The following is a 288,358-nucleotide window of genomic DNA, read 5'->3' as shown; positions in this document are numbered from 1 at the left end:
GGGTAATTAGGAAGAAGTATCCGATATTACTGAATGTTTTTGTTTAATTTTTGAACTAATCTAAACTCCTGTGCACGTTAATAAATGTATCATTTGTTCCTAGCTAGAGAAAAAATAAAACGAAACAAATACAAATACTTATACGAAGGCGGATACGAACCCTGGTTTTCTGCGTGTGAAGGCAGAGTTTTACCACGGAGCTATGACACACACACACACACACACACACACACACAGTTCAAATCGTTATTTGCCGATATAAGAGTATGTTCTTGGATCTCGCTGGTTTCGTCCTTACTACTCTGATTTTAGTCTTGTGTATCAGGCGCACAGCCGAACGGACCTTAGACAAATTTACGCTTCAAGAGTCCGGTCATTTTTTTTTTGTCTAAGATTGTACCAGGGGACCGTGCAATATCCTAAGATCCATCCATAACCTCTATTCTATATAAAAATGACTTAAAATTAAACTGTACAAGTGTTGAAAAATGTCAAAAAAGTAATACACCTTAATGACAGTCTAGCCCAGGCCTGCACAAGGTTTGCGTTCTCCCTTGTCGGCTCACAGATCCAGAGAGGAATGCAGATATTGGCTGCGCTCCATATAAGTGTGGACTGGAAGAAGGGGTGATCTCGCACAAAAACACACAAAAGTAGCCTACTAGTACGAGTGTTCATGAAATAAATTCCTGTTCAGTTTTTGCAAAACTATCTTGGACTATTACTAACTAATAAAGAAATATTTATTTCACAGAAATAATAGAAACTCTGTAGGTACTTAAATATACAATATCATTTTGTCATATTTTTATTTATCAGTACATCAAAACGGGGTTTTATGCTATTGGCAGCTGAAAGGAACAGTACTGATCGTAACGAAACATCAGTTAGGCTATAGATGGTGTGTGGATAAGCTTCAGGGCTTCTACCGCGTTGTCTTGGTGTTAATAGCTGACGTTTCGACCGCTGTGTTGTGGTCATCTTCAGAGCAGTTGTTGGATATGGAAATAATCTGCCAGCTCGTATATATATAGTAGTCTCGATGGGGGAGTACGTCAGCCATTAACACCAAGACAACGCGGTAGAAGCCCTGAAGCTTATCCACACACCATGTACACCAGCCGCGGAAGCCTACGCGAACACTTAAATCAGTTATAGATGTTCGATGTCTGCTTTATTTAAAGTTGATAATAGAAAACAGTTGCTCACACATATATAAATGTCAGGGGCGTATTTTGCGGACTACCGGGGCTACCGGCGGTAGCCCAAGGAAATTACAAAAGAAAAAGTTTATAATATAACCTAATGTAATAATTTTGTATTATTAGTTTTACCATAGTAATTAAAATTAAAGTAATTGTTAGATTTATATGCGCTCTCTGCTCTCGAAAAGAAACAAGTTGTCAAGGCGGCATCGCTGGAGAAACCGCTTGCTACGTGAGGTAGCCTGTGACCGTTTCGCTCACGCTGTCCTTCGCACAACTGCCCGTCCCCCGCTCCCTTCTGTTTCCATCGTGCACTGTAGGCGGGCGAGTTGTCGCTCTCGTGATCGGTTTCTTCGCAGGCGCGAAGCAGCAATACGCTTAGTACGCTAGCAATTGAATGTGATTGTGTTCTTGCAGTGCATTATTTTAAATCTGTGATTTGTTCGAGTGTCTAAGAGTTATATTAATTGTGAATTATTAAGTTTTTAATTTCCCAATTAAGTGATATTGTGAAAAATATGGCAGAACAAGTTTCTGGAGAGGTTTGTGTTGAAAATGACTGTGTAATAGAAGGTTTATTAAAAGTGCCTTTTAACCGTCGTACATAACAACGAGAAAGTTGAAATTGTGAAAATGGAAAGACCAACTCCTGAGTTAAATTTGTCCATGGACGTAAAAGAAAAACAGCGAGAGTACACACGCCATTTCACTTCAACATCATATGGTAAGTGGAATTGGTTGTGTGGTACTTCTAAACTGTCTAAACTATTTTTCTGGTCATGTTTGTTATTTAGCCGCGAAACTAATGTGTGGTCAAAATAGAGGTTTTCTAATATGAACTCCCTTCGAACGGCAGTCCTAGAATACGACAAATCAAAAGCTCATATTTGTAGTAGCATGAACTTTGCAAACTTTGGGAAGACGAGAATTGATTCACAGCTAGATAAGCGAAAAGCTCTACACATCAACCAACACAATGCTCTTGTGAAAAAAAATCGGGAGATTTTACTGCATCTTATTAACGCAGTCTGCTTTCTAGGAAAACAAGAATTGGCTTTTCGGGGTCATAACGAGAGTGTGGAATCAGACAATATAGGAAATTATATTGAATATTTAAGTTCCTTAAATGAATTTAACCATTTACTGGCCAATCATCTTGAGAGTTCAACAGTATTTCGTGGTACTTCTCTCGCAATTCAGAATGACTTAATATTTGCTACAAGTGGGGTTATGATAAAGAACATAAAAACTTTTGTGGCCATTGTTGTGGATGAAACAAGTTACTGCTCTAATCAGAGTCAATTGTCCACTGTTTTAAGATACGTCGACAGTACTGCCAATGTTCAAGAACGGTTTATAGGATTCACGAATGTCAGTTCAGACAAAACTGCTGCTGCTTTGTTTCAGCATGTGGAAGGTGTTATAGCAGAATACAATGTCGGCACTAAGTTAATTGCACAGACATACGATGGTGCTTCAGTTATGGCGGGAAATATTAATGGCTTAAAAACAAAAGTTCAAGAAAAGTACCCTCAAGCAGTATTTGTCCATTGTTACAGCCAAGTTCTCAATTTAGTTTTGCAACAAACTACTTCATCCATTCCAGAATGCCGCATTTTTTTCAAAACACTGTCGGGTTTAGCTGCATTTTTCTCATCATCTCCTAAAAGATCAGAAAACTCAAGGAATTTATGAACAAGAAACTCCCAAAAGTAGCACCAACTAGATTGAATTTTACATCTCGGCTTATAAATACAGTAAAGGAATACAGAGAAAAACGGACTGCTTTCTTTAAAAATATAATTTGTAATGACTCTGAAGAAAACTGGGATGATGCTGTAAATGTGCAGGCTCAAGGATATTTGAATTTTTTCACACAGTTTCAGAATATATTTCTTCTTGAAGTCTATGCTAGAGTGTTCGCACATACAGATGTGCTCTACAATATTCTTCAGACAAAAAGTCTAGACATAGCATACTACTTGCAAGAGGTATCAAAGTTAAAAAAAATACTATATCCGAGTTCATACGTAGTGGGTTTCCGTCCATATGGAGTAATATGGAAAATGAAAATTCTTCAGCCAATATAATGGAACCACCATTAATGCGAAGAAAAGGAGATGATGAATTGAAATACAGGCAGCTGTACTACAGCATACTAGATCGTATGCACATGGAAATTACTGACAGATTTTCTGATTATGGAAAGCTTCAGTTCACACATCTTCTAGATTCTCAAAAATTTTCTGCTTATAGAGAAAACTTCCCGAATGAGGCACTAAACAAATTATTTCAGTCCTATGACAGTCACTTTGATCAAGTACGTTTGAAAAGTGAATTAAGTGTAATATATTCAGCAGAAGTCTTTGATTTTTTGAACAAACCTGTCCATGAAATATTATCTGCCATATATGAAAACCAGATGAACCAAGTTATTTCTGAAGTCCTTATATTGGCAACATTAATTCTGACAATACCAGCTACGTCAGCATCGGTAGAAAGAACATTTTCTGCGTTGAAGAGAATAAAATCCTACTGTAGATCAACTCATACACAAAAACGTTTATCCGGCTTGGCACTAATATCCATTGAAAAGTCATTTCTACAGAAACTTTGAAAGTGGCCCAACTGTAAGTTCAAGGACGAAGTCATCAATGTATTTTCGTCCCAATCAAGACGTCTGGAATTCACATAAATATGTAAGGAATTTTATTATAGGGATTTTAAAATATATTTTGTGTAACAATAGGGTCAGTGATAGCCCAAACCCTTTAACCAGTATACGCCACTGATAAATGTTGAGCCAAACATAGCAACCATTTTCACAGCCAGCTTGTGGATATTATTGCTGAGGTTTAGTCTTGTAAAACTCAACCAGGCTAGTAGTATTATTCAAATAGTCTTTAGCCCTTAGGTCACATTGAAGATCAATAAGTTCAAGCTGTAAATCGTATGACACTGTTTCAACTGGTGTTGAAGGGATTTATTATGATAAATTTAAGCTTCTTTCCAATTAAGACAAGATCTTGGAACCTAGAATTAAATTCATTTTGAATTTCATTTAATATTTGCACATAATCTTTTAACATGATTTCATCACGTGTAGTTTCTATCGTTGGAAAGTGAGCCATATTACCTTCCTGAAACTGACTTACAAAAAGTGTAAGTTTACGACTGAAATCCCGTAATTTATTCAACATATGAACAAAGAGCTGGTCTTTTCCCTGAAGAGAGATATTTAAATTGTTGAAGATTAATAAATTCTTACGTACCCTACCTCATGTAATAATAGGCCTACAACTTTCAACTCCTTTACCTTTTTACTGCGATCTTCACCAACAAAACCATCGTATCTCTATGTGTGGACTAATAATGACACATTATATTATGTTTTCCTCTTTATTTCAAACTTTTGTTGCAGATAAGTGTTGACTCCAGCTGCTGCGAAAATATAAACATTTTCCCATGCAATATTGAAAGAATTTGCCTGATGATCACTTTTCCGTCTTTTAGATTTCAACATTATGTAGCCGTAGATAGACAAAGTGAAATAGCTACTGATAATACACACATCAGCTGCGTAGACTATCCTCTACCTATAGCAGGCCTATGTCGTTCCGACGTACCTTTCCGGCAAGCTGTTAGACGGCTCTCCCGCTCCGAGGCCGCGTTCAATGAGCTCCGTTTTTGCAGGCCTGGTCTAGCCCGTTTCGACACCGGTGTGGTGTCTTCATCATTGTCTTTCGAACTACTGTGGCTCCAGCTCGTCTTGATTTCCGGCGAATGTTGTCGTCAGTGATGGGAATGTGCTGCTCTTATGGTAGTGGGGATTGTTTGTATGTCTTGTCTTATGAGATCAAATAATGTGTGTATTGAAATGTAATATACAGCCAATCGGTTTTAGTGCCAGTTGGGATATCAGTTCTTTTTATCCAACGTCTTTGTCCCAAAGAATATACTCCTCGCACTTATTACTGTTAGAGGCTGAGTAAACCCCAGAGCCATAGTGCGGCCAGAAGAATTAGATGAGCCCTGGGCATAAAGGGGAAGGAAAAAGGAAAGGAGATAACCCTGCCCATGTTCTTTCCGCTTCACCGCTTTAGAAACGAACACATAGTAAAGCACTTTGCATCAGTGGTGAATTTTAGGCGACCAGCGTAATGGAAAGAGTAATGGAATTTTGTTATAATGTAAACAATATTGATTGGGAATCCATCTTTAATGTTAAAGACACAATAGCTGCTCAAATGTTTAATACATTTTTAAATGTATTATTAGAATATTTTAATTTAACTTTCCCAATCAAGAAAGTAAAACTGAATAAAAGTAAAAAACAAGAAAACAAATGGTATTCAGAAGAATTAAAACAGATGAAAACTCAACTACTAGTACTACATCGAGAGCTGGGCAGTATTTGAAATACAGTACATGTACTTCAAATACGTATTTGAAATACATTTGTATTTTGTAATTTGTAAGGATTTTATAAAGTATTTTGTATTTAAATACATAAAATTGATGTATTTTGTATTTCAAATACTCAAAATACTTTCTTCTTCTTCTTGTCCAAGTTTAGGATTTGGATTTGAAGAATGAGTTTTTGTATTATTTGCCTAAGTTACACATTTCAGATGTGCTAGCCATACACTTAGTTTTCTTGACACAACTGACTTCCTTAATGCCATAAAGAAATTTCCAACAGCATCAAGGATCCATCACCCAACACTTAATAAATGTTCAGCATTATGGAATGCGTCTAGGAGACCCAAATCCTCAGAAATTATATCAGATGTCTTGAAATATTCATTAAAGTTTCCTTGCCCAACTCGATGGAATTCTCTTTATGACTCAATCTCTCAAATATTGGAATTCAAACATGATATAAACAGTATATGTGAAAAAACTGGCATTGTCAACCTTGAAAGTTGTTGAATTTCAGTACCTTGAAGAATGTTGTACAGTTCTGAAACCCACTGTCGTAGCCTTTGATTTAAGTTAATGCAAAATGAGAAGACGTGCTATTATGGCCAACTTTTGCCCACACTAATTTCCCTCCAAAACAGATTACATATTCTGTTATCTAGTAATCTACGCCCCTATTCCAAGTAACTCCAATCCTAATAAGTTCGCTTTCATCAATATTTAAAGCAATGTTTGATCTGACCCCAGAAGCAAATTGAGCTATTTTGGCAGTTTGCTTCCACCCATCATTTAAGATGGATGGCTGGCTACCTGAGACTGCCTTACCAAATGATAAGAAGACACAGAATATGTGCGTGAAATCAGCTGGACAATTCTCTGCTGAAGACGATCAAAACAATTCTTATGTTTTCAACTCAACTACAACAGACTTTGAAAAACAAAAAGAAAAGAACTTGTCTACAGCGGAGTATGAGCTCACACAATTCTTCAATTGCAAAGGGACAACCCTGTGCACTCTACAGAATTATCCAAACAAGCTTTCTGCGCCAGTAGAAAGACTGTTCTGTTTTGCAGGATTTATTCATTCACAAGCAAGGGGATCCTTCTGATAAACTTTTTGAGAGAGTGTTTTTTTTTGAAAGGAAGCAGTAATTATTCATATATGGCATAATTTTATTGCTGACTGGGAAAAGGAAGAATGTTCAGTTACAGTGTTTATATAAAACTTCGAGGTAAAAATACTTAGATTTTCAGTAATATTCTTATTTCTTTGTATATTGTATCGAGTATTTGAAATACAAATGTATTTTGAGTATCTGAAATACAAATGTATTTTGGTTAATTTTTTAAAGTATTTTGTATTTGTATTTCAAATACTATTCTTTGAAGTATTTTATATTTGTATTTGAAATACTTGGATGTCAGTATTTTGCCCAGCCCTGACTACATCACATCAATAAGGAGACAGGTCTGCCCATGACTAAAAATAAATTAAATGAAATTAAGAAACAGTACAGAAGCCAATTAACTCAAGCAAAACTGGATTATAATACTAAATTAATCGTAAACTCCAATAACAAGTGTAAAACTGCCTGGAATCTCATAAATAGAGAAAGATCCAGTAACACTCAAAATCATATAAACAATCATAATATATAGCCGGAAGAGTTCAATGAATTTTTCATTGACTCAGTGGACATAATCAAATCCAGAATTCAACGCTCTGAACTATCTCCTATGGATATACTAAACAGAAATGACAAAATCTCTTGTACTTTTAAATGGAAAGATGTCACCACCGAGCAGGTATGGGGTGCAATAAATACCTTGAAAAAATCTAATTCAAAAGACGTTTATGATATGTCAAATAATTAAAAAAAAAAAAGTTAAAAATTCCATATATATTCCTCTAACACACATGATCAATATTTGTCTACAACAAGGCATATTTCCCGATCAACTAAAAATTTCGAAAGTAATCCCAACATATAAAAAAGCAATAGAACAAGTCCAAGTAGTTACAGGCCAATCTCTATCATTCCTGAGTTATCCAAGGTATTTGAATATGCAATTTTCAATCAAATTTATGATTATGTTGAAAATTCAAATCTCTTTAGTACTAACCAATTTGGCTTTAGGAAAAGTAAATCAACAAATGATGCAATTGAGCTTTTAATAACGGAAATTTTAAGACATTTTGAAAATAGGTCACCAGTTAATGCTATATTCTGTAATCTCACTAAAGCGTTCGATTGTGTTGATCAGAAATTAATTTTATCAAAATTAGAATTTTATGGTATTCGAGGGAACACACTAAATATTTTTAGATCCTATCTTCATGGCAGAAGTCGATTAGTTGCTATAGGTGAAAATTGGTCAAGTCTCACCACTACACATTATGGGGTTCCTCAAGGCTCAATAATTGGTCCTCTATTATTTTTAATAGCAATAAATGACCTTCCAGAATTCATTAAAGCAATAACAATTATGTATGCAGATGAGACTACTTTCCTATGTTCTTCCTCTGCTCTAAATCAATTACATGCTCTCAACAACGACACTCTATCACAGATGGCTTTATGGTTTGAATCTAATGGTTTCTTGCTTAATCAAGAAAAAACTATCAACTTAACTTTCAGCCTAAACTATCTAATAAATAAGGACAACAGACTCAACTACACAAAATTTCTGGGACTTTTTATAGACTCCAGTTTAACATGGGATAAGCACATCGAATACATATGCACAAAGCTATCAAGAGTTTTATATTTGCTAAAGAAATTAACTACTTGCGTTTCTCAAAATTATTTAAGATGTGCCTACTTTTCTTTCTTTCAGTCGATAATTCGATATGCCTTAATTTTCTGGGGAAATGGGACCAAAATTGGAAGCGTCTTGAATTTACAAAAGAATGCCATTAGAATTTTATGTAAATCAAACTATCTGGAACATTGTCGGCCACTTTTGAGACAAACACGGATTTTAACAATAATAAATTTGTATAATTTGTATTTGTATGATCTAGTACTTTACACTCGACAAAATATCGACAATTACTCATTAGTGGCCAATATACATGATCATGAAATTAGAAATAGTGAACAAATTAATATTCCATATTGTAGATTACACAAGAGCAACACAAACTTTTTAATTATGGGGATGAAATTATATAATAAGCTCCCAAGTCAATATTATAAATTACCAATCAATAGTTTCAAAACTAGATTTTACAATTGGTTATTAAATAATCCTTTTTATTCTGTTGCTGAGTTTTTCAACACAAATTTGTATGAAATTGTATTTTAATAAATAAGTTTAATTGCAATTTAGTTAGTTTTCTTCAATTTAAAAGTTTCAAATTATTTCATGTTTTAATTATATTATTTAAATTTTACCTTTTCTGTTATTTGGGTTTTTTAAATGTATTTATATATTTTTTTAATGTATTCTGACGAAGCCTAAAACTGTATGTCTAATGGCCAAATAAATTTAATTGAATTGAATTGAGTTGAATTGAAGCGACAACCGAATGCTATGGTGTATGCATTATACACTCCGTCACTCAGCAATACTTGCTTCCATGTCTATTCGTATCGGTACGATACATAACTGTCTCTGCCGGGGAATGTGGAGTGGGGAGTAAAAGGATAGTCTGCAGTATCTCAATTGAGGTATTAACGCCCAGACCTGGATTAGATCAATAGAGAAAATCCATGACACCATCGAGAATGGAACCCACGACCTTCCGTCTTGCAGCGTTAAGACTGGTCTACAATAAACCGGGAACGGAATCGACAACGAGAACGGAAATATTGTTAAAAATTAATTGTACTGGAATCTGAGCATTTACAATTAACAAGAAGCTCGCCGGAGCCCGGGAACGGGAACGTGAAAGTTAACGAGACCACATTTTATTTCAATCGTGTTATTAGTCCCGAAGTTATGGTGTCAGAATGGATTACCCTGCAAACAATGCATCGTCCTTTCCGTCCTTATAAATTATCCCATGTGCCGGTCTGACTTTAAAGACATATTCACGTCAAAACAAAATATATTAAATGTAGACAGTGATACTCCAGCGGCCCACGATGTGAAAAATGCAGATTAAAGCACTATTATACACCGTGTCCAGTTTAGAGTGATCGAAAAATAACTGCTCACCATTTAAAATCCGATGAAGATATTGCTTTGATTTGCATCTGACAAGATGCAGAAACAGTCCAAGTTTATGCACCAATGGTTTAAAAAGAGTTGCAAGTTCATGCGCATGCGCACTAACGTTGAATGAAAACAAGCTTGGCGTCATTCAGTAGAACAATCCGTCATTGGACCATTCTCCTTCATCGAGGCGACAATCAAAGGGAATGTGTATCTGGACATATGCAGAACTTTTGTTGTTGATCAACTCCCCCAGGATCGGTTTTTCAGCAAAAAGGAGAACCCTTGCTTGGCCACTTAGTTCACCCGACTTGACGACCATTGATCTCTTTCTGGGGCTTTATGATGAATGTTGTGTACCAGCGTGGTACAGTTGATACTTTGGAAAAACTGAGACAGCGCATTATAAATGCAGCTGGGCTAATCACTCCACAAATGTTATGGAATACTTGGCAGAAGGTTGAGTAACTTTTGGATGTCTTCAGAGTAGCTCGGGGCGCACACATCGAGGTGCACTGGCCATTCTCCGAAACTCTGAGAGTTTTTAAATCAAGTTCTACAGAAAGTTATGTTATAAAACCATTATTTATACTTTAAATTAACACTTAATTCTCGATCCCTCTAAGCGGGACACGGTGTATTTTTGCATCGTAAATCACGGTATTTAAAACCGCAAAATTAACAGTTAAACACCACGCAAATAAATGTGCTATAATGGTGACCATTATGAAAGCTGTAGTGTACATAAAACTTGTCAATCTCTGCTGGGACTCAGGAAATTGATTCATGCTTCACTTGGACCTAGTACACGTGATGAAATTTAGATAAAACCGGCGTCAGATTAGCAGTTCGCATTCATCATCGCTTGCAGCAAGATGTACAACGGTCACGAACGTTGTGAAGAGACACCTTTGTCAGTGCATTATGGGAAATATTTACATTTAAATAACAATCGCGTTCGAAAGAAGTGGTCGAGATAGAAACACCGGTCGCAATGCCAGTCTTGTGAATTCAGGTTTTTCTACTAAATCTAGCTTTCTTTAAACTTAGCCCGACAAAGAGTACAGTTTCCGTTTAGCTGAAAATCAAATAATACATGTACCAAAATCGAATTAAAATTAGATCTCTTCACTTTCTAAATTGTTATTGCGGCTAGATACTATTCGTCCGTTATAAATTGACCAGTGTTAATTGCACGAACTAGCACAGTGCGTCATTCCGTCCAAGAATGCTTTGATGCCTCAATTCCCGCACTTCGTAATCGCCTACAATATCTTTTATACAACGACAGTGGCGACATCAGCGCTCAGCGTTCATGTAACATTGAACGCGTGCATGGTAGCTGGTGGCCAGCAGCGGAACCCAGTCCCCTCCCGACGGGAGAGGTGGCTTACACCTCAGACCGTTTGAGGGAGTGTTGGGGTGGAATGGTACAAGGATTTGGAAAGATGGCGGGACTGGTCGTTAGGGTATTAGCGGTTAGGTCGATTCGGCGTAGGTGCGGTCGGAGGGCTTGCAATTCATTCCAAGGGCGCACAATAGACCTCAGGTCGCGGTGCACAGGGATGTTGCCCTCCCGCTCTCATAGAGAGGAAAAAAAATAAACGCCTAGTATAAGTCCATCTCTGACTCGTGGTCTAGTTCGTGATTAAAATTCAATAGCGGTATCTTGTGGCCACATAGCAGCAAAATTACCATTTCATGTCACACAGTGTATGTATAGAAATAAAACTACGTCAACCCATCACATATATCAAATGGGACTCACTAATATTTTAACCAAGTGTTTGGTATGGAAAACTAAAGCACTGTTTTTGTAATCCATAGTTTATGTTATATATAGCAAATTAATTGTTGTTTTAAATGAAATAATTTGTATTAAGGTGAGAGTATGGTATATTTTTTATTATTTTTGCTTCTAATTTATTCATTTAAAATTGTTGTATGTTGAAATACCATTTTCTGCAAGAACTTAAAATCGAGATTAGTTTTTGAAAAAAAAAATAGGGCCCAAATTTTTAAAAATATGGTGTAATTCACTAAATTAGGTATATCTCTGTAATTTTTAATGATATATTCAGAATATCTAACAGTTTACTCCTAATATAACATACTTCAAATTCCTGGAGCATAATGTTGATATGGACTTTCAAAATTTTAAGATAAATAATTACATTTTGGGAATCAACTTTAAAGATACTTTTATAGAAATATTAAGGGATTTTTTCAAATGAAACAAAATGACAAATTTCTATTACAGACGAAACGTTCGTAACAGACTAAAGAATGTGTGTTCCAAATTTCATGCATGTAATAGAATAGTTTCAAAGATACGGTATGTAACTTTCTCTATGGGAATAAAGCAAAAATTGAAGTTGTGGGAAATTGCAATCTTAGTTTTAGTGTCATTTAAAACTCTGAGCGCCAGAGCTTTAGATATGACGACACAGAAGCTAACAGGGTCATAAATGCGCACTAATATATTTGTTATATATTAAAGATTGTTTTAAAGAATTCTTTTAATTTACTGGATTTCCACCATGTTCAACCGTCCTTTTACCTTGAAACCTTTTGCACCAGAGCTTTAAAAATAGCGTTGCAGCAGTTGACAGAGGCATAAATGCGCATTAAATGTTATGTAATATATTTTTCACATGTCAAAGTGTATTTCAAGTCTTTTTTTTTTAATTCGCAGGTTTTCCATCATATTAAAACTATCCTCTGTCCTTAAATGACAACTAATATCATTGTTTCACAGAATAAAACTCTTTTATATTAAAAAGTTCATAAATGGATATAGGTCATTTGTTATCTCGTGAAACCAAATGGTTGTGTGCGCCGTAGCTTACAGTAAGAACTTAAGGTGAGGTATTTGAGCTAGCTTGGCTGCAAGTGGAAGCGTAGCGAAGGAGGGAAGCTTCCCAATTTACTTCTTCTTTCCCCACGAGGTACCGAATGGCTTATAAATGGACCGACAAAATGTTACAAGGCTTATTTCAGGATCATTTCGACTGTAATTCCTGGATTTTTTTTAAATATTTGTATGTGCTACCTATATAAACTTATTTTTTTTTGTCTTAATCCCGCTGCTTTGAGTCGGATTTAGATTTTGTGACTCAAACGAAGCGAACTCAAGCTGAATCCTCGTCGAGAGAACTGAAGAGTTGGTCATATTTGTTTCTCCTTTGTGTACGTCTAATTTTCAAAATTTATTTTTTTATTATTAGTATTTTGAAAAAGTAGTTTCTCGCTAGACTGACCACAATACCAAGGTGCCTTTACAGGAACAACATCTGAATATCGACCTTTGGATTAGAATTTCTTCAGATTAAAATGAGTCAAGTACAAAAACTTGGTGGTGGTGGTGGTGGTGGTGGTGGTGGTGGTGGTGGTGGTGAAGACGATGATTATGACAATATTTCTTTCTTTTCTTGCTTCCTACAACAATGCAACTTTCATGTGCCTTCTTTGGTGCAAGAAGAAAAAAGGCTGATATGAAAACACTAAATGAAGAGTCCATGTTGCTTGCTTTCATTACCGTAACACTATGAGAATGAGTGGTCAGCGTTCTTATCTTAATTCTAAGAATCAATAGTTTACTGTGGCGGTTCTCATATTTTTAACTTTTCATCATAGGTTTCTCGGAATCTCATCAGATTTTAGCCTGCAGCAATATCTGCCCTCAAGCACGAATTTGGCTCGCAAGAAACAGCCGTACGAATTTCTCCCTGAGAAGTTCGTCATGAACTCATGAGTCATAAAGCCACAAATGTTATCCAGTTTTACTTCTACTCCGAAGTTGGCCGTGCCATAGATTTTGAACCTGCGAACTTAGGATTTAATGGAAAATTGGTAATGATACAAGAACCGAGGAAGAACATGGTCAGAATTACAGTCTCAAAGAAAGAAACATGTAAAGCTCATATTAAATTTTCAGGATACTGGGTTTTATTTTCTGTCGATTTCTGAACATGATCGCTAGTGAATGAGCCGAAAAGCGAGCTGCTTGCTTGCTTAAAAAGAGCTTTTCGTCAGATTTCCTTGAAGTATTGGACATTAGGTCTTTGAAAGAAAATGTTTTAAAAAATAACCAAAGGCTTGAGTGAATCGTTAGCTATTAGACTGGATAAATTCCAAAATTGTCCTTGCCTCAATTCAGTAGATCCTTTCCATTTGTATAAAGAAGAGAATTAACCATGACATGGTTAAATGCTGATAGGTGACTGTCGCCTGAAGAGATATCAATAGGATTCATTGACATCACCGACGGTCCCTTGTGTAGGTGGTGGGGGAAAGAGGAGGAAACGTCTTCACACAACTTCAAAATTCTGAACTTGTTCAAGATGAATGTGTAGCCTATAATGAGAAATTCTCTTTCACTCCCGAGGGTTTAGATGAAATTAAATCAATACCGGTATATTCTAATTATTGCTTGTTTTTGGACGGTTTATATAATCCATGCCAAAATTATGACAATTAATTTGCATAGGTGCTTTAACGTCCGGAATCTTTTACCGTGAAAAGACTCATCATGCCACATTTACAGTTTTTCTTGGGAAAGATAAATTCGGTAGCTTCCCTTTGCTTTCCGCACACTACTCTCCCTTTCGCATCTTCAAAGATAGCAAGAGGCACCAACTGGACGTGAGGAGAATGGATTTGAGTAATTAGGCCCTCCGGTTCACACCGAAATTCACCGCAAGGGTTAAATATCAGTTATATCAGAGTTTTAATTCAATTATGGTTTACTTAACGACGTCCGCAACTGCAGAAGTTATATCAGCGTCACCTGTGTGCCGGAATTTTGTCCCGCAGGAGTACTTTTACATGCCACTAAATCTAGTGACATAAGCCTGTCGCATTTAAGCACACTTAAATCCATCGACCTGGGCCGGGATCGAACCCGCAACCTGGGGCATAGAAGGCCAGCACTATACCGACTCTACCACCCAGGGCGATATATGAAGAGTTTTTTTTTCCGATCAGAGACCGGGAAATCCCAATTAGCCTTTGCCTCCCAAATCCAATTTAGCCTGTGTTGGAAAGAGTGGGTCAATAAAGAATGATGCTGAAACTGATCAGAAAGAGAAAAAGGGAATGATTGGGTCACTTGCTGAGAAAAAACTGGGCCCGGGTGAACTGCCACAAAACCCGAACAGGTAAATAAGATCGAGATATGTTAATTGCTACAAAATTACCTACTGTCAATTTTAGAGTTGGTATCTGCGAGATATGTTAATTGCCACGAAACTACCTGCGGTACATTTTGTGGTTGGTACCCGTGTCGATCAATTTGCTTATGTTTCGTATCAGTGTCTGTTCTACCCTGCTTAGTGATGGCAGAGCATTTGACTTACAGTGAAAAGAAGTAAACAACGTTTAGTGATCAACAATTTTAAATTTATGTTCATTATATATCTAAAAGTAACAATCATACATGGCGGTGTGTCCAAAGAAGCTGCAGAGCGAAGGTTTACACAACAGGGTTAACTGAAAGATATGTCACATGGGTTAGTGTAACTTTACTCATAATCATACGAGCATAGCCGAGGTAAAATTTAATCGATAAGAAATTAGCAATACTTGCAAAAAAAAAAAGCAATAGAACACTTATCTGAAAAACCTTCAACCTTCCTGTTGAATTGGCAAATCATGACAGTGAACATGAGTTGACAACGGCAGATATTGAACTTATTAGGCGAAATATACATTTTGCCAGATCAGCTGTACATTCCGCATTGGCTAAAACAAGACGATAGGTCCAAGAAGTGCTGAAATCAATGACCACAAAGAAAAATAGAGGCGAAGATTTTATTCTTGAAAACGACGTAGAAAATGAGTTAGTCATTTTTTTCGTGTACCACAAATGTATCAGCTCTGAAAAATGCAGAAACTATCTACATGGATGGGACATTTCAATATTGTATTTTTATCAATTGTATTCCGTGCATGGCCTGTTAAATAATATTTACATACCTTTGTTATGCGCGCTTTTGCCAAATATGGCACTTGGAACCTATACTAGGCTGTTAGGCGTTTTGAAAAATCTTTGAATTTGATATAGGAACAAGGCATTAAAACGCATAAAGTGATAGTAAGACTTTCTAACTTTTTTAACTTTTGACAAAGAGAACAACATTTTTAACAACACTAACCATGCAGGTTGCCCAGTCACAAGTCTGTGCAAAGTAGGAAGGAAAATGTTGTACCGGAAAGTTGTATGTCTTTGTGATAGTTCACATATGCCTTTGTGGCAATTCACATATCTCACACTGACCCAACCGCAATTATGTGGCACTTCACCGTTCCCGAACAAACTGCCAAATGAAAGATGCACTTCAAGGAATGGTGAACGGGAGAAAAGTTTTCGCTGCAGAAGAAAATATCAGATGCTAGACAACGTTCATATATATATATATATATATATATATATATATATATATGGATCATATGAGGAGATTAAGAGGAAGACAGAAAATAGGAAAGACTGAAGAATGCTGAGCTTGCAGTGAAAGACCTGCCCTGAGGCAGAAAACTATGAGTGGATGATGTGCTTCAAACACCGTTCTTCTATTTAAGGCGTAGAGGAAAATGCTTTTCTTTATCTGGGCTCGAACACACGGTCATTGACTGCGTAAGCAGTAACTCTATAGACTTAAAACTATCAGACTTTCAAAAAGTGTTGTGGGTTGTAAAAATAAAACATTCATGATAATCAGAGGAGATATGAAGAATAAGCAATAAAACGGGCATATCAGAGCAGTATATCAAGAGGCTATGGAATCGATGAGGTCACGCTGAATAAGTTCAGGGTTGAGTGAGTTACTACGATAAGAAACGTGTACAGGCAAAGTTAACGCTTTTGATTTGTTCGAGTTGTGTTCCTACAATTTGTTTATCAGAAACGTTAGTGATGTGTTAAAAATCTGGCTTTATGAGGTCAAAAGCCATGCAAGGATTAAAGAAAGAAACATAATCCGGCGTGGCTTAGATTGCAAAGACTCATTGCGCGATTTCATCATTATTTTTTAAATTCTCGAGACATGAAAGCGTACACGCAGGGACATTTGCGCAGTGACTACAGGACTCAGAATTTGCGGTCGTTGCTTCGAATTCCGTATAATACATGAGCATTTATCCATGCAAACCTGATTTTATCATTAGGTAATCGCCATTTTTTGCTCTTATTTAAAATAATAGCCTAGCTAATTTTACTGAAAGTTTATGCAGTGAAACTTCTTCTTATATGCTTCGCACTTATGCGTTTTTCACATTAATTTTTTTATGAGATCCTAGAAACATCCTTGTATTCCATATTAATAAGTAGACTTCGTGGAATTGCCACGAGAATCGTAAGGTTCACTATGCTCGCGGTATAAACTGTATGAGAAGGAAGCGTGCAACGGATGGAATATGCCTCTGATATAAACACTCAGCAGTATACTGCGGTTACAATAAAACCTGTATCCTGCATTCAAGAAATATAATGAATGATCATTGAAGTAGGAAATGTCTAAACATGTAAATACACAATTATTTTGTAGTGAGATATATTAACTCTTAAAATTTAATGTAATATACTCACATCATCCTTGAATATGTGCATTGCAGTGAAGAGTTACGTACATTTTGAGCGACTGCAAAGTAACCTCCTCCGATGGTCACTTAAACAGTTTTTATTTTGGGAAAATGTACGTTCAACATCACACGATGTAATAGGTTCATATTTGAAGAAAGGGAAGTCACTACTTTTTAGCACACCAACTTCACACGTCTTGTCGTGACGTGATAGTACATCATTTATAGTACGATGCTGTGAATAGGCAGAATTTTTAGCAATAATGTTTCTCAACTTACATTTCACTTTTTCTGAAATTAGTGATATTTTGGATAACGATTTGTGATACTTTATCCACTACCTATATTAAGGGCTTTTGAGAGTTGTAGTTTAGACGATTCTAACAGGGTGATGCTTTTGGACACGATTTTAAAATTAGAATCAAGGAACAGAATATCTTCCAATAGCTGTTCAGAAGGCAATGATTTTACAGCTGCAACAGCGGAACTGTCTGTGCTATCTAATGCACCAATTACCTCCATTATTTTGCCGTAATATTCTGAATAATAATTAACAGCATCCAATCACATTTTTCAACGTGTCAAGACTGGCTGCGAGGGTAAGGGTATTCCAGAGGCAATTATTTGGAACAGCAACACACTCATTGTAGTATGTTTGATTGAATTCTTGTCTGTACTGATCAAATGTTAAGCTTTGACTATTCCGACCACAGTAATACAAAAACAAGTTCTTACATAGGTATGAATTAACTGTAGCTGCTCTATCCATTTGGACCGGTCACAACTCTTAACATGAACTGCTTATACTACGAGACCGGGCGGTCGCTCACCTCCTCTATACTACCGTACATCGGCAACCTGATTGCACGCTGCGTGTGGCAATTCAACGAAGTCTATTAATAAGCAATGGTGTTTGGGTAAAGGGAGATAAGTCATAAAAATGAGCTTTGAGATAAATGAAAAGTAAACTTTGGACACTCTATTGCAAATGATTTTCTACACAAATAAAATAAATCAAATGCTAGTATTATTTTGTTTTTTGCACACCCGCTATTAGAATTTAACTTGTGTATTCACCTGGGGACAAAGCTCTATTTGCACAAAAAATGACTTAACCCCTTTACCCGAACACTATCAAATTTATCTCGGATAAACGTTTTTCGTTTCTTCGTTTTTTACACTTTCATGACCGTATTTTAAGTCCCGGGAGATACGTAACGTCATTTATACCCTCTAAATCAGTGGTAACCAACTCAGCTGTTCTTATGTAGCACTGTGTGCACATACGTCAACTGACGAGCACAAAAGAGCAATGTTGACATTGCAAGCATTGGGACGACCTGCTTTCATATCTGCTCGTGTACAGCGAAGAATGCTCTTGCATAAAGAGCACGAGTTGGTCACCATTGCTTTAAATCAATCTTGCTCGAAATTAAATTTGACTGAGGAGGTCAAAACACGAAAATACATTAGACTACATGTCCATTGAAACATTACACGACAATGGCGATGTTCCTGTTTGTAGTGAGTGGGAATAGTTGGGAGATCTGGCTACATTTGATAATTACGTGGTTGTTGATAGAAACCTCATCACCACTGAACCCATGACAATCTCTGACATTTTTTAATTCAACAGTTGTTCGAAGAGGATGAAGATGAAGATGATGAGCCAGTCTTCAACAATCTAGCGTTTTTAATGACGCTATTACTGCTTTAGAAACAGTAAAACGTTTCGCAACGTATGATGTAACTGAAGAAATTAGTGAACAGTCATCACTAGGACTAAGAATTGTATGCTGTTATATTGCGTTTCATGCGCTTCTGACTTTAGGTACCAGTACGTAATTGCGTTGGGGTGGGGGATTTCAAATCTTTCGTTTAGAAGTGAACTTCAGTTGATCGGTTACATTACAACCGAATACTGCTATTCGTAACAGGCAACATTCAACGGCTTGTAAAGAAGAATAATAGCAAGATGCCCGAGGACGAAATTTGTGACTTAATTTCAAATGAGGAAATTTGTAATAATGATACAGTACAGATTTTGAGATAAATAATGCTTGTGTAAAATATTTCAAATATTCCCTCATTGTTTCTGCAGAAGTGGAACGAAGTTTCTCTGAATATGAAGCTGTGTTTCCTAGCAACATGCAATCATTCTCCTTTGAAAATTTGAAAATGTGGTTTGTTATTCACTGCAACGATATATTAAATGAAAAATTGTGTAAAATAAAAGCGTAATAAACTATGATATTAACACAATGAAATAATAAGGATGATACTTCTTGCCAATGTTATATTAGATGTATTTTCTACAGACAGAAAATAACATGTCAATGATATTGTGACGAAACTGAACAGTTGGAACACGAAATAGGAAAAAAATATAGTAAACAAGATGAAAAGAATACTGGATAAACATTATGTATATTTAGCTCTGTGTAAAATTTGTGAAAATTTCAAATGAAATTTATTACTAATGATACAGATTTTGAGATAGATAATTTTTGTGTAAAATATTTCAAATATGTCTTCAATGTTTCAGCAGAAGTTGAACGAAGTTTTTCTAGATGTAAGACTGCGTTTTCTAGCAACATGTAATCATTCTCCTTTGAAAATTTGAACATGTGGTTTGTTATTCACTGCAACAATACATGAAATGAAAAATTATGTAAAACGAAAACGCAATACACCATCACATTAACATAGTGAAATAAAAAGAGACTGATACGTCTTGTCGATGATATATTAGGTGTATTTTCTACAGAGAGAAAATAAAGTATCTTTAAAATATTGCTATTTTTCTTTAACAAAGAAAATAATGTCTTTAAATTTTTCTTTAGCAGATAGTTGTGCTTCGAAGTGAAACGAGTGGCTTTCAACCACACAAATGCTGAGGACTAACTTGCCGTGATGATAAGCATGAGTTCAAACGAACGAAAGACACTGCGTTAACTCACCCCAACTCTGAGACGTACTCAAAGTCACAGGCGCACGAAGCGCACTGGTAGTATAACGGCATATATTTCTCAGGTCTAATAATTACTGTTCGAATATGGGCAGAAGTTCCAATAGTCATTGAAGCAAAAATGAAAAAGTGTTCTTGAAAATAATTATGGGTTTAATGTGATACACCATGTATGAAATGCACTGTAAGATTCACAAAGGTTTGTTTGTTGACTTGCTGATACAGTAAGACAACCATGGGGAAAAATGGCTCCGGAGGGCCACTGCACTCAAAGCCGCCTTACCACACTCCACTGACCATCTCCTCCGCCTGGTGCTTCTCTAGACACGCTTCATTTAGTGGCGGGTATGGCTTCGATCTCGGGACGTCAGTTTTAGGAGGAGTGGCAGAAAGAATGTTTTGTTACTTACATAAAGAAGAAAGTCTGTTGCTTAATATGTAGGTTTAAAATTGCGCATATAAAACGCTTCAATATTAAACGCCACTTTGATCGGAAGCATAAAGCGGACTTCGATGATCTTACAAGTACTCATTTATTTACAATTTTAAAAGCTATTTTCGTAATATTTGTGAAACGATACAAAACAAGATATGTCTATGGTATTTTCAGGATTTAGATACTTATTATTTTATTAAGTATCTGGAACTGAACTTATTTAAAACTTTGAGTGCATATTAGGCCTATTTGATGCGTTATTTTTCCAAGAAAGATTTTCAGAAGTAACTGCAATGGACATGGAGATGTGTCTGTCCAATAATCCATTTGTGTTTGATGTTACCCAAGCATCAGAGCCACTATAGAGATATAAAAGGTAACCCCACTAAAGTGTTTAGGAAAAATGGATTAGATATATTTAAATACCTACCAGAGGAGCAATTCCCTAATCTGCGCACATTTGCAATGCGTATGGTATCTATGTTTGGCTCAACTTACTGTTGTGAGCTGTTTTTCTTTTCAAAATGAATATGACTAAAAGTATCTACAGGTCTAGGATCACAGACATTTATTCATTCATTCATTTATTTACTTATTTATTTATTTACTTATTTATTTATTTACTTATTTATTTATTTACTTATTTATTTATTTACTTATTTATTTACTTACCTATCTATCTATCTATCTATCTATCTATCTATCTATCTATCTATCTATCTATCTATCTATCTATCTATCTATCTATCTATCTATCTATCTATCTATCTATCTATCTATCTATCTATCTATCTATCTATCTATCTATCTATCTATCTATCTATCTATCTATCTATCTAATTATCTATCTATTTAATTATCTATCTATTTATTTATCTATCTATTTATTTATTTATCTATTTATTTCTTTATATATTTATTTCTTTACTTATTTATTTATTTATCTATTTATTTATCTATTTATCTATTTATTTATCTATTTATCTATTTATTTATTTATTTATCTATTTATTTATTTATCTATTTTTTATTTATTTATTTATTTATTTATTATTTTGCTAATAATTTTAACATAATATATAATATACACAGAAAAACTTTAGCTCGCCCCTGAAGGAGTAGAACTCGTGCTCGCATTTAGTTTCAGTATTACAATTGAGTTGTTCTAATTTAGAGCAAAATATATCCTTTTTAGTTAATAACAAGAAATTTCGAGGGCAATCAACAACAAACAAATGAAAACCTGCAGTATAGACCTACAGTAGTATTTCGTTTCATTCATATCTCATATATTTTATTTAATATATTTTAAATTTAAATGACAGTGGAGCCTAGTTTTACTTTCTTTACTATTTATAAAAAGGAAATAATTGATTTTGTTGATCATTATATTGTGTTTAATATGTTTTCAAGTTAAATGACAATGGAGCTTAGTTACTTTATCGGTTTTAAAAAGAAACAATTTATTATGTTGAGCATTGTATCTTTTAATATATTGTGCAGTTAAATGACAATGGAGCTTTGCTTTTTTCTTTATTGTTTTTAAAAAAGAAATACTTTATTATGTCGATCACAAGGCAGTTCAAGAATTTTTCGTGCACATGATAAAGGAATAGTTATAAAATTGAAAAATATATAATTTACCTAATGACAGTAGGTGGCCGTCATAATTATTGTATAATATGTGTATCCTATAAACAAAATACTGTAAAGATTTTGAAACAAGAAATAAGAGCGGAGAAATTACTGATGCGCAAGGTGTGTTGAATCAACCACTGCACTTGACTTAGCAAAACAACAGCGTTACCCCTCGCCTGTCAATCAAACGAATGTGGGGAAAGCAGGAACGTTCCCTCCCTACTTTGCTGATAGTCCCCATAGCTGCAGTAAGAGATAGGCCTACTGTATCGTATTTCAGAATTTCTCCAGTTACGTCTTGTGACGTAGAAAGAACATTTTTAGGGTACAATTTTTTTTGAGAACATAAAATAGTATCTCTTTTGATAAACTTAAAATGTACATTGTTATTCTTTGTAACAAGGCTAGATACATATAATTATGTATTTTGTTTCTTATATATATATATATATATATATATATATATATATATGGGCAAATAACTTTATATTGAAAATTACGAAAATTATAATGGTCAAATGTATTTTTATACAATATTACTTGCCTATTTTGTTTCTTATTCTGAGGTACAAAGACAAGTTTGGTTACTACCCGATTGTACAGGTTTCTTTTGCTGGTTTGTTAACGGTAAAAGCAGCGTTACTACTGTTCATTTGGTGGATATATAATCCAAGCTCATACAACCTAACAGTTTTGGTACGAACTTCTTACCTCTGCTAATGAGATCCTTGTGTGTTCCGGTTTCTTCAGTTGTTTTGCTGGGAAGTGCGTTTGTGTTATGTAGTGTGGAGTCAAATAGTGTGTGTGGTCTGAATTCAGTTGTGTATTGACATTTTGATGTGGGTGTGTTTTTATGTGTCTATATTTCTTACTTTTCTAGTGTGTTTAGTTTCTGTTTTTTTCCGTTGGATATGTAGAATTTCCATGTCTGTGTCTATGTTGCTGTAGTTGTGGTTGGCACTAACCGTTAGTGAATTGTCTTCATTCAGTAATATTAGTATAGTTACAGGTCGGCGGAATATTGATTTGCTGAATATGCCAGCCGTGCAAAGATTACGGTCTTGATTTGAAAATGAAAATGTATAAGCCTACAAGCGAATTGGTCCGAATCCATTCTAACGATCTCCTCTCCATATTGCCTGTTATATGAAGAAATGAAATGATAACTGAAATTATGTAATCTATATGTCTCAAGAAATTTTCACATCTGAGAAATTGTGCCCAATTTTTACATATACGTCAAAAAAATGTTATATTTTATTTAACGACGCTCGCAACTGCAGAGGTTATATCAGCGTCGCCGGATGTGCCGGAATTTTGTCCCGCAGGAGTTCTTTTACATGCCAGTAAATCTACTGACATGCGCATGTCGCATTTAAGCACACTTAAATGCCATCGACCTGGCCCGGGATCGAACCCGCAACCTTGGGTATAGAAGGCCAGCGCTATACCAACTCGCCAACCAGGTCGACACTTTAACGTCAAATAACAATTTTGAGGCTTAAAATATCTATTTCACTTGCTTTGCAAAATTAACGACATTCTATCCGTTATTGGTGGCCAAGAAATAGGCCCTGATCTACCAATACACTGATTAGGAAACTTTTCGTTGAGCACATTTCTAAACTCCAAGCGAACGTAAGGCGGTGCTTCAACCTGTAGACGAACAACCTGGCCGTCATGTTCATCAGTTTGTGGGAAAGAAAAAACTACCGCCACACGAAGTCCAGATCTCACCCCGCTGCATGCTTCTTTCTGGGGTCATATCAAGAATATTGCTTATGCTATGAACGTTCGTAATTTAAATCATTTGCGTGAAAGGATAATGGAAGCTGCTGCTACCGTCACACTGGACATGCTCCAGTGAACGTGGACAGAAACAATATCGTTTAGATTCGTGTAGCAGAGAGCTGAAAAACAGCGCTTAGAACCGGTTTATATTCGACCGGTCTCAGAAAAACCGGCGAGGTTGAGCGTTCAACCGGATATCCGAATTTCAAGCGGTTGCGGCTAATGCCTTGCTGGATAGACAGAACCACAGATACATAGGGCAGAACACCAAGCGCACTTCACCATACAGGAACTCTGATGACATTTTATAACTCCACAAATGGAGTAACAATTGAAGAAAATTTACTTTTCCTAATTAAAAAAAAAGTGTTAGCTTGAAATGGGATTATAATTGATTGGATACTTTGGTACATTTACCTTCATAACCAATATATAAATCAACTAATGGACACAGGAAACAACAAATGAAATAAGCGTAATGCATAGATGAAATCTGACGTGTAAACAAATACAAGAATAAAATAATTTACAATTACCCACAGATTTCGGAACATTGACCATATAATACACAAGGTCGATTAATTAAGAATCTAACTTGGTTTAGGCGACAAGAGCAAATAAGTACACACTTACTATTGCAACGTTCATACTTCAAACTCAAAATGCATAGGCTACCTCGGAAAGAGTAGTTGTTAATATAGGCTATGTACTTTAATTGTTCTAATTGGATGTATTATTATTTCATTAATAAATCATTTTTAAGGAGATTAAAAGTTAACAAAAATAAAAGCACTCTCAAGCTCTAATGATTTTAGCTTCATGATGCGTGGTTGCAATACCTGGATTGTTGAATGAATGAATGCATGAATGAATTAATTACTCAACGGGGGAGAGGAGAAAATATCAATTGAAAGTTACACGATGATAATCGTGTCCTTGCAACGATTCTTGGAACTCCTTAATGGCTCAGTATTTGTCTTTCATGACCCAGAGCCGTCCATCTGAAAAAGACTCGGACATTCGTTAAACCGAATATTGGACCACTCCGCGAGACGGAAGAGCTTCGCATACTGTCTATTGCGCCAGGCGTTCAGCAGCAATATATTATCATTTCTATTTTTCGTAACCGGTTGTGCACGACTCTAGCGTGTCGCGCTACAAATGGTGCCCATATAGAAACTTATTAGCAAAGGTAAAAAAAAAGCTTTCATACTGTGCGAGAATATTTGTAAGAAAGTCAACTTCCCAGCTGAATACATTTAAAAGTTACCAAAACACAAAATGTTGTAATTCTTTTTCGGAAACTCTGTATTTAATAATGTGTAAATGAACTGATTAGGTAAGAAATCCGTGAAGTATACACTGGGAAAACGCGTCTCATCTTTCTGCCACTCATCTTTTAGTGATTTAATTCAAGTTGGCCAAAATCACATAGGCCAGGGATGCAAAACTGGCGAGAGAGGGGTGGAAAGCATGGGAAAAGCGTTGGTTCCCCGTCCACAGTCCACCGGCGTTGAATAACGTATATGTGGCATGTACGCAATCACATAAGACAGACACTGAATACAAATCCCCTCCCCTACCAAGTCAATGACGCGGGGATGGAAGGAAGGGGTGAGTGACGTATCCAATGAGTGACGCAACGCCAGAATTGTAGTCCAGTTCTGCAAACCTGACATAGGCCCTAAGTTTCATGGAAAAATAAGAATTTTGTTGCCTTTTTATGACTAACGGATCCACAGAAATAAAATAATACAGTAAATTTGTTGATTATTGTGTTGTAATACGATTGAATATACGAATCCACATAAAAATAAATAATTTACTGATCATTGATTTGTAATATGGCAACATATGGACCCACATCACACATCCACTCAGATTTAAATTTTCTTTCATTCACCACTTTGATTAATGTTATGAAGAAGTATTTCTTTATAGTTGGACATAATTCAGTCACTGACCGTGTGGAATGAGAAAAGTTACAGCTATGACGTACATAGCCTTTCTTTTAAAGGTGAAAGGATGGCAAGAGCTCACCCCGAAGGTTAGGTCACTACGAGTGGGCGGAGAAAGAGCAGGTCAAGATTTCAGCGATAAGTTAGTGCACGCGAATAATTAGTATTGTGAACGCTGGAACTGCACGAGCGGGCTGCGCGACGTGTGTGCTTGTTGTGCATTTCACTTCGCTGTATCAACTCTATTTTTCAGTCTTTTGCTGCTCATGAGTCCATGACCTATGCATCCGCTATAAGTCATCGATATCATCATCATAAACATCTTGTCCACCGCTGTGGAGTAACAGTTAGCATACTTGACCGTGGAACGACCGGGAACGGGTTCAAATCCCAGTTGGGACAAGTTACCTGGTTCAGGTTTTTCCGGGGTTTTCCCCTCAACCCATTTAGAGTAAATGCTGGCTAACTTTCGGCGCCCGACCCTGGACTCATTTCGCTGGCATTATCACCTTCATTTCATTCAGACGCTTGATAATCATAGCAGTTGATAAAGCGTCGTAAAATAACCAATTAAAACATATTTCTCTTCTATAAATATCTGACTGATCGTGGTATACACGCAGATTTGAAGCTTTGAGAAGCCTACAATTTGGGTTCGAATCCCGCGTTAGGCACGGATATTAGTCCGTTGTTAATTTTTAGTTGGTTATTTAGTGATGCTGTATCAACTGCGAGGTTATTTAGCGTCGATGAGATTGGTGATAGCGAGATGGTATTTGGCGAGATGAGACCGAATATTCGTCATATATTACTTGGTATTCACCTTACCGTTGGGGAAAACCTTGGAAAAAAACCCAACCAGGTAATCAGCCCAAGCGGGGCTCGAACCCGTGCCCGAGCGCAACTTCAGACCGGCAGGCAAGCGCCTCAACCGACTTAGCCACGCCGGTGGCCCCGTTGTTAATTCATGGCCTGTGTTGATTTAGGTGGAGATTCGATGTCATGCTGACCTCACGTCACTGGAGTCCCGACTTTTTTCTGTATGTTAAGCTTGTGAAAACTTCTGAAGTAGGCCAAGGTCCACAACTGTTGCAGAGTCAATGAGAAATCAGTGCTAATAATCATCATCTTCATCATTAGGTTTACCTTCGTCTTCATTATTCACACCAATTCTGAAGCCTTACTAATGCTGCATCTCTATACAATCGACTCTCACTCCGGGGGCGGTAAACTGCACACACGTTTCAGGTATATGACCTAAAAGAAGGTAATTTACACACACCGATTTTGGATATGTAATCTGCACACTCAACCCAGGCAATAAGAACAGGATATAAATTGCACACAGAGCTATAATGGCATGTATTTCCTTTGAACATTCTCCTACTACAATAGTAACGTATTAACCAATAATTTATATTGGTAGGTGGTATTTTGTTCGCTTAATGAATTCCAATCGGGATACATGCTTATCAGTAACATCTTTTATATTTATCTCCATAGATTCTTTCTTCTTTAAGGAGCGTTATTTTTAATTTTTGCTGCAGTAGATATCCCCTGCATTTTCACGTATATGTATATTTGAAATTAAATTAACCTGTTTGTAAAAGTATAAATATCAGGATGAGCAGAGTAAAATATCTTGTTGAATCTAACATGAAAATCATAGACATTAATTATTTGTACGCTGCAAGCTTTCTGTTTTAGCTGCCCAGATTGAAGGAGGAAAGGTAGCGTCATCGTCTACATAGGTGTCTACTAAAATAAATAGTCACAAAAGTTATCTAGCATTTTCATCTTGTGGCTTAATGGCCACTAAATCAGATATAAAACAGTCGCCATCCTCATTAGGTCTAAAAATGGTAGAGCGAATACAAATTTTAACCACCTGCCGATTTCAGAATCACTTTTATATTTGATTATTAAACCATATTTTTTTAATCTGACGAAGCCAAGATTGGCTTAGGTGGAATGTACATCCAATGATATTGGCTTCAATCCATACAACACTTATTACAGCATAGATAGCAATTGTAAACAACTGTGTTCAAGGGCCAATGATTTATGTTGAACTGCTGTGTAACTATCCATCTGAGTCAGTCTAATCCATACAGGACTTCTCTCCTTTCATTACAATTGTCAATTGTGTTTATCGCTTGTAATATTGGTTGACATTGCGTTCAATTTATAGTATATGTCATTTATTAAAAAAAAATAATCCGAGTTATGTTGTGTGTGCAGTTTACATACGACCCTTAGTACCTAGGTTTTGTTGTGTGTGCAGATTACATGCCACAAATGTACAGCAAAGGTATGGGAAAAAGTATACCTGAAAAGTGTGTGTAGTTTACCTCCGCCCTCTCACTCCATGATTTATAATTCTCCGAATGACGTCCTTTTCTGCAAAATCTCACAACGGTGCTATAAATAATTATAGCTTCATAATAAAAACACAGAAATAAAATTACACACGTGGTAGTAACAACATGTAATCCAGCAGGAAACAAATCGACAACATAGCAGCGTTATGCAAAACAATTCTAAATGTGTTGGCCTCCATTTAACAGTCCACACCTGTGGAGTAACGGTCAGCGCGTCTGGCCGCGAAACCAGGTGGCCCGGGTTCGAATCCCGATCGGGGCAAGTTACCTGGTTGAGGTTTTTTCCGGGGTTTTCCCTCAACCCAATATGAGCAAATGCTGGGTAACTTTCGGTGCTGGACCCCGGACTCATTTCACCGGCACTATCATCTTCATATCATTCAGACGCTAAATAACCTAGATGTTGAAACAGCGTCGTAAAATAACCCACTAAAAATCCATTTAACATGAGCTCTTAAGATGCAACAAGCCGTTTACCTTCAATCCTCGACTACCAGATATTTTTGTGACACTGGATACCATGGAGTCAATGCTGACCCCAGTATTAAGAAAATTGGAAAAAAAAAAAAAAAAAAAAAAAAAATACACTCTCAATGCTGGCATTTACGCAAAAAATTAGTCTTCAGCCATTGTTTTGATCATAATTTATTCATAAAATAATATTTAACTACAATTTTAACATTTTTATAGGATATTGTTACTGATATGTAGAGAGGTTATACATTTTTTCAAACATTTTTCATATGTGCTTCGAAGGACTTCTCCAAGCAATTACTATATTGTTTGCATATGAAATGGTCTTGACATGTAAATTTTGCATAACTTGAGCACCAGCAAGAATGTTTTCGATCAACAGAAGTGCTACGATAAGAGTCCTAATCTTCCGAGTTTATCCACCACAATTATTATTTCAGTCAACACTGGGAATTGAACCCGAGAGCACCTAGTGATAAGGACACGCCCTAGAGCTGATGAAGTGGAAGGCTTAATTCTATTTTAGATACAGTAAGGATATGACTTACTTTTTTGTACTTGGTTATTTAACGATGGTCCGGGGCCGAGTATCGAACCCGGGACCTTTGGCTAAACGCACCAACGCTCTACCAACTGAGATACCCAAGAACTCTACCAGACACCGACTCAATAGAGTTCCTGGGTAGCTCAGTTTGTAAAACGTTGGTACGTTCAGCCAAAGGTCTCGGGTTCGATATTCGGCCCCGGAACAATTTTCCCTTGAAATTAATCAAGTACTGAGTTATCTAGCGTCGATGGATTTGGTGGTAGCGAAATGATATTTGGTGAAATGAGACAGAGGATTCGCCATAGATTACCTGACATTTGCCTTAGGATTGGGAAAAATCTCGAAATGAACCCAACCAGGTTATCAGCGCAAGCGGGAATCGAACCGACGCCCGAGTGCAACTCCGGATCAGCAAGCAAACGCGCTACCGCCTGAGCTACGTCATGGCTTGAAAATGCGTTGGACAGCATCAGTCAAAATTTTCATCCTCGCCGTCATACGAGGAATTGATATTTGATGCACAATAACTACTCGAAGCATCACCGTCTTCAAGACTTTCGATGGCGTCAACCTCCCCATCATCCTCAGAAAGGTTATGGTCATCGTTCGCCAACAACGTAGCATCACAATGTTCCACATCATCATTTTCCTCTAACAAAATTTTGCATACTTCACGATCGGGCAGATTTAGACCTACAGCAGCCGTAGTGTAGTCGCTCATCAGACCGCAAAACAAGGGCAGTTAATTGCTGAAGTATTAGTGAAATCTGGCCGAAAAAATTAAGAACTGGACTAAAGAGTGTCATAATCTGCCACTAGGTAGCATAAGAGTTAATTACGAGTGGTTTGTCCGCAATAAATTATAAACCACACGAAATGTCGTTTTGGGGTCAATTCTGACCCCGCGGTACTAGATGTAATTAAATCAATATTTCAGAAACTGAAAATGGTAGACGAGAAATATTTTAAAGGAGTGTCATTAACCTAAAATAAATAAAAGTCAAAAAGGGGGAAAAATATATATATTTTTTTTGAAGGAGATACGAACGATTTGTTTAATGCTTGGAGTCACCATTGACCCCAAGGTGGTAGCAGGGTTAATGAGTGCAATGTATAGTGTCTAAGTTTTTTATGCTCGACCATGCCGAAATGTAGTAATTATACACCTGGTAGCAGTCCTTTAATGCATATCATTAAAGTACATCTACTCATTAAAGTACAGGTGTTCAGCCAATGACAACTCAGCTTACAGGTGTTCAGCCAATGACAACTCAGCTTACAGGTGTTCAGCCAATGACAAGTCAGCTTTGTACCGTTATAAAACCGCAAGTATCGATTATTCTCGGATATGCAATCGAAAGAGAATTAGCGAAAAGTCACGGAGGCTGGAAATCCAATACTGTCGCAGAAGGTTATGTTCTGTTACTATAATAATAATTAGCGTTAACTGTAAATAATATTCAAACAAATTCAATTTATCATCTCGTTTTTCAATGTCGAATTCAATAATGAAGGTTAAATCAAGTTTAACGGGATTACATCAAGGTCAATGACACTATTGTTCCTCGGAAAAAATCAATACTTTCGCGTCTGCGCACATCTCACAATTCACGACCTAGAACAAGTCACTTCCGATCTTGTCAGATACAAATAAAATGTATACATCTGAATAATTTCAAGTTAGAAATATGGTCGAGCATAAAAAGTCGTATGAAACTTGCCTATAATGGTAATTAAGACGCTCGTATGAATATTATGAAACTCGCTTGCGCTCGTTTCATAAATATCCACACTTGCGTCTTAATTACTATCATTATAGGCTCGTTGCATAATGTACTATTATTTACTCGTATTTCCCCTGTTTCTATCAAGTTGACTATTACATTTTTACTACGTCATACTACTTTTGACCAATAAAACTGTACGAAAGGACGTCTTTAAAGTAATCATGGCTGCTTATAGCACAATTTTATTGCTTCTCTAGCATTTGTTTGTTTTTATCACTACCCTAGCATTTGTTTCTTTGTTTGCAAACATTTCAAACTGCAAATTCTTTACAGTACTATAAAACATGGTTTGCGATCGTCATTTGTTTACAGCATAGACAGTCAACTGAAAATGGCGGGTCTGTTCAAACGTTTTGGTGAAGCTAACATTAGTGAAATATTTATTGTATTACAGTACTTTATTTCTACTAATCTTTATATTCTTTCTCCTGTTTTTATCACCTTCCTACAAATTGTTTTTTGTTTGCCAAAATTTCAAACTGCAAATTATTTACGGTACTATAAAACATGCTTCACAACCGTCATTTGTTTACAGCATAGACAGTCAACTGAAAATGGCGGCTCCGTTCAAACATTTTGGTGAAGCTAACATTAGTGAAAAAGAATTTCAGTAAATCAATTAATATTTTATTGTATTAGAGTACTTTATTTCTTCTAATCTTTATACACTTTCTTCTAATCGTGTAATAGTCAATTAAATCCCACTCGAGTTTTGATTTTCTCTAGATAAATCAAAACCTCTAGTTAGAATACTGTTCAAAATTTTGTAAGTTCTAGTGAAAGAATACTTTTATTGCTCATTCTATTTACTCATCCGTAAGAATTCTGCCTTCCTTTGAATTTATTCCCATTTTATTTATTCGCTACATATTTCGAGTTGAAAATAACATTAATAATGAGATTTTAGGCTTTCATGGTGATTGCGTTCAGAAATAAAATTTTTGGTGTCATACCGTGTACTCAAGCGTTATATTTACTAGCATTATTTATAGTGCCGGGAAACGAACAATGTGTTGAAATTGCTACATTACGTCATGACATTTCTCTTATACACGGTCATAGAGGCTTAAGTCACTTTTTAAAATAATTTTAGTTTGTGATAAGCTATTAACAAGAAAAACTTCAGAATCAATTTCGCATTACGGGCTTATGTCTGGATGGAATGAAAATAACAATAAAGTAAAATGGCCAATTGGCCTTAAGTCTTATTTTTTAACCGTTTGTCGGTATTGATGGCTTATTTCGACATATGGCTTTAGTATCGTCAATCTATGATGCACTGCATAAATGTTATATTGACTGAAGTCTTTAATGTCACTCAAGATTTTTATGCCCCTCTACTTTTTCACATTGTTGTTGTTATATAGATAGTTGGCTGTCACATTATATATGTGTGCTATTTTTTACAAAATGTTTGTGATTTTAAGATATTCTGAATTACGCATATTTAAAAGTATACTTCTTATATTGCTTCTGTATACGCCCAAACCGTCTCAAAAAGTTATAAGAATGAAACTAGACATGAGCCCGCTTCAGTTTGTTTAGGAACAAACGTAATTCGAGTCAGTTATCTTATCTCGAAGCACATAGCCGAAAATTTGAAATGTTTCTCGGAAAGGGAATTTATTAGAGAATGTTTGAAGATTGTCTCCGAGCGTCTTTGTCCGGAAAAAAAAAACTGAAGTATTTAAATCGATAAGTCTCTCTTGGCGAACTATCACAGACAAAATTACGGATATAGCTAAGGACGTTGAAGATCAGCAAAAAGTAAAATTGAGAGAGTTGATATGGTACTCTTTAGCTATCGATGAAAAGATACAAAATACACTGTGCAATTAGCCATTTTTTACGTGGTGTGGATTCTGAACTCAACATATTTGGAGATTTTCTTGAGTTTGTATCTTTGAGAAGCAAAACAAGGGGAAATTATATTTTCGAAGCTATCTTTGAAGTTGTGACAAAATATTAGTTATCAGGGGAAAAATTGATTTGTATAGTCACAGATGGCGTCCCAGCAATGATAGGGAAACATAATTGCTTCGTATCTATATTACGACGATTTCTAAAATCCATTAATGAATCATCAGATGAATTAGTTGCAATTCACTGCATAATACATAGAGAGGCATTACGTACCATTATGTCTTGATAATGTCATGCAGGTAGTCGTAAAACCGATAACAATGAGTATTAGTTTTATGTTTTATAATAGAATATATTATTTTCATATTCTGCAATGAAAGAGTATTATTTTGGTTACATTTAATTAAATATTATATATTTATGTGTAGTTGTGCATTACCTTATTGATTTGAATAATAATAATAATAATAATAATAATAATAATAATAATAATAATAGATCGAAATAGTTATAATCCGATCGCGTTCCGCCACTGGTGACGTCTTGTGTACAAACAGAAGTTCAAAGAAAGAAATAAGCGTATCGCCGCTGTTGGAAAGTGGTGTGGTTTAATAAAACAAAAAGAGAGTTCCTCTCCCTTTCCGCATGCCTGGATTAGAACATCAAGGCCCGATTGTATAAACCATTTAATCTTAGATCAGAGGTTAAATTGATCCTTGTTTCAGCTGAACTTGGGATTTTGTGTTGTATAAAGTCTAATCTGAGATTAATTTGTCTCAACTAAAGTCAACTTTGACTGAAGAAATTTCTCCGATTAAGTTAGATGATCCAAGTTCAGTTATTTCTTTTCTGTTTGAAATATACGAGTGACAGATTGTGCAAATAAAATATTCATTAATATGTTTTCGCGGGATATCAGCCGAGTTAAGATTTTGGAATGCTCCAAGCTTTCGACTGCTATCTCTGCAGCCATCTTCAGGGAAGTGAAGATGGCTGCAGAGATAGCAGTCGAAAGCTTGGAGCATTACAAAATCTTAACTCGGCTGATATCCCGCGAAAACATATTAGCGAACCAACGCCGAGAAAGCCTCAAATCATACATACAAAATATTCATTATTATTAATATTAATAGATATGATAGGTACAGTTATATATATTTCTTTCAATTTCTTGCCTTAATACACAAACAATCTTATATTTTATAAGGCTCCATCGTGTTCAGCAGTATCAAATAACATAACCTATAATTATATTATGTTTATAACAACCATTAATTATTAATGGATATGATAGGTACTTTCATAAATTTTCAATTAACTGTATTACTAAACGAAAATTGTCGTTTTATAAAGCTTTATTATGTTTAGCAGTATCAAACACCATAACAATATGATAACTCGGAGAACAGTCAACCTTCTTCTTATTGTCCGCCATTATTTACATTGCACAAAAAACCAGTGTCACCAACAGAGTGTACGAAAAGTCGCCAAAAAGTAGTTGTAAAGTCGCTAAATTTCTCATTATCAACAAAGAAAGATTAAATTTTGTCACTATGGGGTGCTAAAAAGGTCACTAAATCCCTATTTAAGCAATATAAAAGTTAAAAAAATTGCTGTTGAAAAAGAGTTAAAGTCGCTAGATTGGCAACACTGAACAAACCTGTCCGCGCATCACGTATTTCACCTGTTTATGTGATGTTGCCAAATCCTTTTCACGTGAACTTAGATTGCATTTGAACCAAGGTAATTTGATCGCAGAAAAGTTTTATACAATAGAAGAAGTGTCTGAACTCGGTTCACTTTTCGATCTTCGATCAAAGTTGATCTTTAGTCAGGGAGTTTTATACAATTGGGCCCAAGAATCACGGTGAACGTAACGATTACAACGTTATAGGATTTTGGTGGTTTATGCACAGATTAGAGCGTTAAAAGGTAGTTCTGTTGCACGCAGCGATTAGAGCGTTAAAACGCGGCCTTGGCGCACGCAACAAATAGAACGTTAAAGGTGGTCGTGCTGTACATGATTAGAGCGTTAAGTAGCGGTCGTGGTACGCTCAACGATTAGAGCGTTGAAAGAAGGTCGTGGTGCACGCAACGCTTAGGGAGCTATAATAGAGAGTTAAAGGTAGTCGTGGTGTATTCAAATGACGTACATGGTTTTTTCAGCGATTAGAGAAAGACGATCATGGTGCACGCAGCGATTAGTATGTTAAGCGGCGCTCGTGGTTTACTCAACTATTAGGGTGTTATACAGGATATAACTGAATGAATTTTTCAAAATTTGGGGAATGTAATAGTAACAGTGTATGACTTGAGGCTTTCCCGGCGTTTAATGTGGAATAACTCTCCTCGGGTTCTCAGCCAGGTGAGTTGGAGATTTGCTTCCAAGCTTTCGACGGCTAGCTCTGCCATCTTCTTCAGGGAATGAAGTGATGCGGGAAGCCCTACTATTGCATATATACCGGCTAGACATGGTCCCAAATCACTTCATTCCCTGAAGAAGATGGCAGAGCTAGCCGTCGAAAGCTTGGAAGCAAATCTCCAACTCACCTGGCTGAGAACCCGAGAAGAGTTATTCTAATAATAACAGTGTTTTATTTATTCTGGCAGAGTTTAGGCCGTGAGGCCTTCTCTTCCACTCAACCATGGAATAAAAAGGAAATAGATGATAATACAGAGGGTAACTCTTTCCTTTATTTTTTTTTAAATTTATATAGTCCCAACATTCACAGGCGGTGCCGTAAATACGAATATATGCTCCTTGAGCCGGCGTGTGTATCACTTGCGAGGAAATAGCGTAGACCTACCCACAACTAACTCTTCCCTTGTTTATCAGTCACCAGTAGAGTAGGGATAAAACGTCTGGATTGTGTACAGGAAGATTTCCCTATATGAAGGTCACCTGAATTCCAATGGCACCCTATAAAATATAGTGTTGCTTACATTCCGAAAAATAAGAGCAAGAAATACACCTGCTATAATGTTTTTTTAGTTGGTTATTTAACGACGCTGTATCAACTACAGGTTATTTAGAGTCGATGAGATTGGTGATAGCGAGATGGTATTTGGCGAGATGAAGCCGAGGATTCGCCATAGATTACCTGGCATTCACTTTACACTTGGGGAAAACCTCGGAAAAACCCAACCAGGTAATCAGCCCAAACGGGGATAGAACCCGCGCCCGAGCGCAACTTCAGACCGGCAGGCAAGCGCCTTAACCGACTGAACCACGCCGGTGGCTAGTATAATGTTAATACAAAAGAAAGTTATAGATACCCCTAATACAAAATCGAAACAGAAAATATGCATAAGCCAGAAGATTATCGAGCTCAGATACTTACTTAAACTAGATAACAGATTAAGTTACATGATTACTTAATAAACTACTTAGAATTGTGAATTACATATATATATATATATCCTGGGAAACTGTACGTTCTAAAATAAGATTTTTCACTTTGGACTTTAAAGTGTTTATGGTCGGACAGCTCCTAACATCTGCAGGTAATGAATTCCAATAAACTGATAACATTTATTGTAAAAGATGAAGAGTACGCGGAAGTTCTGTGCCGTATTGTGACCAGGTATACAGATTATGATGTGTGGATAGATTATGAAATCGCGATGCAAGGTATTGAGAGGTTGATGTATGCAAAATGTAATAGAGAAGAGACAGGCAATGCAAACTGCGTCTCTCACGTAGAGGATGCTATGTTGAATACTTTTCACCAGGATCCCATGACCGGAAATGAGAATTGGAGTATCTACAGAGCTGTGAGATGTTGCTTTCCTGTTCTTGTGATGGCGAACTTTCTACGCACTCAGCTAAATAAAATACCGGAGTAGTTTGGAGAACTTTATTGATTTTCAGATTTACAATAATTGTTCAATGTGACGACCGCCAACTTCGTTACATAGCGTGCAAAGACGAATCATGATTTGTCTTACTCTCTGAAAGATACTATGCACAGCTCTTATGGTATCAAACGCTGTAAAGATGTGGTCAGTAAGCTAAATTACTGTTTCTACCGGTATTAGACTTAGCGTACTCTGATAGGAAAGAGTCAGGAGGAATGAGATTAGGGGAGCGCGCAGATCGAGGTTCCAGTTTTCCTCACTCGGGGACCAACAGGGAAGAAATGACAAAGCTGCTCTGCTCTAGTTTTATTTACGTTTTGAGACAGGCTCCTCCAGGGACTGGTTCGCGAGTCACAAAATTCTGTAAATACCCCAATTCTCATTTCCGAGCATGAGTTCCTTTGTGAAAAATCTTCACCCTATCATCCTCTACATCTCCGCAAATTTAGAAAAAGTCATTCAGTTACACCCTGTAGATCTTCGGTGGTTTACGCAGCGACTAGAGCGTTAAAAGTAGGTCGTGGTGTAGGGAACTAATAGAGCGTTTTACACGATAGTGTTGTGGGCAGCGATTAGAGTTTTAAAAGGCGTGCGTTGTTTATACCGTATAGCAATTATAAAATGTAGAAAAGGCGATTGTGGTGTACATAGCGATTAGTACTTTAAAAGACGGTCATGGTATACGCAACACTTGGAGCGTTATAGAGTGTTCGTGGTTTATGCAACGATTAGAGAGCTAAAAGTTGGTCGTAATGCAAGTAGCTATTACTGTACAGCGTTAAAACGCGGTTGTGGTCTACTCAATTACTGTAGCGTTAGAGTGGCCGAGGTATATGCAGCGATTAAAGCTTCAAAAGCCGCATGTAGTTTATGCAGAAATATTAGAAAAAGGCGATCAGAACGTTAAATGGTGGTCGTGGTGTATACGCAACATTTAGACAAGCTCTGGAGATAAAGGGGAAGGAAGGCCTATATCCTTTCCGCTTCCCCGCTTTAGAAACTAACACATTCAGCGTATTCCGAATATCACTGGACCGGTGGACATCAATGACGTCACGCTGCAGCGAAATTGGAACAAAACTGCTGAAAGGTTCAATGGCTAACATGGCGGCTGTACAAGTTGTTTGTGCTACGCTAGCAATATTTTGCGAAATTTCCGTACTGCCATCTCGTTCAAAGAAAAGAAAGCATAAACAATTTATTTATTGAACCAGTAGTAATATCCGGTCCGTTGACATGTTCGCTTATAAGGCATTAACATATTATTTTACGTTGTGTTCATTATAAACAATACCGCAGAACCAAACCAGAACACACCGCCATGACACAACAGTGCTCGATGCCACTTGTCTGCTTATTCCCGCTCTATACAAGAACCAATCAGATTCACTGATGGCGGCTGATGAATAGGCCTACTGCCATCACCTCTGCAAGCTGATGGAACCGTTGCGACACCGGTGGAGCATCAGTGACTTCATCGTTGAAATTCGGAACACAGTGATGCCATCAGTTTGCTCAGCGTTGAGATTCGGAATACCTTCATAGTAAAGCACTGTGCATCAGTGGATTTTAGGCGACCAGCGACAACCGAAAGTTATGATGCATGCCTTATACAGTCACTCAGCAATGCTTGCCTTCATGTCTACTCGTATCGGTCCGACACATAACTATGTCTGGCGGAGAATGTGGAGTAGGGAGTTAAGGGGTAGCCTGTAGTACCTCAATTGAGGTATTAACGCCCAGGCCTGGATTAGATCTTTGGAAGGAAGTAGTGGTCAATGTAACAATTGAAGATTTCGGAGACTGCCATGGTGTACGGAATGTTTAGAGCAGTGGCCGGCAGATGCTGCAGTTATGACGTAAGAGCCAGTCAGGCCTCAAGAGCTTGGAAGAGCGAGCAGTTGAGTCGTATTACTGTTATCACGCACCAGCGCAGTGGCGTCAGTGCAGCAATGATACGACAGTTCTTGGAGATAAATTGATGGAATCACATTCCTGTATTTTGCTAGGGAATAACTACTCTGCGGTCATGATGGCAACATTCTTGGCAAATTCCCCGTCATTAAAAGAACGCATGTTCTTTGCAATGGCTAGTGAAATCCTATATATTAAGCCTTAAGCTTACCATTGATTCACTGACAGTGTTTTCCCTAGCTTCACTTAACAATTTATCTTTCAATTGCTGCACTAGTACTTGTCGATATTCTCCCCCATATTTGTCATAATAATTTGTGTGGCATAGAGAATAATGGCATTGTATATTGAATTTCTTTACATGCTGAAACAGTTTGCCACAAATCAAACACTTCGCCATTCCTCCATACTCCATAACACAGTTTGATCTCGACAAAGCATTTAACTTGGGCACGGTAGTAACACAAAGTGATGGTGTGTTTCAAAAGTTGAAATATACTTTGCATACTACTCACCAAGTTAGGGCCTATGTAGTTCAATCTGTATATTGTGTAGGAAAATGTCTGTTAAAAACACTTGAACTGTTTTCAAGTTTCCGAGTAGACAAAGTGTTGTAGTACTGCTTAAATGATTTATTTCTATATTTGTATATTTATAGCAGTTTCGGAGCCTCATTTACATAATGCGAACGCTTCTGCAGCTGGCTGTATTATGAATTTCATATTATTATAGGTAAATTAAATTTGATTACAAACCAAAATATTCTGTTACATTGATTTATCACGGATGTACAGTTTTGTTTTCGTACAAATGTATTGTAATTGTGCTGTTCCCATACTATCTCAGACGAATGGATCGCGCTCTGTCAGTGCATAGGCTCCGTACCACCACTGTTCAGATGAACCTTCTCTCCTCGCTGTGCTCAGTATGCAGAGATTGCCGAGCAAAGAGCGTGGCGGCTCCGTGGTATGACGTCACAGAGCACGGAACATGCCGGTCACTGGTTTAGAGTGTTAAAAGGTGGCCGTGATGTACGCAACATTTAGAGCGTTCAAATTTGGCCGTGATGTACGCAACGTTCATAGCGTTAAAAGGTGACCATGATGTACAGAACACTTACAGCGTTAAAAGTGGCCGTGATGTATACAATGTTTTATAGCGTTAAAAGGTCGTCGTGATGTAGACAACGTTTAGATGATTAAAAGATGGTTGTGATGTACGTAACGTTTATAGAGTTAAAAGGTGGCCGAAATGCACGCAATATTTAGAGCGTTAAATTGGCAGTGATGTACGCAACATTTAGAGCGTTAAAATTTGGCCGTGATGTACGCAACTCTTTATAGCGTTAAAAGGTGGCCGTGATGTAGGCAATGTTTATAGCGTTAAAAGGTGGCCTTGATGTACGCATCATTTAGAGCGTTAAAAGTGGCCGTGATGTACACAACGTTTTATAGCGTTAAAAGATAGCAGTGATGTACAGTAGTGGCAAAAAAACCGGACCGACGGAATAATCAAAGTTCCCAAAATGAGCTACTGCGCATGTCACGCCCGCATTCACAAGATAGTGAGTAATCTATTGAAATTGTTGTAGTTTCGACTGCTGACGTAGCCCACTTCGAAAGCCATTAGAAAATAAGCTGGTAAAATTCATGTTCTGGGAATAATAAATTAATTAAGTAGTAAAATATCGCTGCAATCGAAAAGTATTGGCAATAAATTTAAATAAAGGACAAAAAAAATTTCCTTCCCAGGCTCTGAAATCAGCTACAAGGGCCGGTCCGTTTTTTTTTTTTTTGCCACTACTGTACATAACGTTTTATAGCGTTAAAAGGTGGCCGTGATGTACATAACGTTTATGGAGTTAAAAGGTGGCCGTGATGTACACAACGTTTAGATAATTAAAAGATGGTTGTGATGTACGCAACGTTTAGAAAGCGGTCTTGGTGTACCCAGATATTAGAACTTTAAAAGGCGTCGCGTCGTAACGATTAGTGCGTTAAATAGCGGTCTTGGTTTACAGAGCAAATGGAGGGTTGAAAGGCGATCGTGGTGTACGCAGCGATTAGAAGGTTGAATTGCGAACGTGGTATATGCAGCAATTAGAGCATTAAAATGCGATCGATCGTTGTGCGCAGGATTAGAACGCTAGAAATAAGTAGAGGTGTACGCAAATATTCGGACGCACATGTCCAACTATGCGTAGAAACCAAGTTCGTGAGAACCAATCCTATACATGTTATATTCTTAGGTGGATATCGTATTTCACACTGAACAGCAGTTCCACCATGCGTCCGTATAAAATACGTGTAGACTCGAAAATGTGGAAATTTGGACTTTGCTCTTTGAGGTGTGAAATTTAATAAATACAAATGAGAGGTAGTTTCCAAATACAGGGTAATTCACGACTAATGGCCCGCGCTTTAAGAATCAGTTCTATAGGTCATTTTGAGCATAAAATGTCATGAAAATATGGATCTGATTATCATTAGTTTGAAAGTTATTCGTAAAAATCCAAACGTCATTCTGTGAACCAGGCAGGCTTTGGAGTTGCTTGCATCGTAATAGAAACATTGGAACGTAGAATTGCGCCTGTGACGTGAAGTACGGGGAGAAAGGGAAGACAGGTCTGGAGACAATTAGCTGCCCTCATCAGGTACAGCCATGCCGAAGTACGGAACGCTACGCAAGCCGCGCGCCATTCACACATGTGAGGCCAATTGTATTGAAGTGGAAGGAGTAATATTTGAAAATCTGCTTCCAAACTGAGGTATGTTTATATTATTATTAATACCGTATTTTAATTGATATTTCTGTGTATTATTAGTGAATAATTCTTAGTTCTGCCAAAACCACTATTTCTTTCGTAGGATTCAATCAGCTGTAACTACTTAACAGTTCATAATCGGACCTATGCCCATGTGACAAAATGACCTACAGAACTGACTCCTCAAATGCGGGTCATTTAGTCGTGAATCATCCTGTATTGTAGATGTTTAAACATATTTTCTTTTTATCACCCATGCTATACTTTTTAAATAACGCCTCTGCATTTAACTAAAGTATGAATCGACGATAATTTTTAAACGATGCTGAAAATAATTGTGGCCACATTAATGTAGCCTATTTCAGTTTCTTAAATTATACTTTTTACGTCTATACGTAGGCTATTACTTCGGCTTTAAATTTTTCTGCTTCACGAATACAGTTATATACTACTCTCATTGATTTTGTTTGAGCTACCAGTCATTTACATATATCAGATTTCTGTGCGGATGTAAGGTTGTATGACCCTGAACTTAAAAAACGACATTACAACCATGGATTCAGGAAAATATCACGTCTAATCACTACCGCTCCCACCAGTGTGTAGAGTACATTCTACCTATGCCGATAATTTGAAACTTCCCCGGAACGGAATATATTACCGTTTATTGCATTTCACCCCACATTACAGTAGTTGCATGAAACCTAGAGTAATTTAACGGTGAATTGCGAAGGTCCTCCTAAGTACTGAATATTTACCATTGAGGGATTTCGTCTGACCAGTGAATGAAATTCAAGGAAGACCAACGGTTAATGAATTTATCGCTTAGTATGGAAACTATCTCATATTTTATACAAACGTTTCTTGCGTGTTAGAGTCCTCCAATGTTCCAACATGACAGAGGCAACAAAGGCATTAAAAACTTCGTCTTATTTATTATGAAAAACTAATCGCAAGAGCTGTGCTAAAATCTGTAAGCGGGTAAAACATGAAGGGGTGGGAGTGGACAGCGAATATTTTTATCATAAGGTAGAACAAACGCGAAAGGCCTCTTCCTGCAGAGCGAAAATCTCCGATTATCGAACTTCAGTATACTCGACAAACTTGAACCGAACATAGCGCCTGTAAAGTACGGCCATGGATAAATATATAAGAGGATGCGAAACTTACTGAGTTTCCAATAACACATGCTAGATGCGCTAGTGTAGAAATTGATCTTGCTGCCACCTGTTGGGCGGTGGAGAACTTATTACATCTAGCAGCGCACCAAGTAGAAAAAATGAAAACTAATTACTGCATACATTTAGCAGCGCACCTGGTGACGAAAATGTTAAACTATGTAGAAAGTCTTCCTTCCTTCCTTCCTTCCTTCCTCCCAAACTAACCCAATTTAAAATAAAACATTTACATTTTTATTCCTGACAGCAACTTCCACTGAAAATTCTTACCGGAACCAACAGGAAGATGAAAGAGACGATCTATTTTACACTACCCAAGTAAAATATAATCAGACAGAGACAGAAAATAAAACAAAAGTTTAGATAATTGGGATTGTATTCTTTGGGTATTTAGTGTACAGCGCAATGGAAAAGTCTGCAAAACTACTTAGATAATTAAATTTATTATATTACTATTACTTTACAATACATTCAACAACACTATTTTTACAACGTCCATAAACATTACTGTTTAACATACACTGCGTATACACACACGTAGTATCACTTTATGTTCACTTATTAGGAAGTTTCTGGCTGCCATCTTGTCTTCTCGATCAACGTCTCGAACGAACGGATAAATAGAGAACTCTGGGTAATGTACCCAACACGTAGTTCTAATGTGCACCAACTACGACGTCGGGCGCTGATCATCTTATTTGAGCCCCCTGCCGCCAGATGGTGCTGACCGCAGTTTCGCATCCTATTATGTATTTATCCATGGCACGGCGCTATTGCCTGTACGATTAGCATTTAATTAATTAATGTCGACTGCCTCAAGAGTGGAACGTGGAGAAAATTACTGTCTCTCTAATATGCATTCTCATTCCTGATTTTCTGTCACAGAAAGTTTTTAATCTGTTGTGTATTATTAATTCCAACAAGAAAAAAATTAAAGGCTTAAGTTAGTACGAGCTGACCTGGGTCTGTAGTCACATCAGTGGTCTTAACGAGAATAATATTAATTAACTTTAAAAAATTAGACTGTTCTTGAGACCAGTGGCGGCTCGTGATAAAATATTATGTGTGTTCACAATTTTGTGGTTCCAAAATCGAAGATAATTTGAAATCGTACGTTTAGTCTAATATGAAATGTCATGATTCCAATGTTTCACTATCGAAAAAAATCGTATATAAATTCAAAACAACATACAACATATAATAATAATAATAATAATAATAATAATAATAATAATAATAATAATAATAATAATAACCCAGTTTTTGTTTCCAATTTTTCCTGGTAAGCCAGTTTACCCAGTTCTTTACTGTTCAAAATTGCTTGAACAGAGTTCATAGTTTACGTTTGTTAAAAATGAATACATACCACAGTCCCGTTATTTACAAACGCGTGTGTTCACTAATATAGTTTGATTCACAACACACTGATACACTGTATCCTATACCAGTACTGTAATCCCATTCGCATAGATTGATTACTATAAATACATGCCAGTAAATATTATTCTTAAATATTATACACCACCATACAGATACTTAAATTCATACCACCACCACAGTCAGCCAGCACGTGTTTGAAAGTCAAACTATGCTATTATGCCGACACTGAAGTATAGTAATTCACAAACTACACTCTCGTAGCAGCACTGTACACACATCCACGTAAAGTAAACGTTCCTACAGTCAAATGCTGACATCTACAGGCTATTAAATTTCCTCCTCGAGATATAGCACGTGAACGATAGGCATCGATGCACCTGACATCTGTAGGATAGATACTCATCATGTTCACTTAACGCTTTGTGCTCTTGACGAGTCATAAGCGGCCAGCTAAAGACAATTTTCTCCCGCGCATGCGTGAAATTCCTGTAACCATCTCGAAAAGAGCACGGCTTGTACGTGAACGGATGTTGCCAAGTTTATGCAAGATGCGGGAAGTTTAAAATACTCGATTCTGATATTATACATCCCCACTACGTCAATACGGTATCAAATAATAAAACTAGTCGTGCACTAATGGAAACAAGGTGTTCACGTGCTCTTGTGCTCTTATTGACGCACCGCCACTGCTTGAGACCATGAAAAAGAAATGCGGCAAGGATGGTGCAATGGACGAATGATAATGGCTCCAGAAACTCAATTATCAAGAGAATCCATCTATCAATTAGTCCCCTTTGAGAAGAGTGGCACGGACTGGGGATTGCCCTTGCACGTAGGCCGCTTGGGTGGGTTCATTGTACTATCCGGAATGGAATAGTCTGTATCCTTTAAGGCTCCCGCGCTACAGATTTTACAGCTGGCCGCCACCGAAATTTCCTACAACATACAGTTTTCCTTTACCTTTTCCCGTAGGCATCACCGCTGTCCCTCAACCCCAGGTCCCACAAGCTACCATAAGCCTAGGGAAAAACCCCTGGTACATAGCACTACCACCAGCAACTAGTGACCACACACCACGGGATGCAATTTGTGTGTCGGCCCGCAGCCGATTCTGCATCGCAGAAAGCACGAAATATGGAAAAGAAACGGAGATGATGATGATGATGATGATGATGATGAAGAGAAGTTTAATTATGTTGGCGAATTAAGTCCGAGGTCCAACGCCGAAAGTTACCAAGTTAGTAAACATAGAAAAAACCTAAACCAGGTAACTTGCCCTAACCAGGATTTGAACCCGGGCCCGCTCGTTTCATGGTCAGACATGCTAATCGTTACTTCACAACAGTGGACTATTACCAGGAGGAAGTCTGCATAACAGTCAATTTTATACCATAACTCGCAGTATGTTGTAGTCTACATGTCAAGAAATGAGATGCCATCATCCATCCATCTGAAGCAAAATGATTTCAAAATCGTCTAATATAGAATTCTAGGAGAGATCGAAAAACTAAGAATAAGATGAAGTTTCGTAAATAACTTTGTGAAACTGCCCGTTACACATATGCAACACTGATAAAGTGCATGTAAAAATTGTCACGAAAATCGCACATAGTTTCTCGGTACAAGTTCACGCGTCTCTTCTTTTAGTTTGTTACTTAAGACGTTCTATCAATTACTAGATTATTTAGCGCGATGGAATTGGTGATAGCGAGATGATATTTGGCGAGATAGGGCCAGGGATTCGCCATACATTACCTGCTATTCGCCTCATGGTTAGTGAAATCCTAAAAAAAAAACAACCAGGTAATCAGCCCAATCGAGTCCAACTCCGGCCGACTGAGCTACGCCGGTGACTTTTACGCGTCTCGGAAAAAAAAAAGTAATTTTCTTATGTTGTGAATAATATTATGGTGAAGAATCTGTAGAACGGAGAAAAATTCTCTCCGGCACGGGACTAGAACTCGGGTTTCCAGCCTTACGTGAAGACGCTTTATCCACTAAAGGCTGGTCCACAATAAACCGGAAATGGAAACGAAGAGAACGAGAACGGAAATATTGTTAAAATAAATGTATTTAAATGTGAGCATTCACAATTAACTACTGTGAATGCTCATATTTAAACACATTTATTTTAATATTATTTCCGTTCTCGTTCTCGCTGTCGTTTCCGTTCCCGGTTTATTGTGAACAAGCTTAAGCCACACCAGATTCAAGCTCCGATGCCGGATTTTAATCGCTCTCATTTTAAGTTCACCTACTGTGTTCCCTTTTGTTGGCCTACCCTCGTGTACCGTGTAGTGCATAATTCCCACATTCATTACAAATACTTTGGATGTTAAAATATTTAAAGAACCCTGGTATGTTCCAGTTTGTTTTCAGTCTCTTGATACGTCATTCTTTGCAATAAAGATATGTGTTGCTAATGCACTGTGAATGTCCCATACGGCTTCCACAGCTCGCAGAATCCGTGACATCGACATATTGTAAATAATTCTTTATCCTAACAATGTAAGACACTTCACCTAGTCCTTTTTATTCTTTCGGGACACGTTGTACAGATCCAAGAAGTGAGTGGAAGTTAATATCTTGAACATAATTTCTTGCATCATGCACTGCTATTTCCAATATGTGATGTGAGCAGTGCGAATTAAAATTTTTAAGTTAGAAATTGTTTTTACTAACTCACCTGTTATATCACTTTTTCTGTCTACGTAGTAACATAACTGAGGCCACATCAGGAACAAAAGAAAGTACGTATATTGTTCAAGAACTCTTCGTTAACACCGTCTGATTTTACATTATTCAAAATTGTATTCCTTACAGCTGTTTCTCAGTTTTTCACAAGACCAAAAAAAATAGACATGGTTTCAGAATATTTTGAATATACACATCTTACATTACAAGAACTTTTTTTGGTAACTTCAATTGATCCATCAACAAGAACATGTATTTTAAGGCTATTCTGGACTACTGTCTCAAAATTGTAACATTTATTCAAATGTGGTCAGTTATGTTTGCGCTACAGAAATTTGAATGCATAACCCTATCCATATTTAGCCATTGAGTTCTTAAAGTTCCATATAGCAAGGGAAATTACTGAATGACCTATTTTTCTTGGCAAACAAAGGTTGTACTAAAATCCTCACTCGTGTGCCCAATTTTTTCACATTAATGTTGTCTACTATGCTTCCTAGCTTTTGTTAGCAATTATTCAAATTTAAATGATTCACCACTCTCGTGAAATGGATACCTAATGGTGTGAATTTTTTCAGGCTGCCTTGGTGTCTACGTACTTTTGTCACTACTGACATTAATCTACCAATCATTAATATTTTGAAAACTTAATGCCTAGTCCGTGATCCCCAATCCAACTTAGTTGATTTTATGGTAAATACTACAGGCTTGTAAGTTATTTTTACAACCAACCATTTATTTTCTGAATTAAAATACCTGTATTGTTCTTCACACCAATATTCTGAAAACGTTTCTAATTTGACTTCCTACTATTACTACAGCAAAGAGCTGATCTGTCTGAACCCGTCGTATCAAGAGTCGCCAGCATCACGTAGAAGATTCGTCTAAACATTATTTCTTGTTATCCGAAGTTTACTTTGTAGCGCATAGGCTGCAGAAAACACTACAAATTTCATGCAAATTGATGCAGTAGTTTCAGAGAAAAATGCACTTAGGTGTGAAGAATCTTAACTTACGGAAAACTGAAATAAAGAAAAGGATGTATGAATTACATGCGCCACTAATTTAGAGGGACCATTTGAAGCGATTGTATGCAGCGATACTCCCATATATTAGCCGACCTGGTTGGCGAGTTGGTATAGCGCTGGTCTTTATGCCCAAGGTTGCGGGTTCGATCCCGGGCCAGGTCGATGGCATTTAAGTGTGCTTAAATGCGACAGGCTCATGTCAGTAGATTTACTGGCATGTAAAAGAACTCCTGCGGGACAAAATTCCGGCACATCCGGCGACGCTGATATAACCTCTGCAGTTGCGAGCGTCGTTAAATAAACCATAACATATATAAGGGAATTCGAGGGAATATGGGTACGTGGGGAATATGGGCAATATTAAGTTTTCATGTCAAAACTCTTGCAAAGGATTATGTTTCTTCGTTAATAACTGTTAGTATAAAGTGAGAGTATCGTAATGGTTGCTGTGGGATGCGCGCTGTGCAGGATTGTCTCGTATTGTTGTTAAAACAGCCATCTAAATCCTGAGTATTGACTTCCAAGTATACTAAAATTTCACAATACTTATTTTAGATATGTTATATACAGTAGATTACACATGAACTTTAGAAAATAGTTTAAATCTAATAGTATACATACAAAATACACATCTTGAACTGCCGTTCTATTGCGTCAGAAGTTGTTTTGTGAATTGTTTACGGTAGTGCCAACAGTTGAAAGTAAACCCTACATGTCGGGGTAATATGGGCGCTAATGTTCGGGGGAATATGGGCAAGCATTATACTTCATAAAAATGACTCTTCAATCTTGATGAAAATGGCCTACAAATGATCACAAGAGCGAAAGATGTCATTGCACTCAAAGAACACAAAGTGGTGCATTGCATTTACCCTAAAGAAAAGACGAAAACCATTACCCTTGTGGCCTGCTTCAATGCAGCAGGGAACTACTTTTCTCCTAGTATCATTATAAAAGGAGTGAGGACAATAATGACTGAAAGAACAGCTGCCTGCTGTCAGTAAGTTGTACTCCAACAAGCAGTCTGCCTACATTAACGGAGATGTAATCATTAAATTCCGAGACCTGTCCCATAAGTGGAAATAAAATTACCTCATTTAAATGTGGCTGCCATCCCTTTCAAGGTAGTCCACTTGGGCAGCTATATACTGATCCCAGCGTGTCTGCCATTTTTAGAAAGCCTCCTGGAAGTCGCGTTCTTGAAGCCTGTCAAGCACCTTCTGCGATTCGCGTTGGATCTACTCCACAGTGCTAAAACGGTGACCCTTTAGTTTGAATTTCATCTTCGGAAACAAAAAAAAAGTCACGGGTGGCCAAATCTGGTGAATGCGGGGGTGAGGAACGACGACCATCTTATTAAGAGTGCAAAACTGGAGTGTTGCGAGAGCTGTGAGCTGGCGCAGTGTCGTCATGGAGCTTCCATTTGTTCTTTGTCCAGAGCTGTGGTCGTTCATATTCGAAATGGACGTGAGGATCATTATGCAAAATTTATCGATTTTTTTCCACATTTTCACCAATGTTGCACGTGTGTGGTCGACCTGGCATCTCGTCGTCCTTCAGCAATATTTTGCCATTTCTGAAGCACGAGTGCCACTCGAAACATCTCGCCTGGATAACTGCTTCATTCCCGTAGGCTTGCTTCAACATTCCATGGATTACGGTTGCCGACTTCCCAAAGAATTTGACTTCGGCTCTCTGCTTCAGTTCCGAGTCCATCGAATTTCGCAAGTGTGCGGATGCACGTGCTAACAAAACCTTGTGTAACACAGGTCTCAATGAAGAGAGCGCTTCGAAACTTCGTGTCGTGTCTTTTCAAGGTCGTCTAGTGTCACTGCTGCGCACGCGTGTCAATCACTTGAGCCCTTCGCCCACAGCAGACACAATTTCGGAATTTAATGATCACACCTCGTATATTTTTCTCAATAATGAAGAACTCCGTTGCTTATTTCAACATCAGTAAGCATGCACGTGCAATTTTGATAGTAGATGCACGTGATTCACATAGTTGTAATCCTGACACTCTTAACTTTCCAGTAGAGAATGGATTATGCATATTTTATCTTCCTCTACACACCACAGCCTGGCGTCAATCAACAGATAGTGGTCTGTTTGGTCCTCTGAAGAAAGCTTACAACAGTGGTGCTACAGCTTTCTTCAGGCAACATAGAAGACATTTTATGAAGGTCGAGTTTGCTTCCATTGTCAAAGAAGCATGGAGCAGATGTGTCAATGTATGTCGGGCTGTAAATGCCTTCCGAGCTTCAGGCCTTTTTCAACTGCACATGACTGTCATTCCTGATTATGCTTACATTGGCACTGCAGCATCAGGTGACAAATCTACAATTCATACAATTCCTTCCACTGATTCAAATGTATTGGAATCTCCAAACGTCATTCATTGCCAAAGAGTCACATCATCTGCCAAAGACGTTACGCAATAACCATCACAAATTGCATATACAATTTATATAATATAGTTAATACAGTTATATTTTCAAGTATTTTAAGTGCTTTTCACTTATTTCAGTTGAATATGATTCACATCATTAATGCCCATTTTACCCCCACACTCGGGGGAACATGGGCAAAACACATTAACTTGCATTTTCCAGTTTTACTTATATACATTTAGGAGTAAGCTGTCAGGATTCTTATATAATATAGCTAAATAGTTAAGAAACATATCCCTGCTGTAAAATTATTTACTAGAAAAAACCGAGAGATAATGTACCCGAAATAGTACTAAGGTGCCCATATTCCCCCGACTTCCCTTATATATAGGGTAAAGATACCTGTTTCCGTGATACCCCTAATCCCGTGATACTTTTTAAAAATTGAATGTCACTCAAAGTTTTGCCGTTCGACTATAGCGCCAGACATCTTTCTCCAAAGATTGCATCTTTCGCCTACTTTTGAGACATCGGTAAACTTCCTAGCAAGATACCCAACCCCGTGACATTCAATGAAAAAAACGTATCACGGAATTAGGAGTATCGCGGAATTAGGCAACTTTAGTCTACAGTGTGGAAGTGAAATAGCCTTGCAGATTTCCAGAGCGAATAACTCATGTTATAATGTAATATTAAACTATAGTATTTTTATTGCTGGAATGTTGAGTTTTTTTTTTTTTTCAGAAAAAAAAAAACGTTTTTTTCCCCCAAATGTGTAACAATCTCTTATTATTTAACTTTTGCCAGTAGGATCGTGATTTTTGTCCATATCGATAGAAACCTAATAAAGAATAATTTATCCCTCCGGCGTATTTCAATAGCGTGAACAGTTTCCGTATAAATTTAATTAAAAAAAAAAACTTAAATTCAAGCCATTGCACGAAGCGACAACGTCTCGACAGAATGCTGCTTACGTACGAAGACTCGCCGAGTTCGTTGACCTCTTACATCTGTAACACGAGTAGACTGTATTAGCGACGATGTTGTCGGACTACTCCAATTTCAAACTTAATTCTCTAATTAACTGTGCATTTAATCACAAAACATAATATAGGTTTCCTATTCATTTACGTGTACTCTATCGTCCCTTTCAAGCTGTACCTACACTGTGTATATCATTTTGAAGAGCAATTTTTGTACTTTTTTTGGAACACAAAATAAAAAATTCAGATTTTTCACCTCTAATCGCTATCTCGTAGCCTACCCTTAAGATTTTATAGATAATATTTGCATGCATGTGTCAAGCTTTATGAATGCATATAAACCAGGACTTTAGTTATAATTTTTACAAGCTACAAGCATAAAATTATCAAAGGCACATTAGCAATTATATTAATAAAATATGATTCCAATCAACTGAATTAAAGTACCGGTAGTTTAAAAAGTCAGCTACATTAAGTTCACAATTAATATTTGAGGAGAAAAATTCACTCCGGCTCCGGGGATCGAACCCGGGTCCTTGGTTCTACGTACCAAGCGCTCTGACCACTGAGCCACGCCGAATTCAATCCACAGTACCGGACCGAACCCTCCTCCTTCAATGTTTTCCCTTTTCGACCTGACTCCAAGTTAGGCATATATGTTGACGTATATGTCCAATGTCAACTGTCATTATACTAGGAGCGCACTCGGCTGAGTGACTTATTTGGCCGGAGCGAATTTTTCTCCTCAAATATTAATTGTCAATATTACAGATATTATTCTGTAGGACAAATTAATAAATCTACAACATTCTCATAGCTGCAGTGCATATATTTGTACAGATTACTGTGCACGTAACTGCGGAATCCCGGCCAAACAAGTCACACAGCTGAGTGCACTCCTAGTATAATGACAGTTGACATTGGACATATACGTCAACATATATTTCTAACTTGGAGTCAGGCCAAAAAGCGAAACATTGAGGGAGGAGGGTTCGGTCCGGTATTGTGGATTGAATTCGGCGTAGCTCAGTGGTCAGAGCGCTTGGTACGTAGAACCAAGGACCCGGGTTCTATCGCCGGCGCCAGAGCGAATTTTTCTCCTCAAATATTAATTGTCAATATTACAGATATTATTCTGTAGGACAAATTAATAAATATATAATACATTAAGTTTATTGAAAGAACTATGTCTAACAATTTCCACAGTTCGTTCGAGACGTGGAATACAAAAGGCAAAATATCGATGACAATATTCTAATATCACCGTCATGGATGTTTATACACTTGTCACACAAGTCACATTATAACCCGTTATTACTTCATAGGCCTACTTGTACATCCGGCTAAGCAACAGAAGATAACTTTTTGTGGAAATAAAAATTTAAAAAGTCTTCTTAAAATTTGAACACCATTCCTCAAATTCGTAAAAAAAAATGGACATGTGGGGTTTCTAAATATACCGATTCAGTTGCGACATTAACATCGACGAATGATTCTGATGAACGAAGATTTCCTATACTAAATCGCATGAAGACTTATCTCCGCAACTCCATGGGACAAGAACGATTGTCTTCACTAGCGAATATATTCATACACCAAGACTTGCTGCATAAGTTCACGGTGAAGCAGGATTGCATGACGTAACTGAAAAAATATATTCCTTACGCTTATTTACAGTTTCAACTGCATTTTGAGTTATGAGCCGCCACTATATTATGTAATCACTAGGGAACGGAATTTGGAGTAGCAAAAGCTAGTATTGGCATCTACACAGCCATTTGTTTACAACCCATGACATACTCGCAGATCTCTGCACGTCAACAACAGGTGAACGGGACAGTTGTCGCATGAGAACCTCAACATGCAGGTTTGCAGTTCAAAGTAGTGAAGTGCAGGTACAATGCCGAAAGTGAAACCAACTAACAATACAAAACTGAAAGACTATATTTGTAAAAGCTCCAGATCGAGTATCAAAATTCAGGAAACAATTTCCGATGACGCGGCTGCGATTCAAATACGCCAGGAACTGCTAAATAATAGAGCAATCTAAAAAGAAGTCATGGATATTAAGTCAATTTTTATATTTACCGGATGCCATTATTTGGTTAGAAAAGTCAGGAGTAGAACTAGTTGAGCAAGTAAATATTATGAGGACTATTGTAAATAAACTGAGTGCAATAGAAGGTGAAGTAGGAAAACGTGTTGGTGAAAAAATGAACATAGTTTGATTAAAAATGATAGGTATAGTATTCTTAGTCGGATTTCAGATGTACTAACAAAGACATTTCCCAATGGCGTCATTCAAGATGTGAATTTAATTGACTTATCTTGTTTCAAGTACTCTCCAATAGTCTCTGCAGATGTAGAGTGGAGTTTTTCCATGTTAAAAAATTTCCTTCCTTGCAACAGAGCAAAGTTGTATTTTGAAAATTTGGACATGATTTATTATAACAGGCACAGCAGGAATAATAATTGTTTTATCAACAAAACATGGCATTAATTGAAAATGCCATTTCGTTTGGTTCTACATTTTGTTCAACATTTAATGATACTGTATTAGGCTATGTTGTAAATATTGTAGTATATTGTATATATTGTAAATACTGTAGTATACGTTGTAGGCCTATACATATTATCATATTTCATAATATTGTAAATAAAGGTTTTAATTTAACACGCTCCTGACAGAAAAACATACATATTCAGAGGCGAGTTCCATACAGAAGACAATTGCCTATCACGCATCAATATTTCCACTGACACGTGAGGATGTAGAGATTGATATTTAATTGTGTATATTTGTAATGTTGTTTATTGGTGTCTTGTGCATTGCCAAGAAAAACAAATGTAGTTCAATATGAAATGCAGATTATGTATGTAGACCACTATATGTCATTAAACTATAACAATTGTTTATTCTGAAATACGTTTACAGCACGTTGCGTGTAAGTTTGTATGAAGTGGACTGTACTCGTCCATGCAGCTCGCTTGACAGTCACTGAGCTACGAATATCTATACTACGTTTCACCATTCGTTATAATACTCCAAGTCCCTTTCCCTGGTAATCACAGAATGAGACTTATAGTCCATAAACGTCACTCGCTGAGAGTTGATGCTGTAAACACTGTAATTGAGGACAGGATAGTTTTATTATAGCTTATCTTTCGCTATATGCAACCTCAAATATCCTGCGTAACACTGAAACTATAAATATTCTAATGCTGTTCTAAGAAATTATATTTTTTATATTTTACCCAGCTGAATTTGCTTCCTGGAGCACTGTGCTACGATAGGGTAATACTATGTAAGAAAGCTGGATTGGAACGTTGTTAGCATCGTCCGCCACATGTGTTAATTATGGATTTTTTCACTTAAAAATCTCAAGCCTGACCTCGACTCGAAACCTGATCGCCTGTGTGACAGGCTGATCATCTGGGCCAGTCATGTCAATTAATGCCCATAGGCGCAAGTGCACGCTTTAGAGCTCATAAGAGCCTGAGCGCTTTACAACAAAAGGAAAAAGACAGACGTAAGAGGTAGTACATGCCGCTTGGTCGAGCTATATACAGGGATGGCCAGTACTGATTCAATGGATAAAGGAAGAGAACTTATTAAAACTGTATCCATGTTAATTTTTAGATTTATCTGAGAGATATAAGTGCATTATAAGAATGTAAGTTTTAATTGTAATGCTCATTTTTCACAAGTTTCCTTTTTTATTCAAAATGAATATTTTCTCAACTTTTTTTTACAGAAAAGTGAAATCTTCAGCTATGTTTATTTAGTAGCCTTACAGATACTGAAACAATGTTTTCGTAATCTAATATATCGTAAATACGTATTACTGAAGATAGTGTATTGAAAATTTTGAAAATATTTGCATGGAAAATGTTTATAAGGAAATGAATTAACAAAGTAACTACTGTTACATCATAAACAAAAAATATATAGTATATACCCACGTGTTGTAAAAAAAAGGTCAGCTCTAACTTCAGCATATTTTGAAAAAATAATTAATATTCTGATGCTAGGAAATTGCGCACCAATATCACCTTAAAAGCATAATGCGATATGAGTTCTGTTATGTATTTTTTTTTAATTTTAGTTGGTTATTTAACGACGCTGTATCAACTACTAGGTTATTTAGCGTCGATGAGATTGGTGATAGCGAGGTGATATTTGGCGAGATGAGTCTGAGGATTCGCCATAGATTACCTTGCATTCACATTACGGTTGGGGAAAACCTCGGAAAAAACCCAACCAGGTAATCAGCGCAAGCGGGGATCGAACCCGCGCCCGAACGCAACTTCAGATCGGCAGGCAGGCGCCTTAACCGACTGAGCCACGCCGGTGGCTCTGTTATGTAATATTACAGTTAAATATATATAGCCTACCTAGGTAACTTTGCTTTGTACTATAATATTGTTTTGACTAGTTTACTGATTACATTTATAAGGCTAAAGATATCATCAATATCAATTCCAACTTACCATGTCATACTCAGTTTCTTTCTTTGGAATATCAGTTTCTTTATGAATGTTATGTTTCATTCACTTAGTATAGTATAACTTAATTGTACTACTATGTAATTTATGTGAATATTCCTTGTTAACTCTTTATTATGTTATTAATATTAAAAAAACAACTGCAATGTTAAGAAATTGGTGTTAGTACTTTTGTTTTACAGACAATAAATAAAATATCAAACAGGGAGAAGCCATATAAAAATAACGACATAAAATTTCACGTTCCGTTTGAAGTTTGTGCACCACTGTTTTCTTAATCCAACAAGCTGCTTTCCATACCTAGCGCTTGATGCCCGCGCACGACGTCAAGGTCAGAAAAATGCGCTTGCTTTGACATCATTAGTCTAGGCCGCCGATCCACCTCAGGAAGATGATTACGTAAGTGGAGTATATGCTCTGCACACAGGAACTTACGTCCTTCTTTACCGCAACCGTGTTATTCGTAAGGGTGCAGATTTTTTGAAGCGATGTACTGCGTGCGGTTGATTGTTCGGTTGCATGTCAGGAATCCACACAGTTGTATACGGTGCGGCTTGGCGTGGGATTTTATATCGTTAGGAGGAAGAAGAGGGAGTTGGTGGGGCTCTAGCAAATATTAATTACATAGAGAACCACCTCCCCTGTCGTGACCTTCCAAAGTTTCTAGAACTCTGCCTCTAATTCTCCCCCAATTTTCTCGCGGGAAAGCCGAATGCCGTGACTTAAAAAAAAATACAGAGAATGAAGATTTACTGTATTTTATGTTGTTAAAAACTTCTATCAATTGAGTTGTGACTAATCTTCGAACCTTGAGCGACACGTCATTCATGCGCTATGTGGGTCACTTAGTGTGCAATTTTTCGAGAAGACTTGAAAGTGATTAAGTTGGCTGCACGCGTTTCGTGATTTGAGTTTCGACGCGACGGAGAGTCAAGTTAATGCGTCATGTGATCAAGTCGTCAGGAAACAAGTGCTCAGAAGTAAGGCGCACCTGAGATCACCATACTTCTTTCCACTGCTCCTAGTCTCTGTAGACAAACAGAGAAATTTATTCCTCACATTGCATTGGCAGGATTTCTTAGCAGGCAAGGAATCAATGAAACTTACATTTCTATTTTTCCAGTTTTCTTATCAAACGTTGCATTGCGTGTTGCTGCCCACACACAATACGAAATAAGGGGTGATTGAGGGATTCTTTGGCAAGTATGTATTTTCTTCTTATTTATACGGATGACGTAAATATGTTAGGATAAAATCCACAAACTATTAGGGGAAACACGGGAATTTTACTTGAAGCATGTAATGAGATAGATTTGGAAGTAAACCCCCAAAAAACAAATTACTATATATGATTATGTCTCGTGACCAGAACGACATAGTACGAAATGGAAATACAAAATTGAAGATTTATCCTTTGAAAAGGCGGAAAAATTCAAATACCTTCGAGCAACAGTAATAAATATAAATGACACTCGAGAGGAAATTAACGCGGAATAAATATGCGGAATGCCTGCTATTATTCGGTTGAGAAGCTTTTGTCATTCAGGCTGCTTAAAGAATGAAAGTTTGAATTTATAAAATAGTTATATTACCGGTTGTTCTGTATGGTTGTGAAACTAGGACCCTCACTTGAGAGAGGAAACAGAGGTTAAGAGTGTTCGAGAATAAGGTGCTTAGGAAAATATTTGAGGCTAAGAGGGATGAAATCATAGGAGAATAGAGAAAATTACACAACGCAGAACTGCACGCAGTGTATTCTTCACCTAACGTAATTATGAACATTAAATCCAGACGTTTGAGATGGGCAGGGCATATAGCACGTAAGGGTAAATCCACAAATGCATACTGTTCGCATTTCAGGAGAAGATCCGAGCGAAGAATTTCAGTTTTTACCCCACTCTTATAACCAATCCCCGACACGGAACCGACCGGCCATTGACTGAGTCTTGTTTGTCCCACCCGGCCAATGACACTAACCCCATTCACCAGCTCCTTCAAAGACGTCGAGTTACTAATCTCTCCTCTTACCCCGCAAGGCCAGTATTCCTCTCGCAGAGGTCCCCTCATTCAATTTGAACAGTGAAACTTGGACTCTCACTTTGAGAGAGAAACAGAGATTCAGGGTGTTCGTGAGTGTAGTGTTTAGGAAAGTATGTGGAGCTAAGTGAGATGAAGTCGCAGGAGAATGGAGGAATTATACAACGCGGAACTGCACGCATTTTATTCTTTACATAACATAATTAGGAACATTAAATGCAGACGTTTGAGATGAGCAGGACATGTAGCACGTATGGATAGGCTGACCAGATTTTTTATGATCCAGCAGGGGACATCGGCAATTTCAAGAAAAATCACAAACGCTTATCTAGTCACTCTCCGTTGAAATGTTGCTGACAATACATGTAACAGTAGATACACTGATTGAACTTTGCAGACTAATTTTCTAGTGTATGTTAACTTTTTGAATTGAATGCGTAACTACACGTAACTCCTATACATAATTATAGCTACTAAGAATTCAATTTCAGTACTGACTCATGCATGAAAGGTTTTTTTACATAATATTGCACACACTGAACTCTAACACACACATTTTACAAATACTTGTCTGAATAATCTGTCCATTCCCATACAGCTTCACACTAAGTTTGTCACGTGAGAAATGGAAGTTTGCTTTCACTTGTAACAAAGCTTTAACTGTTTCAAATTTAATTCTTGACTTTCATCAGTCCAGATTGAGTTCATTGTGGAGAAAAGTCTTTCAACTGATGACATGATCAATGACAGTATTTTGAGAGGATTTTCAAACGGAATGGAAATTTTTTGAAATGTTGAAAAACATAATACCACTTTTCACCTGTTGGTTTGTCACAAAATTCCTCATTTTCTGAACGACTTAGAAATGACGATGCGGCATTCCTAACGCTTTCGCGCAACGCGATGACGAAAGAAAAAGATGGTATGTTATTCTCAAAGAATGCAGAATATCTCAGACTGTGCTCGCTCTTTCTTCTGTCTCATACTAAGGACCTTTCAGAAATGTGAATGAATCTCAGCAGTTCCATCACGATACTTAAATATTTATGTGTAAAATGTTATTGCAAAAAAATCAAAGCTTCAGGGGACAAAAGCGGGGACATTTGCTCCCCGGAGACAGCAACTCGAAACAGGAGACTGTCCCGGGAAATCGGGACGTCTGGTCAGCCTACGTATGGACGAATCCAGAAATGCCTTTAGTGTGTTAGTTGGAAGACCTGAGAGAAAAAGACCTTTAGGAAGGCCGAGACGTAGATGAGAGGATATTATCAAAATGGGATGTGATTCTATGGACTGGATTAATCTTGCTCAGGATAGGGACCGATGGTGGACTTGTGTGAGGGCGGTAATGAAACTCCGGGTTCTTTAAAAGCCATTTAAGTAAGTATTTTCTTTTATAATTATACTATGTGCATGAACAAAGTAAATGCATTTATGAACATTCTAGAACGATGTCTATAGCCCAGTATTTCCAACTATACCCTTGCCTATTTATTTTCATACATTTATCTTCCAGTTGATACAAAATCGTCTAATTTTAACCTCATAAAATATTAAGATACCTATAACATGAATGTAATGTATAACAAAGTGACCGTTAGCTTAACAATACTAAATGTTTCTGTATTCCTACAAAGTGGTAAAAATTAATGTCTTATTGTACACTGCTTCAAGCCTTCCTATTTCTAATTTTATGAAAAAAAACTCTACAGACTACAGGATTTAAGAAGGAATATTTTGAAGATGTCATAAACCGTGTTCTTCATTTTATAGACTGTTCGCCAAGGATTATTTTATTTTTATTCGCACTATGTACTTATTTTAGTACTTTCAGATTTGTTAAGACTCAAAACAAAAAAACTCTTATCTTTAGCCGTTTATAAAGTATTATTTTGTATAAAAAAATTGTCTAAAATTTTTAATTCCAATGTACGTGTAGGCCTATGTATAGGCCCTACGTAACAAAGAGATGTGCTTCGGTATACTAATTTATCATTATAAAGAATAAGAGAGCCACCGGCATAACTCATACGGGAGCGCCTTTGCCCTGCCGATCTGGAGTTGCGCTCAGGCATGGGATCGATCCCCGCTTGGGCTGATTTCCTAGTTGGGTATTCTCCGAGTAATTCCGCAAACGTAAGGGGAATGTAAAGTAATTCACGGTGAATCCTGGGCCTTATCTCTCCAAATACCATCTCGCTATCACCAATTTCATCGACGCTAAATAATTCGGTAGTTGATACAGCGTCGTTATATAACAAAATAAAAATAATAAGGTGGCCATGACTTAAATAACAATCGAAGAAGTTAATCAGAAACATTTTAATATCAAAGCTTCTTTCGTGTGATTAATTATGGCGAATCTTAAAGGAAGAGAACTAATTGGAGAACTGATTATGATAGGCTATGGTAACAGGAAGAGAACCCTAAAAGTGGTTAGGCTCTCATTATTAATATTTAAATTCATTCTCTTACTATAAGATTCGCAATTTGCGATCACATGGAAGAATCACTGTTATTCAGTTGTTTTATTACTTTTGCTGTGGTTATTGAGGATAATTGAAGGCCCCTTATTCTCTATAATGAAAATAATTAAACTTTTTACAATTCCCAGAAAGAGTTACGAAATTATCAACTTCACGAAATGCTAGATGATACTCCGTCTACATCAAATGCCCGAAGAGAAAAAAACTTAATTTTCCGAATCTAGTTGTAAAACCAAGGCACAGATTGTCACAGTCCCTGGTGGAAGAAAATTCTAAAGATATCACAAAAACCACACCGTATAATACTACGAAACGAAAAAAAGTTTATAGTGATAATGAATCATTATATTACACTACACTATATTACAATAAACTACACTACACACAACACCACATCACATTGCATTATAATATACTATAGGTCTATATTATATTGCATTGTTATGACAAGAGAGAAGACATCGTTTAGAAAAAGAAAAAGAAGAAGGATACATAATCCTAATAGGCGACTGGAACGCAGTGGTAGGAAAAGTTTGAACAACCGTTTGAAAATATGGATTGGTAAAAGAAAGAACAGAGGAGAATCTTTATGAATTTGCGTAAAAGGAATAGCGTGATTGTTGAAAATACAGGCTTGTTTCCGATCTCTGATAACGAATTTGAGGCAGCTGAACTGTGGCGCCAGGTGACAGACCAGTATTGAGTGATCTCATAGAGTGCACAGCGACTCTCAGCAGAAATTCCCAAGAAAATCGAGCATTTTTGGGAGGGGTACATAACAACCCTTTTCGATGCCAAGTAGAGTTAAGTGAAAATAAAGGAAGCCTGCAATGAACGAGGTTTCCAAGAAACGCATCTTCTGTGTACTTAAAAGATTGATAAAGCTCGAAAGGAATTAATTTGTATCATCTCGTGGGGTGCGGCGACTTGTGAGCGGGGTGGATTTTCTTCCTTTTTCCACTCTGAAATTAATCCCATCCGAACTTTGGCAGTCTTATTAGGTACACAAAAGATGCCTTTCTTGGAAATAACGAAGCCACGTTTTTTACAAGCTCCTATGATTTTCACGTAACTTTACTTGGCATCGGAAAGAGTTGTTATGTACCCCTCCCAAAAAGGCTCGATTTTCTTGGGAATTGCTATTGTGATACACCGTGCACTCTGATTATGAAATCACTTACTACTGGTCTGTCACCTCTCGCTGCAATTCAGCTGTCTGTGTGATTCCTGGCGCACATGACGTCGTTCAAATTCTTTATCAGACATCGGAAACAACCCTCTGTGTATTATTCCAATAACATAAAATAAGAACACCTATTGTTGTTTGTTTTGTTTACTCAACTGTTCGAAGACAGGTCTAAACCCCACAAGTGACACTAATAAGGCACACTTATGAGGCAACTAGGCCAGGAGATAATAGGGTAGGTTGGCCAGTTCCTTTCCCCCCTCCATTGCATACACCGCCGACTAGCTACACATTACACTAGTCAGACTGCAGATGCGTACGAACAATTGTTCTTCCTCTGACACATATCTTCAAGTGAGATGTACTGCCTGATAATAGACGTAACTTACATATCAGCCAGAACCTCAATCAGAGGATAGAAACAAATTCGTTCCGGCTCCGTGAATCGAACCTAGGACCTCAGATTCGATTCCCGGTGCCGAAACAAATTTTTCTCCAATAATAGGTATCTACATTTGACTATTCAATGAGGACGGCGAGGCCTCATATATATAATTTTATTTAGTAGGTTATTTTAGGACGCTTTATCAACATCTTAGGTTATTTACCGTCTGAAAAAGATGGTGATAATGCCGATGAAATGAGTCCGGGATCCAGCACCGAAAGTTACCCAACATTTGCTCACATTGGGTTGAAGGAAAACCCCGGAAAAAAACCTCAACCAAATAGCTTGCCCCGACCGGGAATCGAACCCGGGCCACCTGGTTTCGCTGCCAGATGCGCTAACCGTTACTCCACAGGTGTGGTGTGTGTATATATATATATATATATATATATATATATATATATATATATGAAGCCTCCAATTCCAAAACACACGTGGACATGCCCAAGGTGAGAAAGCGGATTTCAAATAGACTAACTTTCCGGCTACTGGTACAGGAAATATTATTTCGAAGTTGCTTAAAAATGCAGACTCTAACAGGAGCGGATATTAACTAAGATTATATTTTAATGACAGGCGAAGTAGATATTCGTCTGAAGAAGAAAAGAGGAAGATAGGTGACGAAATTATACATGAAAAAACTGAAGAATAAAGAGAAAATAATAAAATTTGAAGCAAATTTTCAACAGAAAGTCACCGAATTAGAATACACACCTGAAAATAATACTGGACTCGTCTAAAAGCAACACTGAAATAACAGTCGAAGAAACAACAGGATACAGAAAAGGTGTGATTATTAAGGAATCTTGGGTCACAGGAAAAATTTTGGAGAAGATTGAGGAAAGGAAAAAGTGGAAAAAAACATCAACACAGAAGAAGGTAGAAGAAACTATAGGAAACTAAATAGTGAAATAAGAAGGGAAACCGATAACGCGAAAGAAAAGTGGAAGAATCATAAATGTACAAAAATAAGGAAACTAGAGGGAAAAAGAAGATATGATTCATATACCGCAAAATAAAAAGTTTTTGACTCCACAATTAAGAACATACAATCCATTTGGGATCGAAGAAGAATTAAGCAATGAAATAACAGACAAACGAGAATTACTGAAAGTCTAATCTCGTAGGCAGTTTGAAACTTCGCTTTCTTTCTAAAAATATGCTAGCTCGAATAACTTCTAATTACTTAAAAAAAACCAGTCAGAATAAGGAAAAATAGGCAGTGGAACTTCAGGTTCGTATGTATTTTATCAATCACGTGTCAAAATATTTGCATTTGTTTTCTTTAGTTCATTGGTATTTGACATACCAATGAATAGAAAAACATAGTATACAGAGACATCATTTTATTTTTACTTCAATTTTTATTGTACCTGATTTTTTAATGTACTTCACTCCCACCCCCTCTACTAGTTAACTTCCAACCGTCCTCCATACAGAACCAAGGCCGCGTATGCAGTCAAATTCGCCTTACGGTCATAGTAAACAGTACGAGCTAGTGAGTATAGTATGTTCCAGAAATATGTTCGCGCTTTCCAGTGACAAAAGAGCTTTAAATATTGAATCATATTTTTGCACAGGTACTGTCGTCCGTTTGCCTACGTCGCATCCCGGTTTCCCCCACCCGCTTCTGCTCGCCCCTCTGTAAAGGCTAGTGGCTGGGCTGTCTTAGCTCTTTTCTGAAAACATTAATTGTACGTCTAAGTAATATTATACAACTATTTAAAATAACTTAAACAAAACGACTTGTTAAGTAATTAACTGTCACGTGATTTCCCCCCTTTCTACGACCCTGCGAAAAAACCACTTGGACGGACAGTAGATAGCATGTCTGAGTAAATTTATCTTTTCGGATCAGACAGAAGTGAAGATTGAATTAACAGTACGTAAGGTACTCTTTTATAGAGTAGGTACAGAATTATTTCAACATGAGTTACTAGTACGAAGAACGAAACTGGTAATTGAAATTTAGGTACAATAGTCTATAGTGCGATAATATGCATAAAAGAACTGATGTCTGTATCGAAATGAACGGCTACCATTTTCAAAAATGTGTTTAAGTATCCATATTATGATTATTTTTTAATTTAACTTCATTCTCTATATTGTACGCTAATGTGCTGTAGACTGTATAATACTCGTATACACTGCATAATGAATACGTCCGCATGGAAAGCTCAGTTCGTGAGTAAAAACACTTATTGTTAATACAGTACTGTATTTTTATTAAACAAAACCTATCGAAAATTATCAAACTCAAATTCGTGATATTTCCTAGTTTATGTAAGTGGATGAACTACTTTTCTTCCGTCCTATTCCTAGTAAAGTGATTTGTTTATATTTTACGCCAGTATCATCGAACTCCAGTCGTGGAAGGGGGTAGCTAACGGTGTTTCCGGTTCTCAACCGTTAATCCAAACGTATAGCCAGGTTAATATTAGAAATGTTAATAAAAATAAAATGTTGTCCCTTTACTTAAATATTTAAACTATTATGTTTACTGTACTATTGACATACCGGTACTACAAAAAAGAAATTGTAACATTTCAATGGGAATTATTGGAATCCATTCAAAAAAAAAAACTTTTAAAATCCATAAATATACAAGAATCAAATCCTACAGTATTTTAGCAAGACCATTGTTATGTGACATATGCCATGAAACCTCAGACCATAAGAAAACACAAAAGTAAAACAATCATGGCCACTGAACTTAATTTTAATGGACTACCGTTATAAAAATTTGGATAAAAACATAAAATACAGATTTTTTCCAAGAATTAGTAATAGAATCAGTAACATAACATACCAACATCGACGTAGCTCGTGCGTTAGATGCGTGTGCATAGTGACTCGTAGCTGTGCTGGGGAGTGAGTTCAACTCCAGATTGGTTGGATTTTCTCCTCGTTTTCTCCAACAGAAATAACACTTTCTTCGTAATAAAAACTACGTTCATCTCAGCAACTTCTGAATGTTCAACTTAGGACTAAATTTTGGAAAGTGATGGAGCCGAAAAAGAACAAAATATCTAATAGAACTTACGCAACTTCGTATCATTAAGTAAAATCGTGCTTTATTATAGTACGTCTGTAACATAATAGTTTGAACATAACCTCTTGCATTGTTATTTATACACATGTCCAAATCCCTCCTAAAGTTCACCGCCGTAGAACAGCGGTTAGCACGCCTGATCGCGAAATAAGTGGGCCCGGGTTCAAATTCTGGTTGGGGCCTGTTACCTGTTTGAGGTTTTTCCGGGGTTTTCCCTCAAATCATTAAGACCATATGCTGAGTAACATGCGACGCTGGACCCTGGACTCATTTCGCCGGCATTATTAGGCCTACCTTATCATTCAGGCGCTAGATAACTACAGCAGTTGATAAAGCGTCGTAAAATAACCTACTTAAAATCCTCCTAAGGTGTCAAGTAATTTGATACTGAGCTTCAGCAACACGAAATTTATGTAACCCCTTACAACCGAAATGCTCTCCAGTGACAGTGGGAGGTCCTAAACCACTTAAAATATTCCATTCTGTTAGCTACGTGTGATGGCTTAAATGTTCATTTGCATATCGCAGGAAATACAGGAGGCGTTAGCGTGCGGCCAAACTCTTTGAAATTGTTCTCATTGGCTTTCAACAAATCTCATAAATGTTTAATATATTCAACTCCTCCTGCTTACACATCCGGAATCACAGTCACAACGACAAGTCTGCGACTCGAGAAGGCGCTTATACTTATCTGAATGAGAGAAGAGAGTAGAATGGTGCTTCGTGGATATCTGTCATTTTAGTCGATTATTTAACAAAGCTGTAGGCCTATATAAACTACTAGCTTATTCAGCGTGGATAGAATTGGTGATAGCGAGACAAGGCCGAGGATTGGCTATGCGATGAGCTGAAATTCACCTTATATTTGGAAAAATCTTCGGAAAAACCCACCAGCTTGCCAACCCAAGCACAAATCGAATCCACGCCCTATCACAACTCCGGATCAGTAGGCAAACACGCTGTCGCCTGAGCTAATAAGGTGGCTAGAAAACTATTAACACTACAATACCAAGCTATGTAACAACTTCTCACTTATCTTTATTTATTTGAGGCATTCAAAGGCCAAACTGGTCCAATCCACAAAAATGTAAACAAAATTTACTTACTTATGGCTTTTAAGGAACCCAGAGGTCCATTGCCGCCCTCACATAAGCCCGCCATTAGTCCATACCCTGAGTAAGAGAAATCCAGTCCCTACCATCATATCCTACTTCCATCAAATCCATTTTAATATTATCCTCCCATCTACGTCTCAGCAGAGGTAGGAATACAAAAATTGTTGGCTATAGCAGTTGAACGTAGGACTATGTATGTATATATACATATACATAATAAACTAAAGTCATGCCTAGTGCAATAAAGAGAGACAATAACTATTAATCTCAAATGATTCATAAATGGGGGTTTGACGGTAGTTCCAAACATTCCCTTTATAAGCAAGCATTTTTCGAAGACTTGATTCCGACGGACTGATGTTACTAACATTTGTGGCTGCATTGAGATTGGTAACCAAAACAAAATCCACTGAAAATATACTTCGGCAAAAATTAATGAATATTCTTCACGAGATATTGCCACCCAATAAGATTACAATTTGTGAAGCAATATAGTGTGCGGAAATATTAAGAAAAGAAAATGATTAATATAGAAATCTCACTTTCCAAATTAAAACATCCTACACACAAAAGTTGTTGATTTTGTGTAAATACACCCTCCTATAAGCGGCAATTCCTCTTTCATGAATGTTATCAGAGTTTGTATATAAAACAAATATGTAGTCTGTAACTACTGTATAAATTTTCATGAAAATCTGTTGCACAGGAGAAAAGTTACTAATTTTGTCTAAATGCACCATCCCCCCTAAAAGAAGCAGTTTCTCTTAATCAGAGTTTGTATACAAAACATATATGCTACCTGAAACTACTGTGAAAAATTTTATAAAAACATGTTAGACAGGAGAAAAGTTACTAATTTTGTCTAATTGCACCCCCTATGAAAGTAGTTCCCCTTATACCAACGTAAACAGAGTTTGTATACAAAACATACTGTATGAAGGGTTCAGGAAAAAAAAACAGGTGTCATTTTTTGTAGAGATGGAGTTTGATGTGTCACTAGATTCTATACGGAAAGGAGTACGATAATTTTGGATTTATAGCAGATTATTTAGTCCTGACAGCTCAGCGAAGCGAAGCGAAAGAGGTGAAGTAATAGGAGTAGTGGGGAGAGCTCCGAAGTAGGGATAAGGGCGACCGGTCTGTAAAGGAATGCAGTACAGCTTAACTATACTGGAAACATAACGCTCTACCGCATCCGATCGCTCCGAAGGCAAGCGAATGACTAACCCAAACACCCCTTGGAGTAACTAAATGGACTCTCCTGACCCAAGCGCACATCTCCGGCCAATGTCAGGACTAAATAATCGTACTGTACCACGCTTTCCCCCGTTGTCTTCAGATGGTAATGTTTAAATTAGTTGGCTGGTTAAACTTTGGCTATGAGGAAATTTGACGTGACTTATCAGATTTTTCCCTGTACTCTTCATCTGTTCATTCTAATTTATTACAGAGAAATACATGCATTAACCTCTAATGTGAGACAAGGGAAAAGGTACAATTACTTGTAAGTGTATACGTATTGTAAAGTAGCCAGCTGTGATTAAATCACGGATCGTATCATTAAGACTAGATGTTCAATTCCTAATTTTGTTTTCATATAGAAAGCGGAAGTAATGTAAGTAGGCCTACGCAGATTTAAAGGATCAATAGAATACATCGAAATAAACACACAATCCCTAATATAGTTTTTTTGGTAAAAAAATTGATTCATTCGGTCTAAAGATCTGTAATTTACACTTCATCTTACAACAGCGCCGTTGAGCAGAGCCTCAGGTAAAATTACCTCTCGAGCTCTGTACTGGAGTGGCTGTCGACCGGTAAGTAACTATAACGTCATTGGTCGACCGTGGGTCTTAGCTTAAAAATCGATAATAGCCAATATTAAACTGGAAATATATATCATATCATATCATATATCATATTAAAGAAACTGCCTTCAAACTAAATTCAGCATATTTCGCTATTAGAACTATGCAAGATATTGTAAATATTAATACCTTAGAAACAATATACTTTCCATACTTCCACCCGATAATGAGTTTTGGAATAATATTCTGGGGAAATTCTACAGATAGTAACAGCACAGTCTAGTATACACAGTCACGAAGCTTAAGTTGTGAGGGTGCTAGGAACAATAGACTGTGCCCATACTATTTCGCATTGTCTGTAATGAGGCGATATTAGCGAACCTAGTGGTTAGCAACTATCTATGGATGCAATTTACTACGTATTGAGTTTCGTGACTGTATACACTAGACTGTGGTAACAGTATATTCCTACTACAAAAAAAAGAGTAATTAGAATAATAGTAGGTGCCAAATCCAGGAAATCGTGTAGGACCATTTAAAAAAAATCTACAAATAATGCCCATGGCTTGTCAGTATACTTTTCATTAATAAACTTTCTCTTATTTTTTAGTTGGTTATTTAACGACGCTGTATCAACTACTAGGTTATTTAACGTCGATGGTATTGGTGATAGCGAGATGAGGCCGAGGATTCGCTATAGATTACCTGGCATTCACCTTACGGTTGGGGAAAACCTCGGAAAAAACTCAACCAGGTAGTCAGCCCGAGCTGGGATCGAACCCACGCCCGAGCGCAACATCAGACCGGCAGACAAGCTCCTTAACTGACTGAGCCACGCCGGTGGCTTCCTCTTAAACCTTGGTTTTTCTGAACCGACGCATGCGACGTGCGGGGTGCGAGGCCCGTCTCGCACAAATCCGGACTACACGAGAGATAGTGAGTGGTTTCTATGGTTGCGAGGTGCGCAGACCTCGCATCTCGCAGCTATAGAAACCACTCACTATCTCTCGTGTAGTCCGGATTTGTGCGAGGCGGGCCTCGCACCACGCACGTCGCGTCGGTTCAGAAAAACCAAGGCTTTATATGATTGTGAAAATATTGTAACGTCAAAATGGCTTTCATACTCCATCGGCAAATCTATCATGCTATCGAAAAGAAGTGCGTTATGTGGGAGTAAACATTTTTAATAGCTTCCCTATGGATATAAAAAATCAAACTCAAAACATAGATTATTTAGGGCCAAATTAAAGAAGTACCAGTACTTAATTTCTCACGCCTTCCATTCTGTAGAATAATTTATGACATTCAACAACACTGCATGAATATTTCTGTCTTCTACAGTGACATCAAAAACTTTTTCCTTGCATTTTTATTGTACCTTGTTTTTTTTGACTATACTATGGTAAGTTTTGTTGCCATGGTAATATTTTACACTGTATAGGTACAATCAGAACATAGTTAAAATGCAAGGGAAAAGTTTGGTGTCACTTTAGTAAGTATCATTACTAGTAGGCTATATTGTAAAACCCTTCAGTATATACTTCAACTATTCTGTGATTACGAATTAAGACTTTAACACTATTAAGGTTTCTTTTTACATGTTCAATATTGTAGCTGTGAAGCGATGTACGAATACCAAGGAATGTAAATCCAATACAATACAATACAATACAATACAATACAATACAATACAATACAATACAATACAATACAATACAATACAATACAATACGACATAACAAAACTATAGGCCTACAAAGTAAAATTGTGTATACACATTTTTACAGAAAGTATTACTTTCAGAAATTACAATTTGATATAAATAACTAGTATATAATTTAACAACGAGAAATACAAGTGACCAGTTCTGATTTGTTATCTCTTATCAATATTCATTACATGTTAATGTACACCAGCCATCGGCAGAATTGTACTTACGATGACATCAGGCAATGCAACCAGCAATACACATGACGTCGCATGGTTGTGGGTAAGGTTGAGGGCCCGCTCGGACATCGGTGGCGTGCAGCCATCACAAACTTCATATTTACTGTAGGCCTACCGTAACTTTCACGGTGCCACAGAATTCTAAGCTTATGTCACAAGTAGCCTATCTTAAGATAACGAATAAACTTTCGTCTTTCAGCCGCGATCTTTGTTTTGATTTTGCAAGTTTCAATTTTGAAAAAAGAAATGTTCACAGCTGAATCGATCATTTGTAAAACCACACGTGTCCACATTTTTACGAAAATAAGTTACTGGTACTGTAGCAAGCACTACGGGTAGACGCATCATTTCCAGTTGAAACAACATAAGTCCGATCATTACTAAGGAGTCTATAAAATATTGAGTTCCTTTCAAAACAACATCAGTCCCGGACTCATATGGTTTTAACGAATAACGCCATGATACACCCGTGATTCATTTGCTACCATGCACTTCTTTGTCAAGATATTAGACAGTGAGTGTAGTTCCAAGAGTTCTGTAGAAGAAAAAATACGCAAAAAGGCGCCATTATCAGAGATGTGTATAAAAGAGAGGATAAAGCATTGCAAAGAGAAGGGTCTCTCACAGAGGGAATAATATAGTTGCAAGGAAGCAAGGAGATCCATGCATCTAAGTACAATACAACTGTTTAATTTATGTTATCGGTGTGAAGTTTTGATGGGAATATGTTACATTGTCACGAGATCTCGTTTTTGTTTCTGTCAACGAGAAGCATTTGAAATTATGTAGAGTTATGATCAGAAACATGGCACAGATAATATTGTCATTTTTGTTGCTTTCATGTGCAAGGAACAGTGTTCTATGAAAATACCTGTACCAGATAGAATAGAAATTTTTAACAAAACTGCATCATTTGAAAGCAAAAATGAGCAAGTTTTGTACTTCCAAAAATTGTAGAAGTGCTTGATGAAAAGAGGAAACGTCCCAGAAAAGAGATCCCAAAGCAAGAAACGCCATTTTTTTTAAGGAATAATATGTAATTTATGTTATTTACTTATTGTTAACTAAAGATATGCGTGTACTCATACATTTCCATTAAACATGTGACACATTGCTTTGAAAATGAATTACTCGGAAATAACTTTTTTTTCAAATCGGCTATGATATTTTGTATTTAATTTGTGAATGAAATGAACCATTTCGAATCTTAAGTGAACATAAAAATATAAATTGATTGAAAACTGTACTTTATAATAATGTATTTCACACTGCAACAAACACTACATATTGTAACAGGATACTTGAGTTGTTCTTATTGGTACTTGTTAAAACAACACGAGTCCAAGAACTTAAAAAATATTTTAAGATGTTATGAAATGAGATAATTAAGGTACAATGCTTTTGTAATCAGACATACTAAAGTATGGTCATCATGTAAAAATTTCACAGAACTAACATAAAATCCATCAGATATAGATAGCTTTTTCTATTTTTCTTGAAACTTATTTTCTGTGATTCATGTGGTTTTACAAATGACCGATTAAACTGTAAGTGGAACCAAACATACTGCCGCTATATTGAAGGCAAATAACCTAAAGAAAGCATATTTTTCCGTAGACAGAATTTTAAAGAAATTTAAACCACACATCTTTGCACAGTGTTTGTAAATATGTATCACTCTGTAAATCAGCTACTATTTGCATTTCTGGCTTAACCCTTACGTTTGTGGTCAAAGGATTCGCAAAAATTAAGGAATGATTTGCAATATTTTTAAAATCACCAAATCTCCGTTGTTGAAATTCTGATTTTAAATTTATGTGAGCATAATTATTTCAATTTGATACAGAAATATCAGAAAGAGATTGTAAGCATGGGAAATGATGGAACTGTTTTTCCCTCATACTTGATTTCCAGATATCTATCATTGTAATGAATGATCGCACCATATCGTACATATCTACTACATTTTGCTATTGCCCTTCATACTATAGTTTGGATTTAAAATGTTCATAAATACCTGTGATCTTCTGATGCTCTTCATGGCAGGCTACATTTTAATGACGTTTAAAATAAATTGTGTTGATAAATGCCCTTTAAAACTTTCGAGCACAATAAACCTATACTATTGTTTCCATAAGCACAAGAAAAATACGTCTCCTCCTATTCTTCTTTAAATACACGTTTCCTACCTTTGGACAGAGCCATGCTTAACCAGCTATATGTTACGCCACTGGTAGCTACTTGTACAATGTACCTGCAAAGGGTTAGTTGGAAGGGGGAATGTGTATTCCTTGTCTGCCCCCTGCAACGTCACTTAGCAACAGGCATCGCGATGACATTTCTGCCGACGGCTGATTTACACTAACAAAGATGGACGCTAGATAAACTTAGCAGTTGATAAAGCGTCGTAAAATAATCAATAATAAAAAACAAAGCTGGGAATTTAACCCCACATGAATTTCAATTCAAGAATTTTGTATTTAATTTGACAACTTTCTACTGCATATGTTAACAACTTACCAAAACATCAAACAGTATACAATCTCCAAACAAAATGTTCACTGTAGGCACCATCAACTTACATGCATGCTGGAGTTCGTCTCAAACCAGTTTTGATGGATCTGTGTGCAAACGGGCGGAGGTAAACTAAACACACTTTCCAGGTATATTTTTTTCCATACCTTTGTTACACACTTGTGGTATGTAATCTGCACACACAACAAAGCCTAGGTGGTAAGGATCGAATGTAAACTACACACACAGCATAACTCGGGCTATTTTTTTAATAAACGACATATAAATCGAAAGCAATGTCAACCAATGTTACGGATGACAACCACAATTGACTTACGCAGCTTGTAATGGAATTAGAGAAGTACGTTTGAGTTAGACCAGTGAGTCGTCAGCACTCGCTGAAATGTGCAAAGGGTAAGCGGAGCCGTCCTGTGTGCCCCGTCGTGTAGCAGGAAGAGACAGAGCGCATACCCGCTAGCAGCTACGAGTTCTCCATGGTGCACTGTGTTCTCCGCGGGTAAGAGACGCTACCCCCAGGGTGCTCTGTGCTGACGACCCCTGAGTTAGACTGACTTGGACGGATAGCTACGCAGCAGTTCAACATAAAGCATTAGCCCTTGAACACATTTGTTTATAAGTGCTATCCATGCTGCAATAAATCTTATATGGAGTGAGGCCAATGTCATTGGATGTAGATTCCACCTAAGTCAATGTTGCCTTCGTCAGATTAAAAAATATAGAAATATAAACTTGATTCTGAAATCGGCAGATGGTTAAAACTTGTATTCAGTCTACCATTTTTAAACTCACATGAGGTTGGCGACTATTTTGTGTCTGATGATACAAGATGAAAGACTAGATAACTTTTGTGACTATTTAGTAGACAGCTATGTAGACGATGACGTCACCTATCCTCCTTCAATCTTGGCAGCTAAAACAGAAAAGCTTGCAGCGTATAACTAATTAATGCCTGTACGTATTTTCATATTAGATTCAACAAGACATTTTACTCTGCTTATCCAGATATTTATACTTTTACAAATAGGTTAATTGAATTTCAAATAGACACATACGTGAACATTCAGGGGATATTCACTGCTGCGAAAGTTAAAAATAAGGGCTCCTTAAGGAGGAAAGAAACTATGGAGAGAAATATAAAAAGATTTTAATGAGGGACATGTATCCCGAGTGGAATTCATTAAGCGAGCAAAATACTATCTATCAATAAAAAATATTGGTTAATACGTTACTAGTGTAATAGTGAGTATGTTCAAAGTAAATATATGCCATTGTAGCTCTGTGTGCAATTTACTGTACATCCTGTTTTTATTACCTGGGTTAATTGCGTGTGCAGATTACATATCCAAAATCGGTGTGTGCAAATTATGTGTGTGTAAATTACCTTCTTTTAGGTCATATACCTGAAACGTGTGTGCAGTTTACCGCCCCCGGTGCAAACATCTCTGTTCTTTCGCATTTCCTTATTACCACGATTACGAAACTTAGTGATACTCCACCGGAATCAAGACCTCACTGGCATATTGAAATAAATGTTCTTGGATTTGAAGTGGTCCTCGCTGTAAATATTTCACTGCACGAGAATTGTACTTCACACGAGTTGCATTTAGCTTCACGATAAATTAGAATCCTGTCCAAATATTTATAAACTTCAGCATTGTGAGATGATTTACTCGCTCCACTAAAAAGGTACGTCGTGTCTTCACGACTTGTGTACAGGTAACTGAACTCCTGACTCATGATTATGAACCATCCCCCACCCTACACCCCACTCTAAACCTTACTGTAGTATCGTCAAACCTGTTTACTCGAACGTAATCACAAATGTTCATTTAATTTCGTTTCTATTCATTGAATGAGTGCTAAAATCAATCACAGGATCGCAAAATTTCAAAGGAAAACGTTGTTCCACTTCAATTCCTTTATCCATCTGTATAAAAAACAGACCCATATTCATAATCATTATCAAGTAATATACGAAAAAATTATTTATTATGACAGACAATAGGAATTAAAAACGCAAATTTATGCAAATAAAAAAGTATTGTTTTAAATAAAGATCTCATCAGAAAATTTAACAAATCTCTACAAACAACGCATAGTGGCATTCTGTGGATCTATGTAGCGTCGTGAATAGTTTGAAGAATAAATTTAATTTATATTAACATTTTAGTTTCTGAACAAAGTGAGCTATTCTGTTATTATTGTATTATTTACATAACGTGAATATTATGCATGATAAAAAAAGTAAACTCATTTGTTATTAAATAATTGTGCAAACAGGAGTGTGTAACACGTTTATTTCCCCCCCCCCCGATTATTCTTCGTTAAATGTTGACGTCTCGTGCTGCCATGCATTCAGTTGCGTTACAGTACAACTTCAACATCGGAATTACGATATGAACAATAGAAACGAAAAATTTTCTTGGAAACAATTATGGGTTTAATATTATGTCCCACATACGAGATACACTATTAGATTCACAAAGTAGTTGTTTACCTGATGATAGTAAGAAATACTGTATCATATTTCAGATTTGCTCCACTAACGTCTGGTGACGTAGAACGAACATTTTCAGAGTACAAATATTGTTTTCTTTTTCTGAACATAAAAGGAGTGCTTATTTCTTTACATAAAATGAAAATGTTTATTTTTATTTTTATAATCAGGCTAGAATCATAATTGTATACTTTGTATGCTATTTTTATACCCATATGTATGGGTAAATTAATTTAGATTGGGAGTTACGAACTTTATAATTACAAATTATTGTTTTTTATATTATTTTCTTGTTCTAAGGCTACGGACGGTTGGAGCACATGTTTGGTCACCACACGGGTGTACATGTTATCGTTCTGCTTCACTGACATCGAGAGACGCTCTATTATTTTTCACTCGGTAGAGATATAGTCCAAGCTCACACAACTTCATAGTTTTGGTACCGGTACCAACTTCCTAACTCTAATGATATCTTATCCAAAGTTCGTTTTTTATTGCGAACATACACGTTGAGATACTTTAATGAACACTTTTTAATAAATTCTCCTTCAGTGTGCGGTTTTTTGCTTTAGCAATTTCCCACGTCTAGAGAATTTCCGCCCGTTGTTGTATTTGCTTTATTATTAGTTTTATTTGATGTAGTTCTACCATACAACTTTCTTTTTTCTACCAGTTGTTTAACACGATCAGCACTTACCGAGGAATAAAGTTTGTAAATACAGAATGTTTCAAAAGTAATGGTCAATAATTTACAGATGAAAAGTAGAACCTGAAACAATCAAAAATGTTTCAATAAACATTGGTTCGCAAATTAACCGTTTATGTCATATTTCCTTAGGCAGAGGAGGTCTTATACCGTGGCCTCCCAAATCACCGGATTTAAATCAATAAATTTCTGTATTTGGGGGTCATATAAACAGCTTTATTTACACTTCTGAGGTCAACGGAGTTTAGGAGTTGCGGTTTCAAATTGAACGTGCCTTTCAGCAAATAAGAAATTATCGAGAATTCGCACCTCACAAGAGAGAAGAGCGCAACGTTGCGTTCAGATGCATGTACAGCATTTTATAAACTTGCTCTAGATAGAATTCAGTTAGGGATGTCTTCACGTCTGCTCTTAGTAAGCGAGGACTCTCAACAGAAAATGTGCATTACCTCGACAACACTTCATTTGCGGACCAATGTGTATTGGAGCTTTTTATGCTTGTATTAGTTCGTACTTTTTATCTGTAAATTATTTACCATCACTTTTGAAACACACTGTATAGTAATTTGTAGTCTATAATCGTAATGATGAATTTTTATGTCGAAATTGGTATGGATATATGCGTAAATATATATGTTCGCTTATCATTAAAAAAAAGAAAAAAGCTGCATGTTTCAGAAAAAGGGAATTAAATTTACATAATTAAACCTTAAAATGTTACGCACGAGATGCCTATTTTCACAGTACAGCTGCACATTTCATATTTTAGCACAGCATGCATCTAATGTTCTTCCATTTCTCATAAAAATTGAAGTATTGTTCTTCATATTCCTTATGGAAATACAGGGTGAACCAACCAGGTCTAGACTCCTCTCTTCATAACGGCTGATTCATACGTAACGACGCTACCATATGTGGAGGATTCGTTCCGCGCTTTTGCGGTTAGTATTGCGTAATGATATACTTACCGAATTCACAATTCATGTTCGAAATGACGTCCTTGTGATATCTGGCAGGCTGCATGTCCAGCAACTCGCTATAGTTCGTTCTCCGAAATGACTCGAATTTATGTCATGGAGCGGTTGTTCGTGAAAACGGTGTGGATTTTCACTGTCCCAGCAACGACTGTTTTGAGTGTTTACATAACCACTGAGGTGGAACCATGCTTCGTCACTATACAAAATTAAGGTGGGGTCAAGTAGTCCATCATACACTGACTGTTGGAACCACATGCAAAATCTAGGTCTGCTCTGATAATCGGGTTCCGTTAAACTCTGAACTAAACGAATTTTGTCAGGTTTTAATTTTAATTGTTTCGTTCCTCTTATCACTGAAGACTTGCTGAGCTACACGGCAGGATGATGTCGGACTTCTATATAGTTGGTGGCCAATTTCATCTAACATCTTTTCAGTGAGAACATGCTTCACATATGAATTCTCTAGATTCAAAACCCTCTAAAGACCATTTTATTCATAATTTAGTTATGTCCACATATTGCTTGCTAAGAATGAATTCTAATGATTTATATAGTTCGAATTCGAAAGCCCATTAAATTTAAAGAAAAGGGTTTGTTAAAAGTCATTATTAGGTTGAAAATTCTCTCTATTTGCCACCAATTACTGTCAAAATTCTTCAATTTGTGAAAATGGATATAGGGGATTTTGAATCTATAGGATTCATATGTTCGTTTCTTAACCAATACTGATCCAGTTGTAAGAAATCTCTTCACTAAATTGTAAATCATTGCTTTAGAAGGCTTTGTCGAATCAGGGAATGACTGACCGAAGTTTGTTAAAACTATTCTCCAAGATTCGTATTTCACAAAATTGTCGTAAATAAAACACTCATTGTTCAAGGCTATATTTCATAATGGACACACTACTGGACTCTAAATGTCGGTATACAGCTGCACCCTCACTGTGTGAACGTGTTTACGTCACTAAACACGAAACAAGCGAGCAAGAGGTCTGATACGACTTTTCCGCTGACGCTGGACTAGCCCTGGCTGACTCACTCTGTACTATTTCTTTGGTTTCTTCGAGTCACTTACTTCCTTTGAAAGATACATTATTTCTTATTAAACCGCTGGTATTTACGCGAGTGAGTACATTGAAGCATGTCAACAAACCTTGCACGCACAGGTGAACTACAGGGTGGGGGGGGGAGGGGTTGAGAAATCGCGTACAATTTCTTAATGTATTACATTTGCCGACTACTGCTGTAGCCTATACACCATGGCCATCTGTGCGTTGTAGACAGTATAAAGCAGCCCTGTGCAAAAAGGGAAACGAATAGGAAAGGAGATACGCCCGAACATGTCCTTTCCGCTTCACCGTTTTAGAAAGGAACACATAGTAAACCCGTGTGTATCAGTGGTGGATTTTAGGCGACTAGCGAGAGCCGAAAGCTATGATGCATGCCTTATACAATCCGTCACTTAGTAATGTTTGCCTTTAGGTCTACTCGTATAAATGTCTCTGTCGCAGTTTGTGGAATGGGGAGTTAAATGGTAGTCTACAGTACAACTGAGCTATTTACTCCCAGATCTGATAGAAAGCAACACATTTAAGTTGTGCTGATAGGGTGGGATATAGTTCTAATAGCGAAATATGAACACATTCGTGAATTAATCATATTGCGTCGTTTTAGGGTCGTTTTATAGCAGATTTCATATTCTGAGTTTTTTTCGGATTTTTTAAATTGAATTTGTTATATATCCAAGTAGGCTACATTACATGGTATTCCAGGTGTTCTGATTGCATTAGTGAACTCAAAAGATGGTGAATTCAATATTTCACCAACAATATGAAAGTGTCAATTTGAGGGCTGAAGTTTTTTTTTTTTTGTTTTTAATGAAAGTGTGTTAAACACAGTCTCAATCTAACAACTATTGTCTATTGGCCATACCGCACCTTTACCAGAATCCAACTAACATTTAATGTTAACTATTTGGAAAGTAAAATTCATACAGAGTTAATAGACCAATTCCAAAATAATTATATTTTCCAAAATTTCCATTAATCTCCGCCAAGAGTGCAAATCAATCTCCGCCAACACAAATATTAAAAAAAAACACACACACACACAAATGATAAAATTAATCTCCATAAATACCTATCCCTGCCTATCATATATATATATATATATATATAAATAAATATATATATATAGTCCACACCTGTGGAGTAACGGTTAACGCGTCTAGCCGCGAAACCAGGTGGCCCGGGTTCGATTCCCGGGCGGGGCAAGTTCCCCGGTTGAGGTTTTTTCCGGGGTTTTCCCTCAACCCAATATGAGCAAATGCTGGGTAACTTTCGGTGTTGGACTCCGGACTCATTTCGCCGGCATTATCACCTTCATCTCATTCAGACGCTAAATAACCTATGTAAGCTGTTGATAAAGCATCGTAAAATAACCTACTAAAATTATATATATATATATATATAATTATTGCGTAAGTGTAATAATGACAGAAGCATTTTTTATTTACAGAATTAAACACAAGTTAAAATTTGTTAAAAACTTGAGGGCTGTGAAAAAATTACGTCTCAAAGATTTTATAAGAATATTCATGAATATGTTCTATTAGAACACAGCATAATATTCATAAATATACTGTAACATAATAATAATAATAATAATAATAATAATAATAATAATAATAATAATAATAATAATAATAGTAACACAACAAATTTAAAACACCGATAATGTAAATTGTAAACCATTTTAATAATGACAAATTTTTGCATTCGCCACTGGCACATAGCGTCATTGCTGCAGCACGCAAGTACAGTACATATTACACTTCTAGCTGTGAATAGGGTTGCCGCATTTCCTTTACCAGACGACAGTGAATATACTTTTACTGTATACAAGCAAAAAAAAAAAAAAGTATTGCAAGACAGTCCATGAAGGGCCACGGCCAAACAGCCGACTGCTGTCCTCGCGTCCACTTACCTCAGCAGAGATGAACGATCACACAATGAATATGGCGGTAACATGTGGTTAGCACGATGATATCTAATTCACTATAGTTGACTTGCAAATCCGAATTTCACTGTTCACTATAGTTTCTCAATTTAATCACAGTCTACTATATACAGTCGCGAAGCTTGAGGTGTTTTTTTGCAAATCTCGTGATAAAGCGCTCCAAGCGGTTAGCAACTAGAAACAATAGACTGTCCATGGTCGACTGGACTGTGTCGTATTTCTATCGAGTGCTAGCTCGTTGCGTATTTCACATTGATGCTTGTGAAATGTTCGTTATTGGTTGTAATGAAAATGTTAATGGCTAAAATATAATAATTGGAATAATAATATGGGACAAGGAGGAGACGTTTGTAGTGCTATAAATTGTAGCAACAGTAAGAGAAAGAGCCCAGAGTTATCCTTTGTCCGATTTCCGAAAGATTCAGAAAGGTTCCTGGGTTTCCACAAGAATGCTGTGCAGAAACAAAACTCTTAATTTTGAAGTTCTTTGTGACTGTTAGAATACATTATATCCTTAAATTTCACAATGAAATGTTTCAGTCTAACCGAAAGGACATTAGCTACCGGTTAAAGTTCTGTCACTTAGGCTGCTAAATTTCCAGAGAAATAAAGGTTAGGTCTACCTTTTTTTTTTTCAGAGGATATGTTTTTAATTGTAGCTATTAATTTTGTTATTATTTTTATGTGTTATTTTACTAAAGACGTAGAAAAAATAAGTTTGTTTTAATGAAATTTATTGATCACGTTTTATTTTCAATTCAGGTGGGATTATTATTGCTTAGGCCTATTTTTTTTCAAAGGATGTTTTTAATTATAGTTGTTAATTTTGTTGTTATTTTTATTTGTTGCTCTACTAGAGACGTAGAAAAAGTCTGTTACAATAATATTTATTGATCATGTTTTATTCCCAATTCTGGTGTGATTATTATTGCTTAACCTCATCCCACTTTGTTAACTACGTAAGCCTACACTACAAGTACCGGTACGCGTAAGTTACTCCATTAATTCATATTTCCATTATTATTGTTGTAAAGGGAAATGCAAATTAATATTTATTGGTTTCATAGTTAATTATCGCTATAATCTTGAATGAGTGAAGCTATTATAGTAAGTTTCAGTTCGTTTTGCACAAACAAAAATTATATTACTTATTTCTTGCACGTATCTTAGAGTTTATGGTGGAATTTAATATACTTCATTAAAATAATAAATTAACTTTATGCATTTAATATTTCAATAATGGAAGGAAGGTGTCAATTTTTCCAAAAGAACACAACGAAAGTGTAACATATTTTGACGTCTGCTAGGAGAGAGATCTGCGATGATGAGGCGATAGTAGCGATCCTAGTGGTGGGCAACTACCCATGTTTGCATTTTTACTACATATTGAGCTTCGCGACTGTATATAGTAGACTGTGATTTAATCATAACTTTTTGTGATACAACCTCTGTCTGTGTATTATAAACACAATTGCATGTGTATGTTCGTGCACCAGGAGCTTCTGGCATGGCATTCTCCTTGAAGAAATTGGGCCACGATATACCAAATCCAGAATGTTTTCAGATTCCAGAAGCTTAACTACCCAGAGTTCGCCCAAGCAGCTATGCAATGTGTTTGGGGTCCTATCAATAGCGTAGATACTGTAATATTTTTCAGTAAATACAATTTAATTTTATTGGAAGACCATGGATGACAGAAAAAAATATGAAGGTGCGTTGTATGATTTCTTTCAATTGTGTCAATGATTCATGAACATGATTAACAAAGTAATAAATAACATTAGTCAACAAATTTTAACTTTGAAAATTGTGCCGAAATGAAACATTGTTACTATCCACATATTTGCCATGCTGAATCCAAAAATGGGACCCATTTTTCAGCAGCACCCTCAGATTTTCAGTTATTACCCTTATTACACTTCTGAAAAGTTCGATACTAAGCAGTTCCACATTTTTAATATCTAAAGCAGAATGCATGAACATAGTCTTTCACTATTATAGTGGTGTTAATACTAAAAATAAAGTATCCTTTATGTTATAATGATGTAAATAGCTACTTACATTTACGTAGTGGAAGGAGGCGTCGCTTTAAAACACTTTTTTGTGTGTTTTAGAATTCTCTCTTTGTATGAACGACCAGTAATCACTCATCATAGATGGATCCCATCTCCCTTTATAACGCTGTTCCATCTGTAAAATGTCTTGGTGAAAGCGTTCCCCTTGTTCGTCACTCACTGCACCCAAGTTTTTAGGAAACAATCTAAATAAGAATGCAGGAAGTGAATTTTGACAGACATCCTGTGTCCAAAATTCTTATAATTTTGAAAGAGACTCTGAACTAGTTGTCATTATTTTCTTCCTTCTTGTTGCTGAAGAACTCATTCACAACACTTTTAAATGACTCCCATGCTACACGTTCGTTTGGAGTTAATTTTTCTTAAAAAATCGATCATGCATCATTTTTTAACCTCAGGTCCAATGAATATTCCTTCTTTTAATTTTGCAGCATTCAAGCCAGGGAATATTCTTCGTAGATATTTGAAACCTTTGTCTGTTGTGTCCATACCTTTCATAAAGTTCTTCATGAGCCCTAATTTAATGTGTAAAGGATGGAGATATATTTTTTGTGGGTCAACTAAAGGTTTAAATTTTATGTTTCCCAGGAGTGAAATTTTCTCTTCTTGCCATTCCTTGACTATATAGTGATATTGAGTATCTCGGCTGTCCCAAAGGCACAGAAAAAAAGCATATTTAGTGAATCCACTCTGCATTCCATGTAGAAGACTTTAAGATCCAGCAAATATGCCAACAATGGTTTTCATATTTTAATGATTTCAAGAATACGACGCATGTTTTCGTATATTTCTTTCATTGCTGCACTGTATGCTACAGATATATAGGAAAGTTTATTGCGATTGTGTAACAAAACGGCTTTCAGACTAATTTTAAAAGCATCTATAAATAAGCGCCACTCTTCAGCATTATGTGTAATACCTAGTTTTAATCAGTCCATTTACATCGCTGCATGTACAAACTCCAGAATCTGTAACTATGAAAAATGGTAATAGATCCTTATTTATGTTTCTAAATACTGAAACATTAGTATCTTTATCCAGCACCTTCCATTCCTGAAGACGAAATTCTAGAAACTCAGTCAGCTGTTTAGTTAAGTACAAATCACATACCAGAACGTTGAGTTCCACCTATGTTTTAAATGTGGCTTTTCTTCTCTCTCTTCATCTGTAATGTAGACGTCATCCCTTGGTGTAGAGGGCTGCACAACACCAGTTGACGTTATGTCAGATTCCGATTCTCCTTGCCATGTAGAAGGTGGAATGGGAACAGATAAATTTTCTCCATGAGGTATTGGTCTTATAGCTGATGGGAGATTAGGAAACTGAATGAGTATCTTATTTTTTTAAGAATATCAGTAAAATTAAGCAGAAATAACAGTCATCTTCGTGGTTCTTTTGTTCACGCCATACCATTGGTTCAGAAAGTTTTTACAACTACGCCTTTGCTTCTTCATTTCATTTCATTTCACACAGAACAGTTCACACTACTCGGAAAACCTCTACACCCAAACTAAACAAAATACAGACTGACTGTCTCTGTTTCCATTACCAGGCACCCTGAAAGTCTATATTTTCTTTCAAGTATCAACAAACCATGATTCAGATGTGTCAAGTGAAGAGGGACTTGGTACATGTATACTAGGTATTGAAAAATGTGTATAAATTCTATATTTATAAAGCTAATTATTGAAATTTATTTCATGTGTACCTTGTTAAATGGGAATATGTATGCATACACCAAAATTAAACGTAGGCTCCTGTGGCTTCCACCAGTTTCCTCAAGCGGCCGGTAATGGTATCCACAGTCTTCTGGAGGAAGTTGCGTGGGGCATTGGTGATAATGCCCCGAATCCGTGCTTCCAATTCTTTATTGTCTCTGGACGGATTGTGGCATTCCTTCCTTTCTCTGTATGGCACTATCTCTGAACGAAAACAACGGAATTCCACACTTCATAGCGTGCAGTTCATTCGCGAACAAACAGGTGATAATGAAAATTGTGTGTACATGTAAATCATTAAATATATACACAATTTTCATTATGGTTGCATCAATATTAAAAATTCCACAGCCAATTAATAATACCTAGTTACTTCCCGCCAGCACTATATTTATGGCTATTCATAAAATACAACATTGTTGCAGTGCTCGGAAACCTGACGTGATGGAAAAAATAGGATTACATATTCGTAATCAGCGCATCAGACTTGGTAATAATCAGCATTCTGTTTGTCGGCACAAAAAATGCTGTTGACTAGTGTAATTAGTGTATCTATGTATGATTTTAGTTCAATATTTATAACAAAAAGTACAGGTCAGCCATTCCATCTTTACAGACGAGATATTCAAAGATCAAATTTTAACTTCTTAAAGTGTAGCATAATATAATTGCATCAAAATAAAATTAATTAATTAAACACATGTATGTACTATCAGTTCAGTTAGTACACTACAAGGTTGTTGTATTTGATGATTATTAAATGCATTATATCACTTTTGAAGGTTGTTATGGATGGGACCACATTTTTGACAATACAATATTGGTGCATTTAGTTTTGACGTTTTTCTGTAAACTCTGAAGAAATTTTTCTCTATCCTTTGAATATATTCAATTTCAATTTCTTTTTACACAGGTACAGAAGTTTCAACATTCTTTCTTCTTAGACAGCAAAAAGTAATTTTTAATATTTGAGTGACATGTTATAGACGGGACAAAAGGCTCAACAGTAATAACTCTATATAATTTAACATAATTTAAAATTTGCTTTATTAATGTATAAATGTATATGAAATAAAACAATTTTGGTAACATTAGAGCTAAGAATTAACACTGTAAAATTTGCTCTCAATTTTATAATGACTATTACACATTTACTACGTCATATTACTTTTGATCAATAAAGTGGTACGAAAGAACGTGTTTCAACAAATCATGGCTGCTTATCACTACAATTTTATCACTTCCCTAACATTTATTTTTATCGCTTCCCTAGCATTTGTTTGATTTTATCACTACCCTAGCATTTGTTTCTTTGTGTGCCAACATTTCAAACTGCAAATTATTTACGGTATTATAAAACATGTTTTGCGATCGTCGTTCGTTTCCCGCATAGATAGTCTACTGAAATAGGCTCTGTTCAAACGTTTTGGTGAAGGTAACATTGGTGAAATAGAAATTTAGTAAGTCAATATCTGTTTTATTGTATTAGAGTACTTTATTTCTTATAATCTTTATATACTTTCTTCTATCTTTATCACCTCCCTACCATTTGTTTCTTTGTTTGCCAACATCTCAAACTGCAAATTCTTTACGATACTATAAAACATGCTTTGCAATCGTTATTTGTTACCGCATAGTCAGTTATCTGAAAATGGCTGCTCCATTCAAATGTTTCAGTGAAGCTAACATTAGTGAAAAAGAATTTTAGTAAGTCAATATTTTATTGTATTAGAGTACTTTACTTCTTCTAATCGTGTAATAGTTAATTAAATCCTACTCGAGTTTTGATTTTCTCTAGATAAATTAAAACGTCTAGTGAGATTACTGTTGAAAAATGTTAGCCTAAAGTTCAGGAATTTTCCTTGAAAATTTATAGAAAATCGTATCTCAGACTTGCTTCAGTTCAAGTTCTTGTAGTGACCCTATCATTTCTAAAAACTTCCCTCACAAATTTCTCTGTTGTTTCCATTTTGAAAATATCTTCGAAATCAATGCTCTCGTCTTCTTCCACACCTCCTTGACTGACTACCACATATTTATGTTTTGTCTGCTCTTTGCTCTGATCTACATGCTCCATAAGTAGATATTGCACTGCCTTAATGCCATCTTCTGAAACCTTCTGCACCGCAGTTTCATCATCTTCAATATCTGTGTCTATATATATATGTACCTACATCACTGTAAGTCACTCTGGATCATGTCTGAATTTCTTCAAAATCAGTATCACTTTCTGAATTCACTGTCGTCCACCTTCTGCCAAACTTGGTGTAAATCAGGCATGTTCAGCACGGGCAATTCTAGGCTTTAAATGAGGTGCAACAGTGACATAGAATCTCAGAATCACATTGCAGGCACTTGCTTAAAAATTTCAAATTCAAATTTATCCATAATTTACATTTGAAATGGTATGTTTGAATAGATACCCGAAATGAGCATGTGCTGGTGCTCGGGTACAGTTCAGTAGAGTCTACATAAATTTTACAGACATCAATAATAATGTTGATGATAGAAACAATAGTAACAATAATAATGATACTAATAATAATACTAGGCCTAATAACAGAATAACAGTGACGGAGATAATATAAAGATAGTAATACAAATTAATTAATTAATTAATTTAATAATACAAATAAAAATATTAACAAAATAATAAAATAATAACTGTAAGATTGATTAAATAAAATATAAAAACCACTTAGCGAGAGTTACCGGTAACATAACTTATATAAGCATATAACAGCCAGAAAAAAAAATAACGAACTCAAAATCAACAAAAATGTTTGTTGTATCACATATGACAGCAACCGCCATATTGATATTGTGTTATGCATTATTGGTAGGATATTCTATGTCACTGTTGCACCTTTTAAAGGCTAAAAGTGCCCACACTGAACATGCCTGGTGTAAATGGAGCTCTGATGATACAGTTCTGTCACAATGCTGCTTTGGTACAGAGAAGAAGCCTGGAAGTAATGGCTTGACTGGACGTTTGCTATTACATTGACATTTTTCTGCCTTACTTGTAAGAAAGCTCTGAAACTCTGTATTGGTTTATATCTGCACTGCTTACTAAAATTACTTGGACTCCCTTCACAACACGAGCAAATGTCTTGTAAAAATCTTCTGTTAATGAAACAAGTACTCGTCTTGCTTTGACTTTGGGGTAGACGAAGAGTGGTGCTTCTTTGCCACCTCTGACGGAAAAGGAGCAGTAGATGGTGTAGGGGGGAATGTTATGTTAAAACTCCTAAAATCCTTCACCTAAGGAAGGCTAATAGTGTGGTCTATATTTAGGTGGGTAGGCAAATGAACATTTTATGAAAACATACGTAGGTCTACATAGGAAAAGGTACGAGAGATGCAATTGGACAGCTACAAACAATAGGCGAAAGATGCCTAGAGAAGAATAAAGAAGTGTATGTAGCATTTGTGGACCTAGAAAAGTTTTTTGACAGAGTGGATTGGAATAAACTTATGGGGATCTAAATAAAATAGGTGTTGGATTGGAAAGGGAGGAGGCTGTCCAGTGACCTTTATATGAAACAATGAGTCAAAATCAGGATATGAGAAGAAATGTCAGAAGGAAGTGAAACTGGGAGAGGAGTATGTCAAGATGCAATTTATCACTTACCCTGTTCAACATCTACTTGGGGGGTTTTGTGAAGAACTGTTTACAGAACATGGGAGGAGTGATAGTAAGGGGAAGAATAAACTACATAAGATATGCTGATGATATGGCGTTATTAGCAGAAGAAGAGATGATACTAAGGGAAATGCACTGGTGCTAAATGACAGCTGTGAGCAGTATTAGATGAAGGTAAATGCAAATAAGACGAAAACCGTGGTCATAGGAAGAAAAATAAAAAAGGTAAACTTGCAAATTCTAAATGAGGCAGTAGAGCAAGTAGACAGCTTCAAATACTTGGGGTTTACTATAAGCAGTAACATGAGCTGCTGCCAGAAGTCAAGAGGAGTATAGCAATGGGCAAGGAAACTTTTAATAGAAAAAGAAGTATCCTCTGCAGACCTCTGGAAAAATAACTAAGGAAGAGACTAGTGAAGTGCTTTGTGTGGAATGTAGCATTGTATGGGGCAGAAACATGGTCATTACGACGAAGTGAAGAGAAGCTAGTAGAAGCATTTGAAATGTGGATATGGAGAAGAATGGAACATGTGAAGTAGACAGGAGAATAAGAAATGATGATGTGTTGGAAAGAGTGGGTGAAGAAAGAATGACGCTGAAACTGAAAAGGAAAAGGAATTGGTTGAGTCAATGGCTGAGAAGAAACTGCCTATTGAAGAATGCACTGGAAGGAATGGTAAATGGGAGAAGAGTTCGGGACAGAAGAAGATATCAGATGATAGACGACATTAAGATATATGGATCATATGTGGAGTAAAAAGGCAGAAAATAGAAAAGATTGGGGAAACCTGGGTTTGCAGTGAAAGACCTGCCCTTGGGCAGAAAACTGAATGAACGAGTATTAAAAATGGACCTGGTTCTGAAGATGTACAATAATATGTTATGGATGGGACAATATTTTAAAATTCAATACAAATTTCATAGTTAAGATCGAGCATAATTAGCCTTTGTGGTTACGTTAAGATTAGATTTTTTTTTATTAATATTCAACATATTTTGTTAATGTTTATAATACATATAAGTGAAACATTATTACCTTTTAGTTACAGACAGGACAATCTGGTGTAGGTCTAATTCATTTATCATTCATATAAAAATTATTACTTTGCAAACTATGAAAATTACATTGTTGAGTAACAAATTAAGTGTGTTCCTCTCCATTTGTCAGTTGTTTAAAAAAAAAACACTATTGTTATTACTACAGGCCCATAAACTTAACCTTTCTGCACTTCAAGTATTGACAGATTAAATGTATCAAATTGAAATAAGCACAAAAATGTGAAAAAACAGACATTTTCGAAAATTTTTCTTACTGACCAATACTTCAAAATATTTTTAGTAAGAATAATACAGAAAGGAAGTATATCTTGACGATTTTAGTTTTAACGTATTTGTTCATTGTGGCATGGAATGACTGAGATTTGATCTACAATTTCTTTCAATGACGTCACTGATTCATGAATATGATTAACAGGGTAATAAATAATTATTATTAGTACCTCTATATACGTATAATTTTAATTCCATACTCATAAAATCAAAACACATGACCTAACTTTCCATATTATTCTAAAGTCTATAGTTCCTTCAAAATGCTCCAAAATGCTAAATGGCAAATGTATAAATGCTACATAATGCTGAATGTTAAAATCAAAATGTTAAAAATCACAATCCTTATCTGTTGTAAGTTAGAAGGAACTCTTTCTTAGAAAAGCACGCAACTGAAGCAAAATTCCATCTACAGTGATAAAGTGTGTGTTATTTGAGAAAGTGCTTCAAGGCAGAGTCGTGCAGGCTGGCCCAAAGCTCAGCACTGCGAGTCCTAATGCATCAGCAGCTCAGTCCACCCAAGACCAACACTGCTTGATGCGGCCGCTTCCTAGCCCATTGTACTGGCTTCCAAGCCCAAGCCCGCAACACTGCACCAGTTGATTGCATTCTACTGCTTTCCTGCTTGCACGCATTGGTTGTGCTTTTGCTTGGCGTGTGGCATGAGCATACAGTTACTTGCATACTGGACACATTACACAATTAAATTATTTTCCACTGCTGTCGAACACAGATTTAAAAACTGTCCCTATGGTACTTCTTTAATTTCCATCTGACTCTGTTGTTTTAAACTCTCTAGCAGCAATTTTCTCCTTTACTACTTTTTCTCTAGAGAGACTGTATTTTAGTATGTAATGCTTTCAAGGCCAGTGTCTGTGATGAAGGTTTTCCGGGCTGCTATTACACTATCAAAGTTCTTTGACAAAGATGTTTTATAAAATATATATTATAAAATATATGACAGTGTAATGGGTTTTATTTGATAAATGTTTCTTTCATAAAAGATCTTTTACAAAATATAAGTTCACCTTGTTATCTTTGATAAAAGATTTCCATACCTTGAAACAAATATAGCGGAACGCAAATATAACTGGACTACTGTTACCACAAAAATTCTGATATCAGAGTATGAAGGAAATGAAATGTTGTAAATAAATAATTTTTATTATATAATAATAATAATAATAATAATAATAATAATAATAATAATAATATTTTATAATATTTTATAATAATTTTTATAACTTTTCAAGTCCTCGCATCGTAGCTCTTTCAATAAGTTCTGATGTATACCTCTCTTATCACGTCTTGCTATCCATGGTTTGACCCTGATCACATATTTGTATTGTGATCAGGTGTTTAACTCACAGTTGTTTTCTTTTCAGTAACATGCATATTGTAATAATTGAATTCATTGTAGCTGTTCTTCATTCATGGTGTTATAAACATAATGAGTAAATATTAGTATAAACAAATCATAAACTTAACGCGTAAATATTAGTATCAACAAATCCTCGGAACACGTGTTCACTGTTTTATAACAATAATTGTTCAGAGAGCTTTTGTTCCTAATTTTAGATTATGTTTCATAAAATCCTATCCTTTATCAAAGATCTTTGATAAAATATTTTATCATATTCTTTGTCAAAGAACTTTGATAGTGTAATAGTAGCCTCACAGAGACTGTATTTTCTTCGTGATTATTTGGAATTATCTTGAAAAACCGAAATCAAAAACTAAAACGAAAAGTTTGAAACAATAGCTGATCACTGATCAAACAGCACACACAAGCACAAGCCTGCCCAAAATAAATTCATAAGTAACTGACAGAAGTGGAAACTTTGACCCATGCCTTAATACAAGCCCACCGCACAAAACCATTAAGCAAGCAGTTCGCTCCGATCTGTGCGGTGATGCTGAGTGATGTCACGAGCTAGTTTCGTGTGACACTGCAGAGTCCAGTGCTGTGCAGTGCGGAAGCAGCCCATCGGCTGGGCTGTTGTGCAGGTCTCTGCTTCAAGGTGATGGACAGGTGAAAATAGTGAAAAATATCTTCAAAAAGTGAAAATTTCGTTGACTTCCTAAAAATAGTTTCATGATTCACCTTCCATAATCTGTAGTTTATTCACCCCTATGTCACTTAAGTCCCAACATATGAAGCTGGGCAGTTTTAAGGTGAATACACATTGTGATGTGCATGTTCTTATTTATTGGTTGTTTTCTCAACTTCCTCAGTTTCGGCATATTTTAAACTTCAAAATAGCTACTCTAATGAATAAAATTTTCCTTCAAATGGCCTGAAATTTTCCACAGGTCACAAATATGTTATAAATAAACTGGCGTATCCATTTTGTTGTACTAATTAAAATATTGTGACCATCAATATCACTGAAGTTGTAATGATTGTAAAAAAAAAAAAAACAAACAAACATAGAAACTAAAAGTTAAACATTTTCTCCTCAAAAACTTGCTTTCTAAATGCAAAAAACATACATCAATTTCCTTTTCATACATTATGAAAATTAGAAAAATATTTATGATGATGTTAATTAATACAATAAAAAAAAATAACAGCTTAACAATTAATTAATTAATCATATGACGCATGTCCATATGGCGAATAACATGAGATAAAAATTCCAGTAGGACTAGAAACATGTTACAAATTTCAGAGATCCATTGTCTTAAATGGGATCATTTTAAGTGGAAATTTTTACACAAACACATATGGGAGAGTTCAAGGGACCAAATAGAGTGTATCATGCAGGAAAGCACATAAAGCAGGAATGTCTTAACTTCAATAGGAACAACTATTTCTGAAGGGACCCTTGTATAATCTATACATTCTGAGCATGCAATCAACATTCACAAAACTTATTCATTCAACACGCCATGTAAACCAACGTGTTCATTCTCTCAGGTTTTTCATTCCAGTTCACAATTGTGCAGTTATTTAAGGTGCAAATAAAAGAACAACAGTCCTTCCACGACCAATTATTATTATGGCATCATATTCTGACATTACAATTGATACGTGCATCTCCTTTCAAAAACACATCAAAGTACCATATCTTAGTAGAGTTCAATTCTTGAACTAAACCATTCAAAACAACATATTCATGAAGTTACAAGAAAAATCTTATAAAAATAACATCACGTGGTATATGCCACAAGTTCAACAATGAGAACCACTTCAAAAACTTTAACAGTTAACAATTCAAATTGCCACTCTGTGCTGTTCCGAGTGTGATGTGTTTGTACTTCATCTTATTACTATTTTAATGCTATCCTGCGCAGTTTGGCTTATTGTCCTGGAAATATTCGTTGTTTGAGAAAGACTTTAAATGCTGGTATCCACAACAAATCATGGTAAGTTTTCTTTTTCAATCTGCAAGTGATCCATTTCATGTGCACATAGCACAAAATTGTGAGAAGTAACTAGGGAAGATAGTGTCACAATATCAGTTCAAATACTTTATACACAACTGAGTCTGGTGACTAGGGCAAATCACATGAGAATCTAGGCAGAATAGGCTGATTCTCTGGAACTTCACTCGGAGCCAACCAACTATGGACTCTCTAATATTATTGACTGTCATTTTGTAGCAATGAAGTAAAATATATTTCAGCATCCTCTAGGAAAGCATATGAAGAATTTTCATGACTGAATGCATCTATTTTCAAATGATCAAGCACATTTTATACTTCCCCAATAATTGAACATAATTAATACAGTAGACAGTCGATAATCCAAACCAACTGATGTTCAGGCCTGTTCGGAGTATCGATTTGTTCAGATTTTCGAACATGGAGCAAAAAGACACAAAAAATAATTTTAACTACATACTGTATTAACTTTAAAGATTTTAATAGGCCTACATACTGTACTACTACAAACAACACTACACAAATCTTAAACAGTCTTCTATGTTTTCATTTTTTTTTTTTTTTTTTTTTTTTACTGAGCTTCGTTTCTTTGCATTCAAGTCTCTAACTTGTAAAGAGGCAAGCTGTGTTACGAAACACTCAGGCATTTTATCCAGACAATTTATAGTCACCTCTAGAGCATTAAAGCTTCAGCGTGAGTAGGCCTAAGGTCTCTTCATCCTGACCGTGCTTTTTCAAACACACATAAAAATAATGGAGGATTCGGGTTCGGATTTTCGATGGTTCAGATTATTGACGTTTGGATTATCGACGCTCTACTGCATAGTTAATTCCATCACACTTACTAAGTCAACCCATTTTGATATAAAATTCACACTTCTGAAATAAAGAAAATGTGTTATAATGTATTATACAGTCTACATGAATAACACATCAAGGGAGCAAATAAGACAAAAATGATCTAAAACTTTCACAGAATACTGTAAATGTTTCTCGTTATATAATAGTGAATTTAAAATCTTACAAGTACACAAAAACTCCAAGACACATATAAAATGTAAGGTGAGAAAGACACATATAAAATGTAAGGTGAGAAGGCTCACAATACATTTCTGAAAGTTTCAGCACAACCAATTATGTCGGTAAATCAAATATTATGAACAGCACAAGCTTAATGTACAATGATGGAAACATTATCATTAACATTTACAATAACATGACAACATAATTCTTACTTCAGATTAATAATTCATTCTTGCAACATATATATGTAGCCTAATGTATTAAAAAAACTATTATTTGAAATTGTTTACATCCATTTTAAACATGCACAGAATATCAATATACTTGTGGCAGTTTCGAAAGCTTTTCTTTTTAACACTAGAAAGACGGCATGAGTCAAAATGAATCTTTTAGTTTTCAAACTTGATAAACAAGTACTTAACCGATAAGTAAAATCCTTCATACTTTGTGACTTTGTTTGTTAGTTCATACTGCATATATCAGGTTAGTTTGAAGCATAATCCATTATTACACCATGTAAAATTTTAGGATATATCTATAAAGATGGCTGAGAGTCATTTTGACTAATATAAATTTAAATGTAAAGTTCTGGAATATTCGCAATATTGATGCTCACTGTCGAGAGGAATAAGTTCACAGTGTGCGTAGAGTTTACCACAAGCAGATGTGGAAAGGACAATAGAGGGCAAATACTGCAAGTTCAGGAAATAGGCTATTACAAACAAGATCGAAACCAAAAAAACTGCGAAATGAAGAAATAGTAATAGAATTTCAAAATCTCAATCCCAATGGTTCTGGTAGTGAAAGTGGTATTGAATCTTATATGTTGGAATCAAGTGATGAAGTCCAGATCATAGCGATATTAGTTATGCAGCTCCTGTGGCTTCCCTGATGTGAGACTTCAGTGTCTGGAAATAAGTGAAAAATTATATAAAATTATTTGCCATCATCAGGTAGACTGCCATATCAGAACAGTTTGCGTACTCTGCCTGGCCCTACATGCTATGCATTTCAAAACATTTAAGAACAATCAGTATACTGTTCATTTCATTTGATTATAAACGACGAATTTGTGTCTGCAGTCAAGACGTATACAAAGAATGGAGAGGAGAATGAGAAACCAAATTGGATAGCATCAAAATATGAAATTCTCACATTTTTTTTTTTTTTTGCGTTAATTTACGTGAGGGGGTGCTTGGTCTTGACACAATGACTCTAAAAATCTGTTGGTCTAAGGCAGTGGTGTCCAACTGAGCTGCTCTTATGAATTAGGCCTACTATGTGCACTCACGAGCAAAAAAGAGCAACATTGGCATTGCAAGCATTAGAACAATCATGTGCAGCAAAGAATGCTCTTGCACGAAGAGCATGAGTTGATCACTAATCGTCTAAGCTATGAGGTGTATCCATATTTTATTTGGACTTTGAATGTCAAGAGACAGAATGTGGTAAGTAATGAAGTATTGCAGGTTTGACATATGATCACAGAGAAGTCAGAAATTTGAGAACTTGTAAGTTTGCTCTGATGTCTTCCATATGGCACATAATTATAAAGGATTCTGTAGGTCTACAATGTTATAATCTTGGAGAAAGTGTTACTTGTAATGAAATTTGTTCCCTACAAAGTGCAGGCGCAGGTCTCTTCGATATATGGCTGTGAAACCAGAAAAATGTGGGATTAAGTTTTGACTATTGGCTGACGTCAGAATAAAATGTAACATAATTCTAAAAATCAGTTGTTTTCAAGAACACTGAATTTCAACTTTGTATTAAAAATTAATAAACATTAATTTGTGAATGATATATTGTTATTGTTTATTATTATTTTTATTATTATCATCATAAATATAATCGTCGAAATCAGTAATTTATAATTGTGATATTAAGCCTGGCAGCCCCCTTAGTGCTATTCAACAGGAGTAAGCTATGTGTCAGCACCGGGTTTTCCCTTCCTCACCTTCTTCATCATCCTCACCCATTTCTTACACTACACTTACACGAACATTTACACATACACCTGCCCTAGTACATGACATAACTCTTCACAGATACACATCATGCATAACATGGCCCGCCGAAGTGGTGTGCAACTTGAAAATGAGTCACAGTCTTCCCATCTATTTGCAGTATGTGGAACCCAAATCACGGAAGTCAAGTGGGTAGGCATTAGATACACACACATACACATAATTATGACATAAAAGGCAAACACATTTTTGGGTTAAGAAGTCTTCAACATTCAACTTAAACACTTGAGTCATTTTGACTCATTGCCGTCCTTTTAGGTAGGAGAATTATGCCATCCTACTAGTGTAAAAAATTTCGAACTAAAAAAGTGAGAATTTATTATTCATATATGAATTAAGTTTTGAAAAACTACCGTGAACAAATTTCACTTATTAAATGGGCATAAAACATTAATGTTATGTTCCTCTAAGTACACAAAAATTAACGTAAATTAAGAGTTAATTTTATTACTACTGTATAGTTTGAATTTTTTTAACCTGAAAAATATGCTATTCACATATTTAAAACTGTATTCTGATATCATGCTAATGAAAACGATTAAGTTATTTTATTATAGCACATTAAGTTCACAACAGCTAACACACTTTGTGTCACAAGAACAGTTGATATATTTAACATGGCAATGTTACATCACAGCCTATTTGAACCAGACTTACTCAGTGACAGAAGATACACCATCCTCTCTAAAGAACTGTGACTCCTGCAAAACAGAAACAGTTACTTTCGTCTGTTTTCTTGGCTTCGATTGTCAACTATTTGCACGTTTCTGAAAATATGGAAGACCAATGAATGGTAGTGTTTACTGCTACTGGATTTAAGTTACTTAATATATAAAAAAAAAAACATTCTAATAATTTCAGACATCTGGACCAAAGCAAATTCAGCTGTTATAATATTCCTGAATATTTTCTTGTAGAATATGAAAAATCATGTAAAATCTTCCTTGGGTTCCACTCTTCATTCAAAGTAATGAAGGACACTAAAAGTATAATTTTTCTCAATAAAACAAAGTAAACAATTTTTGCATTTAATTGTCTATAAGAGTATAATATTAAATACAGTTACTCACAAGCACAGCAAAATGTGACTGTCGAACCACAGCACTTACGAGGAGACAGTGAACTTCCAGACATATGTTCTTGATTTACAGCCATTTTCTGAGTGATCCAACACTGACCAACCACTTTATTACTTGAACTGTTAGATCTAGCATTTGCCTCTAATTTTCATAATATTGGGCTATAGCAGAATATACCATAAATATACAGTAGATAACACCGAAAATTAGAAGACTGATACTTACATTGATTACATTTTATTTGAGACATTAGAAAGAAACACTTGTAACCTGCTGTCATATCATATGTGGCTCAAATCTATTCTGAATTCATACAAATGCATAAATTACAATACAATAAAATTATCAAACCTAGCAATGGCATACATGAATGTTATTTTCACTTAGAGAAACACTTGTTTATTCATTTCTGTAACAATGTTTGAATCTGGAATGCACAGGCATCCGTGTTCATTTCGTAAGGGAAGCTATGAAGCAGAAACATGCACTTAGTACAACAAACTTCTGATTATATAATTACTGTTTATGAGCACACTACACTTTAATAATTCAACATACCAATAAACGCAATACTTTGGTGAAACAAAATCAACTTCCGCCTATGTAATATACAGTTTGCAATGATATATTTTACAATGAAGTTCATGACTATCTCAGTGAACAAGTATCCCATTACCACTCAAAGAGTCAACAGTGCTGCATTCAAATTGCACATAAAAAAACGCATTGTAACCAGAATCCGTCCACATCGAACCACAGGATTTCATTCCTGCACTTTTCACGTCGGTTATAGCTCAATATTTACCAAATGATATTCTTCAAATTCCACGACCACGATTTCAATGAAAACGAAACTGTTAATCTCTAAATAATCGAGGTGTTCATGTTAAAGACATAAATTACCAATAATTAATCAATATGATTTCTTCTCTATTGTTGGGGTTCAATAATCACTGCGTGGAAATGTGGCTAACAAAGAAATTGGGCACAGTGCTAGCCAAATGGCTAAAGCATCAACTTTCTAGACCAATAACCCAAGTTCGAATCCCAGTGTGTTCCTAGTGAAATTTGTAGTGGTCGGGGATGGTATTTGGTAGGAGGTTTTCACAGGATATGCCAGTTTCCCCTACTGGAATTCCATCATTGCTTTGTTAATAATCAACATCATACAGTGCTATGCAATTTGCCTCCTGTGGTGCACCAAAGGCAGTGCTAACGTGGTGGCAGAAAGTACTACAGCACTGGTGCGTCACTTCTAGATGCTTGGATGACACAGAGTCAAGTACTCGCCATTAAAAAAATGGGCTTCATGATATCATAAAGGAGTAAGTAAAATCCCTCGTATCTGGCACCCAAATATCCCGCAACACCAAAACAATGGGACTTCTGACTAGGCCAAAAAAAATAGTCATTCATGCGAAAGGGAAGAATCGGACAAAGATGTGAGTGGTTTTCATGGATCGCACATGCTGCATATCGTGTTTGCTCTTTACATTGTTCATGCGTGAAAACGATAGACAAAAAAAAAACCGTTATGTTCCTGGAGTATATCGGGTAGCATCGGTAAGCTGTTACTTGGATTTTGCAAACAATTTACACTTGAACTCGCCTGTTTCGAAGGGGTGTTGCATGAGTCTAAATAGGAAAGTGTGAAATTCTCTGTTCCTACAGCACGCAAAAATTTCATTCGAGTGATAGATAGTATCATAGCTATTACCGCTAAGCACTGCTGTTGTACAATGGATTTCACAAAATGCAAGCGAAATATTCTTATGCTCAAATCATCGAGCTTTACTTCATCGTCTTCATATTTGCGATGTTGGCTACACTGCTTTTCACGTCACATGACTCACATGACCGCCGTTAAAAATTGTGATAAGGTTACGAAAACTTTTAGTATTTTTTACGCTATTATATATTACTGTATTACAATAATTATGTACTGATTAATGTACATTACCGTATTCAGTACTAAAAATAAACACTGTACATATTTCAAAACTTTATTTTTAAATATCTATATAAAAATTACTAAATTTCAACATGGAAAAAAATGTTTGTGTAGTACAATATGTCTTTACATAACCTATAAACGTATTTTCCAATTATCTGGCAAAATCTGGCACTGGCTTCATCCCACAGTTGCTGGATACAAGGAATTCTACTGTATATTGTTGAAGATTATTTTTAAATAGAGGTTCCAATTACGTAAGGTCGAAGGCCCACTGAGAAATATTAATCACTATAATATTTTGCAGTAACAAAAGTGTTTCTATGAAGAGTTGAGGCATTTTATTTCACACACACTTTTTTGCAGTTAGCAGTAGTAATTAAAAATAACATCCATGCACTTGTAAGCAATACTTTTCTTGCTAACTTATTTCATTATATTGACAGACATGGGACTTGATTAGACAAACTCGTAAGCATAGACTGAATAACGTAATGCAGCAAAAAGTCCACTACTCCTTTTATCGAACAACACAATATTTTGCACGCAAATTCACACTCCAGATTATATCCAAGTGGTGATAATCAGAAGTTTGCTGTACCAGAAGAAAAAAAAGAAGCATAACTCGATGTTTTTCACACTTTGGGAATCTAATATTAATTTGGTAATGCAATTATAGGAGGTCTATGTTCTTTCCTCTCCATAGATGAGAATAAGCAACATCAATATACATATCTTTGCAACAAACAGATTTTAGTACACAAATGTAAACTATTACTAAACTCTGTGCCCTACAATGACCTAAATTAATAAAAACAAAATTCAGACATTGCAAGACCCGAGAATATAACCTGACAGCTCTAGGAACACAAATCATCCATGCCCATGTTTTGAGGCCTTAGAGTACTATGACTGGTAACACAAAGAAAAATTAATCGAACATGATCGACCTCCATATTTTGTTAAATATGCTCACATTTGACATGTATTTCTTAATTTAAGATTAGTTGACAAAAGACTGTCCAATTTTAGCCACAACATTGCTGATGATCATATTTTTGGAATGCTGCTAAATACATTACTTTCTCAACAGCTTCAACCAGATACTGCACAACTTACTTGTACAGAATAATTTATATTTATATAAATGAAAACCAAATAATGTATGTATGTTTAACAATCCAAAACAAATATATTAACAAATGTTAGAGCTACTCAATATCTTGTGTGCCAGAACTAGATGGAAGGAAATTTCTGAAAGAATCTTCAAAATCAATTATACTTTCGAAAAAAAAATGGTTCAGTTAAATACTTTGCAATTATATTCCATAAAGGAGCAATCTTTCCCATAAGAAATTATAAGCCTAATTTCAAGTTCAAGCATATGTTTATTCTTTTCATCAAATTTTCATTAACATCTATCTACATGTAAGCTTTTACTATACAGAAGTCTTGTGAAATGTTTTAATTAATGCAACAATTTATAAATAATATATACAAGATGAAATGCACTATTCTATCACCTACACTTGAATCACGGCTATATACCATGGACAGCTAACAAATAAGATTAAATTGTTCTTATTTCAAAAGCATACTTGCAGGAATATCTCTTTGCCATTCGGAGTGATAATTTTCCAAAACTTCATTCATGCGATTTACACTGTCTTTATGCACACTTAATTAATGCTAAAATAGTATATACAAAAACCTGCAAGTATAATCTAATCGAACTGGTCAATTTATGTTAAGCAGGTACTACCTGTGAGAATGTTACTATGAATGCGTATATAAATGTAGAACAGTCTTCCATTACACATACTAACTCTTTTAATTACCACGAACGTGAAGGAAAGAAAAATAACCTCAGATTAACACCACTGAGTGCACTACGATGTTATCACATCATTGAACACTTCGACAGTTGACCAAGAAAAAGAACAAAGCTTTAATTAAATTGCATTTAGGCCCTCATTCTAATGTAGGCATTGTAATTGACAACCGACTGAAAACTTTTGCTACCAAGTCAATTTAGACAAAAATATTCTTACAATGCCAAAAGGCGCAATTGTCTTAATCATGAAGGCCTCATATTTTTTGTGATTCTGCTACTATGCAGAGTTACTATTTCCTTACCTTTATAGAGCACAATGAGTTGTATGAAATCAACTTTAAAAATATAATTTTGATGTAAGAAATTGAGAATCTACATGACTGACGTGACGCAGTATACATTGACATGGGCTTTGAAGAAATTCACATTTTGTAATATGTAAAGAACGAATAAAAATGCAATTAAATTCTTTCCTTCTAAAAAAGATAACAAAATACAGACACTGTAAAGTACATAAAATGTTATAGAAACTTAATTCTAGTGCACTGTACAATTTGAGCAGCATTCTAATAAATGGATAAGCCGATATACTATTAAATACTGAAACTAAATAGAAAACATATATTTAACTAAAAAAGCAGAAGTAATTCTGTAATTACACACTGAAAAACTCAAGTTCCTGAGCGTAACTTCACTTGTCAACAAGTACATCCCGCAAATATGCAATTTGATTTTACTTCACTGAGTATCCCTCATCACTGAAAACACTCAAGAAATGACTACATAAAACATTAAGACTTGAGGTTCAGTGTGGCTGTACTTTCTACAGCACACGGTTTGTTATCATTCCCATAGAAGCATATAAAACTATTTTTTTTTAATTTAAGAATGGAGTAGGAGCATTCAATCTGGCATTAACCCACAAGGAGTCAGTAGCCATAAATTAGACTGGCTGCCATCCTGTAACTGAACATCTCTCTCTTAATGCTCTCGTATACACTAAAACAAGGACAAAGCAAAAAGGGAATAAAAGCTTTTTATTAGTGTGAAATGATGAAGACAACCATTTTTGTCCTAATGCACGGATATTTAATAATATTAATTTTGTAACAAAACTTTCAAGTAGAGGAGGGGCAAAGTAAATTAATGCAAGAAGAACAAACCACAAACTGATCAATTTATGACTGCAATCACAAATATTGCTTTAGTAATTATGTAAAATTAGGTTCGTTTTAAAGGGTAGAAATTATACAGGGTGATTCACGAGGATTTACTGCCACTTACAGAGCTTATTTCCGAAGACATTGAGCAAAAAAAGTCATATAAATATCTGTCCCACTCTCTCGGCGTACTAGCTAATTAAAGAAATGATACTCCTGAATAGTTCATTCTTTATTTGTAATATTCTTTTACCCTTAAAACTAAAGAATTATAGTATTTTACAAACAACTTCAAATTAGTGTAACTCTGCAAATATTGAAATTAAAACACATGCTTATATGACTTTTTTGCTCAGAATGTCTTTGGAAATAAACTCTGTTAAGTGACGGTAAATCCTCATGAATCACCCTGTATAGTAGACAATGCAACTAAAAATTAAGGAAAAGAACTAGTTAAAGGTTTCTCACGAAATGATTACTGTTAAACACATAGCTGTAATAACTTTTTGAGACATTATGCATAACAAAATAATTTAATTGGAAATAAAATATTGTGGATTATTTGGTTGTCATTTTAAGGAAGTCAAAACAAAATATAAATCTCTTTTTTTCTTTTTTCACCTAGTTACATTCTTAAAAATCTCACAGATGAAAACTCAGTATTTTGTAACTTGTTCAAAACATTACTTGATAGAAAAAAAGATCTAATGCATAACATGTTAGCATTTAAAAGTGTAGTGTTCTATCAACATTAGTTTCCTTGCTATAGTCTCTTTAGATATCATCTTTCCAGTAAGGCATATTGGTAAGATATATCCATGTGATAAATTACGGTACCATATGTGAAAGACTCTGTAACGAACACCTTATGAATTACAAATGATTTGTGAACATAACCTTTTAAATTTTCTGTGTTCAGTGAGACATCTGTGCATGGCTATCTTCTATGGACATTGTTAGGCTGATTGTACTACAAATTAATATGTAGTCTACATTTATGAGAAGTATTTCTAACAAGGCAAAATTAAAAGTTTTTACGATATTGTGAACATGTCAAATCTGTCTTCTATATATAGAACAGTGTATATCTAGTCACTTTCGTTTCTTGCATTCCATTTGAAAAGTTTGCAAATTCACCATACTTCAGGGATAAAAATACATACTGTATTACCAAAAATGCAACGTTGCCATAATAATAGCATCAATTTAAATATTTATTCATTTTACAGCTCAAAACCATAATAAGATACATCAATCATATTTCTCTTTCGTTGGAAAATTTAAAGTAAAGATTCTGACATTTTTAAAATATAATCTTTGCAGCAAATTTGCAAAAAACATACAATATAACCAGTGTACATTACCACACTGTCATAAATATACTGCCTAAATTTGATCTGCAATAGAAGCTTGTTGAGTATTCTTTCTTTGATCCTTTGTTCTTTCATTCCACAAAAGAGTGGACCACACAATTCTAATCTCTACATGCTACACTCCCACTCCTATTATATCACTCCACTTGATGTTTCGAAGTTACTTTTGAACACGCAGATAAAATACGGCTAGCCAGATCCACAGAAAATGCTACAGATAAGCACAGCATTTGGGCATCCTTTATCACATTCTCGAGAAACAGAAACATTTTTCTTCAATACCTATTCCATATAAGACTCGTAGTAGAGTTTATTTACTGGATTTGTTACACAAAGTTTATCTCGTCAAGTGTAGTGACTACACTGAATATTTCAGATATACTCGTTTCTTGAAGTCATCTTAAACACTCTTAACTATTTACATAAGAAGCACAAATGTATTTACAAATATATAAAGGGATATGCAAGAAATCAATGTATTTTGCCTGTAACAAAAAGCAACTTTATTTCTTTTCTGTGTATGATTATTACTTTTTTAGTTTCAAGTAAATTATTGTCCTCGAATTTTTTCCACTACCATGAAATGCATCTTAATACACGAGACTCATTCACAGAGAAAATAACTCTTATATCCTTTTCTTTCTATAATGTGTGCATAATTCGAAAGGAATTGACATGTCTGTCATTTCACTTGTTCTCCATAGCAACCATTTCAAAATAATCAGTCAGAGGTGACTGTCTGAGATTAAAATGGCACACTGTTGCCATTTCAGCTCAAGAGTGACCACTTGAATAGTCAACTGATCTGAAGAGTTCTCGTGACATAACATGGACGTAGCCAGTATTTATTCTAGCGTGGAAATAAATTTCATTGCTATTCTGTGATTTCATACCTAATTTTGTTATTCCGAAGTAATTGAGGACTTCAAATGGTAAACCATGAAAGTGCCACAAAAAAAAAAGTTTTTAGTAGGACTGAATGTTTGTTCCAAGTTGAACAAACTCGTAAACAGTGAATGTGCCTAAGATTATAATTTCAGTTTATTAGGCGCTCCTTGTATATGTACCACGTTGAGTAAAGTGAAGAACCATGAATGTGCCACCGCCATTACTGATGATACCCATGTTTTGTTTTGTTCTGAAACAACATGAATGAACGTTTTGTGTCTGTCTCAGGCATAAGGATGAAAAAAAGACATAAGTGAAGAAAAGGAGGACGACTTGATAGCAATGGTCTTTTTTTTTTGCCTGAAGATAAGCACAAAAAGTTTTATTTGGAAATGTATGGGCATCAAATGGAGTTTGAAAGTACAGCCAACGATGAAGACTAATAAAGAGATTTCTTCCCTACATAGAGTGTTGAACTATAGAGCTAGTGTAAACATCTTATTCATAGAGTGTATTAAGTGTAATGTGAATAATGAACGTGTTTAATATTCCAATAATATTGTGGGTTTTGTGAAATTAAAACTAAAAGATCTGCTCCAGTATCAGAGCTAGAGTGTTAACTATAGACCTGGTGTAAACATGACATTCATAAAATGTATTAAATGTAACATGAATAAAAGAAGTGTTTAATATGCCAATATTGTGGGTTTTGTGAATTATAAGTAAAGGACCTGCTCCAATATTAGTGAGGTAAGAAACCTTGTAAGTGTCTTTATTATGCTAATAATGTTTTTCTGTAATAGTGAACAGTTTTGTTTTTGGCACTTTCATGGTTTACCATTTGAAGTCCTCAATTGTTGTAGTTAGTAAGAGTGATTTCATGCAGTTTAAAATGTGAATGGAGCATTAGTGATATGAGGAACATCACAGAACACTTATGTTTGGAATGCAATTGATGACACGAAAGTAAATGTATTCACTTGAGAATTGTGACTAATTATTGATATTTATTTTCGAATTTTTAACAAAGTTTTTGCAGCATAATGATACTTTAAGTTTATATTTCACTTAATAAAGTAAAGAAATCTCCAGAAAAGTGTGTGAAACAGTTGCCAGGGGAATAAGCAAATCACGTGGACATATTTAACTAGTATAGAACCAAACTGCTGTCTTGAAGTTCATTTATTAAATAAATTATTCATTCAATAATAACGAATTTTTTCAGTCATCCTGTGTCAAACATATCAATGTTGCCTGCAAATACTTTCTTTACAAGGTAGGCTGTAACTCGAAGGTCTATTAATGCAATTTAGTTTGCTTTCTTCTATTTAAGAAAAGTCCATAAAAATGAATGCATACATATCTCTTCATATTTTATATGTCAAATTTTGGTACTAACTATTCATGTTTTAATTCTCATGTAACTAATTATTTCCTCATCAGGGTACTTTAGAAGATTTCCTTTATAAATCTGCTGAATGAACAAATCTGAAATCATAAATCATGTGTCACCGAGTTTTTGTAATTTCTACAGTGTTAACTGTATCTCTTGAAAATTTTACAAGAGTTAGATATTGCTAAAACACAGTGCACAATTGTTTTCAAATTTGTATTTCGAAAAATCTGCCCAGAAAGATTTATACAGTATATATAACTTTTATTTTTATTACTAGTAAACATTTATTTGGGGTCTCACATGAAGGTAATCAATTTCCCAGAAGTCTGAAATGATACTACGACTTCCTATAATGAAATGGTGTATTGGTTTAGACTTCATAGTAAAAAAAAAATAAATAAATTTGAATATTGTAATTTTTTTGGTTACTCAAATTCACTCCCCAACATAAAAAAAAAACATAGCATTCTTAACAATAATCATATGTATACATGAATGCAGCATTTCATGCACAGACCTGTTGTGTATAGGTGTAGCTATTTAGGAATGTCTTATTTCCTATAAGTTAAAATGTAAAAAAAACTCTGACTTGCGTTAAAACCACTTTAAAGTTTGTAATACGTATTTTGAATATAATAACCACTTATACGAGGTTAAATAAATGTCTAACTTAGAATAAAGATATTGCGATGAAATCTTGACCACAGTATTCAAGAAACCGTAGATTTTTTGCCGCCATATTTAAAAAATGAAGAATATGACCAAAATTGACTAAAACTCAGTAGTATGCCCTTTAATACCAATGAAGTATAAATATGGTAATCTGAAATGCTCCTTAACAAAGAAGTGGGCGTGAAATATGACAGATGTTAATAACAAATTTCATTCCCTTAACCAATAAATGTACTTCCAGAAAAATTTATTGTAATTCAATGTTCACTGTCCTCATATTTTCAACACAGACTATACTGCATTCGACAATGTCTGACAGAAGAAGTAAACATTGCTGGCAGGGGAATGGCGAGGGATAACTGCTAATCAACCAATGACAGAGGTCATGTTCCAGGCTTACCTTGAAGTTGAGTGGTCTCAAGCATTCTACCTCCAGGTAAGCCTGGAACATAACCTCTGCCATTGGTTGATTACTAATTGTCCCTCTCCCTTCCTCTGCTGGCAATGTTTACTTCTCAAGTCAGACATTATGGAATGCAGTATAGATCTAGTCAGAAATGTGTGGCGTGCACTAACTATTCACTCTAATATCTAAACAACAATTAATGCTGTGACAAAATCTGCATCCCAGACAAACACAGCAACATGTTCGACATGTGCCATAAGGTTTGACGACACCTAATATTTGTATAAAATTTTGTTCACTTCATTCACATTAAACTCCACCTTTCACTGCCCAGTAAGTATTATAAACTGTCAAGTACATTGTATATACTATCGCAATACTTGAATATTTTGCAGGCAATTAAACAAATTTCAAATTAAAATAATTTATAGCAGTAGATTTATGGACATATTTGTATTAACAAACTCTCCCAAAATGAGACTAGCTTATTGCAGTTAATATTTGGAATAAACAGTCATTGCTGTAAATAATATCTCACCTACAAATCGCTGATGTAGACTGATGTGTAAGGAGCTGTTTTCTCGCACAATATCCAGTGCCATTCAATATTTCACAGGTAAAGTCACTTTTGATGCTGATGAATACAAAATCGTGCTAGGGAAAATTTTGGCAAGGCACTTCCATTTCCCTCGCCGCCATTCCACAATTTATTCATGCATCATCACCATCATCATCATCATCATCATCATCATCATCATCATCATCATCATCTCCTTGATGCAACAGATCCATTTCCACATGGTGCACTACACTACTTTTCAAGGCAACAAACTGATTTACAACTTTGCTGCACTACTCTCAGAGAGGAATACACAAGTATCTTGATCATAAAAGATAATATACCTGTCACTGATGAAGTGAGGAAAATACTGGCCAAACAATTTGTTGATTACAGTCATCATTAGGAATGTGCAAAGTGTGCCTCGTACTTTCAACAATCGACAAATGAGTATATAATACAGTCAGTTGTGCAAGTAATTTGCATAGTGGCTACAGGATTCTCTAACATCAATGCCATTTTTGGTAACAATGGTACGGCATGAACAAAAAGATCATGTTACTGACTGTTATTTTCGTTTGATAAAATTGAAAAGGTATTTTGCAAAATCAAAACTTGCCACTCAGTACCCAAACCTGCCCTTAGTTATGCGACTAATTCCTCACGATCGTATTCCGCCTCCTAAGTCAGCAAGTGATTGGACCATTGAATGAATATGAACATGTAGAGATGTTATCTGTCAGTGGGATCGAATCAGCAATCAACATAGTATGTGTTGGTCAATATTGTTTCCATAGAATACTCAGTTCACAAGAAAGAGACTTACGCAAATCTAAAAGTATTTCTTGGTATGCAACAAAGTTACATGAAGTACTGCTGTTTTCTGTGTGAGTGGGACAGTCGCAACAAGAAAGGAAATATTTTTAAAAAGTGATCTAAGTGAAACACCTACATTCCAGGTAAAATGAGTGTGCATTATGAGGCATTATTAAATCCTGAACATGTATATCTCAAAACCGTACATAATAAAATGGTGTTAATGAAGAGATTTGTAAAAGCACTGGACAAAGTAGGGGAAGCTTTGCATACTTGAGAAAAAAGTTTTCCAAAATCAGCGAGGCAGAAATTAAAGATGGAGTGTTTACTGACCGCCAGATATGCAAGATATAGATTTCTTCAACTCGTTAAGTGATACTGAAAAATATGCATGGAATGCTTTCAAGTTAGTGTGTGCAAACTTTTTAGGAAGTCACAAAACTGAAGAGTATAAAGGAACTGTGAATAACATGAGAAGATGTTTTCAGTGTATGAAGTGTCGTATGTCACCAAAATTACATATCCTTGATTGTCATCTAGACTTTTTCCTCAAAACTTGGGCAAAATAAGTGATGAACATGATGAATGTTTCCACCAGGACATTTCAGTAATGCGAAAATGGGTTGTGCGACAGTGGAACTGCAGCATATTGGCAGAATATTGTTGAGCCTTAGTTAGGAACACTTCTGAAGTGAATACAAAAGAAAAAGAACAAAAATGTCATTCTAAACTTCTAGTTGGGTCAAATGTCTCTTTTCAAGGTTTGAAAATGATTCCATAAATAAAATAGAACCTTTGGTTTGTAAAAATGGTATGTGACAGAGGATTTTTATTTTCAGATCCTTATTGACCATATCCATGGCAACAGAAATTACACAATTTTATTCAGAGGGCAGAAAAAAGTTTAAATTTGTGTTACAGTGATAATCTGTCCACCTGTGATTACTTCCTTTGAGGATATTTGGAAGTACACATCTTCCAAACACTACCAACACACAACCTACAGGACCTGAAGTAATGCATCCAGGAAAAGTTTGCTCGAATTTCTGTGACCATGCTGCATAATGTGATTACTGATGAGAAACCTGCACACAAGATTGATAAAATGCGTGGAATGAAATGGAGGTCAATTTCAAGATATAAATGTTAAGTTATTTTAAGGATTGTATTTTCATTTAGTATATGTTAAATCAATATACAGTAAAACCTCGATAAGGCGCGCCCGCTTATTATGCTATCCCATGTAATACGCTTTTTTTGTCCGGTCCCTGCACATTTCATATATAAAGCCTTTATAAAATACCCCGTTTGTTGCGCTCAATTTCTGCATAATACGCTATTTTCAATATAATTTTCAGCAATGTACTGTAACAGCAATGAAACATTTTGGCATTGAACTCACTGGTGCCATTAACCTGAAAAGTACCGGTATTTGGCCCTTTACCTGCGCACTTCAAACTGTACAATACCTCACCCTTTTGATACGCTCTCTTATTCAACTCTTTACATGCGCGCTTAAAGCCTACATACAGTTAAAATACCCCACCCTCTTGCTAACCTTCTCTCTCAAACAACATTCCTCATTCAGTCATAATAAAATTCTGGAAATTTTTGCTGGTCAATTTGTTGTCCTTTAGTGTATTGAAGTGTCTGTGAGTGTAATTACAGTGAGTGTTAAATGAAAAGCACTTTCCGTGTCGGAAAAACTTAAAATCTTACGAAAGTATGATGAAAACAGTACATTTAATCAGAAACAACTCTCTGATTCATTAAGAATCCCATAATCGACATTAAGGACGATGATAAAAAATCGCGATTCAATCACTGCAGCTGCAACGTCAGGAGGATTTAAGCGCAGGAAAGTGAAGTGTGGTAAACATGAGGACTTGGAGAACACGCACATGGCAAACAACTATAAATGTTTTTTTTTCGAAAGAATTAAGTATAGTACATACTGTAAATGTCTTTGACATACAGTACAGTAATTACATAATGAAGTAATACTGTATTACATTTCATGAATCATGTATTTCAATAAAGAAAAATGCTAATACAATGTAGATACTGTATATAATTCAAAATTAGTATACCCACCTAATACGCGGTCCCAGTTAATATGCGGTTTACACCCGGTCCCTTGAACAGCATCTTATTGGGGTTTTACTGTAGATATAAATATTTCAATACTTGTGACATTTTCCTAATTGCCAAATTCACTGCTACGCTTTGTATAGCAGAAATACATTCCAAAATCTTATTTCTGTATAAAAGGGTTATGTATATGCACAAAATTTGAGAGTCTACTTTTTAAATGCTTACCATCAGGAGGGCTTGTGTAACTGACGTCTTTACGCCTATTCAATGACAGTGAGTGATGTCTATACATACAAGAGAAAACAAAATCCACTTTGTGGCTAAAGAAAAGTCATGTCTTCAACAAAACAGTCTTGTTTCACTGCGAAAATATTGTTCCTACTTACATATTATACACAAACTTACTCAAATATACAGCTGGACAGGCATAAAATAATTACACCACAAAAACTTGCTGTGTTTGCATTGTTTAGTATGTCAAATTATAAACTATGACAAAAATTGTAACTCATATTTATTTCAACATGTTAATGTAACACAAAATAATTAATACTCTCTAATATTCACTCTTAGCATCAGATTTTAACAGACCAAATGGATGACAATAATAAATATTTTCCATATATATATATATATATATATATATATATATATATATATATATATATATATATATATACACACACACACACACACACTAATGAAATGCATGTGAATGTTGTATCTCTAAGCATTAAATTAAGAGTTTGGGACGAATACAAAATAAGACAAAGGAATTTCCATGGCACTTCTTGTAACTAGGCATAAAATTTACTTGATGTCAAGTATCAGGAAATTTAAAATGTTATGTTCACAAATGTAACCAAAATCAAAAGAAAAATTCGAAATTACAATATCTTCATACAGAAAATTGTTTTCAACTTTTCCCACAAAATTTTAATTCAACTTATCATATGTTTGACTCAGAACCAACCCAAGCTGAGATAGCCTCTAAGTAACAAGTGCAGTTTCATCATAGACACTATTATTCTTGCTTAATGAATAAGAATTTCTATCAATCTCTAGATACTTTGGAGATTTCAAGTTACTTGCGTGAGCTTTCTGCTCTTTGATGCTTATCTAAGCAAGAAATGAAGAGAGCAGAAAGCTCATGCAAGGAATAAGAATTATTAAATTTAAGTTTCTAAAAGCATTACTGTTCTATATATTTAGACAGGAAAATTCATTACCATCGCTGAAGCAATGCATATGAATAAATGATACTAAAATAATAACAATGAAATGTTTAACTAGCCCATCAGGCATATTTTGAATGAACGACCACAATCTATCACAGAACAGGAGGTAGTGAAGTGAAATATCCTAATGAAAATTTTTAAATTCAAATAAAATATTATTTTTGGAAAGACTTGCAAACGCTTTTGAATATGTTAGAAGAAAAAACAACTTTCTCAACGTAACTAATAACATCAAAATATTCATTCTATTTCTATGTTAAATAGATTAAACTGAGTGAAAACCAAAAATCCTTGAATGTGGAGATGGATGGATGTATTGATTATTGTAATAATTGACATCTAGTAACTCCATATTCCTTGCAAAGGTCCTGGGTTCGATACCCAGCCCGGAACAATTTTTCCCTCGAAATTATTCAAATTATTCCATATTCCTTGTAAAGCTTGTGAAGGAGCCTGAAACCACTAGACTTAAATGTTAATGTTAAAAACTACTGATAACTAAAGATAAAACGAGAGAATAATATATTTGCATAGAATTTAAGGAATTAAAATAAAATAATACATTTATCATTGTATTTCTGCAGAATTAAGACAGTCAGGAAAAGTTACACAACACAAATATACTCTCAAACTGACTTCCTACAATAATCACACTCTCTATGCTTGCTGTACCCTTCTTTCTCTCAACTCTAACTACAACTCGAACTTAAAAATGACAGACTCTGGTAAACTGAGAACTGAAGGAATAGTAAGACAACTATTACTGAACATCAATCACAATCCCTTTACCTTGGGACAGTCTCTGCCACCTCATGTGTTTGTGACATCAGAATTCATCCCCTGACTTGAAATCACAACAGAGCAGTAAAGGGGAGGACTGATGAAAGAGCAGTCAGGGATAGGATTAGCAGTGCTGAATTATGCAGCTGTAACTGAAAACCTACAACTTCGCAGTGTGAGAGGCCATTTACATCTAGTAACGTTTTAACTCTTTGGGAAAATTTGTTCTTACTTGTTGTAAACTTGGTGGAAATGCAAAAAATTTAGTTAGTGGAAAAGAACTTCAATTTTTAAAACAGTTCACTCTACAGTGTTATATGATTTGCCACACCAGTAACGACAATATGAATGAAAGGAAAGAGCTAATATATTTAATTAAACAATGACAAATAAATCGTCAGCAATATCATAATATCACTGATCAGTGATATCAGCATTACAGTAAAGTTTACGAAATACTGTCTACGTTTCGCAAATCTGATGCAATAGTTTCACGCCACTAGTTGGCGAATTGTGAACTTTTCTGCAGATGTCCAGGTATACATTGGGTGGACAATGAAATAGAAATTTCTTATTCTAATCTTATTTTACAAATTTTCAGGAACATTGTACACATCTAGTGCATCTATTTATGTCAAAATGAATATAGAAATTCATTGTTAACTCTCCTCTTAGTGCTTTCTGGTTGAGCTCACAGATCGTGCTGATTGTCAGCAACGTGTGCCCAGAATGTTAGTTAATAACCCAGAACACTCGCAATCATACAAGTTTTCAGACTATCTGGACAGCCAGGAACTTTCCTTCAAGGAAAATTTCCCAAGAGCTGAGCCTGGGAATCGAACCCAGGACATCCAGATCTTGAAGCCAGCATGCTGACCAACAGACCACAGAGGTAGTCAAAAAATGAATATAAAATATTCCTTTAGACATGATTATGATGGTAATTTAGTTATTTGCCAATAGAGGACTTTGAGGTTTTATGATATGAAAATACAATGTATAAATTCAAATGATTTTATCATAAAATTCCTAATTTGTTGTCCACCCACTGTAATTAGTAACATTTCAAAAAATATATTTTCGCTTATTCTGTAGTAATTAACGAGAGCAGCATTAGTTTTAGTTTATCCCGACTAGCCATTTTTATAAGAGTTGTTAATGAAAACCTGGAAGTTAAAGAATTATTAGATTTAGTTTCCATGAAGGACAGCACTAGAGACAAAAATAATTTTATATGTATAGTAGAGGTAACTGACAATGCCAATTTGTCATGAGATAAATTAATATCAATGGCAATAGATGATGCTGCAGTAATGATAGGATGTAGCTTTGGCATGTTGGGAGACTTAAGAGAAAATATTATGAACCTTCATATATACCACAATATTATTCCCGTCCATTTCATCGTACATGTGCAAAATCTTTGTTATAAGATTATTAAGCCTAACACTATGATAAACGCAGTTGTTAAGACAAAAAATGCCATAAGATCTAAAGGTTTTGATTATTGTTAAAATCCAAAGTTCCTGGCAGATTGTGGTAATGAACACAATTATTGATTTGTAACCTAGTTTTTCTTCCCGATTTTAGACCACTGAAATTTTCCGAATGTTTTCCTTCAAGGTAAAATTTTGATAATTACATAAATGTATGACTCAATAAAAGCTTTTAAATTGAAATTGTGTTTTTGCGAATGTCAATTGACAAAAAGAGAAATACTTGTACTTTTTTTTTAATTAACAAGAATTTTTTAATCTTTTACATCTGAAGAAGTTGAACAATATGTAAAAATGTTACAATGTATTCATATGGAATTTGATTCAAGATTTAAAAAATTGAAATTTCTTGGACCCAATTCCCGGCTATTAGTCACACCCTATTCAGTAAACTTAAGACACCGAGCTACAGTAACAGCTTATTGAATTAACAATTAGTGAGTAGTTTCTGTGAATTTTATGGACTGTTATCTCAGAAAAATTTTCCCGATTTCACAGGTTTGCAGTGAGAATGTTAATGATATTACTGAGATCCACTTATGTCTTTGAGCAACTTTTTCACTTTCGAATCTTAAAAAACCTCGGCAAAGATGTCCATATCCAACTACAATTTTAAGTATTCTCTAAGAATTATTGTTGTCCAAATAACTCCTGTTATAGTAACACAGAAGAAAGGTTCAAAAATTAATTAGAACCCACACAAGTACCAAGTAAAATGTATACAAATGGATAATAATAATTATTTCAAAACTGTTTTAAATATTGATTGTAATCTTAAGTCCAACAATGTGCATAATTTGGTTTAGATTAAGTATTTTTGGAAAGAATAATTACGCAAATTTCAATGTGAATATTATTTTTACTTTAAAATAATAATGGTGGGTACTTACAATGTAAAATGTGATACTTATGAAATATTTGTTACTGCAATTGTGGTTTTACAATGTTAATCCTCCGGCTACCAAGGGAGGTAATAGGATTAATACACTGATAATTTTTCAATATTATTTTCACTTTTCTCCATATTTATTTTTGAAATTCCACGTATTTGTCCGTTAAATGTCTACTAACATTTTGAAATAAGAATAACATAAATAATTAATCTACTTTAGTAAGTAATTCGCGTTATTTAACTGGGGTGACCTTGTTAGCCCCCTTGGTAGTCTGTGTCATGAAAATTCCAGGATATGAAATTCAATTTGTAGGTTAATTTTCTACATTTTTGAGCTTGTTTGCGTCCAAATTATTTTATTTTCTGTTATTAACATAATTATTCATATTGTTATTTATATTACCATGAGTATCATGATCTTTGCTTCCATTTTTTTTTTAATTGTAGTACAGGTGATGTTCAAATATTTGAATTTCAACAAAAAAACTAAAATTTATTTTCGTAGATTTATATTTCTATTTATTTGTCTTTAGAATTTTCAACGATATTTAAGATTTTATTAGTTATAAACTAATGTCTTGGGAGATGTTCATGGTTGTATATATTGTATTTGAATGTTTAAATTTAAACGGTAACCAAAATTATTTATAATTTTTTTTTATAATACTGTGACTTTCACTGCTTGTAGCTGTGTTTTTCACCTTGTCAAAATTATATAGCGTGGAGGAGTTTGCCTTGAAATGGAAGGTAGGCAAGTTTAATTTTACTGATATTTTTTTCTCATAGTGTCACCAATAACATATTATATGAAGTTCAATAAGTTTGGTACACGTTTTTAACAAACTGTAACAGAACTTTCGAATCATCCTGTATTTTTTAAAAGTGGAAAATTATTTCAAATGTTTACATTTTGTATAAGTCCATAGTCAATAATATATGCATTGTTAATATTCCAAGCATTTAACAAAGATTGGTACCATGATTTTGATGGGGAATTGTATTACTCCCCTTGGTAGTAGTAAGTAACAAAAAAAACCTTGGTAGCAGCAGGATTAATTTGGACATAAATTCAGTTAATAATTTATTGTGTTTTTAAGAAAACTTTCATAAAATTATTTCCTATGTGAGAAGTGTAATTATAATTCATTACCATGATATTTAAAATTAATCAAATAAATAAAAACATTTTTATTAAATTTTCTGTTCCTTGAAATTTTATCGCATTTTCTAGTACTGTGATTTATTCATATTCGTACTCCCATAAACAATTCATGTAAATAGTACCTCAAGCAGAACTAGTTGCCTCAATCACTACAACAATGACCCTCACTTTCACCCCTCTGTTGCTCTGTCACTATGCTTTCCCTTGCTGAGAGCCATGGAGCACTGAATTGTGATGTCACAGCCATGAGAGGGTTTACCTGCCTTCCGAAGATATACAAATCTCATGAAAAGAGCTTATAAAAACTCTCATTTAGCAATTCACTGAATCACTACACAAAAGGAGAGTGGAAACCTCATAATGTCATTCCTTACATTTATCACCATCTGTTAGCTAATTCTGAAACCCAATTCCACAACACGCATACATACATACTGCATAATATATATATATATATATATATATATATATATATATTCTGAACACTCTCTCCTATATGCTCCACAAGAAAAACAAATATTCCGTGAAACGATGAATCAATAACATGAGACCATCTTTTTACAAACGCATGGATATGAGTGATTGTTAAGAACTGTTCTGGTGAAGTTAGTACGAAATATTTGAAATTTGAGTCTTCATTTACATCAATATTGTCACATATGAAGAGCACCAAGACAATGTAAGTACTATTAAGTACTAGGTACGAACGAAATCTTAACCACTGAATTTGCAGAATAATGTACAGAAAAAGCCTTGTTCAGTACTCATAAAATAATACAATATTTTTTGTTATTCAGTTATTCCGAAAGTATTAGATAGCAAACACAGTCTTCAGAAATGTCAGTGGAAATATTATCGACTTTTTATATACAATCAATTGAAGGGTTCAGAGCCATAGTGGGCTAAGTGCCATTTATTAAAAAAGGAGAAAGCAAGGATTAAAGTTAAGTGAATACTATAGTTTAATGAAGATTGACATATCATTTAGTCTTAATGTGTATACTTTATATTACTTGCTATATGTTTCCATTGAATTATGGTAATAACTTCATTTTAACCCTTCTTTTCTACGGTTTTAGTAAATGGCGCTTGGCCCACTATATTTCTGAACCCTTCAATTCTGGTCTCGACTTACACAGGTTCATGGAAATAGATGTAAAATTATTGTAAATGTATATTCCTTCCCTATTCTCAAAGTAGCAGTAATTGGCTCCTACTATTTTGCTAACTATTACAAATTTCTATGTGAATGCTGAGTTCAACTGTACTAATAATTCGTACTTGAATTGATCCAAATGATGTACATATTGCTACTGATATATAAAATCTTTTTTTTCTTTAATTTATACCTATTAAAGAACCTGAGAGTATTTTCTTGTGCGACTTTCTTCCAATATTAAGTGACAATAGAAAAAAAATTCTTCAATGCTTCATCTTTAATTTCAAAAGAAAACTGTATCACTAAGATCTAATTTACACCTAATATTAATAAAAGATTGTTCAGTCATTTAAACATCATTTGGGCAACAGCTATACACACATGCAGACATCCAGAAATGACCAGTCTACAGAGCCCCGTTTCATTTCAATCCAATACCAATTTACAAGCAAACACTCATAATCACTGTACTGGTACTTACAATGTTTTAACTAAATAAAATGACTTAGTAAACAATACAAATGCATACAATTCAATTAAAAATAATGAATTGTTAACACCTTCCGACTTCTATATCGAAGGCGAAAGTCACTCAGTTTCTTTCATTTCAGATCACGTCAATTATTTACACATTCTTGTACATGGTGGACAATATTTCCAAATTTCACACATACACATAGCTGCTGAACGTCATTTCAATTAAATGTCTGTATTAAGAAGAGATGATGAACACCCTTATACAACCATTATAAGCAAAGAGAACACAATAATAATCAGTATAAATTAATTATAGGGGAAGGGCACATAAGAGTATACTAAGTTTCAATATCTCACTATTGGCAGTGTTTTGACTATTTTATAATTTCGTCCGAAATATTTTACACTTGCAAGTTATAGACTCTCATATCTCTGAAGTGAAGTGAAGATTTATATTCGACAGAAGTGAAGTTCATTCGTTATGTTATGGCGGGATTGGTGATACTCAAATGTCTTCTTTTTTGTGACAAGCTTTGCCAATCTATTTTATGTTACATGATGTTTTGTTTTGTAGTTTGATGTGCAATTATAGATACGAAAGCTTGAAATGAATACTTATACAATCACGAAATCATGAACTGTTTGGTCTATAATCTCTCTCTCTCTTCTTTTTTTTTTACTGTTGTATATTGGTACTGCCTGGTACCACAGTACATTTTTCAGTTGTCGATCCTATTGTAACAACATTCGTTTCGTTTTTTAGGTTGATTTAATGTGTGATGAATGAGGTTTATCATTTCTCACACCTTTTAAAAGCATTTGGTTGAGTGACCTTTGAACCATAGCAGCTAAGATGGAGGAATATCCAAAAATATTGTAGTTTTGTTTAAAGTATTTTGCAAAATTCTTTTGTGGATGAAGGTGAGTTGTTTTAAGAATTTTCATATGCACAGATGTATTGTAAAAGTAAAATGGAAAACGATGCTGAAAAAAATCAATGTGATTATGGAAAATGGTGTGAAATGTTTGTCTATTTCAATAGTAAAAAACATCAACATTTAGAACATTCTTCATTTGGTAGGATTTTTCCTGGCAGTTCCTGGGTCAAATACTGTTGCAGAAAATGTTTTTTCCCTATTAAAATATTTATGGTCAAATGAAAAAAAAAATGAATGATAATTGAAAGTGTGAAAGCCTTGTTCATTGTCTAAACACACTTAAAGAGGCATCATGTGCTAAATTTTGTGACAAAATCTCTAAAGAATCTGAACTCCTTGATCAAATACATAAATTAGGAAAGTTAGGCAACAAAGAAACATACTACCTCTACAAAGTAAACAGAAAAAATGTCATTTAAATGCACAATACAAAGATAAGTATTCATTACAATTTGTCAATAAAAGTCTTGTCAACAGCATTTGAATTTTGTTAATCAGTCTCCTCTATCCACTTTATTTTAAATGTATCAAGTTTTATCTCAATCTTTTTATAAATGTCCTCTTTTTTCATAAAAATACTAGACACCCTAGATCCATCATCTACACAAGTCCGCCTTTGGGCCTTTGAAAGTGAATTATGCCCAAAGAGTGTGAAAAGAGATTAGAACAATGCAAGTGAAAGCTGGGATCAAGTAACATACAACTGTCAAATTATTCATCTGATGGAATCTGTAAGTAATTCTGAAACATAAAATGTCTAGTTCCAGGACACAATGGAATACCCAAAAGCCTAATTCTGGTATCTGTACATATCTGCACCTCTACTCATTATCTACCCATTTTCAAAACCTTTTTATAAAGAAAGGGAACAGACGTACATAGAAAGCAGAAATCTTTACCAGCACTAAGTTTAAAGCAGAACAAAAGAGAAACAAAATCTGAAATTGCAGAAAAATATTGTTTTCAGTGGAGACTGCCATAGCTTGAGCTGCTACAGAAACTCTTGTGAAATTCGTTATAACCTACATTTACCTACATAAAAAATCCTTTCATAATTTGAACGATGTGAAGAGTGAATATATTTTAATATGCTCAAACTATGAAGGAAAAAATAGCTTTCAAGTATGTTTGTCCAAACATTTTCGTCCAATACAATAGTTCATCCAAATTTCTATGACCAACACTTTCTAAGTCCAGTGGAATAAGTCCACAGCATTTTCGCCCAAGAGTAAATTTCGTCCAGAAATTTTTAGTCCACAAAAAATTTAGTCCAATATACATACTGTCCAATAATTAATTTTGGATATTCAGATACTAGAAGTACATTTTAAACAGATGCCAACAATATAATACCAAATAATGAGGAACTCAAAAATGGACAGATACATGCATGCATTCATTAGTTTTACATAAAATTATCAGCTATGGAGCCCAAAGTAACTACTTCAAAAAGGAACAAACCACTGCTCATAAAAGACAGCTACTGTTATCAACACCACTCTTATATTAAGGATCGAACTAGGATATATTGGCGATGTGAGAATCAGTCAACTTGCAAGCAACCTGTAATGAAATTACACAGCAACCCACAGAACCACGAAGATGGAAATTAAAGAAGGAAATTACACTTTCTACACTTGCAATGAATGCATGATCTTTGTTCTTTGAAATAACTGAAAATAAATCTCATGTTTTATTTCAGCGATTCTTTCTTTGTAATAAACACAGCTACGAAAATTTCAAGTAAATAAATTTGGACTAAATCAGGTAAGGACAAAATATTTATACAACGAAATTTCACATAATACTAAAATGACATGGACAAAAGATTTGTGGACAAAATTTGATGCAGGACAAACACATAACTGGACAAACGTAAAATTAGGACCAAATTACGAATGGACGAAAATGTAATAGACTAACATTCTTCTAACCAAGGAAATAGGCTATTCAAACTGTGATTACTGATAAATTTAACATGATTTAATATGAATTTCTTTCAATATTATTAATAGTTCTCACTGTTAGAAATATTTTAGTTTCATTCAATCAGTTGTTTTTACTTTTTAATCAGCTTTGATATTTGTCTTGCACAGCAGGTGTCATCTTCTAATTTTTGGAGATGTTTTAATTCTGCAGTGCTCGGGAAAAGTGACATAAGTCAGTTTCCACAAACCTTTTTTGATAATTTATTGACAACTTACACTGGTTTATGTCGATTTGATTTTTTTTCTGTATGAATTATTGTAATGGGAGGAATACTTATGTATTTTTTTCCAAGCGAGCAGATGTTCCGTAAGTTGTCAACAAATTATCAAAAAAGGTTTGTGGAAACTGACTTGTGTCACTTTTCCCGAGCACTGCAGAATTCCACTTAATGTTTAAATAGTTCAACTCAACTTATAAGCTTAATTCACCTCATCCTCCTACAACAGTTTAATAAAACAAAACATGTAGTTATAAATTAGGTTTTATTTATAAATGGTGCATACTCTTAGATATTGCACTGCATGTTCTTAGCTACTCTATTTCTAAGAATATGCACTTTGGAAAGGTTTTTCTTTTCATCCTCCAGTGTCTCTCAACATATATTTCTCATTTGATCGTGTACCATTTGATAAAATGTTTCAGAGTCAACTGTTCATATCCTCATAGTGGAGTATTAATAAGGAAAAATTACCCAACTGCATATCTTACGTGCCTTTCCCCTACTAACATTAGCATTTAACAAAAAATAAAAGCACAATTTCCAATAATTCTAACACATTGTGAAAGATTTCAATGAAGTGTTCGTATATATTCATATTTATTATTTATTTTATGGATGTAATTTCAGATAGAAGTGTTGAAGTCGAATTAAATTTGAAATTTAATGTCCAAATTTTTTAATTCTCTAATGCCACCAAATGCAAAATTTCAGCTGTTAGAAGTCATATCTTATATTTCTTCCATGTAAAGTTCGATAAGTCAAATGCGTAAATATCAATTTATAAAATATATGTATAATGGGAGCTTTTCATATTATCCCACGATTGAAACACCTAATAATACCACAGAATGGGGTTTCTTGCACCACCAAGCCCAAGAATATTCTATATTAGATGAATAAATCTGTATTTTCATGACAAAACTGTATATTTAATTCTGATCAGCTGATGAATCAAATAGGACATTGTACTGGACATACCTCTCTCACAAATTTTACCTTAACTTTCAATATAACACACATAAACAGACTCAGCAATGTGTTTTGTAATAAAGTAAAAACCAACATTATGTAACCCTGAGAACATTCAAGTATTATTTTGTTTACTTATAACTTTCCAGGAATTTTAAAACTATATCCCACTTTAGATGTAAAAATACTACATTTAAACTTAACTGATAAGCCCAGCAGAAGTTTACTTGCAAAGTAATCTATTACACATACAAGATACAGAGCTCGAGAGAAGAGTTAACTTCAGTTCTAGCAAGAGTAATCAATATTTGGTGCTAAGGAAAAGTAAAGTACTATCAACAAAGAATTTTTCATATTTTGGCATTACTTATCACATCTTTCAAATTATTATGTATCAATCACTGTATCAGAGAGAGAGAGAAAGAGAGACAGAGACAGAAACTGTGGAATGAAATATATGGGAAACAAAGGACTGAAAAATACAAAGCCCATTATATTGATAAAGTTCATAAGTAAAAGGCCAGGACTTATGGCACATCAACTAAAAAAAAAGTTAAATTTTATTTCCTCGACATTAAAAAAAACACACACACAACCCTAGAATACATCAGATAAAGTACTGATCTTTTATGCATCTCAGTCGAGAGGAAACGGGAAACAAAATATATACAAATGCCTTTTCGAAACTTGAAAATAAATTATTCCTGCCAGTTTTAGGATAAGAACAAATTTATTGTGGTGTAATCTACAGAATTATAAACCCGATCCCATTTTGATACTACCTGAGAACTGCAAAACCATCACCTCTACTCTTCTCTCACTAAGACAGGCAGAAGATTTCAGCCCTGTTACAGAAAACATATAGTTTTCAGGACTCCATGTCTTCATTTTGTCACATACATAGTCGCCACAATTAGTGAACTGTAGTTCAGGATATTGCCAACTTCAGTCACATAATTCCATTTGTAATCTTATCTATCCCAATACATAGGTAATTCTACTGGACAGCAGTCAAATCTGCTGCTAAAGAGAACTATACCACAGTGTTTAGACTGAAGTAGTATTCATTCACTAACAAGAGAATACAATATTAAAACATCTTGCTGTAAACTATGCTACCACAGAATGCTTCCTTTTAATGCCTATATGCTTTAAATGCAATTTCTCAATTTTGTTGTAAAAAAGGTCGTCTTTAATGGTAATATATTATTAAGACCTGAATATCAATTAGATAATTTTGTGCTTTATCAAGCAGACTCAATTTGCAAAGAGCCACTACCAGTTTCACTGCACGGTCAATACTTCAGGTAAATACTGGATAGCATATTGTGTGTCAAATACTGGACTGCAGTATTCCAGTCGCCACTGTGCTCAATATTAACCCTCCAGTGTGACAGTATTCATGATACTAGCCTTCCAACAGTGTGACATGTAATGTATAGTGTGCGAAAATTTTTAAGGAAATGTTATTTAATCAGTAATTGCTTTCATAATTCAAGATGTTTACATGGTTCTAGTACTATGACACACAAGGAAGAAAGCTGGAAGTGCAATAGGCACACAGGTAACAAACTCCTAGAGCAATCGTCCATCTGCACTGAAGGGTTAAATCTGCATTACAGTAAGGGAAACCAAAAGGATAAAATTACATAACACTAATAAATTATATATATTATCTATATAAATAACTATTTTGAAAGGTATACTCTTGATTTAAATATTCGTGGTTTTCAGTAATTCTAAAGTGTTACAGGATAAAATATGTTAACTAGCGACACATATGAAGATACACCTGATGCACAACTCTGTACCATCCTCACGCTGCAATATTCAAATAAATCTTTCCTACCTCAGATTTAAGCAATGCTATCATCCCTTTCAGCTGCTCCCATGAACTTGAGCATTCCTCCAATGCAGAGAAGCTATGACCAGTGCATACTATTGTGCTGGGGCACCTGTTGACTCGGGGACCCCACGTTTGCGTCGCTTGTTTAGCAAGGGATTGTTTGTATTATCCAAATTCTTGATGTGCACTTGATCATAGTCAACACGCATAGTTGCCAGTGAACGTGTCATCTCTTCTTGAACCTCTGGCCAAATGTCCTCAGCCTCTCGCAGCATGCGACCTGTGTGCAGAGGGGTCTGGGGCACCTCTGTGTATTGCTACAAATACAAAAGTCATAATTAATCTCGTCTCCTCACACTATTCTTAATTCAAATCAAAACTATTTCATTCCATTTTCACTATGTGTTCAACTTCAATAGCTGATCAGATTCTAAGCTCATACTATTTGTCAGAAGTTTTAATGTATTACATGGCTAGACAAATAAATAGAGTTATCATAGTTCCAATAGCTGATCAGATTCTCAGCTCATACTATTTTTCAGAAGTTTCAATGTATTATATGGCTAGACAAATAAACAGAGTTACCACAATTCTGGATACGAAAACACGAACATTTTTGTTTTCCTAAAATTGGTGATATGAATTCCATTAAAGAAGATTATCTACTACACTGTACCAATAATTAATAAGAGAAATAACAGAGAATCTGAATATATCATAATTAGAGATGGGACCTCGATACTCGTGATACCTCAATACCTATGATACTCAGTAGTATCGAAGCATGTCTAATACATTGGGATAAGTCCTCGATACCTTTTCGATACTTTCAATTTCTGCATTTCAAATAATATTCAATCCTGAATCCAAGAATTTCAGCACGTAGTGATCATGTTAAGGTCCTCTCTCCAAAAGGCAATATTTGCCAGCTACATCAAAATTTGTTTTCAGATCTAACATTTTCTGAATAAAACCATCTCGAGTTTTTAGATTCTTCTCTGTTATGTTACAAGTTATGTCCAGGATGTATCTCCTGTAGTCTGACTAGTTATTTTTGTAAAGGAGTATTGCTCATTCTTTTACTATCCTATTAACTGAATTTAAACCAGTAATTAACATAGAATCAACAGGGGTCGTATTTACACCTGTTTTCAGTCATAGTGCTTGGTTTTGGGTTTATTCAAGTTTTCAATTTTCAGGAGAGTAATTTTTGGATATAGTTATTAAGAACTCAATGCAGTAAATTATTACTGATAGGACAAGCAATTTATATGTTGTCATTAAGGTAGAGTGAGCATAGCCCCATTTGCTTCAGCTTGTTGTTTCAACATGTTAATACATTTGAAGACCTGGGTGTTTAATTTTTAAACTAGATGATTCCATTTTAATTTACTACACCAAGTAAATAAATCTATCTGAGATGAGGTTGTTTTTAAATTTTACAATTGCGTGAATTGGTTCATGTGTGAGAGAAAATGACTGATAAATTTATGCTCTTACTCTTATGGTAGTAACATTTTTTCGAGTAATGCAAGAGCATTATTTAGTATGTAGTATAAGTCCCGATCTCTGCTTTCCTCTCTGCTGTTTCTGTCCAAATGTTTAAGTCATCAGCATCAGCTGGCAATTTATTCCAGGAATTGTTTTGAGTACTTTAATTAAATCATTGGTATACACAGTATATTGAATAAGCACAGCTGCATATAACTCCTTTCTGCATTCCACGAAAAGATTTATAGTCTTTCCTTAATAACATTACTTGGTCCTTCCAATTATGCTAATACTGAATCATTTTACATTGTATGTCAAATTTACAAGCCACTGTTCATATATCATTTTTCAATGCAAATTCGACAGCACTTAATTTAAAACTCATTCTTCAACCATCAATACTCATTTTTTGGCTTTTTGCAGTACACACCTAAAATTTAAAGACTGAAAACTTGAAAAAAATATGGAAGCCACATGATCGTGAAATAAGTAGACAAGCAGGGGTAGCCAGGTAATCCTTGTGAAACAAGTTTAAGATGTGAACCGGGAAAGTGATAGGGGCACAGCATCCATGCACTGCTTCCCTTTTCACTTTTAAAAGAAAGATATTTCACATGTGTACAGATGAATTAATTATTAGTCGTTTTTTCTTGTATTTCGTTTTTGTGTGTTTATACTGTATAATGTTTGACTTGGGGAAGAAGGTGAATGAGTGGGTCAATGTGAGATTTGCTTCTGACTACCTGGCTTGTGACAATGGGTTGCTGGGAAGAAAAAGGAAACAGAGAAATACAGAAGCATAATGCTTTCCTGCTTTTTAACCTCTCATGGTATGTTAATTCCGATTTGCTTCCAGCCTCGTTTCTGATTTTCCTCTGCTGTATTGACAAGCATCAGCAAGCAGCATGTGGTACTCTTCACAATGTGATAATGTGTAGCGTTTCAAAAATTAAATTACTATGAGGTAATTAATACTCGTAGTCAAATATGTCAATACTACAACTATAAAATATAATATTACTAGTACTAGTAAATAATAATAATAATAATAATAATAATAATAATAATAATAATAATATTAATAATAATAATAATTAGGGCCCGGATGTTTAGGCATTTATAACAGTTAAAATAGGCAGGCAAAAAAGGCAATAAAAACGAAAAAAAGGCACAATAATCTTTGGAAAAAACATTGTAAATTTTAAAAAGGCATATTATATTTTAGCAATAAATTTAAATTATATCAACATAACTCACATATTTACTTCGTAGGTGACACATGTTGACATACAAAATACTTGTGATTAACTGTCTTTTCACAAACCTTACATAACAAAACTGTTCCATAGGTTGAAAAGAAATGGGCCCCAAATTCACTAACGTAAGCATGAAGTTTACTTTTCAATGGTTTACTGAATTTAGACATTATAGATAACCGATCTTATACCTTCTGTCACCTGACAATAACTGACTGTTCCTCACTCAAATTTCTTTCTCCTACAATAATAAACACGTGTAGCACAAAATTGTAACAGTAAGATTTGAAAATATGAAAGCAAACAATTGGAAATGTTACGTGACAACTTAGTTAAAATTAAAAGGCTGATTATTGGTACCATGAAGACATGACAATATTATATTTGTAACTGTGGATTGTCGATCATTATTCTTATCACACCAATAATATTAAAGCACGATTATTAGCAGATTAAGCATCGAAATAAATTACTTTTATTTACTATTGTTAGTAAAGTTAGTCATTGTTTCAAATATTTAAATTTCATACACATTACATTATAATTAATTAGAAAATTGCAAATAAACAAGATATATTGCTTTAAAGTGACAAAAAAGGCATTTACTATTAAGAAACACCTTAAAAGGCAAAGTAGGCAAAATGAAAATTGGCCCTATCACTTTGATTTACTCCAAATCTCATTTATATCTATGCAAATAATGATTTATTCCACCCAGTAAAAAAGGCATTTTGCCAAACATCCGGGCTCTAATAATAACAATACATAATTACTAAACACGAATAAGTGATTTTCGTGATTCTGTCCACCCATCTGTATATGCCTATAACACTAAAGTTATTCAATGATTTTATTCACATGGGGTATTTTGGGAATTTTAACTCTAAAAATAGCACGTTTAGACACCTAAAGTAGATTTTAAAACATTAAAATAGGCTCTAAAATACTCTTTTTAGGCATTTTATAGGAACATCAGAAGAGGATAGCAATGTTAGAATTAAAATATTGATAACTAAACTTATGTACCTAAATATAATTATGCAAATTTGATTTCTTTATAGGTATGGTACCTTAGAAGGGGACAGCAGTGTTAGATTAAAACATAAACAGCTAAAATTATACACCTAAATTTAATTATAAAAATTTGATGTCACATATATTAGGTACTTTAGAAGAGGACAGCAATCTTTGAATTAAAAAGAAAGGCAGGGGATTGTAGAATCCCTGTAATTGCGTAGAAAGTGGCTACTCAAGACATTAGTAATATCTTGGCTGTAATGCATATACGATGATAATATTCAAACTTAATTTTTTTTGCAATGTTGATATGTTGTGGATTGCATCAGTCCACTGCCGCTAAGTAGCAATGACATGTTGTGGGATGTATCGGCATGCTTCCACTGAGGAGCAAGATGCGCACAGAGTGTTACAGGAATGGCAACAGACTTTCTTCCCAAACAGGTGTCCACTTAAACGTTCCACGTTAATAAAGGAAACTAAAACTAAAATTATGCACCTCGATTTAATCAAAATATTAATATATTTGAAAATAAGCTATATGTAAGTATATCACAAAAATAATGCAAATATTAAAAATTTATCATTGATGCTTCATTGAAGATCCTATTAAGGAACTACATATGTAAATATTACATTATAAGAAAAACCTGTTTATGCATTTCGATGGATATTGTAATGGATATTTGACGTTATAATTGAAAACAAAAGTATCTAACTTTTAAGCAAAGTACTTAAAAATGATACACTGCATTATAAACCATAAGGTAAGACTGTTAGCGGAGTATTACTTTACTTATTAAAACATTTCTGATTCTTAATCATTGATTAAAATTACATATTTATTTTTAATGAATTTTAAGATTAATTGTTACTAACTTAATTTTGGTTGTTTCCCTTGTTTTGGAAGCCACATTAAGGGAAGACGGTATTTTTTTGGTGAAAAATGAGTAAGTTTAAAAAAAAAATCTTTAAAATATTCTGTGATATGTGTGGAATGCACTACATAACATTTTGTGGGTATTTGTGCCCTTATCGGATGTTGAGACGCCATTTTTAAACTTCCTGCACTATGGATTTTTAAATCACACACCCCCTTTTATTGTTGTTTCCGGTAACTTCATTTTTTTGCTACATTGCCAGACAAAAATGGATATAATTTCTGAACTATTAAAGATACATCCATGAAATTTAGGACACACATTCTCTAGACTATTAGGAAACTGTTCTCTGTAACAGAATTTTGCTAACTGATTTCATTTTAAAAACATGTCTGCCTGTTTGCAAAAAAGGAAACTAAAGGAGCATTATTAAATTTTAATTGTTTATTTTCCAAATGTAGGGACTAATATCAAAATTCTATTACAGACAGTTTGTAGAGCATTCTTTTGCAAGTACATTGCAAAAACTGTTTGAATATATCTTTAAAAATGCCTTACATATATATCGGTTTTAGGAAAATCCTACATTGGGTACATTTTTTTTTTTCAAATCTGGGCCCCCCAAATAATTTTTTTTATATTTATATTTGGCTGAGTTGCTACAGCCATGAGCTCTCTACATACAAAAAATTAATATTTTACACCACATAGAAAAATAGTTTTAAAAAATACCATCCTCTCCTTTTAAGCCACTGAAAAGTGATGGGGTTTACTGATATTTTGCAACAATTTTGTCACAGAACCCATGGGTAGACAACATTCCCAGATCTAGCATAATGGTAGTAGTTAGGAGTTCGTCGATTTCCAATAATTTTTCTTAATTATGTATTTGAACTTTCAAAAATTAAGTGTGGTACTATAGGCAACAGGATACTATAGTTGAGTAAATATGGTACCTCTTTGTGCATATCCTCTCTCATACGTACAACAACATAGTTATTCATATAATCTGACATAAACTGAATGACAGAAAATATGTTAAAACACACAATCATCAATCAGATGCAAGCTACGAAAAAAATATTTTTATCTTGTGACAAAATATAATTCTTCATCACGCTGAAATTGCAATCTTAAGATTTATGATTATTCATACACAAATTTGTCCCATATTATACTCTTGAAAAATAGTAAAAGAATTTTCTTACAGCAATCCATTTGTTCCTCATCACTTGTTCAATTGTAAGACGCTGTGTTGGATCAACACACAACATTCCTCTGATCAGTTCCTTTGCATCCTGTGCCACATTTTTCCATTCAGGTTCAGGAAAATCATATTGGCCTATGCGAATACGCTTCTTCATGCCTGGTGATATGGCTAGTCCATGGTTGCTGTAGAATGGTGGAAAACCGCACAATCTGTACATGAAACATGAAACATAACATCATTAGGAACTTGTGAAGAGAATTTAACAGCCGTGGCTCTCAATTAAGGCACTTTCCAACAGAGCAGCACACACAAACGTCTTATGAGGAAAAATATATTATAAGATTGAATTAAAAATTGTAACAAAATTATAACAATCAGTATGGAAACTGAATGAAGTGTGTATTCAGAATTTGAGAATGACATCAGTGGACATAAACACTTTCTGCCTTTTCATTTATGGTTCTATAACTCAGTCCATAGAATATTCACAATCAATCCAACCATTCTATACATTAAGTCAATATTTAGCCTTGAAGATATTTTCTCAGCTCTTTGCTGTAATGCTGGATCTGCAACATAAATATTCTTGTCATGTTTCTGATGAAACCATTCTACTTCCATCTTCTTGTAAAATGTCATTTTTATGAGTCATTATTTTATTTCATGCTGAAACTAATTAAGCCTAATTCCTTTGCTAAGTTGATACATGTTACATTTGTCTGAATTGTTCACTTCGTTGATAACATTTACTTGTTCAGAACAAATAATGTCTTTCATTTCATACCAACTTTTGCCAATATTTTTAACAAAAGAAAATGCTTTAGTACACAAAACAATATAGTACTGTATTTTACTCATTATTTTTTCTAGAATTCAACAAAATTCCTTACAGGAAAAAGTAATTCCAGAACCAGCGAAACATTAAATGGATAAAATATTGGATTCTTTTTCTGAAAGTTGCTCTTCTCATGCAGAAAATTGTTTTCTACTCAAGAATTATATTAAATGGGAATTAAAACCTTCATATTCTTATGTTACCTCTGATTCTAGCTGATACATCTATTATCAGGCAGTGCATCTCACTTGATGATATGTGTCAGAGAAAGAACAATTGTTGCATACATCTCAAATCCGATTAGTAAACTATGTTACTAATCAACAATGCATTCAATAGAGAGGGTGGAACAGTAGACCAAGTAGGAAATCGCAGTAACATATGGTCTAGCCTACATGAGTCAGCAAGAAGAAGAAGACAGAAGCAGAATCAAGAAGGCTTTACAGGAGATCAAGAAAGGTGCGGTTAGCGTCCAGAGAAGACGTCAGGATGTGAAAAGGCTGAATAAATGCTTGTCTCTCCATCTTGTCCCAATAGTGTTGTTAATATAATGCAAAAGTCCCGGGTTCGATCGCTAGGAGAAATAAGTTCCAGACTTTTGCAACCATCTTAAAAAGGTAGAGAAAAAAAAACACTGAAATAATTTATGCCAAACACCTGTGAATTAGTAATAGACTCGACCTGGCCTAAAGGGGAATAAAGTTAAACTTGGAAGTTAAATTTTTCCTTTCTCAAACAAAATAAAGAGAAACAAATACATTAATGCAAAAAGAGAGAGAAAGGTCTGTGAACCTAATATCTCATCCACATGTCACCAGTGTCTATGACAGCCCTGATTCGATCAGGAATGAAGTCCATAAGATTGCAGAAGAAAGTTCCGATCTTAAGCATTATCTTTCCAGGTACCTAGAACTTGATCCCATAACTCGTTTAGATCTCAAGGTGGTTGTTCACAAATCAGATTGTCCTCCTTTTCAATTAAACCCATGCATGCTCTGTAATATTCAAATCATGTGACTTCAGATACAAGTGAATGAGTTCGATCACAGGTCTTTTCTGAAACCATCTTTAGATGCTGCCGACACGATATATGGAAAGGTTATCCTGCTGGAACAGAACTATTCCTTCAGGACAGCATTCTCAGGTAGAAGAAAGGGATATATTTTCGAGACAGTGGTCATACATAGGGTTACCATCCGTCCAGAAAAAGGAGGACATGTCCTCTTTTTTTAATCATTTTATCCTGTCCAGCAGGCATTTTGAAAATTTTTTAAATGTCCGGCATTTCGCATTTCAACTAGAATTAATATGAATATTGAATAATGTGATGAATACTATTGTTAGAGTTTATAGGAGGAGCGAGAAATAGAGCAGTGACACCCTGCCAGTGAGACAAACAATGGGGAATAACTTCTATTGTATCGTAGCTTGTGTCATGAGGTCTTTTTTTGAAAATGAGTTCTCAGAATTGTATCTTTGATTTCTTCATTCGATAATGTACGTCTTCCACACTAAAATCTCAAATATTGAAAGGGAACATAATTCTGTAGTAGAAATCTATGACTTGCTCATGTCAGTTCTCGTTTCTTTGCAGGATAGGCTGAAAAAAGGGTTCTTGCCACTAAAAGTAAAACAGTCATTAAATTCATTTTCTGAAAATGGGTTCCATACAGAATGAAAATGTAATTCATTTCTATGAAATTTGCATACAATATCTAAACAAATGGTCAAAACCTATGAAAGAATTTAATTGCTTTCAATGGTTGAAGCTGGAGCACATAAAAAACATAAAATATGATAACATATTCACGTGCACTGAATTCTTACATCTAAAAATGTCACTATTCATGATTTGATCAATTTTGCAATGTACAAAGATATGCCAATCAAGTTAATTTTGACAAAGATTTAACTTTAGATAAACAATGGTGCAAATTCTTCAATTCCAATAGTTCCGTGAGCACTGAAACTGTCTCAGAACTTTTAAAAATATGTAAATTCTATTTCTTTATCCCGAGTCACAATGGAAGTGTTGAGAGAATATTTTCCCTAATATCTGCTCAATGGACGAAAAAACAAAATCACATGCTAATGGAGACAGTCAGCGGTACCATCATTGTGAAATATAATTTCAAGGACATGTCCTGTGAACAGTTCCATAGTTATTTGCTACAAGATAGAAGTTTGTCTTTTCAGGCTCTTCTGCACAAAGTACAGATGTAATAATGATCCAGCAACTAGTGAGAAAACTAAGGTGAGCCATTATTTTTGTCTTTAATTTTGTTCATACCAGTTTTTAAAAAGTCCTCCTTTTTTCAGCAATGTTCTCTTATTTTAGATTCCATGTCCTCCTATAGTATTTCTTCTCAAGGTAACCCTAGTCACAAGTTTTTACATTAAACCAGCCATCGATCCATTCTAGAACAGCTGTGTCTTTGTAAGACATCCACTGTCAACGTGATATTGCCAAAGTGACCTGATCTTGCATGTCAATTCACATAGTGAGCATCATAACAGAGGCAATCCACACAACAGACATTCACAGGATCTTCGTAATAATTCGAGACAGTTGTTTTGTCGGAGAAAATTACATTCCTCCATTTGAAATCGATTCAACTGGCTTCAAAACCTAGATGGTGAACAGCTTGTGCTTCCCCAAAATTCTCCTCCTTTGCAGCTCTATGGCTCCTAATACTGTAGTTCTTCAAACAATTGACCACAGTTTATGAACAACAGGGAAAGTTAGACGCAAAAAATGGATTAATACCCATTCCAAAAGAGGTCCAATTGGAAAGCTCTAAATAAGGCAGCATTCTCTCTACATAGAGAAACCTGCAGATGCCCAGGAACATGGCAATTCGTGACCTCCCAAAGATTTACGAAATTTGACCATGGTCAGAGGTAATCCAAACATTCTGTCTACCTGTGAAGCTGAAAACCCACCCTGAACTATCAAATGCTGTCTGAGGTCTTGCCAATCCACCATCTTAATCCATTTATGCCCAGGTGGGTCGTTTTCGACTAATTGATTAAAATTATTTTCCACGCAAATTAGTCTAGACAACACTACGTGTCTACTTTTCTTAGATGCACAAAGGTACAATGCACTTGTGGAACACGCGGGAAACCAACAGACCACGTCATTATTGCGCTGGAACTTGCCGAATAAATATGACGCAACTACTGTCTGCCTTGTAGAAGGAAAAATGAGTAAAAACTCTGTTCAATCCGTGAATTTTATTAACAATCAGTGTTTCCTGCCAAGAAGATTCAGGAGAATATGTATCTTGTATGTTTTTGTCAATATTTACGCTATTTGGTGTACAGTAGGGCTTAGAATTTAGTGTGGGTCGATAACGACCCACTAAGCACTTACTCGATGATTACCTTTCACATAGCTTCTCATTATGAAATCATTTTGTTTTCTTATTATTTTTCTTTGAGTGATGTTTTTACGAACAACTACCTCAACAGAAGTTTGTGTAAGGATTAGGAGTGCTTTTGGGGATGATAATTCTGATAGCATTTCTCAGAATGTCTCAGGCTTATTACCGCTTTCGTTTACAACATTGTTTTATTTGTGTAATGTTATATCTCACCACTTGGGATGCACTCTGGATAGTCTTTGACGAACTAAGTAGTTCATAATTCTCAGCACTAGCAGCACCTATGAGAGCCGGGTGTGAATAACAATCAGAATGACCCCGTTTTGTCTTTTTATTATCTTCATGAGAGTTCTCTACTGGCCCCATCTGAAAACTGAGCTTCTTCATAACAGTTTCTATAATCATAAGTATTCCCTCTTTTCAGACTCACTGGTCTGACAGTAATCTAAATTCTGGGATAGTTGGAGAGATCTGATTCTTCCAAAATCCCAAAATACGGGGCAGATATATTCATTGGTCTGCCGGATAACGTTTGCAGATTCTGGAGATGAAGATTGCAAGGACTCCAACCGAGCTCAACTACAAGCCATAGTAGAGTTAGTGACAGGTCTACCAGACATTGTTCAGCCTTATAATGAGGAAGGGGGCACCGATATTAGAAAAGATTCAGATCTTATCAGCAATGAAATTGAGAATTCCCCACCACTGACACATAGAATAAAGCGAGAAATAAATAAAGGTGAGCATCACGTCTAACGAACGTGAAGTAGCCCCTTTACAAGCAGAGGAAATAAAAGTTCGTGTGCCTTATGTTTTCCGTAAATATAATTGCAATATGAGTGGAGTACATACTTCTGATATATGTGGAAAAAATGGCACATACCATTACTTTCGTGGTTATTAGATGTGTGCATGAACAATGCTTGGCTTCTCAGTCAGTCGATCATATGCAAAGTCTTTGGATGCACTCGCCTTCGGCCACAAAATAACGCAAACCTAAAATTTGACACTTCTCCAAAGAGTGGAAGACGAGTTCGTTCCTTCGATACCATCAAAGAACACCGGAGGAAGGATCACTGTGGACACTATAGCCCAAAAACAAAGACGGCGATACAAGATTTGTGGCAATGTAAAAGCATGTCAGAGATGCACCATATCATGAGTACAACTAAGGACTTATGTCATGTATTTTTAGTAGGTTATTTTACGACGCTGTACCAACATCTCAGGTTATTTAGTGTCTGAATGAGATGAAGGTGATAATGCCGTGAAAAGTGTCCAGGGTCCGGCACCGATAGTGACCCAGCATTTGCTCATATTGGGTTGAGGGAAAAACCCGGAAAAAAACCTGAACCAGGTAACTTGCCCCGACCGAGATTCAAACCCGGGCAACCTGGTTTTGCGGCCAGACGCGCTAACCACAGGTGTGGACCTTATGTCATGTACCATAATTTATTGTGTGTTTCAAATTATTTATTTCTTCCAGTACAAGGTTTCCTTATATCAGCTATAACTGATGGGGGGATCATCGTGCTAACCACACGATACCTCCATTCTGGTTGGATGATCGTCCACCTCTGCTTCAGCATGTGGGCATGAGGCCAGCAGCCGGCTGGTCCGTCTAGGCCCTTCAAGGGCTGGAGCGCCACGGATTTTTTACAAGGTTTCCATTCAGATGTGTGATGTAAAATACACGTAAATGTAAATATAGCTCTCAGGGAAATTATTTAATAAATATTTTTAAAAAATCGTATGCGTTTTTAAAATGGTAATGATTTGTTTACACATTATTTTTAAATTTAACAAGTTGCATACTACGCAAAAGCATAAATAAAACAAGAAATCATCAAAACATTACAATGAACAAATTCTCGAGGAAGTGCCTAGTGGGTCGTTATCGATCCACCCCATAAATTTTTACCAAAGTACCTAAATCAGTATTTTCATAGTTCCTCATGCTTACAACGTCCCTCTGACTCACTTAATATGATATGTGAAAAAAAATTAAAAAAAAAATAATCTGGGCATAAATGGGTTAACAAGGAATGAGACATGACGCTGTAGTGTAGAGATTGACAATTTAACGTGAAATTAAAACAGAAAATAAGGAAAAACTTACATAATAAAAGTAATTACCTCAACCCAAAATTACATACTGTACAAATAGAAGAAAATAACAAGAAGTTCAATTTGTCCAGCTAACTGCAAAACTAATCGAATTTAAGTAAAATTACAAAATGCAAACACACTAAGACACTTCACATAGACAAATTTTAGATTAGTAAGAAAAACACTGAAATAGTTCCATGGCTGAAAGATGAATCACAGAACCGAGCAGTCTGATTTCGAATCTAGCCAAGGGATAAAATAAATTGTGTTTTTATTCAGTAAGATATTACTTACAATCTTTCACATTTACTAAAATGAACAATAGTTTCTAAACAAAGAGTGACTTAACGAGATGCTGATGAATCTAGAATCATTTCTCCATCCTGATCCTTATTTCGAATTCTACACATTATCACGCAACCATGAATGTAAAAAATTTGAAGAAAATCGATGATAACGTAATTATTCCCACAAAATTACGCTAAATACTAAATAAAATATTTGTCAGAAGATAATTAAAGTATTGAATTTTCTTAATTTGTTACAGTAACGAGTCATCTATAAGATAAATGCTCTCAATTTCTTTGAGAACTTAAAGGAAAAGTCCCTATTTCTTCCCCCCGGTTTCAGGAATCAATACCTGAAAGAAAAAAGTTGAAAGGAATTCACCACGCAATATAAAAACTATTTTTATTTTCATATAACAAAGAAACCTTCAATAACATGGATAAGAAACCTCCCTCCTCAAAAAAACTTTTTAAATGTAGCAGTTATTATTATTTAAAATCAGTTCCTTTATGCTTATTGTCAAAAACATTTTAAATTTCACTCATATTGTTAAAGAAATGGATGTGTGGCTGTGTCTTTGACACAACTGTGGGTTTTATGTGAATACGTATTAACAGATCTAGATAAGATCTTTTGTTTGGCACCAAAATCAGGGCACTAGCACTTCGGAGTCATGAGATATAGACCTACTGCCTGGAAATTTTAGCACATGCTCAAAGTGATCGCCAGTCACCACAGGGCCCCCCTACCAAGTTCATGCTTGCATCATAGTACACCTGATCATTTCAACCATGTTATTAGTCACGAAGTTATGGTGTCGGAATGGTTCACTCTGCAAAAGTTATACCTTTATATTGCCATTTCTGTCTGGTATTCCATATAGCCTAGTGGACTGATTTTAAAGATGTATTCATGTCAAAAAAAATCACCCAATCTACAAAGGCATTGTAAGAACTAAAAGAAAATGACATTCATATTTAAAAAGAATAAATTTCTATAATATAGAGGGTGCCGAAAAAAATGTATACACACTTTGACAGGAGATATCTATTTAATATATATATTTCAAAGTTGGACCAAAAAACAACAGTAATGTGTTGTATGATGTCCTGTAAACAGATGAAACTCACATACGTTATGCTAGCAGGACAGGTCAATCAACAACAACAAAATGGAGCCAAGATAATTGTTTGAACGGCGGAAAGAAATTCTAAAGTGGTATGAGAGAACTGAGAATGTTGTTGAAGTTCAATGGCAATGGAGACGTGAGTACAGAACAGAACCACCAACGCAATTAACAATTGCACACATTCGCGACAAATTTGAGACTCATAGTACCGTATGCGATGTTTACAAGGACAGATCTGGGAGACCTCGCACATCAACAAGCCCCGCGTCCTCAGCTACGGTTTTGGAACATTTTGAGTACTCACCGCAGAAATCTACAAAGCAATGTGCACGTGAGATTGGGATTAGCAGAACATCGTATTATTAAAACAGCAAAGTTGAAAGTTTTCATCCCAAGACTTTTACATGCATTAAATGAAGATGACCCTGATCGGAGAATGGAGTACTGTGAGTGGTTTCGGAACATGGTGCAAGAGGATGAGGCCTTCATAGAGAAAGTTGTTTGGTCCCATGAGGCACAATTTAAGTTTAACGGAACTGTTAACTGGCATAACTGTGTCTACTGGTGTCCAAACAATCCACACGTTTTGTGGAAAGGCTGTTAATTTACCTGTACTTAATGTTTGGTGTGGGTTGTCATCTAGGGGTCTAATTGGACCAATCTTTTTTGATGGAACAGTAACTAGCCAAGTGTACCTGAACATGTTACGCACATCTGTCTTATCCGCCATTCGTACACTCTATGGAAATGAGGAATTTTACTTCCAACAAGATGGTGCACCACCACATTACCACCGAGATGTACGTGCGTACCTTGATGACAATCTTCCAGGGCACTGGATAGGACGAAGAGGTCCAATTGAGTTTCCACTACATTCTCCGGATCTAACTCCATTGGGCTTTTACCTATGGGGGACTCTTAAGAATGTTGTATAATGTAGAAAACCAGCTACACTGGCAGCACTTCGGGAAGAAATTGAAACAGCATGTGCTGCAATCGCTGAGGACACTTCCGCAAACGTTGCTCGAACAGTAGTTCAACATACTCAGAAGTGTGTCGACGCCCATGGTGGGTATTTTGAGCAACTGTTGTAACTATAAAAGTCTAAGATGATTAATGCTCATCATTTTCTGTTTGTATGAATTTTTTTTAGTAGGTTATTTTATGATGCTTTATCAATATCTAAGGTTATTTTGCGTCTGAATGTGATGAAGGTGATAATGCCGGTGAAATGAGTCCGGGGTCCAGCACCGAAAGTTATCCAGCATTTGCTCACATTGGATTGAGGGAAAACCCCAGAAAAAACCTCAACCAGGTAACTTGCCCCGACCAGGAATCGAACCCAGGCCACCTAGTTTCACAGCCAGACGTGCTAGCCATTACTCCACAGGTGTGGACTGTTTGTGTGAATTCAGCTTTGTTATGTTAACATAGTTTTTTCTTTGCTTGAAGTGTGTATACATTTTTTTTTTGGCACCCTCTATATTTATCTATTATTTACAACACATAAACATTTTTCTTATAGTTTTTCAATTGAGTTTCAGAATGAGTTCCAACAACAAATCAAATAGAGTGAATTTAAATAATTCAATTATGCATTATCTTGTGTATCTGTGCTCTGTCTCTCCCATCATGTGCAGTGTCTTTTATCTAGGACTTTGAACATTCCAACAGCCCAATCTTTCTTTAGGTAACTGTACGATCTCCATTATTCTTACTTAGGCTCACTTACGTCAAAACTAGACTCACTATGAGAGTAATAGCATTTTTAACGTATCTTAACAAAGATTTCATAATGTAATAAAGTAACAGTATTTTATTTAATAACTGTTTATTTAATGAAGTAATGTAAACTAAATACATACAGAATATACATGATGACTCCCAAGGACCAGATGTCACAGCTTTTGTCATACTTTTCTGGGCCAAGAACTTCTGGAGCTGCAACAAATATCAAATACATTAAATAAAAAACTCTACTAGTGTACTACCCAACCACATTATCGTTTAGTGGTGGTAGTACACTGTAAATGGAACAGTTGGTAAAATCTAAAACAAAAACATGGTATAGATGACAGTTTTAATGCTGTTAAGTAGTTCTAGCAACTCAGACAAAGATATTGAATTTAGGCCTAATCAAAGAAGAAGTATACATAAAATTTTCTGGCCAACAATTAATAACATGTTCGTATCATTGTATGAATTTAATGAAAGGTTTCGAATGAGTCCCGTTTCACTAGAATCTCTCCTACAAGATATGGGACATCACATCCAACATCCAACAGGGAAATGTGATGCTCTAACCAGAAAGTGAGTACTGGGTATTGCTTTGCATTGATTGCATACTAACTGTGTTCCGTGCATTTGCTGATAAGCACAGAATTTCTAAGATTTCAGTGTGCAGAAGTACCTACAGGGTAGTTGATGTTGCTAACAGAATTAAATTCGAGGCAGGTTATTGATCACCAAATGTACTTACTGGGGCACAAAATTTTTATGCTCTTGCTGGGTTCTCTAATGTTTATGAGATTATGGATCAAACATTAATACTGATGGAACAACACAAAATGAATCTGATTTTGTGGACAGACATGGTAACTATCCTATCAATTCGATCAAATTCGTTATTTACTTATTTGACTGAATTTGGCGCTAATTTTCGTCATTTAAATTGCAGGCCAATGAACACATTGGTATACTCGACTAATCACATCACACGAAACTCAATTGTTGTCAATATAGCAAAATCTAGATACTTTTACATTTTTCTTAACACTACTTTATATTTTCTCTTGGTGAAATATGATTCAGCAAACTTATAATAATATTTTAGGATAAAATATAAACATCTCTATCGATAGTTGTAAAAATACAGGAGCTCTAGCTCTGCTCCTTGGCGATTTTTTGTAAACTGTCATTGGCGACATTGTTTAACCAATAATGCTTATTTGTAAATTTCTTTAAAGAACTAGCTATTTTGTAAAGTTCATTTAACTTTGCACTGTGAAATACAGTTTACAAGCAGTTCGTTTAACTTTAAAAATTAATAAGATTGCACTGTGAAACACAGTTTACAAGCATTTGTAATCTTTTACTTTTTATTTGTAAATTGTTAATTTGTATTTTGTTAGTGTTATGAAATGGGCCCCAGTTGTAATTTACACATGTTAAACTTGGGTACCAGTACACAAAAGAGATATAATACAAAAACTGTTAATTTTCTAAAGGAAAATACTACGAAGAATTTTTTGCCCAATTAAAGATATAGGCTGGTATTCATAGTCGACACTTTTGAGTAAAGTGTCCTTTGGAAGACGCAAAGTATCACTTTTCCGTTGCACAGTCGACACTTTGGTGCAAAGGAACACTTTGGATGAAAGTGTAGTTCCGACCACACTTTGGGCCGAAAGTGACACTTTGTAGAAAAATGGCGGACGTCTTGGAAGTTGTCGATTATTAGAATGTGCGGAAGAGATGGCACAATGTACAAAAGCGCTACATTAGAGATAGGCCTAAAGACAATCCCGTGGAATTTTATAATGATATAGAATTAAAAAAACTGGTTCCAATCTGATAAAGAAACTTATTGAGATTGCTAATCTTTTCGATGACTGGTTGACAAAAACGAATAATAGAGGTTTGCCAGTGCCTCCAATAATGCAGTTATTGACTGCATTAAAATTCTGTACTACAGATATATACCATACATTAATATATATAATATTATAGTTCAGATATTTCTGTAGTAACATTCGTATATTTATAACCTCAATTCGATGAAGTGATATGTAGGTAGATATGCCTATATAACCTATTTTTTTATTACTGAAACGAATTTTTTAACTTAAATATTATTAAACTAACTTCAATCTAATGTAGGCATAACTATCTTAAATTGGCATTGGGTTTAAAATGATTTTGATTTTTGTTGACTACCTGTATTTTGAGATAAGATTTATCTTGATGTTAATATAATCATTACTGTTTTGATACCGGTAATATATATTTTCACGCCGGTAAGCAATACATCTACTGTCTCTAGTTCATGTGCAGTCATAACCTCACCATGAAAAGAGATCTCATATTATTAGGCCTAGGCCTATTTTGTTATGCATTGTAGAAACATTTGGCATTCAAAATATTCCTGAAGAGCAGGCAATAATGGAAACGAGAGAGAAATAATAATAATAATAATAATAATAATAATAATAATAATAATAATAATAATAATAATAATAGCAGTAGTAATGTGTTTATTTCATTCTTTTTTTACTTCGGAACAACTGGATAATACGCACGGCAGACCAATATCGATAGTCGACTCTACTCGCTGGCCACTAGTCACCGGGCCGTACCGAGCCGTATCAAACAAAATATAATCGAAATGGTGGTAGTCAAATTTGCGACTATATTCTTAAATAATTCACTCCATTAGTCAAGTTCAAGGTTTTATGTAGTACAACGGCGGTTTTTTGAATGCATTAAAAGAAAATGAAGATGTAATAAGATAATAAACTAGGTTATCACAAGGAAATTAACAGGAAAAAAGGTGTGTTTCACGGAATACAATTAAAATGACGGAAAGTAAATTTCCAGTTAATGTTCGCCAAAGCGTAAAGTACGTAATTATGACGGCGTTGCTGTTTTATTTCTGGCCTATAGAAAAATACCTAGCCTTTTACGAAAAAAAAATTTAAGGACCATGAAATTATTCACCGCTTTCATTATAGGCCTATTATTTTTTAACAATATTACGAATCAAAAACTGTCATATTATATAATTTTAACTACTACATGGACGAATCAAATCAAGCTAACCTAACCAAAGCTAACCTAACCTAACCAAAGCTAACCTAACCTAACCAAAGCTAAGCTAACCTAACCAAAACTAATCTAACCTAACCAAAGCTAAGCTAACCTAACCTAAGCTAAGCTAATCTAAGCTAAGCTAACATAACATAACCTTCGTAAATGCAAGGCCTGTAACCGGAGCAAGAAGGGATCTCAATCATTTAATCTGCAAGTACACGCAAAAATAAATTCAAGTAAGGATCACGCTCCCACTGCATGAAAGGTCCGCGCATGCGCTACAGCAAAACTGTTTCTGTCCCGAGCCTCTCATCTAAGGCACTCGTCATAATTTACTCGCAATATTTACGCAAATACACATTGTCGCTAACAGTGGTGCTATCTCTCAATAATGTTCAGAACGAAGGAGGTAGACAGAGAGAGAAAAAATTTCTCCCGCCAACTACGCCACACACCAACGTCATGTTCTTATGTTGGTGACATTGTGTATTTACTTAAATTTGGTGGTAAACGTAACGGCACGGTTCAAAGTGACCGTGCTAATTCTCCAGTATAGCGTTTACTTCTATTCACTATTCACGAAAAAGACAAAAATGAAAATAAAGGAAATAACACGATATATCAATGAAGGAGAAACGTATAAAACCTAACTTAATGATATAAATTTAATTATATATATATATATATATATATATATATATATATATGCACAAAACTTAACCTACTCAATCCAACTTAACCTAACTATATAAACTATTAGAAGATATGTACAAAATCTAACCGAACTATATAAATCAGTGGAACAGATACATACAAAATTAAACTTAAGGACATATATCAATGAAAAAGATATGTACAGAACCTAATCTAACTATATAAATTAATGGATCAGCTATGTACTGTACAAAACCTAACCTAATTTCACCAGCAGTATCACTAAGTATTTAATAAAATGTTATATATCTGAACTGACTGAAATAATCTAAACTATCGTCAACAAAAACTAGAAACTGAAATAAAACAACTTTACATATATATTTTCTTTCTCGCGCGATCAATTAGGCTCCCAATTCAAATCACAAGCATTATAATTTGTAGGTTATACGTCTGACTGAAATAATCTAAACTATCGTCAACAAAAACTAGAAACTGAAATAAAACAACTTTACATATATATTTTCTTTCTCGCGCGATCAATTAGGCTCCCAATTCAAATCACAAGCATTATAATTTGTAGGTTATACGTCATTAATTTGTTATTGTTTGTTCACTTGTTTTGAAAGGCATAGTGGGACTTCTATTACCAACCAAATTGTAACTCTACACTTTGCTGGCGTAAAGTGATACTTTGTAAAGTGCACTTCTTCAATCGTCTATGAATACCACTAATATGAAAGAGCCACTTTCGTCAAAAGTGTCACTTTGCAAAGTAGTGATATAAAGTGTCGACTATGAATACCAGCCATAGATGGTAACTGGCGAATTCAGAATAATAAAGAACTGAATAATATAATTCAAAATAAAAACACAATACACCATATAAAGGCACAGAGACTGGCTTGGTTTGGTCATGTGAACAGAGTGGAACATAACAGAATAGTAAGGAAAATTTATAGCTGGAAACCACTACCTACAAGGAAAAAGGGAAGACCAGTGACCGCGAGCTGGCATTCAATGAATGCATAAAGTATTTCACCTTCATTACCCCTTCTACCACTCTCTCAAACTCATCCTGCTATGTGCACTGTTTAGTAACATTACATAGTTTTGAAGCAATTAGTGATGTACTACATTGCCTAAGGAGTATGGCAAAGAGAAAATATTTTTTCTGTAAGGAATGGAAATTAGATTATTTTTGTGTTGAACAAAATGAAAAAGGGTTTTGTTTGATATGTTGTGTACCAATTCGTTTTATTGCACATTTTAACATCAGACGATACTTTAATATGAAGCATTCCAAGAAGTATGGAAAAAGTATATAATTTCAGATATTATTTATGAAATGTCATTTCTGTAGAATTATTGTAACTCTAATACAATAAACATGTAATAAATTACGGAATTAACTTATCAGTTAATATTTAGCTGCGTCAAATGATTGTTTACTGATAAATTTAAGGACTTTGCGTACTGTAATTCTATACGACTTTGTATCAACATAAGAATTTGTTATCTATTACGGGGACGAGAGAAAGTAGTTAGAAAGTCTAAAAAGGCAAAGCACTGAAAAAAATTGCACAAGATATGAACAAACCACAGCACAAAAATTGGTTCGTGCCAGCTATCACATTTCAAAATATATTGCGGATAGAATGAAACCATTAGCAAAGGGGGAAAATGTTAAAGACGGTTTCGTTTTAGCTGCAGAAGATGTTTGCCCTAACATAGTCGAACAATTCAAGTGCATCAGTCTGTCACCTCACACAGTTGTGGACAAAAGAGTGGTAGGCACTTAGTTCTGATGTAGAGGCACAATTAATGAATAAAGTACGAACTGTGAAATGGTACTCCTTGGCACTAGATGAAAGTACAGATAATAAAAATATTGCTCAATTAGCCATATTTAATGTCATTAACTTTTCAGATAATGCTACGCCAATGATGCAGACTGAAGCAGTAATTAGGAGAGGGAGAGACCGATTTATTAGCGAAGTGATATCTCCATATTTTTATTACATGTATTCGCGGGGACGTTCTGGCGACTTCGTTAGAATTAGCTTCCTCACACAGGTGTTTCGTCACTTGTCAGCATCGGACAGATTTAGGGCCACCTTGAGCGGGGTTTCGTATAGACTCGATGAAGCATAAAAGCCGGAGTCGGACTAGACCCGTGGGAAAGATACTGCCAAGCTTGGGTTTTCCAAAGAACGGGTATTCTTGTGAGATATACAAACTAATTAGATGTGATGGGAAATCCAAAGTCTAAATTTAGAGATGACATATTTCGCGCCCAATAAGAAGAGATCTTGGTCCAGCTTATGAGGTCACTTTGGACCAATAGGGAATAGATTTTAGGCCAGTTAGTGACGTAGTTTTTAACCAATAGGATAGTTAGTTTTAGCGTAGGATAGGTTTTTATAAATAAGGGTGACGGGGAGCGGAGATGACGACTACTATTCCGCTTCGGAGCGGAGATCATCAAAACAACTTTACACCGTGTCGGCGGCCCTACATACAGGGCAGAATAACTACTTCGTTTGGTGTCGACAGGACTACTATTTCGCTTCGTGTCATAGTGTACTGGACCGAGTATTGAATTTGTAGTATCGGATAGAGCTTATTCAGGGCTGCAACTGAGTCGATACAGAATTGCGACCAACGATTGAATTATAAGTCAGCCGGAAATACATACTCTAGGGTTTACCAAGTGAATACGACAATAAACTTATAGTTTTGGAATTTACACTGCCTTTTATATAAGTAGCCGGCTTGGGATTATTCCCGACATCAACCTACACCACAACCGTACCTCGGCTACCCTGAGTGAATCTCACGCAACATCGAGACGCACCCACCCTCAAATGGCGCCCAACGTGTGGTCACAATAACGACACCACCCACAAATGGCGTCCAACGTGGGAACTCAATAACCTACCACCCACAAATGGCGCCCAACGTGGGGCCACAATAACCACTCACCCACAAATGGCGTCCAACGTGGGAACCCAATAACGACATACACCCACAAATGGCGCCCAACGTGGGGCTCGAAGGAAGACAACTGTTCCAGTGACCGGCCCCGGGTGCGAACACAGCACCAAACCACGAGGAGGACCGGACGGAGCATTTCAGCCCTGCATAGCCGAGGAACGACGCTGGAAGGCGGGAATAGAACCAAGTCATCGCGACATCACGGAGACCACCAGTGAAGGCCACACGGAGACCACCAGAGAAGGCAACTCGGAGAGGCAGTGGCAAGTATGCGGGAAGATGAATAAATGTGTATATATATATATGTACAGTATATGATATTTTGGGGGAATAATTATAAAGTGTATATGTTTCAATTTCTGGTGTGATATTTTGGGTATATATATATATATATATATACATATATATATATATATATATATATATATATATGTATTTTTCTTTGTGTGTGATATTTTGGGGGAAAGAGTGAAACAAGTGTATTGCGTAATTTGTTGGAAGTGAGTAGAGTGCAAATACAGGCCTAGTTAGATTATTATTGGGAAAGCGAGCGTCGGATAGATGACAGAGTAGCATATAGATGATACTACGTAGCCATAGGAGTAAAGTAGTTAGGAAAATACGAGAAAGACGAGGAAATAGAAACAAGGGAACCGTGGAGCAAAGGAAGGACGAGGAAATAATGGAAATTAGGGAGGAGGTCGAGAATAACGCAGGACAGGAAATAGAGGGAGAGCGAACGGTGGAAAAGCAACAGGGGAGAGAGAGTGGCAAAGGGGAAATGACGCTAGAGCAGTTGTGGGAGCAGATGAGACACTTCATGGAAAATAATTCAAGGGAAAGTAGAGAACAAATAAAACAAATGGAAACTAAATTAGAGAATAACTCAAGGGAAAGTAGAGAGCAGATTCTGAGGGAAAGTAAAGAACAAATAAAACAAATGGAAACTAAATTAGAAAATAACTCCAGGGAAAGTAGAGAGCAAATAAAACAAATGGAAAATAGATTGGGGGAAAGTTCGAGAGAGATTAGAGATCATATTGCAAAATTAGCGGAAAGAGGAAACAAGATGGAGGACAAAATAGAGAAGCTAGAGGGGAAATTAACCGAGAATGGGATCGGAATGGAGAACCAATTGAAGATAGCTATGGATAGGATGTCAGAAAGTATGAAGGATTTAGAAGTTAGAGTTAGAGATAGCGCTACGAAAGAGAATAGCGATCTAAAATCAGCTGTTGAGGAAACGATAGTGGAGAAGGTTCGGGAAATTCAGAATTCGGTGGAAGAGAAAATAGGTGAGATGGATCAGGAAGTGGACGGTCTCAAGCGAGCCATAAAGAATAAAGAAAGGGCGGATAACGAATGTTTGGAAGAATTAAGAAGTAAACTAAACTCAATAAACGACGTACTAAATGGGGGTAGTCCCGCAAATTTAAGCGGACATAGCAGCTCGGACCGTGCAGTTTCTAGACAAGAGGGCACAAGTGAGAGCCCGGCATCAGGTAGCAACATAAATGTAAGACATGTTAACAATAGTGTTGGTGAGGAATGTCAGACCTCACGGGATGATGTGCGTAGTGAGTTGATAAATGTAAACGACAAGGCATATTTAGGCCGTCCCCAGTACCCCACTCACATTTTGAATGAGATTGGTTACCCTATTTTTGATGAGGTTGAATTTTCAAACCCACATAATTACATAAGTGAGCTAGAAACGTACTTTAGAGTAAGAGGGGTGCCGGATGACTTAAAAATGACTGTCGTACGAAAGAGCCTAAAGAGCCGACCACTCAACTGGGCGCTAGTGGCCCTAGGGGATAATGTCACTTATGAGGAATTCAGAGAAAAATTTTCGGAGAGATACTGGGGACAAAGACAACAACAAAGAATTAGGAAGGAAATTAATCAGAGCAGGTTTGACGCGGGAAGAGGCGTCTCTATGATAGATTATTTTCTTGAAATTGTTAAGAAAGGGAAAAGCCTCAATCCGCCAATACCGGATTCAGAGCTGATCCAAACTGTGATTTCGCAGTATCCCGAGAACATAAGATATAATCTGATCGTAGCAGGGCCCCGAGACTTCGGGGAAACAATAGATTTATTGACGGCGCTGGATGGTTCGGACGCCACGCACTATGAATGTAGTGGACAGGCAGATTATGAACATGGCAAAGGAAAGGGTTCAAGCCCCACCGACCAGAAAGCGGGGAAGGGGGCAAGTACGGCCTTTTCATCCCCAAGGACAGGAGCCCAAAATCAGAGTAACTGGGGTGGTGACAGGAGCCCCAACAATGCACATAGTCGGTACCATAATGGCCATAACGGAGGGAAAAGTCCCAACAGGGAGAGAAGGATTGACCCGCCCTTTGGGGGTCCTTACAATAATAGTAGGAATAACCAGAGTAGTCATAACAGGATGAGAAACGATAGAGGAGGTGTTGGTCCCGTGCGTAGGGTTAACCACATAAGATGGTACACGGGAAGACAAGAAAATGGAAATAATAGGCTTAGAACCCAACCACATTGGCTTCGAAACAGAAATTACCGACAGGGATTCTGGCAGCCTAATTTTAGCAGGGGACCGCAAAATCGAGGTGATTGGAGGAGACAGGAGCAGGAGAGAGATAGGCGAGGCGTCCTACAAGAAATGGCCTCACAAGGGTGCAATAGGCCACCTACACAGTGTAACGTGGGACAAAGCAGGAATAGAGACATGAACGGACGTCAGCAAAGTCCGGTCAGAATGAGTATGGGCCGGGAGCCTATAAATAGTAGAAATAGAGACGAGATAGCAGTGGAACCGACTGCGTCGCACTCGGGAAACTGCTAGACAGAAGTCTCAAGGGTTCGGAGATTTCTGTAGCTAAGTGCAGTAAGCCACTGTCAAAAGAATCCACCAACGCGGTAAGCGTGAAGAGACAGAGCGAGATTACTAACCCAGAGTTAGAAAATAATGGGACTTATGTATTGCCTTATATAGATGCTAAAATATTTGGGATAAAGTGTTGTGTGTTGTTGGACTCGGGCTCCACAAATAATGTATGCAGCTTGGAATTTTTTCAAAAGGTTAGGGATTCAGGAATAAAACTGCAAACGTTACCGATATGTTCACTGTACTGTGCAGGCGCCCTAAGTAAGAAGAAGGAAAAGGTAAAATATCAAGTATGGTTCGAGTTAGAGTGCGGAGACGTGAAATTAAATGCTATTTTTCTTGTGATACAAAGGTTGACTACCGACATCATTATTGGAGTAGAAAGCTTTTATGAATGGCACGCGCTATTAGATTTCAGGGAAAACAGACTAGGGGTTACGGCAGGTAACGGCAGTGTAGGCCATGTCCCATTCAGTAGCAATAGCGCTAGATCGGAGTTAGATGAAAGAAACGCGGAAGAGATAGGATTACAGGAAGAGTTATTTTTCGTAGAGCATCTAAAAATTTGTAAGAATGTAATTATAGAGGTTAATCCGTGGGAAGGTAACGAGGTAACTAGGGGAGTGTGTCAAGTAGACTGCGGAGAATGCGAGTTGTGTATCGGCGAATTAGTCCAGGCGAGACAAATAGGACGTAATCTCATTAGCGGTAGGGCCAGATATTGTAATGAGAGTTCGCTTGGCGATCTTAGGCAGGTAGTCGCGTCTAACAATAGGAAGACAGATACTTTCGAAATAGTGAGAGATAAAGTTAACCAGGCACACGGCCTGAGTGAGAGTGAAAGAAAACGCTTAATGGATGTTGTAGGTAGCCATTTAAATGTCTTTTCAGACGCGCCGGGTCTGTGTAGAGTGTACACACACAAAATTAAGGTGGTAGGAATGGAGGAATTTCGGCATAAATGTAGACCCATCCCCCTATCTTTAAGGGATCAGGCAGACGAAGTCATAAATGATATGTTAAAAGACGGAGTTATAGAAGTATCGGACTCGCCTTACGTAAATGCATTGTGCTGGGTTAGGAAGCCCAATGGAAGCTTAAGAGTAACGATCGATGCCCAACACGTTAACTCGTTTTCAGTTAAAGATAATTTCAGGACGGAGTCAGTGGACACTTTGTTAGGCCGTATCAGTGACTGTTCTACATTCACTAGTTTGGACTTGACCAGTTCGTATTGGCAGATTCCGCTTGACGAGGACTCGAGAAAATTCACAGCGTTCCTACATAACGGGAAAGTTTATCAGTATACCCGATGCCCATTCGGCATCGCGAGTTCTGGATCTGCGCTACTAAGAGCACTTGACATAATTTTTGGTGATTCGACGAAAGGTTTTCTGGCACAGTACATTGACGATTTTCTTATATATGGCAATAATGTGGATAGGCATATTAGGGATATTGATTTTGTACTTACTAAATTGAGAGAGGCTGGTATGACAGTCAAGCTGGGGAAAACAGCATTTTTTAAAGTTGAGACAGTTTTCCTGGGTTACGTAATTTCGTCTGACGGAATTAGACCGGACCAAGAGAGAATTCAGAGCATTTCGAGGATCCCGCCGCCGCGGAACCGGAAACAGGTTCGTAGGTATCTAGGTATCCTACAATACCAGAATCGGTTTCTCGTCAATTATGCTAAGCATGTAGCCCCACTCAGAGCATTGTTGAAGAAGGATACACCCTTCAGGTGGGGGTCGGCAGAGCAGGAAGCATTCGATCGAACGAAACTGCTTTTTGCCGACTCAATTCTGTTGGAAAGGCCTAACGACAGCCTACCTTTTCAGATTTATACGGATGCGTCTTCATATGGATATGGAGCAATTCTATGTCAGACAGATGAAGATAATAAGCGACATGTGATTGCCACAGCTTCTAGGGGACTGTCGCGTACCGAAAGCAACGCATCAATCACGGAACTAGAGATTTCTGCTGTGTACTTCGCACTACAGAAGTTCCGTCAGTATATCTTTAATAGGCAGATAATCATATTTACTGACCATGTAAGCCTAGCGTTTCTGAGTAGATGCAAATTGACGAACTCTAGAATATCTAGATATGTGCACGAAATTTTGGCTCATGATGTGACGATCAGACATATTCCGGGGGCAGACAATATCTTTGGTGATTGTCTCTCTCGTTTGAATTCCAAATCGGGGCTACCGGAAACTATCACCGCCCCCGCGTACGAAATTGCCGTGATGAAAATTGACTCCACGAGGAATGGAGCTCTGACGGGAAAATTTCGGAAAATTGCAGATTTGCAGCAGGAGGATTCCACGATAAGGGCCTTAATGGACAAAGCTAGAGAAATCTCACAGGTGAAAGACGAAGTGTATGGATTGCGCTCTGGTATCTTGTATAAATTGCATGGTAGGGATATCCAGAAGTGGAAGATATACATACCTGCGAGTATGGAGAATGAACTTATAAACAACTTTCACCTATCTATGTGTCACTCTGGGAGTGATAGGATCATTTTAACTATGTCAGAATCATTTTATATTAAGCAACTGTCAAAGAAGGTTAGAAGGGTAATATCTCGTTGCGAGGTCTGCCAGAGGGCGAAACCTCTAAATGTAAGGTATGACAATGTACCACAAGTCATTATCAGGGGTAAAAAGAATGAACTTGTAGCAGTGGACGAACACGGTCCAATGCCCACATCGTCCTTCGGACACAGGTACATATTTGTTACGTACGATGTCTTCACAAAATTTGTAAAGATTTACCCTTTAAGAAATATCTCTAGTAAATTGTGTGCTGACAAGCTGGTTAGAGATTACATACCGACTTACGGTCCGGTAACAGCGGTGCTCAGTGACAATGTGTCGGTACATAAATCGAAAGTGTTTTGCAAAAGGCTGGAAGATGCGGGTGTGAAGCTGTACAATTGCTCCGCATACTTTCCCAGCGGTAATCCCTGCGAAAGAGCGCTTAGGGATATATCATTGTACCTCCATATTCTGTGTCACCGAAACCATAAGGACTGGTTTAGGCAATGTGAGGTGATTGAGAGAGTCATGAACCACTCTATCAATCCAACGACCGGAATAGCTCCGATCAAACTTATGTTAGGGATCGATCCCGATCCCATGATAAAGAGTTTGCCGCAGGCAATACAGGAGGGTGAGCCTCCTAGTGATGAACTACTGTGTAAACTAGCTTTCGACCGAATCAGGAAAAAGGCTGAGTATAGACTCGGTAAAGTTAAAAGATATCGCCACAAATGGGAGCCCTCACCCGGCGATTTGGTATTGCTAAGGGACGTGAAGTTATCTTCCGCCCTTAGAGGACGTTACTCACGCATGGAGCTACTGTACAAGGGGCCCCACGAAATTAAGAGTAAATACGGAGACCATACTTTCGAATTGGTAGAAAGGGGAAAAAGTAAACCTGTTGGAAGGTACCACAAGCAACTCTTGCGGCCTTTCAAACAGGAGAGGCTAGGAGGCAGGAATGAGAAAGAGTAGGATGGTTAGTCTCACGCGTACAGCTAGGTGAACCTGTACAGGGCGGCTGGTACAACCAAGCACGCAGAGTGTGTAATTGATCAATTAATAAATAAATGTAAATATCTGAATGAATGGTATTGTACATATGTAAATGTGGATATAAATTGTACATTGTTGTGCTTATTGTGTGAGAGTTGTGTACATAGAAAGGCTTGTGAAGATATATGTAATATTTATTGTAATTGTTTGTAGCGACATTGTAATCTCACTGTATTGTAAATAATGTGTTACCGGCTGATCGCGTGGGGGAACTATGAGGCTAGTTATAGGCAGAAAGCGGGGACATCTCATAACATTGGAAACTCTTTCGGGAATTTCCAATGGTTACGTAGATGGGCATTTGAAGCAGTAATTAGGAGAGGGAGAGACCGATTTATTAGCGAAGTGATATCTCCATATTTTTATTACATGTATTCGCGGGGACGTTCTGGCGACTTCGTTAGAATTAGCTTCCTCACACAGGTGTTTCGTCACTTGTCAGCATCGGACAGATTTAGGGCCACCTTGAGCGGGGTTTCGTATAGACTCGATGAAGCATAAAAGCCGGAGTCGGACTAGACCCGTGGGAAAGATACTGCCAAGCTTGGGTTTTCCAAAGAACGGGTATTCTTGTGAGATATACAAACTAATTAGATGTGATGGGAAATCCAAAGTCTAAATTTAGAGATGACATATTTCGCGCCCAATAAGAAGAGATCTTGGTCCAGCTTATGAGGTCACTTTGGACCAATAGGGAATAGATTTTAGGCCAGTTAGTGACGTAGTTTTTAACCAATAGGATAGTTAGTTTTAGCGTAGGATAGGTTTTTATAAATAAGGGTGACGGGGAGCGGAGATGACGACTACTATTCCGCTTCGGAGCGGAGATCATCAAAACAACTTTACACCGTGTCGGCGGCCCTACATACAGGGCAGAATAACTACTTCGTTTGGTGTCGACAGGACTACTATTTCGCTTCGTGTCATAGTGTACTGGACCGAGTATTGAATTTGTAGTATCGGATAGAGCTTATTCAGGGCTGCAACTGAGTCGATACAGAATTGCGACCAACGATTGAATTATAAGTCAGCCGGAAATACATACTCTAGGGTTTACCAAGTGAATACGACAATAAACTTATAGTTTTGGAATTTACACTGCCTTTTATATAAGTAGCCGGCTTGGGATTATTCCCGACATCAACCTACACCACAACCGTACCTCGGCTACCCTGAGTGAATCTCACGCAACATCGAGACGCACCCACCCTCAAATGGCGCCCAACGTGTGGTCACAATAACGACACCACCCACAAATGGCGTCCAACGTGGGAACTCAATAACCTACCACCCACAAGACTGTGACTGTACTGAAGTCGAATGGCCATTCATTGACTTAGTGTTGTGTACATGAACAAAAAGTGGAGTGAGGTTGCCACTGTGTTTTCCCTTCAGTATGATCTCCCGACTCCTGGGTTGGACGATGTTTCAGAAGATTTAAGAAGGATGGAAATTAGAACTGGACAAAACTCGTACAAATAGGAATGAAAGGAGCAGAATCATTGAGATTGTAGTAGGTACCTGAAGAAGATGGACTATGTATGTAGGTAGTTCCAGAACATTGCTCATTAATTCTAGACTGTCGCCCTCTGTGTACATTGTTGCTGCCTTTAGAGCTTCCTTTTCAAAGAACTTTGCCTACAATAAGGTATTTATGCGGCAATGAACTACAATGCTATTTCAGAGTTCTACATGTACTTTAAAAGAAATAAAATACAGATGTATAGGTTAAATATAATGAATTAGATCTTCTTAGGTACTGATAAGCAAAATAGGTAATTTTAGATCCTAACCTACGAATTAGGTCTTGATCCTATAAAATTTAAGTATGTTATTCGATGGTAAATAAAACGAAAAAGAAAAGTGACATTTCGAGATTAACGAGATACCAACAGAATGGGTTCGAACCTAAAAATCTGGGGCTTGATAATTATTGTCCAAGAACAATGAAATCAGACAATACTTATGGCAGTCAATGTGTGATGTTTGAAAATCTTTTTCAAGCTACTGATGACATTGCTATTGTGAACAGCATAAGCCAAGACAGCTGTCAAAATTCTTTGAAGATACTGCAATGTAACATGTTACACAATAGGATTACTTCATTTCCTACTTCCTGCATTAGACTACATGACTATTTGTGAACGCTTATTGATTATCCTGATAAAGTTCCCACTTCCTTCCCATACTTCACGTTGGATGACGAAATATAGGACTTTCTTTCTCATTCACAATTTGATCACCAAACAACTATGTGAAAGGTGCTCCATTAACCAAATGGCTCTACTAGAGTGTCACTTTCCATACTGGTAACCCAGGTTTGAATCCAGTGAATCAAATGGAATTTATGGCGGTCAAAGGTGATGTTTGGTAGTAAGTTTTTACTGGGTACTCCCGTTTCCTCTACTAGCATTCCACCATTCCTCCATTAATGAAAGTACAGAGAAACCTATATTAAACAGTCATTGACAGATCCATGTAAAACTGGACTTACAAGCAAACGTTCTGATGGGGGCAGATAAAAAATTTATTTATTTTTTCTTCCACCATGTTAATAATGTCAAAAGAAGTGCTTATACAAATTTTGGCCACTCGACCGCAATTATGAGGGCTGTAAAAAAATAAGTTCGCCAGGGGCTGTTAACAGAAAAAAAAAACACAATTTCATTGGACAAATTTATTGAAACAGACACAGCAATTGTTGACCTATGTTTCAACATATTTTCCATTGGAATTGAGACATTTCTCATATCATAGAATCCACAGAGAGGTGCAGACGCAGTCAAACGCTGATTCTGATCTGAGGCGGCTGACTTCTACAAAACAAAAATTGATCACATGGTATGACAAATGTCTCAATTCCAGTGGGGGATATGTTGACAAAAAGTGCAACAATTGCTATATCTGTTTCAATAAATATTTCCATGCAATTCTTTTTTCTACAAACGATCCCAGGAAAAATCACTTTCTGGACGGCCTCATAATTGCGGTCGAATGGCCAAAATTTGTATAAGCACTTCTTCTGACATTATTAACATGGTGGAAGAAAAACATTTAAATTTTTTATCTGCCCCCTCAGAACATTTGCTTGTTAGAGAGGGGTGGTCACTTAATAGGAAAAGATTTTTTCTACATGAATATGAGTTAAACTAATATCCTTACATAAAATGCAAACACTAGGAATGTACTGTTCATTATTATAACTGAACTTTATCAAAATTTTATCCTGGAATTCATTACTTCCACTTTAAAAAATCATAAAGTGAACTCTGCCTCATTTTATTACTTTCTTTTTTTACATTTCATTCTCTGAACTATCTTTCAATACATTAAGAAGTCAATTTATATGTTCCCCATTTGCAGAGTTGTTCAATGGAATTCCACTCAGTTGTAATGTTTCCTTTCCATTTTAAAACTGAATTAATCCAAGTTTCACCACATTTAAATTTTTCCTCTAATTTTTGTTTCAGATAAACCACTTTCACGAATCACATCTGACTCGATCCTCAAACGATAACGTACTTCTCATTTTACTGAACAAATTTCTACATATAACAACTTTACACAACGCAGAAGAAATGAAATTGTTAAACAAGGGTGCCCATACCATACAGTTAAACCATAGTCAGACTCCGAAGACCATGGGCAGCAGTCACAACCCTTAACAACATCTTCCTCACTAGAAATTCCTTAGGGGATTAAAGGATCAGACATTCGACATTAACTTTGGAAGATACACTACAGTACGTCTATCAATTTCTGAGAATTAACTTACTACATTGTAAAATAATACTTCCATTTAACTTTGAAATCTAGTCTCTTGAAAAGGGTAAAATTAAGAAAATGGTTATTCAATGGCTGGTTGGTGGTTGGGGAAATGGGTGGTCCTAAAATGGAGGTAAAAAATACATTTGTTTTATGGCTTTTTTATATAGGTTCTAAGAAAAATCGGTTTCTAAAAGGGGTGATATCTTAATAGGAGTGGTCTTTCAGAGCAGTTTGACTGCAGTATGGTAGTTGGTTTCCAATGCCTACAGATATCGTAAAATAAATTCTGAATATAAAAGCGTTATTGCACACAATGTATTACAAGAAATAAATAGTAAATCATGAACCAATTAAAAGTTTTAGTACTGACAAATAACTACTCTTGTAATCTAGAGTGAATAGCCAAGCAGAAGAGATGGACTTCCTCATACATCTTTCTCTCAACAACAATAGTGTTATATTTTCAGAGCTCTCAAACATGTATTTGAAATACTTATTAAAACTACGGTACTCAAATTGCATTTTTATATGTTGGTGATGAAATCATCTTGCTCAATTAATAATAGAGTAAGTCCCATTGAAAGTTCTCAGTGTTTCTGATTGCTGATCAGCAGCAGATCCCCCCCCCCCCGCCAGCTATCACTACTGCTTGCACCTGTGAACTCACAATGCTTCTCCAGATTAAAACTTACATATTTTGTTATTAATATAACATTTGGTCTCACCCTCCTCACAGTAGCTCCTGGAAGAGTTGCTTCTCTTGTATGATACTTAATTCACATCATCATTCATGGAACATGTTTCATTAACCCTATTTACTAAATTTAGTATTGCTTTTCACACGGAACTGGATGGTCAGAAAATTTTCGTCTAAAATCTTCCCTTGCACTGCCATAAGATTTCTTTTTCTGTATATACGTTTTCGAAATGTGTACACATTCACGCACTGAATATACAGTATAACCTCTATTATCCGTGGTAATGAAGGGGGTAGACTGGATGGTCAATAAAAAAAAAATCGGATAATCCGTACAATAAAATATTTTCATGAATTAAGTACATATTACAGTTTTGTAATTTCCTCCATAATGTTGTGTTTGACATTCTAGATAGTAGACCAGAAGTTCATTAATTTGGTAACGATGAGTTTATAAGGGCCAAGGAAATTCCTTGTGATGTTTTTTAGTGGCAACGTTGAAATTGTAGTGGTCTGTTTGTTATAAATTTACATACTTTATACACTTTATCCTTGTTTTTCATTAAATCGCGCACACTATTAACGCCAGTCTCGTATTCTGATGTGAAGTGAACCACGGCTTCTCTTTTCCCAAAGCTCTAAATTATTTGTATTTTTATTTTGATACTTAGCAAAACACTTTTGACACTCGTGGAAGATACATTTGCATAAAATATATAAAGTACGGGCACTCGAATAGTAGGCACGGGTTTGCTATAAATTGTGCGTAAGTGGGACCATTTCTTTGAAAGCAGGTAGTGACTATTTTACAAGTTGGGAAAAACACCTTCAGGTAACTGTTCTTACTGCTGGCAGTAGTACTGTGTAAGGGTAAAGGCTTTTAATAATACACTCTAGAAAAAATAGCTAATAATATAAGGTATAGTACTATATTTTTTCTGCACCAAAGAAAGAGAAAGTAAAGAGCGAGAGAAAGACGGTCGGATCGGTTAATAGAATGACAGATAATCGGGGTTATACTGTATCACCATTGCAAAACACAACACATAATAAACTGCACTTACTTTTAGCTGAGTCACTGTGTGTGTTTATTATCACTTGTCAAGGACAGAACACAGACTGACACTGTTAATTTCAGGGGACGGGAATTACACCAACCATGCAGCTTCCACATAGTGATCTCTATCTCAATTTCCCTCATTTCCTCTCTCTTGGCACACACACAAAAAAAATTTAACACCTGAAGAATAACATAAATACCAGTCAGGAGTGATTAAATAAGCTAAGCATTAGAGGATTCACCAGCTGCACAGATAAGGGGAGATGAACTTGTGAGGATAGTCGAATTAGTATCTTTTGTGGTTAATCATAAGACAGGGATGACAAATTTTGAAAACTTATTAAATTTAATAATATGACATAGCACGTCAGTTTCAATCAGGTGAATTGGCGTGAGTTGCAGATGCAAGCAATGGCAGTAGAGAGGGACACCTGCTGCTGGACAATCAACATACAATGGGAACATTCGCTGGGACTCATCGTATCTACATCTACTTACCCACATAATAAGGAGTGTAACACGGTGTTTGAAGCGTATCCTTTGAAAATGTTTCTTTGGCAAATCCAAAGTCAGTAAGCTTTAAAATTCCTGTCTGATCTGTAAAAATATTAAATAAAATCAGTCAAGAATATTACCACACAAAGAGACAGTAATGGTGTAATGAGGAATCTTGAAAGCAAGATAAATTCAATTAAATTAACTTACCTGGCTTAGTGTATAGAAGGTTTTCAGGTTTAAGGTCTCGATGAGCAATGTTCATGTCATGCAAATATTTCACAGCAAGACATATTTCTCTCATAATTTGTGCTGCCTCTGAAAATACAAGAACTGTTTACAATGAAGAATTGTAACTAAAAGTACTATGGGCCAAATCCAAAGACGATGCTTATAATTTGAATAATTCCTTAAGTGATAAGTAATAAGGAACTGCTTATAGAAGTTTACTTTCCAGGAAAGATACTTATGTGTATAAACAATAATAAAATAGGTAAAATGTGCAATGCTTTATCAGCTGTGACATCACTGAGTGATGTATATGTTAGAACACAGTCATTTGTTTCAGAGGCACTGTTACAAAATGCAGAAAGGAAAGCATTTTTCAGATAATGACAAGAATGAAGTTAAACAACTTGTATTGAAGCATAGACACATAATTAAAAACAAAAAATCGACAGATGTTCCATACGAAAAAGAAAACCACATGGGATATAACTGTTGTGAAGTTCAATGCAAACTCCAAAATACTTTTGTAAGTACTATCAATTATAATTTAATATTTTCTTTTTCAATTCGATTTATCTGTGATATTTCTGCTCATTAATGATACATTATCTTCTGTTTTAGATAAATGCAGACCAACTAAAATAATTGTGGGATAATATTAAATTCCGAAAGAAAGCAGTTTGCTGTAGGGAAGAAGATTCTACTATAAACTGGCGGTGGTCTGGTTCCAAAAACTACCTGTATATTTTTTATACAGCAGATGTTTCTTGGCTTTTCCATCAAAATTTTTGTGATATAGACCCCACAAGATGATGACCACCGTTCATTTTCACCCCCAAACAGAATACAGGCATAACAATATAACTTATTTGTCTCTTATACTATGAAAATTAAACATTTTTATTTAGTTTTCTTCCATCAGCTATTCTAATATGTAAATGTGGTGTCAATCTCCTATCTTTGTAAGCAAATTTTGAGTCATACGTCCAACTTGAAAACGGTTTCTCTTTTACTTCTACAAATAATGACCTCAATGTTCTCTCACAAGGGATGCTTTCGGACCTTCTGACTAAAATCGCCACGAAACTTTCTGGGCTGAACAAGCATGAAGCCACAGTAATTGTGTGAAGTGTGGCATTTTGCAATCATTTGCTACCCCTAAAACAAGACGTATAAAAGTAGGGTTTGCAACTGTAATGTTTGTAGCCATAAGTTTTGAAACACGTTGTACCCGAGGGACATGTCATTTTGTGATAATGCGCATGCCTGGTAGGTCTCCTGCCTTGTGTAAATAAGTGCGTTTTCCATAACAGTAAGTGGCTAGGTAGTATGATTCAGGGCATGGGCCTCTTTGTATGTTAAAGAACACTTTAGGTGAAATACGTGTATACTATTGTATGTTTATCAAAATGAGTTCTAACCCTCATGCTGTGGTACAGATACTGGTGAATGAGGTGACAGAATTACCCAACAGACAACACGCATCCAACATACATCAACAGGCGAATTGCATGGGAGTTGTTTATCATCCTGGAGAAATATGTCAGTGGCGGCATGGACATGTCAGAAGGACAGACATTGTGGTGTGATAGTGATGGAACATCAGACACTTTATCTGAAGATAACGATGTGCTCGGTAGTCCAGTTCATAACACGGCAACCGGTTCCAGTTCCTATGAACCATCACCTCCCAAATTCAAACGGAAAAGTATCCACGTGCAGTTCTCTAAAATAACAATGCAAAAGATTTATGACAGTGTCAAGATTGGAAAGAAAAGCATTGCAGCAACTGTCTGAAAATTCAAGACATCACCGGCAAAAGTGAGGCAAATAGTAAAGGCTCTTGAGAGAGGTGGTACGATAGAAAACAAACATGCTCGCATTCGAGAGCATAATATGTACACCAAATTCAGGAATGCGCGTAATGTTGGCAACACAATTCACTACTGGCATTTAAAGACTTGGGCGAAAGAAGCACCTATTTTCATAGGCATTCCCAGATTTAAAGCCAGCAATTATTTCCTTCACCAATTCAAACGCCGCTACAAAATAACATCACGCAAGATTACAAGATTCATTACTAGGCAGGATGTTACTCTTGATACTGACATGAGGACCAGAGCATTGGAGTTTGTGCGAGAAGTTACGGACTATGTTTCTACTAATGCAATCAATGCCGACATGGTGTTGAATACGGATCAAAGTCGATTTGAGTATGAAATTACTTCAAATAGGACACTATCAATGACCAGGGAAAAGACAACTGAAGAAAATGTTGAAAGTGTTGCATTTACTACTCACTCCTACACCATTCAGGTCCTTATTTCCATGTCAGGATGCCTCACAAAGAAATTGTACACCTGTTTTCAGGAAGCGGGTGGTAAATTTGGCAAACGTGTTTCCGAAACATTACAACGTAACCAATCTCCAAATATAGGATATGATTGCAGCACCAGTGGTAAGATGTCAACAGCTCTCGTACTGTCCTGGATGTGTAAAGTACTACAACCGGAACTAAAGGGAGCATCGTTTCTGCTGCTGGATTCATGGTCTGATCAGACACAGGTTTATCAGCTAGAGCCTTTGGAAACAGGGATTTAAATTTACACACAAAAATCATACCACCTAAAACCACAAAGTACTGTCAGCCTCTAGACGTCTACTTCTTTCGCCAGTACAAACTATTTGCGCGACGCATTGAAGGGAACATACGTCAGGATGAGGGGAATGCCGTCAAGCTGCATGATAGGATCTCCATTTTCAAGTTGCGTTCCTTGATATACAATCAGTTGTGTGCACCACAGTACCAGCCTATGCTTCGCTATGCGTGGAAGGCATCTGGATAAGTGTCAAAGGACATGCCACTTCCATTCTGTAATGTGTTGGACATAAATTTTACTGGTCTTGACATATGCAATATTCCTGCAGTTCCGCCATTATTTCCTCGTGGTGTGAGATTCAACTTTGTTTGCAGCACTGCCTTCTTACACCACATTACCATGAGGTAGAATGAGGTACGTATATGACAGTTTACAAATCTATCTTTTGTACGTAATCTCGTCATTTACATGCATCATATTTCACAGGTAGATGATGTTAGGCACTCTATGACTACAAACATTACAGTTGCGAACCCTACTTTTATACGCCTTGTTTTAGGGGTAGCAAATGATTGCGAAATGCCACACTTCACACCAATTACTTTGGCCTCATGCTTGTTCAGCTCACAAAGTTTCGTGGCGATTTTCGTCGGAAAGTCCGAAAGCATCCCTTGCCAGTATGAGCCATTTTGTACAAAATTAATATGTAACACACACATGCATGCACTTTTGATTAAACTAAAATTCAACAATGCAGCACATGCATATATTCATAGAACACAAATACAGCTTAACATATTATTATCACGGAAGGCTAGCCTCATTTCATATGGAGATATGGTGAATTGATACCCCATCGCTGGTCCCCCCTCAAGCCTACTAGTCAAGGTTATAGCCATGCCTTTAGATGCTTTTGCCACAAGCCTCGCACTGAACTCTACATACTGGAATGACTGCCACCAGTGAAATTAATATATAGAAGGATCTGAGTGAAACCAAGTGTTGCAATACATCATTATTATGAACTTACAGGACTACTGTTACTAGGTATAATGGCTCAAATTGTTTGGGTAGACTTAACCTCAAAAGTCTCTAAGAGCTTCGCCACCAGTTTTCAATAAGTCTGTATAATGTTAGTGTTATTTTAGGGGTTCTTGAAATTCTGTTGATGATGTTCTAATGTGTGTGAAAAACGGTAATATTGTAATAATATTTAAATCAATACATAGGAAAGTAATATAGCTCAAAGCCACAATAATGAAGTTATATTGCTTTATTGCTTTCAAAGATTTTACATTGTTAAATAATAACTTTTGTGCCAATGGTAATGAATATTAATGTTCAAACATTTTATGAACACTGAAATTTATCAATTAAAATGAATTTATATAATACTCTGCCTAATTTCATTTCCTCTGACATTATCTGAACTTGAAGCTACTGAAATTTCTATAATTTCCCTTCCTCCAATTCCTCAGATTCCCAATTGTCTCCAGTTTGTATTTCTATGTTATATAGAATAGCACAAACAGTTATAATTCTTGTGATATTTCTGAACTTATTTGCATTTAAAAATAAAGATATGGAATTCTCCTTTTCCATCATCCAAGTGTTCTTTCAACTCCACTTCTAGTTATTTTCATGCTAAGATTGTAATTTTGTTATTGAACCACAGGACGTGCCAATGGAGTATAAATAATCTTCACTATGGAAATCCACTATCCCCAAGTAAGTGTCCAGGAATTTGTCTCTCACTAAGTTTAACTCTTACATCACTATTGTCAAAAATTCTATCATGTGTGAAACCAGGCCATCTGACTACTCGTAGATCAAGGATTTCTGCTCCGAATATTTCTCCCCTATTCCCCCTGGGACTTTTAGTGAGGATATGGGTCACCATCAATGATTTCAACAATTCGAGAAAAAACAGCTCTTTCATAAAATCCTAACCTCATACTAGTGCATTCTCTTTGTGTTGAAAGAATTTTAATGAATGTCTTCACATGTCAGCCAAGGATTTCAGAAACCTCTGAAATAATTTGACATACAGTTGACTGGCTAATGTGTTATAAATCTCCACAGACCAACTGAAAGAAATGTTTTACTATAAATTTCTATAATAATAATTACTGATCAAATTTAATTGAGCTTAGTGCACGATTGATTATAAAAAGTAACCATACCTGATAGGATAATGTAGCATAAAACCTTAATGCAATCAGTATTTTCTGAAGAGGAGAATTGAGGAGCATTTTTGCAAAACTCGATAGATGCAGAAATCAAGATTTTACAGAAATTACACTAAGTGACAGGATCTATCGAGTTTTGAAAAAAACCTGGAAGGTTTGGTAGTCTCTACATACGGTATGAATCAAGTTTTGGTAAATCTGATTTCATAGATCGATTCCAGAGGTAGAAAACATACGATATTCATATGTAACTCACTATCGAAAATTTCTGCATCTATCGACTTTTGCAAAAACGCTCCTCAATTAGGTAAGCCCCTATTGGTCAGCCTCTGTTTTACAATTAGATGCAATGAAATATTTTCAAATATTCTTGTCAAAGTTAAATCTTTTCTTAAATTACTGATCATTCAAGGTATCCAAAGGGTTCTCCATATCTCTAATGTATTGTTTATTTCCTTCCAATATTTGTTGATCATTAAACTCAACAAATTCGATGAAAATATTATCATCATCCATTTCATAATATTCTAAACAATCAGAAAACTGTTATATTGGATTAAATGTGTGGGCATTTAAGGAAAGATAAGCACTTCCTTATTTAAATGAGTATAAGTAATGACTGAAATAAGTGTAATTGCTTAAGGAGTTCTCATTTATAAGCATCGTCTATGAATTCGGCCCTAAATATGGGACTGATCTTATTTTCTGTGAAGGAACCGATTATACAGGTTGGAAGTGAAATAGCCCTGCAGATTTTCAGAATGAATAGTCATATTGTATGTAAGAAAAAACTATAATATCATATTTGTGGAAAGTTCATAGTTTTTTTCAGAAAAAAAAAATGTTTTTTTCCCAAATGTTTAACAACTTCTTATTCAGTAACTATTGCAAGTAGAATCGTGATTTTTACCCATATCAATAGGAAATCTAATAAAGAATAATTTATCCCTCTGGTGTATTTCAATAGCGTGAATGGTTTTCATGTAAATTTAATTTTAAAAACCTCCAATTTCAACACACTACACAATGTGACAAATAGTAACATCGAGGCAGAGAGCAGCTAACATACCAAGACACACCGAGTTCGTTGACCTCTTACATATATCACGAATAGAGTGTGTTAGTGGCAATGTTTCCGGACTGTTGAAACTTCAAACTTAATTTTCTAAATAACTGTGCATTTAATCACAAAACGTGTATAGGTTTTCTATTCATTTAAGTGTATCCTATTATCCCTTTGAATCTGCAAGGTTATATCATTTCTACCCTGAATATAAGAAAGAGATAAATTTCAACACAGATGGAGAAAAGGAATCATCCAGATCAGATCTGAGGATCACTCAGCCTCTTATCAAATAGTAATTACAGCTTGCCATCCACTTCCTTCAAGTCTCCTGGCCCAGAAATCTGGAAGCCAGACTTCCCTGCACTCCATTATTTACATGAAAGCCTTTCATTTTACAAAAATTGAATTGAATTGAATTCAGAATTATCAGACTGAATTTGCATCTGTTATTCATCAAAGGCTTATAGCACGTACAGTCAACTCTGGCTATAGTGAACCTCTGCGGACTTGCATATTTCGAACACTATATCCATGGTTCACTAAATCCGAAGTGTCTCTCCCCTAACCTTAAATGACATGAATGAATAAAATTGTGAACAAGAAAATAAAATACTATTCGCAGGCTAATTAAAATGTTTCATTTTTGTGGAATGGTTTACACTATATACTGTATCTCACAGTTGATTTATTATGCTGTCGACCCACATCCGCTTGCAAAAAACCACGTTCAATGTCACTTATAATATTCGCTTTATCTTCCAAAGAGAACACTTTACGCTTCCACATTTTTATACAGTACATTTACTGTTTGAACACTAGAAACAGACTGATCAGGTAGAAATGACAAATGCTATTATGGTGTGACTGAGTACTCAGCCTTGGAATTTCCCGGGTCACTTAATGGAAACTGGGAAGGATTTGATGGAATTTGAAAACCATCCGAATCTTACCTTCATTTATGCTCTGGACATAATGTCCGCCCCCTTTTAATAAAAGAATGCAACTTCAATTTCAGTTGTTTCGATGTTATCTGTCATAATGGAAATGTTTCTGAGAACAAAAGGCAACTCTTTGACGGTGGAGGATTAGCAATAACAATAGAATAGTGTGCCTGAGAACAGAATGGCAACCCTTCGACAGTGGAGTGAAGCAAGGTTGTCACACGTTGCCTGGATTTACAGTACACAGCTCATTGTTTAGGAATTACTAATCCTACCTTTGTCCTTTGACTAAAGGAGTAAGAAACTTAGAATGTTGTTCTCAACATATTCTTTCAATTTTATACAAGGTCTGACTTCAAATAAGAATTTATCAGGATACAACTCCTGTAATTTCAATTTATAAGATTCACTATAACCGAAGCGAGGGTTCACTATAAACAGAAATATTAATGTACTTTTTAATGTATGCTGGTCAGTACCAACGATTTAGGTTCACTATAGCCGAATGTTCACTATAACCAAGTTCACTATATCCAGAGTTGACTGTATATCCACATTTATAAAAAAAATCATTATGTTACATGTAACACTAATCGTTTACATGTTTAAGAATAATCTACTGAGGAAGCAAGGTTTCAACCAAAGAATCTCTCTCACCTCGCTCTGTGAAAGCTCCATCTTGTCTATCCTGTATCCGTTGAAAGAGTTCACCTCCCTCCATACTATAACATAATATAATATGTCACTACATTACATTGACAGTAACACCAAAATCAGTCAATCATGAATATTTCATCCATCCACCTATCATTTCGTAAAAAAAAAAAAAAAAAAAATGAATCTTTACCTACAGTGTGCAAAATTATAGAAACTATCACAACATAAAATTAATTTTGCTTCAAAAGAGAATTACACAATTCATATACTAAATAATACGCACCCATGTATAACATTAAATCTGTCAAACCACTAACACACATCCTCCTCTTGGCAAATTCACAGATCTCCCATCATTGTAAGAAAATTATTCCAAAAAAAAAATTTGAGTTCCAGGAAATAAACATGTTCCTAATCATATTAATATTTGAAATTTAGTTTCTGGAACTATTATTCACAAACGTACATTAATTGAAATAATTTAATATGCACACACCTGAGATAAACTTCAAATTACCAGATTACACATGAAAGACATTTTTATGTAAAAAAAGATATTTGACTTCATTAAAATTATGTGGTTTAAGTAGATTATGTAATTCACTTCGCGTGATTTCACATAAAATAATGATTGGTATGTGTATAGTAGTTTATAATGGAGATTCGAATCATATAAAAATAACCAGCAATACTGACGATCAAGACTGCTGTAAAAATAATTGCATGCTCCACAAAAAGAACATGGTAAGTCACTTTGTTTATCTTTGTTTCTTGGTCCTAATTGCTAGTTATAAAGTGAACTATCTCTCTAGTAGACCAGAAATGCAAGAAGTCTGCCTTGTAACATGGTAACTTAAACTAAATGAGATGTAAATTAATAATTTCTTAGCAGTGAATTAAACTTAAGAAATGCTCCCATGTAAAATTTAAGAAAAGTTACTTAGCATGTTCTTCCTGTGGACCTTTCAATTGTTACTGTAGAAATTTACATATGCATTCAAAAGGGCAGTTTGTAACAGGTGGCCACTGATATAGGCTATTATTAAAGATAGTTTGGTGAAAATTGGAAAAAAAATATTTCATTTCAATTTAGGAGTCTCCTGACATTTATCCTTCATGAGATATGACTATTTTTGATATTGGAAATGTTGAAAGAGTCTTAACCGCCATTTTTATATCACTGTTCACAGTGGACTTGACCCTCTGAATGAACCTACATCAATTGTTTTGCGAAATTATTTTCCTGTGCCCTCCTATCTGAAATAGTTTCATGTAATATCTTTCTCAGAGTGTGTATTTGTGTATGAAAATAATTTTAGCACAAATTTATCGTATAATTGCTTCCATTTTATAATATATCATTCTTCTGTTTAGCAGTAAACAGAGAAGATTATTCAAAAAAAGATTATAAGTTAATATTATGTTGCTGTAACAGGAGTAAGCCAATTCAATATGAGGTATGAAGTGTGGAGTTTGGAAGTAACAAAGGCTGTCACAGGCGAAGAGATCACTTAAATTGCGAGGGACATCAGTGCTCAATGAGACAAGCACAGGGCTTCTCTGCCCAAAGCTAGGAGTACTGAGAAGTCCAAAAATGTGATAAGAAATTCGGAAATTACAAAACAAGACTGGAAGAGTGCATGAAGAGAAAGGAGGAATATACATTTGGTACAGGAAAATTTTAGCCAACTTGTAATTGCACTGATACTTTATGAAGGATTATTTCGAAAACTTTTTTTTTTACATTTTCTCACATTCAAATTGCTCCTTGTATAATAGTTTTTGGCCAATTGCCTTGCAAATTTGTACATACACTACCGGTCGAAAGTTTTCGATCAGCTATGAAAACAATCATATACATATATTTCAATGTACAAACACATCGGAAGAACTAAATAGACCAACAAAATAAATATTTTCTCTCTCTAGCATTGTGATATGATAGAATATTCAAAACGAAATCCCTGTTTTAACCACAAATCCATAGTTGTGATAGGTGATCGAAAACTTTTGACCGGTAGTGTACATTCCTTCATAGCTTCTGAAGAAATTCATAGAGCATTTTCAGGATAAAATTAAGAGAAGTTTACTTTCAGTACGTTTATATATGAGTTTTGACTTTTTGTTGAAAAAATTAAGTAAACTGTGTTAAAAAGTACATCTCATTATGTGTAAGTATATAATTTGAAAAACAGTCTGTGAAGTTGTTTAAGATGTTAAAGTGAACTTGTAAACAAAATCTGAAGTACGTATCTTAAAAATTCTTGTGCAAAGAAACTTTTTCTATTTGTTTCAGATTTTTATTTATAAAAATGAAAAAAATATATATATATTTTAGGAACTCTTCAACATACAGGCTCCCAATTTAGTATTTTCACCAGACTATCTATCCTCTTGAAACAAGCATCCTTGCTTTTATGATAAAAACTTAAGAATGCAAATCGCAATTGAAGGGTTCGGAACCACAGTGGGCCAAGCACCATTTACTAAAACTGCAGAAAATAAGGGTTAAAATGAAGTTATTACCATAATTCAATGGAAACATATAGCAAGTAATATAAAGTATACACATTAAAACTAAATGATATGTCAATCTCCATTAAACTATGATATTCACTTAACTTTAACTCATGCTTTCTCCGTTTTTAATAAATGATGCTTGACCCACTATGGCTCTGAACCCTTGAATTAAATGTAGAAATCTCTCTCTGTGTAATAATTCATTTATCTTAAGGAAGTATTTTTCCTTTGATTCAAACGCTACTGTTTTATTTGCCAGCTTATTTTGTGACAGAAAAAATCTCAGAGAAAGTAATCCAATTTCATTTCAACTAAATCACTATATATGTTTTTTATTTAAGAAATGAGACTGTATTTTTTTTTTTATTTAACACAGAGCCACATTTTATCCAGGCTCGCTTACAGCAGCATAGGTCCACGGTCAACAAGGTGTACCCGCCCACAAACCAGTAACAATAATTAGAGTATTCAAGGTCAGCTACAAACAAGATAAGGTAGTTGAGAAGCATTCTGTGGTGTTCAGTTCTCTAGTTCTCTTGAGATATGACCGCGTGACTCATGGTGTAGAAAATTAGTACAAAACGAGTTTTCATTTTGACTATTTACTCTGCCATGTACATGGAACCATGATTCGTCACTGAAAACATTAATTGTGGGTTTATATTGCCAACATGTACAGACTGAAGAAACCAAATGCAAAATTGTATTCTTATCTGTGGGGTCCTGTCCTCTAAGGTTTACATTTGTTATTTTGTATGGACGAATTTTCAGTAATTTTGTCGCCTTGTGTGCTGACCCATAGCTGACACTTGCTTGCTGGGCTAACTTAGAGACTTTTGTAGTGAATGTTCTAATTGAGCACCGATATTGTCAAGTTTTTCGTCTGTTAAAATGCGACATCTTCCATTTTTTCTTATCCAATACTGTTCTTATAGTTTTGAATTTGTTAACTATTTTATGAACTGGTTTATGACACTGAGAAGGCGATTCGTTTTTATGAAGTCACAATAAATTAAAACTCTTTGTTCTGTACTAAATTTCTGCACCATGAATCATGCAATCAAATCCCAAGAGAACTACACACCATAGCATGCTTCTCAACTAACTTATTATGTTTGTAGCTGACCTTGAATATCCTATCTACTGCGGATAGGCGGAAGAACCCTGCTTGGCTGCAGAACTTGATCACTGTAAGTAAGCTGAGATAAAATTATGGATCTGTATATGTTATATGCAACCCTGCTGGATACATCGACTTTTAGGTACTGAATGTGATAAAATTCGGCAAGTGATTTTCGAAAAATTGTGACAGACAAATTGTCATGCCCAAAATCATTTTGTGTGAACGAGATGCTTAAAATATTCATTTCTGTGAAAATCTCAAAACATAATTTTGGTATTAGAATGTTATCTCACATTTCATATGATGAAAAAGTAGATCTCATTACTGTACTGAAGTAGTTTAGAAACAAATCTGTGGTGTTTGGGTAAAGGGAGATAAGTCATAAAAATGAGTTCGGAGATAAATGAAAATTAAACTTGGAACCCTTATTACAAATAATTTTCTACACAAATGAAACACATCAACTGCTAGTATTCTTTGATTTTTGCACACCCACTTGTATAATTTAACTTGTGTGTTCATCTGGGGAACAAAAGCCCAGCTGGACAAAAAAAAATGACTTATACCCCTTTACCCGAACACCACAGAAATAATTTCAGTCGTAAAAGATATTCTCAATATGTACATCTATTATTAGGCAGTGCATCTCATATGACGATAATAATGAGTCAGAGGAAGAACAATTGTTTGTATACATCTGAAGTCTGATTAGTGTAATATGTACAGTAGAATCCCTCTTATCTGCCACCAAAGGGACCAGGCTAGTTCCGGATATGAGATTTTGCCAGATAATTGAATACCCGTATATACAAAAAAAAAAAAAGTTCGTATTTCATGGTACCAAATGTTGAAACTGCAGCCATGTGAAGCTTATTTCACTATCATATGCTCACAACTGAATAAACATTAAAAAGTGTACATTTTTCTTATTAAAACACATCACACAACACAAATAATCTCTAATTTTAGGTTCGAATATTCACTGAAAATTAAAGTTCGTGCGAACTTCCTAATGTGGCAACATTGACGGCCCGAACATAACTAAATAAACATAAAAACTGTGTGGATTTTCCTTATTAAAACACATCACACAACACAAATAATACTCTAATTTTAGGTTCGAATATTCACTGAAAATTAAAGTTCGTGCGAATTTTCTAATGTGGCAACACTGATGGCCCGAACATAACTAAATAAACATAAAAACTGTGTGGATTTTCTTTATTAAATTACATCACACAACACAAATAATACAATAATTTTAGGTTCGAATATTCAATGAAGATTAAAGCTCGTGTGAACTTCCTAATGTGGCAACACTGCTGGCCCAAACTGTTTCAATCTGGCAGATTTAAACTTTTTTTTGGCCTAGTCAAAAGTGCCATTGTTTTGGTATTGCAGGTTACGAGGGATTTTACAGTACCTAGTCAGTGATGTATGCAATGGAGGGAGAAAGGAACTGGCCATCCTATCCCATTATCTCTTGGGTTAGTTAACACATAATTTATGCACTTGTGATCTTTCAAACCTGTCTTCAGACAGCTGACTAAACAACAATCAGATATGGGTCTCCTGAGTAACCAAATATTTCAGAAACACTAAAAAGTGAACACTTACCATTCCATCACAACTAGGAGGCACTTGTTTCCGCTGTATGTGTTCTCATACACATCAATGATATTAACAATATGTCGACAGCCACTTGCTCGCCAATGGAGGTCTACTTCGCGACGGGCTTTCGTGCAGTCATGTAGAACCTGAAACACATCCTGATTAGTGAACTGTTTTAGGATGTTAAAGTCATTTTACTACTAGGTAGATCAACTTAAAAATGGGCTTTTGTACAGTTATTTAGAACCTAGAATATTTCTTGGTCAATGTATTACTGGCTTCAGTCTAATGTGGGCCACACACAGGGTTTCTTAGTACTGGTGGGTTCCCGGTGCTTGAAGGTCAAACTACATCACACATGTGCAGCATTTTCTCAGTCTGAGTCATTCAACCTTTGCAGCAAGACTTGCGTGTATTCAGAATGCAGCATATCTTTAAAAGTGTATAATATGTATGAGTTTAGGATTTCTTCAGATCATGATGTGTTCATATACAATTCTTATGTACATACAGACTCTGATTGTCAAGTTCGAAAACTATTAGCAAGAAGATTTCCTGATGTGAAAGTTCCAGCTCATGAAACAATCCGTAAATTAGTAGGTCAATTTTGGGAAGCTGGATGTACTGTAGAGAAGAAGCACAGGAAGGAGAAAAGGTACTGATGGAAGAAATGTTGAATGATAATGGCTACTGCTTGGAAAATTCCCCTAAAAATCCACTACGCTGCTTGCTCAAATGAAAATTTCTTGTTCTGCGTATATAGCTATAGAGTAATTGAAAATCAAACAATAAAAAATTAATACATCATGGACAACAATGGGCAATCCTGAAAAAGACGCATATTTTGTGAATGAGGTGTGAATAATATGCATGATGGGAAAATAGACATATCGTATTTTCTTCTCTGATGAGGCTTGATTCCATCTCCATAGCTATGTAAGCACAAAGTAACTGCCACTGGTCCACTGAAAAACCACACATTATTCACGGGTTTCCCTCTTCGTGACAAGGAAGTTGGTGAATGGTGTGCTATGAATGGGGAAAGAATTGCCGGACCATTAAAATAAAAAATATAAATAAATAAAATAAATACATATCAGAGTAAGAGTTTTAATCACTGAGTCCATGGGATAAGAAAAGAAATAAACACGATGGAGATAAAAGAAGAAATAATACAGGATAAAACGAGGTTTAGAAGGTTAATACAAAACTTTTAGAGGTTTCCAGGTGAAGGAAAGGAAGAAAACAACATCAGGACAGAAGAGAGAAAAAAAATCATAGCGACAGGATGAAGAACTATTGAAAAGCCAGAAATGAAGTTGAAAAGATGAAACGAAAATAAATGCAGTGGGTTGCTTCACATGGTACCTAGATGGACTGAAAAGAGAAGGGGAAAAAAAAACAGATAGGTGAGTGAATCTGATTTTACACAACTATTTTCAAGAGTTGACCAAGATGGAACGAAATTATGCATTAATGTAATGGAGGGTAACTGTGCACAGGCAGCCAAGTATATAAAGTCGCTTTTTTCAGCTGTTAGCATCAATGGATGACAGCTAACAGTCTAGTATGGTAGTGTGATCTGTAAGAGATTGTGTTAATGCTGTGGATACTTTATTCATACGACTACATTATTGAAAATGGTAAGTTGATATGTTTCGCTAACTTGACTGAGTTTCACGAAGGAGATAAGGTATTGGTCTCACCGCAATAAATGTATCGAATTACAATTGATACCTTGGACAACGCTAATATTGCTGGTGAGTATGCAGTTATTCCAGCCTGGAACTAGCAGCATTTGTTCCAGCTGCACCGGATTGAATGACACATTACTGCAGCCAGGCAAGTGTGTGTACCAGATTCAAGTTTGCGTACAATTATTGTCTTCCACCAGGCAGCTTGTGTGACAGGCTAATTTTACGGCACTTTATCTCATAGATCTCTATTTCGCTCTTCCATTACCGTTTTATATACGATGAAGATAAGAACTGTTCGTATTTATTTCTTGTAGTTAAAGAAGACATGGGGAAGTATGAAAGGAAAACTGAAAAATCATCTCACACTAAAAGGCAGTTCAATGAGATAAAAAGATTGATTAATGAAGGAGCTAGCCAGAGGGCTGTTGCCAACAAGAAAGGCTGAAAGCAAGAACTGAAAAGCAGCTTTCAAAATCGGGTTCTCAAGTGTTAAAAATTACAAAAAGGTGTAAACAAATATGAAGGATCCCAATCGAAAACTTCACTGCACGATAGCTGACATTCAGGCCTAGCACATCCTAGTGATAAACAAACTCCATCAGAGAAGACATACATCTGCCTTGGGTGTTATGTATCTAATGAAGAAGATTGGATACAGTGTAATGGGTATGGCGAGTGGTGGCACGACTTGTGCACATCATATGAAGGACATGAACGTTTCTTAGTGATCCTAGTTAATAAGTTGTTGTAATACAGGCCTGTAGTAACTCAGTGAAACTAAAGAAAACATACATTAAAAAGTGTGCACGGTTAGCCAACATTGTGCATACACTTACCCGCATATGTCGTCTAAGTGTTCGCATTCGTCAACTTGTCTAAACTTGTGTGCCACAGTTTAGGCAGTTTTAACAATGCATAAATATTCTTAAAGTTTCCTTGTGTACGAACACCTACTTAATGTTACAAAATAATCACAGACGACCATAGTATGAGCAAATTAAAACTATGTGCGCACAGTTACCCACCATTACCTTACTTCAACAGGATTCTGCCACCATTTATAAAAATGAACATTTCCCTACAGTGTCAACTCAGTACAGCACATGGCAGACAGGTTTACCATTGCTAAGCATACAAAAGTCATTGTGTAGTTGGACCATGTTAGACTGTACGCAGTACAATATATACAAGCCACTTCTTTGTCAGCTGAGATCCATTTCACAATGAACCTCTGTGTAATTGAACAGAAAATTAGATACATCCTAGTTACTGAAATGCAACGTGTTAACATTCACCTGATCACTGCTACAGACTTTCTTCTCAGTGATTTTTTATTCAGTCCTATCATGTCAAAACTCCCATTTCATCTAAGTTCACATCATTAGTTCAACAAATTATAAACAAATGCTGTCACATGAACTGTTTAATTAAGCAAGGGTTACTTACTTACAAATGGCTTTTAAGGAATCCGCAAGTTCATTGCCGCCCTCACATAAGCCCACCATCAGTCCCTATCCTGTGCAAGATTAATCCAGTTTCTATCATCATATCCCACTTCCCTCAAATCCATTTTAATATTATCTTCGCATCTACATCTCGGCCTCCCCAAAGGTCTTTTTCCCTCCGGCCTCCCAACACTCTGTATGCATTTCTGGATTTGCCCATACGTGCTACATGCCCTGCCCATCTCAAACATCTGAATTTAATGTTCCTAATTACGTCAGGTGAAGAATTCAAAAGTGTATTCCAATTCCTCATAGAAACTATCCTTTATAGGTCGTCTTTTTCTTCTGTAGGGGCGTGAGCATTTATAACTATGATATCGCACCATCTACCCTGGTTTGATGAATTAATTTACCCTCATGTAAGAAGAATAACAAAGGATTCGAGAAATGTTTAGTAGCACTAAAACTCAACTTTCCTCAATGTTTCACCACCTCTTATACCCAATTGTGCAGTTATCAATCATCTACTTTATTTTTTAACACACTATTTATAGCTGGCACCAGCGTTTTTGGCGTGTGTCCTAGAGTCTAAAGCACTTTCAGAATAAGAAGGCATATAAGGCGGAGCTAGTTCAGGCCGGTCTAGCTCGACTAGCCAGTAACAGTGAAGCGGTGTTGCCTAGTTAAATCGTCGCGAAGTCTCGCTGAAGCGTCGCGTATTAGTTTCTTTCTTGCGCGCACAATATTTATGGCTAGTAATGCATTTTAAGCTGTGCCATTCGATAGAGCTACGAATTCTGAACTCAACAGTACAAGAATGGCAATTGTATGTCAACTGGTTCGCGTGTTATCGCTTTAAGACTAAACAGAGATATCCAACCTACAATATACAACATATTTTGCTCTTACGTCCATTTCTATAAACGAAGATAGATTCTGTTTATTTTCAAATTCAGACGTGGATTGTTTTCTCTTGTGTGATGTGTAACTTACCGTAACAATGTCTCTTGAAGAGATTGCAAGTGGCTCTGGTGTTTCATCTGTTATACGCAAAAGGATAGTCCTACACTCGCAGGCGAGGAGTATTGTATTTTCTGTATTATAATTTTTCTGAAGGACTAGCTTATGATGCAATGCGTGTCAGTTTTTTAGAAACAAAGAATCTGACTGCAGAGGCGTGTGGTTTAGAAGTACATACGTTATCTCGTATTCTCGGACAGGGCAAAGAGATAATTCAAATAGGTGGTATACTGTAGCCTACCTGTATTTACCTCTCCTAGAAAATAACGCAAAAGTCTTAATTATTTGACGATTTTTAGAATCGTGTATTACTTCATCATACATATTTTAAATATACTATATTAGTAGTATGTGTTAGCAGTGACATTATAGAACATGGAAAGCAAGAAGAAAGCTGAGAATAATCACGGATATGATTTTCACTTTTCATTGAAATATTATACATGGTTTAAGACGAAATACTGCTTAAACGTATGAGATATTTGGTTGATATTGTAAACATAACCACTCCTGCTTCTTTTTCGATGAATTATACGAAGAGTATTAACAACATTCTTGCTTAAGAGCATAAAAAACTTTATAAGATGAAGCAATTTAATTACATTTCACTTTTAAAGTAAATACAGGCAGTCCACACCTTTGGAGTAACGGTTAGCGCGTCTAGCCGCGAAACCAGGCGGGTTCGATTTCCGGTTGGGGCAAGTTACCTGGATTAGGTTTTTCGGGGTTTTCCCTCAACCCAATATGAGCAAATTCTGGGTAACTTTCGGTGCTGAACCCCGGACTCATTTCACCGGCATTATCACCATCTAATTGAGACGCTAAATAACCTAAGATGTTGATAAAGCGTCGTAAAATAACCTACTAAAAATATAAATAAATACAGGAATGCTAGAAACGAGGAGATTTTATAATTCCAAAACTCAGTTTCTATTTTAAAAACTTTACGTTGTATATATTACATTAGACCTATATACCTTTTTTAATATACAAATTTACCTCCAATATATTAACGATATTATTGGGTTACGATTTTCATATTCACTTATATATAACTACCTTCACTCGTAGGCTTATACTGCCCACACCAGAGTGATAGAACATAGAACTCTGGACCTCTAGGTAGGTATAAGCTTGAGGATAAAGTGAAATTTTAGATAGGCTTGATTTAACAAAGTAAAAGGAAGTAATCTTCAATTTCAATATGAGTACTGAATTAGGCCTACAGATATGCTTATATTCTTATAGCCGGATTCTTAGCCAGACTATAGAACCCTGGACCTCTAGATACGTAAAAGTTAGAGAATAAAATTAAATTAGATATACTTATTTTAACAGAGAAAAATAAAATAATCTACAGTTTCAGTATGAATACTGAATTATGTATGATCACATATTATGCTTACATTGCATTATAACCAGATTCGTAACGAGAATATAGAACCCTGGACCCCTAGGTAGGTATAAGCTTGAGAATTAAATTAAATAGGCTTCATTTAGCAGAGGAAAAATAAAATACTTTTCAACTTCAATATCAATACTAAATTACGTATATATAGATATGTTTACATTTTATTATCGCTAGATTCGTAGGCTGCCCCTACAAACAAATTTATCTCATCTTTCCTCTGGAGAAATAAACAATAATAAATTCAACATTGCTGTACAAGGAAGTCTGAACATAAGGATAAATATTCTCGCCCTCAATTTTTTCAGGAGGGTATTTCAACATGTCAGATAGTGCAATACAATACGCAGCATTCTTTTTTTTAAAATTAAGACATTCTTTGTCTGAAATTAGCATAGTAAATTTCTACATATCTATCACATTATTTAGACAGTTAGTGCCTCCAAAATCTACTGATCTGTGAAGCGAAGAAGTAATAAATATTGGGATGAATATTACTTCAGTAAGAGTAATTATATTTAAATATCACACATAATGAAGGAACAGATCTCGACCCACCCGCTCACTGCAATGAGCTGCAACTGATATTTCTGTCCTTATCTGTTGTCTCTGTCTTCCAAGTCTCGTGCACCGTGTGACAACTCCGACAACGTCGCACTGCTGCTAGCACTTAATTGGCTTAGGCCATATGCCTTCTTATTCTGAAAGCGCCCAGTTTGTGAGCATGTTGCTAGCGCAACTGAGAATGGTACCACTTCCTATACACATCACATCAGACATTTACCAAACATAGTTGTCAGACTGACTACTGTAAAGGTAAGACACTAGCACTTAACGTTCCCATTTACTTATTTCACACGCCAAAAACGGTGATGCAGACTGTAAATATTCTGTAACAACTGTGTGGTTATCTGATGAAATCAGTAGCAGGCCTAGTGGTATTTTAGCGTGATGATACTGAACATTCCCTGTGGAATGGGGAAATGCACGCCCAAGCAGAGCCTCACAGCACAAGTCCTCGACACCACAGCATTAGTGAAAATCACCTGACCCAAACGTTCCACTACAGAAATAAAATTCTGAAGCTACTAATCACTTTGCGATCTTCTGGCATTTCTTGCAGTGCAACACGTGGAAATGGATCTTCAGTGCATGAAGAAGAAGACGAAGAAGAAGAAGAAGAAGAAGAAGAAGAAGAATGATAATGCAGAGAAATTGAAATTATAGCAAGGAAAACAAGAATACCCTAGTACAAATTTTCCTAAATACAATCTCTGTTCACCGCATAGATTATTTCATTTCCACTTGTGGAAATGTGAACTTGAGCACTGAGTGTGGAAAGTTATGTTCTAGCCATCTGTCTAACAGTTTGTTTGCTCCCCTCATTACACCAAAAAACATTGTGTTCACATTTACCCTCCTTATTAGGCCACAAGCTGGTAGGAGTTCAACAATAACTGATAGTGTACTTAACATAAACAAAACTTTGATCTTTGAATGTCGTTATAAAACAGTTCCTCATCTAGGATTTAAACCAAATGCACTATACTTATTACAAACTTGGAATTATCACTTCATAAATTTTAATTAAACATCAAGAAATACATCCACATAACCAATTAATTCCCTTGCTCTACTTATTTTAAATCCTTACTTTAATGTCAATACCAATAATGCACTTTATGCATTTGTTTACAAGTTCCACATATTGATAATCAGAACTTAATGGTTTGTCCTATCTGCCACATACTGATAAACAGTACTCAATGGTTTGTCCTAACTGTAAAACGGGTTTCTGTCTACAAAAAGATTTGAGGTAATGACCATCCATACTAGAACCATGTTATGCAAAGTGCAGACAAGATAAAAATGCCTTGTTTGATAAAAATAACTTCAGACAGAAAGAACAATGACTAATTAGCCTATTAAGAAAATTATACATTTGTTATAGTAAATCCCTAAACTGAACTTGTTTAATATGCTTTCCTGCAAAATACCTTTCAAATTCAACTTCTTGAATGCTTCTATAATTAACTATAAAAAAAATTCCTGGTGAATAAGTTCTCCTGCATAATCTGCACACATTTCACAAGTCATGCTGGCATAATCCTCCTTTGAGAAATCTTTTTTAAATTATTGTTGTAACCCATGGTTTCCAAGATGGGATAAATTTCTGTTAATAGTAGCTTATGTTATACATAAAGAAACTTAATTTTTCACGTAGATATGATGGACAAATGAAGTTATGCTCTTCGTTCTGACATTAATGACATTTAACGTCAACTCTATTTCCTTATTGCAACAAATTGTTTGCATATGTTCGTAAAATGCTGCTTTTATTCACACTTTCACCTAGTATTTGGTGAATCGCTCAAGGGAATTTATAATACATGGGTACAATAATAAATTATGAAGAAATTAAACACATTGGGGAGTCCCTTCAGATGCCATCTTTTATGTTGCAAGATACTACCAGTATATGTAATATCATACAGAACTTGTCTGTGAAGTAGGAACAAGGTACCGAAAACTAAAGTCAAAAAAAAAAAAAAAAAAAAAAGTAAAAAAAAAAGTAAAAAAAAAAAAAAGAAATCTGGAGCCTGCTTTTAACCAGAAATGTAACTTAATGTAAATAAACAGCGTCGTCAAAATGCCACTTTCTCATTATAGAGTTTGTGCATTCCCAAACAATTTAGTTCCCCACGTTTTAAATCACATTACTGACTGAGTTACATAAGCACATTCTTACATTATACTTAGTATCCCATCACTGTTATCTGGCTCAACAGCCACATATATGCTGATACACTTCCAAAAGCATGCAAAGACATTCAAATTCATATGAAACAACTATTCACTGCATAACGAAAATAAGAGGTGGAAAGAAAGAAAGAAAGAAAGAAAGAAATAGTGAAAGAAAATGGGAATGATACAACATATGTCGAAAAGGAAAACTTTCCATTCCATTTCTAAACTATACGTTCTGAATATGCAATATATATGTTTAAATAATTCACGTAAAATATCTCTATGCATATTTTGCACCTAATCATTTCTATTAGAATCTCTCTACTTAAGAAAATCGGCATTTAAAAACGACATGAATGTAAACTATACAAAACTTTGTCCTGATTCACTCACAAGTAACAAATTCGGTTTATGAAAAGGAATCTTAATCCTGCTACAATGTGTGGTACAATGAGGCCTTCTCCACTAAGAATAGCGGCTATAATTATCCTGGATCTTGGACTTGGAATATTTGCAATGAAAAGAGGAAGTAATTCTACACAAAATCATCTCTACGAAACAAAGTGTTCTAGGGGCATGCTGCACAATCTATTCCATTTATCTCAACATTTCATGCAAGAAGCAAAACTATGAGAAATATCATTAAGCAGAAATATTTCGGGATAAATTTCAGAACACGGATTCTTTCCTTTCCCTCTAACTTTAAAATTCTAACTATGTGCACATAAAATAAATTATTGGCACTGAAAAGTGCCTTTTCATAAGCAAGATGATGCGCATTTGACAAACGCAGACAAATCTGCTCTTTTTAGCATTTTAAGATATAAATGTCAGTTAGGAATCCTTATACTGAAATTTTCCCATATTTCGAGTTCATGTATACTAGCCTATATGTTTTTGGATTCATATAAAGACCTGTCATTTTTTTACTATTATACTTCATGTGCGTCATTCCCAGATAGATATACACGTAGACCTAGATAGTGAATATGAACAATATCCGTGTAATACACAGCATTCGCTTTCATAATGTAGGTTGATCGGGTGGCACATGACTGGCATGAAGGCCATACAACATGCTGCAAAATGTCTCCTACACACTTGGCAGTCCAGTTCAGTCTCTCTGTGTGTTGAAGTTAAATCGAGAGTTATTCTTCTGATTATGTTATTGAAGTGTTTCGATTTAGATTTAGGAGTGGTCTTTTGCTGCTGTTACTATGTGAAACTATAGTCCGGGTCAGCTTACTTCATACCCTAAGGGTGAAACCTAACCATTTTCCCCCTATTACTACATATGCTAGTGGATTGTGGTGATTTTATAGTTTACAGGTTGAATTTTCTCTTGCCAACTTCGTTTCGAATTTCGATACTGACAAATACTACAAACTGTAGTGATTTTGTAACTGTTATGTTGGCAGCTGAGACAAATGTTTACAGTACTGGAGTTCCATGCAATTAAAATTGTACTAGATTTCTGAGCCGGTTACTGGAAGCTGTGAAATGTGAATAGCCTATACTAATTAATTAATTAATATTAATACATAATAGTTATTTCATGTGTTGCGTTGTGGTTACAATTCAATACTATAGTCAGGTAAGTGTAAATAAATATAACATACTTGGCTGTAATAATGCAGGTGGGTAATCGATAGAAATATCATTGCACATTTTAATTAATTTCTTTCGTGCTTAGATTTTTATTACAATAATGTCAAAAAGAAGAAAAAGCATGGCAGCAACTCCACCAAGAAAGTGTAAAGCGTGCTGCGAGAGTGGGGATAACTTCCCCTACTGGCGTTCTGTTCTTTCAGATTGAACTGAAAGAAGAAGGAATTATGCTCATGGAGACAGCAATTATAACTAGAATAGCAAAATTATTAGGAGTAAGTATTCTTAAGCATACATTTCATGGTGGTATTAAGTTTTCGGAGTTAGTACTAATAATTTCATATGGTCAAACAAAATACATTTTTAGGTTAGGTCTCGTGAATCAATTATTTAGTCAAACCAATGAATTTCATATTGCCAGACAAAATACATAACATGTTGATCCCTTTCTCGTATAGTTTACCTACGAAAATATGTTACAAATTATTGAACTATTTAGAATAACCTTCTAACATAAAAGTAAAGTATGGTATGTTAAATAAGTCATTCACTACGTATGATCGTGATTTTACTTCATATGGTGATATCTAGTGACAGTTGGCAACACTGATAAGATGGCAATATTTGCTGTTTAGGAACTGTTCACTACAACATTGGGAAATTTTCTTGCAAATCATCTTTTTACTTTCCTGTAATCACTCTTTTTGAGATCGGTCTCTACCATGAAATCCTTTTCTCTAATGTAAATTTCTTTAATGTCATGTGAGCAAGCTAATCTAAACACTTCACTAACACAATCAGAAGAATAACACGCAATCTAACGTCAACACAACCTCTCCTACAAAGAGACTGAACTGGATTGCAGAGCATGCAGGAGATAGTTAGCTGTGTGTTGCATGGCTTTTGTGCCGGTCACACACCACCCAGTCGACCTACATTATGTAAGCGAATGCTCTGTTACTTCAGAAAACACAGAACAAACCCAACCAGGTAGGTCTATATCATTCGAAGTGGCATACGAACACACACATGACAGAAATGGATACCAGTACCAATGTCGTATAATGGAAAAATGCAATAAACTTAATATAAACATATTGACTACTGATACTGTTATGTTACTGTATACAAAAAAAATCTATAATACATTCTGCAATGTAATAGTGATGATCGTCCACCTCTGCTTCAGCATGTGGGTGTGAGGCCAGCAGCCGGCTGGTCGGTCTAGGCCCTTCACATGCTGTAGCGCCACAGATTATTATTATTATTATTATTATTATTATTATTATTATTATTATTATTATTAATAGTTCAAGCTGCTCTCAGTTTACAAAATAATACATTTAGGTCTATAAGAATTTTCTGCTCTAAAATATCTTAAACTTGTATGTAGGTACTGTGGCATTTCTTTATCCTTTCCTCCAAAAGTTATATTTCAACGAAAATTACTTACACTTCTATTCTTTATCACATTTTCTTTTTCTGTACAATATACTAATGCATGCCATATAAATTAAGATTCTTAGAATTAGGTACATAGGATAGCATTTATAGTAACAGATTATTAGAGCTGTATTCACAAAATATTGACTACAGCACTTCAAATAAATAGGAGAAGGCATTAGAAGATATATGCTTGTTATAATAAAAAAAAGGAAATTTCTGAATGAGAAGCTATCAACATTTCCAAGAAACCTAACTCAGTCCATACATGTCAGTAAAAATGTAACTAGGCCTAAATGTGTTTCTTTGGAAGCAAGAAATAGCATTTTATTAGCATGGTGATAAACAGGATGAATCAGTGAGTGGCCTGTGAGTGAGTCAGATGTAAGGTACCGGTAACAGAAATTTAGAAAGATCACTTTGCCATCTAGCGCTCCATTTTGTCCATGAAAATCTCCCACATTCATTTAAACACACCTCTGAAAACTTAAAATCTATATCAGTCACTTTTAACAGTGTGTTATGTTTCCATTGGTGTTTGTCATAAATTATTTTTGTAATTATCTTAACAGAAATTTGCCTATTTTTTTTACCAGTACTAATGATACGGCTGCAAGTCTCTCATTATATATAATACAAATCTGGTCTCTAATAATTTAATATAATTTTTAACTATTTTAGTGAAGCACGATCGATTTCTCTCTATTGCATACATTTTAGAACTATACATAAAATTTAGCCAGTTATTTCTTTAAATTTCAGATGCTTGAATTATGAAGATTTGAAATTCCATCACACAAACATTGCAGGTCTACTGATAAGCAATATTACTCAAGTTCGATATATTTAGCATAATTAAAATGCACCAATATCTTGCAGAAGTTCACTGTAGTTGCCATAGTCGATTGCATAATTTATAGACCACTATGCCATCAAAGATGTCCAGTATGCACCACGAGGGGATAGATCTAATTTTCACTTTTATCTACTTAGCCAGAAATCTTGGAATTTATCACTTCTTTTACAATTATGTTTTATTTAACGACACTCGCAACTGCCAAGGTTATATCAGTGTCGCCAATTTGTAGGAATTTTGTCAAGCAGAAGTTCTTTTACATGCCAGTAAATCTATCGACATGAGCCTGTCGCAATTAAGCACACTTAAATGCCATTGACCTGGGCTGAGAAAGAACCCGCAACCTCGGGCACAGAAGGCCAGCATTGTACCGACTGTGCACTCTTCCATTTATACATAGGACAAGACTGTTTAGCTAAACATCGCCACTGTATTGGTATTCTCCCACAATCATACTGAATGCTGTGACCAAAAACATGAAATGGACTTGCTACATTTTACACACTGCCTAGCCCTAAGGAAGACCAAACTAGAGGATCACTACTGGCAAGCAGAGAGTTGCATGGGACAATGAAATGTCAAATTTTCAATGTATTTACAATTTGAAATAAATATCTCGCAGAAGATAGTATAATTACGTTTCAAATAAACTTACAACTCATTTATAGGTCCACAAACTTCTTATTACTGATTGGAGATGAGGTCACTGCTATCGCTACAAACAGGAAACATGCAACGAGCTCAGTAGTTCAGACTCCTGCTATCGGTAATCAGAACCTGGCTCGCCTATACTATCAATTATTGATCTTATATACCAGTGTCACAATTTTTAAATACTTCTTAAATGATCCTTCACTGCTTTGTCACCATTCAGACAGCAATCAAACTTAAAAATAATGATGTTCAAATTTCCATTTCCTTAATAAAAGACAAATAATGCTCACAACAGACTTATCTTAAACACAGACAAGTTAACATAAATTAAAATGTCATCAGGACAAAGAAATTTACAAAAGTAAAAGTGAACATACAGAACTAAGAAAATTCTCTCCTTCAACAAAACCACAGCACAAACTGTGTCTGAAAATAGTTACTTACAGTTAAATTAAATATCAAATGTAGTTTTTAATAGAGGCAGAATTCAAAAATATATATTCACTTGAAGTTCAATAAACTCATGCAACACAAATTATATATATATATATATATATATACACCAAGGAAAATATTGATAGGTGCCAACTATCAGACATTCTTTGAATTTAGATTTACTGATAATTATCAAATTGTGTGATACAATTTGGGTCACCATAATGGTAACAGCCAAATTGAGACACTCATATTACTCCTTCCAAAAAAGAAATCTTGCAAAAGTTTATTTTAGAACATATGAACACTATTACAGAATTTATATTTACAAATAATTTTAAAATAAAACTGTTTAGGTCTACGTAATGAAAAATATACAAAGAAACATTAGCCTATTATGTAATGGAACAGTCAGATTTCATATAGCAAGAAGTTAAATATTCAACTGCACAACACAAAATGCACATATTACAGCTATCTGACACTGCTTCATCGACAAAACTATTTAAAACACCTTCAAAGGAAACAAGAAACAATTTAACAGTTTAACACTAAAAGAACAAAATTCTCAGCTTTTTTATTTTTGCCATTGAAAATAAGGACAAAAGACAATTTTCTAAAAATAAAAAAAAAATGGACAAATTGTTGTGCCCTCAATATGGGCCTATCCCAATTAATCGGGATGTGTGGTCATCTTAGATACAATATGAATTGAGGCTTATGATTAATAACAGGGACCTTATATAGAGTTCTCAACTTCATTTTTAAACTTAAAACAGACACAAACATACAGAAACTTTTACAAAATTCTGTACCACTGAAGGTCATGCAACATGCGGCAAACCATCTCCCATATGCTTGGCAGTTTTATTATTACTGAATTTACCTTGACTGTAAGAGGTGTTTCAAATGATGTCCTTCTGCTGCAACACGTCTATGACATCTCTTAAGGATTTATGAATTGTAGTGGCTTCATATGGTGTGGTTTTAGAGACACCATTTTCTTGCATGAGATGACAGGGAGATTTCTGTGGGGTATGTTCCAATCTTTCCCCCTATTTCATCCAGTTTTTCCTCAGTAAGTACATGCCGTGGACTTTTGCTGGTTTATTTGACAGTGACCCCATTTCTCTAAATTTTTAACGAGGCTGCATTTGGTATTGCAATGTGGAATGGTAACATTAAGAAATTTTCTTGCAAATCGTCTTTTTTTTTACCTTTCCACAATCACTCTTTTTCAGATACATTTCTACCATGAAAATCCTTTGCTCTAACGTAAATTTCTGTGATGCCATGGTTTAATCTAAACACTTCATTAAAGAACAACATACAATCTAACATCAACACGACCACTATTAAATCTAAACACTTCACTATCACAATCAGAGGAATAACACACAATCTAACGTCAACACAATTACTCCTACAGAGACTGAACTGAATTGCCGAGTATGCGAGACAGTTTACAGCCCGTTGCATGGCTTTCGTGCCAGTCGTGTGTGCTGCCCAGTCGACCTACATTATGTAAGCGAACGCTCTGTAGAAGAGGTAACTATTATCTGTGCATTTCAAACTGGCAGATCAAGGTCACGTACAACGTACAAACCACGTACAAGTCACTGAACTGAAAACTGTGAACTGAAGAACTGGTAATCCTGCCTGTCCCAGCTGATTTTAGTTGAGGAGAATGGTCCAGGAATGGGGTAAGCACACGTGGAAAATGCAGCCCATTGCTTGATCTCGATCCGCCAGTTCGAAATGCACAGAGTATAGCAGCTTTGTGTTCTGGTAGTAGGCACACGGAGAGAGCTTTCCATGTTCAAGCACAATAAATATTAAGTAGTATTAGTACCAACTTACAATATTTATCCTGTACCAACTTACAGCTCTCTTATACTATTTATAGTTTCAATTCTGTTGGATTAACTTCCTCAAAGCCATCATTCACCTATTACAAATGGATGTTCATAAAACAACTGTGAGTTCAAAATAACATTCGATAGTTACTGCTTTCCTTGTTAGCTGTTGGTTCATTTTGTAATGTCTGACAAAAAAGATAAGTTAGGCCTACCTTAAATATGGCATGTTAACAAATATGGGTCATTACTTACTGGAGCTATGACAAACTTGAGCAGGCAGTCCAAAGATAAGTAAGTTTTTAGAAACACACGTATTAGTGATCACCAAGCTCTTTGCGTCCATTACCTATATGACCTATATAGAAACAAACTTAACTTAAGCGTTTAATGTGAGTACTATGCAAGCATTCTGTAATAATCACCTATAGCACTAATACTCAAGATTGGTAGAATTTTCCATGTTACCTAAATTCAAATCCGAAGAAAATGATAATTATCCTAGCATTCACTTGTTCCGCTCCTACTAGAAAACATTTGGTTCTCTTTTCTACCCACCCTCCTTCCTTCCTCCTCCTTATCCTTAGTGACAAGTAGCTCTACTGTCAGTGATAAGGTTAGATAAACTTTACGGCTAAACTAGTGCTGAGGTAGTTTTCTTCATACTCGCCTTTTACACCTTGCATATATGCGAATCTGTGACAGATTAGGTTTGGTTAGTTTAGGCTTTTGTTATGTCTTGCATATACGATCAACTGCATCTCCACAAAAATCCCTTACCAATTCAACCATTTTCACTTCCAAAATCACCGGAAAGTAGCCCCAACATCAGTGACATGGTTAAGTAGAGTTTGATGAGAAAATAAGATTAGTGACAAGTAGTCACATTGTTAGTGAGAAGGTTTGGTGACAAGTAAACAGTTTTCAAGATTCGTTACACGGAAGTGACGGCACTTAGATATCCCGAGGTATATGACAATGTTAGTTGAGACGATAGCTAAGTGCCGTCACTTCCGTGTAAAGAGTCTTGAAAATTACCCAAGGTTTGATGGGGTTTGATAATGATAATTAGCCTACATATACACATACACACACCCAAGTGCTCCGCGCAAAAATGGCGTAAGTGAATGTTAGACTTGCTATCCCTCTGCTCTTCAAATTCAATGTTATAAGGCGAATGAAAACGTCAGCATTGCATGATTAAGTCGTGATAAAGCACTTGTAAAATATCAACAAATGTACATTTATATCACAAAGCAAAATAATCCCTGACTGCCCAGCCTTCCAAACAGCCACAAATATTGATACTTCGACACAAAACATTTCTCGGTTTCTTAAAGCAACTAGGCAGTACAGCACAATATTACACCTGATTAATACACCTTATTACTTCAACAATACCGTATAACGCAATACTAAAATCCCACGAAATAAAAAATCTTTTATCATACAATTTGTTTTTAAGCACCAATATGAAATGATAAATTAATCAAACATATAAATACACGCACATTAGTAATAAATCCAGCAACTTAATAAATAAGTTAATTTTAGGAATTAAAAATCACTAATTACAGAAGAGGTTATGTTATTACTTGTATCGCCTTACCTTTAATGCATATTTTTCCCTAGTCTTTTTTGAGTAGCATTGCACCACTTTGCCATTAATTCCTAGTCCTAACACTGTGTTTGATATTTCATAGTCGTCCGTTATTGGAGTTGTTTTTGGTGTTCTGAGGGGTTTTATCCCTACTTCGCTCATGACGACACTTCAGGAAATCTCAATAACACAATCTGCAATATTACAAATTCTTACCAGCATCCAGGCTGGCAGACAAACAATATGTCAAACAACAAGTAGCAATCACATCTGGATGTAACATACATTCAACAGACGAAAATATAACGTTACATTTGTAACTTTCTCAAACTACAGGAAGCCGCCATCAGGCTATTTGAGATGAGTCACATACAAAGATAGAGCACGAACCGCAGTAAGCGATTACCACTGGCGTTAATGTAGTGATCATTTTGTTCGAGATTTGAAAAGGAACTATTTTCTTCCATCACCAAAATTTACAGAAATATGAAAAATTTATGAAAGTGGTCAAGTAGCTTATATAAATTATTTTACTTGCTCCAAAATACTGAATTTTGCACGAAACCACAGATAATTTTCCTTCACATTACAGTCACGTCAGTTCAAAGTTGATGAATCGACATGGTACCACCAGAGTCTGGTATATACAGTGAGCGAAGCTCAATACGTAGTCAATATGCAAACATTAGATAGTTGCTAACCACTAGGATCGCTAATATCGCCTCATTTACAGGCAATGCAAAATAGAACCGTCACAGTCTATTGTTTCTAGCACCCCCAAAACTCAAGCTTCGTAACTGTATATAGTAGACTGTGGTACCACAGATTAGTATATACAGTCACGAAGCTCAATACGTAGTAAATATGCAAACATTAGATAGTTGCTCACCACTAGGATCGCTATATCGCCTCATTACAGGTAATGCAAAATAGTACCGTCACAGTCTATTGTTTCTAGCACCCTCAAAACTCAAGCTTCGTGACTGTATATAGTAGACTGTGACTGTACTGCAACGTACTATACACTGGCGTCACAGTCTAGTATATACAGTCACGAAGCTCAATACGTAGGGAATATGCATCCATAGATAGTTGCTAACCACTAGGATCGCTACTATCGCCTCATCACATAAAATGTGAAACAAACAGGCACAGTCTATTGTTCCTAGTATTCTCATCAACTCAAGGTGCTGGCGTTCAAGGATACCTGACCACCACTAATCGATTCTTTTAGTTGGTTATTTAACGATGTTGTATCAAATACTAGGTTACTTAGCGTCGATGAGATTGGTGATAGCGAGATGGTATTTGGCGAGGTGAGACCGAGGATTCGCCATAGATTACCTGGCATTCACCTTACGGTTGGGGAAAACCTCGGAAAAAACCAACCAAGTAATCAGCCCAAGCGGGGATCGAACCCGCGCCCGAGCGCAACTTCAGACCGGCAGGCAAATGCCGATAGAGATTTAAAATTTGTTCGTGTAAAAGTGTAATTACTTGCACCAACGAGCTACAAGTATTCTTCCAGTTCGTTGACTTGCACGAATAGATGGCGAAGATAACAGTCAGAGACGCCAATCGTACAGAAATATACCCGTCTTATAGAATTAAAAAACGAACACAATAAAGAATGTATCGACATAACACAAGGAGAATTCGATATGATTAGGAGAAAAAAACGAAAACTCTCATGGCTATGTGATAAATGTACAGACGCACTCACTAAAGTCACAAAAGTAGAAAAGGAAACAGGAAGGAAAGAAGATGAAAATCAACAAAGAGAGAACATAACAGCGAAAGTAGAATGCATAATGGACTTTCTCGCCAACAAGCTAGGCCCAATAATAGAAGAGAAAATAAACCACAGCCTAACCATGGATAAATATATATTATATATTTATCCATGGCTTAACCAGGAAAACGGAACCATCAAAACGAGAAACTGTCATAACAAACAGCAACAAAAAAAAAAGCGCCAGCAACGAAAATCAACACATCTACACAGTATGGAGAACGCCAACGACCAGAGGAAGAGAGAGAAAACTCGAAAAGGAGGAGAAAAAAGCAGGATGGAAAACACAACACCCAAGAGAACGCAGACTCAATCGCAGACAAGAAACCCAGACAAGAACTATTGTAGGCACAAGAAATGATAGTAACGACCTCCAAGCAACCGAGAAGATAGCGTGGCTATACATTGGGAGACTGAAGAAAAGTATAATCCCAGAAACAGTGACTAAATACCCGGAAAGAAATGGTATTCAAGGAAACATCACATGTGAAGAATTGCATAACTTAGGAGGTAAGAAAGCCTTCAAAGTAGGCTTCCCTTTTAACCACATCGAGGAGACAGAGCGGAAAGACTTCTGGCCACAAGGAGTGACAGTCACACGATTTCGCTTTCCAAAAAACAACAAAGAAGAAGGAGATGAACTCATCTAAACACATGAAGATATTACTCTGGAACGTCGAAGGCTTACGCAACGCAATGTCACTCATACCAGTAGAATCAATATCAGCATACGACGCAATAATTCTTACAGAAACCTTCTTAACAGAAGAATACAACATTCAAGGACACTACGGAATACACACTTTCGCCCAACCCACAGCAGGAAGGCCAGCCGGCGGAGTATCGATCTTCCTCAAGCCAAAATTAGGAAAATCAGAATAATCTTAAAAACCGAAAACACAGTCTTCGTAAAAACCGAAGATGTGACCATAATAGGCATGCACATCAACCCACAATCATCAGCAGAAGACGCAGTAGAAAGGATAGCAGAGACCATCACACAAACAACCGAAGAAGAGATAATCATCCTTGCAGAAGATCTAAACGGCAGGATACATAAGCAAAACACCAAAACCGAAGTGGTTCTGGACACACTAACAGAAGAAGGGTTTACCCTCATAAACAAACCAGAACTGAAGGCTTACATAGCTCCTAATGAAACCAATGGTAAAGACCTTGTACTCCACAAAGGAGAAGAAATGCAAATTATAAAACAAGATAGACTTGGGACAACAGGAATGGCTTCTATAAGAAAGCACATACCAATTGAAACTACAATTAGAATTCAGCAGTCTCAACAAATTTCCAATCTAAAAGTACGCAGAGCCTCCAGAAAGATAGACACAAAAAAAGTAAAGGAAATACAGGACAAAATCACAACAGCATTACAACTAGCCAAGCAAGAACTAACTCGGGAAAGCCGCTAAAATACTAAAATCAATTCTCCAAGAGTGCAGCATCCCAACAAAAGAAAGAAGAGCCCAACCCTGGTTTGACAAAGAGTGTTTCGATAAGTGGCAGGAAACGTTGACAGCACTCCGCCAAGCAAGACACACAAATCAAAAAGATATCCTATCGCAATATGCTGCACAGAGGAAACAGTACAAACTAATAAAAACGAAAAAAAAAACAAACAAGAAAACTAGCTGGGGAAGCCAACCAAAACCCCTACATCGCACTCAGGAAATCAAGGCTAACAGCAGGAAAGGAAATCCCCATGGACACATGGGAACTCCACTTCAAAGAAATCCTGAATTACCAGCATAGAGAAAAGTCATATCAACTACCCAAGAGAGAAACGATGCAACCTCCACCTCCTATAACCAAAAAATAAATAGAAGAAACAATTAGAACAGCCAAGAACAAGAAAGCAGCGGGACCTGATGGCATATACATGGAACACATAAAAGAATCCCTACATCTGACGGGCGACTTCTGCCTGGAGCTACTCAACACATGTCTACACCTAGTAACAATCCCAAAAGCATGGAGAACATCAAAAATGAAAATTCTCTTCAAAGTTAAAAGGAGAAACCAACAATCCGCATTCCTTCCGAGGTACTGAATTCGAGAATGTCGCTTTAAAAGTAGGCTACTCACAAAAATACTGACTAGTAGTGGAAGTAGACAACCGTATCCCGGAACGCCAGTTCAAATTCAGGAAGGGCAGAAGCACTCTTCACGCCGTAAGCAACCTAATAGAACAAATAGAGAATACCCTAAGACACCCTGGGAAGAAATACCATGCAGTGTTCGTCGACTACAGCAAATCTTTCGCCCTTATAAACAGGGAAACACCAATTAGAAAACTAAGCAACATGATCGGCGAATCACATGCCCTAAGGACAATAACTTTATTGCAGACATCCTAAGCTACAACTACATCCAAATATCCGACGAAATTTCACTATCCAAGAAAATAGTACAGACAAATGGGGTACTACAAGGAGATCCTATCAGCCCGGTCCTCTTAAATATCTTGACCACAGACATAACAAAAATCACAGAGGACACCACAGCATCGTTGATTATGTACGCAGACGACATGACGATAGGCTCGTCCAACATAGAAGAACTACAACAGGTCCTAAATAAACTCGTGAGATGGGCCGAGGAAAACAGCCTACAGATAAACCACCAGAAAACAAAACAAATGAATTTCAGAAACGGCGACAAACAAAGGACAAAAACACCCTGACATTGCAGAACGAGCCACTTGACGTAGTGCAAAAATTTGAATACTTAGGAGTAACACTCCAAACAACATTAAAGTCATACAGAATCCACATTCAAGAAGACCAGCCACTGCAATAAAATCGATGTATAATACCAAGAATCTGCAACAACTCTAAGCAAAAACGGCAATGACCTTATTTAGGTTAGTATAACACCAATAGCAACCTATGGACTAAATATCACATGGGGAACTTAACAATCAGCGACATGGGAAAAATTGAACGAGTAAAATCATTCTTCATGAAAAGAGTACCTTTTTATTGGGTTATTTTACGACGCTGTATCAACATCTAGGTTATTTAGCGTCTGAATGAAATGAAGGTGATAACGCCGGTGAAATGAGTCCGGGGTCCAGCACCGAAAGTTACCCAGCATTTGCTCGTATTTGGTTGAGGGAAAACCCCGGAAAAAACCTTAACCAGATAACTTGCCCCGACCGGGATTCGAATCCGGGCCACCTGGTTTCGCAGCCAGACGCGCTGACCGTTACTCCACAGGTGTGGACGAAAAAAAAGAATACTAGGAGTAGGAAGAACAACACTCTCGAGAGTAACATACGAACTAATGAAGGAAAGCTTCTTCATCGAAGATATTGGAACGCAACTCTGCTTGCCAAACACCCCAGCTTACGAGAAAGCCTTTGAAGTACTCAGATGAAAAATGAACGCCATCCGGAGTGAGTTCTACATAACGGACGCCATGACAACCAGAGACTGGGCAAATACAAACTACGAACTGAGACACATACTGACCAGTTACGCGGTACGTGGTTTTCACCATAAGATCTCTGCCACCCTAGATCATATATACCCAGATTGCTCGGCGTTATAGACTATGACGGTAACAACTTTTGACAGGTTTACTATGCTGCCATCTAGTAGTTACATAAGTAGTCACGTCATAACTCCCATTTGAATTGCGTTAGCGACTGTACTGCCATCTCGTGTTCGTTTACGGTGGACGGGTGGCGATCCTGGCGGTTGTTCTCTTCAAACTGCAATCGATTTTAACATAGGAATCACAGTCTAATACTTACAGTCACGCAACTCATACGTATAAAATATGCCAACATTTGACAGCTGGCGCGACAGTAGCCCTCTAGCGGCAGGCAAGTTAACAGTGTCCACACGAAATTATGATAACACATCAGAAAACGGGTTTTGCGTAATTTATTTTATATTCTTATGCTATACAGTAAGAGTATATGTTCTTATTAATTTTACTTTAGAATCCTAGAAGAATTTCACACGCAGTTAATCTACAAGTTTCAGAAGCTGGGAATAAACGTAATTCTTTCTGCTCCTTACAACTGAATCTTGGCCCTGATCACGTATCATGCTTTGAAATAATATACAGTAATTGTTCGTACGTGGACGGTTAATTCAATTCATTCCTAAATATAATTATGAATCATTGGAACTCTATATTTACTGTGAGAAGAGTCAAAATTAGGAGATTCAAAATTGTAGGCCATATCTCGTAATCGTGGTGAACTCCTCTCCCTATTTCCTGAGAAATTAACTATTTTCCATACCACAAATTGGGGTAAACTCGGTCGCTGAGGTAAACTTGAAAATAAAAAAGACGAGGATATAAACCTTAACATGGCATTGATTTATGAAGTTCATTATTTTTCCATTTCTTAAAAACCGGTATTTCCTTTATTATTTTGAGTCACAAATAGTGCTGATATTATGGTGTAAATTTTTATGGCAAGTTTACCGCATTTTACATTACATTTCCAGTTTTCACACATAAGCTTAATTGTAACTTATCCTACCTATATAATACAGAATTTACATGCACTTACTGTTAATATGACGTAGGTGAGAACAAATAAATGAACAAAATTTTGTTGAAAAAATTGCAACTTCAATATTAACTCCGAAAATGTAGGCCTAATTTTATTTTCAGAGCAGAAGTGGTGTAAGTCAAAAATGGGTAATGAGGGTTAAAGTAAACATTCTGTAAACTACAGCGCAAAGTAGCAGTTAATATTGAATTTATTTAAACTATTAGTAGTCAGTGAATAGCACGAAGGATATATTAATTGCTACTTTGCGCTGTATTTTACAGAATTTTTACTTTAACCCTCATTACCTAATTTTGACTTACACCACTTCTGCTCTGAACGGCTCAAATAATTACTGGGAATGTAAAATCAACACCAATAACAGTTAACAGTCATGCAAATTATTACAGAAAAGATTGCTTTTTATATTAAATCTAAAAAGGCTATTTTATTTCTTCACAACTTGATACGTCTGCCACATAAATCTACACCAACACATCAGAAATTTTATCGACACAGTCCGGATTTATTCAAGAAGTGAATATTTCGCAAAAGGATTACAATACTCCATGAATTCTTGAAAAATTAACACCATGATCCCTACTTGAATGCAATATAACATTCAACTTCTGAAAAATATAAAGAAATAAACACGAATACAAAAATTGTGGAATTACTTGCATTAAAAACTCTAGATACATTATCCAAAATCGGAATGGTTACACATTTACACATATGATCTCTGCAAAAAAATAATATACTGTAACAGGTATCTACTTTTACATACAAATAGGTAACTGATAACTAATAAATGTTTTATAGAACACAATACGTAGGCTACCTACAACGTGGATTATTGGTTATGACTGATTTATGATTTTCTCTTGGTCTTTAGTGAATCTGAAGAACGACAAATTCGGAGATTTAAACTTGTTACTGCAATTTTCGTCATTGCACACATTGCCTTTGTTCCGACGCATGATTAAAACGTTTATAACATCTCGCATCCCTTTAAAGCACGTGCTGGCTGAACGAGATTGTATCAACCCTATTACCAGTGCCTTGCCTGCCGCTTGGGCACTAGTGTCGCGAATGTTGGCAAAAAAAGTGTTGAAGTTGCGCGACTGTAATTATTAGACTGTGATAGGAATGAGCCATCTATATGTGATCTGGGATGCCACCAAGAGATACCACGAACCCTACGACGAGTGCGTGTGCGAACTGTATCAGAAGACGTGTGGACGATATCACCACAGTCTAATATATACAGTCGCGCAACTCATACGTATAAAATATGCCAACATTTGACAGCTGGCGCGACAGTAGCCCTCTAGCGGCAGGCAAGTTAAAAGTGTGCATACGACATATGATAACACATTAGAAAACGGGTTTTGCGTAATTTATTTTATATTTTTATGCTATACAGTAAGAGTATATGTTCTTATTAATTTTACTTTAGAATCCTAGAAGAATTTCACACGTAGTTAATCTACAAGTTTCAGAAGCTGGGAATAAACGTAATTCTTTCTGCTCCTTACAACTGAATCATGGCCCAGACCATGTATCATGGTTTGAAATAATATAGTTGTTCGTACGTGGACGGTTAATTCAATTCATTCCTAAATATATTTATGAATCATTGGAACTCTATATTTCCTATGAGAAGAGTAAAAATTAGTAGCTTCAGATTTGTAGGGTACATCGCGAGGTGAACTCCTCTCTATTTCCTGAGAAATTAACTATTTTCCATACCGCAAATTGGGTTAAACTCGGCCGCTGAAGTAAACTTGAAAATAAAAAAAGGGAGGATTTAAACCTTAATATGACAGACAATGATTTGTGAAGTTCAGTATTTTTCCATTTCTTAAGAACCGGTATTTCCTTTATTATTTTCAGTCCAAATAGTGCGGATATTATGGTTTAAATTTTTATGACAAGTTTACCGCATTTTACATTACATTTCCAGTTTTCACACATAAGCTTAATTTTAACTTATCCTACCTCTATAATACGTAATTTACATGCACTTACTGTTAATATGACGTAGGTGAGAACAAATAAATGAACACACAACTTTGTTGAAAAAGTTGTAACTTCAATTAACTCAGAAAATGTAGGCCTAATTTAATTTTCAGAGCAGAAGTGGTGTAAGTAAAAAATGGGTAATGAGGGTTAAAGTAAACATTCTGTAAACTACAGCGCAAAGTAGCAGTTAATATTGAATTTATTTAAACTATTAGTAGTCAGTGAATAGCACGAAGGATATATTAATTGCTACTTTGCGCTGTATTTTACAGAATTTTTACTTTAACCCTCATTACCTAATTTTGACTTACACCACTTCTGCTCTGAACGGCTCAAATAATCACTGGAAATGTAAAATAAACACCAATAAGAGTCATGCAGGTTATTACAGAAAAGATTGCTTTTTATATTAAATTCAAAAAGGCTATTTTATTTCTTGACAACTTGATACGTCTGCCACATGAATCTACACCAACACATCAGAAATTTATGGACAGTCTGGATTTATTCAAGAAATGAATATTTTGCAAAAGGATTACAATACTCCATGAATTCTTGAAAAATTAACACCATGATTCCTACTTGAATGCAATATAATATTCAAGTTTTGAAAAATATAAAGAAAAAAAACACGAATACAAAAATTATGGAATTACTTGCATTAAAAACAAAAAAGTAGATATATTATCCAAAATTAGAATGGTTACACATTTACACATAATGATCTCTGCAAAAAAATAATATACTGTAACAGGTATTTACTTTGTTTTTATTTACACTCTCCTTCCTGACATACAGTTAGGTAACTGATAACCAATATGTAAATGTTTTATAGAACACAATACGTAGGCTACCTACAATATGGATTATTGGTTATGACAGAGTTATGATTTTCTCTTGGTTTTTATGGAATCTGAAGAACGACAAATTCGGAGATTTAAACTTGTTGTTACAGCAATTTTGTGTCATTGCACACATTGCCTTTATTCCGACGCATGATTAAAACGTTATTATAACATCTCGCATCCCTTTAAAGCACGTGCTGGCTGAACGAGACTGTATCAGGCCTATGACCAGTGCCTTGCCTGCCGCTTGGGCGCTAGTGTCGCGAATGTTGGCAAAAAAAGTGTTGAAGTTGCGCGACTGTATATATTAGACTGTGATATCACGTTGAAAACTGCGGCGAGAGGAAAACCTCACTCACAAACTTTTGCAAAGACTAAACTACAAATCCTATGCACATTGTGCGCATTCCATTTCATTCATTATGGAATTCAAAACATGGATGAATTATGTATTCATCCATGTTCAAAATTTCATCTTCCTCTAATGATTGTATGAAGCACTATGATTAGTGGAAAACCACTGACATTGTCAATTATAAGAATAAGTTATATTTAACCTACTTCGACATTTTCCCAAATATTATTTTACCCGTCACAATCATAGTGTCACCGATATACGAGTTATGTACCGGTACTATATAACTCGTTGATCGAGAACTAGCGGAATTATTTCAAATTTCGTCAATTTATTATATCTTTGGTTCTGAAGTTAGAAGTAGCCTAATAATAATAATAATAATAATAATAATAATAATAATAATAATTATTATTATTATTATTATTATTATTATTATTATTATTACTGTTATTAGTCTGCGCTAAATTCATTACACATTACGGGGGATGTACTGAATTATTGTTTTTATGAATGCCATACATAAAAAAGAGGCGCATTCAACTGTTTCTACCTGTTGCTACATGGAGTACGCATTGCGGGAGGTCATTCATTCATTGTTTTCAGCCCAAGGGAAGATCTTTCTCTGCGAAACCAGCATTCACCAATCTTTCATATTTTCTGTCTTACTCTTGATCTCCGCATACAAACTATGTATCATAATGTTGTTTATCATCTGATATATTCTTCTGCCCCTAACTTTTTTCCATTTACCATTTCTTCCAATGCATCCTTCAGTAGGCAGTTTCTTCTTAGCCAGTGACTCAGTTACTTTCCCCCCCCCCCTCTTTCTGATCAATTTCGGAATTATTCTTTCTTCACCCACTCTTTCTAGCACAGCTTCATTCCTTATTCTGTCCGTCCATTTCACACTCTTCAGACTTCTCCATATCCACACTACAAACGTTTCTAGTCGTTTCTATTCACTTCGTCGTAATGTCCATACAATGCCACACTCCACACAAAACCTTCACTAGTTTCGTCCTTAGTATTGAGGAAAGAAAGCAATTACTTTTAACTGGTGCTACATAGTCCACTGCTGTGAAGAACGGTTAACGTGTTTAACCGTGAAACGAGCGGGCCCGGGTTCAAATCCTGATTGGGGTTTTTCCCGGGGTTTTCCCTAAACCAACTGAAGTAGAATTATTGGTAACTTCTGGCGTTGGACTGCGGACTCATTTCGCCATCATTAATTGACATATCATCCATATCATGCCCGGGTTCAGTTCAAGGTGCAGCGTGCTTACTTGTACAAGAGCACGGCAGTTCGTTTACCCAATCATTCATAGAACAGGAGTGGTGATCACAATAAGCCTCAGGCTGCAGTGGAAGCGTTCGGGTCCCTCCTTCGTACCAGAGAAGAAAGAAACTGGTGCCACATGCAATACATAGGCGAAGCATACTAGAAGAGATATATTCAACTGTTTCCACTCGTTATTACATGGAGTACAGAATGGTGCTGATAAATGCGAATCATTATTTTTAACTGGCGCTACACGCAATACACATTAGCAGTGGCGGCTCGTGGATATTAGTCATGGAAGGACTCAGCACAGTCTAATACTTACAGTCGCGCAACTTCAACACTTTTTTGCCAACATTCGCGACACTAGCGCCCAAGCGGCAGGCAAGGCACTGGTAATAGGGTTGATACAATCTCGTTCAGCCAGCACGTGCTTTAAAGAGATGCGATATGTTATAAACGTTTTAATCATGCGTCGGAACAATGGCAATGTGTGCAATGACGAAAATTGCAGTAACAACAAGTCTAAATCTCCGAATTTGTCGTTCTTCAGATTCCCTAAAGACCAAGAGAAAATCATAAATCAGTCATAACCAATAATCCACGTTGTAGATAGCCTACGTATTGTGTTCTATAAAACATTTATTAGTTATCAGTTACCTATTTGTATGTCAAAGTAGATACCTGTTACAGTATATTATTTTTTGCAGAGATCATATGTGTACATGTGTAACCATTCTGATTTTGGATAATGTATCTAGAGTTTTTAATGCAAGTAATTCCATAATTTTTGTATTCATATTTATTTCTTTATATTTTTCAGAAGTTGAATGTTATATTGCATTCAAGTAGGGATCATGGTGTTAATTTTTCAAGAATTCATGGAGTATTGTAATCCTTTTGCGAAATATTCACTTCTTGAATAAATCCGAACTGTGTCGATAAAATTTCTGATGTGTTGGTGTAGATTCATGTGGCAGACGTATTAAGTTCTCAAGAAATAAAAGAGCCTTTTTAGATTTAATATAAAAAGCAATCTTTTCTGTAATAATTTGCATGACTGTTAACTGTTATTGGTGTTGATTTTACATTCCCAGTAATTATTTGAGTCGTTCAGAGCAGAAGTGGTGTAAGTCAAAATTAGGTAATGAGGGTTAAAGTAAAAATTCTGTAAAATACAGCGCAAAGTAGCAATTAATATATCCTTCGTGCTATTCACTGACTACTAATAGTTTAAATAAATTCAATATTAACTGCTACTTTGTGCTGTATTTTACAGAATGTTTACTTTAACCCTCATTACCCATTTTTGACTTACACTACTTGTACTCTGAAAATAAAATTAGGCCTTCATTTTCGGCGTTAATATTGAAGTTACAATTTTTTCAACAAAATTGTGTGTTCATTTATTTGTTCTCACCTACGTCATATCAATAGTAAGTGCATGTAAATTACGTATTATATAGGTAGGATAAGTTAAAATTAAGCTTATGTGTGAAAACTGGAAATGTAATGTAAAATGCGGTAAACTTGCCATAAAAATTTACACCATAATATCAGCACTATTTGTGACTCAAAATAATAAAGGAAATACCGGTTTTTAAGAAATGGAAAAATAATGAACTTCATAAATCAATGTCATATTAAGGTTTAAATCCTCCCCTTTTTTTATTTTCAAGTTTAACCGAATTTGTGGTATGGAAAATAGTTAATTTCTCAGGAAATAGGGAGAGGAGTTCACCATGCGATGTACCCTACGAGATATGGCCTACAGTTTTGAAGCTACTAATTTTGACTCTTCTCACAGTAAATATAGCGTTCGAATGATTCATAAATATATTTAGGAATGAATTGAATTAACCGTCCACGTACGAACAATTACTGTATATTATTTCAAAACATGATACGCGATCAGGGCCAAGATTCAGTTGTAAGGAGCAGAAAGAATTACGTTTATTCCCAGCTTCTGAAACTTGTAGATTAACTGCGTGTGAAATTCTTCTAGGATTCTAAAGTAAAATTAATAAGAACATATACACTTACTGTATAGCATAAAAATATAAAATAAATTACGCAAAACCAGAGCCTTCTTTAGTTACAAGCCGGGGCATGGGTAGGTTTGGCAACGCAGAGTGGAGGCGGGAGATTTTAGAGTGATATTGTGTTTGCTCATTGCTTTCGTTACACGTAACGCGTATTTTTTCAACATTACTTCATGCACAAAGGTAAGATCAAGATTCAGAGTAGTGATGTAAATTATTACGGGTTCGAAAATAGTGTTTTATTGCAATCAATTAGCTATACGTCAGAATACGGCGTAGTAGGCTTCTTACATACAAAGGCTGCCACTTAAAATAATTACAAAAAAAAACATGTTTTTATTGATAGTACGAAGGTAAATAAATAAATAAATAAAAAAGATATTCCTTGCACCGAAAATAATAAAATCAATAATGCAATAAAGACGTAAGTTCCTACGCAGTATTCTTAAGTTCCATTCAGTTAACAAATTTGTGGCTAGCAAATTGACAATGTTTTGCGACTTAATGGTGTTTCATCTGTGAAAGGTTTAGGATATATTTTAATATTATCTTATGCGATTATCTATCGTGTTTTTCTACAAATATTTCAGATGCCTAGGAAGTGCTGTGTGCCTATGTGTCGTAGCAACTACACTTATAATTAAAAAAATAAAAATAAAAATATACTTGTTTTTTTATTGATGGTACAAGGGAAAATAAATAAATACTTAAAGAAATGTTACTTGTACCAAAAATAAATAAAATAATGACATACTTTCGCAATACTCTATTCCAATCAATTAACAATTATGTGGCTAGTAAATTGACAATGTTTTGCCGCTTAATGTTGTTTCACCTCTAAAATGAAAGGTGTAGGATATCATATGCATTTTAATTTCATGTGATTATGTCGTGCTTTTCTATAAATGTTTCAGATGTCCAGGAAGCCAGTTTTAGTTTGAACCTGGCCAGTCACCATAACAATACTGTTATCCTAAATTATTTGTTATAAACTTTTTAAAATATAATTTTAAATAAATATAACTACAGAAAACAAGCTAAGAATGTGAATTATGCAAATAGGCCTAAAATAAAATGTAAACAGAAGAAACTATTGACATTCCTATTATAATAAAAGTATGAGGATGTAAATACAGTTAAGCCAAGTAAAACAATCTATGAAAAAATGAAAACACATCCCTTCAACATAATACGTAACAAAACGCAACATTATCTATTAAGTACATGTATGTATCAATTAGCGTAAACTCAGTGGACTTTAAATCCTGTAAATACCAAGTGGGTGAATGTAGAGTATCCAACGCCCACTGAACGAATATTTCACTTTTATCACTGCCAATGTTGCGCTATAATCGTATATGCAAGGTAGGCTATAACAAAAACCTAAACTAACCAAACCTAACCTGTCAACGAAACAAATTATACTAAATATGTGTAAAATTGGCCTATGTCTCTATAGTGGGCGGGACATAAGTAACATTGACCAAACCAACAAAGTGATTATATGCATGTACAAATTATAGATAGTTCTGACGTATAGCAGGCATTCCGAATCTTCAACAAAACTGCAACATTTATGGAATCACAAAACAGCTGTTTACAATGACTTTGAAAACCAACGGCGTAACTTTATTGATATAGCAGGCGAGACCCAACAATTTGACTAGAATTCTGATACACACAAATCACAAATAAGAATATAAAAATGTGGTTATACAATATTTAATAGAATAGTAAATTACTTTGTCATCCATAACCGTAAAAATTCCCAAAGGTTGCAACCATTTTATTTTCATTTATTGTCTTGTTTTTTTTTATCACCAACACGCATTTAGTTTATAATACATCAACAATTAACGTTTGGTACGACCGCAAACATAATTCCATCGACACACACTTACATTGTAACATTAATTTACATTGGAAATCGGCATTAGCACAAACACGTGTACTGTACGGTCAGCCTCCGGGTGACAGATAATTACAGTGTTGCCGACGTATGGCCCCGGCTTGTAACTAAAGAAGGCTCTGGAAAAACCCGTTTTCTGATGTGCTATCATATGTCGTTTGCACACTGTTAACTTGCCTGCCGCTAGAGGGCTACTGTCGCGCCAGCTGTCAAATGTTGGCATATTTTATACGTATGAGTTGCGTGACTGTAAGTCATAGACAAATAACAGAGCTGTAAGTATTAAGGTCTATTCACACATCTCCGGGACGTAACGGTCCTTTTCGTGCCCGTATCCGTCCTTTCCGACATGATTGTTTCACGTCTGTTCTCACATTTCCGTTCCGTGCAGTTGTAACTCGGTAGGTTTTTTCAAAGTATCCCCAGTCGGTCTCTTTTGTTGGTAGAAGAACTACGGTCCACCCCGGTCATTAATGGACGCATGCGGAAATTTCTAGGCGCGCAGTTGTCACATTTTACATTGACTTCGCACCACGTGGCGTGGGTGTGAAACAATCGTATATTTATTTCTAAGGCTCGCTCCCACTTAGCGGAATCGAATCGAACAGAATTTCTCTTCACAATGTATTTAAATGGAAGATAGCAGAAAGAGGCACGTCGAATCGAATCGATCAGAACAGAACTCATGTGCTAGAATATTTATTCCACTGCCGGAATAGAATTTCTTGTTTTGGGTATGATCGTATGTTCTCGTAAAGCCTTCGTGAAAAAACAAATAAACCATATCCATTACTGACGGCTTAATTTGTTTACTATTGAAAGTTATTGCCGAAATAGAACGTATACAAAAATCACAATGTAATAGGAACGAAGAAAAATTAATAAATCTTGTGTAGAATTATTCTCTTTTGTATGACAAAACACAAAACATAAAAGTACTGTTCGGTTCGATTTCACTATATGTGAGTGCCAGCAGACTTTTCGTTTCGATTCGGTTCGATTACGCTAAGTGGGAGCGGACCTTTATACAACAAATTGTACTTTCAATCAATCAATCAATCAATCAATCAATCAATCACGAATTAATGAATGGTTAATTTTGAGTTACTGTGTGTATAAAGATCCGTTATAGAACCATTGTACGGTCAACTTCTTCAAACTAATATAGTTTCATACTTATAATAATAATAATAATAATAATAATAATAATAATAATAAAAAGTAACACCGAAAGAATATTGTCAATTCGTGTTTCGTGTCTAAATCCGCAGCGAAATCAGAAATGTTACCGGTATGTAATAAAATATGACAACATTTTGCTTCTCTTACCTCTATTCGTCGTCACTCTCTCCTAAATGAATCACACATCTCTCTTGGTTACTGTCCCTGTCGTACTTAATATATAATTCTGGTCCGTTTTAATTGCATAATTGTAATGGGGACCGATTGTTGCAGCTCCATCACGCAGAAGTTAACACACTAGACTCAACTCGGAGTAATATTGCTTTTCCTAACATAAGACTTTAGTTGATGCCAGATCATTTCCAAAGGTCGACCTGGTTGCCGGAGTTGGTATAGCGCTGGCCTTCTATGCCGAGGTTGCGGGTTCGATCCTGGGCGTTTGTGTGCTTAAATACGATGGGCTCATGTCAGTAGATTTACTGGCATGTGAAAGAACTTCTGCGGGATAAAATTCCGGCACACTGGCGACGCTGATATAACTTCGGCAGTTGCGAGCTTCGTTAAATAAAACATAACATTTCCAAAGGATTTAGAACACAGTGGTACGGAGGAAGTCGTAACACTTCGTGTCCATACTAGGCTGCGAGCAACTCCACTGCATGTTTCTTACTAATATTGAGTGATTTGATTTCCTGCAACATAACTCCTTTGATGGATATGTGGTTGGCATGTTATTGTGCCTCATAAAGTTAATTATATCTTTAACATTGCTGTTCATCTACAATTACTATCTTGGAATTGTAAAAAAAAAAAAAAAAAAAACACTAAGGAATTTACAAGACTTTCAAACAGCAAACAAAAAAAAACACTTGTGAATTGTTTGAACATGTTAAGAAAGACTGCAATTAGTGTTAGCATTCAGGGGAGAATTGACAACATTTATGTTTGCCTCAGAAAGCGGAAAGAGAGATTACCCCATCCCCCGAGTGGACGGAAAAGGTTGGGGGGACCATCTTACTTCAAAAGGCAACCGCTCAGCATGCGGTACCCTCTGTCTTTCACGTCCGTGAAAACAAAAAAAAAAAAAAATATCGGTGGCGAGCGAAAACGTTTTGCCGGCACGGATCACGCAGAAGCACTGAACGTTTCGGCGAATGCCGTTGCCGGAGATGTAGGAACGCACCGCCAAGGCGACAACATTTTATTTTCTCGGAAGATGCTGCCACGTCACGGAGAGCATCGTCACGTCCCGGAGATGTGTGAATAGACCTTTAGACTATGGGACTCAGCTACAAAAGATTCGAAGTGGAATTCCATACTGCGTTTCTTCTCAAAGAACTTGTCAATGACTAGTTTACTGAAGTCAGTAATTTCAGCTCTATTGTTTTATATTGACAACATTCAGAGCGCATTTAATCTGTCCTCCCCCATGCGCTACTTTAAGTAAAATTTTTATAATTTTTGGAATAGAGAAACACCTCTCATTTCCTGAACGGGTCACTGGTAATATAACTAATACTTTAAGAGTGTTTTTCACCAGCAGTGTTGGATATACTGCCGAGTTGCCGCGGTTGAAATTACATGGCAGATATGGTACCGTAATATTCATGATTTTGTGGCTTTGTTAAGATCTTAGTTATTACAGGTATATTTGACTTGGAATAATTTTCTCTCTTTAAGATGTACGGTACAGAACATTCAATATTTTACTCTCTGATCGAAAGGAATTTGGAAAAGTACATTCGATTCCAAATAATTCGCCGTCATTAATGCACGAACTTCCGCGAAATATCGAAAATCGCGAATTATCCGCAAAAACTTTATTGTTATTGTCCATTAAAGGTTCCTCTGACATGTTTAATTATTACTAAAATACACTTCAAAATCAAGTGCAAAATCTGAAACAGTGCAAAACATTTTGAAGCATAAACTATTATATAGTGCTGCATTGGAGTAGAATATTAAAACAAGAAACAGAAGTTCTACATAATATCGTAAGGCATCTTAGTATAAAAAAATAATTTATCATTTTTTTACAGGATTGTTTATTTTTTCTGATTTTAGATCGGAAATTTTTTAAGAGAGAAGAGAGCGAAAAACAGAAATAACGTTACTTCGCCCCTCTCCCCAAAAATGATCGCGAATTATCGAGAGTCGACTGTATACTCAAATAACTCTCTTAATGAACACAAGCCGTAATTTTATACCATCACTCCAAAATACTTATCATGACAGATTCAACTCGCTAGCATGGACATGGATGGGGTGAGGGTAGCATCAGCGAATAGGGATTATAAAGAATGGACACTGAGCGAATTTTCCTGTGTTTTGTTTCTCTGTGCGCCAGCGTTTAGTTCTACTTTCAAGCGCTAGAGGTTAGTGTAATCGAGCATAGGCTAAGATAATAATTCAGAGTAGAGTTGAGACACAGCATTCAAACATCGCCTACCTTATTGCATAATCCAGTAACGCTTTGCTTCAAATAAATTCAAGTTAAGAGCTTTTCCTTATTTCTCAGTGACGAACTAGTTGTAATAATATTTTTTTTATTTCAGATATAATATATTATATTATAAAATAATATAATACATTATAAAATTATGTATCAAATTCTTTTAATATTTGTATATAATATAATATAGGTATATGGTTTTACTTCTCATATAAGTTTTGTTTTTCCATTTTCAGCGCTATCAAATCATTACATATTTTAATTGTTGTTGGGGTCAACGTCTCAACTCTCATTATAAAGGAACTCTAGAGTCTAGACATTACAGTTAATGACGGATTTATTATTTTATGGATCCAATTTATTTTATTTGAGTACATAATGTACCTAGATGTATTAATTATATGTGTTATATTTCCGCTGTGTCGACTGCTAGCTGGTGTGATGTCAGCGCCAACTCTAGGGAGAAAGTAGAATCTCACGCTTTAGCTGGCTCGAAGGTCATTGAAATCAGTCCGGCTACATCAAAGGTACCGACGCGAAGTGTCCATTCTTTATAATCCCTATTCGCTGGTAGCATTGCACTTGTTATGACAACATGACGTTACTGATCGAAAAATGTTCGGACAATGAATCTCTACTGCGTTACTGCCTAATCTCTTCTATATATTATTATGATGTACCGAAATACGTATGATATTTCCGTGCAGGAATTCCGTGTTACCATATGATGAAGGTTGGATAGAAGAGAGAAAAATTCTCTCCAGCACCGGGACTCACTGTTCTATCCATCCTTCATCATATGGTAACGCAGAATTCCTGCACGGAAATATCATATCATTGTTGTTCCGGTAATAACTCCTATGTGGCATATTTATTAATTTTCAGATTTTTGCTCTATTAAAGAACTTAAATAGTGATACAGCAAATAATAAAATCTCCTATATGTAATTATATTTCTTTCTTTCGAAAATGTAAGAATTCACAATCTCCTATGCACTACTGCCATAGAAGAATAAATGTGTTTTCTCTTCCTACTGAAAAATGTCATATTTTGCACATAGGAGTTATTGCAGGAACAACGACGATATGTACTTCGGCACATCATAATAATATGATATGCGTAAGTAATCACTTAGTGATTCAAGACGGCTACCATCCCGTCGGATCCTGGCCACTTAGTCATTCGTAATGAGTGCACCTCTGTACATAGTGCATTGGACATTGTGCCACTGTCAAATATTCTGTGACACAGTACATGAGAATAGGTCAGCAAAGGGAAAACTGAGAGGATTCGATCCTGATCGGAACTGGAATCTGATATGGCTTAGTGGATAAAGTGTCAGCACGTAGAGCTGAAAACTCGGGTTCGAGTCCTGGTGTCAGAGAGAATTTTTCTCTGTTCTATCCATCCTTCATCTTCTATGTATGCTGAACTTGTGGAAACAACTTGGATGCTGAAATTACCAAATTAGAGTTGTTGGACAAGTGTAATTATGTGTTTGCTAGTTTTCACAGGGAAGGCGACGCCCTAGAGCCGGGCTCGTAGCCAGGGCGGGGGCAGAGGCCAAAATATTTTTGAACCCTCGCAAATGTTGAAGCAATTATCTCTGTTTCGATTAATGAATTGAATTGGAAAAAAAATATATATTGTAGTAGTCAAAAAATAACCCATAGAGAACCAACTGTTTGCAGTAAATAAAATCATGATTTTAATTTGATTCTAATCTATAGAGCGAGTCAATTTGCCTATTTTATATTAAAAATATAAATATCTATAAAAATACTCTTATTAAAAACACTTACCTACATCTGTCAATGTGAGCTTGCTTTTGTACAAGAAGAACCATTTTCTTTCTTCTACAGAACATGTTACAACACTTTCAATAACTCGTTAACAGTGGCGAAGCTCTTCAGAGGCTTAGCCTACCCAAAAAATTGAGTTACCGGTATTATTCCTAGTAACAATAGGTCTATAAGTCGTAATAACGATGTATCATAACACTTGGTTGCACTCAGATCCTTCCATATATTAAATTCACTGTTGTCAGTCATTCCAGTATGGAGAGAGAAGTGCGAGCAGTGAGACTTAAGGCAAAAAGCCTCTAAAACCTAGACTCGCAAGCTTGAGGGAGGACCAGAAAGGGGGTTTCGATTCGCTACATTTCTTTATGGGACGAGGTTAGCCTTCCGTCACAATTTTACAGCGAGCTATGTTGGTGTTCTCTGAAAGCAGTGCATTGTTGAGTTTAGTTCAATCAAAAGTGCATGCGTGTGTATGTGTGTGTGTTACATATTAATTTTGTGTAAAATGGCTCATATCGAGAGAACATTGAGGTCATTATTTGTAGAATTTAAAGAGAAACTGCTTTCAAGTTGGACGTGTGAAATAAAATGTGCTTACAAAGATATGAGATCGACACCACATTTACATAATAAAATAGATGGTGGAGGAAGACACAGAAATTTTAAATTTTCAGAATGTAAGAAATATTCTTGACTAAGAGGGAGTTCTGAGACAAATAAATTATATTGTTTTACCTGTATTCTGTTTGGGGTTGAAAGTGAGTGGTCATCTTCTTGTGGAGTTTGTGTCACAAAACATTTTATAGAAAGCTAATAAACATCTAAACTATAAAAAGATACAAGGTTAACAGATTTTTTCAGCGTACCCAATATTTACACCTTAGCTTCGCCACTGCTAAAATGCTATTCTTTCATATTCTAGAACAGTGGTATTCAATCTATGGTATGTGTACCCCTGAGGGTACGCCAGGTATGTGGGGTTGTCTCATGGGGTAAGCATCCCACTGATTAGGTAGGATATAAAGATGCTGATATATTTATTTTATTACGCTTTTTGATAAAATTACTGCAGTTTAAATACTTTCGTTTACAATATCAACTCTTGTTTTTCATTGCTTCAGTAACGTTTTACAAATTCATTACTATTATTATTGCATCACTAACTACTATGTGTGTAACAATAATAATAATAATAATAATAATAATAATAATAATAATAATAATAATAATAATAATAATAGTCACTTATTTTGCATACATCAACTGATAATTGCAATGCGGTTTGGAGGTATGAAGGTAAAAAGAAAATATTTTGGGATAAGCTAGCAAAAAAAAAAAAGATTGAATACCAGAATATAACAGCAGTGGAAATATTTCTACAAGCTTCCTCATTAATACACAGTTGGCACCTGTTAATTTAAATACAGAGGAATAAAAATCTTAAGTGGTCAACATAACATTTCTCCAGTTAATCATATCAGCTGCTTTTTTATGTGGATGATGTGAATATGTTAGAAGAAAATCCACAAACTTCAAGCAAGTAAGGAGATAGGTTTGGAAGTAAATTCCAAAAAGACAAAGTACATGATTATATCTCGTGACCAGGACATATTACAAAACAGAAATATAAAAACAGGAAATTAATGCTTTGAAGGGGTGGAAAAATTAAAATATCTTGGAGCAATAGTAATAAATATAAATGACACTCGAGAGGAAATTAAATGCAAAATAAATATGGGAAATAACTGCCATTATTCGGTTGAGATGTTTTTGTCATTTAGTCGGCTTTAAAAAAAAAAAAAACTAAAAGTTAGAATTTATAAATCAGTTATATTACCAGTTGTTCTGTTGGACTCTCACTTTGAGAGAGGAACAGAGATTAAGGGTGTTCGAGAATAAGATGCTTAGAAAAATATTTGGGCCTAAGAGGGATGCAGTGTTCTCGCTTTCCTCAGAATATTTCCCATTCTCATTTCTGTAAAATGGTTCTGATTACGTGTTAGCAGCTATAATCTCTTCCAACACGTGTGATGCTGTAGTGTGCTCGAAAAATGCTGCGAGGTTGTAATTGTTAATTTGTGCAATTATTCAACAAAGAATGGAAGTGAAAACATAATATATTTTGGAAAATTTAGGAAACTCAGTTTACAAGAACAGGTTATTACTATACAGAAGGGAAGGCCAACCCCAACACTACCTGGTCTCACATGTATGCATGTAGGCTAATTTTTAGCATGTTTCATTCAAGAAGGTGTCATTTCGTGCTGTTAACTTCTTTCCTCCTCTTAAAAAATACGCAGGAGTCGCCACTGACAAGCAGATGCATAAAGGACAATGCAGGGAAAACACTGCAAGTTCAAGAAATAGGGTAGACCTATTACAAACAAGATCGAAACCAAAACCACTGCGAAATGAAGAAATAAGAACATTTCAAAATATCAATTCCGGTGTTTCAGGTAGTGAAGGTGATGTTGGATCTTATGTTTTCAAATCAAGTGATGCAGAAATCCAGATCAAAGCGATATTAGTGATACAGCTCCAGTGGCACTTCCCCGATGTGAGATTTCATTGGATGGAACTAGGTGGAAAATTATAGAAAATTATTTGCCATCATCAGGTAGAAGGCCATAGCAGAACAGTTTGCATATTCTACTTGGCCCTACACGCTATATATTTCAAAACATTTAAGAACAATCAGTGTACAGTGCATTTTGTTTGATAATAAATGACGAATTTGTGTCTGCAGTCAAGAATGAAGCTCAGAATGAAAAATCAGATTGAACAGTATCAAAAGGTGAAAATGTCACATTTTTGCACTTCTTTACGTGAAGGGAATGCTTGATCATGACAAAATTACTCTAATATCTGTTGTGTAAGGCAGTGGTGACCAGCTGAGCTGCTTTTATGAAGTGCTATGTACACTCACAATAAAAAAGAGCGACGTTGACATTGCAAGCATTGGGATGATCTGTCCTCGCATACTGCTTGTGTGCAGTAAAGAGCACGAGTTGGTCACCAATCGTCTAAGCTATGGGTGTATGGTACCTATATTTGTCAAGAGAGAGAATGTTAAAAGTAATGAAGTATTACAGGTTTGACATACGATCACAGAGAAGTGAGAAATTGAGAATTGATAAGTTTGCTCTGATGTCTTCCATATTGACATATTTATAAAGAATTCTATAGGCCTACAATGTTATAATCTTAAACAAAGTGTTACTTGTGATGAAAAATTATACCCTACGAAATGCAAGTGTAAATTTCTTCAATAAGGTGTAGTGCCCAATATTCGTCCCCTTGCCTAAATTCGTCCCCCACAGTATTTCGCCCATAATGTGTCAGTGATGGTCAGTAAAGACTATCCCTCTTTATGCAGTAGCAAGCATGCTTTCAGTTGGAGCGAGTGTTATTGTCTGTTTCGTTGTTATTTAAGTTTTAAATATCTGGAAGGTGAAAATCTATTCTTCTTATATATTCTCAGCAGTATTTCACAGCCTAAGGTACGTCTTTTCATAACTTTTTTTGCTCCTATATATATATATATATATATATATATATATATATATATATATATATAGAACAAAGTGTCTAGTGTAAGAATATATATTAAATGAACCGGGTATTGCAGCGTGCTTAGAACGAGATGCCGCCATACTTTTGTGGTGCACATGCCTAAATTTCGTCTCCCAGGACGTGTCTAAATTTCGTCCCCGGGACGGATTTCGGAATGCTATTTCCATATCATGTAATTTCTGTAAGGCTGTTGTCATTTATATTTCTAATTGCCTTCAGTTGGGAAAACGGAAACTATGGAGCAAGGAGGAAATGATGGAAGCCGTAAAACATGTTAGGGAGATAAAGATGGGCTACAAATTGGTATCTAATCGACATCAACCTACCCAAGTGACAGAACATCAGGATACTGAACCTGAAACTTCAAATTCCGTGATCAGTCCAGAAGATATTCGGAAAGTTCCAGTGATAGAGCCATCATTTTCCAATAGGCGTGGTTCAGCACTTATAGTAACCAGTACAACCCATAAGAACAATCTTCACACAGCAGCAGAAAAGAAAAGGAAAGTTAATGAGTCTGAAAACCAAAAGCGAAAGCAGACGAGAAGAAATCTTAATGTCGACTTCTGTACCACTGTTGCTTCACAACCTGCAGCCTCAGTTTCAACCAAATAAAGTGCACCGAAACAAACAAAAAATAAAATTGTCTGCGAGTCTTTTAGCGACAGTGGGAGTGATGAGGAAGACAATGATGATGAAGATGTATTCCAGTTATGTGGGAAAAATTTTCCTAACATAAACAAGGACAGAAAGGGATCAAATGCACGCAATGCTGCCATTGGTCCCACGAAATGTGCTCATCTTGTGAACACAACAATTTATTTGTGACGTGTCTGAATGGGTGAAACATAAAATTGAAAGGTTTTAGTTCTATTGGACGTAATTAACTATTTAATGTTAGGTTAAAAAGTTAAACTGTAATTTTGTTTTGGAAGTGCTGAGAAACTTAAGAAAATATCATATGAAGGAGTTTTTGTTTTACAGTATTTTAAATAATTTTCTGAATGCTGTCTTACATACTTTCTATAATTATTAGTTATTAATAAACATTCTTGGCGTTCTATGTTTTTATTTCATTGTACTATTGAAATAATTGTCATTCAATATGTTAAAAAGTATAGGGGACGAAATTTAGACTGCTTCATTGAAATGTAAAAAATTGCACAATTTCATTCTTCATGTTTTATATTCAATTTTATTCCAAATTTATGAATTTCGAATTCTGTGTCTTGTAGTTAAATGTTGAAAGTTCTTAACTAGATTAGTTTCAAGTCTTCAACTTTAATGGTATATGAATGGTGAGACAAAACTAAATGGGGGACGATAAATGGGCACCCTACCTTATATGGCTGCAAAAACCAGAAAAAATTGAAATTAAATTTTGACTATTGGCTGATCGCAGAAAAAAAAAATATTGTCAATATTGTTTAATGTAATTCATAATGATAACATTTCTAAATATAATCTATTTTGAAGAACACTAAAATTCAACTTTGTATTAAAAATTAATAAATATTAATATGTAAATGATCTTCTGCTGCTGGTGCTGCTGCCGCCGCTGCTGCTGGTACTGCTGCTACTACTATTGTTATTATTATAAATATGATCATCGAAATCCGTAATTTATAATTGTGATATAAAACCAAACACATTTTTGGGTTAAGAAGCCTTCAACATTCAACTTAAACACTTGAGTCATTCTGACTCATAACCATCCTTTTAGGTAGGAGGCTTATGCCGTCCTACTAGCATTAAATTGAAAAGTTGTATATTTAACGCAAATATGATAATTTTTATTTTAAAAAAATACCTAGTAGCTTATACGAAATATTTTTATGTGGAGTTCTTTGTTATTTAATTTTTCTTACATTTGCATCTACATATTTGTAGTAAAGTAGTTTCCTATATTATTAATTCTATAATAATAAAAAAAATTGAGAGGTAAGTTAAAAAGCTTAAAAGAATAGCATATTATGTGCTTTTCTATGGTGACTCACACCAGACTATTGGACGTTCAACAGTTTCTAAAATCGTGAAAAAGTCTGCATAGAAATTGAGATTATTTTGCATTATTATTTTGAAATAGGTACTACTTATGTTAAAAAAAAAAAAGAACACTTTCCTTCTACATTCAAGGATAATCCTATTTCCCTACATTTCTCCGACTTCTTCACAATGTTTTGTACTCTGTTTATCCAGGATGGTACAAAAATTTGTATTTTCGCACCTCTTCTGTGATATTTTCTGTCTCCATGTTTCTATTAGAATGCAGAATAAAGCGGGCAACAGATTCAAAACACAAACTGAAACTAGCCTGCTGCGTCCGTCTTTAGCCCGCTGCAGTAGGATGGTGCATGTGTGATGGGGATGACGCAATATTGTGTACAACTGTTCAGCATCATTCCCGCTATGGGCTAGTATCGCAGAATGCTGCAGTAGCCCCCATTCTGTGTGGCAAGACCTTTACAGGTTGACCCCCTCCAAAAAAAGAACAATCTTAAAATGGAAGTAGTAAGTTTTTATTGCAAGATCAATCCGAGATGCGACCTTTGACCTTTACCATGTAAAATGGCGAAGGCTTATTTTTAAGCCTTTGGGGGGGGGGAATGTTAAATAGTTAAATACAATCTCTCTTTGGTATAAATTTGATTTTGGGATAACATTGGGAAAAGGAGTAAAAAGAATCACATTCAATGAAATAAGTTTGCATATATTTATGGAAATTACCTGATAGAAAAATGAGCGTCCTTAAATAAACCATAAGTTTTAATTTTTTCGCATGGGGAAAAAATATGTCCGATTTCAACATTCAACTTCATGCAAATCGAATGAATTTGTGCCCATTGCATTCCGGCTCTAAGAGTTTTCATTATTTAGATATATCTTCCACCTATATACATTTGAACATCCTACCTTAAATAACTGGGGCAATAGACGTTCATTACTATAGAATAACCAACGGGACAAATTTATCCCATCTTATATTTCATTAAGAACTTCTCGCATATATGCCATTTGAGTTTAAATTTTCTTGTGGACTCTTGATGCATATTGCAAACCTTCTCTCTTTGTTTTTTCCGCTTTATTTTATAAATATTTCATATAGTTACACTGTTTGAGACCATTGCGGAGTAAAGCAAACAGTCTTCTCTTTGGTCAGAGGAGCTCTTCCTAGCGAAGTATGTGGATGTAAAGAATAACACACATAAATATATTTCTTACGTTTCTAAACATTACACATATAATTGAATGTATTGTTCATTGGATTATATAATTTGCATAATGTACTACAAATGGCTTGTTGGTGAGGTACACGAAAGTCTTACTGCCCAAGAAAGCTCCAAAAATTAATTAGAGGGTAAGAACGACAATGACAAAACAATGAATCGGAAGAGTTAGTTCATTGTCAAAGCCACAACACTGTTAGTAGTGACACAGAAAATGATGTCTCACCAATGAACACTGGCAGGTAACAATATTTTATTATCAGTTGTATACAAATTTACAATTTTACACATTATTCATACAATGATAATATACATCTAATTTTGTAATTGTTTATGTTTCATATAAGGACAAGGATGTTTAGGACATGAAGCTCAGTGTCCCCCCTCTCAGTTATTCAACGATTTCTTAATATGTATTAAGCTCTTAAGTCGTACTTCTGTTCGCTAGAGCATTGTTCAGTGATTACAGGAAATGTTTTCAACAGTATGGAGAACTATACCTGTGCTTGTGCATGGACAGCTTCGTTCAATGAGACAATTTTGGCTATGGAGACAACAAAGGTAACTGTAACTGAAGTGACAACAAAAGAAACCTTGACTAGTAATAAAAAATGGGTTGGATTGTTATCCCATTACAAGAGCCAAAAGATAAATTTGTCTAACTTCTCTCGTGTCTTAATATACATATTCTGCATTCCTGGTACTTCTGCTACAGTTGAAAGAATATTTTTTGTAATGAACAATGTGTGGTCAAAAGAAGAAGTAGAATATTAGAGTCAAGTGTTACATGGTTTTTGTATTGTAAAATTAATATTGATATCACTCATACACAGTTCTATGACAAAATCGTCACAGTCATCATCATCGTCGTCGTCGTCGTCGTCATCATCATCGTAGTCATCGTCATCCTTGTCCTCAATATTCTCATTCTCATCCTCATTAAGATTAGCTGCTATTGGGATCTGATTATCCTCAATCATTATGACAGGGATCTCACTGTATTCAATCGTTATCATGGGGATCTCATTGTCCTCAAGTATTATCAGCTACAGGATTCTGCCTATTACATCCTGCAGATGATGATGGCTGCAACAGGTCTTTCTGCCTTTCTGCTTCAATCGTTTACATGGGGATCTCATTGTCCTCAAGTATTATCAGCTACAGGATTCTGCCTATTACATCCTGCAGATGATGATGGCTGCAACAGGTCTTTCTGCCTTTCTGCTTCAATCGTTGTCATGGGGACCTCATTGTCCTCAAGTATTATCAGCTACAGGATTCTGCCTATTACATCCTGCAGATGATGATGGCTGCAACAGGTCTTTCTGCCTTTCTGCTTCAATCGCTGTCATGGGGACCTCATTGTCCTCAAGTATTATCAGCTACAGGATTCTGTCTATTACATCCTGCAGATGATGATGGCTGCAACAGGTCTTTCTGCCTTTCTGCTTCAATCGTTGTCATGGGGACCTCATTGTCCTCAAGTATTATCAGCTACAGGATTCTGCCTATTACATCCTGCAGATGATGATGGCTGCAACAGGTCTTTCTGCCTTTCTGCTTCAATCATTGTCATGAGGATCTCATTGTCCTCAAGTATTATCAGCTACAGGATTCTGCCTATTACATCCTGCAGATGATGATGGCTGCAACAGGTCTTTCTGCCTTTCTGCTTCAATCGTTGTCATGAGGATCTCATTGTCCTCAAGTATTATCAGCTACAGGATTCTGCCTATTACATCCTGCAGATGATGATGGCTGCAACAGGTCTTTCTGCCTTTCTGCTTCAATCGTTGTCATGGGGATCTCATTGTCCTCAAGTATTATCAGCTACAGGATTCTGCCTATTACATCCTGCAGATGATGATGGCTGCAACAGGTCTTTCTGCCTTTCTGCTTCAATCGTTGTCATGGGGATCTCATTGTCCTCAAGTATTATCAGCTACAGGATTCTGCCTATTACATCCTGCAGATTATGATGGCTGCAACAGGTCTTTCTGCCTTTCTGCTTCAATCGTTGTCATGAGGATCTCATTGTCCTCAAGTATTATCAGCTACAGGATTCTGCCTATTACATCCTGCAGATGATGATGGCTGCAACAGGTCTTTCTGCCTTTCTGCTTCAATCGTTGTCATGAGGATCTCATTGTCCTCAAGTATTATCAGCTACAGGATTCTGCGTATTACATCCTGCAGATGATGATGGCTGCAACAGTTCTTTCTGCCTTTCTGTTTCAATCATTGTCATGGGGATCTCACTGTCCTCAAGTATTATCAGCTACAGGATTCTGCCTATTACATCCTGCAGATGATGATGGCTGCAACAGATCTTTCTGCCTTTCTGCTTCAATCGTTGTCATGGGGATCTCATTGTCCTGAAGTATTATCAGCTACAGAATTCTGCCTATTACATCCTGCAGATGATGATGGCTGCAACAGATCTTTCTGCCTTTCTGCTTCCCTTATCCTCTTCATCATAGTCTCTGTGGCATCAGAAAGACGAATGAGTGGTGGTGGCGGTGGTGGAGGCAGTGTTGGTGGTGGTGGTGGCATGGCAGCCGGAGTTTTTCCTGTAACAGTCAAGCACTTGTCATGAGAAAAAAAATTCAAAATTGGAAAAATATTCACTGTAATAAAACAAGTGAAGAAACTGAATTATCTTCAACTTCCATCCTAAGAATTTATAATGCACAATAGCACATTCATTCTAAAACATCCAGAGAATTCAGCCTCACGTCTACAGACAAATATAAAATTTTCGTGACTTTGGAAACACAAGAGTGGCTGGTGTAAATTGCTCTTCTAAAAACTGTATTAAATTCTTGTCACTTTTTGTTTGCAGTTGTGATACAAATAACTCGATTTTATTTAAATCACAAAAATACAATCATACTTCTATTGTATAATTATTATCTGTAAGGTGGCCGTTGGCAGTGCTTTGTCTGTTTTAGACTTAATTAGTGTTATAATGTTTTCCAAGATGAAATGCTTGATAAAGCTATTGAGGATGTATCAGCAAAGACTACAGTGCACTTATTTTCAGTGACTCGCAGGCAGGGACAAATATAGTAGGCCTATGCATATGATTGGTGTAAATATCGTATGAGTACATTAGGCATTCTCAACCTGGTATTCTGTCTTTTAATGACATTTGGTGCTTTCGTCATGTGAGTGAAAATGTGCTCGCGAGCATGAATGCCCCTGAGATCCTTTTTTCAACTCAAACTTTGTTGTACAAATAGTGTTCCTATCCATCCATTGTCATATTTTAGCGGACAAATAGACCTTCCTGCATTTCATGATGTCTCACCCCTTTCAATTCAACGTGGACTTAATCAGAAAAATCAAGATTATTCAAGAGAATATATGGCTGCTCGTGATAGATCTTCAGTCTTTAGCATTCAAATATTTGTTTTAAAGGGAGAAATTCATATCCTTTGGGGAGGCAGAAAATACAAAAAGACTCAAAATAATGTGGAGTGTCTTTCAAATGTCTGGCTATATATGGAACAACCAACCAATGTGAAAAACTTCATCACTTATAAAATACCGGTACCTCAAGAATAAAGCACGATCACGATTACCTGATTCACATCTGCAGGACTGTTTCTCCTTGGACATCACTACAATTCTGAGTGATATTCAAATTCAAGGATATCATTACCCTGGTGAGTGTTTAAAAATTTTGTTTGTTTATTTCATTTATGTATTCATATGGGGGAAGACAGATAATAGGAAAAAATTGAGAATGCTGGGTTTGCAGTGAAAGACCTACCCTTGGGTAGAACACAATGAATGAATGAATGAATGAATAGTCCTATTAAACCTATTCGATTTCATGGTGTTCGCTCTCTTAGCATCACATGTGGGCGGTGATCACAAACTTCAGAAGGTTGAGAACCCCTGTCATACATAATATTAGTAACTCTAGCAAACATACCTGTTTAAACTAGGTTCGAGGGCATTCGGGTATATTAGGGAGCAAAAAACTTGTGCTTCAAAGAAAATACGAGCAATTTTATAACAGCATTAAGATAGATTACAAAAACAGAATATCACAGACCAAGACTAAGGCATGGAGGGATGTCTGTTCATTGCAAACTCCACAAAACCTGTTGAGAATAATTTATCAAATGTGAAGAACTTCCGAGAAACTTAACAGAACACACCTCTTTTGGAACCGATAATGGGTTTATCTCTAATACAGAGCTGCTCAAATGGTGCAAAGTGCACAGTGCACTCACAGAACCTCCATCAAAACACGAGTGGGGTAAGGTTTTAGCTGTGGCAGGTAGAATGTGGGTCACCTTATTTTGAAGTAATTTTCTGAACTGGGAGATTTTATTTCAGAATTTTTGAAAATGAAAAGATGCTCACAAACAATTTTGCAGAACACTAGTTGGTTTGCAGATCTTGCATTTTGAATTAGCATAACTGATCATATCAGTATGCTAAATGGAAGCATGTACAGTAAAAACAAAACAGTAACAGACAAAATCACCACCTCAGAAAAGAAGCTTTTTCTCTGGGAAAGGCAGATTTTAAAAGAAAATACTGCATACTTCTCGGATTTAGGTAAGTAAATGTAATTTACTTATTATATGCCAGTGTCTGAGGATTGGGAAAGGGAAACGGTGCATCACTTACATGAGAATTTTTATCTTTCTTTTTGATTCTACTCTAGCCTATCACTTACCCTTAATACTTTTTTTTAATTGTGTACTTTAATTCTGGTTTAACAAAATTTAGGAGAAATTGTTGAATCTGCTTTAAAGACAATTTGCTTTAATTGACCAGAATCTGTACGAGGTGGTGCACAGTTTCAAGGGCATGTGGTAGTAATATATGCCATTCTTGAAGAGTTCGGTAAAAACTTTCAGATAAATTTCACATTCATTATGACTATTTATTATTATTATTATTATTATTGTACTCTTCTGACACAATTAGGAATATTAAATTCGGATATTTGAGATGGGCAGGGCATGCAGCACATATGGGTGAATCCAGAAATGTATATATATACTTGAGAGGCCAGAGAAAAAGTACCTTTGGGGAGGCCGAGACGTAGATGGGAGGATCATATTAAAATGGATTTGAGGGAAGTTGGAATATGTTGGTAGAGACTGGATTAATCTTGCTCAGGACAGGGACCGATGGTGGGTTTATGTGAGGGCGGCAATGAACCTCCGGGTTCCTTAAAAGACATAAGTAAGTATTATTTTAACTGTTGTATCATCAACAGTTCTATTACCTACAAAAACATAATTTAAGTCTCTAGAGCTATATTTTCTATTCTTGAAACATTCCTTTTAAGAAATCAGTGGACTGTGCTGTGTGTTTCATGCCTTTGTGAGATCATTTTTCCTAAAAGCAGAAGATGATCCAGATCATTTACAATTTATTAGAACTTCTAGAGTTACAGTTCAATACTCTGCACTGGGACTTAATTTATGGAGTGTGAAGTTTTCCTGCAGTTTATCATACTTTCTTCAAACTACACTTCCCTCAACTCTATCGAGAAACAGCCATGTTCGTGTGTTATTAATATATGTAAAAAGGTTTTCTCTGTGTTTAAAAATATGAAACTCTGACTGCGATTGGGTGTGTTGGATGCAAACCTGAAATAATTTCAAGACTCTCCATCAGTCCCTGATATTATTGGCATTAACATACAATTCATGAATTATAATTGAGTAATTCTATATGCTATTTAATGAAAAATATGCAAATTACCTGTAATGCATTAATTCAAATTTGTTGTTAGCAAATTTACTAAAGTTTCTAAATATGCATTACAATAAATATTCTATTATCATAGATGATTATGTGCACAATTATGGTTTTCATAACATGTTACTTTTTATAAGATTGTTTAAATACAACATTGTGTAATAGATTAATATGCAACCATTATTCATGTTAATTAGTATGTTGCTCATATTTGGTGTCTTGTCATATGTGTTACATGTTAAATGTATATTAAATATTAGGTATTTGCTGGCTTGGTGTGTTTTTAGTTTTAATGTTAGTTTTTTTTAACTCATTTGTACATGTATAATTATGTAAATTTTCACAGCACACAAATAATTGTCTTTAATATATAATAGATGGTATACAACAGACAATTTCACTTTCACACTTTTAATTCCTACTTGTTAAATGATACATCAATAATACACACGTAATAGTATTGATACTGCTTACTGTCATCTGAAGATGTTATAAAAGGCAACAACATTAATGACAAAATAATTTATATTGATATACCTAATAAGAAATGTTACACATGTAAAATTGTAATAGCTTGTTGTTTTAAAATGAATGTCATGTGAAAAGTGTTAATCTGACTGAAAAGTGAAGTATATATTAATTTCATTATGCGGACATATTGGAGCAAAATACCAAATGCGAATTGTAAAAAGAATTATTTCGTGATGACACTAAGGATACAGATGTGCACAAGTGCAACCATTTTGAATCAAAGCTGTCACCTGACAAGGAAGATGAGCCACAATTCACGACAAATGTGGTAGAGAGAGTCATTAAAATTCAAATGGCAGAACAGCTCCAGAGATTCATGTAATCTTTGTCAATATTATAAAAATTTACATATCAGTTGCCCTGACGTGTTTACAAGTATTTTTAACTAACGTCTATTATTGCAAATTTTTCCTGACTGCTGGAAAATCCCTAGTGTTAATATAATACCCAAACCTACAATGCTATAATACCCAAACAGCCAATGCCTGTCGGCCTAACTGTCTGCTACCTATTATGGGAAAACTCTTGGAGAAATTTGTTATAGAGAAAAAATATAATACACTGCCACCAAATAATTAGAGGAACACTTGTAATAAAATAAGTTAGTGTTTTTTGAAGTTGTGATGCTGAAAATTGGACAATATGTAAATTGTAACATTAATTTAATTTATGAATACAAATTTTAAAGAGCCATGGCCTAAATGCAGAGTAATTACCTGAAATAACAAATATGGAGAAATCTTTGATTAGGGAAGGCAGTGACAACTTCTAATTGGTAAGCTTTCTGACGTTGCTATAGTGACAAATGCTGATTATTGCCTTGTTTATTGAAGTCCCTGACAAAATGAGGCATTTAAATGAGTTTGAAGTGTATCATGCTCTACTTCTTTTACGACAACGTCAATCAGTGAGACAAGTGGCTAGACAGCTTGAGGTTTCTCCTTCCGTGGTGTCCAGGTTACGCAACAGGCACAGAGAGACAGGTCAGTATAGCGGCTGTCACCAGGAATTTCCTAAGGGAGAACGAAATTGTGGTAATGGAGTGGCCAGTGATCAGCCCAGATCTCAACCCTATTGAACACTTGTAGAATCCTCTGGATAGGAAAGTCAGAAACTGACCTCAAGCTCCACAAACCCTGCAGGAACTTGGAGATGCTCTAAAGGAGGAATGGGAGAATATTCCTCAAGAGAAAATACAGAGCCTCATAGGGAGCATGCCACTAAGGTGCCAAGCTGTCATCGAATGTTGTGGAGGCCATACACGATACTAGATCTTTATAACGGGTGTTTAAGTGTGATAAGTGAGGACAAGATTCAATTTCTTATATAGTGCAATGCTTTAAAAAGTTGTTTATTAACATTATTCATTTGTTTTTATTGACATGGAGATAAATGTGGTCATAAATAACCATAAATAATATATTTTATTAATTTCATGTCTGTACCTTTATCCATGAAAAATATTTAAATAAATCATAGTGTTCCTCTAATTGTTTCGAGCAGTGTATATCACTTGTACAATAAAAATATGTTAAACGTGAATTGGTATGGGTTCATGCTGCAAAAATCTACAGAAGATGCAGTCGTACATGAATCTGTCATATCAACTAGGCAAATCAGATTCTAACACATCAGAAGTGCAGACTATTCATTTCCCTGGACATATCAGGGGAATTTGACAATGCTTGGTGGCCGAAATTATGTTCCAAATGAAAGAAAAGTTCGTCCAAGGAACTTAAAGAACTTAATGGAAACTATTTCAGAACAGCAAGGTACAGCTCTCAACAGGCACTACTACTTTAATGGAACAGGTCACTGAAGGATGTCCTCAGGTTTCATCTTGCAATCAGGTCTTTGGAAGACATTACATGACAACTTGCTAGAGACGAATATACCAAAGGACTTCAAATTACTGGCATGTGCTGATGACGTTCTTGTCCCCATAACAGCTGACAATATTAATTATATTAAAACAAAACAATGTTTATTGTTTCTAAATAATGTACCAGTACTTAATTTGTACCGTATCTGTAAGTCATCATTACTTTTTTTTCTAGGTTGTTCCATGTCAAATCATCACACTTCCCAAGCCGACCATCTCAGATTTACATGAAATATGAGAATGTTAAATTGCATGAAGTGACACACACACATGCAACATTTCTCTCAGCGATGCATGAAATTCATACAACAGGTTGCAAACATGTTAAAAAAACGCAACATTTTTGCTTGCAATTTCTACAAAAGAAATTCATACCTTTGCCTGTAATTGAGATAGACCCTTCATGTTGGGCTTATTTTGAAGCTCAGGGAATACATTTTTCATTAAAATAGTTGTATTTTAAAGTAGTAAGTTTTTTATTGCAAGATCAATCCGAGATGTCACCTTTGACCTTTACCATGTAAAATGGCATAGGCCTATTTTTAAGTGTTTGGGGGGGGGGATATGTTAAATAGTTAAATACAATCTCTCTTTCGTATAAATTTGATTTTGGGATAACATTTGGAAGAGGAGTAAAAAGAATCACATTCAATGAAATAAATTTGCATATATTTATGGAAATTACCTGATAGAAAAATGAAATTTAATGCTGTACACAGGGCTGGGCAAAATACTGACATTCAAGTATTTGAAATACAAATACAAATACAAAATACTTTTAAAAAATTAACCAAAATACATTTGTATTTCAAACACTCAAAATACATTTGTACTTTAAATACTCAATACAATAAATAGGCCTAAAGAAATAAGAATATTACTGAAAATCTAAAATGTTATATTAACATTAAAAGTATTTTTACCTCGAAATTTTATATAAACACTGTAACTGAACATTATTCCTTTTCCCAGTCAGCAATGAAATTATGCTACATATGAATAATTACTGCTCCCTTAAAAAAAACAGTTTCTCAAGAAGTTTATCAGATAAGGATCCCCTTGCTTGTGAACGAATAAATCCTGCAAAACAGAACAGTCTTTCTACAGGTGCAGAGGTACACAAACTTGTATTATACTTTATAAAAGCTTGTTTCACTGTTGGGTAATTCTCTAGAGTGCACAGGGTTGTCCCTTTGCTATTGAGATGAGATGGCTCTCTGACATTGCCTCACCAAATGATAGGAAGAGGACACAGAATATGTGTGTGAAACCAGATGAGCAGTTCTCTGTTACACCTGTTTATATCATGTTTGAATTGCAATATTTGAGAGACTGAGTCATGAAGAGAATTCCATCGAGTTGGGCAAGAAAACTTTGATGAATATTTCAAGACATCTGATATAATTTCTGAGGATTTGGGTCTCCTAGACGCATGCCATAATGCTGACCATTTAGCAAGTGTTGGGTGATGGATCCTTGATGTTGTTGGAGATTTCTTTATGGCATTAAGGGAATCAGTTGTGGCAAGAAAACTAGCAGTTCTGAAATGGATAAGCAAATAAGACAAAAGTTCATTCTTCAAATCCAAATCCAAAACTTGAAGAACAAGAAGAAAAAAAAAGTATTTTAAGTATTTGAAATACAAAATACAATTTTATGTATTTAAATGCAAAATACTTTCGAAAATCCTTACAAATTATAAAATACAAATGTATTTCAAATACTGCCCAGCCCTGGCTGTACACCACATTCAGGAGGAAAAATTATATTCAAAACAAGCTAGTGCCGCCTCCTCTGAGCTTTGAGTGTCTGCAGACGTTAATATAGAAGTTTGACCAATGGCACTTCATCGACCAAACACAGTGAGAACCTGTTCACTTCGTATATTCAATATGTCTGGCTGGTGAAAATACGTATATGTGATGGTGATGTGCCATTAGGATGTAGGAAACTGATCAAAACCTCGTGTGAGGTTACATTCACATTCATTACACAACTTAATCACTGTGCATCATTATAGACACAAGTAAAAAACAAACTTTCATTTTAGAATACATAATATATTTTTGCAGAATTTCATTAGTACTGTTCTTAGAAAATATCTTTATTATTACTTTATTCCTTGTTCCTAGGATGAAAGCATGAAATGTTTGCATTCCAAAAAAAGATCTAGCTTCTTCATGTCTTCTGTGTAGCATCTTCTCATTCTCCATTATTCCTTATTGACAGGCATAACGAAGTTAATGTTCTTGATATTGTCTGTTGGCCAGTTGAACAACTGTCTTCGAGTCATAATTTGATCAGTACACAAACAAAATGAACTCACCATAGCTGACAGCTTCTTTACAGTTCCACCAAGTCTGTCACACGAATTTTTGTAAAGAGATGTGGCAAAGAAGTGTCACTCAACTGGAATCCCAAAATGAACTTTGTGGTGTACAGTTTTTTCAAGTTCCCCCCCCCCCCCCCGGTTCTGTTTTTGTATTTGGCTGCACACCCTATCTGAGAAATAATATATATTAAGACACATTTTGCACGTATTGTTTTCTAATCCTAAATTTGTATATGAGAAATTCCCTGGAATTTTTCTGTAATATATGGCAAATTGATATATTGTTGCTTGGGCAATATTCCAGTGGAAACCCTGAACCTCGTTTTGTAGTAAGAATAAATAATTTTTTACAAAATCATACAACGCAATAATTTTACCTTCTCTCTATGTCATTTTTGAGGCTTTCCAAATATGATGATTGTTGAACAGCAATGGAAGAGTGCATATGTAATTGCATTAACTTAGATAAATCTGTGAATTCTTTGAATTCTTCGGTGGACTTAACAAACATTTTAAGTGTGCACATCTGTGATGTAATCCACTGTTGCAAGGTAACATTTTCAACGACATTCTCTTCTAGCAGAGTTTCCAATATTCTCTTTACATTATTAGATCCTATGCATGCACCACATTGATGGAACAACACTCAAATTTTGGCGAATTGCACATCATATTCGCCGGGGAGTGATAGTAAGTAGATAAACTATCATCTTGGTCTTCCATTTGTTTGTTCAATTTACACCTTTCAATTAACAATTTCACATTCTGATGTAAAGAACAAGTGCATACAGTGTGTGTACCACTTGCTTCAACAAGAACACAGTGTTTAGGCTACAGAGAGGCAAATTTTGAAAAATAAATCTTCATACCGGGATGTAACTTGCTGAAATGAACATATATTTCTGTAAGATTGTTTAAAATGAGTCTCATTTGTATGTGCTTTTTGTACTGTTATGACAGTCACAAAGTATTCCTTGCCATGCATAATTCTGCTGACATTACATTGCAATAAAAGTTCTTCACAGTCTCAGCAGCATCTGGGCCCAAGCTCCTTTCTGGTTTAGGATTCGGTGATGATAAAATCACACATTCTTTTATTAATTGCTTATCTTTATTTATCATGTAGTTACTTGCATGAGGAAATACTTTCTCTATTCTTCTGATACTGCATTCTTTAGAAGAAGTGTCAAAATTGTAACCTAATTTTTTTGTATGATTTCTTCAAACTTCGTTTTAGTTGTTGTGGTATGACATCATCACAACTGCAATTGTCAGGTTCTTCGGCTAGAATGAGGAATATCTTGTCTTTTTACAACTTCTGACATATTAGTAGTTTTTTTCTGCAGTATGGCTATTCCTGCATTCCCTTCCTCTTGATAGGTGATATTCCAACACTACTTAGACTTTCATTTAATTGTTGCACAGCTGATTCAGTCCTATAGGTTAACAACTGCCAAAACTCCGTTATGGGAGGTTACTAAACCTTACTGCTATGCTGGAGGCAGAGTCGGAGTTTCCTTCCATTAATCTGAATCACTGTTGCTACTGATTGACAAGTCATGTGATACATCACTGCTATCAGTTAAACATTCTCCTAACGAAATTATTCTGTCAGTTTCACTGTCTATTACATTAGCACTAGAAAAATATTGTTCTTCGTTATTTTTAACGTGATCAACACATTTCTTCCACTTGTCTTTTTCACATTCTGTGAAAAGGCGGCAACACAATCATTCCTTTACTTTAAGTGGGGACGCAATTTCTGTTACAAAAATGCAATTGAAAAGACTAAACATTTTAGTCTGTCCCTTTAAGTAAACGAAACCAATCAAAGCAATAAATGCTTATTTTTAAAGCATGGTTGGGTTTTGAAGATATATAATCTTTATGTACATGCTACTTGATGGACCACGAGCAGTCAGACATAAACTTTAACAAGTGATGATGTCTTGTTGACTCATTCTATTAACATGTGGTTTTTTCAACATAAAGTAGAATCTATTTAGACGGTTTCATACACTGCAAATGTCTCCCAGATATAGGTGGTACCGGAGAAATGAAATATTCGGGGCGGACCAAAACTAGCAAGGAAGGAGGAGGATGTCCAATGGCTTCGGTGGCGGGTGTATCTCTCAACGGCAAAGAAGGCAGATGGGACAGCCTCCAGTTAGGGAGCTGCTGCCTTGCAGGATTGGAGTTGGGTCTCCAAAGGCTAGGGGAAGAAAACCTCGAGTACAAATTACCTGGTCCTCCAGGTTGGGGGTTGGGCGAAGGGCCGACAACCCTTCCCTGTCAAAGCATTATGTTGCGAATCCTCAACAAGTGAAAGCCGGACGGATATTTGGAAGACGGAAAGGCAAAGGCGGTGGTATTGGGAGTGAGAAATTGGAGGAGGAAGGCACAGGAAAGACAGACATGGAAAAGAATTGTTGAGGACGCCAAGGTCCATGTGTGGCTGTAGTGCGGACATGATGATGATGATGATACACTGCAACTACACGCTTATCTCTTCAAGAAAAGAAGTTTATCGCTGATCGATTTTCTACTTCGAAAACATATTTTCCCACACTACAATAGTATAAAACAAACTTCAATTAAGAAGTTTGTTATACTGTGGTGACTCAAACACCTTAAAAATCTGCAAAACAATACTCTTCAACATGCTTTTTTTCTTATTAGAATCTGACTACTACTTTCTGAGTTATTATTAAGTGTAAGAAATGCGAATATATTCTGCTTCATTGAAAGTTTATGTAAGTAATGCCTTCTTCCGTTATTGGCTGACAATTAGGAAGGAGGAGGTGAATGGTATATTGTGTCACTCTTTAAGATCGATGCATGCACAGACCAATGGAGTTTACTAGGTTGTTCCCTTATACATGTGTTCAATTCCATATTACTCTCTTCATTAATTGATGTGTTTGATTCCTCGTTAGGATGATGATGATGATGATGAAGATGATCATCATCATCATCATAATCATCATCATCATCATCATCATCATCATCACCATTATTTAGCTACTTATGTGAAACATGGCTCCGAAAATTAGGAAAAGAATTCCGAAAAAAAGAAAAGATCCTGATGGTATTTTATAAAGTAATGTAATGAAAATTCCTGCATTGTTATCTGGCGGAAGAAGTTGGGTCGTAGCCAAAGATCAAGAAAAGAGTCTTGGGGCAGACAAAATGAAGTTTATTATATATGAAGCTGGATAATTACAATCTCTTAGATAAAAAAGGAATGAGAATATAAGAGCTGAATTAAACATTTGAAGATATCATACAGATTATAAAACAATATCAAAAGAACGTGTTGCAGGAGCAGTCATGACTTATAATCCAAAAGGGAAAATCGTCAGCAGTAAGGCCAATAAAAAGATGGTGAGAAATAATGAATTCTCGTTTAAATATCTATATTTCATGTGTTTTATTCTCCAATTGAACTGGCTCAGAGATATTCAATATGAACAATCTATCCAATATATGGAAAAATCGCGGCACAAAGTCTAATGAACCCAAAAAATGGCATAGTGAAATCGAATTTTTTCTTCATCATGGATGTTGAAAACGCGAATTTCCGTATTTTACAGCACCACATTTATATTTCATATGATAAGGAATTATTAACGTTATTTAAGAAAAGTTTATTTTATTTTATTTTTTTTTTATGTTTTGTGACTTCTGTGAAATTAGAAATGGATTCTTGTCTGTAAGAAGGAACTCATTAATCAGAGATTTCATTAAGGTATTTTTGCACGATCGTGTTTTTTGTTGTATTTACAGCTATTGTTGTTAGGCCTTGAAAGTTAGAATTCCCTACACAGAAACTTGTTGCTAGGGAAACCATGCTCCATAACATAAAACTATACTGAAATAGACCCACATTACAGTGCAGTTTTGCGAAGGCTCTGGAATGATATTGCTCTAAATTTGAATGCAAAATATACTGTATTTTCAATTTTAAAAACATGATCGTGCAAAAAATGTTGTACAATACACATTTGTTAAGTGCATTACAAAATCTCAGAAATTGAAAAACTCGCTCTGCTCGTTTTTCAAACTTTTCCTTGATTTTGTAAAAAGCACTTCCCAACCTTGTACCATAATATACTATTACCATTTTCATATTATAATTTCCTGTTAATTACTTACCTTGGCCTGAAGTCCCTGCATGTTTCGGTAACAGCTGTTGCTGCTGTAAAGTCAGAAAAAAAGAAATTCAGGTATTGAGCACATACAGAGTGTAGACTTAGACTTAATATAATCACTTTTAAAATATCTACAGAATGTTCTTGTTATTGTCAAGCACCAGAATTCTGACGATAGCCCACTGGCTGAAACTAGTCAACAAGGTAACCTAAACCCCATTTCAGTTTGGTTGATAGGCTTTCCCCTCTACTCACACTCTCTACCATCAGTGAAGGGGAAGCTGCTACTGTCCATCTTACTAACGTTCGACTAATTGACTTTTAACACAGTGACAAAATTTTATTATTGAACATGTTTACCGGTAATCTATATTTCGAAAGCCTATACTAAGTGTTAATATTTCATTTTATTGCTATTTATATCAACTGGCACATTAAACAGCTACTGAGAGCAGAAGATAAATGTTTTCTTCACCGCTAGTTGCTAGTTGCACACACAATGGGACGATCTGCACTGTGTCACTCCCCCTGACATAATACAAGCTAACATTTCTTAATTTAATTATTAGTTGGAAATATTGAAAGAACGACATTAAAATGTACACAAACATGTAACTGTCAAACTTGTGTCACTGTATTTTATATTCACTTATGTACCTTATTTAATATTTTATTTTCTTGTGTGTACAACTTGGGGGTGCAGGTATAAGAGGTAACAGCTACCGTTCTGTTACTGACGGACTCTGGGCAAGTAGAAGGGGAAAGAAATGCCTTCGCATCCTCTCAACTTGTTTGAAATGTCGTTTAGTTAATTAACACGTGAAATAATATATATATATACTTTATATTCCGAAGAATTTTGTGTTCAACTGTCTTCTGGTTATGCTTAAATTGGTCTTCAATGACAAAAATGATACAGTGTATGGGAGAAAAATTTACAAATTAAGACATATCCTTACATTTTTATGTATTACCAGTGTCCAACAAACTGATGAAACATATGAATATGGATAGGAATATGTTGAATTTAAAATAGTAACTACGTACTAGAATGTATTTTTTTAGCGATCATTAGCTGAGCAATATATCATCTAGCAATTGAAATATGGGAAAATATCTACTGAAGATATTAGATTTAAATCACAAAATAAGGAGTATATAGAAAAGGAATGTAAAAAAAAAATGAAGAAAATAAAATGTGAGAAAGGAACAAAAAATAAAGACAAAACCAACAACGCAATACACAAAGACAGTCAGAAATGGTGAAGCCAAAAAAAAAAAAAAATAAAAAAAAAACGAAATATGAATATGTGACTCCTACCTCATCATTTTTTCCAGTGTCAGCACGCCGAACTTTTGCACTATCATGGCTGCCAGGTTCAGATCTGTAATGAAATACAGTATAAGGTGTAAGCAGAACATCAACACCTTCACCTTTACCTTCCTCAGCAACTCATGAACTTTCGATTTGGCTTGATAATCACGCTTCTCAGACCTGCGAGACATATTCTCCTTCTAAAATATTCATGCAAATCCATCTGTCCATGGATAGAAAACATAAATCCCAAAACATCACTCACAAAATCACAAAGAAATTCTATGAAGCCTATGGAAAAGCCTATGAACACAACATACAGGTAACTGATTTCTAAATTTACTATCACCTGCACCTGTCCCTCATGGTTTCAATTGGTTTTCTCCAAAATAATTGAAAATAAGATTTATGTTTATATCGTACTTTTCGTTTAGAATCGCCCATACTACCACCATTCAAAATATGAAACGGTGTAAAACAGACCAAAGGAATCATAATTGTAAGGATCCATTCCAGGATCAGCCTGCAGGAGCCAAGCCAATCATCCTTATTACTTTAATTGTGTGCTTCGTATTGGAGATACCCAAACAAATGAAAACTTATATATATATATATATATATATATATATATATATATATATATATATATATATATATATATATATATATATATCTCTCAAACAATGGTCTCAACTTCTTACTGGAAGTAGGGAATGTGCCAATAAATAATAGAAATCGTGCAAAATTGCACATACAATATATATATATATATTAATATAACGATTATAATAATAGAATTATCAACCGTGATAATAATAACAATAATAATAATAATAATAATAATAATAATAATAATAATAATAATAATAATAATAATAGTAATAATAATAAAATGATAATGCAATATTATGATATTGATGAGTCTTTTCACAGTAAAATATTCCAGACGTAAACTATCCCACTATTTGGCCATTCGGATGTCATACTTATTACTTTAATTATGTGCTTCGTACTGGAGATACCTAAACAAATGAAAAAAAAATTATATATATATATATCTCAAACAATGGTCTCAACTTCTTATTGGAAGTAGGGAATGTGCCAATAAATAATAGAAATCATGCAAAATTGCACATATAGTATATATATATAACGATTGTAATAATAGAATTATCAACAGTGATGATGATGATGATGATGATGATAATAATAATAATAATAATAATAATAATAATAAAATTATAATGCAATATTATGACATTATGAGTCTTTTCACAGTAAAAGATTCCGGACGTAAACTATCCCCCCATTCAGCCATTTGGATGTCCGGGAGGGGGATGCTGGGGAAGGACACATTATGAAGCAACTCAACAGAGAGAAGAAAATAAGACTGAGGATTGGAACGTGGAATGTAAGGACTATTCTGCAAGCAGGTAAGTTGGAAAACTTGAAGGAAGAAATGAGAAGAAACAAAATGGATGTGATGTGAATATCAGAAGTGAGGTGGGAAAATAGTGGTGACTTGGTGGGTGATGAATTTAGGTTGGTTTATTCAAATGGTGAGTGCAAAGGAAGTCATGGTGTTTGTGTATTACTGGGACCATGTGTGAAATATAAAGTGATATCAGTGCGTTATGTAGATGATCGGATGATAATGATGGGACTACAAAGGAAGAAAATGGACTTAGTGCTGGTGCAATTTTATATGCCACATAGTGGATTAGCAGACGAGGAAGTGGAAGAAAGCTATGACAACATAGAAGAGATAGTTGAGAAGGAGAAGGAAGCATGCGTAATCTTAATGGGAGACTGGGATGCAGTTGTAGAAGGACAAGATGGAAGAACAGTTGGAAAATATGGATTGGGAGAAAGAAATGATAGAGGAGGATATTTGGTGAATTTCTGTAAAAGAAATGCAATGATTGTTGGAAATATAGTATTCCAACAACATAAACGAAGAAAATACACATGGACATGCCAAGGGATGAAAGGAGATATCAGATAAGCTATTATACTGTACAGAAAAGATTCCGAAATTGCTTAAAAATGCAAATACACTACCAGGAGCGGATATTAACTCATCATGTCCTGCTGACAGACGATGTAGATATTCGTCCGAAGAAGATAAGAGGAAGAGAGGTGACGAAGAAATTGAACATGGAAGAACTGAAGAACGAAGAGAACAGAAGAAAATGTCATGCAAATTTTCAAGAGAAAGCCGCTACATTAGAATCCACACCTGAGAATAGTAATGAGTACTGGACTCATTTAAAAAGTTGTATACAGACAACGGCAGAAGAAACAATAGGATACACAGAAGATGTGAGAATTAAGAAACATTGGGTCACAGGAAAAATGTTGGTGAAGATGAAGGAGAGGAGAAAATGGAAAAAAAAAAAACACAGAAGAAGGTAGAAGAAACTACAGGAAACTAAACAACGAACTAAGAAGAGAAACTGATAAAGCAAAAGAAGATTGGATGAAAGAGAAATGTGAAGAAACAGAGGATCTAGAGAGAAAAGGAAGATATGATTTAATTTACCACGAAGTAAAATGTTTGGACTTCAGGACAGGAAATTCATTGGTTGATAGAGGATGACATCGGAAATGAAATAACATACAAACAAGGAATACTAAACAGATGGACGAAATATGTAGAAGAGTTATATGAGACAAGGAATTGTCCAGATGACTTAGCTATAGGAGACAAAGAAGCTGTATGAAAAGATGAAAAAGGATTTTCTATTTTAAGCGAAGAATTTAAACTAGCACTTAAGAAAATGAAGAATGAGAAAGCAGCAGGAGTTCATGGAATCCCCATTCAATTAGTGAAATGCTTGGGTGAAGACAAAAAGCAAATTCTATCATTATGCAACGAAATATATGAGAAAGGCAATGGCCTGAAGATTTAAGAAGAGAATGTTTATTCCAATACTGAAGAAAAATGATGCCAAGAAATGCAAGGAGTTGAGGACTATCAGTCTAATATCGCACTTGGCGAAGATGCTCTTGCGAATACTGAATCGATGTTTATATTCTAAAATGGAAGAACAGTTGGAAGAAGACCAGTTTGGCTTCAGGAACGGAAAAGGTACGAGAGATGCAATTGGACTACTATGGACAATCGGCAAAAGATACCTAGAAAAGAATAAAGAAGTGTATGCAGTATTTGTGAACCTAGAAAAGGTTTTTGACAGAGTGGATTGGAATAAACTGATGAGGATTCTAAAAAAAATTGGTGTGGATTGGAAAGAGAGAAGACTTTTCAATAATCTCTATATGAAACAAAGAGTGAAAGTCAGGGTAGGAGAAGAAATGTCAGAAGGAAGTGAAATTGAGAGAGGAGTACATCACGAATGTCCTTATCACCTACCCTGTTCAACATCTACTCGGAGGATTTAGTAAAGAACTGTTTTCAAAACATGGGAGGAGTGATAGTAGAAGGAAGAAGAATAAAGTGCATAATATTTTCTGATGATATGGCATTGTTAGCAGAAGAGGAAATGATACTAAAGGATATGCTACTGGAGCTAAATGACAGCTGTGAGCAGTATGGGATGAAGATAAATGGAAATAAGACGAAGAACATGGTCATAAGAAGAAAAATACAGTAGATAAACTTGCGAATTCTAAATGAGGCAGTAGAGCAAGTGAAGAGCTTAAAATACTTTGGGTGTACCATAAGCAGTAACATGAGCTGCTGTCAGGAAGTCAAAAGGAGAATAGCAATGGCCAAGGAAGCTTTTAATAGAAAAAAAAAGCATTTTCTGCGAACTTATGGAAAAAGAAGTAAGGAAGAGACTGGTGAAGTGCTTTGTATGGAGTGTGGCATTGTATGGGGCAGAAATATGGACATTACGATGAAGTGAAGAGGAACGGCTAGAAGCATTTGAAATGTGGATATGGAAAAGAATGGAGCGTGTGAAGTGGACAGACAGAATAAGAAATGAAGCTGTGTTGGAAAGAGTGGGTGAAGAAAGAATGATGCTGAAACTGATCAGAAGAGGAAAAGGAATTGAGTGGGTCACTGGCTGAGAAGAAACTGCCTACTGAAGGATGCACTGGAAGGAATGGTGAACAGGAGAAGAGTTCGGGGCAGAAGAAGATATCAGATGATAGATGACATTAAGATAAATGGCAAATGCTGGGTAACTTTCGGTGCTGGACCCCGGATTCATTTCACCGGCATTATCACCTTCATATCATTCAGACGCTAAATAACCGAAGATGTCGATAAAGCGTCGTAAAATAACCTACTAAAAAAAATAAGATAAATGGATCATATGAGGGAACGAAGAGGAAGGCACAAAATAGGAAAGATTGGAGAAATCTGGGTTTGCAGTGAAAGCAGAACACTAAATGAATGACTGAAGGAATGCAATATTCTCTGAATTTTTTCAGTAGTATCAAGTAAATAATGAGGAAATAAAAATACACAAATACAGGTCGGAGCAGATAAAAGCCATAAAAACATCATACCACATACACTTTAACCACGAATGCCTAAACCAACAACTAACACCGAAATACGCGCAAATCAACATAAAAATCACATCATACCCAGCACAAAAGACAAAAATCACAGCACAAAGAACATACGGTAATTTGCTAGGAGACGTCGTTGCATATAGATCACTTTTACACTAAACCTAAAATTTGTTTTTGCAAGATATACTAAACCCCTAAACTAACCTAACCTAACCTTTTCCTTAATCTGTGACAGGTTACGTTAGGTTAGGTTAGTGTTTTAGTACACGTTGTATACACTAAGGTTAGGTTTAGTGTAAAAGTGATCTATATGCAACGTCTCCTAGCAAATTACCGTCCATTTATCTTACATTTTCTCCACATACGCAACGCAGACATTCTTGAATCTTTCCCAACATTATATCTACATTAAACATCATATTTAAATCATTAATACTAACAAAACCAGTGTTGGCTGAAGCACTACTAGCCTAGGTTAGGTGAAATACGTGGTCTATTATCTTCACTTTTTATCTACTTATTCCCAATAAACTTGGTCTTTTTATTACTATAATTTGACTTACATTTACCCATTTTATGTTATGTACAAATATTACATCTCATTGGTTCTGCCCAAGGGCAGGTCTTTCGCTGCAAACCCAGCATTCTCTAGTCTTTCCTATTTTCTGCCTTCCTCCTTGTCTCCGCATCTAATCTTTACTATAAACAAAAATAATACAACAATTTTCCAAAGTAACAGCACAGTCTAATACATATGTATTAAGACTGTGGTAACAGCTGCGTTTCTATCGAAGACACACTGCCTCCTTGATCGCATAGTATGACCAGAGCGTTTAGAATAGAAAGTTTGGTAACTCGGCAAGGGTCTAATGGGACTTTTAAATCCCCTAGTGTCGCCGCGGCAACTGAGCGAAACATTGGCGTGGCGATCGTTCTAAGATTGCAGTTTTCCTCTTAATACTGTGGACAGAGCATGTAGAACTCGTTCTGCTATGGAATTAAGAAGATATTTCTTGTGGTGTTCGGGTGATTTTTATTGTGCCGTTTATGTGAGCGAGTAGTAATAAGCCTAATTGTTTTGTTCTTGATGTAAATCCAATTATAGATACTCTATAATCTGTAAGGAAGAGACTTTCTTTTATCCATCCATAGAATAGACTATTTTTCAGAAGTGGTGTAGAGCAATTCCACGAACACAGAAAACTGTATGCTCGTTCTTATAACTGTGATATCCATTTTTCTGCGGTTTTGATTGTGATTTTTTAAAATTATGATTTATTTAACGACGCTCGCAACTGCAGAGGTTATATCAGCTTCGCCGGTGTGTCGGAATTTTGTCCCACAGGAGTTTTTTTTACATGCCATTAAATCTACTGACATGAGCCTGTCGCATTTAAACACACTTAAATGCCATCGATCTCGGCCGGGATCGAACCCGCAACCTCGAGCATTGAAAGCCAGCGCTATGTCAACTGCGCTACCGAGGGCGAATTTTGATTGTAAGAGCCGATAAATTTATTATTGCCAGTAAAGAGGTAGGACTTCCACGCAAGAACTGGCGACCAAAACCGTATGCTATAACACATATTTTCCCAAACTTGCCTCGATATCTTAAAAAAAGAAAAGAAGAGAAAATATCCAACGAAGAGGACATAAATCCGTTCTCATAACAATGTATCCTTACCAAGTACCATCTGGCTATGACCAATTCCATTGACGCTAAATAATTCAGCAGTTGATACAGCATCGTTAAATATCCGAGTAAAAAATAATTGGATGTGACACCCGAAAATCAGAAGAACACCTTAGTTGATCATGCGCTTGTATGCATTTATGAACCATTACTCCACACCTGAATGCCCAAAATTATGTCTAGTTACATTGACCGTAACAAATACTGTAGACCGTAATTCCTTCCAGTGAATGAACCCCAGACCAGCATTTCAGCTGTTTAGTGTCAGTTTTCAAAATCGATACATTTTTTAGAGTCACAAACTGTGATGGGTTCGAGGAAAGTGAAAATACAAAAGAATTCAAAGGTGAATGAACGACCATGCAGATACGTTGAACTCAAAGACTCCCTCGTCTGCCCTGTACAAAGAATTCTAGCATTACACGATTTTAGAAAATATATGACACGTAATTGGCAAAAAGAACACGTTTGCCTAAGAAAGAACCCTTGAATTATTTAGAATGACAATTCAGAGCATTAGCGAAATATATTAATTCTTGTGGGATAGCAGATTTAAATATATTCAGACAGAAAAAAATTAACTAGGATCCTCTAGAGCGATATTTTGGAATTAGAAAATGATTATCTTGGATGATTACCATAGACTTTCTACATGTGAAGATTTTTCAATCTATGTGCCGGTTAAAAAACGTGCTGTATTAAAGTGCTAATTGTGAACTCCTAATTGAATCCAAGCACCTAGCTTCTACTTCATTAAATATGCATGTTTAATTATTAATTATTTTATTTTTAATAATAGCACTTTAGTCGTAATTAACGTAAAAGTTATTTCGGTAACAAAAGTACAGTATAATTCTACTTTGCATCTAGGCTAGAACTTAATCTGGTTTACAATTTTATTACAGTTGTTTATTACGTTTCCACATCATAAGAGATTTCTAATCGAGCATATGAGAAAGTAATAGACCTCATGGAAAAGTCGTATTTTAATATTCTCCAATAAGTAGCATACAACTACTTAATATAGTGCTACCAAATTGTTTTAATTTTACAAAACACAAAATAACCTAGGTATTTCAAAAGATCAAAACTTACATTAGCATAGATATAATATCGGAGCTTAATTTATGAGTCTAAGTTGCACGTAATATTTTTTGTTCCCCTGAATTACGTATAGCCTAAACCAGATACAACTGCAACTAATGACTAAATAGTAGATAAAAACTATTGGTGAAAATAAAGTGTCTCCTTTATTATATTACAATCTTACTTGTGTATAAAAACTATAATTTCATGTCAATGCGTACTTTATAATGCCATAAAAATTTTCAGTTTTGCGATGCTGTACTTTTTTTTTTGCGTATTTCTGGCTGAAGCCGGCACAGTGTTCCATTTTTCGGTTAATTATTATATTTACTATTCAGGGTTGTGTTATATAACTCACAATTTGTTAATATAGTAATATTACATTTTTAAAGAAGTAAAATATTGTAACTAAGTACTTTACAATACATTCTTATCTAATGGGTTATTTTTAAAAACCTTTTTCATTCACTTGAATAGCGATCTTGAAACTGGGCACTGAAAATAGGGCTAGCGCCACTCGGCTACGATCCACTGAACTAGAGGAAGTAACGTCTTCTACCCGCTCTGGCAGTAGTAAAAAAGTATTGGTGAAAATATAATGTCCCATTTGATATATTTTATTATACTTTCTTGTACATCGAAAACTATAATTTTGTGTCAAAATGTACTTACAACAACACAAAAATGTTCAGTTTTGCGAAGCTGTACTTTTTTTTTGCGTTCTTCTCTCTGAAGCTGACAGAATGTTCCAGTTTACTGTTTATTATACTCGTATTTACGATTCAGGAGTGAATGATGTAACTCAAGAGTAGTTAATGTAGTAGTATTACATTTTTTAAATAAGTAAAATATTGTGATAAACTATAATATACTTTTATCTAGTAGGTATTTTAAAAACATCTGCATTGACTCGAATAGCGCTCCTGAAACTGAGAACAGAAAGCAGAGCGAGCGCCGCTCTGCGACGAACGGCTGGACTAGTGGAAGTATCGTCACTTTCTCTTCTACCCGCTCTGGTATGACTGAGCCAGGCAGTGCAAAGACATAAACAACGCTTCTTCAGCAAAGACAGAAGATAGTAGTAGGAGGAGGAGGAGCGGCTAGGGGCAGGTTAGGGAGGCCCTTGCACTTCGGCTCGACAGTGGCTATTGTGCACCTCGAATTATGGAATGATGAGAATGAGGTGTATCAACTATCAACCCATCTGCCACCGCTCAACCAAAGGGCCCCCTACACTCCCCCGCCTTAAGTTCATACCACCAAGGTGATCAAGCAGCACAGGATCCATTCCGACAGCCCTTCTAAGAGGTGTCGAAGCGCCCTCGGAAGTAAATCCTGGCAGAGAAATAATGAAAGGCTCAGAACTCAGAGACGGTTTCGGAGAGGACGCCCCTCCTGTAAGAGGACGAAGACATGCGTCATGACCTGAATATGCCTATGGAATGAGATGATGAAGATGTATGATATGATATGAAATCCTAAATTCTAATGATATGATATGAAATCCTAAATTCTTTCTTTTTTTATAGGAAAGAAAAAGGGAAATGGACCACGGCAATGAAATTTCCAACCCAGCATTTGCCTTACTGTGAAAAACCACGGTCTGTCCGGGAATTCGAACCGCGTACCTCCCGAATGCGAGTCCCATGCTTAACGCATGATCCATCGTGATCGGTAAGACAGAAGATAACTTCACAGCCTACTATATACAGTCACGAAGCTTGAGTTTTGAGGGTGCTAGAAACAATAGACTGTGACGGTACTATTTTGCATTGTCTGTAATGAGGCGATATTAGCGATCCTAGTGGTGAGCAACTATCTAATGTTTGCATATTTACTACATATTGAGCTTCGCAACTGTATATAGTAGACTGTGACTTCCTGTTGTTCAGATGAGAAATTCAGTTGCCATTACTGTGGAAACAGCGAGTCCGCGAAATTCAAATTAGAACAAAATGTTACAAATAATACAATATGAAGTAATGTATGTTCTATGGTTTTTCCTTTTACTTCCCAACAAAGGATTCCATCACATCCAGTAAACGAGCTGATGAAACATTAACAATAGACCAGCAATTCTAAAAAAAAAGGGACAATCTAATTTTCATGATTAGCATGTGTAATAAATTCACCTGACTTTAATTAAATATATTTATTAAAGTAGTAGTAAAAAGAAAGTAGAGAAAGCCAGTGTAATTTAATTATTGTTAATCAGTAATCACTAATACCAGCACAATAGAATGTAGAAATATTTAGTCCTGTTCCATAAAACATAAATGTCGTTTCGCTCTTCCGCTGTCTTGTCATAATTCAAGTGTAAAGTGTAGAGCAGTTATCTCATGTCAATCATCACATCTATGCGCGCGCGCACACACACACGCACACGCGCGCACACACACACACACACACACACAGGGTCTACATGCATAACTATACACATACGATAGTCGGCCTGGGTGGCGCAGTCAGTAGAGTGCTGGCCTTCTGTGCCCGAGGTTGCGGATTCGATCCCGGCAGTGGCGTATACTGGTTAAAGGGTTTGGGCTACCACTGACCCTATTATTACACAAAATATATCTAACAATTATTTAATTTTAATTACTATGGTAAAACTAATAATACAAAATTATTACATTATGTTATATTATAAAATTTTTCTTTTGTAATTTCCTTGGGCTACCGCAGGTAGCCCGGGTAATCCGCAAAATACGCCCCTGGATCCCGGCACCGGTCGATGGCATTTAAGTGTGCTAATATACACCGGATTCGCTAATATAACCTCGACAGTTGCAAGCGTCGTTAAATAAAACATCATTTAAAAACAATTATATATGATATGTATAAAACAACATGTATTTTTACTACAATAATTTCGTAATTCTAACTTTGATTTTTTGTACTTTGTGTGTTGTTTTAATTTCGACATATTTTATAATCGGCCAGATGTCATGTCCCTAAGTTTCTTTTTTGTTGGTTTTTTTTTTTTCTGTTTTCTGGTTTCTTAAACCAGTACGTACACAACACCCACGCCCGAGGCGGGACTCGAACCCACAAGCCTTCGGGCCAAGAGATAAAGACGACCCGTGCCTCTACCGCTTGTTCCATCCAGGCGGCGATTTGAAAATATATTTGATATAACCGGTACTGAGCTGCGCGATTGAAAACAAATTCATATCGTCGTTGTTCCTGCAATGACTCCTATGTGCAAAATATAAAAATTTTCAGTAGGAAGAAAAAACACATTTATTCATCCTATGGCTGCCGTACATAGGATACTGTGAATTCTTACATTTTCGAAAGAAAGGAATATAATTACATATAGGAGATTTTATCTGCTGTATCACTATTTAAGTTATTTAACAGAGCGAAAATCTGAAAATCGATAAATATGTCACATAGGAATTATTGCAGGAACAACTACGATATACAAACATGAATACTGTCAATCTCGTAAACAATGCAATAATGGTACAAAATTAATGTAATATATGGAAATACTTTCAAATTCTTGCCAAATTAATTTCTGTTCATTATGGTAAATATTTTATTGTTTAACTAGTTTGGAATATTAATGCTCTATTCTTACCCGTTACGCTCTTGTGGATTCTGCCTGCGCCCGACGGTCCCTCTTGCAACAGGTGCCACCTCTTGTTGAGAATTTCCTCCACCCTCAGTCTGTACAAGAAAGGAATTAAATACATACACAGATATCAGAATAAAGATAATATATCAGTGTTCCGCTACTTGTGTATTTCGCGATTCACAACGCATGAATACGAAGTATTTAGAGCAAAGAGGACATTTGGCACTACGCGAAAAAATTGCGTTTGCGGGCGTTTACTATCCAGGCACTACGTAACCCTAACGTTTTTAAGTTCAATGAATGAAGGTGCTTAGAGTAGAGGAGAGGAGAAGAGATGGAAACAGATTAAGGTAGAATAAAGAAAGAAAAATTAAGTCCACCGATTTAGCTCTGTTGTAGCGCGACTGTCTCCAGACCAAATTGCTCGGGTTTGATTCCCGACGGTTTCCTGTATTTTCGTGTTAAATTTCTACCTCGGGACTAGGAGAGGTGTCGGTGCACAACTTCTAGATTTTGCACCAATATGGCGGTGCACAACTTCTAATCACTAGATTTTGCACCAATATGACGGTGCACAACTTCTAATCACTAGATTGTGCACCAATATGCCTGGGTTAAATCCCAAATCTCTCCGTAGTGCGTATGAAGAGAAGGCATATACAGTATCACTGATTGATAGTGATTCCGTTGAACGGAGACGTTAAGCCTGGCGGCCTCCTTAGTGCTATTCGACAGGAGTAGGCTACGTGACGGCACCGGGTTTCTCCTTATTCCTTCCACATGTCCATCATCATCCGCACCCATTCCCTACACTACACTTACACATACACTCATCCTAGTACATGACATAACTCTTCACAAATACGGCCACCGGCGTAGCTCAGTCGGCTAAGGCGCTTGCCTACCGATCCGGAGTTGCGTTCGGGCGCGGGTTCGATTCCCGCTTGGGTTTTCTCAGAGGTTTTTCCCAACCATAAGGCAAATGTCAGGTAATCTATAGCGAATCCTCGGCATCATCTCGCTATCATCAATCCCATCGACGCTAATTAACCTCGTAGTTGATACAATGTCTTAACCAAGTAAAATAAAAAATCCACAGATACGCATCATGCACAGCGTGGCTCGCCGAAGTGGTATGCAATTTGAAAATAAGTCACAGTGCTGTCATCTATCCGCAGTATGCGAAAACTAATCACGTGAGTGAAGGGGTATGCATTGGATACACACACAAGAAAGAAAAATTGTAACAGACATGTTAAGAAACTGAGTAAGAAAGAAGAAAGACGGGGAAAATCAAGTAATAACAAGAGTCAGGAAATAAAGTGTAATGATGAAGGATCGATGGAGCGGAGAAAGATTCTCTCCGGCACCGGGATTCGAACCCGGGCAACTCAGTTTCCAGATTCTTATGTCCCTTTTTTAGCTCCAGGAATCAGGATTAACGAACAAAAATAAAAAAAAAAACTAAACAACAGAAAAATGAAATAAAATGTTAAGATTTTCACAATAAGATGTTTTACTGGACGGAAGTTCACTTTTACAACATTTTACCGATAACCCTCTAGAGTCTGCATGTCATAAATTAATTTATTACGTTGGATATTTTGAGAATAATAGAGAGGGAATATAGAGGGTTCAAGGAAACTGCCGACAACTTAAGTCAAAAGCACCCTCTTTGAGAAAGGTTGTAAACACACTCTCTCTCTCTCCCTTTTCAGATTTTCAGATTCTTCTAAAATTGCAATCATTCACTAAACTGTCTTTGCAGTGTGTCAACCTCGTAAGTGGTTAATGTGTTTGTTTATTCTGTTTGCATATGTTAATGTGGTTCTAATATACCTCCGTCCACACTTGTGGAGTAACGGTTAGCACGTCTAGCCGCGAAACCAGGTGGCCCGGGTTCGATTCCCGGTCGGGGCAAGTTACCTGGTTCAGGTTTTTTCCAGGGTTTTCTGTCAACCCAAAATGAGCAAATGCTGGGTAACTTTCCGTGTTGGACCCCGGAATCATTTCACCGGCATTATCACCTTCATCTCATTCAGACGCTAAATAACCTAAGCTGTTGATAAAGCGTCGTAAAATAACTTACTAAAATAAAAAATATGTCTCCAATTAAAGGTTCCAAAAATGTATTCTTTGCACAGTGGATTAAAGGAAAGGATTTTATTAGATCATATGGGGATGTCGTATTCTGCGATTGTTGCACTGCTATTCTGTTTCCGAATATTTTCTATGACAGCTGTTCTTTGTAAAACATTACAAAACTTCTTTAAAATAAACTGGACAGGGTCATAAACGCAAAACCGGACTGCGGATACTTTTGTTCAGTGAAGAAGGTTATTTGTGGCGAAAACTTGAATTTGACCTGACACTGTCACAAATATGTTCATTGAAGTTTGCATCCATAACTTCTTGCAATATAGAGAGGGCATTCTCTCCCTACAATAAAATATATTGATTGACAAGCACAGAAACCAATTTAGAAATGTTGTTAGATGTTAACTGTGCAAAAAATTGTGAAGTGAAATAAGAAATTGGAACAAAAATGAAAGTGCATATTTTAATGTATTTTTCGCTTGATCAATCATGTTTCATAGTTTGATAGTGCATGAATGCATGCATATTTTGGGATTTTATAGTGCATGAAATTCTCGTCTCTACTCATTTCCCATATTAGACATCAACATCATTCCGTCACAATCTTTCCATTCCGTCATTTCATAATTTTCCCCGAACTTCAACTGGCGACGCACGGAGGGACTAGCCTGGAGACGAGTGGGGTTACCTGCTCGAAACCTGGGTATGCAGCAAACATTAGTGTATAGTAAGCCGGTGTGGGTTTGCAAATGCGCCTAGCTTGAGCGTTAATGCAATAAATCAATTCAAGAAAATAACTGAAGAATGAAAATGAGGGAGGAAATGAGGAATAAAATAAATAAATAAATAAATAAATAAATAAATAAATAAATAAATAAATAAATAAATGAATAAATAAATAAATAAATAAATAAATAAATAAATAAATACATAAATAAATAAATAAATAAATATATAAATAGGCAAGGTAAAATAAAATGTGGAATAATTGAAAAACGTAAGACTGAAATAATTTTAATAGTACAACAGAAAATAAATAAAATGGAATAACAGGAGCGAAGAGTCCATCGCGTGGAGTAGTTGTCTGCATGTCGAGCTGCGAAACTGAGGGCCCGAGTGTTTTTACTCGATTATTTAACGACGCCGTATGAACAATAGAGGTTATTTAGCGTCGATGGGGTTGGTGATAGCGAAATGGTATTTGGCAAGACGAGGCCGAGGATTCGCCATAGATTACCTGACATTCGCCTTACAGTTGGGGAAAAATAAGGAAAAAATCTAATCAGACAATCATTCCACGCTGAAATCGAACCCGCGCCCAAGCACAACTCCCGACTGGCAGGTAAGGGCCTTAGCAGACCAAGCTACGCCAGGGGCCTCGGACGCGTGTTAAAATCCTGGTTGAGACAAGTTACTTGGTTCAGGTTTCTTCCGTTATTTTCCCTCCACCTATTAAAACCAAATGCTGGGTAAATTTCGGCGCTGGATACTGGACTCATTTTGCTGGCATTATCGTCTCCAGTCCACTCAGACGCTAGATAATCATAGCAGTTGTTAACCCTTGCAACCTATCATATCTAAAATTACGTACAAACTATCTGGGGTCTTTTCAGACTTCGGACAATTTTTTAATTTTTTATTACATTTTTGTTGTCTTATTATTTTATATATGCCATATGATGTGTTACATAATTCAATTATATTATATTTATTTATATTATTGTCGTGTTCTTTTTCTCTTTTATTGAATACAATCAGGTATCCCTTATGACAAACTATATCCAGTAAAGAAAGCTACTGAAGCAGCGTTCGTTACAACAATGGATTTAAGTACCAGCTGCGTATTGTATCAACACCTGTTGCTAGTACGGAGTCATAACACCATTTAAATTAAATAACTATAGAGGAACAAAACGAAATGAAATGAGAAGTAGCGCACAACCTAGCTGGGGTCTTTTGTGACTCCAAGTTCAAATATTCAATTACAAATAAATATGTAAAAAAAAAAAACAAATACATACAGGCTACAAACTACGAGTAATTTAGAGAGAATAATATAAGCATATCTAGAATATTGAATGAATAGAACTACATTCTGCCAACTTACAAGCGAATGTAAAATTATGAGGTCAGAAAAGAACCCAGATAGTTTGCGAGGGTTAAAGAGCCTTAAAATAAACCAATAAAAATAGGAGGAAATTAAAGAAATGAAAATAGAACAAAGCAACCCGCAAAGAAGAAATTGAAAAGAAAAAGAAATGCTGTATGAAGGGAAGAAGCAATTAAGTAAAGCGGAAACGAGAAGTGAAAGGAAAATGGAGGTAATAGGTAATAAGGAAATGAAAATAAGTAAAAAAAAAGGAAGATACAAAAGTTAAGTGAAACATGCCAATGATAATCGAACAGGTATGCCATCTGTTGCCATGTGTCTACTCGTAAATTAAAATCTATTTTATTTTTTACTGAAACGATTTCTATAGTTCAATTAATTCGTAATGATATATTAAAGATGGAAGCAATGTTATTTAACAGATAAATCAATAACAAGTTGGTGTTAATAGGCCTACATCTTCACTACACACTTCTAATACTTTGGGCTTTTATACAGTACGCGATGTTGAAACTTCCAACTTGCATTTCTCTAAGCTCTATTGTACGAGAATCTGTGACAGGTTACGTGAGGTTAGTTTAGGCTTTTCGTATGCCTTGCATATACGAATCTGTGATAGGTTAGTTTAAGCTTTGGGTATGCCTTGCATATACGAATCTGCGGTTATGTCATTGATAACATTATACTATTACTTACGAATTTGTTATGCAAGCTTTATAATTTTATATATTGAACCAAAATGAAATATCCAATTTCATAATAATAAAATTATTCCAGTTGGACGGTTAGATTAGGTTAGGTTAGATTAGCTTAGAGTAGTTTAGGCTTTTGTTAAGTCTTGCATGTACTAAGTGAAGTAAAATGTGCATCTTGCGTTTATTTTGAAGTGTTCTACTTCTTTAAATAATCACTTTTATATGTATTACCTATACCGATCAATTCTTTCCAATTTTTAGTTAATTTATATTAGGCCTATGTCGTCAAGTCAACTGACGTCCTATATGAATTCTTCACATTACAAACTACGTTCCCTCTGAAAATTAGATATTTTTTTACACTTTTTGCGTTAATAAACCTTCAGTGTCTCGTGCTATAGAAAATTCACTCTTTGTTACAACTAGTTCTGAGGATGACTAACAAGAAGTCGAAACTAGTCAACTAGGTAATTTACCTACCATTCACATTTCGTCGTTGTTCCTGCAATAACTCCTATGTGACATATTTATCGATTTTCAGAGTTTTGCTCTATTAAATAACTTAAATAGTGATACAGCAAATAATAAAATCTACTATATGTAATTTTATTTCGTTTCGAAAATGTAAGAATTCACAGTCTCCTATGTACGGCTGCCAAATTAGGAATAAATGTGTTTTTTCTTCCTACTGAAAATTTTTATATTTTTCACATAGGAGTTATTGCAGGAACAACGACGATTTCTTTAACACTAGAAAGTTGTTTGCATAACTAAATTCTTAAGTTGCTGGTAATAATTACAAAATTGATGGAACTGATTACAGACTACGTAACACTGACGATGTAACAATGTAGGCTATTGTTTCTTGAGTCAGATTATTCGAAGACACTGAAATCAACTTCGTTCACAATCATTACAGGATTTGCCGGACGAACCACGTGTACGTTCACTCGATCCAAGGTATTATTCGTTTCGCAATGTTCGCACTTCCTACTTCACTTACAGAACAACGCAAGAATAAATTATTGCTGGATGTATTCACCTTTGCGGGCATCTGCTTATTAGCCACGGATGTGGTGGGTTCCATATAAACACTATCCCCATGTGGTATTTTTATCAGTTCTGAAACAAACACATTCGTAGAATTTCAGTGAAATATGACAGAAATTGACATATATTCAACGTTCTTATTAACTAGTATTAGTCAGTATGTGGGTGTGAATAGATATTTGGTTTCCTTCGCTAATGCAATTGTAAATAAAAATGTCAAAATTGCTTTGTAGTGAGTTTTAATTTTCTTACAGAGAATGACGCACAAAAGCACAAACCTTTTCGTTCCGGTTGTAGAAATAAACCAATAATTAACAGGATAGCCTGCTTAACCCCTTGCAGCATAGTGGTTATTCAGAAGAACCACAGTTTTATTTCTTTCTAAATTTTATGGCACGAATATTCCGCCAAGGAACCACCTCTTGATTATACATAGAGGTGTCATCTGCGTTTTGAAATTGTGTGCAGAGTTAAAATGTTGAAAAGAATTGATCGAAGCTTTGTTATGATCCATTATATGGAAAACATAAAATAATTAATTTGTGCTGCAAAAGGGTTAAATGAAATCATAGCAGATCATAATGTATACTTCCTGACAACCGCTACTGAAAAGAAAATGGTGTGATAATAAGACTCAAGATGGCTACCATTTTATATTACCAATCTTGAACCTAAATCACTAAATGTACTAAATATTACTAAATAAATGTTCATGACTTAAAAAGAGCTATTTTTCTTCGTATATATTAGGTTTCGTTATAATCGCGATATGAAACATTAACACTATACAACGTCTGAATCAGTGAATTTAGGGTATTACTGTAGCTTGTAACCCCTGATTGAGGTTCTGGCCGATATCCTAGATCATATATGTAACATGCTAGGCGCAGTCGTTACATAGTCCTTACACAACCATCACACAACCAACATCTAAAGAAGGCACGTCTACACTAATTAATTCTGACACCTGACTTGCGCCTTATCATACAGTTTATTACGATTACAGTATTGGATATCGACCACATATTGCCATATTGGATGAACAGCATCATTGTCAAATTAAATATACATTACTATCAACATTAAACAACCCAACTTATAATATATTGGCATTTATAAGACAACCATATTAATTTGAAAAACATTCAAGACAAATTACGAAACACACACCATGATACACACGTTCTGAATGGTTGAAATATGTGCATTATTGTGAAACAGAAATATGAATATAATAAATGTAATTAAATACTGTAATTTGCAACTCTTCACACTCATAATACATAATTACCTCAGTTTTATATTTTATTATTTTTTATTCCCTGTATATCATGTTACTTCATTATTCCATGTGTGAAGACTTGCAAACATATATATTTTGCAACTTACACGTGTATTTTAATTAATTGACAATAAGAGCAGTCATACAAGAGTGTCAATGCGTATCATAACCATGTTGGTTTTTAGTATGTTTTATTTTGCATGCCACTAAATATGTTTTGTATTTGTAGAGATTATCTAGAGATTATTGATATTGCTGAAATGTACGTCGTATCTGATGTTGGCGTAGTCCAACGAAAACGTTCATACGTCTTTTAAACATGTAATGCAAAGGTTTAACACCTTAAACATATGCTGTGAAGTCAGTGACTGAAATAAACACTTTTAATATACAATACAGACTTCTCTGAAAACTATAAAAATGAATTTCAAAATAGTGATTAGAAGTTGTGCACCGCCATCTCTCCTAGTCCCGAGATAGAAATTTTATATTAACATTTCCATCTCCGCCGTGAATCGAACGCGGGCCGGCTAATCTGAAGGCAGACACACTACCACAGAGCTAACTCGGCGGAATATGTGACTCCTTCAATTTGTTCTGGTACAGTTTCCTTTTCCGAAATAGCAAGTACAAGCTTATAAATTTCTCGAGATAATGCGCTTCCACCCTCTTGTATTAATTATGCTGGAATTTGATCGATACCTGGAGAGTTGTAATTTTTCTGATTATCTATCGCAATTTCGACTTCAGAGAGTGTGGGTTCGGGTATAAGTGGCTCAGCAGGTTGTATTTGAATATCGTCCCGATCATTTCTATTTGGTCTATGTATATTTAGTAGTGGTCCAAAATAGTTTTTCCATCTGTTCAGAATTGAATGAGAGTCTGTAAGCAAGTCAAGCAAGTCACCATTCTCATCCTTGATCACGTTTACTCTTGCCTGATATCCGTTCTTAAATTCCTTTATGCCCTTTTATAAATTTCTAATTTTTTTTTATTCTTACTATTTGTTTCTACATCATTCAGTTTTTTCTTCAAGTAATTTCTCTTTTTATTTCTAAGTTTTTGACTTGCTTCCCGTCTTTCATTGAAATAATTATTTCTATTCGCCTCAACTGGATCCTGTATGAATTTCAATTTTGCCTGTTTCCTTCTTTCTACTACCATGGAATAATCTTCATCAAACCACGGTTTCCTTTTCTTAGTTTCATAATAACCTATGCTCTGCTCAGCTGCAATTTTGATATTATCTTGGATATTTTCCTACACGCTATTAACATCTAACTCTTCCTCAATTTCGTCGGAAGTTGCTAAAGCGGCAAACCTATTTGAAATTTGACCTGATAATGTTGCTTAATTTCTTCATCCTTTAATTTCAGAATACTGGATGTCCTAATATTAACTTGTTGCTCTACTCGCTTGACTACTGATAGTCTTTCTCTTAATTCTCCAGTTATCAAATAATGGTCAGAATTACAGTCTGCTCCCCTGAAGGTTCGAATGTCTACTATATTAATATGTCTTCGTATATCTATCAAGATGTGATCTATTTGGTTGTGTGTCAATCCCGCTGGAGAGGTCAAAGTACATTTATGTATATCCTTATGGGGGAATGTTGTACATTTGACAATTCAATTTTTTGATGTGACAAAGTTGACTAACCTAACTCCATTATCATTACTATTTATATACTGTATGCATATATGGTCACAAAAATAATTTATTTTTCCCGTGATTTAACGTACAATTTTTTATGAATAAAATACGCCAAAACATAAGTTTCTTTAACTGTATATGAACGTAGTACTCAAAATTATACTGTAGAACATAAACACTGTATTATTTATTTCAATATCAGACCAATAATTCTGGCAGACCACAAGGATTCTGGGTTCTAGAAAATAGAAATTTCTGAGTGTTTGAAGAACAGTACATTAAGTGGTATATAAGTGTTGGAAAAAGTGGTAGCAAACTTCTGATTAAAACAACATTTCGAATCATACCCATAAAAATTAATCAGACACACTACATATTATTATAAGAATGATACATAAACATGTATAACAAATAAAATGTATATCAAATTAAAGTGTTAGTATTTGAAACAAAGGTGATATTTGAAAATGTTCCAGGAATCTTTGATGATGCCTATAATAGATTTTTTTCACAGTTTGTTATTGAATATCAAACGTTTTTAATATGTCTCATATAAATTTGGATATACTACCCCTACTACCAAAAAGTAATCTCATGACTCATCAGTTTTTAAGAGGTACGCCGTAACGGATGCTCAAGTCAGGAATATATGGTTCACAAATACTTTTTTTTTTCAAGTCAACTTTCTTTGCCTGGTCAAGTGTTGTGTAGAAACGAACTGTAGGATCGAGAACTAAAGCTTTGATTTTCTTCGGATCTATATCAGCTCTTCCGATGGATCCTGTTGAACAGGTGCATTATACTGCTTCGTAGACTTGCTATTTTTGATCTCGCAAAGCAGAAACTAGCATTGATCTTACTTTATGATGGCGAGTGTTTCTTAGTACGTCTTCTTTACGGCAGAAGCCCAACACATGGCCAAGGGTTTCATTCTCGCTATTCTGAAGAATCCTTGCCCTTCTTTTGGCGAATCCTCGACCTCACCTCATCTCACTATATCTCGCCAGAAATTGTAAACAATTGAAATTGTAACTGTAATGGTGTAAAATTTTGACGTGTTCCACATCTTAAAGCTTCATTCCTAATGTAAGATCTATGGAATACAATAAATTAAACTAAAAAAAAAATGAAAAACAGTCAGTATGACGGCAGACGATTGTGCTGGGACATCTACTAGGGACTGCTCGTACCGCCACGATGTAAGAGGATATTTTCAGAGCGTTGGTCCATTCCGAAATTGATAAACATTTCCTGTTGTTGACCCAAAAGTTTGCCCTAGGGTGATATGCAAAAACCTCAACGCCTCTGTCTCTTAATGTGTGCGCTTCCCATGTAGTGAAAGCTTGTTCTCGTAATGTTTTTCTTATTTTCCTACCCGTCCATTGAGTACCATCATTATCATCGTGTAGATCTAATTTCTTCATTAAAGTTTTCCTTTCGGCAGGAAAGTCTCTTAAACCATGAATATATGCATCGTCAACTTGAAATCTGCTACATATGTTAAAATGTTGGACGAGTGCCTCTCATTTGGCTTGCATAAGTCCTAAACCATGGTATCTTTTAGGGGCGTAAATCATACTGTCTGGACAATCATGGTATAAAGTGTAAACCAATAATTTCCTTAACTGCCCCCGTAACAGCTTATCTTCATCCTCGAGAAATACATTTTAAATTTTATTTAATGGCGCACATTGTAAAGGATAAATGAAGGGTTCAGAGCCATAGTGGGCCAAGCGCCATTTATTAAAAACGGAGAAACCAAAGGTTAAAATTAAGTGATTACCATAATTTAACGAAATATATAGCAAGTAAGATATAGTATGTCAATCTTCATTAAATTATGATACTTACTTAACTTTAACCCCTGCTTTCTCCGTTTTTAATAAATGGCGCTTGGCCCGCTATGGCTCTGAACCCTTCAAATAAGTGTGGGCGATATATATTGGTTGATTATGGATAACTTTTGGTCAGGCTTTAATAATGGGGGTTAACACAATGTTAAATTACTGTCACCTCATCAAAGACTATTTCGTTATTAAAATTTACTCTCAGATATTGAATAGGTTCATCTCTGTTAGTCAATAATTCGATTACAGAACCGTTATTTGTAATTATTGATGAAGAAGCAAGGCGTCCCGCTTTAAGACATATGCATTTGCTTTTATTGGAATTTATTTTTAAACCAATCAAAGATAAAAAAATATATACCTAAAGCTACACTACACATCAGAAATTGAAAACAACAAATCCATAAATTTTCTAGACATCACAATAACAAAAGTCGACAACAAACACACACTCAAAGTATACAGAAAACTAACAACACACATATACAACACATCCAACCACCCTACTGCCGGCCTGGGTAGAGCAAGCGCTAGAGGCACGGACTGTCTTTACCGCTTGGTCCGAAGGGTTGTGGGTTCGAGTCCCGCCTCGGGCATGGGTGTTGTGTTTGTATTAGTTTAAGTAAAAAGGAAACAAATGAAAGAAAACAAAGATAACTTCGGTAAACGGTCTCTGGCCGGTAAACTTAAAAAAAAAAACAACACAAACAAGCTGCATTCCGAACAGTGGTACACAGACTACTCAACATACCAATGAACCAACATGATTACAAAGAAGAACTAAACACAATCAAATACATAGCACAAGAAAACGGATACAACCCCAACATAATAGACAACATAATATGTAAGACAAAACATAATCACAAAAACATAAGAATACAACACAAACACGAGAACAATTGAAAAACCATGCTCTTCTGCTCCCTCATTATCAGAGAGCTCTTTAATTATATGATCAATTGGTTTGCGGGCCTTTCGTCCACTACCTTTTGTCCACTCACTTTCGTCCACGTTCTCTTGTGCACAACCGATTAGCCATACAATTTAAGTCCCTCCATACATTTTGTCCACACCTTTTATGTCCTTAACCTTTCGTCTCTCTTAGGTTACATATTTGTGTTTCCCACCTACAATAAATTACAACAAGCTATTGTCATCATTGTCGTCTGTTTCTTAGATACGTTTCATTTTCCTTTGGATATTAAAAAGTATGAATATACTGTACATCTTTTCAATTTTGAATATTAAAAATTATGGCAGAGGTTGTCTATATACATGTCGGAGGCAACCAATGTTACATTATAATACTCAATTGTTGGGAGGACACACGCGAGTCCGTGCTCCATTAAATCAGACATATGTCAATAATCATGAACGCATCAGGGAAATGGTTACACGGTATGAAGACTACAAGAACGACGGCCGACTAAAAACATATCCGAGAGGAATTTCATATAGATTAAAAAATTAAAAATTAATTAACCCTGATGAATATCTTCAGGAAGAAAAAAAAAAGATGACAAATCTTGTTTATAATACAAACAGCATGTACATCAACAACACTTAAATATAAATATAAATAAATTACATGTTTCATGTCCTCTATTTTTTGCCATAGTGGACGAAAACATAATGGACGAAGTATGAAAATTGACAAAATGATCAGTGGACAAAATTTAATGGACGAATCATGAAATGGACAAATGTATCAGTGGACAAAAGAAAAAGCGATAGAGAACTGCCCTGAGGAATCCCCCTATTTAATGGAACACTCTTTGATTTATTAATACCCGTCTCTATTTGAATATAGTTGTACATTAGTAAGTTAGTGATGAGATTCCGCAAATTGTCATTTACATGAAGCAAGGGATTTACTAATATGCCTGTGCGTTACGTTATCAAAGACTTTACTATTATCAATAAAAGCAATGCAACAATCAGATTTTCTTAATTTACCCGAATGCAAACTTCCTCTACGATAAGTGACTTTTTGCCACACGGTTCCTTACATACTTTCATAAAAGATAATGGGACGTAATCAGGGATCTGTACGAGAAATGGACAGATAACTAGACTAGACGGCAGTTCGGAAGGCGGTCGGCTGCTATATGCGCCGTAGCATTTCTGGTATGTGACGTCACAAGCTTGTACAGTAGAACCAATCGCAATCAGTCTGTAAGAAGTACTTCTCGAGTTCGTTTGTTCACGTGTGAGTGTTTCAGCACATTGAATAAGTAAAACTAACTTTTACTGTGTGTATGTAAGATAAATAAATGGAAGAAGAGACTGTAAAAGGACAAGTATTGCACAAGAACGCGCGAAAAATATTGTTTAAGGTCTATAATTATTTTAAAAACGTTGACGAGCAGAACGCTGCCGGCCATCTCGATGCTGGCTGCAACGTTGACAACGCGCAAGAAACGACTGGAGAAGCATGTGGTGTGGGATTGAGAACCGTGCAAAGAATATTGTTACTGAAGGAAAGAATTTTTGTTTGGTGTCATGCTTACAGTAATTAACGGCTAAGATCATTATTATCTTTTGATAATTTAAATTCTCTCCTGCGCTATTTGTATTGCACGTGCTCGTGAAGTACGATGTGGCAATGTTGTACGCTGCCTTGCTCTCTCTATCTGTCTCTCTCGACGCAAACTCTAGCAGACTAACGCCTTCCGAATTGCCGTCGACTCTAATAACATTTTGACTAGTGTGTAATTTGGAATAGGCTGAAAATACGCATGCACTACCAGATGTCTTCTTGCATTGTTATGTCGATATCGTGAACCGCGCTATTGAACGTAGACTTTCGCATCACCAAGAGTTGTCTCATTCCTTTTTTGTGGAACTGTAAATGCGGTACCCAAATGTTCAAACTGAATATAATGACATAATTTTTTTTCCAGGTATAAGGTGGAGTAATAAAGCTGAAAAATATTTCCTTGCAAACTGTGAAGGAAAGGTCAGCTCTATAATTTGTCACTAAACGTCGAGCTGTTATTTCCTTTAACTAATAATAAATTAAGTTTCCAAATAATTTGCACATGTAACACGTAAGTCCTACATGTTGGTCACTTGAATAAGTTTCTTTTATTAATGAGGTATATTTCACATTTAGGCATCACATTAAGGAGTGTGGAAGGAATGTTAGACGAGATGGCAGGCTGTATATTGAAGGGAATAAGAGAACATGTAGTATTAAGAACCGTATAAATTTATTTACAATCAAGGACACATCCACAGTTAACACATGGTATATATGAAAGAATTAATTTTGAATTGAACGTCTTATGATACATTAATACAATGCTTTGAAAAAAAACTAAAAAATGAGACTCTGGGCCCACGTCGTCCATGTGTAAATATGGGCCGGCTTGCAGGTAAGTTTTACTCAATGAAAGGATATAAAAGTCTTCATTTTTCATAGTTAAAAACTAACTATCGCTACAATTATCAACCATGAACAATTGAAGGGTTTTGAAAAAAGAACTTTAGTCCAAAAATTGCAAATTTCAGGTATTAAGCATAATGGTGAGTATTGTTAGGGGACAACACCATGTAGGCCTATGTTGTAGGAGTAGAAATTTTCAGTGGTTTTCATAAAACAATCATAGTCCAAACCAGAGGTCTGCATCGGACGTTTTCGCTCGAGCGCCAAGTAGTTCATAGCATAATCCGATAAGTAGCGCACATGCATGATAGGTAAAATTGTCGCAAGCGATAAATCCTTGAACGATATAAGCCGAGCGTTAGGCATTCGTTCTTGTTACTGGCAAGAAGTACACTGTCAAAAATGGACAGCGAGCTAAAAGATGTAGTGAAGTTGAAACTACTCAACAAGGAATACAAGTTAAGTCCTAAAGAAGGTATGAAGAGTGATGTGTGGGACAAATTCTTATTTGTGATACTTAATGTATCAATCTTTGCGTCTGTAACAGTTGTACAGCATGATTATTCGTTTTATTATATTTTCTGTGACGTTATATCTGCACTAATATTGTTATTAATCTACTGCTATATCAATACTATTTTGTAAAACTTTTCTACATTGTCGCAGTATATAGGCGGAATACTATGTATGGACATATTATATTACATATGTGGTAAATCACATATTGAATAATTATTAATTAGCAATAATAACTGTATATCGAAGTTTTTCATACTATTTTATTTATAACTCCATGTTACTGTTTTGGTATGTTCCATTAGACGTTTGTCATAAACGCAGAAAATAAAGCTTTATTTTAAAGGTGTGAGCAAAACATATGTGTATCTTATCTGTCGCCTTCCATACAAGATAAGACATGTCGGTGAGATGACCTTGTACTGTGCTTCTATTTATTACGAGCGTATCACGACAGACCTTATCTCACTCGAGGGTGCGACATTCGACCGAGTTCAAGCGAGCGATTTAACTCCAATGCAGCACTCTGGTCCAAACACTTTTTTTTTTTTGTGAAAAGTCACTGTCCAGGCAGGACAATGGTAGAATTTACAAATATTTCATTTCTATCATTTTGAACCGTTTACCCATGCAACTTTTAAACTATAGTAGATTGGCAGTACTGCTCTTACGTACGCGGCAAAAGCCACCTCAGAGAAAAATACTTCGGCACGTGAATTGTTGTATTAGTTATGGAGTTATGTTTAGGTGCAGAAGTAACCCCATGGAAGGAACGTAAACAACGAAAGGAGAAGAAACAGGGTGTAATAAAGAAAAAGAAGATTAAATGAGAGACACCTTCATCCACAACAGAGTACTTCTTCTTAAAACAACCACTGTCCAAAGTTACCTGCATTTACACATGTATTTCTATGAGGCAGTGTAAGTTACAAATGTACTTCAGTTTTTCCAAGTTTGTACTACACCTTAAAAAATGGCATGATGAATTTCATACTTGAAGTGTCAACAAGACCCATGTCGGATAGTTTTTTGTTTCACCTGAAAATGTGTATTTTGGACTATTGTTTTTTTTTTTTTTTCAAAACCCTTCAATTGCAGTGACTTATAATGAGAATAACAGAGAAATGTGGTTTCTACAATTCAATTATTTACAAAAAAAAAATATATCACATATTAAACAAGCTCAATGTTGTAGTACTCTATTTAAACTGTAGATATTACCATTTGCGAGAAGAATTTATTTGGAAAGATTCTGAAGAGCAAGTTTGTCAGAATAAACGTGGAAGCAAACATTTTATAAGTTTAGATTCTGGTATGTTCGATTTGTATTTATAATGCGCAAGCTTGCATGTGGGCAGCTGCTCTGTGCACTGCTGCTTCAACACTACTTTCGTGGCATTCTATTATACGCTAATTAAAATAAATTTGAAATCTTGACTGACGTACTAGTGTTCAGTCGTTAGAAAGGCATTTAAATGAAAAGGATATTCATGAAATGTTTTTAAGTTCGAAATTTCAAAGAATTGCGGTGCTAAATAAATACAGTATTCCATTTCGTCTACAACAAATAATCAGACAGGTGAAATCATACTAAAATGACGTAAAATGTCATTTTGTGTGATATTATTGTAAAAACCTAGATGAATTTACATACATGAGAAGTAAAAATATGTAAAAAAAAATAGAAGATAAAAAACCATTTCTCACAATGAAATCAGCAACATTTCTTTTGATCTAACAAAAAATTAGAAAATGTGTTTTAGCACCCACTTTTCACTTTTCAAAACAAAAGTGTTCTTTCTCAAATATTGTTTTTAGGCTATTCAGGAAGTCCTGTTTGGTGTAAAACCCTTTGATGTTGGAAATGGACAGGTCCACAAATTCCAATTGTGAAAGATTACATTATGATTACCACTACGAAGAGTCATAATTGTAAAGAGTGGAAGTGATATAGTTGTGCAGGTTGAAGGAGGCAATAGAATATATTAAAAACATATTACGCGCTTTGTAATGAAATACATCATCTCACTACATCTCGCCAAAATACTGTAAAAATTGCAGAAAATTGTAAAAATTGTAGAAAATTACTAATTTGTAAAACTGTAAAAATTGTAAAATATTGTAAAAATTTGTAAAAATTGTAATTGCAATATTGTAAAATTTAAAGCTTCATTGCTCATGTAAGATCTATGGAATATAATGAATGAATGAATTAGATAATTGGGCTGAAAATCGCAACTATAAAGGAATAATTAATTCTTTGTCAGTTACTCTAATGATAGTAGCACAGTCTAGTATACACAGTCACGAAGCTTAAGTTATTGAGGGTACTAGGAACAATAGACTGTGCCGCTACTACTTCGCATTGTTTGTAATGAGGCGATAGTAGCGATCCTAGTGGTTAGCAACTATCTATGGAAGCATATTCCCTAAGTATTGAGTTTCGTGACTGTATATACTAGACTGTGCTAGTAAGGTAAAATAATTTTTTGTTGCACTCTATTCAGTGGCGGTGCGTCCTATGCGTTCAATGGTTCAGAGAACCCCGAGGAAAAACAATTTAATTGTTTAAATACCGTACATTTATTTATAATTTACACTATCATTCATTGTTTATTGCTCATCTTTAATAAGTTTCCTTGCGGCTCTGATGTATTTTTGGCGTATGAAAACCTATGAACCCCAGAGATTGAATACATGATTACGGGTTCAATTTCTCCTCTGAACCTCGCCGAGCCGCTTTCTGGACTTGCGTGTGGGACGAAAGGTAGGGGGGGGGGGAATATTGGAAGGGAAACTTGTGCATGCGCTGGTCTTTTTACCAGCGTACTGCGCTGAGCGCAGCTGTGCAGTGACGTAATAGTGAGACAGTCGACACGCTATGGCGGAAACGATAGACTGATCGTTCTTCGTGTTTTAGTGTTAATATATTCATCTGTGAGTGCGACCAGTGTTCATTTCCGAAGAAAATGAGTAGTGTTCGATATCTTTTACAAACAAATTTTTCAGTTTTAATCTTGGAAGATAAGTGTAAAATAAAGAATCTTAGAAATCCATTACCTCAACTCGATTTAAAGCAAGCACAAACAAGCCGAGGTAAGACATTTTTATATTTTTATTATTTTTTATTAGTGTTGGTTTTATTATAACTATCATTTTAAGTTTGTTAAAATTTTATTTTATTTTATTTTTTTGGATTTTGATTTATTAATATTTAATTATTTTATTGGAAATTTTTATTAAATTGTTATTTATTTGTAATTATGACGGTATTAGTAATTTCTGTATTTATTTTGCAGGGCTTTTAATGTAAAAATATATTAAAGAAGCAGCTGAATGTTTGGTTGTGAATCTATAAATAAATTATTTTGTTTCCCGTGCCTGCTATTTGCTAAGGGTAAAAATACGAGCTGGACATGCATTGGTGTGTCAGATTTAAGCCATTTGACACCGAAAATTAAGAAGCATGAGGAATTTATTGCTCACAAAAATGCTTGTCTAGATTTATCAGTCCTTGGAAGACCAGAAATTGGCAACAGCTTAGCTCAGCTTTCAGGCAGAATATTGAAAGACAGAATGATAACGTAAGGAAAAATTGCTATGTTCTCTCAAAGATAATTCTTCACCATCATCATCATCATCATCATCATCAGGCTCGTTTTAAATAACTGTAGTATTTTTTTTTTAATTTTTCAGATATGAGACATTGTTAAAATTGTTGGAAAACTGTGTAATATCATAAAAGTAGTGAACCCCTTGTCATTTTAGGCACGAACCGCCACTGACTCTATCGAAGGAATAAGCTATTAAAATTTTCACACAATTATGTTATTTCCACGCTGTATATTACCAAATCTTTCTCTGGTTACCTATTTAAAGACATTATCGTTACCTTCGCTCAATGAGCTTGGCATTCCGAATCATTTATCACTGTCATACCTACAACAACTACGACCACTGAGAAAACTGCAGCAACTGTGAAGATGACAGGTCCAATGGAAGATTCTGATTTTCTGCTTCATTCCCCTTTTTAAATATCTGTTGTGATGAAGCTGTTGGTGTTGTTCACTGCGGTGGTAGTGGTGAAGGCTATTGTGGTGGTAGTGGTAGTAGTGTTCATGTTGGTTGTGGTCATTGTGGTGTTCAGGGTGGTGCTAGCAGTTTTAGAGGTGGGTCGGTAGTGTTTGTGATTTTAGGAGTATTGGTATCAGAGTTGATGATTGTGTTATGGGTATTGTTGTCAGTGGTGATAGTTGTGTTTACGCTGCTGATTGTGTTGTTGTTGGTGGTGGTGGTAGTGGTTGTGGCATTGACAGCGGTGGTTGTGGTGTTACCTGTGGTGGTGGTAGTAGTGTTCTTGTTGGTTGTGGTCGTTGTTGTGTTCTGGTCGTTGTTGTGTTCAGAGTTGTGGTACTAATGTTACGGGTATTGCTACCAGAAATTATGTTTGTGGTATTTGCTTTGGTGGTAGTGATAGTGATGGTCGTAATTGCCGTTGTGTTGCTCAGAGTGATCATGTTTATGGTTTTAGGGGCATTGGTATCAGAGTTGATTGTGTTAAGGGTATTGTTGTCAGTGGTGGTAGTTGTGTTTAAGCTGGTGGTTGTGTTGTTGTTGGTGGTGGTTGTGGTGTTGATGTTGGTGGTTGTAGTGTTAGCTGTGGAGGTGGTAGTAGTAGTAGTGGTGTTTGTGTTGGTTGTGGTTGTTGTTGTGTTGGGAGTTGTGGTACTAGTGTTAAGGGTATTGCTACAATAAATGATGGTTGTGGAATTTGTTGTGGTGGTTGTGGTAGTATTGGTCGCAATTGTCGTTGTGTAGATAGGGGTGGTAGTGTTTGTGGTTCTAGGAACATTGGTATCAGAGTTGATGGTTGTGTTAGGGGTATTGTTGTCAGTAGTGGTAGTTGTGTTTGTAGTGGTACGTGCTGCGGTGTTAGTAGCAGTAGTGGTGTTGTCAGTGGTTGTGTGCATTGTGATCGGGGTGGTTGTGGTTGTAGTTCTAGGGTTATTGGTATCAGAGTTGATGGTTGTAGTGTTAGGGGTATTGTTGTCAGTGACTGTTGTGTCCGTAGTGGTAGTGTGTTCGGGATGGTGTTGTTTGTAGTTCTAGGGGCATTGTTATCAGTGGTTGTGGTGTTAGGAGTATTGTTGTCAGTGATGGTAGTTCTGTTCCAGATGATATTTGTGTTGTTTGTGTTTGAGATAATCGTCTCTGACATTGCCCCTCCAGATTTCCTTAAAAGAAAGAAATATATATTATATATGTATATATACACATACATATGAATATATAAATGTGTGTTTATATACATACACAGAGTTATTCATATATGTATGTATCTAATGCCTAACCACTTCACTTGCGTGATTCGGGTTCGGCATACTTCCAAATAGATGGCAGGACTGTGACCCATTTTCAAGTTGCACACCACTTCGGCGGGCCACGTTATGCATGATATGTATCTGTGAAGTTATGTCGGGTACTAGGGTGAGTGTATGTGGAAGTGTTCGTGTAAGTGTAGTGTAGGGAATGGGTGAAGATGATGATGAAGTTGAGGAAGGGAGAAGGGTAAACCCGGTGCCGGCACGTAGCCTACTCCTGTCGAATAGCACTAAGGAGGTCGCCAGGCTTAACGTCCCCATCCGGACAAATCACTATCAACAGTGATATACTGTATATCTTCTCTTCATATGCACTGCGGAGAGATTTGGGATTTAACCCAGGCATATTGGTGCGAAATTTTGTGATTAGAAGTTGTGCAACGCCATCTCTCCTAGTCCCGAGATAGAAATTTTATATGAAAATTTCTGACCCCGAATCCGGGCCGGCTAGTCTGGAGGCAGGCGCGCTACCACAGAGCTAACACGGCGGACCAATTATTCATATGTTCGTGAAACAATGAAACAATTCATCACAAATAACCTGTGTAATGGATTATGATAATCCTTACGCCGATAGAGAGAGAATCTTCCCACGTTTTTAAATGAGAAGCCCGCGAACATAGTTGCCGTGTTTTGCCGCCAGGAGACAATAGTGATAAATATGGCGTTTAGTAAATGGTAGCAGTCATTTTGTATTGGAATACGCAAGAATCTGGTCCGCTATGACTGTGCAGTAACAATTTCCAACAGAATTCCAGAAGGCAGCACCTGTTTTCAACAGTATCGAGAAATGTATGAGAAATTTGGGATTCACACGGACAAGTTGAAGAACAGACTGGCGCTACATTGAATGAAGATAGGGGAAATGATTATATCTTTTAACAAGACGGGTGTCTGGGTCATTACCACATCTCAATCAAAATTTTCCACAAAATAGGGTAGAACACACGAGGCAAGATGACGCGTTAATGTACTGGCAGAGCCTTCTTCAGTTACAAGCCGGAGCCATACGTCGGCATCACTGTAATTAACTGTCAAGCGGAGGCCTACGATCCATAACATGTGTTGGTGCTAATGCAGATTTTCAATGTAAATTAATGTTACAACATAAGTGTGTGTCGATGGAATTATGTTCACGGTCGTACCAAACGTTAATTGTTGATGTATTGTAAAATAATTTCGTGTTGACGATAAAAACAAAAGAATAAATGAAAATATGGCTGCAGTCTTTGGCAATTTTTACGGTTATTATGAATGACAAAGTGATAGACAATTCTTCTAAATATTTAATATTGTATTAAACTACATTTTTATAGTCTTACTTATGGTTTGTGCTGTATCAGAATTCTGGCCAAATTGTTGGGTCTCACCTGCTATAGCAATAAAGTTATGCTGTTGATTTTCAAGTTCATTGCAACAGCTGTTTTGTGATCCCATAAATGTTGCACTTTTGTTGAAGATTCGGAATGCCTACTATACGTCAGAACTACCTATAATTTGTAGATGCATACACTCACTTTGTTGTTTTTCAAGATTTGTTTATTAATATTATTTCTTTTGTAATAAATTAGTTATAAAGATGTTTATTTTCACTTCGTAATTACAGGATTTAAAGTTCACTGAGTTTACGCTAATTGGCACATACTAAATAGATATGATGTGTTTTGTTACGTATTATGTTGAAGGTATGTTTCTTCATTTTTTCATAGACTTTTATACTTGGCCTTGGCCTATTTAAAATTATATTTAAAAAATTTATAACAAATAATTTAGGATAACAGTATTGTTATGGTGACTGGCGAGGTTCAAACTAAAACTGGCTTCCTGGGCATCTGATATTTATAGAAAAGCACGACAGATAAGCACATGAAATTAAAATGTATATAATATCCTAGACCTTTCACGTCAGAGGTGAAACAACATAAAGTGGCAAAATATTGTCAATTTACTAGCCACATAATTGTTAATTTATTGGAATAGGGTATTGCGAAAGTACGTCGTTATTTTGTTTATTTTTGGTACAAGTAACATTTCTTTCAGTATTTATTTTCCCTTGTACCATCAATAAAAAACACGTATGCTTTTCATTTTTTTTAAAGTTATAAGTGGCTGTATGCAAGTACTTACGCGGTATTCTGAAACTCAAATAAAGTACCATTTGGATTCCGTAATAAATTACGTACATCAATACAATGAATCTTGATCATATGCACTTAGTTTTGTATCAATTAATGTCGAAAATGTACATCTGACAACGAAATCAAAGCACTAAAACGTCAAGCCTTTATTTCGACTCCGCCCGCCTCCACTCAGCGTTGCCAAACCTACCAATGTTCCGGCTTGTAACTGAAGATGGCTCTGGCACTGGCCAACCTGTACTCCGATTTGACTCCGCGTGACATTTTATTGTGGAGGTTCGTGAAGGATATTGCCTTTGTGCCTTCAATCCTCGCTATTCTCCAGGATTTTCGCAAACTACTGATATGATTCTGGTCTACCGTGATATACTAACATGCGCGTGGGAGGAAACGGATTATCGCATAGATGTATGCCGTCTTTTAGATGTGACACATTGAGAATTTGTGAAATTATATACAACAATTGGCAAGATTATCTTTTTTCAATATAATAAAATTTGATATCCTTTGCGTAATTTGTGGTGATTTTTTTTAAATGTTTCACGGACTTATGAAGAACCTTGTACAGGGACACCATTTTATTTTTACTTCAATTTTTATTATACCTGAGTTTTTCAATGTACTTCACTCCCACCCCCACTACTAGCAAACTTCCAACTGTTGTCCACACAGAACCAAGGCTGCATATGAGTTAGTGACTATAGTACGTTCCAGAAATATGTTCGCGTTTTCCAGTGAAGAAAAAGAGCTTTGAATATTGAATCATATTTTCGCACATACTGTCGTCCGTTTGCCTACGTCGCATCCCAGTTTCCTCCACCCGCTTCTGCTCGCCACACTGTAATGGCTAGTAACTGGGCTGTCTTAACTCTTTTCTGAAAACATTAATTTCTGTTAGGAATTGGACGTCTACGTAATATTATACAACTGTTTAATATAACTTAAATAAAAGGGCCTCGTTAAGTAATTAACTGTAGCGTGATTTCCCCCTTTTCTACGACCCTGCGACAAAACCACTTGGGCGGACAGTAGACAGCATGTCTGGGTAATTTTATCTTTTCGGATCGAGCAGAAGTGAAGATTTAATTTACAGTACGTAAGGTACGTACTCTTTTATAGAATAGGAACAAAATTATTTCAATATGAGTTACTCGTACGAAGGACGAAACTGGTAATTGGAATTAGGTACAGTAGTCTATAGTGCAATAATATGCACAAAAGAACTGAAGCCTGTATCGAAATGAACGGCCACCATTTTCAAAAATGTGTTTAAATATCTATATTATGATTATTTTTCAATTTAACTTCATTCTGTATATTGTACGCTAATGTGCTGTAAACAGTGTAATAGGCTATAGACTATACTGCATAATGAACACGTCCGCATGGACAGCTCATTTCGTGCGTAAAAACACTTATTGTTCATACAGCACTGTATTTTGATTAAACAAAAACCTAATGAAATTTATAAAACTCAAAATCGCGATATTTCCTAGTTTACGTATATGGATGAACTACTTTTCTTCCCTCCTATACCTAGTAAAGTGATTTGTTTGTATTTTACGCCAGTATCATCGAACTCCAGTCGTGGAAGGGGTAAGTTAATCCAAAGGTATAGCCAGGTTAATATTAGAAATGTTAGTAAAAATAAAATGATGTCCCTGTATAATATATTATTATATTATATTGTTATATCTACTGCTAAGGGAAATGGAATTAGCAAGAAAAGCATTTTTAAAAATAGAAAAGGAAATTCACTGTAACAAAGCATATGGAGAAATTGAATTAACTTCAACTTCCATCCTAAAACTTTATAATGGATAAAATCGTATTCATTTCAGAATATCCAGAGAATTCATATTCATGTAGGTATACAGGAAAAAATATAAAATTTTTGTGAATTCCGAGAAAAGAGTGCTGGTGTAATTTTCCCTCCTAAAAACCGTGTTAAATTCTTGTCATTTTTTGTTTATGGTCGTAGTACAAATTACTCCATTTTATTTAAATCACAGAAATTAGGGGAGAGTCGGTTAGTATCGGACATCGGATAATATCGGACAGTGAGTTTCTTTCATCTACTACACGATGATAGTACCTGATTGAATGGTTACGTTTCTGTGATGTCGCATAGAGAAACGTAACCATGTAATTCAGGTACTACCATATGGTGGTAGATGAAACACACTGTCCGATATTACCCGATGTCCGATACTACCTGACTCTCCCCTAAATCATGCTTTTATTCTTGTGATTACTATTTGTGAGGTAGCCGTCGGCAGTCCTTTCGTCTGTTTTGAAAGGGAGCAACAAACACATGATCAACAATGTAAAATTAACAAGTGTTTTAGGCCTACTGTTTTCCAAGCTGAAGTGCCTGTTAAAGCTGTTCAATGATATATCAACACAGCCAACTGTGCACTTATTTCCAGCGATTCGCAAGCAGCTTTGAACTGTATAAGGGACAAATATAACATGCATATAATTGAAAAATCCTTAACGACACCTGTAGCGGACAAGGTCGCAGTCGTGTTTTTTTTTCGTGGTTCTCCCGTTCCTCCATATTAGGGATCTACATTATTCCGTCAACATTTCTCCATTTCGTCATCATTCCATTGCATTCCCCGACGCACGGAGGAGGCTGGTCTAGTGACGACTGGGGGTTGCCTGCTCGAAACCTGGGGACTAACCTTAAGAATCGTAAAACAATTTGAAACATTTTTTTGTCTCAATCGATAGAGTACACCTTTCCGTATATATTTACAAATTTACAGATATAAATTCCAATTATTAGTGTCAATATTAATTTGTTTTGTAGTTATGCATGGCCAGGCAACAGAAGGGGGCGTGGCGTAACCTGACAGTACCTCCAATTCCAAAAACTAGTTATTGTCGCATGAAAGTAGTCAAAATCGCTGTTTGTGAAGCAGTGTCCACTTTCAATGATGGAGACAATAGTAAGATTGCAGCACTCAATGAATTATTTGTGAAAATAGGATATTTCTAAAAAAATCTCTTACTTCTCGCGATACCTTACGAGTTAAATCAGCAGAGAAAAGGGCACGAGAGTCGAATCTGGAGGCCAGAAAGACTAGGAGAAGATTAAGAATGGAAGGACACACTGAGGATGTTGACAGGGAGTGTGTAACATATGCAGCAGTGCTTTTTATTGCAGGATGTAAGTACAAGCATGTCCCAATTTTTGACACATTTTTCCGATAATTACATTTTTCTATACAAAAAACCTGAAATCTCATGAACCGTCTGTCTGATTTCATTCACATTTTGTACACTTGTCCTTTGTAATAATCTCTAGAGGTTGGACTACAATGGTTAAATTTGAATGAAAAATTAGCAATTTTCTAGTAAAAATACATTGAAAAATAAACAATATTTTTATTGCAAATTTAAAAATCTATAAATTTAGTATGAAGTCATTGAGAAAAAATCTTTAGATTATGATCTCAGGTTTAAAAGAATTGTAATTGGCTATTATTTTCTGTTTAGATTAAATCATGTTTTTTTGTAAGATGCATTATTTTTTAATTAAAAACTTTCAAACGTATTCATGGTTAGTAGATGTTTTAAATATAAAGTTGAAGCTAAAGTCATGTACAATAAATGTGCAAAATTTGAATAAAATACATGAAGTGTTAGTAAAGTTATTTAATATTTTGTAAAAAGTGGAACCGCTACTGTATGAAATCACGTAATATATTCACCCGATGTGGGTTTGGAAATGCTCATACCTCAAGTATTATCGTAATAGTAAAAGTACAGTGCTAAGTCACAGTGGCGACTCGTGATATTTTTTGTATGTAGGATGTGAGATTGTTGACTGATGAGCAAGACAAACTAATAATAATAGAGCATGCACAATTAATTTCTTGATGTAGTTAAATTCTTCTAAATGATCAAATATAACTTCACATATTCATTCGGCAGTCCTGTCACCTGAAAGTCCTGTAAATCCTTGTTTTTTTATTGTAGCTTATTTTATTCATTTTTATCTAATTTTGTTTTTATTCATTTTATTTCTTACATTATATTATTTAAAATTACTTATTATTTCGTTTATTCTGCTCTTTTAAAATGACCAATGAACTGCATTTAAAGAGGCTACAGGGATACTTGAAAATTCGTATTGTAGTCTGACAGGCTCTCCACTCCACCACTCAGAAAGCGGGGACGGGCGATTGCGGCCCGCGGTCAGTTTTATACGTCAGTCGCGTCCCTATATTTTTGGGTCATACGTCAATTGCATCCCGGACACAAACAACACTTCCCTTCCCATTTTACAGACTTAGGACTGGCTGTAACATCACCAATTTAAACATTAAAGGTAGGTTAAAAATGTTGTTTGTTACATCTTCATTTTTCACCATAAAACGTACTAAAATTCATGAGCAACATTTTCACCATAAAACTACAATCTTATTGGTTGAAACCTAAATGACAGATACAATCTCGTTATATAATCTTGTTGCAAATCAATAATGTTTTTACGCATTAAAGCTCCCTTCTCCCGCCTTGCCTGTTCAAATGGCAGAGCTATATCAGTACGTAGTTTTAAGTTTGTTTCGCGTTGTATTTCTTTCAAAGCTTGTATAAAATGGTAAATGTTTGTGTGAACAGTATAAAATAGACTATTAAGTTTTGAATGAAATGACTTGCAGCCATTAGCCGTTCTCATTGTTGTTGCTGCAAATTCTACCCATACTGTTGGAGGAAAACCGGCAGGCAGCTGTGGAAGCAAACTGAAATATTTTTTAAAAACCCCGGACGCAACTAAAGTATATATTTGAAAAAAACTCGGACGTAAGTGAAGTAGGCCTATATATTTTAAAAACCCCGGACGCAACTGAAGTATTCATTTTTCGTCAACATGTTTACTGGAACGCAACTGACACCTCCCCTACAAGGGTCGTAGTATTAGGATACACGGTAACATTCTCAAACGCGGTTACCATGGATGAATATATAATAGGATGCGAAACTGCGGCCAGCAACATCTGACGGAAGGGGGTTCAAATAAGATGATCAGCGCCCGACGTCGTGGGTGGTGAACATTAGAACTACGTGTCGGGTAGATTAGCCAGAGTTCTCTATTTATCCCTTCCTTCGAGACGGACAGACAATGCTCGAGAAGACAAGATGGCAGCCAGAAACTTGCTAATGAGTGGACATAAAGTGATACTACGTGTGTGAATAAGCAGTGTATGTTAAAAATTGATGTTTATGGACGTTGTAAAAATAGTGTTGTTAAATGTATTGTAAAGTAGTAGTAATAAAATAAATTGAACTATCTAAGTAGTTTTTGCAGACTTTTCCATTGCGCAGTACACTAAATACCCAAAGAATACAATCCAAATTATCTAACCTTTTGCTTTATTTTCTGTCTCTGTTTGGTTATATTTTAATTGGGTAGTGTAAAATAGATCGTCTCTTTTATCTTCCTGTTGGCTCCGGTAAGAATTTTCAGTGGAAGATGGTGTGAGAAATAAAAATGTAAATGTTTTATTTTAAATTGGGTTAGTTGAGAATATCGATGAGGGTGGGAGGAAAGGAATATTTTCTGCATAGTTTAACATTTTCGTCACCAGGTGCGCTGCTAAATGCATGGAGTAATTAGTTTTTGTTTTCATTACTTGGTGCGCTGTTAGATGTAGTAAGTTTTCCACCGTCCAACAGATAGCAGAAAAATCAGTTTCTACATTAGAGCCTCTAGCATGTTTTACGGGAAACTCAGTAAGTTTTTCACATCCTATTACATATATTCATCCATGCGGTTACAGTAAAGCCACACCCCACCCTCCGCACCCTCCCCTGAGTCCCCTGTCCTAAACATCACTGCTAGAAAAACAGTTTGTTTTAAGATATTTGGATGGTCCCTCGGAAAGTATTCCTAAGGTGCGAGATGTGCAGTGGCAACAACTCACGACAGAAAGTGGAAGTTTGAAGAAAATTATTACGTTCGGAACGCATTAAAAATCAAAATCTGTAATTAAAATGTTTTCTATCCTCAGAGGCACGAAATTAAACTGTAGGATCTTCCTCATATCTATCATGGAGAAATCACCACTGCTGAGTCATAGTGCCTCCTCCCGAAAATTCCATTCCATTCCAAAGGAACACGTGTTTGCACGTCGGGATACTCAATGGCAAGGAAGTACTAACGGATCTCTAACTATGGTCCGTCCCAGGAATCTATGGCGTAGAAAGACCAAACAAGACCTCTGAGAAAGTGGTACGTGGGAGGGCTAAGGCCAATGAATGCTCTGGGGGAGGCATTACTTGAACGAAGCGACCAATCGCTTGTAAGGAGGGGATAATTTCTATCTGAATTCTACTCTACCTTCTACCACAAGCATCTTACCCCTTAGCGGACTCCAGATAATGCTGCCCGCAATACACTCCGGCACAGATAGATTCCGCCCCCATATGCACGAAGTTATTCTACAGATTCCCGGGACGGATCATAGAGGCTTATTTTTTCCAACACTGACCTCTAGATTAAATTGTAAACACATGGTGCCCAACTACGTGCTTACGCAATTCATTTCAGGCCATTGAAAATTTAAAACATATTTTGTATGGTTCAATTTAATAATTTAGTTGAATCAATGTGTAAATGCGAGGAGAGTGGCCAGACCGTTCAACACTTGCCGTTTGATTACCCCGTTTTCGTAAGAGTTCCTTGTCATTACAATCACATGTTTCCTCATATTCTGGCCAATTTGGGACACCACTGTAATTTTGTAATTTATGTTTTACACGACATGCTACTCACGAGAATTTCGAAAATGTATATCACACACTCACAATTCACCATAAATAGCTGCTTGTTTACTGTAATTTCTGCAGCAAACAAATAACATAGGTTGTAATTATTCTAGTGTAATTAGCAGTGTATAAGAATGTGTAAAGTTTTAATGTAATAATTTTCATTCATTTGTAGAATTATTAACCCAGCATACCACTGGGTAAAATAGGGTTCAATAAATGAATATGATTATAAAAATTTAAAATAATAATAATGAAAATGACAATAATAGTAATAACAACAATAACGTAATATGTATGTTTTATATTATACGTACTTTTTTAATATGTCTGCGTTTTTATGACTTGTCTATGGAACATTCCATGTGAATCAACAAAAAAAGAAAATATATTTTTTTTGTTTTAAGTAATATATAACAAAAATCAAGTGAATAAAGAAATTTTCTGCACAACATCCGTTTCCTCTCTGCAATAGTTTTCATGCTATAAAGTGTCTGTGTGTGTGTGTCTGTCTCTCTCTAATGCCCACCCACTTCACTTGCTGATATTAAGTGAGTCGTTCAGAGCAAAAGTGGCGTAAGTCAAAATTGGGTAATGAGGTTTAAAGTAAAAATTCTGTAAAATACAGCGCAAAGTAACAATTAATACGTCCTTCTTGCTATCCACTGACTACTAATATTTTAAATAAACTGAATACTAATTACTAATTTGCGCTGTATTTTACAGAATGTTTACTTTAACACTCATTACACATTTTTGACTTACACCACTTCTGCTCTGAACGGTTCAAGTGTTAAACGTAATGCATATATTTTTCCGGCAGTCAACTTTTCAGAGAAAGATTACTCGTAAATTATTAAAGAGAGAATCTCCAGTTCTTCACCATTGGACAGATTTTATTTTTTTTATTTTATTGGGTTATTTTACGACGCTGTATCAACATCTAGGTTATTTAGCGTCTGAATGAAATGAAGGTGATAATGCCGGTGAAATGAGTCCGGGGCCCAGCACCGAAAGTTACCCAGCACTTGCTCATATTGGGTTGAGGGAAAACCCCGCAAAAACATCAACCAGGTAATTTGTCCCGACCGGGAATCGAACCTGGGCCACCTGGTTTCGCGGCCAGACGCGCTGACCGTTACTCCACAGGTGTGGACCCATTGGAAAGATAATTTTATGAAAAGTAAAATGATAAAAATAACTGAATAATTCAGTTATTTATTTTTCACATATTTGAAATATATTTACAAAATTTGACATACTTCCCCACATAAAAATATTTTGAAAGTCGCTCTAGTTTCCTTTTTGAAGTAGAAGACGGAATGCGTTTTCAAAACTTAGGGTTCATTCCTCTAATTATTGTATTAAAAATATTTTTTTTTCGGACGCTGTGCCTTAATTGTAAGCAACCCTCGACGAGCAAACCTGACTTCTTCGATCGCATGTTTATTGGAACTACGATGATCACGTGGCTGTCTGCCAGCTGTTGAGACGTAACTTTCAGTATAGTGGAAGTCCGTTTAATTTGGACCGCTTAACTTAAATCGCACGTAACTTCATTCACTGCAATGCAAAGTGTGTAAATTTTATAAACGAAAATAAGTATAGTGCAATGAATGCTTTGGTGAAAATAAATATTGACATACTTTTCACAAATTGTTTAAAAATAATTTTATTTAAAATATGTGTCCGTGTAATTTGGACCGGGAATTCGTGTAATTTGGACTGGTACATATAAACTCTCAAGCATTTATGTTATTTATTGACTAATTCTGAACAATAAAATGGATCAAGGTACCACTGAAGGAAACATTAGTAGGCCTAATATTAATAATTATTAATTGTAATATAAAAAAAATAATAAGTGTATTACGTTAAATTTACTGACAGGAATATTAGAAACTCTCCCGTGGCTGTGTGGTTAGCCTCTCTGCCTTTCACCAAGGCGACCTGAATTCCATCCTCTTTTGTGTCGCAAAGGAATTTGTAGTGGACAATGCGGGCGCGAGGGGTTTTTCTAGAGGCCCTTCTGTTGCTCTTCACCATTATCATCATTCCAACAATAGTCCACAATTACCCTCACTCTGCGAAGTCCCGTGTCAGACCTTAAGAACAAATAAAAAATGGCAGGGACTTGTACACATTGTGTTTCATAAACAGTATTTTAATAATATAAACGTACTGTATGTACGTTTGTAACTACTTATAAAACTGAACTTACGAGGTTAATGTATATGTCTTCTAGAATATATCTATCAATTATTATAAAAGACTTCATTCAGCATCATCTTTAAAATCACAAGTAAAATCTCACAGAAACGAAACCATTACAATTTCTTCTACGATCCAAATTACACACTGGCGGGCGGTCCAAATTACACACCATGCAAAGATTTAATTTACAATCAAATGTTACAAAAATATTTTAAATATTGTACATGAATGAAACTAGGTTAGGTGGACCCAGTATGGCCTAATACCCAATATGGTCTAGTTTCGATTTTGACGCAGTTATGGGTGAAATTCAACGGGTAGCGCTGGCATGTAATGCAGACAGTCCTGGAGATTCGTTTCAAGCTGGTGGCAGTTCAGTTTTTTTGTTTTCCATTGGCTACAGTCTGATAAAGTTGTTGAGTAATGAACTTTTCTTTCTGGTGATCTAATATTTGAAAGATAAGTTCTCGCTCTCTGTATACACGCATTGTTGGTCTCTCATTTCAGAGTTACGTATTATTGTAGCATCCAATATCTACTTTAAAATGATATATAATGCAGTTTACATTTATTTACAACATCCTGCTCATAACCAAACAAAGACAACATTATGTCAAGTGGAACCAATATGGCCTGTGAGAGGCCGTATTGAGTATCGTAGGCCATATTGAGTATAATTAGTAATTTTTATGTACTCGGAAATAAAAATCGGGTTATCATTTAATTGTAATTTAGCTTTATTATTTAGTTCACTATTTAGGGATTACATACAGTATAATTAAATATTTAAAATATTTAACAGCTCCCCTTATTCCAGAGCTGCCAAGTTGACAAAGCTTACAAAACAATTTTAATGAAGATAATGATATCTGAAAATACAGAATTATAAAAGTGGAATGAACAATTTTTTGGATACTTTTGTTCCTGAGGAGTGTTCTTCATTACCGCAACCTGGTCCGTCTACTCGTCCTGATGTTTGCATTTTAACTGATGACGAAGATGATCTTGTCGAGATTGCAACTCAGTCATCAGAAGAGAAGAGTGATACAGAACATGCCACTGACACTTCATTGAAAGATTTGATGCCAACATCCCCAGAAAAGGCACGTAAAACCTCGAATCGAAAATTAGCCATCAATAGTCGAGGTATTGTCCTGCAGAAGGAATTATTTCCTGCCTCAGAAACCACAGCAACACAACCTAATGATATTTCACACGATGGTAGTCAGAGAGCAGGAACCTCACACACTAAATCGGGAAAGCAGAAGAAAACAGTTGTAACAAGCAAGTCAAAAGGGACGAAGAAAATGGAATCATGGTTCTGTAACATACGCCAGGAAGAGGAGTGAAATTTGTGATACGTACTGTATGTGCATGAAGAATGTGCACGTTTAACCAAAAACGATAAAGTGCCTTTCATTTGCCCAGACTATGAACCAAAACGATAATTTTGAGAAGAAAAATTCTATAGTTGATTTTTTCTTCAGAATCTTCAACAAAAAAATGTAGAGTAGTTTTTTCTTACACTTTCATATACGTTTAAAAAGAATATTTGTTTTATTTCTGTATCATTATTTCCATATTTCTATGTAATAGAAAAAAATAATATTTATGTCATATTGCGTATATATGTAGGTCTACCCATATGACCTAAACGCAATAAATATTTTTAAGCTTCACTCTAACCATGTGGACGTTTAAAATGTGCTCATACTTCTATAAAGATTCTCACAATTGCTTGTCCTTTTGAATGTGAGTATCAGTTTTCATATTTCAGTTCACAGAAGCTTAAAAAAAGGTAAGCCATGCAGGGTCCAGTTACCTTATGTTACAAATTATCTTAATATTACCGCAAGAAAAACATCCTCTTGTTTCAAATAGTAACTTCACAGCACTCTTTCTCAACACGGTGCACAGTGGGCCAGAAAAAAGAAATTTATCGGGAAAAAATTATTGTGCAGTTCAAAGTTATTATAACTACCCAAACCATTATGTATTGTTAATTTTAGATTACTCTTAATTTAAAATACGGTTAAATTTTATTTAGAACTATTTTTAAAATAATTATATTCTGATTTAAATCATTACGGTATTATTATAGGATTGATACTTAAAATAAATAAATGTATTTTATAATGTAGAAAAGTACCTTAATATTCGACATCATCCTCTCCTTCCGCAACATCTTCCTCGGCTTCTTCATGATGCTCTCCTCCGTCTCTTCTTCTTCTTCTTCTTCTTCTTCTTCTTCTTCTTCTACCACAGTTACTGTTCTGTCTTCTATCACGCCAAACGATATTTACGGTTGCTCTAAAAGCTCTCGCACTTTTTGTGGTTGGGACTCACTTTTTTGAAGAAATGGAGACTGATATATTATTGCTGGATTTGACGTTATGAGAAGAAGATTCAGGACATCTTGCATATTGTCTTTGCAAGAAAATTTGCGCGCGTGTCCTTCTCGGAAGAGTCTTACATGCTAGTGACATGCTTCTTGGTCCTCTTCAGAAAGCATGCCGATTGCTAAATTGCAGATTGTATTAATTTCCTGCCATGTAGCAAACTTTTATGTACACTGGCGGGTATATATTGCGAGGGGCCTGTTTCTCAAAAATACTAGTTTAGTAGTTCGCCAGTTACTAGTTGCCAGAGTATATTTCACCAGCTCTAGTAGATTCTGTTTCTCAAACTATTTTACCAGTCTAGTAACTTGTGACAATTATTCACTAGTCACATGATCTCTTTCACTAGTCAGCTAATTGAGTTAATTTGTTTATAGTCATTGGTAGGTAGTGTTATTTGAGGTTAGAAGGCTAAGTTGTTTGTGTCTTGGTTTTCATTTCTCTTTTCGGTTGAAATGCCATCAATTGAAAGCAAATTAACTATACTCAATATGATTAATGGATCAAAGGATATATTATTCGATGCTTTTTTAAGGATATTAACAAAAATGATAAAAATGATAAAGCAAACGAATGGCCCAACATTAAGAAAGGAACTTTGATAAATACCAATTCGAGTTCACAGTTAGCTATGTAGGTAGTGGGTCTACTGGCGACATGAATGCCACTTATGTCTTTATGAAAAATTCGCTAATTTCTTTTTCAATTTTACATTTTCATCTATTCATAAATTAGCGTAGTTTTATATTTTATTTCTAGGCTAAAGTCCACAATGTCAGAACTGGCAGTAGAGGAGGATAGCCAGCAAAAATTACTGCAGATGATGAATTGGTATTAGATTATTAGGAAAAAATTCTACAAGTGTTGCTGGTCTAGGACAGAAAGACCAGATGGCATTGGAAAATAATCAACATCCAAATTTGTATAGCAATTTTAGCCTATTGAAGCTTTGCTGGTAACGCATTACTTCTATTTTTTTGCCTTGTTATGACAGGTCTGTCTATATTTAACAATTCTTCAAGCTTTTCAGCACTTTACCTAAACCGTTCATTATTTTTAAACAATGTTCCCATAAAGGAATAATTGTTCTTTCTCGATATAGTTTTAGCTCTTATCACAACAACTTCATCACTTCAATCGAAACCACTAAACCACATATTAAGAAAAATAACTACAATATTTTGTTTTGATTATCCGAGAAAGGTTGTCACTAGTAACTGACAATAGAGAACTCACCAGTCTCTAGAGCCTTATAGCAATATTCTTGTTGAATACTAGCATTTTGAGAAACAGAATCACTTATGAACTGGTGAAATCGACCAATATTACTAGTCTGTGAACTGGTAACTACTACTTTACCCTTGTAGTTTCTAGAAACACAGACTTGTAAAATAAACTACTATTACTACTGTGCAGTCTAGTATTACTAGTCCATGAGTTTTGATAAACAGGCCCCAGGGATACAATTCTAAATAGATGGTTGTTGTATCAAGTGAAAATTTATAAAATGGGTCTATATTAATGGGAAATCCGCTAGATATTGCACGCAGAATTATAAGAAATCTATATATTGTAACTTTTATATTACAACAATGTGGGACTTTTATTATTAGGGGAGAGTCGGGTAGTATCGGGCATCGGGTAGTATCGGACAGTGCGTTTCTTTCATCTACCACCATATGGTAGTACCTGAATGACATGGTTACGTTTCTCTATGCGACATCACAGAAACGTAACCATGTCAATCAGGTACTATCATCGTATGGTAGATTAAAGAAACTCACTGTCCGCTATTACCCGACGTCCGATACTACCCAACTCTCCCCTACTTTTAACCACACACCCGTCAATAATGAGTATTCCACTCAACATCTCAACACAGTAGTCGTTATTGCTCTACACACAGCGACAATGACATTTCACGTGTATTATTGAGAAGAACAACAATGTACTCCTAATTACAACTAATGTTCACAATGTACAAAACAAAACTGTCAGTTCTAAGTTCGTTCGCTTTGGCTAGTTCTTCTAGCTCACTCACTCAAGTTCAGGGTACGTCGAACCCCAAGCCTTCCAGATACATTTCACTGCACTTCGAAACCAAGACTTCCAGATAGTTCACTGCACTTCGAACCCAAGCCTTCCAGATACAGTTCACTGCACTTCGATCACAAGCCATCCAGATACAGTTCCCTGCACGTCGAACTCCGCCCTCCAGATGCGGTTCCTACCACGTCGAACCCAAGACCTCCGGGTACTTTGCACTCGCCTGGATACTGCCACAGTTACGGACCTTCTCAAGTTCACTGCACCTCAAACTCAGATCCTCTGGATACGTCTCCGCTGACTGAAGACACTAGCTCTCTCTCGCAGCTAACTGACTAGCTACCTTCGTCGGCAACTCACGGTGTTATTTGTTTACTACCATCGTCTAGAATGTTCTGCGTCGCGAAGCCTCTGGGCCTCCACAACAATCCGCTTCCTGACTTCCGCTCTCTCCGTCCCGCGCCGGGACAGCAGCTATTTCCCCTTGCTCCACGCCGCGCCACAGCGTCTACCGAAGCCCGAGTTCCGGTTTCCCGCTCCTCCGTCTCGACCCGTACCGCGCTGGATGCTCGCGCATACTACCGAGGCCACCAGGATTTTCCAGAACGCTCCACACGGGTGCCACAATATCAAACTTTTATCTACGCCTCTGATGGTTGAAGACAGTTAAAGTTCTCTAAAATACCTACGTGTAATATTCCCAATATCCGCTAACGCCTTGTTTAGGTTGGTCACTAACTAAGGGGTTAGGTACAGCTTACAACAGAAAAATTTTGGAAATATTCAACATTTTTTCCCTCCATTACTGTATCTTGTACAATAATGAAAATTAGTATATATATATATATATATATATATATATATATATATATATATATATATATATATATTTACGACTTAAAAATTATTTACATTTTTTTTTTTTCAAAATTCAGTTCACTGTGCAGTTATGAAGCGTTTCCCACATAACTAAAAAACTATTCAATATTCTGTGATGAAGTTTGTGTGTATTAATGCATGTCATATCTACAATATGATGCAAGATCAATTCTCTATCTTTGATAGATTGTATGATAAAAAATAAATTCATTTTACAAAATGGTCAAATATCGGTATTTTCTTCTAACAAATATATATATATATATATATATATATATATTTATTAAGGAATGTAGTTGAAAGAACATGATTTTCAGCAATAAAATAAAAGAGAGAGAACATGAAAAATTTAACAAATTTATGAGTTATAAGGGAAAAGCTTCATCACTGCACAGTGAACTGCAAATTTTGAATTAAAAAAAATATATAAATACTTTTTTAATCGTAAAAATATTTTTTTCATATAGCAGAAGGGCAGTATTTTACACATACCACCAATTTTCATTATTTTACAAGATACAAGGAAAAAAGAAAGTTGAATATTTCTAAAAATTTTACTGCTGTAAGCTGTACCTAACCCCTTTTTCTGTTTAAAGGAGAAAGGGTTTCCTAAATTACCATTTTGGCCATTTTAAAATTACATTTTCTAGGGGAAGTTCTAGTTTTAGGTTCACTACAACCGAAGTGAGGGTTCACTATAAACGGAAATATTAATGCACTTTTTAATGTATGCGACTTGGGGAGTTACGATAGGTAGTGAAATCCGGTTACGCAAACCAGCTATAACGGCTGGGGGGCTCATCGTGCTAACCACACGATACCTCCATTCTGGTTGGATGATCGTCCACCTCTGCTTCGGCATATGGCCGTGAGGCCAGCAGCTGGCTGGTCGGTTGGTCGGTCTTGGCCCTTCGTTGGCTGTAGCGCCACGGATTATTATTATTATTATTATTATTATTATTATTATTATTATTATTATTATGCGGGTAGGGACCAACGATTTAGGTTCACTATAGCTGAATGGTCACTATAACCGTGTTCACTATATCCAGAGTTGACTGTAATTACTGTATGTTATAGAACTCAATATTATTATTTTTGTCTCACAAGTCACTTGTTGCGACAAAGCATGCTATTGTGACATTTACAGTTGTAGAGAATTGTCTTCTTCACACACAAGCACCACTTCGAAACACAATTTTTTGCAAGCACAACGGATGAACATTTGTCCGCTTCCGATGGCTTCTTTCTTTGCTGCAGTTCTCAGCGAAATTTCTGCATCTGGCACCTGTTCTCGTGTCAAGAAAATTTGAGGGCATACTACATCAAATTCAGATCTGAAAGAAAGAAATTGTGGTGCATCGCGTGTTGGTGAAATTAACTACGCTATCAATTTTTAAATTTGAGTGAACCTACTTGCAGTTGCAGTTTATTCCAAATTTCATCCATTGTTCCAATTCTGTACAATTCGTCGTCATTTCTGTCAAGCACGACTCCTATTGGGTTTCGCAAATCGGCCTTTCCCCTGTCGACATCCGGAATGCGTATTATGATGTTAACTCATATACCAACTGGAGGATGCGTTGCATCTTACTTGAAATCGTTACAACGGGATTTTACTAATAACAATCAGTTATTTCTAGATCTAACTTAATTATATTAGTAAAAACTAGAATTTACTAAAGAGCCTTAGTTATTTCTAAATGTAACTGAATTACATAAGTGAAAACTAGAATTTCCTAAAGAGCCATAGTTATTTTTAGATGTAACGGAATTACGTAAGTGAAAACTACAATATCCTAAAGAGCTTTGTCAGAACTAGAATTTCCTAGAAATTTCGGGTTTCGACAGATTTCGCGTTATGACTGTAACAGTAACATCACAGTCAGCTGTTCTCTGTCACAACATTGTTCATATCTTTAGGGGAGCATCCACAAATGTAACACGATTGTGCTGACGATCCTGCCACAGCACTACAAATTTTACCGTCCACCATCGTAAGCAACAATGTTAAGAAATCTGTAATGTCTTTCCCACCTACTATAATCGGAATAGATCTAAGATCTTGTCTACCGCTGTAGTCTCGTGGTAGCGTCTTCACTCCCGAACCCAGCGGGCCGAGGTCCGATTTTCAACTTAGAACAATTTTCTTGAGTGAGATTTTTCCGGGGTTTTCCCCTGATTCCTATGAATGAATACAGGATGTTTCCGAATTGGTGTTATGGAACAGTCGTGGAAAAATGGTATGGGCCGGATGTCTCCTACGTTGGTACTTGTTGATACAATCTGTGAGCTTGTCTACTGTTCCCATTGGCTTATTCATATTCGAAAATCAAGTCTGCTTATTCCGCTCTCGTGTACTTCTTCATTTCACTAGGACTGATCGACTGTACAAATTGCAGTGTCCAGTCGATCAGTCCCAGTGAAATGGAGGAGTACACAAGAGCGGAATAAGCAGACCTGATTTTCAAATACGGATGAACCAATGGGAACAGTAGACAAGCTCACAGATTGTATCGATTAAGTACCCACGTAGGAGACATCCGGCCCATACCATTTTTCCACGACTGTTCCAAAAGTTAAGGGAAGGAGGGCACGTGGTGCCAAATTACAATTCCATTTCCACACAACTATTTTTGCTTATAACTTTCGACTCAGTAATTTCCGGACCATGGTTCCTGGTCTGAAATTGATACATGTGCCCTCCGCCAACATCCCTGAACGTTTGTAACACCACCTCGGAAACACCCTGTATATTAGTTATGATGATAAATGTATCAAAGTGTCCAATTAATTATAAGCCTATTTCACACTAACACTTTCTTAATTAGGAAAAACAAATTTCCTTCAATTGTTACTCCATTTGTGTAGTTAGAACATGTGATCAGAGTTCCTGTATGGTGAAGTGCGCTTGGTGTTCTGTCTAGCCAGGAAGACATTAGACGCAATCGCTTGAAAGTCGGATATTCGGTTGGATGCTCAACCTCGCCGGTTGTTCTGCGACCGGTCGAATATAAACCGGTTCAAAGCGCTGTTCTGCAACTCTGCTTACAACACAACTGGGGTGCGGACCAGATGAGTTCTTATCTATCGGTAACATTCGACCTTTATATTGGCTTCGTAAACTTTAGAATTCCACCCTCCTTTGCGGACAAGTTCCTCAATTGAACTGACTCATAGATGCTCAATATGAGCCACTGGCGTAGCTCGGTCGGCTAAGGCGCTTGCCTGCCGATCCGAAGTTGCGCTAGGGCGCAGGTTAGATTCCCACTTGAGCTGATTACCTGGTTGAGGTTTTTCCGAGGTTTTCCCCAACCATAAGGCAAATGTCATGTAATCTATGGCGAATCCTCGGCCTCATCTCGCCAAATATCATCTCGCTAACACTAATCTCATCGACGCTAAATAACCTTGTATTTGCTACAGCGTCGTTAAATAACAGCATAAAATGATACTCAATATGTGTAGAATAGAATAGAATGTTTCATTTTCACTGGCAGAGTTAAGGCCATAAGGCATTCTCTTCCACTCAACCAGCCTCAATCAATACAATAGCGACATACATATTTAAATTATGAATATTTACAATACACTAAAGATTCTGCAGCAATATTCTTCAGTTAAGTTTTAACGACTAGCACACTAGAACACTCTGTCCAATCGAATGAAAAAATCGCTGTACAAAGACTCTTACTTCTTCAGTTCGTTCTATTCGCTCATAATGGATTCATAATGATGGAGCTCATATTGTGGTGAAGACATCAGTGCAAATTTGTGGGAGAAAACGAATACAGAAGGAAAAGTGTACCTTTCTCTCATGGTATTACCTGTTCCATATACCGTCACTGGTGGAGACTGCGTAAACAACAGCCCAAGCCTTCTCCAAGAATGCTAGATACATGCGACGGGTAGTAATAGCTTGGAGCACAAATTTCCAACCATCCTACGCTCATATGCCCTTATTTTAACTAACTCCTCAATTATTACTTTCATATTTCATATAATAAGAAAGTATTAGCGTTATTGAAAAAATATATATATATATATATATATATATATATATATATAATGCCATCCTAGAATTACAAACAGCTTGTTACTACATCAAAAATCGTGCATAATTCGCTTATTATAGCACGCGTGCCGATAAAAGCAATGACGTATTTGCTATTACGTAATACCGGAACGCTTTCTATCTTTGTTATCGCTTCTACGCGCGACGTAACAAGAAGTGAAATGCAGGCCAGAAGGTAACGTATCACTTTTGTAATATCACATGAAACAGTTCTGTGGTTCAGAGAAACTATATTAACAAAATAAAGAAACATTTGTAACATAACCTGCAACCTCACTATCGTTCATGCGACATTCACTCATGCCATAATCATCAAGATTATCCATTGTTGCATAAATAACTATTATAGCTTAACTGTTATAGCAGCTTATCTGAGAAGTTAGAAATGATTTGTCAGTGAGGAGGTACTCATTAATCAACAATTTCATTAAGATTTTTTACCATATTCATAGATTTATTCCGGTTGACCCTTTCGCTCCCAGTGTAGCCTATAAGCTACATTTTCTTTCAAAGTCAGAAGTTCTTATGAAATCATACATATGTCAAACAGACCCAATGTAGCATGTAAGCTACGGGTGTCTGAAATATGTTACTGCCAATTAAAAAAAACAACCTAAAATATTTTTAAAACATTCATTAAAAGCACAAATATAGAAAATGTGAATTTTTTTTCTATCAACAAAAACTTTTGGGTATGAAAGGGTTAATTACTTACTTCGTGTTGTTTCAAGTTTTCGACTATGTTTGACATTTGTCGTCTTCCTTTGGGCTGTTGCAGATTCAGTGGCCTTTTTTTTCTGAGAACTTTTCTTCCTGGTACATTTTGTATCCTTTTGCAACGCTGCCCTAAGTTGTGGGTGGTGACGGTCAATCTGTCAAGTCAGGGAGAACAAACAAAATATTCAGCACATACAGAGTGTAGACTTAGACCTAGCATAACCAATCTCCTTTTAAAATTTGTGCTAAACTTTCTTGTTACTCCCAAGCGTTGGAATTGTGTTCAACCGTCTTCTGATTACTCTTACATTGGTCTTCTAAGACAAAAATGATATAATATGTGGAATTAATAGTTGAATTATAACACAAATTGAGATGTGCTGCTGAAACTTTACATCTCATTACAGTCATACAGGCCTATGAAAATATATTATAGCGTAGATATCTAGTTAATTACACTGTTCTTTGTGTCAAGAACGTATTTTACCATACCGGTACTTATGGTATAGTTTTAGAAGACATTACAATCATAACTAGGGACCAGAAGTTAATGCAAAATCATACTGTTTACAATTGGTTTCATCCCATGCTCGTTGGGATGTGTGCATGAATTATGACTTTGTGAGTCTAAAAATGATTACTTGGTGTGGCATATTATTGAATATGTTCACAATGTTTACACATTTTCACCACAGCATAAAATTTTCGATGATTCTGAACTAGTACGTAAATTTTTACAATAATGTTAATTAATTTAGTGTGTTTTAGTCGAATTTTTTAAAAATATTTTAAGTTTTGTCTATAGGTCTATCTATATTCTGGAAAATACGATAGGCATAAAAATTATTTTTAGTAGTAGTACAGTAATTTCTATTAAGAATTCACATGATTAATTTAGAGATAACAACGACCGAGTCAGCCAACATGAGCACCCTGTGCCGTTGTTGACTAATGCTGGTGCATCTTTTGAAAACAAAATTTCGGCATTTTCTGAAGATTTATGTCAAGTCATTCATTGCAGCAGATAATTCCTTTGTGCAAAATAAAAGATCTACAATATTATGGAAGTTCTTGACAAAGTACAGCAATAGTGAAATACATGAGGAATCAACTCTCAGGAAAACTTATATTAGAGATATTTACAAAGATATCATTAAAAACCCGAGAAAAAATGAAGTACAAGAATCTTTGGGTTTCTATCGATGAAACGACAGATGCTTGTGGCCGTTATATTGCGAATGCGACTATGGGTATTTCAGACACAGAGAAAGCTGGGGAGATGCTTTAGTGAACGTTGAAGAGACAGAAAGAGCAAATCATTTCTCCACTGTTCAGTGTTTCAAAAATGCCATGAATATCCTATGTCAAATCGTGTAAAATTCGAGAATATTGTGCTATTTCTTCCAGAAAAAATGGTTCACTTAATATTTTTGGTGCATAGACATCATAATTTGTGAAAAAATACGCGTTCAATACTCTAACGTGGAAGAATTTATTTTGAACATGAGAAAAAACTTAGTAAAATAAATTACTCTCTAACAATAATACTGGAAAGCTTGCCTGTTTAGCATTGCAAGCGGCGGCGAAAAGTGACTGTGCTGCTATCTAGCGGCTTGGATTGTTATACACTCCTTGCGGCGTGCTGGGTTACGTGAGGAAAAACGGAGAGGTGTGCATTTGATGTGAATAAGAAAATGTAAATTAGAGTCGCGAGGTTCACAAGATTTTAAATTAATAACAAGTTACAAAGTTATTGAAATATAAATGAAATGAAACAATTCTTGTATTTTATTTAGTTGTGCATGACTTCAGAAACTTTCATACATCGCGTATTTCATTTCTTAGCTAACAGTTAACCATTTTATTTTTGATCTAACAATTTGTTAGCACATTGAAATATTTGTCAGTGAAATACTGGCACAGTCTCTGTTTTAGGGATGAAGCCTGTATCTTGTATTTTATCTTTTACATCAAGCAGATGTGATTTTAAAATCTCTGCAGGTGTGGTATCTTTGATAGAAAATAACTTATAGTTTGTTTTAAAATTTTGCACATTCCTCGAATAATGAAAACCATTGCTTGGCTTACAAGTGGTACTTCTGACACTTTTACGTCAGTTGAAGTTTGTTGATTAGGCCTCTCTACACCTAATTCAATGAACCCCTCAAAGTGTCTGCTTTAGCATTATAAGTTATATTTTCCTTCAAAGACATTTCATCTTCAACAATAATTGTTACAACCTTTTCATTCAATGACAGAATATCGGAATTTATTGCATGGTACGATTTATACCGGGGCCTATACCAAATCCATGAAGTCAATTTTTGAGAGATCTAACTGTTGCTAAACATAATTTCCTTCTTAAAAATCTTCAGCCTTGAGGTGAATATTAATGGAAAGTTGCGCAAAACTTTTGTCGTAACTGGAATATCGTCTCTCCAGTTCCTTCTTTTTAAGCACAACTTGTGACTAATGAATTCATTATCTTGAACAATTTTAATTAAATCGGGTTTTGAACTTGCTGTATTCAGAGCTGTCATTTCCACTTGAGCCATTTTTTATCTTTTAGGATTTCTTGCGTCGTAAGAAATGAATTTAATTTAGTAAAGTATGAATAATGCTTTTAAAGTGTAGGACTAGGCAAATTATTTGACCGAATAACTACCTGAATCACTTATTATGAAAAAAACATGAGTCCACTTTCTTCACAAAATCAACAATTCACATTTTTATGTTACGCATTCCAAGGCACGCTATTTGGTTAAATGTATGAACAATATAAAGTAGATTTATGCATTTTAATACATAAATGTTTCAGTTAATATAGGGAATATGTCATTGCTAATCCACTATCTAATTACATGATGGAGGAATATCGTCTTTCGTTTGTATCTGATGTCAGAAAACCCGTAGCCTCCTCGATGCAAGGTCTAATATCTTTCATTCGGATCTTCGCGATTCTTTCATATTTTAGTAGATTATTTTACGATGCTTTATCAACATCTTAGGTTATTTGGCGTCTGAATGAGATGAAGGTGATAATGCCAGTGAAATGAGTCCGGGGTCCAGCACCGAAAATTACCCAGCACTTGCTCATATTGGGTTGAGGGAAAACCCCGAAAAAACTCAACCAAGTAACTTGCCCCCACCGGGAATCGAACCTAGGCCACCTGGTTTCGCGACCAGATGCGCTTACAGTTACTCCACAGGTGTGGACTGGTTATTTCATTATGCTTTGATTTTGACTCTTTTCGAAAGAAGGAAGTGTTAAATTCAATGAAGGAGTAACATATCTTCAGTCTGTTATTAAAAGCAGAGTATTAAAAATTAACAGTCTTTGAAACTCCGGTAAACTTTTTCAATTTAATACATTCTATTTTTATTTACCCCTAATGTTTCAAATTATGGTTCTCAAGTCCGATAATCAAAAGTGATCTGAATATATTGTGATTTTTGTACAGATATTCTGTCCCTTTAATTTTAAGTGTCTAGAAGTGTTGACAACGTTTTTAGTTGGTGCTCGCATTTTGCTTATGATATTGTTTATGTTTTGATTCTTAAAGAATTTTAGATAAGGACGCAAGTAGCGATAGTGGCTGACGCGACCTATTAAACCTTACTAAATAACGTCTGTCTTTTGGTTTACTTACCCATATGAGCATGGCACACCTAAAAGACAAACGCAAATAACTTATTATTATTATTATTATTATTATTATTATTATTATTATTATCTTGTAACAGAAAAGTAATATTCTACTGGAATTTACATGATTACTCCCAATCTCTATCTTTTGGAAATCTGAAGAAAGATCTAACATATTTTGCTAGATGTAGTTTTTACAAAACACAGAAGAAAGAATTCCACATTTAACTGACATAATGGGAATAATCCTTACATTACGTCTTTGTTGAAGAACAAAGGTCATATCACAGTTCATCGGGCTATTCGTTACGTCATCCTCGCTGCATACAATCCCTCCCGCTAGATAGCACTGGCGAATCATTCGCCACTTTTACCATGAACTTTCCGGTATTGTCATTGTAGAGTATTTGCTAAAATCACTCTCTCGTTGCAAATGATTAAAAAAAATTCACCAGATACTCCTCTACCGCCTAAGCGAATACTAAGTCGGGGCACATGCTGAAAGCCGTCAATTAGTATTGTAAATATTTTTTCTATTTTTGAAAAAAAAAATAATCGAAACTATTCATTCACAAAGTAGTGCAACTGTAACATTAGTTATGGATTCCATGAAAGACACCAAGATGAGGGAAGACTTAGCATATATTTCCTCAAGTTTTGGATAGGTAATTTTAAGTATCACTAAAGTAGAGAAAAGTGGCATGTTCTCTTGTAATTTGAAAATTGAATTACAACAATAATGTAGTGTGAAATAATACCCAAGTAGGTCTGTTTCCTATTTATACTATATATATCCTATTACACTAGTAGAGTTAGAAAGTACCGGAACTTCAGATGGCAACACCATGCTCTGTAGACAACTTCTATTTCTTGTCCGTGTGGCCTACTCTCCAGGCGTATAGACTCACAAGGAGAGGACACGCTCTGTATATCACCGAATTAAATAAGATTGTGTGAGATAAACGTACAAGACGTGCTGTTTAAAATCATACCTGATATAGGTGGCCAATGACCTCTCGTTTTGGAAATATTGGCTATTGTTTGTGACATACTTCCGTTGGGTGCCTAACAGGTAAACATTATACTATGTAAGAGCGTAGCTCTTATGGTTGGATGCTGAGATCCAGGCAATCCCAGTTCGAATCCTAATGCCTTCTCATTTAAAAATTATTATTATTATTATTATTATTATTATTATTATTATTGTTATTATTATTAGAACCAAAAGGACAATTTGGTCCAAGAGTGCAACGTCAAGTAGATGAACTCCTAAATTCGGAATATATGTGTAACACGTTCTTCATCAGGAAAGCTGACATCTCAACTCCATAAGTAATATCTGGAGAAAGTAATAAAGACATATGTGAAAGAGCAGCCATTTCTTCTAATTCTGGACTCATGGGAAGGGCAGGTAAAACCTTCTTTGTATGACGAAATATTTACAAATAAAGAAAATGAAGTAACGTGCAACCTTAAAGTGATTTCACTCAAATGTGCTGGATTATGCCAGTCCTGTTATGTTTATCTTTTTAGACAGGTGAAGATTTTAATCAAATATTTGCAAAATAGCTCTTTCATTTTACAAAGTGGACGACAAATTGCTTCAAGGGAGGATGCCCTCAAAATTCACTCCTTAATTCACTTTCAGTTGTCAGCTCCTATATTCAAAGCCATGTTGAAATATGCGTGGTATGCATCAAAATTAATAAACGAACGAGAAGTGTTTGTGAATGTGAAAGATGTCTGTTTCGCAGCAGAAGTGCGGAAAAATGTGTGTGACTGTGGACAACCTTCTTTCATTTGCTGTGCATGGTGCAGGAAATATGTGTGTCTTGTGTGTTTTCATGATATTTATCATAATGAAACATGTACAAAACGAAGTGGAATAGAAACAGAACAGACACCAGTGACCTGCCTATGTGTGCAATATTTCCTTGTTTATCCTTTACTATACAATGTTAGTTAATTAGTAATTTGTTTAAAACATGACGAAGCGTTCAATACATTGAGAAATATGATATATGTAAATAGATTATTGTGACCACACTATTAATCATTATTAAAAGAAAAAAAACATAGGACCAGTTAAGATTCGAACTCAGGTTCCCTGAATAACAACTCAGCACCCAACCACATGAGCTACGCTTTTACACAGTCCAATGCTTCCCTGTTAGGCACCTAACGGAAGTATGTCACAAACAATAGCCAATATTTCCAAAACGAGGGGTCATTGGCCACCCATACCAGGTTTGACTTTAAACAGTACTTCTTGTACTTTCATCTCACACAATCTTTTTCATTCGGTGATATACAGAGCGTGTCCTCTCCTTGTCAGTGTGCCGACCGAGCAAACAGAAAAGTAATGCTTGAAGTGCTCTTTGATATTCAGGGTCTCATCAATTTCGAGTTTATTTCTGAGGGTCGAACTGTCATTAAGGAGACACATGTTGCAATTTTCGACGTCTTGGTGATGCAGTTCGACGAAAAAGACCCAATTTGTAGCATGGACAGAATTAGGTTCTTTATTATGACAATACCCTAGCACATCGGTCGCTCTTGGTGAGCGAATTCCTCACAAATCACAAAATACCTGTCCTTCCACAGCCATCATATTCTCCAAATCTTGCTCCAGCAGATTTCTACCTATTTCCAAAGGTCAAATCCCTACTCAAGGGACAGCGGTTTGCGTCAGCTGACGAGGTGAAAATTCATGCGACACGCGCTCTGCAAGAAGTGACCAAAGACTGGTTGCAGGAATGTTTCGAGAAATGGTGTGGACGCTGGCAGAAGTGTGTCAGTGCCCAGGAGGCGTACTTTAAAGGGGGTGTTGTGTAAATGGCTACATGTCATCTGCAACAAAGTTTTATATACATATTCGGTTACGTTTTGACTCTACTAGTAGGTAGAAATCTGTTGGAGCAAGATCTGTAGAATACGGTGGCTATGAAAGGACAGGTATTTTGTGTTGTTCGAGGAATTAGCTCACCAAGAGAGACCGATGTGCTAGGGTACTGTCATGATGAAGAACCCAATTCTGTCCTTGCCACAAACTGGG

The 288,358-nt window shown here is 35.7% G+C and overlaps 1 protein-coding gene and 2 long non-coding RNA genes across 6 annotated transcripts; 1 reads left to right on the top strand and 2 right to left on the bottom strand.

Moving 5' to 3' along the window:
- Window positions 1–83,684: 83,684 nt before the first annotated feature.
- Window positions 83,685–187,160, bottom strand: MAPk-Ak2 (MAP kinase-activated protein kinase 2). Of its 3 annotated transcripts, none has more exons than XM_069837800.1 (9): window positions 186,588–187,160; window positions 169,815–169,954; window positions 164,555–164,619; window positions 157,084–157,191; window positions 156,877–156,975; window positions 137,779–137,854; window positions 128,165–128,375; window positions 122,315–122,628; window positions 83,685–83,709 (listed from the first exon to the last, which is right to left on the bottom strand). In XM_069837800.1, the coding sequence occupies exons 1-8, from the start codon at window positions 186,738–186,740 to the stop codon at window positions 122,404–122,406; spliced, it is 1,077 nt and encodes a 358-aa protein (XP_069693901.1). In that variant the 5' UTR covers window positions 186,741–187,160; the 3' UTR covers window positions 83,685–83,709; window positions 122,315–122,403. The 3 variants fall into 3 exon arrangements, with proteins under 3 accessions (XP_069693901.1, XP_069693899.1, XP_069693900.1); XM_069837798.1 differs by lacking the exon at window positions 83,685–83,709 and adding an exon at window positions 91,459–93,798 and having other exon boundaries at window positions 186,588–187,159; XM_069837799.1 differs by lacking the exon at window positions 83,685–83,709 and adding an exon at window positions 110,943–121,310.
- LOC138707834 (uncharacterized) lies at window positions 153,083–161,334 on the top strand. 2 transcript variants are annotated; one of them, XR_011334390.1, is made up of 4 exons: window positions 153,083–153,213; window positions 154,324–154,596; window positions 157,442–157,627; window positions 157,723–161,334. It is a non-coding gene; the product is annotated as an uncharacterized lncRNA (long non-coding RNA). The 2 variants fall into 2 exon arrangements; XR_011334389.1 differs by having other exon boundaries at window positions 153,098–153,226.
- Window positions 187,161–213,824: 26,664 nt separating the features above from the next.
- On the bottom strand, window positions 213,825–235,964 carry LOC138707832 (uncharacterized). The gene is made up of 4 exons (XR_011334388.1): window positions 234,589–235,964; window positions 229,544–229,607; window positions 228,227–228,269; window positions 213,825–216,163 (listed from the first exon to the last, which is right to left on the bottom strand). It is a non-coding gene; the product is annotated as an uncharacterized lncRNA (long non-coding RNA).
- Between the last annotated feature and the right edge of the window lie 52,394 nt (window positions 235,965–288,358).

Source organism: Periplaneta americana, chromosome 10, assembly GCF_040183065.1.
Source record: "Periplaneta americana isolate PAMFEO1 chromosome 10, P.americana_PAMFEO1_priV1, whole genome shotgun sequence".
Lineage (NCBI taxonomy): Eukaryota > Metazoa > Arthropoda > Insecta > Blattodea > Blattidae > Periplaneta > Periplaneta americana.
Note: the sequence above shows the minus strand (reverse complement) of the source record. Positions and strands in the feature narration are given on the sequence as shown.

Bases quoted from the DNA above. Each gene is read 5' to 3' on its own strand.
- MAPk-Ak2 (XM_069837800.1), bottom strand. From the start codon at position 186,740: ATGAGCGAAGTAGGGATAAAACCCCTCAGAACACCAAAAACAACTCCA. The intron at 169,955-186,587 runs GTAAGGCGATAC...GATGTGTTTCAG, and splicing joins GGGAAAAATATGCATTAAAG to GTTCTACATGACTGCACGAA. The intron at 128,376-137,778 runs GTATGTATTTAG...TTTCATGTACAG, and splicing joins GGAGTCATCATGTATATTCT to ATTGTGCGGTTTTCCACCAT.